The sequence below is a fragment of the Thamnophis elegans genome, chromosome 9 (genome assembly GCF_009769535.1).
Source record: "Thamnophis elegans isolate rThaEle1 chromosome 9, rThaEle1.pri, whole genome shotgun sequence".
NCBI lineage: Eukaryota > Metazoa > Chordata > Lepidosauria > Squamata > Colubridae > Thamnophis > Thamnophis elegans.
In genome coordinates this window covers 29,628,293-29,916,650 of record NC_045549.1, presented here as the reverse complement: position 1 = coordinate 29,916,650, position 288,358 = coordinate 29,628,293, and the positions used below count along the sequence as shown (strand labels likewise).

The 288,358-nt window shown below is 38.8% G+C and overlaps 4 protein-coding genes across 4 annotated transcripts; 3 read left to right on the top strand and 1 right to left on the bottom strand.

The window, feature by feature from the left end:
- The first annotated feature begins 30,659 nt into the window (after positions 1-30,659).
- Positions 30,660-69,447, top strand: EDNRA (endothelin receptor type A). The gene is given in 13 exon segments (XM_032223512.1): positions 30,660-31,512; positions 34,498-34,628; positions 34,630-34,755; positions 34,757-34,841; positions 34,844-34,872; positions 34,874-34,905; positions 34,907-34,928; positions 44,744-44,868; positions 47,201-47,399; positions 56,856-57,008; positions 62,925-63,058; positions 67,347-67,455; positions 68,589-69,447. Coding segments are annotated over 12 exon segments (1,242 nt in total). The 5' UTR covers positions 30,660-31,512; positions 34,498-34,541; the 3' UTR covers positions 68,730-69,447.
- A 73,038-nt stretch (positions 69,448-142,485) lies between these two features.
- On the top strand, positions 142,486-155,887 carry TMEM184C (transmembrane protein 184C). Its single transcript, XM_032223738.1, is given in 14 exon segments — positions 142,486-143,470; positions 145,817-145,856; positions 145,859-145,946; positions 146,047-146,083; positions 146,512-146,572; positions 146,575-146,716; positions 149,780-149,854; positions 150,915-151,008; positions 151,595-151,707; positions 152,470-152,569; positions 154,571-154,696; positions 154,698-154,743; positions 154,870-155,046; positions 155,049-155,887. Coding segments are annotated over 14 exon segments (1,296 nt in total). The 5' UTR covers positions 142,486-143,353; the 3' UTR covers positions 155,129-155,887.
- On the bottom strand, positions 155,613-178,370 carry PRMT9 (protein arginine methyltransferase 9). Its single transcript, XM_032223739.1, is given in 26 exon segments — positions 155,613-157,837; positions 157,839-157,946; positions 160,822-160,944; positions 162,097-162,250; positions 163,357-163,393; positions 163,396-163,444; positions 163,447-163,511; positions 163,514-163,585; positions 163,588-163,660; positions 163,662-163,855; positions 163,858-164,001; positions 164,004-164,048; positions 166,838-166,885; positions 166,888-166,921; positions 166,923-167,021; positions 168,675-168,834; positions 168,836-168,865; positions 169,452-169,556; positions 169,777-169,878; positions 170,747-170,812; positions 170,814-170,912; positions 171,445-171,681; positions 173,071-173,206; positions 173,209-173,218; positions 173,784-173,996; positions 177,944-178,370. Coding segments are annotated over 25 exon segments (2,484 nt in total). The 5' UTR covers positions 173,970-173,996; positions 177,944-178,370; the 3' UTR covers positions 155,613-157,729.
- Positions 178,371-178,724: 354 nt separating this feature from the next.
- ARHGAP10 (Rho GTPase activating protein 10) lies at positions 178,725-286,394 on the top strand. The gene is given in 27 exon segments (XM_032224074.1): positions 178,725-179,855; positions 211,250-211,345; positions 213,751-213,812; positions 216,234-216,303; positions 217,003-217,106; positions 218,344-218,454; positions 218,780-218,884; positions 222,104-222,169; positions 222,171-222,234; positions 223,005-223,111; positions 224,207-224,301; positions 225,122-225,203; positions 227,853-227,895; positions 229,053-229,118; positions 233,304-233,342; positions 233,345-233,381; positions 239,060-239,115; positions 239,118-239,159; positions 239,996-240,052; positions 242,463-242,519; positions 242,522-242,567; positions 246,340-246,499; positions 255,236-255,386; positions 265,351-265,489; positions 271,262-271,393; positions 273,259-273,338; positions 286,202-286,394. Coding segments are annotated over 27 exon segments (2,310 nt in total). The 5' UTR covers positions 178,725-179,701; the 3' UTR covers positions 286,291-286,394.
- Positions 286,395-288,358: the final 1,964 nt, after the last annotated feature.

The window sequence follows — 288,358 nt, the reverse complement described above, 5'->3', positions numbered from 1 at the left end:
CGCACCCCCCTCCTCTCTGCCCCCCTCTGCAACCCCAGATACCCTCTGCCGCCGTGCCTGAAGCCTGGGAGCGCTCACCAGCCGGCAGAACGCCGGAGTGGAAGAGGTGGATGTCCCGTCCAATTCCCTCTACAGATACCCCCCAAAATCTGGTAAGACGGAGCAAGCGGGGGGGGGAATATGCGAGAGGTTTGCGGGGAGTCCCACATGGCAGGGTTTTGCGCGCACTCCGTACTCTGAGTTGAGGGAATGGCGAGCAGCGGCTGCAACCCCAGAGTTCGGCTAGGCGAGAACTTTAAGGCGAGCGGCGGGACGGACCCTTGATGTCAATCTCCCCCCCCCCTTGTGCCTTTTCGCAGCCGTCTCATCGTTCTCCCGCCAGTGGGGCTGCTCCTGTGATCCCCCCCCCGTGGCTGTGAAGGAGTTTCCTGAGAGTTTTAGAGGGTCAGGAGTATGACCCTCATTGCAACGTCGCCATTTGCAAGCTCCGGCTGCTTGGGAGGGTGGTTATTTATTTATTTATTTCTTCTTGCTTCCGCTTTCTTGCCAGCTTGCAAGGATTGTGGTGGCGGCTTGGATGGAAATAGTGACATTCGTGGCATCGCGCTTGGGGTTAAAAACTGCTTTTCGTTCGCGGCAGCAACTGCTCTTTGAGAATTCTTGCTTGAAAAAACAGGACTCCCTCACGCGGTCCTGAATTGAGGTCCATCTCCCTCCACCCCTAATTAAAAAGCCCCTGGTAAATTCTTGCCTGTCCTGTGCCACTTGGCATGCCTGCCTGTTTAGTTGTTACTGCGCTGATTGAATTCTAAAATACCCCATCAATCTTCCGATGTAACATTTAACCATCCCGCTGCTAATGAGAGTTCGCCCCTTCGCCCGCTGAGTTGGAGTCGGCGATGGGACGGCGGGGTCGGTCGGTGGCTCTCTCGCTCGCTCCCGCCGTGCGGCCCCTGTGCTGCAGTGGGAAGCGAGTCTGCAAGGCTTGGTTGCTTCCCATCCGGAGGTGGCGGCAAGAGCAGCGCGTTGTTGTTGTTGGGGCCAGCCTGCTCGTCCATGGCTGGAGGCGTCGTCGCGGGCGGGAGGGATCTTCCGTTCTTCCTCCGCACCTCGCCCGAGCAGTCGTTACAGTCGCTGCCCGGCTCCAGCCATGGACGAGCAGGCTGGCCCCAACAACAACAACGCACTGCTCTTGCCGCCACCTCAGGATGGGAAGCAACCACGCCTGTGCGGCCCCTGTGCTGTGGTGGGAAGCGAGTCTGCAAGGCTTGGTTGCTTCCCATCCGGAGGTGGCGGCAAGAGCAGCGCGTTGTTGTTGTTGGGGCCAGCCTGCTCGTCCATGGCTGGAGCCGTCATCGCGGGCGGGAGGGAACTTCCGTTCTTCCTCCGCACCTCGCCCGAGCAGTCGTTACAGTCGCTGCCCGGCTCCAGCCATGGACGAGCAGGCTGGCCCCAACAACAACGCACTGCTCTTGCCGCCACCTCCGGATGGGAAGCAACCACGCCTGTGCGGCCCCTGTGCTGTGGTGGGAAGCGAGTCTGCAAGGCTTGGTTGCTTCCCATCCGGAGGTGGCGGCAAGAGCAGCGCGTTGTTGTTGTTGGGGCCAGCCTGCTCGTCCATGGCTGGAGCCGTCGTCGCAGACGGGAGGGATCTTCCGTCCTTCCTCCGCACCTGCCCGCGCGGTCGTTACAGTCGCTGCTGACGTCCGCCACCGCCGCTTCCCTCGTCCGTCTGATTGCTGGAAGCAGTAACAAACGGCGCGTCTGCTCCGCTGTCAGCGCCTTGACAGCCACCCCAGCCGGCGGCTACCGGGCCTCACTGGAGTCAATTGCAAAACCGCGTTCAGCGCTTTGAGGACCTGAGGCATCTTGGGAAATGCAGTTCCCTATCGGAAAGAATGGAGTAGCTGCGAATTTGTAACAACAGAAGATAATAACTTGGTGCTTCGCAGGTTACGAAAATCTCAAGTTTGATTTGCACACTGTTTTTTAAAAGTTAGATAAAGAAATTATGCTGTGAAAGCGACTAGAAAGCCTCCCCTCCCCTTCCTGTGTGCGAGAAAGGGAAGGAGAGGAAGGAAGGAGGGAGGGGGGAAGAAAAAAGAAGAAGGGAGGGGGGAGAAGATGGAAGGAGAAAAGATGGATGGAAGGAGAAAGAATGGGAGGAGAAGGAGGAAGATGGAAGAAAAAAAGAAGAAAAAGAAGAAGGGAGGGAGAAAAGAGGGAAGGAGGTAGGAAGAAAAGGGGAAGAGAGGGAAAGAGCAGAAAGACAAAGAGGATGAAGTTGATAGGCAAGAGGAAAGAGGAAGGAAGGAAAAAGAAAAAGGGAGGGAGAGAGGAAAGAAGAAAAGATGGAACTAGAAAGGAAAGAAGGGAGGGAGGAAAGGGGAAGACAGGGAAAGAGCAGAAAGACAGAGAAGGTGAAGGTAGATAGGCAGGAAGGAAGAAGGAAGAAATAGGAAAGGAGGGAAGGAGGAAGGAACAGAAGTGAAGAGGAAGAGAGAAATGGAAAGAGCAGAAAGACAGAGAAGGTAGATAGGCAAAAGAAATGAAGCTGAAAGAATGGAAGGAGGAAGGAAGAGAAAAGGAGGAAGGGAGTGAGTGAGGAAAGAAGAGAGGATGGAAGGAGAAAGGAAGGAAGAGAGGGAAAGAGCAGAAGACGGATAAGGTGAAGGTAGATAAGCAAGAGGAATGAAGGAAGAAGTGAGGAGTCTCGAGGAGGGGGAAAACATTTAGTGACCAAAGTTACAATGGCATTGAAAAAAGTGACTGATGACCATTTTTCACACTTAGCGACCGTTGCGACCATTTTTCACACTTAGCGACCGTTGCAGCATCCTCATGGTCATGTGATCAAAATTTTGTTTGGCAACAGATTCGTATTTATGCTGGTTTCAGTGTCCTGAGGTGACCTTTTGACAAAAAATGTTTTTTTAAATCAAGCCCCCCCCCCCCCCCGGTCAAAGGCGTCCCTCTTTTCCAATCTGAAAATCTGGTCACCTTACCTAAAAGTCTTCCTGACAGCCCATAATCATCTCACAGCCCTTTTAAGAAACTCTGCATCTCCTCCAGCAGCAGTTCTCTCATACCACAATCTCTGCCAAATTTCCACAATCCGCTCCCCTGCACCCCAAGTTCTCTCTATTCTGCCTCCTATCCCACCACCCAGGGTGAGCTTAAAAACTTTTAGCAAGAGGTTCTCTGCCCGGTTGCAGAGGGGACCATGGTGCAGGAGGGGGGGTGTTTTTTCCCTCCCCAGGTTCCGGAGACTTTCCTTGAGCCTCCGGGAGGCCAAAATTGCCTCCCCTGGCTCTGGAGGCCCTCTGGCCTTCCTGAACTTCTGGTAGGCCCATTTTCTGCCCTTCCTGAGCCTCCACACCTGTCCTGCATTTACCTGCATCCAAAATGGGCCACATGGGGACTCCTGGGAAAAGAGGGTGGAACCAGCCAGGAATGGGATTTGGGGGGTTCTCCAAACTGCACAGAATCTTAGGTAGAGGTTCTCCCGAACCCCTGTGAACTCCCAGCAGCCCATCCCTGCCATCACCCCTTTCTTCTGCATTTATCCTAAACACACTCCAGATTAAAGTTCAATTCTTGATAGAAAATTTGGCAAACTGCAGAGACATTTTTCATTCTCCTTCACTTTAAAATCACTTACCATGCTAGAAAGCAAAGGACTGTTGCTTTTATTCCTTAAGAACTACTCCAATGCCTGTCTATGTCATCCAGGTCATAGTTTGTCCCAAAGTTGTTCTTTTTCTCCCAAGAGATAACTGGACTTTCTGGTTTTTCTTTGAAGATGTTTTGCTTCTCATCCAAGAAGCTTCTTCAGCTCTGAAAACTGAAGAAGCTTCTTGGATGAGAAGCAAAACATCTTCAAAATAAAAGCCCTAACAACCCAGAAAGTCCAGTTGCCTCTTGAAAAAAAAAAGCAGCTTTACTCCAATGCCTGCCTCCCCCCCTCCCCCCTTGCTGATTGTGGCTTTCAACTGATGAAAGAAATGTCCTTCTGGGTTCAGCTCCAAGTGGGGAAAAAGACACTGGAAACATGGAGGCTGCTTGGAAAGATGGTTTATTGGTGGACAGGACCACATGGTTTGAGTCCTGAACAGAAAAAGTGATCACATGCTTCAATGTTGGTGGAGAAGAAGAGAAGGACTGAGGGAGGGGCTTGCTAGGCTTTTTATAACCTGTTCAGTCCTACCTCTCTGTTTCCTGTTCCTGTGTAAGAAATGTATTCTGATTGGTTGTCAGACTCCCATGGGGCCATGCAGGGGCAACTCTCTAGGCTGTTTTTGAATCCAGGTTTGGTTGAGTTCTCAGATGCCATGTGTTCAGTTGAGTAAAGCGCCAATATTATCATGCTTTTACTCCCATCCCCCTGCAGCTGCAGTGGAGAAGCCTTTATTATGTAAAGTGGACTAGCTTGGCCTTCTTAATGGCCCATTGACAAAAGTGGGGATGGGCAGGAAGCTACAGGCAGCTATTATGTCCTTTAAAACATGTTTTTTTCTTTTCACATCCAGAGAAATAGTCTGCCTTTTCAATATTTCCTAGGATATTTCATTTTTCTGGGAGAGGGCTGGGTGATAACTTCCTACACAACTATATCTTAACAGTCTTTTTCAATGATGCTGTTAGCTATAATGATTGGAAATTAAAGATCCCAATACATCTGCAGAAGGCTAAATTGGAAAAAGGATATTGCTGCAGTTAGAGGCTGCTTGTTTATTTCTGACTCTGAGAACTTTTCCTCACTGCAAACTTGAGCTGTTTATCTGTCATGTGTAAACCAGCTGAAAATGAAATCTGGATTCAACCCCTTCTCTGCTTGTATACTGATGTTCCCTCAAGACCATATTTGCTTCTGATTGCCACATGTCCTTCTTTTCTTTTCTTTTCTTTTCTTTTCTTTTCTTTTCTCTCTTTGGACTAGTGAAAAAGAAAACATTGCACTTAACTGTCTACTGTCATTTGAATTAAAAGAGAAAAGCCACAGAACTCTTGTCAATTTCACCTGGTTAAAAACAAAGAAAAATCAGTTTATCTTTCCACTCTTCCAAAGAACTGCCATATTTGGAGGAAAAACAAAAAAGGAAACAGCCCAGCTTCTCATCATTCCACAGGAGGCCGTTAAAACAAATGCTGATGGTCAAGTCAAAGGACATAAAAGAACATTTTCAAGTGTACTACAGTATTGCGTTTGCCAGGCCACAATGAAAACACCGATTCTTCTCCTGACTATAGAATTGAACCCCTGAACTTTGCAAGTTTTCGGTTAATTTTTCTCCTCAGTTTTTGCTATTCTTGTTATCCTGGTTTTTATAAAAAAATGCTACAATTTTATGATTATTTTGAGACATTGTTAAATGTTGCAAAAGTGTTATAATCTATGCATTCTAATCCTATTTTGTACTCCCCATGAGATTATTAGGGCTTGAAAGAAATCCTGTCAACATGTTTATACATAGGTAAAGGTTCACCTCGCACATATGTGCTAGTTGTTCCTGACTCTAGAGGACGGTGCTCATCTCCATTTCAAAGCCAAAGAGAAGGCACTGTCTGAAGACGTCTCTGTGGTCATGTGGCCGGCATGACAAACACTGAAGTCGCACAGAACCCACCAAAAGTGGTTCCTATTTTATTACTTGCATTTTTACATGCTTTCAAACTGCTAGGTTGGCAGAAGCTGGGACAAGTAACAGGAGCTCACTCCGTTACACGAGGCTAGAGATTCAAACGACCGAACTGCCGATCTTCTGATCGACAAGCTCAGTGTCTTAGCCACTGAGCCATCTTTATATGTTTATACATAAGTAAAGGTAAAAAGAAAAATAAATATGATATTAGCTGGGAGAATTAGACTACAGCTCCAATTGTTTTTCTTCTATGCTGTCTGTACTATCCTGTGTTATACTTGCAAAACAAAGATACCCCCAAACCGAAATAAGTAAAAGTATTGTAGCAGAAAATGAGACAAGACCAGCTCTTTGTCAGAGGGAGAGGTTTATTTGCGCAAAGGTTCAGGAGCAATTGGTCAAGCAAAATCTAAACCCCGAAGGGCAGTTGTTTACAGTCTTTTATACTCTTAGCCAACTTATCGATCATCCCCAAATACCTGGCCTTCCTGTGTCATGTAGAACCCTTTCCTGTGTCATGTAGGCCTTATACACAATCTCCCAAAACAGAGACATGACATTCATTACTCATTTACCTCTCCACGGGGGGTATTGATACTAATATCATGTTTCATTTGTTTTAGTTAGGTGAAGCAAACAGAACAACTAATCTAAAGGGTAATCATTCCTTTTTCCCATTCCACATGGTAAAGAAACTTTTAATACCCAAATAATCTGTCTAGTTGTCAAATTTTCTTTTATTATCTTTTAACAATTAAGTTCAGAGATAATGTCAACATGACAGGAAAAATGGTAGTCCATTTCTAATTGCACTAACATATAAATCAATGGGAGAGCACATCCCGTTCGCCTGGTCCACCAGTTGCGGCCCTACCTAGACCGGGAGGCTCTCACAACAGTCACTCGAGCCCTTGTGATCTCTAGGCTGGAATACTGCAATGGGCTCTACATGGGGTTGCCCTTGAAGTGCATCCGGCGACTACAGTTAGTCCAGAATGCAGCCGCGCGAGTGATAGTGGGCGCACCGCGGTTCGCCCACATTACACCCGTCCTCCGCGAGCTGCACTGGCTACCTGTCGGTCTCCGGGTGCGCTTCAGGGTACTGATGACCACCTTTAAAGCACTCCATGGTAGTGGATCTGGGTACTTGAGAGACCGCCTTCTGCCGATTACCTCCCTTCGACCAATTAGATCGCACAGGCTGGGCCTCCTCCAAATCCCATCTGCCAGTCAATGCCGACTGGCGACCACACGGAGGAGAGCCTTTTCTGTTGCAGCTCCGACCCTGTGGAACGATCTCCCCGTTGAGATCCGTACCCTCACCACCATCCAGACCTTCCGCGCAGCCCTCAAGATCTGGCTCTCCCAGCAGGCCTGGGGATAGGTTCCCAATTCACCCGCCCGAGTGTTTGATTGCTGAACGAAAGTTGTGTTTTATTACTTTTCTTTGTTCACATTTTGTTTTGTTTTTTGATACTGCACCCCCTCCCTTGTGATTGTAAGCCGCCCTGAGTCCCCTCAGGGAAAAGGGCGGCCTATAAATTTTAATAAATGAAATGAAATGAAATGAAAATGAAAATGAAACATCCTTGCACAACTACATAGCAACTGCACTGAATCATCCTGGGAAGCTTTCCACAGCAATTTTTTCACCATGCAGTGTGCCCTCAGTGATACAACAAAATCTGAACAGGCCACAGCATTTCATTAATTATATTGCACAAAGTAAAATGTCTTCACAAATGCCATGAAAAAATATGTTTAAATTATTATATAGAGATACAGAACCTATGCAAGATGAATGTTTTCTGCCTATCGATGTTTATTTTTTTTACCATCAAGATGGCAAATATACACAAATATATAAAAATACTTTTAAAATATCATTCTTGTGCCAATATATATAGCACATTTGACATAATCCCCATACCAATCCATCAAAAGAAACTGAGAAGCCTAATGTAACTTAATTAGATGGCCTGGTATGGAAATATATCTATAAATATGACTGCAGTTGTTTGATTCCATAATATAAACCTTTTCTTCTCTTCCCTTCCCTTCTCTCCTCTAAAAATGAACAAGTTCTACATATGAAGAGGTAAAGTTAAATTACTTGAAACTGGGAATATCTGGAGTCAATAACTCTACTTAGCTGATCATCTTAGTATGAAAGAAAATGTAATTTGATGAGCCCTTCTCGTCTCACTTATGCACTATCCAGTGTGTATATGAATGATGTGCATGTCTCTCCTTAGGGTGAATGTTTCTTAGGTATGAAAAATGTCTTCATGGCAGAGACATCTACAAAAACTAGATTTTGACAAAATGAGTGAAATAAATATGGGTGTGTGACATCACTTCTCATGTACACAGGGAGCAGAGCTTGAATTGCAATAACACAATGATGATTTCATTTTTGTTCCCGCCCTGGCCACCTCTGATTCAGACCATTAAAAGCCATGAGAATTTGAATAGCATCTTCTAGCTCCAGGGACTTGGAACTGGGCTACCAAGCCTAGTTTTTATTATTACTGAAGCCCGTTATTGTTTTTTTCCTGTTAAATGTTAGGGCTGTTTTTGTCTGGGCATTTATGCTGTGTGGTTATGTTTTTAATTATTTTTAATTGTATGCTGTAAACCAACCAGAGAGTTTTGGAGTGGAACAACTATAATAAATCTAGATGATGATGATGATGATGATGATGATGATGATGATGATGATGATGATGAGCATTAGCTTTAAATCATTTGATTCAAAACAAGGAGTCTGGATTCTTGTTCAACTCAAATTAAGATACTGGTTGAGAGTATTTCTTGCTTTTAATCACCCAAACCACACAAATTCTAGGCATCAAGTTCTTTAAAGTGCCAGCATGCCTCCCAGCCATAAAGCAGGACATGTTTTGCTCTATGGCGGGGCAAGGCGGCATGCACTTTAAGTGCCGGTGGGCTGTATGGCCGGGCCCGGGGCGGCGGCATGCACTTTAAAGTGCCAGCACGCCTCCCGGCCATAAAGCAGGACTTGTTTCGCTCTATGGCAGGGCGAGGCGGCATGCACTTTAAAGTGCCGGCGTGCCTTCCGGCCATAAAGCAGGTCCTGCTGTATGGCCGGGGCAGCAGCATGCACTTTAAAGTGCCACGCACCGGGCTGAGCGAGTCCCAGAAGATGGACGGGAGATGGCGCAGGCGTCCTGAGCCCCTTCTGTCACCGTCCCTGAGAAGCCACCGCCGCTGCCTCACTCCTCCTCGTCTTCACCGCACGTCACTGAAAGTAACAGCCAACTCTATAAAAAGTATAGATTTAATATAATAGCAATAATAGTAATGGTTACATTTACAACAATAATAGCTGAAACTTTAAGATAGGGGAAACTCCACCTCAAGGTTCATTTAGCTTTGTTTGTTTTAAATAAGTATTAAAATGTTAAAACATAATCATATGGGAAAAAATATTCTTGTGATTTAGTTAATGAATATGTACCTGTTTATCTCATTCAGTAATCGCAGGTATAACTCTTTTGAATGTTGAAAGAATTCTATTAAAAGTTTTATATTTTTTTTAAAAAATTGCTAGATATTTTTGTTCCTGTGTTTAAATCAGACTTTCAGACAGTTTGACCTGAGGAAATTACTCATGTTCTTCATGTGTATCAGATGTTTCCAATTAGCTTCTATTTTTCTAGGAATGAGTTTGTAATTAAGGTTACTTGTGTTTTTGTTTTTTTGTGTTAATATTAAGGGATTATAAGAAGATTATAATTTTGTGATGCATAAAGATACATCCTACCACTATAGAACATCAAAGGACATCTGATTGATAGGAGATAACATCTCATTTGGCTTTAAAACAATCGGTGGAGAATAGTACAAACTAAGAAAGAATAATGTCAATATGGATTTCTTTACCCCACTTCCTTTAGGTTAGAATACATTAATCCTTACCATTTTTATGCTTATTCAAATTATACTTCCAGGATTTTACTATGAAGTCTAATTATGAACCTAATTATTTATCTTTTATTAAAATAATCAACAGTTGCAAGAATATAAAAGGAATCTAAGAGTAAAATTATACACAACTGTAAAGGAGACTGAGTGAGAATTATAATGTTATGTATGTTTGTGAGAAATGAGTGTGTGTGTGAAAGAGAGAACCAAAACAGGGTTTATATCTCCCAAACACAGAGGTGGCATTCAGCAGGTTCTGACCAGTTCTGGAGAACCAGTAGCGGAAATTTTGAGTAGTTCAGAGAACCGGTAAATACCACCTCTGACTGGCCCTGCCCCCATCTATTCTCTGCCTCCCAGGTCCCAGCTGACTGGAGAAAATGGGGATTTTGCAGTAACCTTCCCCTGGAATGTGGAGGGAATGGAGATTTTACAGTATCCTTCCCCTGCCACACCCACAGAACCAGTAAAAAATTTTGAATCCCACCACTGCCCACCTATCATTTGCCTATAAAATGTCAGTATTGTGTATATATACTACTTAGATATTTGGTTGTACATTAAAGTTTCATTGTTTTATTTATTATTTTTCTATGGCTGCCTGTCTCATGCCTCTGGGTTGTGTGCAAACTACCATTAAAAGCAATTTTAAAAAAACAGAAACAAATACAAAATAATAATAATAATAATAATAATAATAATAATAATAATAATAACTCTGCCGTTGCCGGTCCCAAGCCCGGATGAGAAAGGAGGAAGGTTGGGATCAGGTTGGCATCTGGTCCCATAAAAAAAACCCCGCCAACCCATACAATATGGTGAAAAAAACAAATAAGAATTCCATACCGCATCGGTCGTCGCGCGGGGTTAACAAGGGCCGCGGCGGATGTTGGGGTCCCTGGACATCCGTCGACAAGTGGGCTACAAGTGGACCAGCCAACAAAACAACAAAAATATAGTGCAGATGAAAACCGTGCCATAATGGCCTGTTACTACAACTCAGAGCCAGAAAAAAGAGGCTATTTAAAGCGAATGTATGAATTATGGAAACAAAATATCCAGATTCAAATGTTAGTGAACAACGACTAGCAGATCAAAGGCGATTTATTATATGGAATAAAGTGTTTAGTGAAGTTGAACATGAGGAAATTCAGGCAAATTGCAAAACCCAAAAAACAATATCACAAGCGGAAATAACTGATATTCAAGACACAACTAAAGACATTATAGTAGAACTCCCAGAAGAAGCTCTCGGGGAGGAAATAACATCACCACCACTAGAACCAGTTATCACTGAACCAACTGATGAACTAACTCAAAAACAAAAAGAATTGAAGGATAAGATCATGGAGCATTTTCTGCTTAATGAGGAAAGGCAACGTTTACTATCACTAAAAACTGTGCCTAAGAAAATTTTGGCCCCTATCATGAAAATGGTTAATGCAGTGTTTTCAACAATTGAACCGGGATCCATCTTGGAAACAAACCAGTTAATGTACAGCGCAGCTGTAATAGTCACTAATGAACTAGGCATTAAAATTAAAGTACCTAGTCACACAACAGAAAAAGCATCAAAGCCAAAGTGGAAAATCCGTTTAGAACAAAAAAAAAAAATTAAGGGCAGATGCTAGTAACTTAAAGAACATGCATGAGCAACGGCTTAAAAACAACAAAATCATAGATCGGCTAATCAGGAGATATAGATTGGATACAAGAAACATCAATGAAGCTGTAGAGATTGTAAAACAGCAGATAACAGCAACAGCCAGAAAAATTGAAAGATATGAGGCACGAATCATCCAATATAAACAAAATCAGCAATTTCGATCAGACCAACGGCGTTTTTATCAAAGTCTTAATGTGAATGGTGACACCAAAATGAAAAACCAGAAAAACAGGCCACAGTTGAATTCTGGAAAGAATTGTGGGAAAATGCAAAGGACTACAACAAGGAAGCAAAGTGGATACATGACTTGAGAAAAGCATTGGCAACAAACAAATGCAAGTATTAGAAATAACAACTGAGATGGTCAAAAATCGAGTTAAAAAGGTAAAGAATTGGACATCACCTGGAAAGGACCAATTACATGGTTTCTGGCTCAAATATCTGACCAGTTTACATGCAATATTGGCCAGGCAACTGAATGAAATTTTACAAAAGGGCCAAATTGATGAATGGTTGACAACTGGAAAAACATACTTGATTCAGAAAGATGCAACTAAAGGAACAACACCTGAAAACTACAGACCAATAACATGCTTGCCAACAACCTTCAAATTACTCACAGGCATTATTGCAGATAACATGATGGATTATTTGGAAACAAACAACATCTTGCCAGTAGAGCAAAAAGGCAACAAAAGAAGGAGCAGGGGCACAAAAGATCAGCTTCTAATTGATAAAATGATATTAGAAAATTGTAAGAACAGAAAAAACGAACTTGAATATGGTCTGGATTGATTACAAAAAGGCATTTGACTCACTGCCACATAGTTGGATCATAAATGCTTAGAAACAACTGGCATTAGCAAAATATTACATCCTTTACTGAAAAGGCGATGAAACAATGGAGAACTGAGTTGGCAGTAGGGAATGAGATCTACGGAATGGTTAATATCAAGCGAGGAATTTTCCAGGGTGATTCACTTTCACCTCTTCTCTTCATCATCGCAATGATCCCACTATCAGTAATCTAAAAAAAATGAAATTAGGCTACCAAACAGCCAAAGAAGCTGAAAAAATTTCACATTTACTATATATGGATGATTTGAAACTCTATGGAAAGTCAGAAATAGAAATCCAATCATTGACAAACACAGTCCGAATATTCAGCACCGATATTTCAATGCAGTTTGGCATGGAAAAATGCGCCACTGTATCCATAAAAAGGGGCAAAATCACTGCATCTGAGGGAATTGAAATGCCCAATGGCCAATTAATTAAATGCAATGAAAATGAAGCCTACAAATACTTAGGCATTCTGCAGTTGGATAACATCAAGCATGGAGAAGTAAAAACTATTGTCAGGCGAGAGTACACCAACAGAGTTAGGAAAATTTTGAAATCTAAATTGAATGGTGGAAATACAATCAAAGCCATAAATGCCTGGGCAATACCAGTTATAAGATACACAGCTGGTATAGTTAACTGGACACAAGCTGATTTGGACCTTTTGGACCGAAAAACCAGGAAACTAATGACAATGCACTACAGTTTACATCCACGTGGTGATACTGATACACTGTACCTGCCCCGAAAATCAGGTGGCAGAGGATTATTACAAGTGAAGCAAACAGTTGAAGAAGAAAAACATGGATTGGCTGATTATTTAAAAGAAAGTCAAGAACATCTATTAATCGAAGTAAAGAACAAAAATCTACTGAAGGCCCAACAGACGAAACAAGAATACAGAAAAGATGTGATAAAATCAAGAATGGAGAGTTGGCAGAACAAAGCACTGCATGGCCAATTTCTGGAAAAAATAAAAGATAAAGTGGACAGTGAACAAACTTGGTTATGGTTAACAACAGGTACATTAAAGAAAGAAACAGAGTCACTAATCCTGGCTGCGCAAGAACAAGCTATCCGCACAAATGCCATTAAGGCCAAAATCGAAAAATCCTCTGATGATGCCAAATGCAGACTTTGCAAAGAAGCTGATGAAACTGTTGATCACATACTCAGCTGCTGTAAAAAAATCGCGCAGACTGATTATAAATTGCGGCACAATTCAGTAGCACAAATGATCCATTGGAATTTGTGCAAAAATTATAATATTAAAACAGCAACAAACTGGTGGGAACATCAGCCTGAAAAAGTCACCGAAAATCAGATGGTCAAGATCTTGTGGGATTTCCGTATACAAACCGACAAAATACTGGCGCATAATACACCAGACATCACACTGGTTGAGAAAAATAAGGTCACAATCATAGACATTGCAATACCAGGTGATAGCAGGGTCGCCGAGAAGGAACATGAAAAAATCGCAAGATACCAGTACTTAAAAATCGAAATTCAACGACTATGGCACAAACCAGCAGTGATAATTCCAGTGGTAATTGGCACACTGGGTGCTATTCCAAAAGCACTGGAATTACATTTAAAACAGTTAAAAATTGACAAAATCACCATCAGTCAAATGCAAAAAGCCGCACTGCTTGGATCTGCACGCATATTACGAAAATACGTTACGACGTCCTAGGCCCGTGGGTGGGGCCCGACTAGTAACCAATGCCAAATCCGGCGAAACAACTGACCACTGTGATACAATTGTATATAATAATAATATAATAATAATAATAATAATAATAATAATAATGACAACTCCGCCATTGCCAGTCCCAAGCCCGGATGAGAAAGGAGGAAGGTTGGGATCAGGTTGGCATCTGGTCCCGTAAAAAAAACCCCGCCAACCCATACAATATGGTGAAAAAAACAAATAAGAATTCCATACCGCATCGGTCGTCGCGCGGGTTAACAAGGGCCGCGGCGGATGTTGGGGTCCCTGGACATCCGTCGACAAGTGGGCTACAAGTGGACCAGCCAACAAAACAACAAAAATATAGTGCAGATGAAAACCGTGCCATAATGGCCTGTTACTACAACTCAGAGCCAGAAAAAAGAGGCTATTTAAAGCGAATGTATGAATTATGGAAACAACAATATCCAGATTCAAATGTTAGTGAACAACGACTAGCAGATCAAAGGCGATTTATTATACGGAATAAAGTGTTCAGTGAAGTTGAACATGAGGAAATTCAGGCAAATTGCAAAACCCAAAAAACAATATCACAAGCGGAAATAACTGATATTCAAGACACAACTAAAGACATTATAGTAGAACTCCCAGAAGAAGCTCTTGGGGAGGAAATAATATCACCACCACTAGAACCAGTTATCACTGAACCAACTGATGAACTAACTCAAAAACAAAAAGAATTGAAGGATAAGATCATGGAGCATTTTCTGCTTAATGAGGAAAGGCAACGTTTACCATCACTAAAAACTGTGCCAAAGAAAATTTTGGCCCCTATCATGAAAATGGTTAATGCAGTGTTTTCAACAATTGAAGGATCCATCTTGGAAACAAACCAGTTAATGTACAGCGCAGCTGTAATAGTCACTAATGAACTAGGCATTAAAATTAAAGTACCTAGTCATACAACAGAAAAAGCATCAAAGCCAAAGTGGAAAATCCGTTTAGAACAAAAATAAAAAAATTAAGGGCAGATGCTAGTAACTTAAAGAACATGCATGAGCAACGGCTTAAAAACAACAAAATCATAGATCGGCTAATCAGGAGATATAGATTGGATACAAGAAACATCAATGAAGCTGTAGAGATTGTAAAACAGCAGATAACAGCAACAGCTAGAAAAATTGAAAGATATGAGGCACGAATCATCCAATATAAACAAAATCAGCAATTTCGATCAGACCAACGGCGTTTTTATCAAAGTCTTAATGTAAATGGTGACACCAAAAGTGAAAAACCAGAAAAACAGGCCACAGTTGAATTCTGGAAAGAATTGTGGGAAAATGCAAAGGACTACAACAAGGAAGCAAAGTGGATACATGACTTTGAGAAAAGCATTGGCAACAAACAAATGCAAGTATTAGAAATAACAACTGAGATGGTCAAAAATCGAGTTAAAAAGGTAAAGAATTGGACATCACCTGGAAAGGACCAATTACATGGTTTCTGGCTCAAATATCTGACCAGTTTACATGCAATATTGGCCAGGCAACTGAATGAAATTTTACAAAAGGGCCAAATTGATGAATGGTTGACAACTGGAAAAACATACTTGATTCAGAAAGATCCAACTAAAGGAACAACACCTGAAAACTATAGACCAATAACATGCTTACCAACAACCTTCAAATTACTCACAGGCATTATTGCAGATAACATGATGGATTATTTGGAAACAAACAACATCTTGCCAGTAGAGCAAAAAGGCAACAAAAGAAGGAGCAGGGGCACAAAAGATCAGCTTCTAATTGATAAAATGATATTAGAAAATTGTAAGAACAGAAAAACGAACTTGAATATGGTCTGGATTGATTACAAAAAGGCATTTGACTCACTGCCACATAGTTGGATCATAAAATGCTTAGAAACAACTGGCATTAGCAAAAATATTACATCCTTTACTGAAAAGGCAATGAAACAATGGAGAACTGAGTTGGCAGTAGGGAATGAGAGCTACGGAATGGTTAATATCAAGCGAGGAATTTTCCAGGGTGATTCACTTTCACCTCTTCTCTTCATCATCGCAATGATCCCACTATCAGTAATCTTAAAAAAAATGAAATTAGGCTACCAAACAGCCAAAAAAGCTGAAAAAATTTCGCATTTACTATATGGATGATTTGAAACTCTATGGAAAGTCAGAAATAGAAATCCAATCATTGACAAATACAGTCCGAGTATTCAGCACCGATATTTCAATGCAGTTTGGCATGGAAAAATGCGCCACTGTATCCATAAAAAGGGGCAAAATCACTGCATCTGAGGGAGTTGAAATGCCCAATGGCCAACTAATTAAATGCAAAGAAAATGAAGCCTACAAATACTTAGGCATTCTGCAGTTGGATAACATCAAGCATGGAGAAGAAAACTATTGTCAGACGAGAGTACACCAACAGAGTTAGGAAAATTTTGAAATCTAAATTGAATGGTGGAAATACAATCAAGGCCATAAATACCTGGGCAATACCAGTTATAAGATACACAGCTGGCATAGTTAACTGGACACAAGCTGATTTGGACCTTTTGGACCGAAAAACCAGGAAACTAATGACAATGCACTACAGTTTACATCCACGTGGTGATACTGATAGACTATATCTGCCCCGAAAATCAGGTGGCAGAGGATTATTACAAGTGAAGCAAACAGTTGAAGAAGAAAAACATGCACTGGCTGATTATTTAAAAGAAAGTCAAGAACATCTATTAATCGAAGTAAAGAACAAAAATCTACTGAAGGCCCAACAGACGAAACAAGAATACAGAAAAGATGTGATAAAATCAAGAATGGAGAGTTGGCAGAACAAAGCACTGCATGGTCAATTTCTGGAAAAAATAAATGATAAAGTGGACAGTGAACAAACTTGGTTATGGTTAAAACAGGTACATTAAAGAAAGAAACAGAGTCACTAATCCTGGCTGCGCAAGAACAAGCTATCCGCACAAATGCCATTAAGGCCAAAATCGAAAAATCCTCTGATGATGCCAAATGCAGACTTTGCAAAGAAGCTGACGAAACTGTTGATCACATACTCAGCTGCTGTAAAAAAATCGCGCAGACTGATTATAAATTGCGGCACAATTCAGTAGCACAAATGATCCATTGGAATTTGTGCAAAAATTATAATATCAAACAGCAACAAACTGGTGGGAACATCAGCCTGAAAAAGTCAAGTCACAGAAATCAGATGGTCAAGATCTTGTGGGATTTCCGTATACAAACAGACAAAATACTGGCGCATAATACACCAGACATCACACTGGTTGAGAAAATAAGGTCACAATCATAGACATTGCAATACCAGGTGATAGCAGGGTCGCCGAGAAGGAACATGAAAAAATCGCAAGATACCAGGACTTAAAAATCGAAATTCAACGACTATGGCACAAACCAGCAGTGGTAGTTCCAGTGGTAATTGGCACACTGGGTGCTATTCCAAAAGCACTGGAATTACATTTAAAACAGTTAAAAATTGACAAAATCACCATCAGTCAAATGCAAAAAGCCGCACTGCTTGGATCTGCACGCATATTACGAAAATACGTTACGACGTCCTAGGCCCTGGGTGGGGCCCGACTAGTAACCAATGCCAAATCCGGCGAAACAACTGGCCGCTGTGATACAATTGTATCATGATAATAATAATAATAATAATAATAATAATAATAATAATCATCATCATCATCAACGACTATGGCACAAACCAGCAGTGGTAATTCCAGTGGTTAATTGGCACACTGGGTGCTAAGCCTGAAAAAGTCACCGAAAATCAGATGGTCAAGATCTTGTGGGATTTTCACATACAAACAGACAAAATACTGGCGCATAATACACCAGACATCACATTGGTTGAGAAAAATAAGGTCACAATCATAGACATCACAATACCAGGTGATAGCAGGGTCGCCGAGAAGGAACATGAAAAATTGCAAAATACCAGGACTTAAAAATCGAAATTCAATGACTATGGCACAAACCAGCAGTGGTAATTCCAGTGGTAATTGGCACACTGGGTGCTATTCCAAAAGCACTGGAATTACATTTAAAACAGTTAAAAAACGACAAAATCACCATCAGTCAAATGCAAAAAGCCGCACTGCTTGGATCTGCACGCATATTACAAAAATACGTTACAACGTCCTAGGCCCCTGGGTGGGGCCCGACTAGTAACCAATGCCAAATCCGGCAAAACAACTGGCCGCTGTGATACAATTGTATAATAATAATAATAATAATAATAATAATAATAACAACAACAACAACAACAACAACAACAATATTTTTAAAAGGCTATCAGAGAAATCACATATTACAAATAACTGCCACTTCATCAGATTTCCCTTCCTTGAGATGCCCAACCTGTTGTTGCAGCCTGGTTTTGAAGGTCTTCTGGAAGATCAGAAGAAATGGAGCCAATCTATGCTGCAAATCCCCCCCCCTTTTTTCAACTCCTCTTATTTAGTTTGATGGAAAAGTAATTACTTTGGATAGTTGTTTTTGTTCTGAAAAAGTAGAAAAATTCAAGTCAGATGCAGAATTGTGTCATCTGCTATCATCTTAGTGACAATGTAGCTGAAGTTTTTGTCTTTTCTTGTTCATTGTTCTTTTTTATCTTTGTATATCCTTTGTACACCTTTTTAATCTTTTTAATCTTTGTATTTAAAGCTAGTCAAAATGGACTAGCTTTAAAATTACCCTTACTGGCCGCTGAAAGATGTGGGACCTTCTTGTACCCTGCTTAGCTCTTCAAGTGATATTCTATCAGGGTGGGTTCCTGCCAGTTTTAACCTCTTCTATAGAAGAGGTTCCACAAATCTACAGTGCTGTTTAGAACCGGTTCTAGCTCCCTCCCCGCCCGTCCACACATCATCAAGATGAAGAGCAAGAAGGAATTCTGGGAGTTGAAGTCCACAAGTCTTAAAGCTGTCAAATTTGAACACCCCTGGGGTTTTTTCCTAAAGGGTTAGGGGTGCAAAGGTCTTGTAACTTGACAGCTTTAAGACTTGCTTGCTTCAAATGCCAGAGTTTCTGAGCCAACATTTTGGTTGCTAAGCAAGAGCGTTGTTAAGTGAGTTTCACCACATTTTACAAGTTGGCCACGCCCACCCAGTCACATGGCCGGCAAACCACTCCCACCCGGTCACATGGACAGCAAGCCACTCCCACAAAGCAGGCCACACCTACAGAAGAGATTCTAAAAAAATTTGAAACCCACCATTGTATTCTATGTATGTATTCCAAAATCTCTGCATAATTCATTTGTTTATATTTCCTGGTCTTGTTCATTTTTTGAAGGAACTTTCACTATTTGTTATTACAGATTCCTTCGTTGCAATGATTGGCCATTTTTTAAAATAGCCAGTACTCAAATGTTTCTATGCTATTGCAATGAAAATAACTCTTGTTGGGTTAGATCGAAAAAATGAAACATATCCAATAAAGCATAAATACAAAACAATCTTTTTCCTAAATAATGTTATACATTAGAATCTAAGCAGTCTGTTTTGACAGGCTTTGTATTATGGACTAAAACCTGTGTCAGACCTGGAAGCCATCTTTTACTTTGGGCCTTCAGGCCTGCCACATTTTCTGCTGTGGGAAAATGGGAAGGGAGATTGAATAGAGTATGGGGGATAAATAATCTAAATAACATTCCTTTCTCAGAGAGTCAAGGACATCTGGCTCTGCACCTGGAGTGGCGTGACTGGGAGGTATCTCCAGTTGGGAAGGTGTCTGATTGCACCATGTGATGGACATGGGGTGCTGGGCAGGGACTTGAACTTTCACTTGGGTGGGGAAAACCCAGAACTCTCAGATACAGGTTTTCCCAGATGTGCCAATATGGCATCTCTAATAAAATGGAACTTTGAGGAAACTGAAGCCTCGGAGTCTTCTTTCGTTGGAGATGTTACTTGAAAAACCTGGTTGTCTTAACATGATTTCAGTTGATTAGTGGTAGTGGTTAAAGTAGAAACCCTCACCAGTTAAAAGTTAATGGAGAGGAATAATTTAAAACCGTTCACATGTGTGGAGTTCAGTTGGCAGAATTTGCTAGCTGGCATTCCGAGAAATGAAACCATTTATCTGGCAAGTACCATACCTGAAGAAAAGTTATGGCAAAATTCTTCTTTGCATGCTACATTTTTAATATAAGAAATAGGGAGATATCCCAAATTGGAATAACTCTTTGCCTTTGTAAACTTTTGTAAAAACACATGTTATAAAACAACCCTTTCAACTTTTAATCTTTCAGATATTTGGGACTTCAGCTCCCATTACTTTCTGTCTAACATATATTAGTTAACATTAATTTGCCATGTCATTGATAATATTGGTTAAGGAAATATAATCCAAAATGTATCTTTCTTTCTCTTGGTGTAATCCACTGTAAAAGAACAAATCAAGCATATCAGGGTTGGAGATACCAGATTCCACACTACACCCTAATTTTGTTGTGACAATAAAGTATTGGATCTGGGATCCTTTATGTATTCTATAACATTAATAAGCTGAATGGTGTCCATAACGAAAATACTCACATGATTGCTTGCCAAAAATCTTGCAAGAACTTTGGAATGACAATAACAACAACAACAACAACAAGCCTTAGCCACAAACTGCATGAAGGCAAAAATTCAACATATTACTATCAACAGCAAATGTCGCCTCTGTAATGAGAAAGATGAGACAGTCGACCACTTGATCAGTGGCTGCAGCAAAATTTCACAAACTGACTATCTACAATGCCATGACCGCATTGCTAAGATCATTCACTGGAAATTGTGCCAAAAAGTTTGGACTTGAGTACAGCAAAAACCACTGGGAACTTCAGGTTCAGAAGGTTTTAGAGAATGAGAAAGTCAAGATCTTATGGGACTTCAGAATTCAGACTGACAGGCACTTGGCCCACAACACACCTGACATAACAATAGTTGAAAAGAAAAAAGTATGGTTCATTGACATTGCAATACCTGGAGATGCACGAATTGAAGATAAACAGCAAGAAAAAATCACAAAGTACTGGGACTTGCCAATTGAAGTTGAGCGACTGTGGAAAAGAAATTGTGTGTTGTCCCGATTGTAATTGGAGCCCTTAGAGCAATACCTAAAGGGCTACCTCACTATCTGAAAATTTTAAATTTATGAGACTTGAACATTCTGATTCTACAAAAAACCACTCTACTTGGAACAGCTTACATCCTCCGATGTTACCTTAATAGTTCCTAGGTCCTTGGTTAGGACTCGAGCTGCTGAGCTACCAACCAGCCCCAAAGGCTGTGAATCTCACCAGAGTAACCAAATACACAACAACAACAACAACAACAACAACACAACAAATCATCACTTGCGCTCAGGGATTATCCCTTCCCTTTTGAGGCCACTTTCTTAAAACGTTGAAAGAACATAGAATCTGGATTTGCCTTAGAAGGCCATCTAGATTGCTGTGGCCTGAACAAAAAAAACTCCTCCTCCTCCTCCTCCTCCTCCTCCTCCTCCTCCTCCTCCTCCTTTCTCTTCTCCCTCCTTCCGCTCCCTCCTCCCTCCTCTCTCCTCCTCCTCCTCTCCCCTCCTCTTTATAATAATGATTAATAAACACATCATGTTCTGATAAAAGTTTAAGCAGAAAACTTGGCTTTGTCCCAAAGAGGTCAAAGGAAGACGCAGCTGCCTGGGGAAAAGGGGTTGGAGCAATGCTATGACTATTGAACCCATACTGATTCCCTTATATCCCAGTCTGGCTTTTGACAAGCTTCTAAATTTATAAGTCACCATCTGAAGATATCAAGGTGATTATTAATATTCAATTTCATTTGAGGTTTAGCCATTTATATCCTAATGCAGTTTGTACAACAGCTACTGCTTAAAAATTCTGATCACAAAGAGCAGAATTTTCCAAACCTGTGGTCCACAGATTTTATGGGACTCCATGATAGAATCAGAAGAAGAAAAATTCACCTGAAGAAAGCTAATGTCTTTTTTTCTTTCTTAATTTTTTTATTTCTTCCAAAGTTAAAATCTCACAGAATTGAGTACACCCCAGAGGTGAAATTCAGCAGGTTCTGACAGGTTCTGGAGAACTGATAGCGGAAATTTTGAGTAGTTTGGAGAACAGGCAGATATAACCTCTGGCTGGCCCCAGAGTGAGTTGGGAATGGAGATTTTACAGTATCTTTCCCCAGGAGTGGGAGGGTATGGGAATTGTGCAGTATCCTTCTCCTGCCATGCCCACCAAGCCACATCCACAGAACAGGTAGTAAAAAAAAATGAATTTCACCACTGGTATACCCTCTCACATTTTGTAAATATTTAAGTATATCTGTTCATGTGACAATACTGAAGAAATGACACTTGGCTACAATGTAAAGTAGTGAGTATACAGCTTGTATAACAGTGTAAATGAGCTGTCCCCTAAATATAACGCAACACACAACCATTAATGTCTAAAGCTCTGGCTACAAAAGTGAGTGCATCCCTAGGTGATAATGTTCACTGGCAAAGAATGTGCAAAAACATGGTGCCGATGGCAGCAGCTTTTTCCAGCTGATGCCGCGCCCGTTTCATTCTCTAGCCCCTCTTCTTCCCTTGGTTGGCTCCTTCTGCCAGGGTGATGCCAGGGCAAGCACGGGGGGGTGTTGTAGGGAGGGCACGGACCATTCGATGCTGAAATAGAAGCAGCCGCGGTGGCGGGGAAAGCCAGCATGGTGCAGAGGAGTCGTGAGCGTGTTGCTCCACCGATAAAAGCAGTTTTTCGTAAGTCAAAATAAATTTGGACATTAAAGTTGTTTCTTGGCAAGACCATGGCTGTATTTTGTTATTGTCCCCTTCAAAGAGGGGGCAGCAGATGGAAGGCTTCTTTGCCAGCTTCCCCAGTTGGCAAAAGAGAATGTTTTGCCATCTATTTGGTGGGCGTTGCTACGTGGGGGAATCATGTGACTGAATGGGTGTGAATGTGAGTGACGTCATGCTGGCAGTCACAGCCCCCCACTTAGCCACGCCCACCAGTGGCAATTTTTTTTGAATCCCCCTCCCTGCTAAATACATATGTAATAGTCAGTCATATCATGTCACCATTTTTTTGATAATACAGGTGGTTTTCAAAGACTGTGAAAAGAGGCTTCCGGGGGGCGGAGCCTGTCGCCGAAGAGGGCTCAACGGGGCTCCTCTCAGAGATCTGGTCTGTATATCTAAATAAGATCATAGATATCACCCCTTTTTGGCTAAGAAAGGGCAGGGAGTAGCTCTGTGGCTAGGGTCTATTCGTAGTTCACAGCCTTTTTCTTTTTTTGGCTGTGGACAGAGATTTGATCCAGCGTAAGCGGAGCCTTTATCTCCAGCCAGTTCTTCTCAGCTGCTTTTTTTTTGCAGCCCTAGACAGGCGACCCCCCCCCCCCAGGACAAAGCAAAGTTGTTTGAAGCTAGGATTAATACGGGCGGGTCCCATCCCTGTGAGATTTATGCTTTTATTACTATCTTAAACACCAGCTCCATTTGTCCTAGAGGCTTCTTTGTTTAAACGGACTTCAAAATGGCGATTTCTCTCCGTTGGTGACTGATAGGGGATGTACTTAACCGGCTTTACCTTCTTGCAGACCGCTCCTTAACAAAATAATTTTTTTGGGAAACAGAGGGGAGCGAGAGCACTGTTTATTTGTTTATTTACAATGGCACCCAAGTCAAAATCGAAGCGTCTCCCTATGAAATCTACGAAAGAATTTAAAGAATCTATTATGGAATCGCAGCCCTTGTCTCCTACGCCCTCTACTGGAGAATTCTTAACACAGGAATTTTTCTTTCAAATGTTTAATGATTTTAAACAAGAAATTAAAGAATTTGTATTGGAGCTATATGGTAATTTAAATTCTAAAATTGCCCAAATGAAGGTGAATACGTTTGCAGCCGTGTCTGCCCTGTCAGATTATACCGCTGAAATGGAGAGCAAACTGGAAAGCTTGGAGGAGGCTAACTCTAAGTTGACCACTAATATCCAAATATTAGAACAAAAAATTAGAGATACTCAAGAACAGCTTGTTATGATAAACTTTAATAAGAAGGCATTTGCAATAAGAGTCAGAGGATTCCGCGAAAAGGAGCGAGAGAATCTGAAACAGACCTTTGTTGAAGCCTTCAGCCACGGTGGGAAGCCCGGGATTTAATTTTGATTGGCAGATTCGGAAAATCTATCGACAGAATTCGTTGGTAGCGGAACAGCGACAGCTCCCGAGGGACATAATTATATATTTATCCACAAAAGAATCCAGAAACGCGATCATGCAAAAATTTTACAATAATAGCTTGCGAGTTGATGGCCAGGACTTGATTGTCTTCAAAGAAATACCATTTCAGATGTTGAGAGCAAGAAGAGACTATGCTTTTTAACTAAAGAGCTTAGAAATCAACAGATTCAATATAGATGGGAGGCCCCAGCCGGCATTACGGTCACATTTGAGAATCAAAGACTTCGTCTTAACTCTGTTTCGGAGGCTCGAGATTTCTATTACAAGACCTTGAAGGCGGGACTTCCTGATTCACTTGGAAAAGAGGAAGGACAAGCCGAAGGAGAAGGCAAGCAACAGACCACATGGCTGCAAGATGGAGGGGGTAGCTCCCCCTCCCGCGGAGAAGCAGAAAAGCGGAGTTCGAGAATTTAGACATTTTAAAATATTCGTCAAAGCCGTGGATTGAAGGGGGGTTGCGATCTCTCTCCGTAGAAAAAGCGGAATTGGATATTGGTGGGTGATGCTGAATGTACATTTGTAAAATGCATGCAGAATGATTCACGTTGTTTAAATCTTGTTAGAAGGGAAAGTTTGAAGAGATTATTTTAAAATAGAAGGTAAACTGACTCTTGTGGAAACTATTATTTGAATATGTGGAATGATCTATGCTATTTAATTTTTATTAGAAGGAAAGCTTGACGAAATTATTTTGAGCTAGAGTGTAAACTAATGTCTGCATAAATTTGATAGTGGTAAATATCAGAGAAGCAAGGAATGAGGGTAAAATGCATGCGGAATGATTTACATTGTTTAAATCTTATTAGAAGGGAAAGCTGGATGGGATCATTTCAAGATAGAATGCAAATTGATTTTAGTGTAAAGTAATATTGGATCCACGCTGCTTAAATCTTACTAGAAGGGAAAGTTTGGTCAGATCATTTTGAGCTAGATTGTAAATTGATGTCTGCACAAATTTGTATAAATTTTGACTCTTGTTTGAAAATAAGGTTAAGAAAGATTATCTGTAGGGATTATGGGAAAAGGGACGAGGGTGAAATGCGCGCGGAACGACTTACGCTGTTTAAATCCTATTAGAAGGGAAAGTTTGGTGAGATTATTTCTCTGTAAAGTAATATTTGAATATGTGGAATGAAGGGAAAGTTTGGGGAGATTATTTTTGAGCTAGATTGTATACTGATGTCTATATAAATTTGTATAAATGCTTATCTGAATATAAGGTTAAGGAAGAGGAACTGGAGAGACTACAGGAGGTTGGGGTAAATAACAAAGAAGCTAGGACGAGAATAAAATACATATAGGACACTTACACTATTTAAACATAAATAAAGATGGGGGGCGAGCTTAATACATAGAGTTCTTTTTTCTTTTTTTCTTTTTCTTTTTTTTTTTTTGTTCTCTTTTCTCTCTTTTCCTTTATACATGTATTTATCCATTTTTTTTATTATATTATTTTTAGTTTTAATCCATACAATTATAAGATAATTTAGATAGAGGGCAGTGCCAGGTGTGGGCCCTGGGAAGTCGGGAGGATTAGGGATGGGGATTTATGGTGGGTGGGTGGGTGGGTGTTAATACTCTCAATAAGAAAAAGAATGCACTTGTATACGGTTGTTCTTTTTTTTTCCTCTCCTTTTTTTTTTTTATATTTTTTTTCCTTGGTTTATTTTATTTTTATTATATTATATTAATAAACACAGTTGAATAAAGGAATACACCAAGGAGGGAGGTAGAGGGAAAGAAGAGGGAGGAGTAAGGAAGGAGTAAGGGGAATGTAAGGAGGGCGGGCTGGGAGTAAGGGGAGAAGGAAGGTTTGAGGGGAAAGGGAAGTAGGAGGGGAGTGTTAGAGGGAGGAAAGGAAAGTTGGAGGGGAAGGTGGGGTGTATGGAGGATGGAAGTGTCAGGAGGGGTTGTGAATGATGACTTGTGTTTTCTTTTTTATTTTGTTTTATTTCTTTTCTTATAGCAAATATCCAGTATATAAGTGACTGTAAAATGGAATGTGAATGTGAAAATGAATAAAATATATTTGAAAAAGACTGTGAAAAGGGAGTCAGAAGAAGAATGGATCTGGTTGTATAAGTTGCTGAGACCTGCAATATCTGTGACGGTTATGAATATTCAAACTGCATGATTGCAACAAAAATTATGGTAGTCAAAGATATTACAGGCAGTCAGTGCCCTGAGCTAGCAACAGATGCATAGAATCACCTGCTGCTGCTATATTCTGAAAGCTATTTGAAATTCAAAGACATGGAAATAATAGGGCCCCTTAATTAATTTTCCTCAATTTTCCTTGCCCCACACTCCTCATCCCCAATTACCCTGAAAGAAAACAATGAAAAATGAACTAGACATTGCTGTTTTACCTAGTTTGTTGTTACCAATTTGGGTAATGAAACATATGCAAGAAAACAACCAAATTCAGACAGCACACAAGGACCCCTCATTTCAACCCTGGACTACAAATCCTCCTTTATTGGTATAATGAAGAAAGATTTGGCTGCCGTTTTCAATTTTTTTTTCTGGCTGAAATGGTTTGATTACAGCCGTGATTAAATTCCTAAGGGTAAGTCCAGAATAATTTTTCTGTGGTTTGTGTCTCATTTCTGCAATAGGACAAAATAACAATAGCGGCTCCAACAAAATATTTTCTTTCGAAACTGCCAGACTCAATTAGCCAAAGAACAAAGCTAAGGAATCTCAACTCTGTGGTGCCCCATGAATATGTTTAATCCAATACGTGAAGAGTAGTGAGCCGCCCTTCCCAAGACAACTGCGATGACCTTGCTAAAGTAGCTTATAACAATGCAGTCCACAGCAGCACTGGATTTGCATGGTTCCGAGTGGAAAGGGGTCAAGACTTTGTAGCCATTCCAGAACGGCCACAATTCACACACACCCCAGAACACTTCCCTGACAGACTGGGTCGCTCAACTACAAAGCACTTGTCTGATGGTTTGCAAAGCCTCAGAGGAGGCACATGAAACAAGAAACAAGCTGACAAAAAATGCCCTTAAGCCAAAGGACTTTAACATTGGAAATAAAGTCTATTTGTCCACCAAATACCTTCAGTCCAAATAACACTTGAACCTAAGTACATTGGAGCTTTTGCCATAATTAGAATCATCAATCCCTTCACAGTACAATTACTGTAGACTTGCCCAAAAATCTCAAACACATTTACCCAGTTTTCCATTGTAGCTGGTTAAAGTTGGCAATTACTTCATCCTTGAGCCCTGCAATTAAACCACTTCCAACCCCTATCTCAATTGAAGGAGAGCAATAGTTTGAGATCAAAAAATGAGGTCATAAAATGACCTCATTATATGGCAGGATGCTAGCGACTTAGACTTACATACCACTTCATAGTGCTTTACAGCCCTCTTTAAGTGGTTTTACAATGTTAACATATTGTCCCAAACAATCCTCATTTTTACCGACCTCAGAAGGATGGAAGGCTGAGCCAACCTTGAGTTGCTCAGAATCAAACTCCTGGAGTGAGCAGTGAGTTAAATGGCAGGACTACGTTCTAAACACCGCACCACCATGGATTTTATTATATTTAATCCAACATGTTTAGAGTAGTGAGCCACTCTACCTATCCTCCCTTCTCTTAGTCAAGGGTGAAGAGGCAGGCTGTATGTTTAAGGAATGAATATTTACTGTAGGAAAACTTCATGAACATTCATACATTTACCAAATGGAGACTTCCAGGTTAGACATAAATAATCATATGTGGAGATTCACTACAAAAAACTAACAATCATACTGTAAACCCGAAGTCTTATCTCTTTTCTTATGTTATCAACACGATTATCTGAATTGACTAGAGATTAAGCAGCTGTGGCCCAATTCTGAGCTGCTACAAAGCTTCATATGAAGTGATATAAATGTTTCTGGAGGAGTTGAAGCTAGAAGATAAAAGATAGCATTGCAGCAATGGTGGGATACGACTGGTATGCCCTGGTACAGGTGTACCGGTGCCTGCTGGGAGCACCAGGTACCATTCCGGTATGGTGCTCCAGAGGGCCCACCAGCCCGCCTGCGCTCCTTACCTGTATTTGAGCTGTTCAGGGCTTCCGTGCATACACACGGAGCGTACGGCACCTGCGTGATGCTCCACTGAGCAACTGGAGCATCGCAGCGACGTTGCAGAGCATCATGGGAGGTAAGTACGCATGTGGTAGACACCCGGCCCCATTGCACCATACCAGTTGCAACAGGATCCAGAACCACCACTGCATTGCAGTCATCATAATTTGATCTTATACACAGATACAGTAAACTTTTCCTGTTGTTCTTTTGATATGGTTAGCTGGCATTGTGCAAAATGATCTTTTACCTAGTGACTCATAAAAGAAACACATTTTCTTGGTGGAAAATAAGGAGGGTTCAAATTTTATCATGAAAAGGGGGAATGTGTTTATTCTTTATAATTTAATTCATTAGTTACATAACCTGACCAAGCCGACTAGTAGGACCATTAATTTTCCACAATATACATCTGTACATGTCCTTTTTAAAATTCATTGTCTTTTAGTGATGGATTAAGTAAGAATGCTGCATTATTATAAGAGACTTGAATATGTTTTTCCAGATGTTTTCACTTAAGGCAGCAGAATAGCCGATATAAAACAATCCATCAAAATATATATATGTTCAGAGCTATGATTATTGAAACTGTGCCACATTAAACAGCTTTAATGAAACCAACACTGCAACAGAATAAGCCTACAGATTTTAACCTATAATACTTTGCTTGAGAATAAACTTTACTGACTTCATGGAGATTTAATTTCAAGTAAATATGAACTCAGCTACAATGGTAGATGAGATTACCATTGGAAAATGGGAAAGACACATTATTGTGGAGGGGGGGATCTATCTCTGCATTATGGTGCTGACTTGATGGCACATAAATAAAGAGAAAATCGAGTTATAACACAGGTAAAGGGTAATTTTGTGCAGAGGTTAACCATCCTTTTAAATAATGTTTAACCAATAATTTTATAATATTTTTAAAAGTTTCACAAAGGGACTGAGACTTGAATTTGTGGCCCCTGCCCACTTTTGATTCTTGCTCATGGTGACTCATACATTAGTCACGTCATGTTTGAGTACTGTAATGTGATCTTCATGGGACTGACTTTGGAAGCTGAAACTGGTCCAGTATGCAGCACCACACATTTTTGGCTGCTTCTCATTATGCTCATGTAACACCATTTTTTCATGACCCGCACCAATCCCCATGAGGCTTCTAATTGTAATTCAAGGTGCCAGTTATGACCTATACAGTCTCCATGGCATAGGGCAGGGGTGTCAAACTCAAGGCCCATGGGCTGAATCCGGCCAACGGGGACGTAGATCTGGCCCACGGGGCTACCCTAGAAACAGCAAAGGACCGATCCGTGGTGCCTCTGCCAGCAAAAATGGAGCTCGGGAGGGCTGCATTTTCGCTGGCAGAGGGTTACAGGAGGCTGCCCCACCCAAAAATGGAGCTTGGGAGGACCTGACATGGCGATCCCAAGCTCCGTTTTTGTTGGCGAGTGTTGCAGGAAGCTATCCCAGCCAAAACAGCTCAGGGGGCCATTTTTGCTGGCAGAGCTTTCAGACCACCACAGGTGCCCCCGACACGAGTGGCGTCAAGCTGGCCATGCCCCCCTGACCATGCCTCCAGTTCCCCCAGGTCAAACATAACCCTGATGCAGTCCTCAATGAAATCAAGTTTGACACTCCTGGCATAGAGCCAGGCTAACTGCTGGACCACTTTTGTCCTATTGTTTCTTCTCATCTCTCCTGACCTAATAGAGAAGACATCCTCCACATCCCTTCTGTTAAACAATGCCATCTTGTTGAACTTTGGAGAAGCAGCACCAGAGATTCGAGTGAACCGGTAGCAGCGGCTGTGGGAGACTCTGCCCATCCACTCCGACATAATGCACAAGCATCGCGCATGCTTAGAAGGTGATGCGCAAGTGCAGACACAGCATGTGCCCACATTTGTGAACCAGTAGGGAAGGTACGTTCATCCCACCACTGAGCAACATGCTCCCTATGGGACAGTATATCCCTGGAGATTGGGATGGCCCCAATCCTTTCAGCCTTTCTACAAGTGCTGAAGATCTATTTGAAAAACCAAAATCTACAGTGGCTGGCTTATATATGCAAGAGAAAATGATAATTACTTTGATTACAGCAATGGTTTGATGCCATTGATGATTATGAAGTGAGAACTCACACACACACAAAACCCCCCTGTGATTTGCATCTTAATGGCAAGCAAAATTAATCATTGCAGTGATATACAATAGCGTGATCCTAGCAATTTATGACTGGTTGCATCATATAGCCTGGGGTAACACAAATAATAATAATAATAATAAAGTTGACCACCGCATAACTGGGTTCACACAGCACATAGGAACAGAATGCGGTCGCTCGGTTATAGTTCTGGCAGCAACTCGGTTTTCACTGGAATTCCCTCCCCCACCCCCTTCCAAATTTAGAGCGGGGGAGAAGAGGGGGCTGATCCAACCGTTCCCTCCCCGCTCTCCTTCCAGCAGTGGAGGTGGAGAGTCCCAAAGACAGCCAGACAGCCAGCCAGACGGAGAAGGGAGGATTTCTACAAAGTCTTTTTGGAGGAAACGCCGCCAGAAGCCACTTCCTGCCAACTTGCGGGGCAGCGCGCCTGGAGCCCCGAGCCCCGAACTTTCCCCGCGCCGCCTCGGACTCCGCGCGGCAGGAGCGCTTCTCTTTCGGGGCCGCGCCAAACGGTGGGTTGTATTGGAGGAAAGCTTGGTTGGAGCCGAGGATTCGGCGCTTTAGTTTCTGCCAGCCCGGGAGAGGCGCGAGGTGGGAAGGAGGAGGAGAAGCAGCTCCTAAAGCGCCGCTGCCGTCTCCGCTTCCCCCCTTTTTAAAATTTTGTGGAAAGATAAGTGAAGGAAACAAGCTCTTCTGGTAGCGGCTAAACCGAAGCCTCCGAGCTGAAATGATCTGCTTGGAGTCGGCTTAGCTGCAAAAGAGGCGGCCAGCTCTGACGCTCACCTAAAACCGCCTTCACGACTTGGTTTTGTCTGCAACGTCTACCAAGGACAGTGTAAACAGATTAACAGAGTTGGAAGGGACCTTGCAGGTCATCTAGTCCAACCCCCTTCCCAAGCAGGAGACCCTACATCTGCCTTTACCTAGGATCGAACTCACAACCTCCTGATTGTAATGTTGAACTGAATGAGCCGTTCCCCAATTAGGAGCCCTTCAGGAATATTGTACTACAAATCCCATATGTCAGCCAGCAGAATGGGAGTTGCAATACAGTCTATCCGGAAACCGACCCGGGTTGGACGCGCAGTTAACTTTTAACCTTGAAGTACTGAAGTTCTCGAGCAAAACGATCTCAGTTCCCTACGAATTGGAAGGCTCTTTTTTTCGTGAGTTAAATGGGTAGAAGGGCGGAGAGGGGTGCGTGCGTGTGTTTTTCTGTGAAATGAACCATAGCTTTCTTAAAAGTAAAAAAAGTGATTCTAATGCCTCCTCTTTTCTCTTAGGTATTTATCTAAGCTGGAACAGGATAAAAATTATATGATCTGTGAATGTCTTTGGGTTCAATGAATTTTTGTATAATAAGTGTTTAAAATATTTATTCAGAAAAATGCTATTATGTCAAAATATGTTTGCACGCTGGTTTAAGTTTACAGAAACTTAAAAGAAATAAATCCATTTCTTTGCCAATTTTTTAAAAAAATCCCATGTGCCTGGATTAACATCAGTCAGTATTTTAGTTCTAAAGAACAAATCTATTTAATTTGAATGCAACTCAGAAAATCACATACAAATTTAGCTGACATCCAGACTTGCATAAACTAGCAACTACATGATAATGATAACAACTATATTACAGTTGGAATTGTTTAAAGTATAAATAAAATCCATTTGAATTTTGTTTTTGCTCAAGTTCGGTTCTACACTTTTTGAAGTTTGGCCATCCACACACTACTAAAAGGCTAGTTGAGTATTTACTACTGTCAAAGTGGCACATCTTTGATTTAGCAGTAAATATCATATCATTCAATTTTCAACCATTGTCATTACTGCTACAATACTTCATTAGATTAAATTAATGTTAGATTAGAATAAATTCAATATACTTTTCAGCATATACTTTACATGGGTACAGCTAACATTCAGAAATTAAGTTCCAAGCAGGCACATATAGCTGTACTGTGTATTGTACAAGATAGTCATGTTTTAAAATACATTTATTTCAGGGGGATTTAAGTCAACTAATCTTTATTTAATTTAATTTAGTATCTTTAAGATAGTAATTTTAGTTTTATTAAAGTCAAGACAATTCAGCCAACTTAAAATAAGGCCAATGTGTTGATTAAGAAGTAAGTTCAAGTTTCCTCAGCCATGGAAACTCACTGAAGGACTTTCGTTTAGTCACTCTCTGTCAGCCCTCCTGCCTCACTGGGTCATTGTGTGGTAAAATTGGAGTATCAAATGAACTGTAAATACCTGGTACTCCTGAGAAAATATAGGGTATAAGTCTATGAAATAATAATTTAGTGTTATGAGATCATTGTTGCAAGAATATAGATAACCATTAGATGGCGGCAAAGGTACATAGAACCACTCTCCTGCCATCATAGAGTGGAAGGGGCGCAGTGGTTAGAGTGCAGTACTGCAGGCTACTTCAGCTGACTGCTAGCTGCAGTCAGTAGTTCAAATCTCACCTGCTCAAGGTTGACTCAGCCTTCCATCCTTCTGAGGTGGGTAAAATGAGAACCCAGTTTATTGTGGGAAATATGCTGACTCTGTAAACCACTTAGAGAAGGCTGTAAAAGCCCTATATAAGTCTAAGTGCTGTTACCTAGTGGCTTAAGCATAAAGGAACTAAGGATGAAATGTGTCAACACATATACCATAATTTATATATTATCAGATGCTGTGACACAAATATTTTGCATGGTGTCAATATTGTAGATGTTGCTCCCTAAGACTCCTTATAATGTTTTCATCCTTCACCTGGTAACCTATCTTCTGCTTGAAATCAGTTTAAGATGGCAGGCATAAACATATTGCCTTAGAAACAAATGCCACAACGTATTCATTCTGAGCATTCTTAAATGGGATTATATTATAATTGCTTAAGTAAACCAAACCTGGAGTTTACTTAATCCCATTTAGTTTTCTTTAGTTAGCAATGCTGCAGCAGTACAGAATTTAAACAGAATTTAACATACTGTTTTGGGATTATGGGATTTGTAGTCCAAAACACTGTTGAAGAAAGCTGTCTTAGACAAAGGATATGCATATCTTTCGAATGCAGTTCTTAGTTCAAATAAAAATAAAGCGATCACAATAAACACCCATCACTTCTGTCAAAAGAGCTTGAATAAGTAAAGAAACAGTACTTAATATATGAGCCTATAACTGTGGATACCAAGACTGTGATGGATCAGGCAAGTAGAAGGAATACTTGAATGATATTAGGGAAGACAAGGGAAATTTCTGAAGAAGTATGCAAAATACAGTGGCTCAGAACATTGATTGTTAGCAAGAGGGAAATGGTGAAGGGAAGGCAGTTGAACACATTAAATTTTTTCTGTTGTATGCGAATGTCAGGAAACAGGAACAATTTTCTACTTTTACTTCTTTAGATAGTAATAATTGGCACTGAAGATAAATTGTAAAGCTAGTAATATACTAAAATGATCCATTCAAACATAAAACCATGATTAGAGTCACATGAAAGTTATTCAATGCATTATATTGCACCACCTTTCTATGGGTTGCTCTGGAACTAGATCCTGAACTTATATCTCTGAAGTAAGGCATTCTTCTGGAGTAGGACAAAATTCCTGTTGCTAAACAAAAACTGAGTTAACTGAGTTTTGCGCCATTTGCCCCATTCTTGCCACAGTTGTTATGCGAACCACTGCAGTTGTAAGTTAGTAACACAGTTGTTAAATGAATCTGGCTTCTACGTTGATTTGCTTGACAGAGCCACAAAAGGAGATCACATGATGCTACAGCACTGCAACTGTCATGAATATGAGTCAGTTGTCAAGCATCCGAATTTTGATCATGTGCCCATTAGGATGCTGCAACAGTCCTAAGGGTGAAAAATGGTCATAAGTCCGTGCCATTGTAACTTTGAATGGTCAATAAATGAACTGTTGTAAGTTGAGGAGTACCTGTAATTCAGATTCTCGAAGAAAGCTTAAAAGTTGCAATAAAGCTGTATAATTCACTTGAACTGCCTGGATTCTTGATTTCCCATGCTTGATTGACATTTTGTTTTCTGATGAGTCTCTTTTAAAAGTAAAATCATTTCTCATGTTGTTTAATGATATAGGAAGCTTTGTTTACAATGCTAATACTGCAACATAAATATTATTTTTTTCTTGTAGGTTTTTAAATAAAACAATTTTTCTTGATTTTGAAGATTAAAAAAATGGAAACATTTCATTTTTGGATAATCTTGGCACTTTTTGTAACTGGATCTGTCATCAGTGAAGGTTCGGAAAGAGACTTTTTCCAGCCTGAATGATTCTGGAACCTCTGCCACAAAATTGGAAGATAAATTAATTACTCTTGCCCATCAGCCCAACACTAACAACAGTCGCTGTGCAAGGCGTCCCACAATAGCTAATACTTTTAAACATATTCAATACAGTAATTTCTTGTGCAGTATTCATCATTGGCTTGTTGGAAAATGCAACTCTCCTGCGGATAATCTACCAGAACAAATGTATGGGAATGGACCTAATGCATTGATAGCCAGTCCTGGCCTTGGGAGATCTCATCTACATCATCATATATTCCTATCCACGTATATAAGGTAATATGCTTTATGCTTCTATAATTTTAACTAGCATAATAATGTGTTACAATAGTTTTGCATGCATAAATTATCATTGTTAGTATGGCTGTTAGAAGACTACATGTAAACAAACTTTTATATGAATCAGACTTTTAAACACTTAACAAATGAACAAGTGAACTTACTAAAATTAATTGCAGTTGGGGTGGAAGTGAAAAGATGTGGCATATGTGATCCTGTTTTTCATACATGTTAACTGATGTACAGTGTACACATTTTCTTAATGTGAGAGAATGTAGGGAATATGTTTGTTTTGTTGTTTTGTGTTTATTTGTCATTTATAGGCCGCCCTTTCCCTGAGTGGGACTCAGGTTAGCCGTTAGTCCTGTGGCAAATAGGTTGCTTCCATTTCATTATAAACATAATAGTATTTTCAAGTAAAGTGAGTTATTAATATTAGCTAAGAAAGTATTGTATAAGACACACCAGAGTATAGACGCACCAAAGGTTTGAAGAGGCAAATAAAAAAGAAAAAGGTTTTGCATTCTGCAAACCTCCCAAAAATGGCCAGATTTTTTGAGAAAATGGCCCCGTTTCCCTCCCAAAAGACATCAATAGCCTTTAGGGGGCTTGTAGAGGGCTCCTGGGGGGTGAGCGCCCCCCCCAAGTGAGCAAAAAATGGCCCCATTTTTCACAAAAAACGGGCCCATTTTTTGTCAAAAAGTTCCATGCATAGCCCTTATAGGCTTATAGAGTACTCCTGGGGCTGGGGGGGGGCAAAATTGAGCCAAAAAATTGCCTGTTTTTCACTCATTTCTGCCTTCCCCACAGCCCCCAGGAGCTCTCTGAAAGCCTTCTACAGGCTGTGCATGGCCATTTTGGTGAAGGGACAGGGTTTCGGAAGGCAAAAAATGCCTGTATTCAATGTATAAAGACGCTCCCAGATTTTTCAACCTCTTTTTTGAGGGAAAAAGGTGTGTCTTATACTTGGAAAAATATGGTAGCTTAGGGGATGCAGTGGCTCGGGCTAAGATGCTGAGCTTGTCAATCAGAAAAGTCAGCAGTTCGGCGGTTCGAATCCTAAGCACCACATAACAGAGTGAGCTCCCGTCATTTGTCCCAGCTTCTACCAACCTAGCAGTTCGAAAGCATGTGGAAAAATAGGAAACCACCTTTGTTGGGAAGGTAACAGCATTCCGTGCACCTTGGCATTTAGTCATGCTGGCCACATGACCACAGAGAATGTCTTCAGACAGCTCTGGCTCTTAGGCTTTGAAACGGAGATGAGCACCCCCCTCTAGAGTTGGAACGACTAGCACATATGTGCAAGGGACCCTTTACCTTTAAGAAAGTACTTGTAACCGGTCTTTTTTAGAACAGAGCTTTCTATGGTAGGAAATGTATGCAAATCATTCTTAACTACAAAACAAATAATACACTACTTTATTGTTGTGCACAGAAGGAAATAGCTTGGAGAGGACAAGCAGATGGTGAGGCATCAGTTCTGTATTTGACTGTTACTGATGTCTTGGGCACATTTCAGTCTATTTAGTTGCAGTTATTAGTTATTCGTTTCTGTATCGCTAACGGATTTAATAAGGTGGTGGTAAATGTCATTGAGTTTTTTGTTATTGTGTTATATAGAACTTATAATTTTATCTATCATGCTATTTGAAACATTAAAACAATTCTGAATGCTTCATGGGAGTGGATTATCACTATGGATGATATTCAGATGATTCAATTCCACACATCAGAACTTAATATAGTGAGGGAATGTCGTTTACAATTATGCTGGCAAGTTTGGAAAAGGTGGTTTGGATCCCCCCTTCTTAAAAAAATTCCAACAAACATCTCATTTTTTTTTCTTCTGGTCACACAGACTCTTAGCTTTCTGTTCTTCGTTTCTCCAGGCCGTAAGAGACAGCAATAGTCTGTCTGTCTGGCTGGCTGGCTGGCTGGCTGGCTTTCTTTCTTTCTTTCTTTCTTTCTTTCTTTCTTTCTTTCATTTTCCTTCCTTCCTTCTTCCTTCTCCTTCCTTTCTCTCCTTCTATGCAATTGAAGAGTTGGGTGGACAGTAAAGCATAGTTGCAACTGATATGCTTCTTGGTCTTTGAGGCTTGGAAGAAAGAACAAGAAGAAAAAAACACTACATATGTATAGCACTTGCTGATGGCATTTTACAGTATAAAGAATCTTCATATTTGTAGACCATAAACTAAAATCAATTTTACAACTAATAGTTGAGTTTGGGCTTTGGACATGTTCCCTTTTAGAGTCGTAATGTATCCCTGTCTAAATGCTTAGTGACATCTAGTATGAAAATTTGGGTAGTGCAATTATTTGGAAGTTTGGATTTTTTTTAGGATTTATATATTTATTTAATGAACTAAGGCTCATCATAATTTTCTTTATGATTCCTTTTTTGTATCTTTAAAAATCTTATGATTTATAGACTGAATTAAAACTGAATATATTTCTGTGTATAAATATTACTCATATAGGAATCTACTGTATGATAATTAAATGTTGCTATTTAGAAAGCAGACATGTTAAAAACACACATCAGATCTGTAGTTGGATAATAATATCACGGGACAGGGAAATACAAGAGAAAACTACCTTTCTCCTGTGAAAAAATAGTATACAGTAGTAAACTTCCTAAAATAAGAAGTTTTAGGAAATTTGACCAAATTTTAGAGATGAGATCAATAGTCAATGTAATTTTTTATTTATATAATTCTAAATTGAATCAGAATCACATGGAGAGGGAAAGGATTCAACTCTTTTATCATGGAATTGTCAAATCAACAGTTCAACACACACACACACACACACACACACACATATATAGATATAATACACACACACACAAAATCATTGACTTAATGCAGAATGTAACATGTTTGCTTATAGTAAAAGGTTTGTTACTACAGAAGTATCTTTAATACTTACATGATATATTATAACGAATGAGACTTTTTAACATTGCTTTTATTAAAGCACAGATCAACTATTCAAAACTGGATTGTATGAAAACTGATACATTACTTACTCTGCATAGTAAAATAATAAACTTCACTATTCCAAATCTCCAAATTTATTTCTTATTTTAAACACACTATAAATAGTGTGTTCAAATTTTCATACAAGACAAAGTTTGTAGTTTCTATTTACTTTTCTTTTTGAGCAATGGATATAAATAATTATAACCATATTCAGTTTTTTAATATTAATTTCATATTTTTCATGTTGGCAATGAAACTGTTAACTATTTTAGATACGATGATGTCCTATTTGTATAAAGAAATGTAATCTTTGTTTAAAAGTAACACTTCTAAGTTATCAGAACTGGCATGGTGTAGTTTCTGATTATTTATGTGGTTCAAGCTGAAAGGATTTGAAGTGCTGGGAAGCATTTAAGTCATTTTGTATTACTAGACAAATATGGTAAACTTGATCTCAGTTTTTCCATTTCTTTCTGCCATTTCTTGGATCTTACAGTTTAGGAACTTCATGGTTATTCCCCCAGATCTTCAAAACTCAGACTGGCTTCTGGTTTTGTGACCTTCCTATAGTTTCATTTGTTCACATGAGGTTTTGGCTGTAATGTAGATGTTTTCTTATAGAACATGGTTCCCTCTGCAATCCTCTGGGTTTTCCCCAGTATGGAAGGAGAAAACCTTTAACTGCAGTCCACTGATTAGGCATGCACCCTTTTTTTTTTTTTTGGCTTACAGGCTTTAGCCTTTTTTGGAGTTGAAAGAAATAGTCTAAAATTTCATTTGTGGCAGGATTTAATTTCATTTCCAGTTAGCATTAGGTTAGTGCATAAGCCCTGAACTAATGGATAATATGTGTTCTATTGCATCTTTTATTTCTATTGTTTGAGAGTAGTTCTTTTCCTTCTTTTTTTTGTTGGGTTGCAGAGAATTGTGTAGAGACAAAAAGTAAAACTTAATCTCTCTTAGTCCTTATGTACTTTGTTGTCTTACATAATATTCTCTGCCTGGTTTAGTTAATATATTGCAACTAAAATAGATGAACTTTTTAAAGTAGAAGTGTGGATTAATTAATGCAATCTTCTTTTCATAAGACAAGAAATACTTCATTTAATATCCTCAATCTGGCAATTATTCCGGTAAATTATAGACATTTATCACTATCCCACTTGCCTTCAGATATTGAATCAGAGTTTGAAGAGGCTTGTAACTGTTAACTATTCTATTTGTTGCCCAACCAGGAACTGAGAATTAACTATCAATTTTTGCTTGAAGGTCTGGAGATAAGATAATACATTATTCTGTTAATTTTTTGTCCCATTGTCCAACTGCTTCCTACCATTAATAGCTTTCTGCCAATATTCAAGCAAAGTCATTTTAAGCTAGTGTTGAAACAGTAGCAGCCTTTGCTTTCTTGTATGAGTTTATAGCTGCACAGGTATTGAAAGTAACTATTGTCACATACATCTCTTAGTACATGCTTCTTTGTTTTAATTTGACTTTTGTGTTTTTATTATTTTCCCTTCCCACCATCACTCTTTTTTCTTTAGGAATTATCTTAATCAGTTTTTCTTCTTCTTTGCCTTTCCCCCGCCACCAGCCCAATAAGAACATCTCTACTTTTTTTATCCATGGAGTTTACAGATTAGTAGAGATTGGGTAAGTCTTAAAGTTTCGAAGAGATTTGAATTTCAAACTCTCTGTTTCCAAATGCCTTTGGAACAGAGAGTTTGAATTTTTATAAGCACCATCTGAAAAATGATGCTAGAGCATATAATAAAGAATTGTTTTGAAAACAATTATTACTTTGGTGACTTCTTTAGTGGATTGTGAGAATAATTTTTTATATTCTGATTAGAAGGCTGATTTAAGTATGAGTTGCATGTAAATTTATTAGTTGATGTACAACTGTTGGAAAACCATAACTTAAGTGATAGTTATTAAACTGGAGCTATATAGCAAGTAATCCAAGAAGTGGAGTGATATATCAGAGTAATAAGATTTCTTTTTGGGATATTTCAACATTTTCCTTCATGGTTTAGATGAAGAGATAAAGATATAGTTGCAAATTTGTAGGTGGCACAGATTACACAAGTAGTAAAAATAATAGACAAATTTAGAAGAAGTTAGTGTAGGTTCTTTATCAGAAAGAAAAATAATATGGCCAGCTGCTTTTATCTAGCCTAGTAAAAAAAGATGTTGCAATAATAGATTGTCACACACATGAAAAAGCATTATAACATAGATTTTGGAAAAGAAGTTCCAAATAGTTATTCATAGAATTCTTAATTGGTCAGACCCACCTTGAGTATTAGGTTCATTTTTATAAATATCAGAGGAATTGGAAGAGGTGCCAAGAAGGGCACTAGTGGATGATTGGGATTGGTTATTGTAGCATATTGAAGAAGTATATTACATTTCTTTAAGTAGCTAAAAGGATGCCACACACAAGGTCAAGACCTCATTTCAATTAGGCCAGGGTACAGGATAGGAAATAAAGTTATCTACAGGAATTAAAAGCAATTTCCAATTAAGTGTTATACAAATGAGCCACATGTAAAGAAGTAGTGATAACCTTTTTGCTGGATGTGTTTATGCAGAGGTTGGACATCAATCTGTTTTTATTCACGTATTTGCACTGCCAGGGGATTCCACCTAATGACATAAATGATCCCTTAGGAGAAATGATCTTTGTGAACATTCATGTCTTAATTAATATTTGATATTGATGTAAATTTGCCTTTCTTTCTATATACCATTCTTTCAATAGCCATTTGCTTTCCTGCAACTCTTCTTAACCCAGTAGTATTTACTTACAATATAAGTTAAAAAAAATTTTTTTAGCATTCTTTGAAAAATAAATTAAACTCTAGCTGACCGAAGAGTTTTGGCATAAGTACAAACTTTCAGCTTTGTTTGGAAATACATTTAGATATATATGTCTTGGGCCAGACTTCTATTCACATGGTTCCTATCAGCTCATGGGGCCTTTTCTATCCCACTGACACAAATTTTAGATCACTTTTCTTGCATGTATGCATGCATTTAGAAAAAAGACAAGGAATGTGTGCACATGTAAAAACTATCCTGAATGTTTCAAATAATGTTTGTTAGAAAATGTGTGGGTATGTGAACATAGATCATAAAGAGATTCCTGCTGCATGAGACCACAAACCTATCTAATCCAGCATTTTCAGTCACTCAGTGGCCAACTGAATGTTTTGAGTCACTGGCGGTTAAATGGCATATAAAATTGATTATTACTGTTATTGTGTGTGCATGTACTATCAGCCAGATAGACTGGATTTGGCATTTTTTGTTCAGCTGTACAGTCCTTCCCAAGAACTTGGATACACAGATGTTATGCACACAACAATGTGAAATCACAGCTGCCATTTCTCTAGCTGACATTGTCCCTCATGTTCTTCCCAAGAACTTAGAGTCATGATGGCGAACCTATGGCACGCATGCCACAAAGCCATTTGTTAGGGCATGTGAGGTGCTGCCCTGTCAGCTGGCCAGCGTGCATGCATGCACTGGCCAACTGACTTCGGCCTTCTTTTGAGGCCTTTTTTTGACCCTCCGGAGGCCTCTGGACAAATCGCAAATCACAATTCCTGACTTCTGGCTTCCCTGTAGGTCCGTTTTTTGCCCTCCAGAGCCTTCAGGGAACTCCTGAGGCCTCCGGAGGGCTTCCGGAGGGGGGCAGGGGAGGCTGTTTTTACCCTCCTTAGGCTCCTAGAAAGCCTCTAGAGCCCGGAGAAGGCAAAAAAACCAGGCCCAAAAGTGGGGGGGGGGTTGTCATTGGTCGAGCGCATATGCGCATCCAGTGGAAAGTGTCGCACACATAGCATTATGGGTATGGCATGCCTACGCACGACACCCGGCGCTCCCCCCGCTTTTGGCACAGGAGCCAAAAAAGGTTCGCCATCACTGATCTAGAGTGTGATAATATTTCAGCATAATATATTGTGGATCCAGCAGTACAGTTTTTTTGCAATGACTGGTGGAAATTTTTACAATGCTTAGATTTTATAACTGTTGTCCCAGATTTTTTAATATGGCACTCTGGTGCTGATAACTGTTGTTTGATTTATTCTATAATCTTTCAGTTTTGGATTTTTAGCTCTGGCACTCTGTTATTTAGCATGTTATTAAACAAAACTTGATTAGTTTTGGTTAAACATCCCACAATATTTTAACCCTCTCTTGCTCAACTATTTTTCAGAGTATAAGATGCACCTTCTCCTCCCTAAAAAAGTGTGGCAATGTTGGTGAGTCTTGTACACTGAATACAGACATTTTTGGCCTCCTGAGCCCCATCCCCACATCCCATTTTTGCGAAAAATGGGCCATTTTTCACAAAAATGGAAGAGTTTTTGACCTCCCCCAGCCCCCAGAAGCACTTCGCAGGCTTCAGCAGGGCTGGGGGAAGGCAAAAATGCCTCCATTTTTTAAAAAGCCTGTTTTCACAAAAAAGGGAAGTTTTTTCTTCCCCCAGCCCTGCTGAAGCTTGCAGAGTGCTCCTGGGGGTAGGGAGGACAAAAACTTTTTTTTCTAACTTACCTCTTCAAAATTTTGGTGTGTCTTATACACCAGTGTGACTTATAGTCCGAAAAATATGATACTTTTTCAATGTTATGTTCCTTCCAATTTTTCATTACTGGTACATGATAATTTTTACAGATTTTCCATTAAATCATTTGGGTGATTAGGTTATAATTAGCTTAAATCTTGTAGGAGCTGATTATATGACCTCCTGTTTCTACATTTAGTTTTAGCCGATGTTCTAACATTACTTGTCTGCATTCACATAATCTATGCCATGTATGATTTATAAACCCCTACCATATCATCCCTTACATTTGGTCCAAGATTAAAAAAAACCAAGTGCTGTAGCCTTTTCTTTTAAAAAAGAAGCTTCTAACCCCTAATCATGTTGGTTATATCATTGTGTGAACAGTCTTTTTTTATCCTTTCTAGCTCTGTACTATCGTTCTTAAAATTCTGTGATTGGAACTATACACAATACTCTGAATATGGTTTCCTTATAGTTTTGTACAAAAATATTGTTTATATTAGCAGTTCTGTTTTCAGTTTGCTTCCTGATTGAAATTCATCTCCTAAAAAATAAAATTTGCTTTTTTTATAGTAAATTGCACAAGGGGTGGTATTTTCAGTAAATAGAGTCTATAATAACTGTAAGATCTTTTTTCCTAATTAGTCACAGCCAGTTCCAATTCCACACAGGAAAAAAAAGAATAGAAAGCTGACATTCCAAGAAATTAAATAGTAGGGCATATTTTACCTATTGCAAAATATAGAACAAAATGTAGCACTATATTAATGGTGACAGAATGCTATAGTCTGGATTGATGTACTCCTATTACAAATTCCTTTGAAGCTTATTTTTTCCCTAAGAGTTCATTTTTCTACTCCCTCAATTTTATTTATTCTCTTTTCAAAAACTTGATGCCTTGCAGAAACTTGTAAATATTCATTCCTTACAGTGCTTATTTCCTGGCCTTTTTTTAAAGTTTGTGTGTGTGTGTGTGCGTGTGTGTGTGTGTGTGTCTGTCTGTCTGTCTGTTTTCTTATTGTGTTTCCCCAAAATTAAGACAGGGTCTTATGGTACACCTCAATGACTAGAATGTTACTTTTTGATACAAATGTGCTGAATCAAGTTAGTAAATAGAATTTAGAATATAATTGTTAGGAAACTGAAGAAAGTAAAAGGTCATGTCAGAGAACCAGAAAGGCCTGGTTTCACTTTAGTGTTCAATGAGTGCAGGATATTGGTGGAAGTGATCCTAGTCTACTGCTCTTGTCAGTTGGTTGGACATAATGTATTAGCTGTCCTGATAAGCAATGTAACACTTTTCCTTCCAGTGGGCATTTTATCACCCTGATTGGTATTTATGATGGCATCATGATTTATGGAAGGGCTTAAGTACCTTATCCAAAACCATGTGCTGAATATTTGGGTGACACTTTTCTGCTGACCTAAGAGTTTAGAAAGGAGTCAGGTCCTTCCTGCCTGCCTGCCTGCCTTCCACTACAGTTTAAGTGTATTTTCTGCCCAACATCACAAGCTATTTAAATTGGTAAATACAGAGGGAGGAGACTTTAGGGAAACAAAGCATAGGACACTTATTTGCTCCTCAGAATGAATGTATGAAACCTTGGAGTAAAGTTGATAGATAATACTTTGAGCAGAATTGTCATCTAAGTCTTGTCAGAATGTGTATGGGTAAATAATGCTATAGGGACGTGGTGGCTCAGTGGCTAAAATGCTGAGTTTGTCGATCAGAAAGGCCGGTGGTTCGAATTCCTAGTGCCGCTTAACGGAGTGAGCTCCATTACTTGTCCCAGCTTCTGCCAACCTAGCAGTTCGAAAGCATGTAAGAATGCCAGTAGAAAAATAGGGACCACTTTTGGTTGGAAGGTAATAGCATTCTGTGTGCCTTCTGTGTTTAGTTGTGCCGGCCACATGACCACGGAGATGTCTTCGGACAGTGCTGGCTCTTCGGCTTTGAAGTGGAGATGAGCACCGTCCCCTAGAGTTGGGAACGACTAGCACATATGCACAAGGGGAACCTTTACTTTAATGCTAGATTGCTTAAAATCCATTGCACATTTTTTTTGTAGAAAATAAATGTGTCCTTCCTAAAATATGTAAAATATTTTATTCTGTCAATCATTTGACTCACACTACTCATAATAGTAATGTACAAAGAATACTGCATATAACTCAAACCTTCCTTGATTCCATTGTGTGCTCATGTTTTCTATATGTACATTTAATTGTCTCTTCTTTTTTCTGTCCATTAGATTCAATTTCCACAAAAATTTGGGAAGACACCTTTTGAACACTTTCTTTGCCATGTTATTCCTTTTATTCAGAAGGGATCTGTGGGGGTCACTGTTCTTAATCTCTGTGCCCTAAGTGTGGACAGGTAAGAAATATATTATTCCCTCTGTGAACATTTTTCATATATGAAAAATTATCAAGAGAGTCCATAACTGAATGTTATATGTTAACCTGGAGTTTTAAATTTTTATTTAGATAAATAGCTTCTTGCTTAATTTTCAAATTTAACATTTCATCCTGTGTTATATTTCACTATTTTGTTTTTTTCAGTATAACAATACTTTATTGATTAATTGAAAGACCCAAAACTATTTTTTAATAAAGGGAACCAAAGAAATGGCCATAAAATTTTCTGGCACAATTTTGAATATGTTATATGTAGGGGCATCTCAAAGTTATCCCAAATAACTATTTTTTCGAGAAAAAATACTTTAAATGCTTTTCACCTCTTTAAAAATCAATGATTCTTCAACTGGCTCATTTTTCCCATTGAAAGAATTAAAGGTATGAATGGATACCCTAGACCAGTGATGGCTAACCTTTTTGTTGTCACGTACTAAAAGCATGTGCATGTGCAACAGTGACACCCCCGGCATGCCCCCTGCCTGCCCAGCACAGGCATGCATGACACCCCCCCCAGACCTCATTTTGGACCTAGAGGCCTCCCTGCAACCTCCTGGAACCAAAAATGGGCCACGGGGGGTGCACCCCCACTTCCCCAACCCCACGAATGTGTGTGTGACCCCCCCATGCATGTGTGTGCATCTCCAGCATGCACCTTTCCCCCACATATGCATGGCAGAGACCAAAAAATCAGCTCGCTAGCAGGAGGCACGCACACATGCGCAGTGGAGCTGAGTTTGCCCCTGGCTCACATGCCATACGTTCGCCATCACAGCCATAGACTTCATGTCTAAAGCAACCATTTTGTTCATTAACACAATTCAAGGATGTCAGAGACTCTAAAGTTTTAGCTGCGTCCATATCAGTTATTTCATTGACATCATGTTAAACCCTTTATAGACGAAGGCCAAGGAAGTGAGAAGTGTGGCCCTGGCTAAAAGAAAATTACCCTTTCTTGTTCTTTCAGTGGCAGGGCCAAGAAAGAATATCTATAACTGGAATGTCTGTTTTTGAGATGGTGTGCATATTTTGAAAGCATCCTGTGGTGATAAATGATTATCAGAAAATACTTTAGGGATGTATTATGTGAGTTACAGTTAGATTCAGTCTAAAAATGGCAGAAATGTAATAATTCAAGCATGAACCAAGGACCTCAAAAGTGTTAAGGAAGTATCTAAGAATTTTATAATTTGTTGCACAGTCAACCAGATTTTTATCCACTTATTGAGTCCTTTCCAAGGACTTGGGTGTGGATATTTGATGGTGTTAAAGATATGGTTGCAGGATGTAAGCTGTTCTAAGTAAAGCTGCCTTATGCAATTAGAGTATTTTTGTCAATGATGATGGTGTTTAAGTGGTGCTCCAGTTGTCTGGGGTTGGACTTAAGGCACTTATTATTAGTTGGAAGTCGCTTTGCTTTCTTTTGCGACAATCATCTACTTCTATTTGTAGTCTTTATATTTTGTGGTTTTTTTCCAGTTTTTTTCTTTTGTCTTCTGCTCTCTCCAGTTATTGCAATGTCTAATATCTAGACTTTTTTTGTCTTTCTTATCAACTTATCAAGGTGTTTATTATTATTTGTCCTTTTTTGCCACAGACATTCTATCTCTGTTTTCAGGTCTTTGTATTTTGTTATTTTCTCCAGTTATTTCCCTTCTATTCTACTGTCTCCAGGTTTTTATTATTGTATATACCTGACAATGTAAAATCACACCTGCCATTTCTTGACTGCTGTTGGCCTTCAGATGCATCAAGTTCTTCTCAGAAACCTAGAATATCATACTGTGTCAATGTATGTGAATAATATATGTGGATTCAATCAGTGTGGCCTTTTACAATTTACAGATGAAATTTTGTCAATGTACATATTTTCTAGTTGCTGTCCATGGTTTTATGCTATGACACCCAGTGTACTGATAACCACTGGGATTACCAAGCCTGGTTTATGTCAACTTTAATTTTCAGATACTTTATCATCTTCTCCAATTCCTTGTCCTCTTTTCTACTTTCCCCTAATATTCCCACATCAATTATTTGATTTTCTTCTTTTCAACCATAATAAAACTGGTTTGTTGTGAGCCAAGACTTTATTGGTTTCTATTCGGAAATCCCACAATATTTTAACCTGCTCGTTGTTCACTACTTTTTCAACTAAGTATTTTCACCAATTTTTCATTAAACTGGCATATATTTGAAGAATCTTGAAATGTGTCTGTTGTATTATACCCATGTTGAAAATTTAAACTTTTATAAAGAGCTGAAACTGACAATGTAAATTTCTTTCTTTATTTTAGGTACCGAGCAGTTGCTTCCTGGAGTCGTGTTCAAGGAATTGGTGTTCCCTTGATCACTGCCATTGAAATTTTTTGTATTTGGATTATTTCCTTCATCCTGGCTATTCCAGAAGCAATTGGTTTCACCCTTGTTGATTATGTTGGAAATGAAGAGGAGTTGAAAGCCTGTATGCTAATACCACACAACAGCTTCTTGAAAGTACGTTATTATATCAGCTATGGAAAACCATTTTGTTGTGATTATTGTTTGTCTTTTAATTAATAATAATGGGACAATTTGGAGAATTAGGATTAAGAAAAATGGAAGGTCAAGGAGAAATAATATGTATATTGTGGGGGATGATAAAAAACAAATTTATGAAAGGCTATTAGCTTTGAAAGTTCAGTTTTACCAATGGGTTGGTAGATGGCATGCCCCAAATATCCATTTCAGATGGATGTGTGGGCGCATTTGTGCCTTTGAGTCAGTGTTAACTCCTGACAACTGTGTTGAGTAGTCTCTGCAGCTTGTGGGGTAAAGTTTTGAGAAGGCATTTGCCCTTGCCTTGTTTCTATAACTGAGAGTGAGAGACTGCCCCAAACTTACCCAAATGGCTGTGCCTCCAAATATTACTTGCAAAAGAGCAATATTTCCTCAGTTCTGAAGACATATGGTTGATCGTTATGGATAACGCTCTTGAATAGGACTGCAAAAATCTGGGAAAATGCATGTAGGATTTCAATTTCAGCTTTGTTTCACTTGTTTCAACTTGACCTTTCTAAAGTAGGTTCTAATTAGAACACTGGCCTTTCCCCATTTGCACATAATTATAAGAGGAATATGATGTGGTTATTGTTGTTGCTGTTTTTGCTACTGCCTTTATCTTGTATTGTTGTTTTTGCTACTGCCTTCATCTTGTCTCAGCCCATTGCTCAGAAAGGGTTAAATCATGCGTAGCTGTACCAGTGTTGCAGCAGATTGTGGTTTGTAATCTACTTACGAAAAAGCAGGACTTGAGACCACGAAAGTGAGAGAAACAGGTTTATTGGATGCATCGAGTTCAGCGTGTTCACACACCAAAATCTGAACTGAACTGAGCTCTGCCCAGGATCCTACTTTTATGCCGTGTTCCACACGGTACATTCTCAAGGCGTTTCCATACATGAGACAAGCATGACATTTCAAAAGGGGAAGTTCACTTGGACTGTTACAGCAAAGTACATAGGAGAAATATAAAAAAGAGAAGTTCCTATTTCATCTTAAGCTGTCAGCAGCTTTTACCTCTGTTCTATCTCTCACCCACGTCTGGCTTCCTGTGCCCCCACTTTAAAGGGTCTTGCCACACAGTTCAGCCCTATTTGTAATACTTATGAGGAAGTTGGAGAGAAAAATTCACTGCAGCTAAAAGTCAACTTTGGGACTCCAGGGCACTAGAATGAAAAGCCAAAGTAAAATGAATTTATAAGGTCCATTCTATTAAGACCACCTAACCTGGCCAGCCACTGGTGGGTTTACCTGTGCAATCCCTGCTGCATCACCAGCATTAAAGTTTTTCTTCTTGAACTGACAACATCCAAGAATAATTTCAGATTAGGTAAGGTAAAGGGTCTATAAATGTGTGGGATTCTTGTAGTGTTTATGGGCTATATCAGGGTGATGTTGACTCATAGTCTCCATACATTGATTCCTGGTTTGTTAGGATTAAGTGTAGATTCCTGAGCTTGAAGCTTTAACTTGGTCCTTTACTTTTGGGCAATTATTTCTTGTACCACAGGACTGGAACTGGAACTCTGAAACAGTGGGATGAAATTGCCAAACAGGCTGAAATAGCAGAATAGTAAAATGGTGGAGCTAGCTCCATACCCCACCCACGCCCCTTTGCCTTCTAAAAATAATATGTAGGAGTTTTAAATGAAGCATTTGTTGTCCATATGTTGAAAAAAATGCTGTTGGTGACTCATTACCTCCATAATACCTTCTGGCTATCTGTCTGTCTGTCTGTCTGTCTGTCTATCATCTACCTACCTACCTACCTACCTACCTACCTACCTACCTACCATCTATCTATCTTTATTCAACTTAGGCTGTGATAGAATAGCAATAGCAAGTAGACTTATATATCACTTCAAAGTGCTTTAGAGCCCTCTCTAAGTGGTTTACAGTGTCAGCATATTTCTCCCAGTGATCTGTGTCCTCATTTTTCTAATCTTGGAAGGATGGAAGGCTAAGTCAACCTTGAACCTGGTGAGATTTAAAGTGTCAAATTGCAGGCTGCCGGCAGGCAACAGAAGTAGCCTGCAGTACTGTATTCTAACCACTGCGCCACCTTGGCTCTTAATGGTATAGCAGGAAAAAATAAGAAGCACAGTTCAACAACTAGACATGTCCAACTGCTATTACAGTATCATGATTGTAGGTAATTTTTTCCTGCAAGTTGGGATGTGCTAAAGACAGAGAGTAGCCAGATTGGAAGGCTTAAACATTCTCTTTGCTGGTCACATGTTGTACAGGTAGTCTTCAAGTTATGATCACAGTTGAGTACAAAATTTGTTAAGTGAGTTTTGCCCTAATTTATAACTTTTTCTACCACAGTGAATCATGCAGTCTTGAAGTGAATCTGGCTTTCCCATTGACTTTGCTTGTCAGAAACTGACTGGTAAGGTTACAAATAGTGATCACATGACTCCTAGACAATGCAATTGTCATAAATAATGCCAGTTGATAAGCACCCAAATTTTGATCACATGACCATGGGGATGTTGCAGTGCCCATAAGTGTGAAAAAATAGTGGTAAGTCATTTTTTTCAGTGCTGTTGTAACTTTGAACAGTCACTAAATGAATGGTTGTAAGTCAAGGACTACCTGTGTACAAAAAATTGGTTCAGCACCTTAGTACAGATTCTGTAAAGGCAGGACAGCATCTGGCAAGGGCAATACCCTTCAGATTTTCTTCAAACTTAAGGATAGACATTAACTTAACAAAGGATAGGGTTTTCAGCTACATTTCAGTAACTACTTATGGAAATATACATGTTGCTTTGATAGATACTTTTAGATACTTTTTCTATTTTTCTCCTGAATCCCTGGTAGTTTATATCAAAGAATACCAAGTTTCAGTGGGAGTTTTAATTTTCTGACTATTACCTTATCCCAGGGGTTGGCAACCTGCAGTTGTGGAGCCGCATGTGGCTCTTTCATCCTCTGCTGCAGCTCCCTGTCACCAGTTGCTCCACAATTAATGGGACTTTCGGTTAGGATAGGTAGAGGAAAAAGGAGGGTGCGCTAGGAGGAGACTCTATGAGGGAGAAACTGGACTTCCGGTTGGCAGAGGAAAAAGGAGGCTGTGCTAGGAGGAGACTCTATGATCGTGGTGGTGGGAAATTGTACTTCCAGTTGGCAGAAGAATAAAGGAGGCTATGCTAGGAGGAGCCTCTTTGGTGGGGGAACCGGACTTCTGGTTGGCTCTAGAATTGAATGGGGGGCTTCCAGTTTGGACCTTTGTGGCTCTTTGGGTGTTTAAGGTTGCCCCATGCCTTATCTCAAGACCATTTCTGGGGTCCATAGAAAAAAGAAGCACAAAGTGGGAGTAAGTGGAAGAACCAGCTGGAAAAAGTTAAATAGTTTCTTCCTCTGGCATTCCTTTTACAGCTGTTGGAAGTTTAACAAAACAAAGTGTTTCAGAAAAGATAACTATGAATGCTTATGATTTGTTAAATTCTTCTCATTTTGCCCTAGAGAAAATAGCTAGTTCTCTTACCTTTCCAAACATATTCAAAGTTGTATTAAGAGATGCCCTAGATTGCAAGGAATTACCTTTTCTTGTGTATTTGGAGACACAAATGCACACACAGAGATGTGTCTACACAAAACAGAAAGAAATGCTGAAACAAGTCAAAGAGGTTTTTTTAATACATGAATTAAGGCTGAAATGATGGTTCCTGACTTAATTTTGATTTCTAGCAAATCTTTGAATAAATTGTGCTAATAAAACTTCATAGTTTTTTGTGGTTACTTCCTTTGTATTTTCTTAGAAAATACTTCATTATTTTTAAGTCCATCTTTCCAATGTTTGTCCTAGAATCTAAATCCCAAAAGACCAAGTGCCTTAGGGAACTTGGGAAAGGCCCATTTCCTGGAGAAAACTAGTTCCATGTGGACTTATATATTTAGACAAAAGGATGACTGTGCCACTTATATTGAAGTACAATATTAGTTAGTTGCAAACTGTAAGCTTTAATAGCTGTAATTCATCATTTGAAGAAATCTTAGTTTAGTTCTTCTTTAAAATCTCACATTTTAAATGCTAAATAAGATGGACTTTTCATATTTTTAGCATCCAATTTTCTCTAGCACAGTGACTTAATACTGGTGGAAAGAAGAGAGTTTAGTCCAAACAAGATGTGACTTTTGGGGGGGGGGGGAAATAATTATATATCCTTTTGTTTGTAAACATGTTCAGATTTTTATCCTGGGAAAAAATAGTTATATATCCTTTTGTTCGTAAACATGTTCAGATTTTTGATCCTGGGGAAAAATAGTTATGTATCCTTTTGTTTGTAAACATGTTCAGATTTTTGATCCTGGGGTCTTCAGATTGAGTCATTTAATTATCTAAAAGCTTGGCTTCTATTTTCCTGCAATTTACATTATAAAGAGCATCACAAATTTAGGGCTAGAAATCACTACATTTTGAACTGCTGCCTTTCAAATAATAGTAGACAAGAGAGATCCATTTGACTTAGTGTAAGGTACCTTCATCTAAAAGTTGAAAAGGACCCATTGTAGCCATTTTAAAAATTTGCTTATATTTTGTGCAAGTGCTTTGCAGGGCTGCGGTTAGCTGATGGTTGTGCTCTTTTAAGATAGGGGCATAGTACTAGTCAGAATTGTGCAGTTCGTCTGCAGAAAAAGATCCAGCAGACATTTCTACCATCAACACTGGTCACTTGCTGTATACATTAATCTGGAGATCAAATTAACAACCTGGCAGGTACAGAGAAAGAAAACTCAGATTAAATGAATCAGTGATCAATCAGTCTAATACAGTTTTCGATTGCATATCATGCCATTTCCAGTCATGAAGGCATGTTAAATGTGTGCTTGCACAAGAAGTATCCCAAATTCTAGAACAAGCATTAATTTCTTGCTGAAATGATGCTCTGTTGTTCATAAGGGTGTCTCGTCTACATATATTCTGGGTGCATTGCTCAGTTGAAGGAACTTCAAGAGTAGCCCTTTTTGCTAGGGTTACATTGGTGCAACTATAGATGTTATATAAATTTGTGGAATCTATATCAGAGAGCCTTGTTAAGAGAACCCATTTTTATCACATTTATGCTAATTTTTCCTACTTTTAATATGAAGGGATGTGGTGGCTCAGTAGCTAAGAAGCTGAGCTTGTCAATCAGAAAGGTCAGCAGTTCAGCGGTTCGAATCCCTAGCGCCAGTAACAGAGTGAGCTCCAGTTACTTGTCTCAGCTTCTGCCAACCTAGCAGTTTGAAAGCATGTAAAATGAAAGTAGAAAAATAGGTAGGGACTACCTTTGGTGGGAAGGAAACAGCATTTCGTGCGCCTTCCGCATTTAGTCATGCTGGCCACATGACCATGGAAGCATTTTCAGACAGCGCTGGCTCTTTGGCTTTGAAAAGGAGATGAGCACCACCCCTTAGAGTCGGGAATGACTAGCACATACGTGCGAGGGGAACCTTTACCTTTAATATGAAGCATGTCTTTTAAAAAATGCTTTTAGTTCTATCATTGCTACATTTAACTAACTAAAACTGTCTCCCAGACATTCTTAATAGCATCGCTTGTGAGAAAGTTGATTGGGAACTTTATAAACTGTAGTCTTAATATATCTAGCGGGATCTGGTAAGGAAAAAATTTATTCATTTATTTATTTATTTATTTGTCTTGTATCTCGCCCACTCCCGGAGGACTCTGGGCGGCTCACAAAAGACAAGGGAAAGGGGGGAACAAGACAAAGACAATATATTAAAAACAAAACCAACATTCACAATTTCTATGGAGGTAGATGCTTCTCAGCTCCCCCCAGCCTGCTAGAACAGCCAGGACTTGGTGGCTTTGCGGAAGGCCGGGAGGGTAGTAAGGATCTGGATCTCAACAGGGATCCTCGTTCCAGAGGGCCGGAGCTGCAACAGAGAAGGCTCTCCCCCGGGGAGTCGCCAGCCGACATTGGCTGGCAGATGGAATCCGGAGGAGACCCAACCTGTGCGATCTAATTGGTCTGAGAGAGGTAATCGGCAGGAGGCGGTCTCTCAGGTACCCAGGTCCGATGCCATGTAGGGCTTTATAGGTAGCGACCAGCACCTTGAAGCGGATTCGGAGACTAATAGGTAGCCAGTGCAGCTCGCAGAGGATAGGTGTAACATGGGTGTACCTTGGTGCACCCACAATCGCTCGCGCGGCTGCATTCTGGACTAATTGGAGTCTTCGAACACTCTTCAAGGGCAGCCCCATGTAGAGCGCATTACAATAATCCAGTCTTGAGGTCACAAGGGCGTGAGTGACTGTCTGAAGGGCCTCCCGATCCAGGTAGGGTCGCAATTGGTGCACCAGGCGAACCTGGGCAAAGGTCCCCCTGGTCACAGCCAACAGATGGTGTTCTAGAGTCAGCTGTGGGTCCAGGAGGACTCCCAAATTGCGAACCCTCTCTGAGGGGCGTATAATTTCACCCCCCAGCCTGAGAGATGGAACAGTTGGACAATCTTTGGGAGGGAACATCAGAAGCCACTCGGTCTTGTCTGGATTGAGTGCCAACTTGTTTGCTCCCATCCAGACTCTAACAGCCTCCAGGCACTGGCACATCACTTCTACTGCTTCACTGAGTTGGCACGGGGCAGACAGATACAGCTGCGTATCATCTGCATATTGGTGATACTTAATCCCGTGCCAGCGTATGATCTCACACAGCGGCTTCATGTAGATGTTAAATAGGAGGGGGGACAGGACCGAACCCTGCGGCACCCCATACTTGAGGGGCCTTGGGGTCGATCTCTGCCCTCCGACCAACACCGACTGCGACCTGTCCGAGAAGTAGGAGGAGAACCACCGCAAAACGGTGCCTCCCACCCCCACCTCTCGCAACCGTCGCAGAAGGATACCATGGTCGATTATATCGAAGGCCGCTGAGAGGTCAAGAAGCACAAGGATAGAGAGGTGACCCCTATCCCTGGCCCGCCAGAGATCATCGATCAGCGCGACCAAAGCAGTTTCCGTGCTGTAACCAGGCCTGAAACCCGACTGAAAAGAGTCTAGATAATCGGCTTCATCCAAGGACCGTCGGAGTTGCGAGGCCACCACTTTCTCAACAACCTTCCCTACAAAGGGAAGGTTGGAGACTGATGATAGTTGCTCAAAATGGCTGGGTCCAAAGACGATTTCTTCAGGAGGGGTCTCACCACCGCATCCTTTAGGAGGGGTGGGAAGATTCCCTCCCAGAGAGAGGTGTTCACAATCGTCTGGATCCAGCCGCATGTCACCTCCCTGCTGGTCGAGACCAGCCAGGAGGGACACGGGTCCAGTATACAAGTGGAGGCACTCACCACTCACCTTGTCCACTTCATCAGGAGAAGCCCGTTGAAACTCAATCCATAAAGCATGCTCAAGACCCTCCCCCGGTACCTCGGCTGGTATCGTGCAATTGAAGTCCAGCTCTGTCCGAATCCGAGCGACTTTATCCGTCAAATACTGAACAAATTCCTCAGCTCTACCCTGTAGAGGGTCACCCGCATCCCTCCCTTTCAAGAGGGAGCGGGTTATTCTAAACAAGGCGGCTGGGCGCGATTCGGCGGATGCAATAAGGGCGGCAAAATGCGAACATTTCGCCGCCCGTATTGCCACGAGATAGGCTCTAATAAAGGCTCTCATCAGTGCTCGGTCTGACTCAGATTTACTGGCCCTCCAGCGGCGCTCTAGGCATCTCTTTTGGGGGGGAAATCCTATTTTTGTGTGCTGACTTCACATGTAAACGATGCCTGTAACAGTCAAACACCATTTATTAAGATTATATTAGTTACAGTAAAGGTTTAATCTAATTCCAAAGCTAGCTTTTCTGATTTAGTTATGCATAAACAAAATAGCAGTTTTATGACTATAAAGAGCCAAACATAATCCTTAGCTATTTGCATGATGATATTCTCATATGAAAACAAGTAAAATAGCATCAGAATAAACAACTAAATGAAAAGGAGATGAGAACAAGGAATCCCCTATATACCAATCCAACTCATAACAAATATTTGGGAATAGGAGATGTTTCATTTGACATATAAGTATATGTTTTTGTATGTGTGCCTGCTACTCATATATAGAAATGAACAGAAAATGCATATAGGCAAGACTGATATTCACTCAGACCATTGATTCTTTCTCCCAGCATACCATGCAAACAGTTACATTCCAGACAGGGAGTTAAAACAAGCAGAGAATCAGAGTAACTGGAACAGGCAGGCTGTACTCCACATTTTCCAGACTAAGACATGTTAAGTGGCCTCTTTTTGCTGGACACACAAGCAAGACAGTTAATCTTTCTACTGATAGCATGGCCCAATTATACACAGAAGACATTCTTAACCTGGACCTTTTGGAATCAAAGCCATTCTTAAAAGCCTTAAAAGGTAACAGACCAGACTTTCTGTTAGACAGGCAATTCACATGACTCCTGGTGCTCTTTGATTTTAATATACAGATAGGAAGTATTTAGTGACTAGGATTTAAAAGTCAGTTTTGATAATACAGTGATATCCAGCAATAAGCATCACACAAACACACAAATCAGAATCTAAGTACTCTTATTCTTTGTAAGAGAATTCTTGTACTTTTTTTTTGCTTCCTACCTTCTTCCTCTCCCAAGAGACTCAATAGGCTGATTAAACACCTTCCTTATTCATCTCCTGCCAATTCAGTCTAGTCCCTACTCTATCTTTACTTTATTTCTTCTTTTGTTTATATGAGAAGATACTTATGGTGAGAAAGGGGAATGTTGAGGAATTTGTATTGCATCCAATCATCTGCTCTGCTGTGTAGAAACTCCTGAGTGTTTTAATTCATATGTAAAAATATATGTTTAGTACATGTGTATTCTGCCTATAATCCAGGTGCTAAATGTTCAACAACTCTTGTGAGAGAATTCTGCTGATACGACTGGCCAAGGCTCTTTTATTTAGGAACAGGAGGTATACAATGTAGCATTTCAGGCAGCAGAATGTCTTAAATTGGTCCTGATTGTTGTGAATTGATCTTTTCAAATCAAAGGCAAAGATAGAAATATTTTCCTAACAGTTTCAATTGTGATAATTGTTGTGGTCGTATTTATGCCAATTCCTCTTTTGTGTAGAATAGAGATAGGAGATTATGCCCCTTTTATGACTTGTGAACTTCAACTCCCAGAATTCTGCTGACTCATAAAGGGGCTATTGTTCCCCACCTCTGGTATAGAACAATTTCTCAGTTTGGTGCTCTCCAGAAATGAGAATCTTCTAAAATTCTTCAACAGGATAGCCATTCCTCTAAATCTTGAGCCTTGAAATGCAGTTTTGGAAGCTTCTAGTTGTGAAAGCTCCCGAAGAATGTAGCCTGCATGTTCTATGGAAATTGCAGAATGGTACTGCGAGTTACTTAGCCACAACCTGTCACGTTTGATGTCTTTGCAGTTTTACATTGACGTAAAACATTGGTGGCTCTTTGGTTTCTACTTCTGTATGCCACTTGCCTGCACGGCCTTCTTTTATACCCTGATGACGTGTGAAATGTTGAACAGGAGGAAGAGTAATTTGAGAATTGCTCTCAGTGAACATCTTAAGCAGGTAAGAAGAAAACAGTTTTGACCTGCATTTCCAGTCACTGTCATGAAAGCTTTATCCTGTAAACTTTTGATGTCAACAATATTCCTTCTGAGAACAGAAAGGTTTGTTTTGTTTGTTTGTTTGTTTTGTTTATTTGGATTTATAGGCCGCCCTTTTCCCTGAGGGGACTCAGGGCGGCTTACAATCATTAGGGGGGGGGGGGGTGAAATTCAAAACAAACAATATGTGCACAAAATAAATAAAGTAATAAAAAACACAACTTGCATTCAACATTCACACTCGGGTGGGGCAAATTGAAGACTTATCCCCAGGCCTGTTGGGATAGCCAGGTCTTAAGGGCTGCGCGGAAGGCCTGGATGGTGGTGAGGGTGCGTATCTCGATGGGGAGATCGTTCCACAGGGTCGGAGCTGCAACAGAAAAGGCTCTCCTCCGTGTAGTCGCCAGTCGGCATTGACTGGCAGATGGGATTCGGAGGAGGCCCAGTCTGTGCGATCTTATCGGTCGGAGGGAGGTAATCGGCAGAAGGCGGTCTCTCAAGTACTCAGATCCACTACCATGAAGGGCTTTAAAGATGGTCAACAGGACCCTGAAGCGCACCCGGAGATCAACAGGTAGCCAGTGCAGCTCGCGGAGGATGGGTGTTATGTGGGCGAACCGCGGTGCGCCCACTATCACTCGCGCGGCCGCATTCTGGACTAACTGCAGCCGCCGGATGCACTTCAAGGGCAGCCCCATGTAGAGCACATTGCAGTATTCCAGCCTAGAGATCACAAGGGCTCGAGTGACTGTTGTGAGAGCCTCCCGATTCAGGTAGGGTCGTAACTGGCGGACCAGGCGAACCTGGGCAAATGCCCCCCTGGTCACAGCCGACAGATGATGGTCTTAGGTGAGTTTTTACTTAGTGTAGTTGGGCAATCATAACATTAGGGCAATTTAAACTGCAAGCAATTAATGAGGTAATTATTATAGTTTAGTTTACTTTATTGTCATTGCACCTTGTACAATGACATTAAATATAAATTATAGAGTTCAAATTACTTCGTATATGGATTGTTTGTTTACTAAGAACCTTCTTTGATCTAATACCTATTCCAAGTATTGGGCCTCAGCTGCTATAATTGCCAACCATTTATTTATTCATTTATTCAAAGACAATGACCAACTTCAACTTCACTCTGGGCGGTTCACAGTATAACAAAACAATACAAAAATAGTATACCAAACAATAACAAAACAGGATGACTGAGAAAAATGAAAGGAAGAAGAGCAAAATGGTAAACCTGGCAAACCCCTCCCACCCCAAAAAACATGCTGCCCACAATTGACATCCAAAACAAATAAATAGTCCAAGACCTGAAAAAACAGCCAGGTCTTTATGGCTTTTCAAAATGCTAATTGAGTGAGAACCATCAGGGATCAAATTTCCTAATATTTTATTATCAAGAAATGTCATTTTTCTCTAAGAGAATTCTTTATTTTGATTTTTCTCTTCATCGTTCAATCAATATAAAAGCATTGCATTTTTCCGTGGAATAGAGGGAGGGGTTACGTGAGGGTATTCTCAAAGCCTGATTGGTCCAAAGACTGAGGGAAACGTCTTAAATACTCCTTCCTCTCCCTTTATCTCCCAGTTTCCTCTCAGTCTTTTTGGTCCAAGCACTGTTGCATTTGATCTTAGGTAGGAAATTTCATGGTTTAATATTAGTATGAATATTTTGGCTAATTGGATATTCTAAATTTTCAAAATTAATTCGCTGCGGCCCAAGGGACAATCATTTCTGCCTCGCGCAGTTGGGGAGAGCCCTGTGGGGCATTGACCGCCCCCTCTGCAGGCCTTGAGGCCTGATCATATCCCCGAGCCAGCAGGGGTGACGGGTTCTTGTTGTGCAGCCCAGGGAGCTTGTTTTTTAAAATGAAAAAAGACCAGACTGCAAATTGAGAAAACTGTCGGGGCTTACTAGGGGCGTGCGCGAAGAGTCTGCTCAGCCGCCCGTCGCTCTTTCAATGGCTGCCAGCTGCCACGTGGTCTCAACCTTAAAGGGACAGCGGATTGTATAACGGGTCACAGCGCAATGGTCCCCAGGCCACAGGAGATCTTTCCCAGGCCGGAGTCAAGGAGAGGCGAGCTGCCGAGTTTTTAGAGCGTCCGCAGCCGCATTGAGAAGGCAGACAGCGTGGTCGAAGGCTTGATGGCCATTTTGCACTCACCACGTGTAGAAGGCCACAATCCACTGCGTGCTTCTTCCAGCGGAAGTCCGGAGGCATTAATTGGCCAATAGCCCCACAGCTCTCAGAGGCCCAGGCACCAGTGGAGCCTACAGAGGCCTATCATCGTGCACATAACTGGGGCGATGGAGGCGAGATCCAAACTGCCCCAAAGCGCGGTAGAGGCTCCTATGGAAGGGGAGGAACCATCCCTTGGGCCTAGGACCAGGGCTGCCGTGAACAAACCTCTGATGGCCCAATGCCCATCCAGGGCTACTACCAGAGAGGACTTAAGGCGGCAGAAGGCCCTGGAGAAAACTTTTGCCAGGGCGGAGAAACAGGCCTTATCCACCAGGCCCAGATCAGCCAGTAGGTCCAGGTCCCCAGTCAGGCACTCTTCCCACCATTCAGCCTCTCCTAGGGGCTTCAGTTTCTCCTCCCAGGTCCCATGGATATTCCAGGCAGGAATATCCCCCTCTCCCTCCACTTCCCCTGAGCCAGTAAGGGTAAATGATGCAGGCCCTTTGGAAGGTACCTCTAGGGCATGCCATCCCACTAGGAGGTTAGCCCCCCAGGATCCAGGTCCTTTCTGGGAGGATCTTGAGGATCTCGATCTCCTGCCTGAAAGCATCAAGCATCAAGCATCAATATCTGCAGCCATCTCTCGAGGCATTTCCCAGAGAGAGAGCATCCCACTCTGGCAGGGCCCCGGATGGTCGTGATCAGTTCCATCATAGGGCCCCATCCCCATCCGTGGTCATCCACTCTGGGTGAGGACAACCAACATGATATGGGGTTTTTGGAGGACGAGGACTCTGCTCCTCCTGATCCCCCCTCTTCTACCGGTCTGGTTCCCCCAGCTATGTTTAAGACTCTTTTACATAAGGCTAGGAAGACCACTAAGATTGGGACTGGGGACCCTACGTGCTCCTCCTGACAGACAATGTCGCCACAAAGACCCACATAAACCGTCGGGGGGGACACATTCTCGGGCCCTCTGGCTAGAGGCTCTAAGGATCAGTTTTTGGGTGGAGAGACATCTGGCTTCGCTGGTGTCAGAACACCTATCAGGAGAGGCCAATCACTGGATGGACTGGCTGAGCCGGGCGACCCTCGACAATGGGAAGTGGCAGCTCCTTCCCGATCTGTTTCAGGAGATATGCCAGAGGTTCGGCTCCCCATTGGTGGACTTGTTTGCCACCCCGGCAAATTCACAGCTCCCGAGGTTCTTCTCCCGTTTCCGGAACTGGGACGTGAAGGGTACGGATGCCCTCCAGAGCAGATGGCCTCCAGGCCTCCTCTATGCCTTCCCTTTCATTCCCCTTATCACGGCGGTCCTCAGGAAGGTAGTGATGGAGAGGGCTCACATCATCTTGCTAGCCCCTTATTGGTCGAGGAGACCCTGGTTTGAAGACCTAGTATAACTTTCGGTTTCCCAGCCATGGAAGATTCCTTGGGAGGAGATCATCTTGTGCCAGGGGGTTCTGATGCACCCGGCGCCGCAGTGGCTCCATCTGACCGCCTGGCACTTGAGCGGCAACTCCTGAAGAAGGCTAACCTCTCCTCCAAAGTCATACAAACCATTGAAGCCTCTAGGCGACCATCAACCACTCGAATCTATAACTCCACCTGGTCAGCCTTTGTCAGGTGGTGCTCCCCATTGGCCATCTGTCCAGCCAGGGCCACGATTCCCAACATCCTGGACTTCCTGTAGAAGGGACTGGATGACAGCCTGTCACATAACACCCTACACCACCAGGTGGCGGCATTGTCATCTGTCCTGTCTCCCACCATCCCCTGATCAAGTGCTTTCTGAAAAGGGCGGCAAATCTCAGGCCCCCTCCTGTTCACAGATTTCCAACCTGGGATCTCCCTCTGGTCCTCAGGGCCTTGACGGGGGCTCCCTTTGAACTCCTTCAAATGGTCCATCTTAGGTTCTTGTCCCTTAAGGTGGCATTTCTGGTGGCTGTTACGTCAGCCAGGTGTATTTCAGAGCTAGGCACCCTATCTTTCAAGGACGATCTCTGTCAATTCCACCAAGATAGGGTGGTCCTTCACCTGGACCCCACTTTTCTCCCAAAGGAGAAAAGGAGAACACCCTCTTTCATGGGACACAAGAGTTAGTCTTGCCTAATTTTTGTCCGGCCCTCTCTAGTGATAGGGAGACACTATGGCATCATCTGGATGTCCGCCGCAATCTATCTCAGGCGGATGGCGGGAGTACGCAGATTGGAGGCCCTCTTCATTTCATTTCAGCTGGGGTCACTGGGAGCCAGGGTTTCCTCGACCACTATCGACCGGTGGATACGTCAGGCCATTGCATGGGCCTATGAGGCAGCGGATCAGCCTACCCCTGTGGGGATCACGGCACACTCCACTAAAAATGCTGCGACCACAGCGGTGTGGGCCACCAGAGCTCCTTTTGAGGATATCTGTCAGGGGGCTGCTTGGGCATCGCCGACCCCTTCATCCGTCATTATCGACTGGACACATTCGCCTTGGCGGACACGTCATTTGGTCATAGGGTCCTGCAGAGGGTGGCAGCTGACTCTCCCTTTGGGCCCTAGTTTCCCTCCCTGGGACTAAGCTTGGGTATGTCCCACGCATAACCCCTCCCTCTCTTCCACTGGAAAAAGAACGTTGGTCTTACCTGAACGTGTCTTTTCAGGGGAAGAGAGGGAAGGGCTATGACCCGCCCTAGTTAGAGTAGGGTGGGGCCAAGGGGAGGTCTGGGAGGTTCCCAGGGTGTCTTGTATTTAGTTACAGGTGCAGTATTTCACCTTCGAGGAAACTGGGAGATAAAGGGAAAGGAAGGAGTATTTAAGAAGTTTCCCTCAGTCTTTGGACCAATCAGGCTTTGAGAATACCCACGCATAACCCCTCCCTCTCTACCCCTGAAAAGACAGGTTCAGGTAAGACCAACATTCTTTCTCATGGGTTTCAATTTAACTTTAGTTTAATTGTATTATTTAAACCAAATTCCTGAATATCAAGTTGATGAGAAAGATGGATTCTGTTTTAGGTGTTAGAGGATTACACCACCACAAAGTTTGATAACTTATAACTTTTGATATTGTTCTATCTTGCCACATTTTTTAAGTTTTGTTGAAATAATACAGATTTTTCAAAGCATGTGGATCTAATCTGTTTACTAATTACTTTGACATTTCTTATTTTGAATTATGTTGACATTGAATTATTTTGAAACTGGTTGTTGTCTAATTTAAATAACAACATCATCTGGGTCTAGGACAATTCCAACTCACCATGGCCAGCTCGCTGAGGGACAAGAGTTACACTAAGAAATGGTGAAATAGAATAATTAAATAAAGGATGAAAAAGGAGGAACTAAATGAAATCTGAATAATAAAAATTTAAATGTTTTTAAAATTATTTTAAATGTTTAAATTGAATTGTCCTGCAGTGAGTTGCCCTGCAATGGGTTGGCTGCGACTCATTGCGGCAAGTTGGCTGCACCAAGTTGTCCCATTCCGACCTCTGCTTGCCTTCATAATATTTGAAACTATAAGTACTTTCTCTGATGCTTTTTAATTGTAATTTTTTTGTTCCACAAATGTATATATTTTGACAAGTTGTTAGAAATAACCTTTTCTTCTTGACTATTGCTTATTTGAGCCACTTTCCTCCTTAATTGCTTCACATTTGCCTTGGCTTATATTTGCAAATCATTCTTTTTTTTTTCCCCATAGCGCCGAGAAGTTGCTAAAACGGTTTTCTGTTTAGTTGTGATTTTTGCTCTTTGCTGGTTTCCTATGCATCTAGGCCAAATACTGAAAAAAACAATGGAAGACCCACAGGACCCCAAGAGATGTGAATTCTACAGGTACTATTTTAATGTGTGCTATTAAATAATTTGATGACAGATGAATGCAGCAAGACATTAAGTGAGTTAATATGACTACATAACATTTTATTATTTATGTTTTATATAAGTATTTATATTCTACTTACTAATGAATTATGTACTATTTGTGATTATAAAAACGTGACCATTTAATCAACATAAAACATAACGAATGCTCCTTAGCAGTTAACACCTGCCCCAAGATACTGCTGATTGCCTTATTTAAAGTTCTCCTTTCTCAAGAACCTGCAGAAAAACACCGTTTTTATTGCTTTACTAAGTGATAGGTAAAAGTCATCTACATCTTACACCAAATAGCTCCTAAGTGGGGCTGCAACTAAAAGGGTCATATTCTAAATCTCATTCCTAAAGGAATGAGAATCCCAACTACTCCTTAGCTAACACATATAGAATGAGCAGAATCCACCTGGAATAGATGGTCCCAAAGCAACAAAGAATTTAGCAAAAAAGAGCCTTATTCCATTCATATCCTGATTGCTTCAAGCCATAAAGACTCTTTTTCAACCTCCAGCAATCAGTTTTACTATCAGTTTTGAATCCTGCAGGCTTCTGTAAATATATAGTATGTTGCAACGGTGCATGAAGATATGCTGTCTCTACATCTAAATGATTAACTATATATTCATTCTTAGCTGCCTACACTAATGCTGCACATAACGTTGTAGCCTTTAAACTAGATGCAAAGACCTCATCATAGTCATTTGCTGACTGAGCAAACCCTTTTGCAACTAACCTGGCTTTATGGGTTACAGTCCCATCTACACTATTTTTAATTTTGAAAATCCATTTACAACCAATAGCATGTTTACCTGGTGGTAATTTTACATTTTCATACACCTCTAACTTTTGCAATGATTTTAATTCCTTTTCCATTGCATCTTTCCAAGCTTTCTGTTCCTCAGTTGGATATAGAATTAATTCTTTGTAATTAGCAGGAACTTTATTTGCCTGACATGCTATAGACGCCTGATACCTGTCAGGCGGTCTAGTTACACAAGTTGAACATCTAGGTATTTCAGGACTCACCAGTGGACTCTCCTGTATAACCTGCTCTTGTTCTTCTGGTTCGTCATGTACTTCTTCCTTAATTTCTTTAATTACTGGTTTTCCTAGGGATGGGAAAACCTACTGGTTTTCATTAGGGACTACTTGGGTGTCGATAATTACATGATCATTTGTTTCTCATTTATTCCACCCCACGTGTTCTATAAACTTAGCACTAGTGCTATAGTAAATCTTAGTTGTGCCTTTCTCCCAAAATCTAAATGATCTGTGGTTAGCTTCATATCCTACAAAAAATAACTGTCAAGCTCTATGTTGCCCTTTCAGTCTCAGTTGTGATGGAATATGCACCCATGCTGGGGCTCCGAATGTATGTAGGTAACTCAGATATGGTTTTCTACCATGCCACCTAGTGAATGGCAATTCACCGGTTGTTGTATTCATCACATTATTTAAAACATGGTTACTAGACATCATAGCTTCACCCCACAGTGTTTCCAGCAAACCTGAATCAGCTATCATAGTTCGAGCTGTGGCCTGTAATGTTTGCCCCCTTTGTTCTACAAATGAGTTATGTTGTGGCCTATAAGGAGCAGAACGTTTGCGCTCAATTCCAGCTGTTCTTAACATTGTTTGGGATTTATAATTGGTAAACTCTGTCCCATTATCAGTAACTACAGTAATAACCTTGGCTTTCATCTTTCTCTCCGCAAACCTCAGCCAATTAAAAAAATTCTGAAACGTTTCTGTTTTGTTTTTCATTAAGTAACAGAAACCGTATCGGGAATAATGATGCATGATACTCAAAATATAACAGGCACCTCCCAAACTGGGGTTTAAAGGTCCTATTAAATCAGCAAAAACAACCTCCAGAGGTTCCTTTGTTTTGAAACCATTCAGTCTGTTTGCTGGAGTAACTTTGCTTTTTTCCTGATTGCAAACATTGCAGTTTAAATATTTTCTGCATGATTTTAGTTTTACTCCTTCTGCCAACTTGACAGTTTGTTGCAGCATCTTGAAATTAATGTGCCCCATGCGTCTATGTAGCAAATGTATGCATTCGTCATGGGGTTTAACATTGTGATAAGCTATGTGAGCCATCTGGCCATCCGGTATAACGTACAAACTGTTTTTTAAAGTAGCAGTAACCCTGTTATCCTCCTTTTCAATAATACAGATGTCTCCACTAAAGGTTACCACATAGCCAATGTTAACCAGAGCCCTAACTGATAGTAAGTTGAAGTTCAGGTTAGGTACATATAACATTGATAACTGCTCATTTAAGAATGAACAACATGCATTACCTTCACCAGATGCCTTCACCTTCCATCCATTTGCCAAGAATACTTGTTTCTTGCTAGTGGTCATTTTTACAAACCTTTTTCTATCTCTAGCAATGTACTGTGATGCTCCACTATCAACAGCCCACAAATCATGGTTTAAGGGTGCATTGCTAGACATAGCCAAAGTAGACATAGCTAAGTTGACATTAGCATTTTTTCTAGCTCTTCCGGCATTTTGTTTTGCCTTTTTACAGAACCTAGCTATATGTCCCTTAGCCCCACAAGAATAACATTTTTGAACAGTATAGGCAGTAGAAGGTGACTCCTCACCTTCTACTTGTGGTGGTTTCTCTCTCCGTTGTTCTTTTTTCATCCTTCTTCTTGACTCTTCCAACAGTCGTGCAGTAATGTCAGTCAATATTAGTTCATTTCGGGTTAGGACTTTAAGAGAAGATACAAAAACATTGTAACTCTCATGCAGTGAGGAGAGTATGATATAAACTTGATGTAGCTCAGAGAAAATTAGTTCATTTTCATGTAGCTCCTTAAAAAAACCCTTTGATAAAGGTTAAATGAGCTAACATATCTCCACCTTTCAGAAATCGTGCCCTAAACAGTTTGCATGTAAGATGTATGTGTGCACCTACAGTGTCACGTACATAAATCCTCTTCAAATTCTCCCAACATCTTGCAGCAGAATTTTCTCCATGAATATGTATTAATTGTTGGTCATTCAGTGTTAGACCAATAATACACAATGCCCGTTCATTGCATCACTGAAAATCTGCTATCTTCTTTGCATCATTATCGTTATCTAGATTCCAATCAGTTACATCCGGTGGATTCTGTACAGCATCCCATAAACTTTCCCTATGCAGGAGTAGACTGCATTTCATAGACCAGGAAACATAGTTTGTTCCATTTAATGGGGTTATCATTGATAGGCTTGTTGATGGGTCGCTCGCCATCTTCTCCAGGATAGTAATAATCACTACAATAAACAGCTGTCTGTATACGGTATTGCATATCAACACCAACTCTCCTTTAGTTATGACTGGTGTACTCTGGGTCCATAACTAGTTTTAGGTAAGCTCCCCATTGAGAGAGCGAGTACGTTCAGAGAAGTGTTGTGAGAGTTGTGTTGGAGAACACACAAACCAGCATACAGAGACACTGCAGTTTAAAGGCTTTTACTTTCATGGAAATAGAGGTATCAGAGTCCATCAAATAGTCCAAGTCATACACAGATAAGACAGTCAGTCATCAATGTCTTTCAGTTAAGGGATAATCCAAATAACATAGTCCAGTTTCATATATTCAGTTCAGTACTTCAAGTTTGCTAACAGTTGCAAAACTTACAATAGCTCATGGCACTTTCTAACCAGACAGCTTCCAAAACACAGATCAGATCAGCCCAGCATCTAACAAACAGAGCAGAGCTAACAATCATTCTGGCTTTCTCTTATGGACAATTGAGGAAAATAGCAACCAATCACATTTTACAGCATGATTTAAAGAAACAGGCATTGCTATATGGTTTATATATTGCCAACCCAACCATTAGATTATATTCCTAACAACCATTGAAAAAAAGATTGTAAAATTGGGTGAGCTGACATAACCTGCTTAACAACCACCATGACTTTAGATCATAATTCTGGGTGCAATTGTAATTTGAGGGCTTATTGTTATGCCATCATTTTTCCTGTAAAACTCACATATTTTAAATGGCTCCAGAATTTTACTTTTTATAACCCAAGGTTTGCTATTATGCTTCTATTCATTTATAAATGCTTTATTATTTGAACAGTGCTTCATAGTCCTAATTCTCCTAAGCACCTGCAATTCTATTAACTCATGTTTACCTGAGACAGTGTTGCATAGTTTCACAAATTTATAATGGCTGAGGATTACTTGTCAACCATTATGAAGATTGTAATATTTTCTGTTTTTGATCCTAGCTTTTTGTTGGCTTTCGATTATATCAGCATTAATCTAGCAACCATCAATTCCTGCATAAATCCTATAGCACTCTACTTTGTGAGCAAGAAGTTCAAAAACTGTTTCCAGGTAAGGGCCAAAAACATTACATTAAACCAGTGGTGGGTTTCAAAAAAGTTTGGAACCTCTTCTGTAGGTGTGGCCGGCTTTCCGGTCCACTGGTGGAACCTCTTCTAACCGGTTCGGTAGATTTGACGAACCGGTTCTACCGAATAGGTGCGAACTGGTAGGAACCCACCTCTGCATTAAACCTATCAAAAGTAATATTGAAGAATAAATTGTGAAAAGTAAATATGAAAGAATTCTATTCATCCTTTTCCAAGTTGATCCCATGTTTTGAAATATTGATTTTAAATTATAAAACCCACTTTTTGCCTAAACAAACATTTGGGAACATTGTCTGGATATTTTACAGCAGCCTTTTCCAATTTTTACAACTTTCAATTATGCTGAACGTTGAGAATTTCCAGGATTTTGTCATAGTGGCTGACAATTTTGTAACTTTTTTCTAACACATTTGGAAAGCATTGAGGAGACTATAATTATGGTGTGATGCAGGAGTTGGTTGCTGTCGGCATTACTGCCGGTTCAGTGCGCCTGCAATTTCTTCACATTATCCGTATGGAAATGACAATTATCAGTGGAAGGTTTCCCAAAGGGGGAAGAGGAATCACTTCAGAGCTAGTCAGAAAGTGCCAAAATGATAGAAGCTCAAGAATTGTTATATTGTACCAAATTCATCATAACTCAAGCCACTTCGGTTGCCACGTCTTTCATAATTTAGTCCACTTGACTTCTTGCTTTTAAAAGAAGAGAGAACTAGATGAAATACAAATCGTATTTGTTTCTAACAGCATCTGCTAAAAGAAGCTATATTTTTACATCAATTTCAAATCCCTTTCCTAAGTTTCATAGTTTTGTAGTCTAATGAAGCTGAAAGTATGGAACAGTGAAACAAAAGAAGTACATTTTTTATCTGTTCACATATAATTACATGTTAGCCACAGTTTAACAAGGAATTATGTATCTTTAAGGGTAAATTTACCTTGTATTTCATGTTACTACACGTTATAAATTTAATTTCACTCAGGCCTAATTCTGCTTTCTACAGTCTTGAGAATTCTGCTCTCCACTGAAAATGAGCCTTCCTAAAATAAATTAACCAACAAACCAGTAATGTTTGGATTTTTTTTTCTTGCCAGTCATGCCTCTGCTGTATTTGTCATCGGACAGGAAGTCAGATATCCTCTGTCCCCATGAATGGGACCAGCATTCAGTGGAAAACTAATGAACTAAATAACCACAATACAGAACGGAGCATCCACAAAGACAGCTTAAATTGAGATTCAGCAAAGACTGTGCTTCTGAATCTAAGGAAAAGACAACAAATACAATATCTACGATTGAACCAACTTATTTATTTGGAAGCTCTGTGCTCTAGCACTTAATTCCAGAGATAAGCAGAAAGAACAGATGTGCATAAAAGGATTCCAAATGGTTCTTTTTCTTATAAAGAAATTCACTTTTGGCAGAAACTAGAAGAATCGGCTGGGAACTCTGCAAAGTGTTCACAGATTTCAGCCAGAACATCTAGCTGTATGTTATGTTGCATATTCTGATATATCATTTTAATTTTAAATGAATTATCTTGAATGTCAAGAATCGTCAAGAAAACATGGGACCTGTATCTATAATAATAGCATTCTTTTGTCAGAAAATATTTTAGTTAATCTATAGGTAATCCTCAATTTATAACTATAATAGGGACTGGAAAATTTGTTAAGTGCTGCTCTTCCATAACATGCAACCACAGTTTTGGTTGCATATTGGTAAAAAGTTATGTAAGTTTACATGAAAATACCAAGCAAATGTCTTCACTTTTAGAAAAGAACTTCAGCTTGAGAATCATATTCTGCTTCTTAAAAAGTTGTGCAGTATTGAACCATTTCTTAAGGCAGCACAACATCTTACTTTTGGGTTTATGGATGTCTACCCTGTTTCCCTGAAAATAAGATCTCCCCAAATAATAATCCCGATCGGGCTTTTGAGCGCATGTGCTAAAATAAGTCTTCCCCAAAAATATTGCAACACAGCAGCAATCATGAGGTGGCTACGCTCGCTGCCTCCTGCACCTCAAAAATAATAAGATCTCCCCAAAAATAAGGCCAAGTGCTTATTTCGGGGGTCAAAAGAAAATAAGACACTGTCTTATTCATGAATACACCCCAGCTATTTCTACCGTGTTTCTGTGAAACTAAGACACTATCTTATTTTTGGGAAAACACAGTAGAGATAGCTGGGGGGGGGTGGTGTTCATGAATAGCAAAGGTAGCTTTTGTTCACACAGAGTCCAGAATACTTCTGAATAAGTTTTCAAAACTTTTCATAGAAATAATTAATATATGGATTGAGCTGAGATGAATCCCAGTGAATTCAAAGTTTGTTACCGGTTATAAATATGTAGCTCAGCAAATAACAGCACTTAGCTGATTTTTTGCTGTTCTTGAAATCTTAAGCAGATCCTGTCTAGTTAGTTGAATGGAGACCAATAGGAAATTCCAAGGCTGTAAGTTAGGTTGGGTAGTTAAGAAAACACCTTGGAAAAGATAAGAAATCCTTTCTCTACTCCTGTCAAACAACCTATTGTATATGGGCCTTTAGAGATAACCAATGCAAAGGAATCTTTTTAAAATAAACAACTTCTTTTGTTTCCTGGAGTGCCTAATGGGAGTAGTCTACCTGATTCCTCCTCCTAATTGGATTCTAGTTTTAGAGGCAAGAATCTTTTATTAACTTTATTCTTTTCTCTGATATTCAGATCTATGATGCCCAATATTGGAAAATCTCCGTTGGGAAAGTTTCAAAGGAAACCAAGGGCAGGATGGAATAGGAGGGTATGATCTATAGCTTTGAGAAAAGATTTAGAACAGTTAAATTCTACTACTGCTCTAAATAGGGATCTAGATACTGAATATTAGTCTTAATGCATTGTATCATTGATGTGCTGTTCCTGCTTTTATTTTAGGTCATTAAAGATAATGGGGCTCTCTATCAGAATAGCTGGTTAAATAGCTCTATCCATCACGTTAACTTTAATGGGAAGGACAAGTGAATATTGAGAATTGCAGCTAATATGTTCAAAAGTAGATGCAGAGTGAAGTCCAACTATTCTTTCTCCACAGTGGTCAGCGTTTGATAACTATTTCAATGTTCAGAATTCCTCTGCAGCAATTATAACTTAATTAGCATTGAATTTATACATGATGCTTGAAGTATCTCTTGGGGAAATCAAAATTAAAAAATATAGTGAAAATGTAAAATGTGAATCCATATAAATTATTATAATCCAAATTGACTTCTTTATCATAATGTCTATGGCAGTGATGGCGAACCTATGACACGCGTGTCAGTGCTGACACGCGTAGCCATTTGGGGTGACACGCACAGGATATCATGCGATTCATCCTCGGCTCCTGCATGGCCGCCGAGGATGAAAGAATCTGTGCTGGAGGAACAGGGGGGCGGGACGTGTGATCTCCCCCGCCCACACTCAATTACTGTATCGCCGCCACCCCTTTCTGAGCGCAGGGGCTGCTGGTAAGGCGTGCGTGCCGTGCGCACACACGTCATCAGCGCGGCGAGGGAGGACCCGCAGGAGAGGGTCAGTGCGCGCCTCTCTCCAGTCAGGCCAGCACAGAGAGTCTACTCCTGGGACTGTCGGTTATGACCGCACCACAGCAGGGAACAGCGGAGTGCCAACGGGAACTGTGAGCGCCATTAGCAGCAACTATTGGGGTGCCATGGACTTGTAATTGCCCACAATAACTGAGATAAGTGAGGGGGAGGTTGTGTTAGCTTGTTAGGCTAGTTAACCCCTAATTGGCTATCTATAATTCTATCTGCTGTCACTGGCCCACTGATGGAGCACCCAAAAATAAAAAACGAAGGTTAAGTAAAGGGAGTGGTAGTGGCAGTGGCCGACCCTTTCAAGAGACATGGAGCGAGATGTATGGCATTATAGAAAAAAATGGCAGATCATTTTGCGTTCTATGTACTGAAACGGTAGTAAGCAGAATGTGGAATATAAATAGACATTTTGAAACATTTTGAGGATGAAAGGAGGGAATACATTTCCAGGAAGCTACACCTTTATAAGAGCCAATCTAACTCCATCCTTAAATTTATGAAAGGCTCTACAAATTTAAACTCTGCAAGTTTGAGCATTGCTCACTCCATAGCTCAGCATGCAAAAGCGCTTAACAAAGAAGTTACTAAGCAGGTATGTTAAATAATTTGTTTTTGGTTTATTAAATACAATTATATATTGCAATTATACATTTTTGTAGTTTAAACTATAAATTGCGCAAAATTATGTTTTTGTCAAAGTGACACACAACGCGAGTTATGCTCGATTTTTTGCCGATTTTTGACACACCACGCCAAAAAGGTTGCCCATCACTGGTCTATGGTGAGGTTCTTATGAGCAGTATTTTATTTTCAAACAAAATTGGTTGCTTAGAACAACACAACTTACACTGTACTGGCTACAGAATATTGTTAGCCAATTTATGATGTCTGCTATGTTTAAGTATGCAAAATAACCATGTGGTTTTGAACCTTCAATGATTTCAAGTATATACAATTCTGTGTACAAATAAGGTCAATTTGCTGAAGAATTACATCCATCTTCATATAGAAGATAATATTGTAATTTGTATATATGAAATGTCTATGTAAATGTCTATAGGTATTTTGATATATACTTCTCATAGCTTTCTTCTGTTTATATATATATTCTTGTTTTCAAATAAAATGTAATGTGTTGACATTGCTCTATAATAAAGCAGAGGAGCATGCTGTGAGTGATCATTTTTCATACTTTCTAACCAGAAAACATTAGGAATACAAACATTTTTATAACATACAATTTCTGATCTTTCTTCATGTGCACTTATGCGTACTGTATATGTGTACATATATATATATGTTTATTGCATATGTGTATACATGCAATAATATGAGAGGTATTTATATCCCTGATCTTCTTGAGCAGATGATATCTTAACTGAAAACACAAGGTATTTTTGTTCCCCTTCCAAATATTTTAGGAATCTGCACTTTGGAACAATTTTATAAGTACTTATGAATTTAAAACATTTATATAGCCATCTATTATACAGAAGATATGTGGCCAATTACAAACCAACAGTTTTAAAATAATGTAACTGCACAATTAATATATACATATATCTATTAAAACCACAGTGTAGCACCATAATCAACATTAACAAGCAGTCCACCACAAAAACTCATCAGTCTCACCCTATCTGAGTACTTGGTAGAAAACCCAGGTTTTAAGTGCTTTTCAGAAGACTAGGAGGTTAGGGGCCTGCTAAAGCCAGCTAGTTCCCTCCTAGGGAACTAGAAGGGATGGGTGTTCCACAGGGGAGGAACTACCATGTAGAAGGAATACTTCCTAGATCTCATAGGATGTCATTGTTTAAAAGATGGAGCCAGGAGTGTGCCCACTCTATCTTATCTAGCAGGATCAATAGATGAGCATAGTGAGAAGTGGTCCGACGCATAACCTGGCCTCATATGGAGATTTAGTTAATAACCAGCACTTTAATGAACTGTGGTGGCACAGTGGTTAGAGTGCAGTACTGCAGGCTACTTCTGCTGACTGCCAGCTGACTGCAATTTGGTAGTTCAAATTTCACCAGGCTCAAGGTTGACTCAGTCTTCCATCCTTCCAAGGTGAGTAAAATGAGGACCCAGATTGTTGGGGAAATATGCTGACTCTAAACCACTTAGGGAGGGCTGTAAAGCCTAAGTGCTATCACTATTAAATTACACCCTGAAGAAAGTGGAAGCCAATGCAGTTCATGCAAAAGAGATGTAACATGAGCAAATTTAAGAGCATCCATCACTGGTTTGCCAATGTATTCTAGACCAATTGCAAATTCTGGATGATCTTTATATAGAGCAAATTGCAGTAATCCAAACAGAAAGTGACAAAGGAATGTGTAAGATCTCCCAATTCAGGAAAGTGGCAATTGGTGTACCAGACAAATCTGTGCAAAGGCTCCCTAGTCACAACTGTCACTCCTCATGCAACAGCCATAAGCCTAGAACCCCAAATTGTGTACCAGCTTGGTCCAGGAGAGTGCCATCCCCTCCAGAGTTAAAGATGAAATATCTTCTGGGCCTGGGAAGGGCAAAAACCCAGAACTTCTCATCTTGCCATGATTAAGTTGAATGGTTCTCATCTTACAGACACTTAGCCAGCCTGGCCATAGCATCACTTGCCTGGCTAGGGGTAGAGATGTATAGCTGTTTATTATCAATACCACTGCCCATATCAATGGATGACATCCCCCAATGGTTTCATATAGATCTTTAAAAAGAGGTGAAAGGCTGAAGCCTTGAGGCATGCCATATTGTAGGGACCTAGAGCTTGACTTCTTCCCCACCAACATCAAATGGAACCAAATGCAAAGGAAAGGGGAGAAACACTATTCTCCTAGGTTATTCCTAAAATAAAAGTAGTTTATATTGTAGCTACAGTATATGAGCCACGGTACTGCAGTGTTTAGAAGGCAGAACCGCAGGCTACTTCTGCTGATCACTGGCTGCCAGCAATCAGTAGCTCAGGTTTCACCAGCTCAAGGTTGACTCAGCCTTCCATCCTTCCAGGATCAGTAAAATGGGGACCCAGATTGTGGGTGCAATATGCTGGTTCTGTTTAAGAGTCAGCATAGAGAAATTAGACAGATCTGTAAAACACTCAAGCAGTATATATGTCTAAGTGCTATTACTATAAAATGTCATTTAAAAAGTTTTTTTTTTACTATTTTCCAATCTATGATGATATTACAGTTCAGTCTAAGGGACTGACATCTTACTCCCAGCTGTTTTACAGTAACAACAAATCAAATATTCTTTTTTCTCTAAATAGATTAGTGAAAAAGAAGAGTTAAGCAGAAAAAAATAGAAGATGTTGATATTGTGTTGATTTAAAATCTGAATTCCAAGAACAAGTTTGCAACCAAGGAATTTTTTTATGGGAATTTGTCATTCAGATAGTCTGACAGATAGTCTGTTTTTTGCCCCAACTCCAAATGTGCTAGAGCTACAGCTCTCTGAGTCACTGATTATATTAGCTGGGAACCTTACTATTTGGAGATGTCTGCTCTACACTATCCAGCTGTAGTCATAGGACACAACAGCAAAACATGCTAAGCAATAGTTATTGAAGCCATGATGTCACAATGGTAACAGACCTCATGCTTATGGCCCATTATTGGGTGCAGGATGGGACAATGCAGGCATTATTACTCTTTACTCATCAACTCTGTCATGGAGGCCTAAGGCCATCTTCTATGGAATGGTAAAATATATATGAGCATTCTCAAGAGTTTTGTCTCTGCATCCGCCAGTCTCCTAAATTTCAAATTACTATTACTCAGGATTGCGAATATGTACTGACTGAGCCAGGACTAAACTAGACAAGTATAAATTATGAATCATACTGCTTCGGTTTGGAAACATATTTGCTGCATTAAAAGCACATTGCTAACTGATATACATCAAAACCATTGTAAACCCAGAAGTGGACTTTTTCCTGTAAGGATATACTGCAGAAATTTGACTTTTAATCATCATCACCTTCATCAGTTTAGTTTAGTTTAGTTTATTTGGATTTATAGGCCGCCCTTTTCCCTGAGGGGACTCAGGGCGGCTTACAATCATTAGGGGGGGGGGGGTGAAATTCAAAACAAACAATATGTGCACAAAATAAATAAAATAATAAAAACACAACTTGCATTCAACATTCACACTCGGGTGGGGCAAATCGAAGACTTATCCCCAGGCCTGTTGGGATAGCCAGGTCTTAAGGGCTACGTGGAAGGCCTGGACGGTGGTGAGGGTGCGTATCTCAACGGGGAGATCGTTCCACAGGGTCGGAGCTGCAACAGAAAAGGCTCTCCTCCGTGTAGTCGCCAGTCGGCATTGACTGGCAGATGGGATTCGGAGGAGGCCCAGTCTGTGCGATCTTATCGGTCGGAGGGAGGTAATCGGCAGAAGGCGGTCTCTCAAGTACTCAGATCCACTACCATGAAGGGCTTTAAAGGTGGTCAACAGGACCCTGAAGCGCACCCGGAGATGAACAGGTAGCCAGTGCAGCTCGCGGAGGATGGGTGTTATGTGGGCGAACCGCGGTGCGCCCACTATCACTCGCGCGGCCGCATTCTGGACTAACTGCAGCCGCCGGATGCACTTCAAGGGCAGCCCCATGTAGAGCACATTGCAGTATTCCAGCCTAGAGATCACATCATTACCACCACCATTTCCTGTGACTGTGCTAATTAAGGATTTTTGGAGAGGAGGTAATCAAAAGATTAAAAATGATTTGATTTCTTGTTCTCCATGCATACTAACTATATCCAGAGCTTTTCTGTAAATTAACTCAGAAATGAAAGCAAGATGGCACCATCAGCATGATGATGTGAAGTTTTAACCATATATGTCAAACTAGACAAGATACTATTCTGATCATTTGGTAGTGTTTGTAGTGTTTATTTATTTTTTAACAAGCAGTATGAGGGAGGAAGCTCCGTAGACTGATAAATTTTCTTGTAAAAGGTTCTTGCTCATGTCTTGAGAAAGACTTGATGTCTTTTATGCAGGGACAGGACAAGTTCTTGCTGACAAAACTGTCTCAGGAATGGATCTATTACACACCACTTTCAAAATCCCCCCCCACTCCATTTTTTATAGCCTGCCATAAAGGTACCAGAAGTAGCAGGCCTGCAGTTTGTCTTGGCACAACATGCCATTACCTAGATAAGAAAAAGAAGGGATCAGCCTCCACTTTCTGTTCTGCAGTGAATCATTTTTGTGCTGTAATCCACAAAAGCATCTCTGTACAGAGGTTTCTTCCTTCAACTTCCATCAACTGCTTCTGTTTAGTATCTCTTTATAATGGTTTAGAATTCTCTTTATAATGATTAGCCTATGCCAACGATGCTAACCTTTTTGTCGTTGTGTGCTGAAAGCACATGCATGTGTGCATGCAACGTGTGTGTGACACCCTCCTGCACCCCACATCCCTACGCATGTGTTCATACCCTCATGCTTCCCAACCCCCTGCAGATGCAAGTGTGTCCTCCGTGGTCCCCCTTTCTCCCCACACATGGATGTGCGCCCCTGCACATGAGAGCACAACACCTGTGCACGCATGCATGTCGTCTGCATGCACCCCTCCCTCTACTGTTGCACGGCAGAGACCCCAAAATCAGCTGGCCGGCAGGAGGCATGCGCACATGCGTAGTGAAGCTGAGCTCGGGCGATGACTCGCGTGCCTGCAGATAGGGCTCTGCGCGCCATAGGTTTGCCATCAAGGGCCTATGCCATTATTTTCTAAGTGATTTTATTAAAAATTACAATGCAATGGTAAGAAACTAATACAAGCTAAAAGGAAAAATAAAAAGTAAAAGATGCAGAAAAGAAGAAATGTAAAATATTCTATATCCTTACTGTTACATATATTTTATTCATTTTCACATTCCATTTTACAATCACTTATATACAGAGTATTTGCTATAAGAGGAAAAAAAAATAAAAAAAAAATAAAAAAAATAAAATAAAAAGAAAACACAACTCATCATTCACAACCCCACCTGACACTTCCATCCTCCATACACCCCATCTACCCCCTCCAACTTTCCTTTCCTCCCTCTAACGCTCCCCTCCTACTTCCCTTTCCCCTCAAACCTTCCTTCTCCCCTTACTCCCAACACACCCTCCTTGCATTCCCCTTACTCCTTCCTTACTCCTCCCTCCTCTTTCCCTCTACCTCCCTCCTTGGTGTATTCCTTTATTCAAGTGTTGTTTATTATAATCTGATAAAAAGTAAAATAAACCAAGGGGAAAAAAAAATTTTTAAAGAAAGAAAAGAGTAAAAAAAAAAGGAGAAAAAAAAGAACAACCATATATAAGTGCTGGAATTATACTGGAATCGCAGCCCTTGTCTCCTACGCCCTCTACTGGAGAATTCTTAACACAGGAATTTTTTTTTCAAATCTTTAATGATTTTAAACAAGAAATTAAGGAATTTGTATTCGAGCTATATGGTGATTTAAAGTCTAAAATTGACCAAATGAAGGCGAATACGTTTGCAGCCGTGTCTGCCCTGTCAGATTATACCGCTGAAATAGAGAATAAATTGGAAAGTTTGGAGGAGGCTAATTCTAATTTGACTACTAATATTCAAATTTTACAACAAAAAATTAGAGACACTCAGGAACAGCTCGTTATGATAAACTTTAATAAGAAGGCATTCGCAATAAGAGTCAGAGGATTTTGCGAAAAGGAGCGAGAGAATTTGAAACAGACCTTTGTTGAAGCCCTCAGCCATGCGGTGGGAAGCCCGGGACTTAACCTTGATTGGCAGATTCGGAAAATCTATCGCCAGAATTCGTTGGTAGCGGAACAGCGACAGCTCCCGAGGGACATAATTATATATTTCTCCACAAAAGAATCCAGAAACGCGATCGTGCAAAAATTTTACAATAATAGTTTGAGAATTGATGGCCAGAACTTGATTGTCTTCAAAGAAATACCTTTCCAGATGTTAAAGGCAAGAAGGGACTATACCTTCTTAACTAAAGAGCTTAGAAATCAACAGATTCAATATAGATGGGAGGCCCCAGCTGGCATTACGGTCACATTTGAGAATCAAAAACTTCGTCTTAATTCTGTTTCGGAGGCTCGAGATTTCTATTACAAGACTTTGAAGGCGGGACTTCCTGATTCACTTGGAAAAGAGGAGAGACAAGCCGAAGGAGAAGGCAAGCAACAGACCACATGGCTGCAAGATGGAGGGGGTAGCTCCCCCTCCCTCGGAGAAGCAGAAAAGCGGAGTTTGAGGATTTAGACATTCTAAAATATTCACCAAAGTTGTGGATTGAATGGGGGTTTGCGACCTCTCTCCGGCAGAAAAAGGGGAACTTATTGGTGGGGTGATACTGAATGTATATATGTAAAATGCATGCAGAATGATTTATGCTGTTTAAATCTTGTTAGAAGGGAAAGTTTGAAGAGATTATTTTAAAATAGAAGGTAAACTGATTTTTGTTGAAACTAATTATTTTGAGCTAGATTTTAAACTAATGCTTGCATAAATTTGATAGTGGCAAATATTAGAGAAGCAAGGGATGAGGGTAAAATGCATGCGGAATGATTTACGTATATTGGTGGGGTGATACTGAATGTATATATGTAAAATGAATGCAGAATGATTTATGTTGTTTAAATTCTGTTAGAAGGGAAAGCTGGATGAGATAATTTTAAAATGGAAGGTAAACTGATTTTTGTTGAAAGTATTATTTGAATATGTGGAATGATCTATGCTATCTAATTTTTATTAGAAGGGAAAGCTTGGTGAAATTATTTTATAAATTTGGATAAATGTTTATCTGAATACAAGGTTAAGGAAGAGGAACGGGAGAGTCCACAGGAGGTCGGGGTAAATAACAAAGAAGCAAGAGACGAGAATAAAATATAGATAGAATGATTTACACTATTTAAGCATAGATAAAGATGGGGGGCTGAGCTTAACACAAAGAGTTTCTTTTTTTTTCTTTTTTTCTTTGTTCTTTTCTTTCTTTCTTTTTTGGTTTTTTTTTCCTTTAATATATTATTTTTATTTTTAATCCATATGAATATAAGATACTTTAGATAGAAGGCAGTGCCAGGTGTGGGCCCTGGGAAGTCAGGAGGAGTAGGGATGGGGATTTTTGGGGGGTGGGTGGGTGGGTGTTAACATAGTCTCAATAAGAACAAGAAAATATTCTATATCCTTGAATTCGTCCTCCAATACTGGCATCTTATATGAAAGAACATTCAGTCATAAGAACTACTACCTAAAGTTTGAAATGGTACAGCCCAAACATGGTTTACCACCTCAGGGTGAAATAGGTCAGTATTTCTTCTGGGAAAAGCAGGACTGAAATCCAGTTTTCGTTCAAAGTTTATTACAGTTTTGTGGGAAAAGAGCTATTTGGCAGCATCCCAGGCATAAAGGTCTGAGAACAATGTGTCAGAAAGACTCAAGAGACCCAAAAAGCTACTTTATAACATAAATTTGTTTTTCCAGAGGCCCTCTTTTAGTGGCTTTTAAAGAAGCCTTCTCCAATATATAAACAAATAAGCTACAGAGTTCCTTAAATATCCTTATATAAATCAGTGCTTATGTGTATATGATTTTGAAATAAGTTCTTTATTAAAATAGTATTTTTCTCTAGCAAGCACTATGAAAAATAAACTTGTATTGAATATGTTTAATGAAAAGGATATCGTCAATCAGGCATTGCTTCTATATATATATTACTGGGATTAAATTCTATTTTCCCCATTTTACAGCTTTGGGTTCCCCCGGCTCACTGGCAGAACCAGGTCTTCAGCACCTTCCAGAAGAGTATTAGAGTGGGCGCCATTCTAATATCTGGGTAACGGTGTTCCAGAGAGAAATAGAGCCACCATGGAGAAAGCCCTTCTTCTGGGTCCCACCAGGTGTATCTCCCTTGGGGATGGGACCTGCAACATTCCCTGCCTCCATGCTCTATGGGTCTGGTAGATGTGACCGGAAAAAAACAGTCCCTCAGATAACCTGGTCCCAAGCCATGAAGGGCTTTAAACCAATAATTTGAATTGTACACAGAAGCAAATCAACAACCAATGCAGCTCCTGCAGGAGGAGAGGTGATACATGCGCACACTGGTGTCTGCACAAAACCATGCTGGCTGCTGCATTTTGTACCAACTGGAGGTTCCAGATACTTTTCAAGGGCACCCCCATGTAGAGCTCATTGCAATAGTCAAGAAGGGAAGTGACTAGGGCATGAGTGACTGTAAGTACGCATTGTTGGTCCAGGAAAGGGCGTAACTGGTGCACAACCCATAGTTGTGCAAAGGCCCTCCTGGCTCTTTGAGCAGGAGTTGTGAGTCCAGGAGAACCCCAGATTCTGCATAGAGTCTGTTTGGGATAATGTCACCCCATCCAAGACCAAAGATGGCAATTCTCCCTGAGCCAATGAACCTCAAACCCAGAGCCACTTGGTTTTGCCAGGGTTTAGTTTCAACCTGTTGCTCCCCATCCAGCAACTAACAGCTTCCAGGCACTGTGAGAGGGAAGAATATTTATTGATGAAAGCAAATAAGAGATTGAACCATTCAGGGATATACAAATGAATGATATCCATTTAGAAAGGGACTGGTTTTATTGAATATATTTAGATTTAGATTTTTTTTTAGATTTTATTAAGAATTTATATGCCGCCCTTTTCCCTGGAGGGACTCAGGGCGGCTTACAATAATGAGGGGAAGGGGGTGCAAGACAAGACTTAAAGGAAAAAAAAAAATCGTGAATAAAAGAAAATTATCCATAAAAACACAACATTCATTCAACATTCGGGCGGGGTGAGAGTAATCCTATCCCCAGGCCTGACGGGATAGCCAGGTCTTCAGGGCTGTGCGGAAGGCCTGGACTGTGGTGAGGGTACGGATTTCCACGGGGAGGGTGTTCCATAATGTCGGAGCTGCAACTGAGAAGGCTCTCCTCCGCGTAGTCGCCAGTCGGCACTGACTGGCGGATGGAATTCGGAGGAGGCCTACTCTGTGCGATCTGATGGGACGCAGGGAGCTAATTGGCAGGAGGCGGTCTCTCAAATAGTCAGATCCACTACCATGGAGCGCTTTATAGGTGGTAAGTAGGACCTTGAAGTGCACCCGACGATCAACAGGTAGCCAGCGCAGCTCACGGAGGATTGGTGTTATATGGGCGTACCGTGGTGCGCCCATAATCACTCGCGCGGCCGCGTTCTGAACTAGCTGAAGTCGTCGGATGCTCTTCAAGGGCAGCCCCATGTAGAGCACATTGCAGTATTCCAGCCTAGAGGTCACAAGGGCTCGAGTGACTGTTGTGAGAGCCTCCCGGTTCAGGTAGGGCCGCAACTGGCGTACCAGGCGAACCTGGGCAAATGCCCCCCTGGTCACAGCCGACAAGTGATGCTCAAAACTCAGCTGTGAATCCAGGAGGACTCCCAAGTTGCGGACCCTGTCTGAGGGGTGTAAATTTTGCCCCCCCAGCCTGATTGTTGGAACATTAGCCAAATTTTTGGGAGGAAAACACAACAGCCACTCGGTCTTTTCCGGGTTGAGTACCAGTTTGTTAGCTCTCATCCAGTCTTTAACAGCCTCAAGGCCCCGGTTCATCACGTCCACCGCTTCATTGAGTTGGCACGGGGCGGACAGATACAACTGCGTATCGTCCGCATATTGGTGGTACTTAATCCCGTGCCTCCGAATAATCTCGCCCAGCGGTTTCATGTATATGTTAAATAGTAGGGGGGACAGAACCGAGCCCTGCGGCACCCCATAGGTTAGGGGCCTCGGGGACGATCTCTCCCTCCCCACCAACACCGACTGCGACCTGTCCGAGAGGTAGGAGGAGAACCACTGTAGAACAGTGCCGCCCACCCCCACCTCCCGCAGTCGTCGCAGAAGGATACCATGGTCGATGGTATCGAAAGCCGCTGAGAGGTCGAGGAGAACCAGGATGGACGCGTGGCCTCCATCTCTGGCTCTCCAGAGATCATCGGTCAATGCGACCAAAGCGGTTTCAGTGCTGTAACCGGGCCTGAAGCCAGACTGGAAGGGGTCAAGATAGTTAGCTTCCTCCAAGGTACGCTGAAGCTGTAAGGCCACCACCTTCTCAACAACCTTCCCCAGAAAGGGGAGGTTGGAGACTGGACGATAGTTGTTAAGAACTGCTGGATCCAAAGACGGTTTCTTCAGGAGGGGCCTCACCACCGCCGCCTTAAGCGCGGTGGGGAGGTGTCCCTCCCGAAGAGAGGCGGTAACAACCGCCTGGATCCAGCCTCGTGTCACCTCTCTGCTGTTGGTAGTCAGCCAAGAGGGACACGGGTCCAGTATGCAGGTGGAGGAACTCACAGCTCGCATAGCCTTGTCCACATCCCCAGAGGCAACATCCTGAAACTCAACCCAGAGATGGTCTACCAAGTTATTCCCCTGTGTCCCGGCTGGATCTGCGGGGGTGGAGTCCAGTTCCGATCGAAACCGAGCAACTTTGTCCGCCAAGAACTGACTATATTCCTCAGCCTTACCCTGCAGGGGGTTCCCCGTCTCCCTCCTATTTAGGAGGGAGCGGGTTATCCTAAACAGGGCGGCTGGGCGAGACTCGGCGGACGCTACCAAGGAGGCAATGTGTGATCTTTTGGCGGTTCTCAATGCCCAAATATACTCCTTGGTGCAAGCTGTCAACAGTGCTCGGTTCGATACGGACCTGTCGGACCTCCACTGGTGCTCTAGGCGTCTCCTCCGGCGCTTTATCTCGCGGAGCTCCTCGGTGAACCAAGGGGGTCTCCGCGAGCCGCTGACCCGGAGGGGCCGTAGTGGCGCAATTCGGTCCAGAGACTCCGATGCCGCCGAGTGCCAGGCCGCAGCAATAGTCTCCGCCGAACTGTGGGCGAGAGCGTCTGGAATGACCCCAAGCTCCGTCTGGAACCTAACAGGGTCCATCAGTCGCCTGGGGCGGAACCACCTGGTCGGTTCCTCCTCCCCACGGTGGGGGTTTGGCCTCCGGAAGTCTAACCTCAGTAGGTAGTGGTCTGACCACGACAGGGGAATGGTCTCATTTCCCCTCAGACCAAGATCATAACTCCACTGCTCCGAGAGGAATACGAGGTCGAGTGTATGTCCCGCCAAGTGGGTAGGGCCTCGAGTTACCTGGGTCAGGCCCATGGCTGTCATGGAGGCCATGAACTCCTGCGCTCCGTCAGAGTGTTCGCCGAGCGAAGGCAAATTGAAGTCCCCCAGAACCATTAATCTAGGGAACTCAATTGCTAGCTCGGCTATTGACTCGAGGAGCGCAGGGAGGGCCGCTGCAACGCAGTTGGGAGGCAGGTACGTTAGCAGCAAACCCGCTTGACCCTTGAGGTCCAACTTCACTAGTAGGGACTCACACCCGGCAAGCTCCGGAGCAGGGATCCTACGAGGAACTAAAGACTCCCGGACTACAATAGCCACACCGCCACCCCTTCCCTGGGCTCTCGGCTGATGAAGCACCTGAAACCCGTCTGGGCACAGCTCTACGAGGGGGACTCCTCCCTCCGTGCCCAGCCATGTCTCAGTAATACATGCCAGGTCTGCCCCCTCGTCTACAATCAAGTCCCGGACGAGGGGAGCCTTATGAATAACAGACCTGGCATTTAGCGACAGCAGCCTGAGACCAGGGTCCTGATCGCTCACGCCATCTGACCTTGGAGTGGGACTCATAGGGCCGGAAGGAGGGATCTCTGCGATATAGCGAACCCTCCTTCCCCGGTAATGGCCAGCCCTAAAGTCCCCGCCATATCTGCCTCTCCCTGTTATGATCGCAATGCTCCGACTCTCTCCCGTGGGCATAATTCCCCCAACCACCCCAATGGCCCCCGCTTGCCCCGCCAGGTCCTCCGAATCAGGCATACTCAGACACTCACACAAACAGTCCCCACAATATAATTAAAACATAAAAAGAATACAGCAATAATAGTACTAAAAGTGGGTCTTTCATACTAACTCATTCAATTCCACGCACTCAACATACCCGTTTAAAATTGCGCAACACAGAATTTAAAATTATGAGTTCCAGAAGAGCCAGCCTCCCTTCCTCCAGTTCCAGAGAAATCCGAGGCCAAAGTCCAAGGTCCGTATTCTATAAATAGTTGTAGATGGAGGGGGGGCAAAGCACAGGCCCCAGGTATCATCCAGCACCAGCTTTGCAGTCTCACACCCTCCAAATCCAGATAAAGCATGGAATAATAAATAATAACGGTCCATAGGAGATAAAGCGGTAGTATGCAGGGGGGTATCTTGTCTTCCCCCTCTCCTGAAATCCTGGAACGGCCAGAGTCTAAATGTCCAAAGTCTACAAGTGACTGGAACCAGTTAGAAGGGGGAAAGGGGGGGTGCCAGCTTAGTGTCCAATTTTTAAAACGCCAAGTTCCTGTCCCTGAAACTGCCATCCTCTATCACTTCTTTCCCCAAACCAAATGCACCAGAAGTATATGTACCATGGGATATCAAAATGGTTAAAGAGATGGTCGGTTGCTCACATTAGATGTTTCAAAGTAGCAGTGGTAGCAAGTGGTGGGGAAGAGCAGTTGTTCCGGGCCAATGCCGATGGTCGCAGGCCAGGCAGTAAAGACAGTATTGTCTAAGCCTAAACCACTTCATACATAATGACATTTCCAATGAAAAATTGAGTGATTAATCTAGGACAGAACATTATTTTGTGGTGTCAAGAATAAATTTGGGAGAAAATATGGATAGGAATAAAAAGGGAAAAAAAACTAAACCTCAGTAGAATTACTATGGGATTAGAAACTACTAGTCCCCTATGAAAAATATTATAATATAGATTCATCTTCTAACAGAATTAATGAAAAGTAGATGTAAAGAAAAAGGAGGAGGGAGCCGCTTGGAATATAGTGAAAAGAATTGTGTTAACTATTTGCCACAGAAGAGTACAGAGATATGATAATGAGGTTTTACACTAATAATATTGTAAAACCTCTGGATTGATTTGTGTTATGATCCATTTGTTTATTTTCTTGGCTATTCATTATATTTCCAAGGGTGTTATTCAACACCAAAATTCAAAAACAGCAATATCTCTTCCACCCTGTTTCTTAAACTTAAACTTAACTAAGCTCCATTTCATACTGAATGAATGAAACTATTAATGTATCTTAAATAGAAAACTATTTTGAGATAGATTTTTACTCCAAAAATATTTTATTAAAATAAATTTGATAAAAATAAAAAATCTGATTTAAATTTAAAAAATCTGATTTAAATTTTTAAAAATCCTTTTTTTATTTTTATTTTTTAAAATCATTGATTTTTATCCATCCTATTTGCTGTACTTGTCATTAGTTTATAAGTATCTTTACATCTTATCTTGGTCCCATTTTTTTTTACTGTATGCCCTGACTTTTATTTCTAAAGCTTGCAAATCAGTAACATTTTCAACTACCAAAGTAGCATAATCAACAGAGCTGTACAGGTATGGAGAGATGATTTTTGCACGAAGGAGCCATTTAAGAAGTTGAAGCAACAAAACAGCCCTGAAAAATGGAAAGCATGGGAAATACAGTGGTATCTCGGTATTCAACTGCTTTGAAATTCATTGAATTTGGTACTTGATGCATTTTGCTGTGAATTCCCCCCCCCCCCGGTACTTAACATTTCTTGGTACTCGACACGCAAGCTAGAATTTGTCGGTGTCGGTTACCTTGTGACTCTATCCTTTCTAGCCGAAACAAATGGCTACGCATTAGTGACATGATTTATTTGGATCTCATGCAGAGATGGGTTGCTCCCAGTTCGGCCCGGATCGGGCGAACCGGTAGTAGCAGCAGCAGCAGGAGGCTCTGTCCACCCGCCTGGATGCTTCTGCACATACATAAGTAAAAAAAAATTGGCAACCCACCATCGATCTCATCATTTTTAGTACTTGTGCCTCCCGGGACCAATTAATGATGAGTACCAAGGTATCACTGTAAATTAAAAATTACTCCATCTTAATTCTGTTTGATATTAGCTGGAGTGGAGATACGCTTTCACACTAATACTATACCTTTGGGTATATTTTAATTATCCAATCATAAGCAAAAACAATATTTTCAGTAGAATGAATTTCCACTTCTACTTACACCTACCAATCAAAATGCTGCTAGTGGTATTGCTAACATGGGCTGAGGAGGAAAACCTAAATTTTCTGAATCCTGGTGCAACTTTGTGTGGGTGGGGAGGGAGAGAGGGAGAGAGGGAGGAAGGCAGGGAAGGGAGAAGAAAAAGAAAAAGAAAGAAGGAAACTTATTTAGCAAAGGAGAAAAACAAATGCTGTCGCTTTAAATCGGAACTGAGCATGGCTGGCTGTGGAGTTCTGGGAGTTGAAGTCCACAAGTCTAAAAAAATTGCTGCCTCACCAGCCATAAACCTCACCACATGTCACTAGTTATATGTTATATGGTTTTATAGAAGTTTGGGGGTTTGTGCAATATGAGCACTGTGTTTCTAAAAGGCTTGTGAATGGAGCCAAACTTTCTCTAGGGTCATTATCTCATTATCTCTATCTGGCAGGCATGTGGAATGAGCCTCAGGCAGGTTTCTTTGTTAGCAGAAAGAAAGAAAAACAGCACAACAATTTAGGGCTAGAAGGCTACTGGGAGGTCATCTAGTCCAACCCTCTGCTGCAGCAGGAAACCTTACATTGTATGGATTATTTTGGTGCCTCTAACAGAGAGGAAAATTGCCAGAAAGGAGAAATAGTTTACTAGGACAAGGCCACCATGCAGAGGAAGACAGAGATAGTCCTTGATTTATGACTACAATTGAGCCCAAAATTTTGGTTGCTAAGCAAGAACGTTGTTAAGTGAGCTTCACCACATTTTACCCAATCCATGACATCTCCTGGTGAGTGACTTCAAGTTGGCCACTCCCACCCAATGGCTGCCAAGCCACTCCCACAAAACAGGCCACACCTACAGAATAGGTTCTAAAAATATTTGAAACCCACCACTGGACTGAACGTATCAACTTTCTCTTGTTCTGTAACAGCGATTGAAGCATAAACTTGGACAACTGTTACTAAACTGTTATCTGCAGTCTATTTGATAATGTAATTGACTGCATTGTACCCAAGTAATGTCTACGATATATCCTTCATTTTAATTCATGATGTCCCAATACGAATGTACATTAATCTTTGTATGTACTGAACATTCCTGGGATATTCTTACGTTCAGTGATTCCATTATAATGTTTTCACTGCAGTTTCAAATTTTGTTTTCCTGAATGGCAACATCAGCAGCTATATATTCCAAAGGCTTTAATCCAGCTATGTCATAAATACTATGAGTACTTGAAAAGATCATTCAACTCAAAAGTTCGTCAACTCAACATGCTACTCAGTTGAATGCCCTCTGATCCGAGGACGCATTATCCGGCGCTATTTCATCAATCAGTTTTTATTGCCTTTCCATGTGGTTTTCTTGGTAAAATCAAGGGGTCCTTTACCACTGCTTTTTGCACAGTACTTTCTTTTATTTTTCTTATCTCATGTTTTTATTATTATTTGGGCTTACTTTTTTCTTTTTTTCTTTTTTGTGCTTTGCATAAAAAGCATTGCTTACTCCAAAAACAAATTGCATGATCTGTTGTATGTTATTCAGGAAGTCAGATAGTTGATTTACTGATTTTTAGTAGAATGGAATCTCATAATAAGTTTTCTACAGTGAAACTATTTCTTAATTGCTGTGCATAATTTTGTTAGTTGTTAATTTATTTTTGCTGCCCTATTTAATATAATTGTCATAGGAGAATTGACCATATAATATTAAATGAAACGTGTTTTTGATGTATCAGTTTTTTAAAAATAGTTTCTTATACAGGTGTACAAAACCATGTTCACTGACAGAGCAAAGAAGGAAATGGAGATAGGCTAAGATTTAAAATATAAATAGATAGAAAGTTAAGTATTCTTGACAACAGGTCTGCCTCCAGAGAGGAGTGTGGTCCATTCAAAATGACCATGGACACCATCTTGAATTTTTTAAAACACTTGTGAATGCCCCTTATCAAGATTTGTGGGGATAGAGAGAAGATGTTGGATTTAAATAAAAAAAAAGAATAGGAATTGTTTATATGTAGGTGGCAGTTTAACAAGCTAGAATGTAAAATGAAAAAGAAATATATAAAGCAAAAATAAATATAAATCTATCTTATAACAACACATTTTGTTGGATGCCTATCTTATAATGAAATATTGCATAAATATAAGCAAGAATCTAGCCCGCCACATATTTTAAACCAGATCTGTGACCAACCACAATTCATTAGGCCAATGTTCAGATATAGTTCAGTTATATCTGTTAGTCCATCGATTACGCCAGTGGTTCCCAAATTTGGCAACTTTAAGACTTGTGGACTTCAACTCACAGAATTCAGAATTCAGCAGAGCTGGCTGGAGAATTCTGGGAGTTGAAGTCCACAAGTCTTAAAGTTGCCACGTTTGGGAACCACTGGATTACGCAATATCAAAAGAAAGCTCTATGTAGATATAGCAATAGTGCAATGCGACAAGACTTCAAGCAAGTGCATTTCTACTGTTTTTCACATGCTGACAATATTAAATCCCGATGTACTAATATAATAGTTTATATTTTCATTATAAGAGGGTGTTGTTTTTTGTTTTGCAAAATGGATTCTGCTCTAGTGAAACCTGCACTTATGCAGGAATCTATGATGGATTCCTGACGATGATGGAATTCTCCAGTCAAATTAATCAATTCAGATAATTGTCATTGAATTTAACTGGGCCATTCCCTCGGTGACCTCTTGTTTATAAAGCTCTTTAATCGATTATTATGAAATACTAAAATGACATATCAGACACAAGTGAAATATAACTGAAACGAGGTTCTAATGCTGTTTGACATCTCCTACTAAAACTGTTTTCAGGATATCTTTTTAAAAACATCTATAAATGAAATAAAGTATTAATAATTTCTTGTGAGGGAGCCTATGCAGGCACACACCAAAACAGGCACACATAAATATATTGTATATATAAATTTTTATTGGTTTCAATTTTTAGAACTGTAGCACACCCTAGTGGTAAATAGAACATTTAGACTTTTCAAATGCTGAAAAATCCTCTGGTGTGTGTGTGTGTGTGTGTATGTATGTATGTATGTATGTATGTATATATATATATATATATATATATATATATATATATATATATATATATATATATATATATATATATATATATATATATATATATATATATATATGTTATATTTATGCTGATAAATAAATAAAGGGAGACTAGTATAGATCTATTTCAAGCTATTTAGCTCTCATCAGCTAGCCATACCCAAGTTTGGGAATCGAACCTGTATATATATATAAAGTTGAAAAGGATACACATATACAACCTAGAATTATATATCTCAGAATGACATATTTAATGATACAGAAAAACATATTAAAGCTGATATAGATGGCTTTCAGTATTCAAGAACGTGCTCTGGAAAAGGTTAATGGAAACTAACATGATGTTTCCATTTGTTTCTGAAATGGTAAATAAAGAGTTCAGTTCTTTGAATGAATTCACATATCATCTAAGCCAGTGTGCATCAGAGTGGCAATATGGTACTAATTCAAAGGAGAGTAAAATGGGAAAAAAACCTAAAAATACACAAATTACTTTACTTTATTGTCATTGTGTGTATATACACAGTATACACATACAGCGAAATTCACATAACACCTAGAGATCAGGCCCAACACACATAACAACGCCCAAACACCTCCCCACCTCCAAAAAAATTCCCCGCACCTAAGCCACCCAAGGATCCACCCAACAGACCAAGTAGTGCTGCCCAATAGCTCACTGATGGTAGCCCTTTAGGTCATTGTTGAGTGCAATTATAGCTCTGGGATAAAAGCTATTCAGAAGGCTCGTGGTCCTAGTTTTAATTGTTCTGTATCTTCTGTCAGAAGGCAACAGTCTAAAAAGATTCTAAGCAGGATGGGAAGAGTCTCTGAGAATGTTATGCAACTTCCTCAAACAGTGAGATGCAAATATGTCATCCAGGGCTGGTAGCTGGAGCCCAGTAATATTCTGGCCAGTTTTAATGATTCTCTGTAGAGCTTTCTTGTCCACTGCAGAGCTGCTCCCATGCAAGAATGCCTTATGTCAGGACACTTTCAATAGTGCTGCGATAGTAGGACAGAAGAAGATGCTGAGATGGATAGATATCCTACCTTCTCTGACCAGACCAAAGTGTTGCAATTATGATCATCCAACGCCATTTCCAAAATATTTTTGTTGGCTAGTGATTTTTTAAACCTAATCAATAGTTTTATAATGCAAAGTAATATTACATTAAAAATGGACTAAGCAATGATGGGCTTGAGTAATTGTGAGGTTCTAACTGGATTCGTACTGTGTTAGATTGTGCATGGTTGCATTAGAGTGTTTACAAAGAGTTACAAAATATGCCTCCATTTGAATTCTACACTAGAATTCCCTCCCCCCATCTTGTAATGACCCCAAGTGGTGTTGGGGCAACTGAATGGAGGTGAGTGTTTACTGGCCGGATGCCCTTCCTGTCACCAATGCAGAGTTCTGAGGTAATTACTCATTGTGCAATTTTACACCAGAATGTGTCTATAAATTACATAAATCTCATTTAAAATTCCAGAATTTCTTTAGTGAAAATAATTAGAAAGTAAATAATGATTGTTTCTTCATATATTGTGAGTTTGAGCAGTTATGTAAAAAAAATACTTTCACATTATATGCTTTGTATGAAAGATAAAGTTTTGTTGTTCTTGGAGCCAGAAGAGCCTACAGCAAGTTAATAATTCAGTAAATTAATGAAATAAGCATAATGACATCTCAATAAAAGTGCCACACCTTGTATTATTATGTATTGCAATATCAAGATACACATTTTGTCATTTGCTTTCCTTTTGCTGTCCCATGGAATAGAGACTGATATTAGACCAAAGTATATGACACAAATTGGATTAAACTAAAGATCTGTTTGATGGCCAGCCAAAGATGTTTTTGGCATTTTAAAATGCTGAATTAATGAGACCAAGCTTTTTCTCGTTGCTTTTCTCCAGAAACTCCCCAGTTGGGTGGAGTGTTGGTCTCATACAGGACATATGGAAAGTATACTGTGACATTTTAAAGATAACAAATATATATTGTCCTAATGCAAAAACATGTATGAACACTCCCTCACTGGGAGAGAAAAGAAAAACAACAGCAATAACCTTTTGCTATTTTCTTTTCATAGTGTGATTTCTTTCCTGTGGGCATAATTGCCAAAGTAATATATCTTTTGTGGTATAAGTGTGGAATAACTTTATATTACTTTAAAACTGTGCTAGACAAATTTTATTTTTGTAAGAAAATATGGAAATACCTACACACCTATATATACATAACATACTACCCTATCCACTGTGTAGTGAAACAATAAATGACACTTTTATTTTAGTCAACCACACAGTTCTCAAGACAGTCAAAATTTATTGTTTACTATTCAATAAATAGTTGGTGTGCTATTTATTAATAGCCACCAGGCTTATATGATGAAACTATGGAGAATGCTCCTCAAAATTGGACCCATGTTTCCTTGGAGCACATTGTGGGCAGACTGCAAAAAATGCTCATTGAATGGCTGAGCATTTGTGCTCATTCACTGAACATTTAAAAAGTCAGTTGAATGACAGATTAGTGCTTTAAAATTAGTTGTTGTATGTGACTTATTTATATTTTATTGTTGATTGCAAGAATTTCTGTGTTGCACAACCCTTGGGCCTCTGACTGCTTAATGTAATTTGTATCCTTCTATATCAGCTAAACAAACCAACTCAAGACAACACCGTATAAAGGAAAGAGAGATAATAGTTGATTATGTCATGAATGTATGAGTAGAAATCCAGGCAGCTTAATAATAATGGCAATAAAATATCTCCAGTTTTTCCAAATGACAGATATAGAGTTCATAGAGACTCTTAACAAAACAGACATATTTCTGGAATAGAGACAAAAGGCTATCATCTAGTAAGCAGACTTGAAATGCACAGGCTTGAATAACAGCCTGGCAACTCATCAAAATAAATCCTATACTTATTTTTCCAGAATAAATTCATCGTTTAATGCATGACTAAAGCTAACATCAGGAAAGGAAGCTGTCATGTATCCAAAAAAATTGTGCTAAAAAGACAAACTTTGATTTTAATGTCAAGACGCTCTTTCTAGAGAGTATTTATAGAAAGGGGTATTCTGTTCTCTTCTACAAGCTAAAGTTCTCAAAGAGAACAATATCAATGTTTCATACTACCCAGCCAGCGAACTATTATGTGATATCACATAATAGCAGTATCCTTTGCTAAGATTATTAGTTCTGTCAAAGCAGCTGTGCCTCTGGAACAAGGTTTTGTACCTTGTCAATGTATAGCAATAATGATACCATTTCTTTTTGAAAAACTATCAAGTGTACCTCCAGCAAGCAGTATTCTCTTCCAGCTATTGGACATGCTGAAAAAATTGCCAGAAGCAATATAAAAGGAGGGCAAGGTGGAAAGTCTTATTTTTTTTGAAGCAGGGTGTGTTTAATTTTTGGAAGCAATTTCAAAGGAGTCCTTTGTATCACTTTATATCTTTGCACCACCTTAATTTTTGTCTATAAAAAGGGCGTAGGGAAAGTACAAAAATAATAATAACAAAGGAGTACTTAACTCTTCCCCATCCATTAGTTATCTTCTTCCATAAATAATTGTATGTTTTTAAAAAAGAATTTAATATTATTTGGACAGAATAGTGATCTAGAAAAGGAATTAGAATGGAGAAGTGAGAGTCTGGACTAAAGATGAAGTACTTTACAGCGGTTTCCACTCATAGCCTTTTCCCTAGAAACATGAATAATATTTTATATCATTCACACATCCTGTGTAACCTCTTAAGGATGGTCTCTATTTTCAGGATCTGTTTAGGGCCCGGAAATGTTCTTGGAAATAAACATGATGCTGAAAGCTGGAACTTTGCTTTGCAACATACCATCTTACTATTTTCAGAACACAGTGAAAATAATTGAGTTGTCAAGTAAACACAGATTTAGATTCAGTAATCACAGAATTATGCAGAAAAAAATTGTAAGGATTATGAAAAAGTCTGGTGGAATTCTGAAATATATTGTATATAGAAAAAATGTATAGAAGACTAATTGGAAAAATGAGGATGAGAGAAATATTTTTTGTAATATGTAATACCAGTTCTACAGAGCTGGGTAAGATCGAGAAACACCAACTACCTATTTTTCAGTTAAGCACCTTTAGTATGGGGTTCAGGGGAAAATAAAGAATTGTAAAAGCACCAAGAACAATTTCAGACCATCATTTATATCAGGGGGAGTCTCCAACCGTGGCAACTTTAAGACTCGTGGACTTCAATTCCCAGAATTCCTCAGCCAGTAAGTCCACAAGTCTTAAAGTTGCCAAGGTTGGAGACCTCTGGTTTATATTGATTAACAAGGAATCGATTTGAATAAACTGAAATGCTTTTCATCTTAGGAGGGAGAAATCACAGTGACCCTTTTCTCTCCTTTACAAAATCTTTGACACAATCACTACAGAAAGCAACAGTACATAAAACAACAATTTCATAGGATTATTGAGTTACAGCTCAGTATGGTTGTGTCTTTAATATATTTCTCAGTTTCAAACAGAACTGAAGATACACATTATTGAGCAATGCAATTTTCTGAACTAATGTACAGTAAGTAGACAGATTATCTGGATAGCTTATGGCATACTCTTACACTTTCCATGCATTCAAATGACTATATGTATTTCATTAGAGTTGAATATACCTCATATGGCTCATTAAACCTAATATTTATCTTGATCAGCAGATAATATTTTCTGGGCAAAAAAGTCCACATACATTCAAATATAGATTCTTTCTGGTTTAAGTAGCCCTTGGGTTTGTGTTGTGGCCCGGCAGGAGCCGTTGGAGCTGCTGCCAGACTCCGACAGCGAGAGGTCTTAGGAGTTGGCCTTGGAGGAGGTGGAGGACCCTGGACAGGGTGTCGACTCCGAGCAGGGCGAGGAGAGACTGGTTGGCCACCAGGTGGCGGCAGAGCATTGGATCAAAGGGAATGTTCAGGAAAACATTTGGGAGTTGTTTCAAGATGCATGCAGGCGGAAGGAACAACTGCGTAATTGTAGATGATTGTGCTTAGCTGATGCTGATTAAGATCCTCTCCTGAGTATAAAAGAGACTGTTTGTGCCACGCCCTGGTGGCAGGAGTCAACATTCTTGTTCACGTTCATGATTCAGAGAAACCAACTTGGAGAAGTGGTTTGCTATGAGAGCTTGTTTGCATTGCCTAGGTTTGTAGTAATTGCTGCCAGAGAGTTTATCTCTTTCTTTATTTTGGGCTTGCAGCCAACGAGAGCTTGGACTGATTAAAACATTCTTTTGTACGTCTGTTGTGGCTTTCGTTCCTGGACAGAGAAAGTGGGGGGGTCAGAACAGGTTTGTATATCAAAAGTATCTTTCTAACCTTTCCCAGGTTTCATACAATTTAAACTGTTGTCATATGGAGATTCTCAAATCATCCAGGTTATGGTTGTCCCAAAGGTGTTTTTCAAAAGTAAACTGGAGTTTCTTGGTTTTTTTTCCTTGAAAACGTTTCACGACTTATCCAAGAAGCTTCTTCAGTTCTGACTGAATGATGGGGAATAGAAGAATTTATATTCTTTGTAGTAATCATTTCCTTAGCACTCTGAAGGTTGGTCATTAGCTCTCTGAGAGACATGGAGGCCACTTGGGGATTTATCTGTATTCTCAGAGTCAACTGAATCAGAATGCAAATTGGTGTGGAACCTTCCTGGGACTGCTGAAAGGACTCTATTGTAAACAGGGAATAGGTGGTATTGTATCACTCCCCGTCTTTTGAAAAGGGGCTATTCAATTTTAACACAGATGGCCTCTTTGAATCCACTTTCAAACCAATAATCCTCTCTGTCCAAAATGTGGACTTTACTGTCTTCAAAAAAATAATCTTTGTCTTTTAATTGCTGATGGACTGTTGAATCTTGTCCTGATGCGTTTGTTCTCCTATGTTGTGCCATGAGTTTATGACCAGGTGGATTGCAGATGACTGCAAAGAATATAAATCCTTTTACTCCCACCATTCAGTCAGAACTGAAGAAGCTTCTTGGAAAGCCCAGTTGAAAAGCACCTTTGGACTGAATTAAAATAAGCTACCAATTGGCTGCCTTTGGTCTTTTGATTTTGATTTATTAATGACCAATTTTCCAGATATTTCCCATTATCTTCCCATCCTATCTACAATTTCTCACAATATTATTACTTAATAGCAGTATTAATAAACAGTTGCAAAAAAGTAATTAAGGGGCACACAGAGATTAAAAGAGGAAGAGAAAACATATAACAATTTTGATGGAAATTAAAAACAAGTTTTGGAAGCAGGTTAAAAGGACCATTGATCAAAATGAATGGAATTAAGATGAAAAGTCATGACATGATTTGAGATAAAAGTGAAATAAGGAGACTATTTTAGAGAGCTGCATGGAATTGATTGGGATATAACAAGTTAAATTGAAATGACTGCTATAAACTAGAAGTGTACATAAAGTGAAAAATGAAATTTGTTTCTCCATTCCAGGAAAAACTTACCTCTTGGGAGTTCTGTTGTGCTATTTCAGATCAGTTGCGCTTTGACAAAAACAAATGCTGAAATGATTTGATTTTTGTGCATTTTGTAACAAATAAAACCTCCAAACAATTTCAGCTATAGAGAAGAGAAAGTGGTTAAGAGCATATTGGACTCTATAGAAGTGAACAACTTCCAAAATCAATGTGAATAATAAAATCTACCAAATAAGCAAATATGACATGTGTGTGTGATACTTTGGATGGGAAAAATATTATTTGGGAAGTGCTGGTTTATAAAATAAGAGTGAAGGAATCCATGTATCTATTTTTATCTCAATAAAACGACCACTAATTCCACTCAAAGCTGAAAGAAAACAAAAATAGGATTATGGCTGTGGTGGTTGCATCAAGGAGACAGAGGCAATCTGATATTTAGAACCAATCTACCCCTGCAACAGCAGCACCAGTTCACTAATGAGTTCAAAATTGCCAAGGACAATTTTTTTTTTCCAAAGCTCAATTTCCAATCAATATTTCTCCAACAGCAGTTAGATATCAAATGCCTTTGTCTATGGCGCATGCTTCTTAAATGTCTTATGTTTTACTCAGAAACTTCAACAGATCACACAAACTGCTAAAAGCAGTAAGGACCATAACAGGTCCCTGATCTATGGGCTCAGACAAATTCAAAGGATAACAACAAAATACAACTTTCCACCACAGCTCCAAGCAGATTGGAAAATTCCCAAATAGTTAGTTTGAAAAATCCTGCTAATGTTGCTAGTAAAGGAATGTTAAAATATTTGCTCTGTTTATGTAGTGATTTGTGTGACATTTAATGTGTGTATGAAAACCACATATGTATCTAATTACTGGAAAAATCCATTACTGTTCACCTATACCAGTGATGGAGAACCTTATAGTGTGCTAAAATTGTGCGCCCATAATTCAATCCTCCCCATCTACCTGCACATGAGTAGATGATCCTCCCTGTGCATGCATGCACGACCCCCTCCACAGGCTCTGGAGGCTTTCCTAAAGCTTGGGGAGAGCGAAAACGGCCTTCCCCAGCCCCCTGGAGGCCCCCCAGAAGCTGGAAACATATTGTTTCCAGCTTCCATTGGCCCATTGGAGCTGTTTTTCGCCCTCCCCAGGCTTCAGAAAAGCCTCCAGAGGATGGGGAGGGTGAAAAACAGGTCCAACGGGCCAACCGGTAATTCATTCCCAAGCCTTTCCTGAAGCCTGGGGTGGGCGAAAAACAGCCTCAATGGCCCAAATGAGCAGGTTACTAGAAAATGAATATAAGAAAGGTTATTGTTTGTTTTAAAGTTAAGGTTATGGAAAAATAAATAGTCTTGAATCATAAAATATTGGTGCTGAAAGCTGATTGCTAATATAATAAAACTAATGTAACATGGAAGTACAGTATATCTAAGTATAGATATGCATCATGTTTAATATATAAATGGATATATATTTAAGAAATGTGATGTTGTGATGTTAGATTTGTTGGTTAAGGGTTAGAATATTTTATATATTTTTGTATATAGTTGATACTCATTTGTTGATTAAGAATACAAATATCTACAGAAAACACTAACTATATGATGTTGAAAAGATTAACTAAAATTTACTAAACAAGTTGTATATAAATGGTGGTAAAAAGGGGATAAATTTATGTGCTTTGCTAGAAGATAATTTCAAGAATTGCAAATGGCATACAAGGATAGCATAGTTATTTCTTGGGACTATTGAACACATTTCACCTTTTTAAAAAAAATACGGAAATGAGTTTGGAATGTCAGGAAAAAGAAAAAGCTGGATGTAATTAAAATGATAACTTAATAAAGGCATACTTAAGTATAACAATCAAGAAGTGCCAGAATCAGGAATGAATGTGTGCTGAATGAACACAAAAGGCACAGCTTACAAAAGAAGTACGTTGGGATAGCTTTATCATTTAGACAGCATTCATGAAGACTGAATCACAAAACCAGTCTACTACATGAAGGAAGTGCCGAGGTGGTGCAGTGGTTAGAGTGCAGTACTGCAGGCCACTTCAGCTGACTGCTATCTGCAGTTTGGCGGTTCAAATCTCACCGGCTCAAGGTTGACTCAGCCTTCCATCCTTCCGAGGTGGGTGAAATGAGGACCCAGACTGTGGGGGCAACATGCTGACTCTGTAAACCGCTTAGAGAGGGCTGAAAGCCCTATGAAGCGGTATATAAGTCTAACTGCTATTGCTATTGCTAAATGGAATTGGAAAAAGGAAAGACTGGGAAATTTGGGGAGGCATGTAAGTGATGGGATTCCTGAAGAGACAAGAGAAGTCAGGGTAAGGCAGGCAAAGTTAGAAAGAGATGGAGAAAAGTAAATCCCTCACCCTTAGAATAATTTGTCACATCCTAAATATTCATTCATTGCAGACTGATTAAACCAGGGGTGGGTTCCTGCCAGTTTTATAGAAGAGGTTCCACAAATCTACAGTGCCATTTAGAACCGGTTCCAGCTCCCTCCCCCCAACCGTCTGCACATCATCAAGATGAAGAGCCAGAGGATGAATTCTGGGAGTTGAAGTCCACAAGTTTTAAAGCTGTCAAGTTTGAACACCCCTGGGGGTTTTTTCTAAAGGGTGCAAGGGTCTTGTAACTTGACAGCTTTAAGACTTGTGTGCTTCAAATGCCAGAGTTTCTGAGCCAACATTTTGGTTGCTAAGCAAGAGCGTTGTTAAGTGAATTTCACCACATTTTACAAGTTGGCCATGCCCACCATCACATGGCTGGCAAGCCACTCCCAAAAAGCAGGCCACACCTACAGAAGAGGTTCTAAAAAAATTTGAAACCCACCACTGAATTAAACTCATTGAAATGTGAAGGTACATAGGATTGCATCAATCTCAAAGGAAAGAATAGAATAGAATAGAATAGAATTCTTTATTGGCCAAGTATGATTGGACACACAAGGAATTTGTCTTTGGTGCATATGCTCTCAGTGTACATAAAAAGAAAAAAAATACACTCAAGAATCGTAAGATACAGGAGGACGAGCTAGGCGTCACAGCTGTATCACAGCTTTTCTGGTTACTCCAGATTAGCCATTGAATCTGGTCGCCTGGACGGTCTGAATCAGACCCAAGCTCTCCCGGAGAGAAAGTGGGCGGTAGGGGAAAGCCCTGTGAATCCAGAGACACCCGCAAAGTCTCTGGAGATCCAGGGGAAATCCCCTTTTGCCAGTGATTAAGAGCCAGCCCCTAGGCTGCCAAAGCTGCTGACAGCTCCGCAAAGCAAGAGCTGGAGAGAGAACGAAGCATGCCGTTTTGGTGAAATCTTTTATAAAGTCTTTTTTAATATTAAAGGGAACATCCTAAACTTGGAGATTTAAGGAAAACGGGGTATAACCAGAGAACTATTGGCAGGTTTGAGCATGGTTAATTGAAACCGTCCGGTTCTTTTTTTCTTTTTATCACCAGAAACCAGATTGGATTCTTGTTATTACTTGTTTCAACTTAATGAGGATTCGTTGCTGAAGCTTTTTTGACATCTGGCAGTGATTTGATTGGGACTATTTTTTTCTTTATTATGCCTTAAAGACTATTTTCCCTTTCCCCCTTTGTTCTACCTCATTAGCCCCGTGGTTTTCTTTTTGTTTTTGCCTTTCAAAGGCAGAGTGCTAAGGGGCTAGGGACTGATACAATCTAACACTGCGATCTAGCGGACCTTGAAACAATGTTACCAATCTTTACTGCTGGAGCTACTTAGAGAGAACACTCTTATTCAAGGTTAAGACATGATAAGAGACAAGAACCACAGTTGTTTACGCAGGTGTTTCTTGTGGATCCTTAGTGTCTGGAAACTTATTTTGGAAGATGAATGAAAATGTTTGAGAGAAAAAAGATGAATGAACATGTTTGTGACCTTGGAAAGTTCTTCTAATCAAAAAGTGAAAAGAAAAAACTTTGAACTCTCTCCTTCATATTTTTGCGTGACTATGTTTACATTACTCGACCTGGGATGTGATGGTTATTTTTCTGATTGCCTTTTTGCATTCTTTTTCTTGCAGAGGCCCTGACGTTTTTGAAGTGTTGAATATTTTTTTGTCTTTCTTTTTTGCTTGTTCCCCTTCCTACCCTTTCGAAATATTTGAGAGTGTATGTATGTATGTATACATATATACATACTTCTCTCCTCTCTTTCCTTTTTCTTTATTTTCCCCTTCCTCTTTTATAGTTAACTATAATTAGATTGAGTCACAAAAAGAAAAAGAGAAAATAAACCAGGAAGATGAGTAGGAAAATAATGCCAGTGGACTCCACAACAACGATCCCTGCCTCTTATCCAGCAGGAGGGCAAAGATCAATACAAACAATGATCCAGCAAGAAAAAGAGAAGGCTACACCACTAGAGACAATTATGGAAGCAATACAAAAATTACAAACAAGCACCAATGAAAAACTAGATACGCTAGTGAAGAAGTCTGAAAATATGGAAAAGAGGATGGAGACAATGGATCAGCGAATTGGAAACATAGATTAGAAATTAGATCAAACAGAGGGAAAGATTGTAATGATACAAAACTGGATTATGAAACAAGAAGATAGAATGCAAAAAATTGCCGAAAAAGAGGAACAAAGAGAGAAGAGGGATGAAGAACTTGACAGTAGATTGAGCAAAATGGAAACAGAAAGCATCACAATAATAGGATGGGAGATGGAGCATTCTGAGTATTTTTTAAGATTTCAAAATATAATAGAAGAAAAGGGAGATAATCTGTCACAAATAATATCTGAAATTCTGATAGAAGTGTTAGAGATATCTCAAAAGAAGATGTTGGATTGTATAGATGAGACATTTTGAGTAAATACAAAATATGCAACGAGAAACTCTACTCCAAGGGAAGTCCATGTAAGATTTACTAAAAAAACACTAAAATTACAAATATTGCAAAAAACAAGAGATAGAAAATTGGAACACAAAGGCAAGAAGATTGTAATTTTAAAGAAAATTCCAAGAAGAGTGAGAGAAAAAAGAAGAATTTTTGACTACAATTCTACTCAAATTAGGAGTTAACTATAGATGGCTGATACCGGAAGGTTTAATATTTGTATGGAAAGGACAAAGGTACAGAATTGATACAATTGAGAAAGCAGAAGCTTTTTATACAGAACATCTGAGAAGAAAGGCCAAGAAGTCTGGAAAAGAAGAACTTCTGGTGCAATTGTTAGAATACCTATAACTGAATCCGAGAAGGTGGAGGGTGCCATAGGTGGGATTGACATTGAAGAAGGTGCCGTAGAGGGTGTAGAGATTAGAGAACAACGGGAACCAAGAACAACTAGAGCTATAAACCCTAATTATAAAACATAATGATGGAAGGAACAAAACTGCTTTCAATTAATGTAAATGGACTTAATTCGGTAATCAAAAGAAAGAAAATATTTCATAAATTAGAAAAGTGAAAAATAGACATAATTTACTTACAAGAAGTACATATTCAACAAAGATATGATTATTTATTAGTACAACCAAAACTTGGCAAAACTTTTACTTCCTTGGCGGACTGTAAGAAAAGAAGTGTGACTTTTTATATTAAAGATAAAATCCCAGCAAAACAAATCTATATGGATAAAGATGGAAGAATTTTGATGGTGGAAATTATGGACAATGCAAGGAAAATACTCTTAATTGCAATTTACGCACCTAACGAAAAACTGGATGAATTTTATAAAAGCTCCACAAGAGAATATTTGACTTAGATTATGCTGATATTTGTATGATGGGAGACTTTAATGGCATTATAAATCTGAACATGGATCATAAAATCCATAAAACAATAAAATCAAATAGAAAAACACTCCTGAAATCCTTCTTCAAGATGATGGGTGAAAGTCTAAAAGATATTTGGAGATAAAGAAATCCTACCAAAAAACAATATACCTTCTATTCAAATAGACACTTATCATTCTCTAGAATTGACATGATTTGGGCCTCAACAGATCTATTTGGCAGTATACAAGAAGTGGAAATTGAACCAAGTATTTGGGTGGACCACAACCCAATGACAATAAAATGGAGAGCACAAAGAACAAGATCTAGATGGACTTTAAATAACACGATACTGAAAGAGAAAGACTTTCTAAAGAAAATCGAAAAAGAATTGACTTTCTTTTTCAAAGAAAATAAAAAAGAAGACACATCCTTGCAGAACTTTTGGGATACAATGAAGGCCTTTTCTAGAGGTCTGATAATAGACTATACAAGAATGAGAAACTCAAACAAAAGACAAACATCCAAAAATCTGGAAAAAGACTATAGTATTTTGGAAAAAGAACTACAGAAATCTCCATAAAAGAAAGAGATTAAAATAAAAATGGATATAATTAAACATAAAATGGACTTACTGGAAAAGGAGGAACTGGCACAAAAAATTAGAGGCACTAAACAGAATTATTTTGAAAATGCAAATAAACCATGCAGATGGTTGGCATATAAACTGAGAAAGGAGAGAGAGGCTAAGAAAATAAAACAATTAAAAGATGAACAAGGACAAACCTACTATGGAAATGCAGAAAAGAAGAAAATCATACAAGATTACTATGCTAAGTTGTATGAACAAGAGAATATAAAAGAGGAAGAAGTTAAACAATATTTACAAAATGCTAATTTTCCCCTAATACCCAACGATATTAGAACTATGTTAGAAAGTAACATAACAATGATGGAGTTAGCTAAGCTCTTAAAAGACAAAAGAATGGGAAGGCCTCCAGTCTGGATGGCTTACCGTGGAATTTTACAAAACACTAGAGGAATCCTTGTCTCTTCCCCTGTTAGAAGTTATGAATGAAGTAATGATTGAAAGTAAAATTCCCAACTCTTGGCTAGAAGCATACATTACATTGATACCCAAAGAGGAGGCAGACCATATGCAAATTAAGAACTATAGACCAATTTCCTTGTTAAACTCAGATTACAAGTTATTTGCTTCCATATTCACAGAGAGGCTGAAAAAAATATTTAAATGGGTTTATCCATTCGGATCAAAATGGTTTTTTACCAAAGAGACAAATTAGAGATAATATAAGAATAATCTTGAACACGTTGCAATATTATGAAGCTCACCCCGAAAAGCAAATGGCCTTGATGTTTCTTGACACCCAGAAGGCTTTTGATAATGTGAATTGGCTATTCATAACACAACAAATGGAACAAATGAACGTTGACAAGAATTTTATTCAAGCTATACAAACAGTATATCACAAACAAACAGCTAAGATAATGATAAATGGAGAACTGACAGATCCTATTGAAATAAAGAGAGGTACGAGACAAGGCTGTCCATTATCACCGCTACTTTTTGTCTTAACGTTAGAAGTTTTAAACAGAAGAATCAGAGAAGAGGAAGAAATAAAGGGAATGACTATTTAAAAAGAAGAATATAAGTTGCAAGTGTTTGCAGATGATTTAATTTTCATTCTCGAGGAGCCACTTGAATCTGTACCCAAATTGATAGAAAGAATTGAGGAGTATGGAAAAGTAGCAGGTTTGAAAACAAATAAAGACAAAACAAAAATCATGACAAAGAACATATCATGAAAACAAAAAGAAGAATTGGCAGAAATCTTGGAGATGCAAGTAACGAACAAGGTCAAATATTTGGGGATCTTTTTAACAGCTAGATGCAGTACCCTCAAAGAGGATAATTATTTTAGATTGAAGCAACGAATGGCAACGGACTTGGTGAAATGGGAAAATCTTTAACTATCAATGATTGGGAGAATCTCTACAATTAAAATGAACATTTTACCTAAAATCCTATACTTGTTCCAGACAATCCCAATTAGGCTGGGGAAAGATTATTTTGAAGACTTAAATAAATTAGTGTTGAAATTCATATGGCAGGGGAAAAAGGCAAGAATAAAATGCAAAGTGTTGCAAGATGCTAAATCGAGAGGAGGGTTCGGATTACCTGACTGGGAGCTATACCATCAGACAGCTAGTCTGAGGTGGATCAAGGAATGGATAATGTTAAGAAATGGTAGACTCTTGAACCTAGAGGGACACGACCTGCTGTTGGGATGGCATGCTTTTTAATGGTATAAGGGAACTGAAGCACATGGTTATTTTAGGAGGCACTATATATAGGGTGACTAGACGTCCCGCATCTGGCGGGACAGACACGCGATTTCATCATTTTTCCCGCATCCCGCCCGGTTCTCAAAAAACCCCGCTATATTTTGGCGCTCGCTGGCTCCCTCGCCCATCAGCTGCCGCTAGCTTGCTCGTTCTGTTCCCTCATCTATTCTATTCTACACTAAAAATCTAAGCCAGCCCAGCCTGCCGCTCACTGATTGGCCTGGACTCCAGCCAATCAGTGAGCTGGCTGGGATGGAAAACTTTAAGCACGCGGCATCCCAGCCAGCTCACTGATTGGCTGGAGTCTGCTTAAGCACACCGCGTGAGTCTCCATTTCATTTCGCCTTCGCCATTTGCTTTTGCTGCTTCACTGGTGAGTAACCAGTGGGAATCGGGAGGCTTCGCCGTTTCGGGTGAGCGGCGGTGGCCTTTAGCAAGGGAAGGCGTTCCCTAGGGAGTCTGGCTTCCCCCCGCCTCCTCCACTAGCCTTTGTCCCTCCACAGTAGGGCGGCTGGGGGGAGGAGACGGCTCTCCTCTCCTTCTCCCCCTTTGCGGAGTTGGGCAGGCGGACCGTCTCCTCCCCCCAGCCACCCTACTGTGGAGGGACAAAGGCTAGTGGAGGAGGCGGGGCGGGGGGAGGGAAAGCCAGACCGCGGCGGCTACTACCAACCCGCAGCCTCCCTACCCTGAGAGAGAAACCCGGGAGAAGATGCGGGGAGGGGGTGGAATTCGCATGGGGCGGGCTGCAAGAGGGAGGGAGTGAGTCTGGATTGCTGCAAAGCAAGTCTTGGGGAGTCCTTTGCACCGGCTAGAAAAGGTCTTCACTCACTCCCTCTTCCTGCAGCATACCTCGATGCGAAAAACGCCGAGATCGGCACACTTGGGGCTGCAGTGATTTCTATCAAAGCAAACGTGAGCGCAGCCAAAGAGCTTGTCTGAACGGGGCTGACGGGAGGGAACCAGGAGCCCAGTGGAAGAAGAGCACCGCATGCCTGCCGCAAACAAAGCACATCTGCACCCACCGACAACTCCTGTGCGGGAGAAACGAGCCGGGCTCCCCCGGGAGACACCCACCCCCAGGCCGGGGGGGCTGCAAGTGGGGGAAGGGCGGGGGGTGGAGGAGCCACCGCAAGGGCACCGCATTTACCCCTGCACCAAGACTGGAAACGGCAAAGGCGGCCAGGAAGGTCCGATTGGCCGAGACTATCACTCCGTGCTTCCTTCCCTAAAAATTTACATTTCTGTCAGAGGAAAGGTCACAGTGTTGTGTGGTAGGCGGAGCTCAGAGCACAACGGAGAGAGAAGGAAAGTGGGCGACAGTACTGGCTCCCGTGAAGCAGAGCCTTTAGGAAAGGGAGTCAGCCGTGGAAGGGAAGGGAGTGTGTGGGGCCGTGTGTGTGTGCACGCGTGCAGACCAGCCACCGGGGAGTTGCGTCTGCCTTTGCCAAGGGAATATGTTGCTGCTGCGATGGTTGCTGGCCTCCCGTTGCCAAACGGCGCCTGGAAGCCACGAGCGGTGTACGCAGCCCTTGGCGGCTTCTAGCAGGGAACCGTAGCGAGCATCTCCCCCTTCGGCTGCAGCTTCCTTTCCTCTCTCCACCCGCCGATGCTGTGGCTGCTTTTCGCTTCTCTGCCTCTTCCTGGGGATCATGGAGGAATCTTGGTCTGTCATCATTGTATATACCCGTCCCAGACGGCCGGTATTTTGTCCCTTCTGTCTCCCCGTTGCTCAGAAAAGCAACTCTGGGAAGGTCCTTTGCTAGCAGGCAGGTTCTAGGATGCCTGCCGCCACCAAAGGACCTTCCCACAGTTGCTTTTCTGAGCAACAGGGAGACAGAAGGGACGCAATCTCCTTTCATTCTCCCTCTGCCTCATTCACTCGTTCAGGCAGCAGAGAACGAAAGAAAATTGCATAGCCGAGGACAAAGGAGCCTGCAGCCTCCTTCATTCAAATGTTCAGGCAGCAGGGATGGGTGGGGGGCTTTCTCGCATGCCTTCTTTCTCTGAAGCGGTGCCGGATTTAGCAAACCTTGGGACTGTGCAGCAGCCGAAGATCGCCTGGTTAAAAAGGAGGAAGAGGAGGCTCCACTAGTCCGGAGCCCATCTGCGGTGGCAGGGATCCCCCACACACATACACACACCCACAGGGAGGGAGGAGAGACAGAGAGAGAGACAGACACACACAGAAAATGACAGAGAGAGAGACAGAGAGAGGGAGGGAGGGAGATAGAGGCAAAGAGTCACACAGAGAGTGAGAGAAAAACAGATACATACACACACACACACACAGAGAGAGAGAGAGAGAGAGAGAAAGAAAGAGAGAGAGAGAGAGAGGGAGGGAGGGAGGGAGTGTTTATGCACAGAAGGGAGATTTAAAACTTCAGAGTGAATCCGGGAAGAGGGAAGAGACGGAGGACTGGCTTTTTCACTCCGATTTCTGAGCCCCCAGCTGTTAGTGACGGAGGAGGAGAAGGACAAAGGAAGAGGTTGCATTTTTGTTAGGCTGAAAGCCCGGTGGCGTTTTAAAGAAGTCCTGTTCTTTTTTTTTTAAGCATGAAAGGAAAAATCTGCAAAAAGCCCGGGGAAATGTTCCTTGCAAAACATCATGGTCGCAGAGAATGCAAATGAAGGTGCTTATCTCCCCACCCGGCTCGTAGTCACGCTGAGTCCCATTCAGAGGGCGGAGGGACATTGTGCTTTTTTTTGTTTTGTTTATGTTCTCACAACCATGCAAAGGTGGGTTTTGTGCTACAAGGATCTTTCTTTCTTTCTTTCCCTGTCTGTGGTTCCGATTGCAGTTGCTTCGGATTAAAGCACCATTTCTCATTCCTTGCAAAACTGGGGCAGGGCTGTCTCTCCTTGCAGCACCCTCGGTTGCAAAATGTTCCCTGATTTGGTTTATAAGTTCGCAGCAAGGCAATCCAACAAATAGGAAAGTTTTAATAAGATTTTCTGACTTTATTTGGTCTCTGCTGCCACCCCTAACCCCTCCCAAGGAGAGAGTGGGAAGGAGAGGAAGGAGGGAGGGAGAGGGGAAGGAAAAGAAGAAGGGAGGGGGGAGAAGATGGAAGGAGAAAAGATGGAAGGAAGGAGAAAGAAGGAGGAAGATGGAAGAAGAAAGGAAGAAAAAGAAGAAGGGAGGGAGAAAAGAGGGAAGGAAGTGGGAAGAAAAGGGGAAGAGAGGGGAAGAGCAGAAAGACAAGGAGGATGAAGTTGATAGGCAAGAGGAAGGAGGAAGGAAGGAAGGAAAAGGGAGGGAGAGAGGAAAGAAGAAAAGATGGAACTAGAAAGGAAAGAAGGGAGGGAGGAAAGGGGAAGACAGGGAAAGAGCAGAAAGACAGAGAAGGTGAAGGTAGATAGGGAGAAGGAAGGAAGAAATAGGAAGGAGGGAAGGTGAAAGGATGGAAGGAGGAAGGAACAGAAGCGAAGAGGGAAATGGAAAGAGCCGAAAGACAGAGAAGGTAGATAGGCAAAAGAAAGGAAGTTGAAAGAATGGAAGGAGGAAGGAAGAGAAAAGGAGGAAGGGAGTGAGTGAGGAAAGAAGAGAGGATGGAAGGAGAAAGGAAGGAAGAGAAGGAAAGAGCAGAAGACGGATAAGGTGAAGGTAGATAAGCAAGAGGCATGAAGGAAGAAGTGAGGTGTCTCGAGGAGGGGGAAAACATTTAGTGACCAAAGTTACAATGGCATTGAAACTGATGACCATTTTTCACACTTAGCGACCATTTTCAACTTAGCAACCGTTGCAGCATCCTCATGGTCACACGATGAAAATTTTGATGTTTGGCAACAGATTCGTATTTATGATGGTTTCAGTGTCATGGGGTCATATGGTTACCTTTTGACAAAGTCAAATGGGGAAACCAGATTCACTTATGTTACTAACTTATCAGCTGCATTTATTCACTTAAGAACTGTGGCAAGAAAGGTGGTATAGTGACCAAAGTTACAATGGCATTGAAAAAAGTGACTGATGACCATTTTTCACACTTAGCGACCATTTTCACACTTAGCGACCGTTGCAGCATCCTCATGATCACGTGATCAAAATTTGGATGTTTGGCAACAGTTACAATTTATATTTGTAAATTGTAGTTATGTTGAAATAAAAAAAAATTACAATACTATTTTTGCGTTGTATGAAAATTTTTGTTGCTCCGTATAAAATTTTTAATCAACCCCCGATCAAAGGTGTCCCTCTTTTCCAATCTGAAAATCTGGTCACCTTACTAATGAGCCCTTCTCAAGAACCTGGGATAAGTAGATGTTGCTTGACGGAAGGAACTGTCACAGGATGTAAACTGTTCCATATTAAGCTGTCTTTTGCAATTGACTGATGGTGATTTTTGTCATCATCGTCATCATTATGCTTGTCACACAGTCAGATGTTCAAACTGGATTTGGCATTTTTGTCTACCTGTTGTTAACTCTTTCCCAAGGACCTGGGACAGGAAGATATTGATGAATAGGATTAAAGGTATCGTTGCAGGATACCTTTTGTCTGTACCAAGTAAAGCTGCCTTTTGCAATTGACTGGGGATGATTTTGTCAATGCCAATGGTAGTTCAGTGATGCCCCAGATGTTGTTTACATAATATATTTATAATACATTTTGTATTATATATTTATATTTATTTATATATTACGTACCCATCATTATATATGCCTTTGAATCAGTCCTGGGTCCTTCTGGCAGCTTGGACTAATCACTTGCCTACTTTCTACAGCTGAGAAAGAGAGACTGGACAAAAATCACCCACTCACAGTTTCCTGAGTTTTAGTCTGATGCCTGATCAGTACACCAACTGGCTCTCAAAGATTATGGTAAACATTAATGGGAAGAATAGTCCAAAACAGGCAAATCACATATTGTGGGAAAGCTGCTTTATAGGAATATACTTTGCATATGAGCAGACTTCCTTGATACTTTTCTTTACATATTAACTTTTACTTATTAAGGAGCCAAATCCTAATCGGATTGTGATGCGTTTGTATAAGATTAATTTTCTGAATTTGCCATAGGCATTTCGGAAAACAGAAGAACTGCATAGATTATAGAGGAATGGCAGCTAAAGAGAAAAGTCAATGGCATCTGTCATGTGAATCTTAATTTCATTTGTTTTTTAGTTTGCAACCTTTTACCTAGGAACTTTGGACAATCATGGCATTATACATACCTTTCATTTTTTATTTTTAAAAAACGTGTTGTTGAGAGAGCTGTTAATTTCTGCAGTTTTTTTCTTTGGCCTTCCAGGAGAAAGATTTTCTCCCCTCTAGAATGCTGCTTAATTTAAAGATATTCCTTCGGCATGGTTTTATGACAACTTGCTATTTCTCGCTCTTTAAAAAAAGAAAAGCTCCTGGCAACATCAGAAGCCTCCCAAAATAAAAAGATGCCCCTCTTGAATATCCTGGTTTTAAAGGCACGGACACCTCTTTTTCAGGAGGAGGAAACAGCAGGAAAGAGAACTACGGTAGTTAACCTGTTGGAAGATGCAAGAACCAAAGATGAAACCAAAAGAGCAACTGGTTGCAGAGGATATGGTTTTTGTATAGATAGTTAAAAAGAAAGATTTAAAGCAGATAATAGGGTATCTGGAACTGAGCAGCAGAAGACAGAATTTGAAGCTGATTATGTACTTGATTAAAACGTACACATTTTTCTACATGAAATTTGAAACAAAGAACAATTGAAAGCTGGCATGATAAAATGGGCTAAGAACTTTTGTGATAATGTAATGTTGAGATGGTTGGAAAACATGTGGTTAAAAAGATTGAAATTCATACTACATTATAATTTAAAAGAGAATGTTTATAAAATAACGTACCATTGGTATATAGTTACAAGAAAAATATCAAGAATATATAAAAGATACTTCAAATTTATATTGGAAAGGTGGCCAACATGGTCATTTTATCATGTCTGTGAGTCTTGTGAAAGAAGCAGAAAATGTTGGGGCAATGCAATACTAAAAGTTTTAAAGATGAATATTCAGCTGAAATCAGACGTTTTTTGGGTGGGGCTAATGGACAATTAGAGAAGTGCCATTTTATATATGATCACTGCTGCCTGATGTGTAATATGTGCAAAAAAGAAAGTCTGAAATATTCACAAGAGAGGAATGAAGATGTTGGAACTAGCAGAGATGGCAAAACTGTTTGCTTAGATTAACAATTACAATTGTTAATGAATGGAAAACCCTTCTACGTGTTTTCCCAGGGGAAAAAAAGGAGAAAAACCTGATTTATGGATTTTATGATTAGAAAGGTAGATTATGGAAAGTAGAAAATTATGTTGTAACCTTAGAGAAGGTAAAATACAGGTAGTCCTCAATTTACAATCATTTAACAATGATTCAAAGTTACGATAGCCTTGGAAAAAATGACCGATAACTTGGACAGGTAGTCCTCGAGTTACAACCACGATTGGATGAAAATGGAGGAAGCGGGTTTTTCTTTAGGTAATGACACATGAACCCATTACCCAATCACATCAGAAATATTTAAATTGACTTAAGTGTTTTACCTACATTGGGCAAAATGGATTTTCCAAGGTGGTTTTGGGTAATGAAGGAAAAATTTGGGAAGTGCTGCTCCAAATTATAATCAGATGTAATACAACTCATTCAAGAAACCACGGTTACAGATAAGCAATCTGATGTTGTCCAGATATTTTGGAATTTAGGATCCATAAACCCTAACAAATGGCCCCTTATGGAACTCAATGACTTTATGTTGTCCTTTGCTCTAAGTGTTTTGTAATTTTGGTAGCCAATGACTGAAAGAAATGAGCAGATATGTGATGGTTCCTGGTAAAAATATGAAATTTAAACTGCAACATCTGAACAGCCACTGGATGACAGAGAAAAAAGGTCAGAATGTATTAACTCCATACTACTAGCTGGATTTCTGCAGCCTGAATCTGGTAGCTGTAGTTCCAGGGCATATGAAAATTTGTTACTAAACCATATCTCTTGATCCTTATTTATGAAACAAAAGCAGCTTTTCCTCTGTGCCCTTGGCTCCGAAATCCCAAATGAAAACTCACAATATGAACATGCATGTGAGCAAGCATGGAATCAAGATGCCATCCGAACTCTTTTCATACACCACCATCATTGAAATATTTACAGCTGACAATCTTGGCAGAAGATTGATCTTTTAACAATGATTCAAAGTTACAATAGCCTTGGAAAAAATGACAGATAACTTGTACAGGTAGTCCTTGAGTTACAACCACGATTGAGCCCAAAATTTAAGTTGCTAAGTGAAACATTTGTTAAGTGACTTTTACTCCATTTTATGACTTTTCTTGCCATATTCACTTTGCTTGTCAGATTGCAAAAGGTGATCCCATGACACTCCCTAAATACAAAGTTTCTGCTGAATTTCATCATTAGACTAAAGGCAAGGGTGGGGAGATAAATGAAACATAATAATCAGATACAAAATATCTTAAATCAAAGTCCATACCCAGGCAAATTTAAGTAAGGGTCAACAGGTTTCTAGGCTAATAATTTTCTTTTTCTCTCAATAACAACAACAACAACAACAACAACAGAAGAGCAGAATTGGAAGGGACCTTGGAGGTCTTCAATAGTCCAACTTCCTGCTGAGCAGGACAACTTATATCATTCCAGACAATAGAATAGAATAGAATAACAGAGTTGGAAGGGACCTTGGAGGTCTTCTAGTCCAACCCCCTGCCTAGACAGGAAACCCTATACGATTTCAGACAAATGACTATCCAACATCTTCTCAAAAACTTCCAGTGTTGGAGCATTCACAACTTCTGGAGGCAAATCATTCCACTGATAAATTGTTCTAACTGTTCTAACTGTCAGGAAATTTCTCCTCAGTTGCTTCTCTCCTTGATTAGTTTCCACCCATTCCTTCCTGCCCTGCCCTCAGGTGCCTTGGAGAATAGCTTGACTCCCTCTTCTTTGCGTCAGCCCCTGAGATATTGGAACACTGCTATCATGTCTCCTCTAGTCCTTCTTTTCATTAAACAATACAATACAATAGCAGAGTTGGAAAGGACCTTGGAGGTCTTCTAGTCCAACCCCCTGCCTAGGCAGGAAACCCTATACCTTTCCAGACAAATGGTTATCCAACATCTATTTAAAGACTTCCAGTGTTGGGGATTTCACAACCTCTGGAGGCAAGCTGTTCCACTGATTGATTGTTCTAACTGTCAGTTCTAAGTTGCTTCTCTCCTTGATTAGTTTCCACCCATTGCTTCTTGTTCTATCCTCAGGTGCCTTGGAGAACAATTTGACTCCCTCTTCTTTGTGGCAACCCCTGAGATATAGGAACATTGCTATCATGTCTCCCCTAGTCCTTATTTTCATTAAACTAGACATACCCAGTCCCTGCAACCGTTCTTCATATGTTTTAGTCTCCAGTGCCCTAATCATATTTGTTTCTCTTCTCTGCACTCTTTCTAGAATCTCCACATCTTTTCTACATTGTGGCGACCAAAACTGAATGCAGTATTCCAAGTGTGGCCTTACCAAGGCCTTATAAAGTGGTATTAAGACTTCACGTGATCTTGATTCTATCCCTCTGTTTATGTAGCCTAGAACTGTGTTGGCTTTTTTGGCAGCTGCTGCACACTGCTGGCTCATATTTAAATGGTTGTCCAAGTGGTTGTCCAATCTTTTCTTAAAAACCTCCAGTGATGGAGCACTCACAACTTCTGTAAAATCTGTTTTATCTAGTCGGTACTCCTAATATTGGGTAAAAGGTTTCAAAAATGATGCCAATACACCTTTTAGTTTTGCCTGATCAAACAAGTGGCTGATGTTTATGGGAACATCTGTTCTTCTGTCACCTATGCTCTCCTCATCCATCCCTTCCTCGTCACAAACTATGGGGCTATTGTGAATATGGGACAAGCTGGTTCCCTTGGACCACATGTGCAGGTTCCTTTGACCTTTTGGGTTTTTCCATCTGAAAAGATGAGATGCAGTTGATGCACTGTTCAAAAGACATTCTAATCAATCCTCATCTCTGTATCTGTAGCTTTGGCTTCATGAAGACAAGTTCAGTTGGTGCTTTGGGTGGGTAGCTTTTCAGTTTTAGGTAGATTTCTTAAGGGATATACCTGTTCAGGTGACACGTTCATGTGTGGAATGGACCATGAGGTGGGAAAGCTGTGAATTGGCAGCAAAGAGCCTTTGCAGGGGAAGCTTAACAGTGAGGACCTCCTGACTGGTGTGGTGTGATATGGTCTCCATCCAAATATGTCCTCTGATCAGATTTGTCAGGGAATTGCGCAACCGGTGTTCAAATGGAGTCAGAGTCATTGACACAAATTGGCAATTTTATGTAAATAAATATATTTACAGGAGATAAACAGAAGCATCATCAGGAAAATCAACACGACAGGAACATCATGAGGTAAATCACAGACCACACACAGCACACAGGAAAATGGCGGGAAACAAGGAAACTCCCTCTTTACTCTCACAGCACCCAATTACAGCTCAGTTTCCCGCATTCAGTGGCTGGCTCTCTTCAGCCAATTGGTTATAACTGTGTGCTGTTACTCGCTGTCCAACCCTTCACTGCTCCAGCTATTAATTGTCGTATATCTTAGCACCCCCTCACTGGTGTGGTATGCTATGGTCTCCATCCAAATATGCCCTCTGATCAGATTCAATTTCACAAATAGAATAGAATAGAATATAATAGATATTGAAATGAAGAATAGGATAGGATAGAATATAATAGATATTGGAATGAAGGATAGAATAGAATAGGATAGGATATTGGAATGAAGAATAGAATAGAATAAAATAGAATAGAACAGAACAGAACAGGAATAGAATAGAATAGATATTGGAATGAAAGATAGGATAGGATAGATATTGGAATGAAGAATAGGATATGATAAGACAGGACAGGATAGGATAGGCTATTGGAATGAATAGGATAAATAGAATAGAATAGAATAGATATTGGAATGAAGGATCGGAAAGGATAGAATAGGATATTGGAATGAAGAATAGAATAGAATAAAATAAAATAGAACAGAACAGGAATAGAATAGAATAAATATTGGAATGAAGAATAGAATAGAATAGAATAGATATTGGAATGAAAGATAGGATAGGATAAAATGGAATAGGATATTGGAATGAAGAATCGAATAGAATAGAACAAAATAGAATAGAACAGAACAGGAATAGAATAGAATAAATATTGGAATGAATAATAATGGAATAGAATAGAATAGATATTGAAATGAAGGATAGGATAGGATAGATATTGGAATGAAGAATAGGATATAATAAGACAGGATAGGATAGGCTATTGGAATGATTAGAATAGATATTGGAATGAAGGATAGAATAGGATATTGGAATGAAGAATAGAATAGAATAAAATAAAATAGAACAGAACAGGAATAGAATAGAATAAATATTGGAATGAAGAATAGAATAGAATAGAATAGAATAGATATTGGAATGAAAGATAGGATAGGATAAAATGGAATAGGATATTGGAATGAAGAATAGAATAGAATAGAACAGAACAGGAATAGAATAGAATAAATATTGGAATGAATAATAATGGAATACAATAGAATAGATATTGAAATGAAGGATAGGATAGGATAGATATTGGAATGAAGAATAGGATATAATAAGACAGGATAGGATAGGCTATTGGAATGAATAGAATAGATATTGGAATGAAGGATAGAATAGGATATTGGAATGAAGAATAGAATTGAATAAAATAGAATAGAACAGAACAGGAATAGAATAGAAGAAATATTGGAATGAAGAATAGAAGAGAATAAAATAGATATTGGAATGAAGGATAGGATAGAATAGACTAGATGTTGGAATGAAAGATAGGATAGAATAGGATATTGGAATGAAGAAGAGAAGAGAACAGAATAGAACAGAATAGGAATAGAATAGAATAAATATTGGAATGAATAATAATAGACTAGAATAGATATTGGAATGAAGGATAGGAGAGGATAGATATTGGAATGAAGAATAGGATATGATAAGACAGGACAGGATAGGATAGGCTATTGGAATGAATAGAATAAAATAGAATAGAATAGAATAAAAAACTTAATTGTCACTTTGAATGTACATTAATCAGCATACATTAAAAATGAAATTTTGTTGCATACAGGTCTCAAAGGATAACCACCTCCAATAACAGGATAAATACAAAATTATCCATATACCCACATATATGACACAGAGAAACAACATAGTCTAGTTCAGATGTATACATATTTATGGTAAGAAAAAACAATCTTACGAGTTTACCAGACAGGTGGTCTAGGGAACAAAGCTGTTGTAGAATCTGATAGTCCTGCTAGAAATACTTCAAAACCTCCTCTCACAGAATCAGATCATAAAGTGGGTGTTAGGGATCTCTAACAATGCAATGTCATCTCTTATCTGACAGCCATCCCTTGGTTGCCATCATCGTCATTTTGTAGCAGGTATTTACTGCACACTTCCAAGGTGGTGTCAGGTGTTTTTGGCTGTCATCACTACACAATATGCTTCCCTGAGATTTTTCAGGGATAGGTTATTATTATTATTATTATTATTATTATTATTATTATTATTATTTTATTGATTTTCTATTAATAGATTTGTTAGTGCTTAATAAACTTCATGTTGTCTGGGTAGTTTGTTTAACAATACAAATTTTCATTCTTAATCTCTACCCCCGTTTTTCTAACCATTGGTGAAATAAATTCCATGTTTGATAACATTCTACTTCTTTCTGTTTAATTCTCAATATCAATCTATCCATTTCTGCATAATCTAGTATCTTCCTGATTATCCCGTCATCTCAATTTTTCAGGGATAGTTGATGTTTAGCCTTCACAAGTCCACCCAGAATCAACCAGAGCTCTGCTTGTCCTCCTTCCCAGTCTTCATAGAAACAGGATTTGAATTACAGGAGATGGGAAACTATGCCTTTAGCATCACAATTTATATTCTATCGTGGGCATAGCTGGCTGGAAGGCCATCTAGCAAGGCTTTGGATTTTCCCAACATCCAAAGATCTACATAGGAGTGGACAAGGAAAGCCAAACATTTTGGGTTCCATATTTTTTTGTGATAGTCCTGAAATGTAGGGCAGTGATATACTCACCAAACCATCAATGGATGTTGGACTGACTTTATCACTTAGGCCTGTCCTGCATGACAGCGAAACTGATCCCTGATGTTCACTTTTATACATCTCTTCCCTGGTATAAACTCTTTATAGCACTTTAGCCATGAAGAAGGTTTAAAAACATTACAGCTATGGGGTTACCAGCTCCTTGTTCCCGCACAGCTGGAACAGACTGAGGATTGCTAACTTTGGGCCATTCAGGAAAACTTTATTCAAGAAGAAAGAAGTCATCTACTGCCCAAATGAAAGTTATTTCCCACATCTCTGAAAGTGATGATTGGCTACCAGGGAAGGTGGGTGGTCATGAGAAGGACTGGGCATTTTCTTTCCTCCCAGGGTTAGCTCTTGATAGAAATTGCTGATGTGCTCCTTGGCTTCTGCGGTGACATCACGTTTCATCATCAACTTCTACTCTGAAAATTCTCTTTGCATCTCAGAATGTCCAGGGTTACCGTAGGGGCAGGAGTAAACACTTTTAAATGATTCTACTTTTACTGACCACTTTTTACCGGACGCTGACTCGATAGGAGATAGTGCCAGTACTACTCGTAGTTTTGGAAAGTCAATTCTTCCAATATGACAGGTAGGAATTGGGCCATCTCACCCATTGAAGGAATCCCTTGTTCCTCCAGAAGACTTAGTCAGAGGGAAATAGTTTCATTAAGACGAGAGCTGCGGATAGTAGAAGATTTGGGGAATGGGCTGTAAAAGAAAAGCCACGGAAGCCATGGTGAAAAGGAAATCAGAAGAAAACCAATGGGTTGAGCCATGTCTAAAGCATCTCAGGGGATGAAGTACTAATGACCTAGCTCCATTTTTGTGTCTCTTACAGATATAGACAACTTGTGTGAGCTGCTAGCTGGGTGGCAGCCATTCGCTTGTAGCCAGTCCCAAGGTAAGAATAACCCTAGATAAAAATATTATTTGGGCTGTTTCTCCAGAAGACTTAGTCAGAGGGAAATAGTTTCATTAAGACTAGAGCTGCGGAGAGTAGAAGATTTGGGGATGGGCTGTAAAAGAAAAGCCACGGAAGCCGTGGTGAAAAGGAAATCAGAAGAAAACCAATGGGTTGAGCCATGTCTAAAGCATCTCAGGGGATGAAGTACTAATGACCTAGCTCCTTATTTGTGTCTCTTACAGATATAGACAACTTGTGTGAGCTGCTAGCTGGGTCTAGTGGCTGGCAGGTGAACTGTGCCTGCACCACCAAAGCTTCTCAATGCACTCTAGTGGCTGGCAGGTGATCTGTGCCTGCATCTCCAAAGCTTCTCAACGCACTCTAGTGGCTGGCAGATGAACTGCGCCTGCATCTCCAAAGCTTCTCAACGCACTCTAGTGGCTGGCAGGTGAACTGCGCCTGCACCACCAAAGCTTCTCAATGCACTCTAGTGGCTGGCAGGTGAACTGTGCCTGCACCACCAAAGCTTCTCAACGCACTCCAGTGGCTGGCAGGTGAACTGGGCCTGCATCTCCAAAGCTTCTCAACGCACTCTAGTGGCTGGCAGGTGAACTGCGCCTGCATCTCCAAACTTCGCAACACACTCTAGTGGCTGGCAGGTGAACTGCGCCTGCATCCCCAAATTTCTCAACGCACTCTAGTGGCTGGCAGGTGAACGGTGCCTGCATCTCCAAAAGCTTCTCAACGCACTCTAGTGGCTGGCAGGTGAACTGCGCCTGGATCTCCAAAGCTTCTCAACGCACTCTAGTGGCTGGCAGGTGAACTGCGCCTGCATCTCCAAACTTCTCAACGCACTCTAGTGGCTGGTAGGTGAACTGCGCCTGCATCTCCAAATTTCTCAACGCACTCTAGTGGCTGGCAGGTGAACTGTGCCTGCACCACCAAAGCTTCTCAACGCACTCTAGTGGCTGGCAGGTGAACTGTGCCTGCACCACCAAAGCTTCTCAACGCACTCCAGTGGCTGGCAGGTGAACGGCGCCTGCATCTCCAAAGCTCCTCAACGCACTCTAGTGGCTGGCAGGTGAACCTTTCTAACCATGGCAGGAGGGTCAAATGTCCTAGTATCAGAAAAGGCAGAAACACGTAAAATAGACTATGACCTAAGACAGCACATTACGCAGATTAAGCGGCCATACCTCTTGAAGGAATTGGACAGGGTTTATCGAAAGCAGGAAAGTAGCTGGAAGCAGTTGCAGCATCTCTGCGACAAACTCGAAGGCGATTTACCCCCAAAACGCCTTCGTTTTTATATAAGGATATGGACAAAATCTACCAACTATGGAAAATTTATGGAATCCGCCTCACTGGTATCCAATTAAAATTAAATGATGATGAAGCTTTCCAGAAGAAAATGTCGTGCATTCAGATGTTAAACAAAGAGCGCAAAAAGCAGATCCAACGCAGCAAAGACCTTATACAATCCAATCTGAAGAGGGAGACAGCCCCATATGAGAAGTCTGAGTCTAAAGCATTTCGACAGTCATATGTAGCTCACTCTCATGCTTCCAGGAAAGCATCCTCATCCCACCCTAAAGACACATCAGAAACAAACGCCAGATCTGAAGTGTCTCATCGTTCGCGAGCACCATCTCAGTGGTCAGATCCAGCCCCCTCTCACGCTTCTAAGAGGACATCCTCATCTAGTCCAAAAGTTACACAGGGAGAGAAGACCGCATCAGTGAAGTCTCATCATTCACACACGACATCTCAACAGTCACACGCAGCTTCCTCCCACGCCTCCAGAGAGGCCTCATCTTTCCGATCAAAGGCAGGTAGCAGCATCTCACAGCAACCTTCCGTTACAGCCACAGGTCACGGATATCTACAGCTGGAGAGGCACTAATAGAAACTGGGATGGCAGAGGTAGAACTAGAGACAGCAAAGGAAAAGCAGCTGCTGAAGGAAAAGTTGGCAACCATGGAAGCAGGGAAGGCAGCAGCAGAAGCAGAGAGTGCCAAAGTTAAGGCTCAACTGGAATACCTTCAGTGCAAGCGGGAAGCGAAAGAAAAACTAATACGGGCCAAAGTTCTACAGATGAAGGCTAACTGTTATTCTGTGTCAGAGAAAACCATCAAAGTTGTCTAAGTTTCATGTGGTCCAGCAACGAACAGCACAACCAACAGAAGCAAGAACGGCCAGTATGGCAAGAATCCCTGAGTTGTCTCCAAGGCGTTCCTATCCAGCGCAAGTATGTTCCCACCTTGCCTATCGCCACAACGAAGGCGGTAACAACTGTAGTATACATCAAGATCTACGGTGGGGAGAGCAACGTTCACATTGTCTACGGTGGGGAGAACAATGTTCACATCATCTACGGTGGGGAGAACAACGTTCACATCGTCTACGGTGGGGAGAACAACGTCCACATCAGTCTCATCATGGGAAGGGTGAAACTAGCACCACAACTACCCGTCAACCAGTCCCAAGAATCGACTCGCTTCAAACAACTCTCCAGACGGAAGCCTCTCATGTTGGGCTTAGCAGTAATCATCTTCACCACCCTCGTGGTAGAGGGTGCAACCATCATCAATTCTCAAGCCTTGGTTCCAGAGTTTTTGGATCCTGAGATACCAACTGCCCTCACCCCAGCCACCTTACTGACCCAGAAGATAGGTGACTGGCCAGAACCAGCAAGGAACTTCATTCCTAAATGCATGTACTGGAACTTGTGGCCTAAGGGACTTGTGTCCACGGGAACTCATGGCCTATGGGACTTGTGCAACAAGCTCCACCCTGTAACGATGAACTAAAAGACTGAACTAGAAGTTCGAACCTCAAACTTTGCATGCTTTGTGTTTACATGATTGTTTGCACTGTTCTGATGCTATGCCTTGTGTATCTCAGTTAGTTAGGCAGTCAGTTTGCATTTTTATGCCATGCCTTTGTTTATTTTAGTTAAAGGCTAGTTGATAGTGGAATTTATAATTCCAGGTGGGGAGTGTGCTGTCCCAACAGTATATAGTTAATTTAAAAATTAGAAGCTGTCTCCTTTAAGCAGCTATCTCATGGGAAATGCAACTACCTTGTGGGAAATGTAGTCCCATATCATGTGACCATATCTGGGCTCCCTGATTGGGCAGTGGGTATTTTGCCCGGGAAATTGTTTGTTACTTCGCACTCACTGAATCCCTGTCAGCACTAGCAGAAGCAGCTTTGTACCAGCAGCATGGGTTAGAGGAATTAATGTCTTTTTACATTACGTGAAGGGAAAGATCAGGGAAAGTCAGAAGAACCTCATTACTGAACTGTAAGTTTTGTTATTAAGGATTCCTGACAATAAACTTGATCTGAAAAATATTCCCAAGCGTGGAGTTAACTGGCTGCCCGAGCAGAACCCTCATTGCCCGGAGCAGAACATGCAGGGAGCTACTTTGTCTTTAAAACACGTTTAGAAGACCACTTATTACTTTGTAAAAAAGAAATAGAAAAGAAAAATGTTCTTATTACTTTTACCCTTTTTTCACTTGTTCACAATTTGCATTGTTTTAATTCTGTTGAATACTTTCTTAATAAAAACTATTTTTAAAAAGGAAGGAGGAGTGGTGTTGCTTATGGAAATTGTGTGACTAAATTATAATTTTCAAGAAGCTAAGTACAGAAACCTTAACATAATCCTGCCAGGCAAAAGAGGTCTAAAATAACCCCAGAGGGCTGTCAGCCCCAAGACACTGAGCTTGTCGATCAGAAGGTCGGCAGTTCAACAGTTCAAATCCCGAGCACCGCGTAATGAACTCCCGTTACTTGTCCCAGCTTCTGCCAATCTAGGAGCTCGAAAGCACATAAAAAATGCAAATAGAAACACAAGGACCACCTTTGTTGGAAAGGTAACAGCATTTCATGCACCTTTGGCATTTAGTCATGCTGGCCACAGGACCACGGAGACGTCTTCGGACAGTGCTGGCTCTTCAGCTTTGAAACGGAGATGAGCACCGCCCTTAGAGCTGGAAATGACTAGCATGCATGTGCAGAACCTTTATCTTTACCTTAAGTACATAATACAAACAACAGCTAATGTGTTCAAAATCAGGCAACTACATTTTGGCCTTGTTATACAGGTGTTTTTTGACTTAGTTTGTTTAGTGATCATTCAAAGGTACAATGGCACTAAAAAAAGTGACATGACAATTTTTCTCACTTAATGACTGTTGCAGCATCTCCATGGTTATGTCATCAAAATTCAGACACAATTGACTCATATTTATGAGTGTTAGTGTCCCAGGTCATGTGATCACTTTTTGCAATTTTCTGACAAAATCAATGTGGACTTTGTCATTTAACAAACGTGTTATTAACTTAACAATTGCAGTGATTCACTTAACAACTGTTGGAAGAAAATAGGGCAAAACTCACTAACATGTATCACTTAGCGACAAAATTTGGGTTCCATTGTGGTCAGAAGTTGAGGAGTACCTATATAACATAGCTAATATCTAAAATTGTTATGTCAGCTAAAGCAGGTTTCAGCCTTTGTTTATGTGGTTTTGAAAAAGGAGAAGAGAAAAAGCAGTCTACCAGATTTAGAGCTGATATGTTTGTTGTTTTCATTCTCTAATACAAGTTGGGTTTACCCAACGCTCTTAAACTAACGATTCCAAAATCGATAAACTACCCAATTGGATGAAAGCGGGTTTTTCTTTAGGTAATGACACATGAACCCATTACCCAATCACATCAGAAATATTTAAATTGACTTAAGTGTTTTACCTAAATTGGGCAAAATGGATTTTCCAAGGTGGTTTTGGGTAATGAAGGAAAAATTTGGGAAGTGCTGCTCCAAATTATAATCAGATGTAATACAATTCATTCAAGAAACCACGGTTACAGATAAGCAATCTGATGTTGTCCAGATATTTTGGAATTTAGGATCCATAAATCCTAACAAATGGCCCCTTATGGAACTCAATGACTTTATGTTGTCCTTTGCTCTAAGTGTTTTGTAATTTTGGTAGCCAATGACTGAAAGAAATGAGCAGATATGTGATGGTTCCTGGTAAAAATATGAAATTTAAACTGCAAACATCTGAACAGCCACTGGATGACAGAGAAACAGGTCAGAATGTATTAACTCCTTATTGCTAGCTGGATTTCTGCAGCCTGAATCTGGTAGCTGTAGTTCCAGGGCATATGAAAATTTGTTACTAAACCATATCTCTTGATCCTTATTTATGAAACAAAAGCAGCTTTTCCTCTGTGCCCTTGGCTCCGAAATCCCAAATGAAAACTCACAATATGAACATGCATGTGAGCAAGCATGGAATCGAGATGCCATCCGAGCTCTTTTCATACACCACCATCATTGAAATATTTACAGCTGACAATCTTGGCAGAAGATTGATCTTTTAACAATGATTCAAAGTTACGATAGCCTTGGAAAAAATGACAGATAACTTGTACAGGTAGTCCTTGAGTTACAACCACGATTGAGCCCAAAATTTAAGTTGCTATGTGAAACATTTGTTAAGTGACTATTACTCCATTTTATGACTTTTCTTGCCATATTCACTTTGCTTGTCAGATTGCAAAAGGTGATCCCATGACACTCCCTAAATACAAAGTTTCTGCTGAATTTCATCATTAGGCTAAAGGTAAGGGTTGGGAGATAAATGAAACATAATAATCAGATACAAAATATCTTAAATCAAAGTCCATACCCAGGCAAATTTAAGTAAGGGTCAACAGGTTTCTAGGCTAATAATTTTCTTTTTCTCTCAATAACAACAACAGCAACAACAACAGAAGAGCAGAATTGGAAGGGACCTTGGAGGTCTTCAATAGTCCAACTTCCTGCTGAGCAGGAGACCTTATATCATTCCAGACAATAGAATAGAATAGAATAGAATAACAGAGTTGGAAGGGACCTTGGAGGTCTTCTAGTCCAACCCCCTGCCTAGACAGGAAACCCTATACGATTTCAGACAAATGACTATCCAACATCTTCTTAAAAACTTCCAGTGTTGGAGCATTCACAACTTCTGGAGGCAAATCATTCCACTGATAAATTATGCTAACTGTTCTAACTGTCAGGAAATTTCTCCTCAGTTCTAAGTTGCTTCTCTCCTTGATTAGTTTCCACCCATTCCTTCCTGCCCTGCCCTCAGGTGCCTTGGAGAATAGCTTGACTCCCTCTTCTTTGCGTCAGCCCCTGAGATATTGGAACACTGCTATCATGTCTCCTCTAGTCCTTCTTTTCATTAAACAATACAATACAATAGCAGAGTTGGAAAGGACCTTGGAGGTCTTCTAGTCCAACCCCCTGTCTAGGCAGGAAACCCTATACCTTTCCAGACAAATGGCTATCCAACATCTATTTAAAGACTTCCAGTGTTGGGGCATTCACAACTTCTGGAGGCAAGCTGTTCACTGATTGATTGTTCTAACTGTCAGTTCTAAGTTGCTTCTCTCCTTGATTAGTTTCCACCCATTGCTTCTTGTTCTATCCTCAGGTGCCTTGGAGAACAATTTGACTCCCTCTTCTTTGTGGCAACCCCTGAGATATTGGAACATTGCTATCATGTCTCCCCTAGTCCTTCTTTTCATTAAACAATACAATACAATAGCAGAGTTGGAAAGGACCTTTGAGGTCTTCTAGTCCAACCCCCTGACTAGGCAGGAAACCCTATACCTTTCCAGACAAATGGCTATCCAACATCTATTTAAAGACTTCCAGTGTTGGGGCATTCACAACTTCTGGAGGCAAATCATTCCACTGATAAATTGTTCTAACTGTTCTGTCAGGAAATTTCTCCTCAGTTCTAAGTTGCTTCTCTCCTTGATTAGTTTCCACCCATTGCTTCTTGTTCTATCCTCAGGTGCCTTGGAGAACAATTTGACTCCCTCTTCTTTGTGGCAACCCTAAGGTGACCAGATTTTCAGATTGGAAAAGAGGGACACCCTTGACCGGGGGGGGGGGGGGGGGGGGGCTTGATTAAAAAAAAATTTTTTTGTCAAAAGGTCACCCCAGGACACTGAAACCAGCATAAATACGAATCTGTTGCCAAACAAAATTTTGATCACGTGACCATGAGGATGCTGCAACGGTCCCTAAGTGTGAAAAATGGTCTCAACGGTCGCTAAGTGTGAAAAATGGTCTCAACGGTCGCTAAGTGTGAAAAATGGTCATCAGTCACTTTTTTCAATGCCATTGTAACTTTGGTCACTAAATGTTTTCCCCCTCCTCGAGACTCCTCACTTCTTCCTTCATTCCTCTTGCTTATCTACCTTCACCTTATCTGTCTTCTGCTCTTTCCCTCTCTTCCTTCCTTCCTCCCTCCTTCCATCCTCTTCTTTCCTCACTCACTCCCTTCCTCCTTTTTTCTCTTCCTTCCTCCTTCCATTCTTTATACGATATAAAATTCAATGAGGGTGAAACACACCAAATCTGGCAAAGCTGCCTTGCACCAACCTGGCCTGTCCATAGAATAGCAGCCACTTTGAGACACATAAACCTGGTCTGAACATATTGCATCACAAAGATTTGCAAAGATCACATTTGCAAAAAGGAACATTTCTTGTAGTAAATACATTTTATAAACAATTTAAAAGTAAAAATCCCCCCAAAATAATAAAAAAGGTATTCTATAAATAAAAGAAATCCTTAAAAACCATTGTTAAGTATTACACCAGCAATAATTTATACTGTCACCATTTCAAACTATCATCAGAAATACGAATCCGTTGCCAAACATCAACATTTTGATCGCGTAACCATGAGGATGCCACAACGGTCGCTAAGTGTGAAAATGGTCGCTAAGTGTGAAAAATGGTCATCAGTCACTTTTTTCAATGCCATTGTATCTTCCTGATTATTAAAAGTGCAAATTCACTCAGTGTCAATCATGACTCCTGAGTCCATTTCAAAGTATTGTGCATAGAAATTTTAAAAATGGCTTGTTTCAATTTATTTTGGATAGAATCTTTTTTTAAATAGTCTAAGACAATTAAAAAAAAAGAATCAACACAGAATACCACTATTTTAAAAAATCATATGCACAATAAATAAAATATTATTTTAAAATACATTGAGCCTATACTCCTTACAGTAAATGACTCATCTGGAACAAGCCAATAGCATTTTTTGTGCTTTCAAATTTACAGATGTTCCAAAATCAGCTTAAAGTCCAAATATTTAAAGACCACCCCCCTCAAAGCTATCTTACCAGAGCTTTAAATATCTTCTGGGGAGGCTGATAAATTGTTCTAACTGTTCTAACTGTCAGGAAATTTCTCCTCAGTTCTAAGTTGCTTCTCTCCTTGATTAGTTTCCACCCATTGCTTCTTGTTCTATCCTCAGGTGCCTTGGAGAACAATTTGACTCCCTCTTCTTTGTGGCAACCCCTGAGATATTGGAACATTGCTATCATGTCTCCCCTAGTCCTTATTTTCATTAAACTAGACATACCCAGTCCCTGCAACCGTTCTTCATATGTTTTAGTCTCCAGTGCCCTAATCATCTTTGTTTCTCTTCTCTGCACTCTTTCTAGAATCTCCACATCTTTTCTACATCGTGGCGACCAAAACTGAATGCAGTATTCCAAGTGTGGCCTTACCAAGGCCTTATAAAGTGGTATTAAGACTTCACGTGATCTTGATTCTATCCCTCTGTTTATGTAGCCTAGAACTGTGTTGGCTTTTTTGGCAGCTGCTGCACACTGCTGGCTCATATTTAAATGGTTGTCCAAGTGGTTGTCCAATCTTTTCTTAAAAAACCTCCAGTGATGGAGCACTCACAACTTCTGTAAAATCTGTTTTATCTAGTCGGTACTCCTAATATTGGGTAAAAGGTTTCAAAAATGATGCCAATACACCTTTTAGTTTTGCCTGATCAAACAAGTGGCTGATGTTTATGGGAACATCTGTTCTTCTGTCACCTATGCTCTCCTCATCCATCCCTTCCTCGTCACAAACTATGGGGCTATTGTGAATATGGGACAAGCTGGTTCCCTTGGACCACAACATGTGCAGGTTCCTTTGACCTTTTGGGTTTTTCCATCTGAAAAGATGAGATGCAGTTGATGTACTGTTCAAAAGACATTCTAATCAATCCTCATCTCTGTATCTGTAGCTTTGGCTTCATGAGACAAAGTTCAGTTGGTGCTTTGGGTGGGTAGCTTTTCAGTTTTAGTTAGATTTCTTAAGGGATATACCTGTTCAGGTGGCACGTTCATGTGTGGAATGGACCATGAGGTGGGAAAGCTGTGAATTGGCAGCAAAGATCCTTTGCAGGGGAAGCTTAACAGTGAGGACCTCCTGACTGGTGTGGTGTGATATGGTCTCCATCCAAATATGTCCTCTGATCAGATTTGTCAGGGAATTGCGCAACCGGTGTTCAAATGGAGTCAGAGTCATTGACACAAATTGGCAATTTTATGTAAATAAATATATTTACAGGAGACAAACAGAAGCATCATCAGGAAAATCAACACGACAGGAACATCATGAGGTAAATCACAGACCACACACAGCACACAGGAAAATGGCGGGAAACAAGGAAACTCCCTCTTTACTCTCACAGCACCCAATTACAGCTCAGATTCCCGCATTCAGTGGCTGGCTCTCTTCAGCCAATTGGTTATAACTGTGTGCTGTTACTCGCTGTCCAACCCTTCACTGCTCCAGCTATTAATTGTCGTATATCTTAGCACCCCCTCACTGGTGTGGTATGCTATGGTCTCCATCCAAATATGCCCTCTGATCAGATTCAATTTCACAAATAGAATAGAATAGAATATAATAGATATTGAAATGAAGAATAGGATAGGATAGAATATAATAGATATTGGAATGAAGGATAGAATAGAATAGGATAGGATATTGGAATGAAGAATAGAATAGAATAAAATAGAATAGAACAGAACAGAACAGGAATAGAACAGAATAAATATTGTAATGAATAATAGAATAGAATAGATATTGGAATGAAAGATAGGATAGGATAGATATTGGAATGAAGAATAGGATATGATAAGACAGGACAGGATAGGATAGGCTATTGGAATGAATAGGATAAATAGAATAGAATGGATATTGGAATGAAGGATCGGAAAGGATAGAATAGGATATTGGAATGAAGAATAGAATAGAATAAAATAAAATAGAACAGAACAGGAATAGAATAGAATAAATATTGGAATAAAGAATAGAATAGAATAGAATAGATATTGGAATGAAAGATAGGATAGGATAAAATGGAATAGGATATTGGAATGAAGAATAGAATAGAATAGAATAGAATAGAATAGAACAGAATAGAATAAATATTGGAATGAATAATAATGGAATAGAATAGAATAGATATTGAAATGAAGTATAGCATAGGATAGATATTGGAATGAAGAATAGGATATAATAAGACAGGATAGGATAGGCTATTGGAATGAATAGAATAGATATTGGAATGAAGGATAGAATAGGATATTGGAATGAAGAATAGAATTGAATAAAATAGAATAGAACAGAACAGGAATAGAATAGAATAAATATTGGAATGAAGAATAGAATAGAATAGAATAGAATAGAATAGAATAGAATAGAATAGAATAGAATAGAATAGAATAGAATAGAATAGAATAGATATTGGAATGAAAGATAGGATAGGATAAAATGGAATAGGATATTGGAATGAAGAATAGAATAGAATAGAATAGAACAGAACAGAACAGGAATAGAATAGAATAAATATTGGAATGAATAATAATGGAATACAATATAATAGATACTGAAATGAAGGATAGGATAGGATAGATATTGGAATGAAGAATAGGATATAATAAGACAGGATAGGATAGGCTATTGGAATGAATAGAATAGATATTGGAATGAAGGATAGAATAGGATATTGGAATGAAGAATAGAATAGAATAAAATAAAATAGAACAGAACAGGAATAGAATAGAATAAATATTGGAATGAAGAATAGAATAGAATAGAATAGAATAGAATAGATATTGGAATGAAAGATAGGATAGGATAAAATGGAATAGGATATTGGAATGAAGAATAGAATAGAATAGAACAGAACAGGAATAGAATAGAATAAATATTGGAATGAATAATAATGGAATAGAATAGAATAGATATTGAAATGAAGGATAGGATAGGATAGATATTGGAATGAAGAATAGGATATAATAAGACAGGATAGGATAGGCTATTGGAATGAATAGAATAGATATTGGAATGAAGGATAGAATAGGATATTGGAATGAAGAATAGAATTGAATAAAATAGAATAGAACAGAACAGGAATAGAATAGAATAAATATTGGAATGAAGAATAGAAGAGAATAAAATAGATATTGGAATGAAGGATAGGATAGAATAGACTAGATGTTGGAATGAAAGATAGGATAGAATAGGATATTGGAATGAAGAAGAGAAGAGAACAGAATAGAACAGAATAGGAATAGAATAGAATAAATATTGGAATGAATAATAATAGACTAGAATAGATATTGGAATGAAGGATAGGAGAGGATAGATATTGGAATGAAGAATAGGATATGATAAGACAGGACAGGATAGGATAGGCTATTGGAATGAATAGAATAAAATAGAATAGAATAGAATAAAAAACTTAATTGTCACTTTGAATGTACATTAATCAGCATACATTAAAAATGAAATTTTGTTGCATACAGGTCTCAAAGGATAACCACCTCCAATAACAGGATAAATACAAAATTATCCATATACCCACATATATGACACAGAGAAACAACATAGTCTAGTTCAGATGTATACATATTTATGGTAAGAAAAACAAATCTTACGAGTTTACCAGACAGGTGGTCTAGGGAACAAAGCTGTTGTAGAATCTGATAGTCCTGCTAGAAATACTTCAAAACCTCCTCTCACAGAATCAGATCATAAAGTGGGTGTTAGGGATCTCTAACAATGCAATGTCATCTCTTATCTGACAGCCATCCCTTGGTTGCCATCATCGTCATTTTGTAGCAGGTATTTACTGCACACTTCCAAGGTGGTGTCAGGTGTTTTTGGCTGTCATCACTACACAATATGCTTCCCTGAGATTTTTCAGGGATAGGTTATTATTATTATTATTATTATTATTATTATTATTATTATTATTTTATTGATTTTCTATTAAATAGATTTGTTAGTGCTTAATAAACTTCATGTTGTCTGGGTAGTTTGTTTAACAATACAAATTTTCATTCTTAATCTCTACCCCGTTTTTCTAACCATTGGTGAAATAAATTCCATGTTTGATAACATTCTACTTCTTTCTGTTTAATTCTCAATATCAATCTATCCATTTCTGCATAATCTAGTATCTTCCTGATTATCCCGTCATCTCAATTTTTCAGGGATAGTTGATGTTTAGCCTTCACAAGTCCACCCAGAATCAACCAGAGCTCTGCTTGTCCTCCTTCCCAGTCTTCATAGAAACAGGATTTGAATTACAGGAGATGGGAAACTATGCCTTTAGCATCACAATTTATATTCTATCGTGGGCATAGCTGGCTGGAAGGCCATCTAGCAAGGCTTTGGATTTTCCCAACATCCAAAGATCTACATAGGAGTGGACAAGGAAAGCCAAACATTTTGGGTTCCATATTTTTTTGTGATAGTCCTGAAATGTAGGGCAGTGATATACTCACCAAACCATCAATGGATGTTGGACTGACTTTATCACTTAGGCCTGTCCTGCATGACAGCGAAACTGATCCCTGATGTTCACTTTTATACATCTCTTCCCTGGTATAAACTCTTTATAGCACTTTAGCCATGAAGAAGGTTTAAAAACATTACAGCTATGGGGTTACCAGCTCCTTGTTCCCGCACAGCTGGAACAGACTGAGGATTGCTAACTTTGGGCCATTCAGGAAAACTTTATTCAAGAAGAAAGAAGTCATCTACTGCCCAAATGAAAGTTATTTCCCACATCTCTGAAAGTGATGATTGGCTACCAGGGAAGGTGGGTGGTCATGAGAAGGACTGGGCATTTTCTTTCCTCCCAGGCTTAGCTCTTGATAGAAATTGCTGATGTGCTCCTTGGCTTCTGCGGTGACATCACGTTCCATCATCAGCTTCTATTCTGAAAATTCTCTTTGCATCTCAGAATGTCCAGGGTTACCGTAGGGGCAGGAGTAAACACTTTTAAATGATTCTACTTTTACTGACCACTTTTTACCGGACGCTGACTCGATAGGAGATAGTGCCAGTACTACTCGTAGTTTTGGAAAGTCAATTCTTCCAATATGACAGGTAGGAATTGGGCCATCTCACCCATTGAAGGAATCCCTTGTTCCTCCAGAAGACTTAGAGGGAAATAGTTTCATTAAGACGAGAGCTGCGGATAGTAGAAGATTTGGGGAATGGGCTGTAAAAGAAAAGCCACGGAAGCCATGGTGAAAAGGAAATCAGAAGAAAACCAATGGGTTGAGCCATGTCTAAAGCATCTCAGGGGATGAAGTACTAATGACCTAGCTCCATTTTTGTGTCTCTTACAGATATAGACAACTTGTGTGAGCTGCTAGCTGGGTGGCAGCCATTCGCTTGTAGCCAGTCCCAAGGTAAGAATAACCCTAGATAAAAATATTATTTGGGCTGTTTCTCCAGAAGACTTAGTCAGAGGGAAATAGTTTCATTAAGACTAGAGCTGCGGAGAGTAGAAGATTTGGGGATGGGCTGTAAAAGAAAAGCCACGGAAGCCGTGGTGAAAAGGAAATCAGAAGAAAACCAATGGGTTGAGCCATGTCTAAAGCATCTCAGGGGATGAAGTACTAATGACCTAGCTCCTTATTTGTGTCTCTTACAGATATAGACAACTTGTGTGAGCTGCTAGCTGGGTCTAGTGGCTGGCAGGTGAACTGTGCCTGCACCACCAAAGCTTCTCAATGCACTCTAGTGGCTGGCAGGTGATCTGTGCCTGCATCTCCAAAGCTTCTCAACGCACTCTAGTGGCTGGCAGATGAACTGCGCCTGCATCTCCAAAGCTTCTCAACGCACTCTAGTGGCTGGCAGGTGAACTGCGCCTGCACCACCAAAGCCTCTCAACGCACTCTAGTGGCTGGCAGGTGAACTGCGTCTGCATCTCCAAAGATTCTCAACGCACTCTAGTGGCTGGCAGGTGAACTGAGTCTGCATCTCCAAAGCCTCTCAACGCACTCTAGTGGCTGGCAGGTGAACTGTGCCTGCACCACCAAAACTTCTCAACGCACTCTAGTGGCTGGCAGGTGAACTGTGCCTGCACCACCAAAGCTTCTCAACGCACTCCAGTGGCTGGCAGGTGAACTGGGCCTGCATCTCCAAAGTTTCTCAACGCACTCTAGTGGCTGTCAGGGGAACTGCGCCTGCATCTCCAAACTTCTCAACGCACTCTAGTGTCTGGTAGGTGAACTGCGCCTGCATCTCCAAATTTCTCAACACACTCTAGTGGCTGGCAGGTGAACTGCATCTGCATCTCCAAAGCCTCTCAATGCACTCTAGTGGCTGGCAGGTGAACTGTGCCTGCACCACCAAAGCTTCTCAACGCACTCTAGTGGCTGGCAGGTGAACTGTGCCTACATCTCTAAAGCTTCTCAACGCACTCTAGTGGCTGGGAGGTGAACTGCGCCTGCATCTTCAAAGCTTCTCAACGCACTCCAGTGGCTGGCAGGTGAACTGTGCCTGCATCTCCAAAGTCTCTCAACGCACTCTAGTGGCTGTCAGGTGAATGCGCCTGCATCTCCAAAGCTCCTCAACGCACTCTAGTGGCTGGCAGGTGAACCTTTCTAACCATGGGAGGAGGGTCAAATGTCCTAGTATCAGAAAAGGCAGAAACACGTAAAATAGACTATGACCTAAGACAGCACATTACGCAGATTAAGCGGCCATACCTCTTGAAGGAATGGGACAGGGTTTATCGAAAGCAGGAAAGTAGCTGGAAGCAGTTGCAGCATCTCTGCGACAAACTCGAAGGCGATTTACCTCCAAAACGCCTTCGTTCTTTATATAAGGATATGGACAAAATCTACCAACTATGGAAAATTTATGGAATCCGCCTCACTGGTATCCAATTAAAATTAAATGATGATGAAGCTTTCCAGAAGAAAATGTCGTGCATTCAGATGTTAAACAAAGAGCGCAAAAAGCAGATCCAACGCAGCAAAGACCTTATACAATCCAATCTGAAGAGGGAGACAGCCCCATATGAGAAGTCTGAGTCTAAAGCATTTCGACAGTCATATGTAGCTCACTCTCATGCTTCCAGGAAAGCATCCTCATCCCACCCTAAAGACACATCAGAAACAAACGCCAGATCTGAAGTGTCTCATCGTTCGCGAGCACCATCTCAGTGGTCAGATCCAGCCCCCTCTCACGCTTCTAAGAGGACATCCTCATCTAGTCCAAAAGTTACACAGGGAGAGAAGACCGCATCAGTGAAGTCTCATCATTCACACACGACATCTCAACAGTCACACGCAGCTTCCTCCCACGCCTCCAGAGAGGCCTCATCTTTCCGATCAAAGGCAGGTAGCAGCATCTCACAGCAACCTTCCCGTTACAGCCACAGGTCACGGATATCTACAGCTGGAGAGGCACTAATAGAAGCTGGGATGGCAGAGGTAGAACTAGAGACAGCAAAGGAAAAGCAGCTGCTGAAGGAAAAGTTGGCAACCATGGAAGCAGGGAAGGCAGCAGCAGAAGCAGAGAGTGCCAAAGTTAAGGCTCAACTGGAATACCTTCAGTGCAAGCGGGAAGCGAAAGAAAAACTAATACGGGCCAAAGTTCTACAGATGAAGGCTAACTGTTCCTCCCTCGACTGCAGTCCTAGGAAGCTGGAAAAAGATAACCAGCACAAGCATGTGAAGGCCTACATGGATGACCCAAGTCCACCACAACAGGAACAAGGTGGAAAATCTCGATCTGGATCACGAGACTCAATACTCGACAGTCTCATCAATGTCCAAAATGAAGAAACGCACGTCATGCCATCAACAGGCACCGGGTCCCAGTGCATGGTGAGGAGGGAAGTCAATGGATTCTGCAGAGAAGCATTAGATGGCAGTGCTCAGCTCCCACTGCCACCGTTACTAGAATGGGACAACCCACCAGATGATCGCAGTCAGATGGCGACACCAGAGTAGCAAGCATCCCACCTCATCTGAAGCACATGAGTAGTCACTCTCCTGTTCTAGATCCCAAAGCCGAAATCCTGCTCTTGCCAGGAACAGACTCCCCCAACGCTTTCACCCCTCAACAAGTGGTCAAAGGTCCAAAGGACTCCCCATCCGCCCTCGAGACAGAACTTGGAAGGGGCCTCTTTGGGATGGTGTGTGTCGATCGGCCGCAGGTACCAACCCAGACAAACGTCTTCACAACCTCATCGATTGAGCCAGTTTTAGGAGCAACAGTGTTCCAGACCAACAAAGAATTTCTGAGGTTCATGGTCAAGGAATTCCTACAGGAGGCCACCAAGATTTGGATGGCTCCAATACCTCTTTGCATACCAAGGCAACTTGATGAAGAATGCTGGCACCCACCATCCTTTAGAAAGTGCCAGCCACAAGAGCCAGACCAGATTCGAGCACCTTTCGATACCAGCGTGCAATCCCAAGGTCTCTCTCTGAATAAAGTGCTCTTCAAAAGTCCCAACCTCACCAACAGTCGACTCAGCATGCTCATTCAGCCCAGAAAGGAAGCTGACAACATCCAGCAGAGGTTCAACTTATTCTGTGTCAGAGAAAACCATCAAAGTTGTCTAAGTTTCATGTGGTCCAGCAACGAACAGCACAACCAACAGAAGCAAGAACGGCCAGTATGGCAAGAATCCCTGAGTTGTCTCCAAGGCGTTCCTATCCAGCGCAAGTATGTTCCCACCTTGCCTATCGCCACAACGAAGGCGGTAACAACTGTAGTATACATCAAGATCTACGGTGGGGAGAGCAATGTTCACATTGTCTACGGTGGGGAGAACAACGTTCACATCATCTACGGTGGGGAGAACAACGTTCACATCGTCTACGGTGGGGAGAACAACGTCCACATCAGTCTCATCATGGGAAGGGTGAAACTAGCACCACAACTACCCGTCAACCAGTCCCAAGAATCGACTCGCTTCAAACAACTCTCCAGACGGAAGCCTCTCATGTTGGGCTTAGCAGTAATCATCTTCACCACCCTCGTGGTAGAGGGTGCAACCATCATCAATTCTCAAGCCTTGGTTCCAGAGTTTTTGGATCCTGAGATACCAACTGCCCTCACCCCAGCCACCTTACTGACCCAGAATACAGGTGCCTGGCCAGAACCAGCAGGGAACTTCATTCCTAAATACATGTACTGGAACTTGTGGCCTAAGGGACTTGTGTCCACGGGAACTCATGGCCTATGGGACTTGTGCAACAAGCCCCACCCTGTCCACGGGAACTCATGGCCTATGGGACTTGTGCAACAAGCTCCACCCTGTAACGATGAACTAAAAGACTGAACTAGAAGTTCGAACCTCAAACTTTGCATGCTTTGTGTTTACATGATTGTTTGCACTGTTCTGATGCTATGCCTTGTGTATCTCAGTTAGTTAGGCAGTCAGTTTGCATTTTTATGCCATGCCTTTGTTTATTTTTAGTTAAAGGCTAGTTGATAGTGGAATTTATAATTCCAGGTGGGGAGTGTGCTGTCCCAACAGTATATAGTTAATTTAAAAATTAGAAGCTGTCTCCTTTAAGCAGCTATCTCATGGGAAATGCAACTACCTTGTGGGAAATGTAGTCCCATATCATGTGACCATATCTGGGCTCCCTGATTGGGCAGTGGGTATTTTGCCCGGGAAATTGTTTGTTACTTCGCACTCACTGAATCCCTGTCAGCACTAGCAGAAGCAGCTTTGTACCAGCAGCATGGGTTAGAGGAATTAATGTCTTTTTACATTACGTGAAGGGAAAGATCAGGGAAAGTCAGAAGAACCTCATTACTGAACTGTAAGTTTTGTTATTAAGGATTCCTGACAATAAACTTGATCTGAAAAATATTCCCAAGCGTGGAGTTAACTGGCTGCCCGAGCAGAACCCTCATTGCCCGGAGCAGAACATGCAGGGAGCTACTTTGTCTTTAAAACACGTTTAGAAGACCACTTATTACTTTGTAAAAAAGAAATAGAAAAGAAAAATGTTCTTATTACTTTTACCCTTTTTTCACTTGTTCACAATTTGCATTGTTTTAATTCTGTTGAATACTTTCTTAATAAAAACTATTTTTAAAAAGGAAGGAGGAGTGGTGTTGCTTATGGAAATTGTGTGACTAAATTATAATTTTCAAGAAGCTAAGTACAGAAACCTTAACATAATCCTGCCAGGCAAAAGAGGTCTAAAATAACCCAGAGGGCTGTTAAATTGTTCAGAGCTAATCTAATTATGCCTCTTCCTGTTAATTGTCTGAAAGCTATAATTTGCATCAACCAATGAGGACTTGATCTTACCTGAAAAGGAATCCTGGGTGAATCAGAACCTCATACAATATGCTTTTTAAAAAAATGGAAGAATGTCCATTGGCTTAAATGGCTACACTGAACATAAAATAGGCTCAAGGATTAAATCAAAAGCCGGGTGAGTCAAATCTTTTGATTGCACTCATGTTTTTCTCATGAGTAATCTGATTCTTCATCTAGAACACAGCATACAATGCCATTTTATGACTGCAATTCTTTGATGGCTTTATTGATAATGTAGATGTCCAATTCCTTCTTCAAACTGTCCAAATTTATGGTCTGCCATATCTTTTTGAATCATCTGATTATTTTGCCAGGGTTTTATAAACTAGTTTGGTAAACTTTTTAAATTAAAAAAAATGTTTTTTAAAAGGAAGTTAGTAAAAACTAGCCAGGTTTTTTATGGTTTAATGTAAACCACAATTAGCTGAGTTTGCATATGATGAACTGTGAATTATAAACCACAATATGTCCGTCCCACCCTCCTAAACAAGACAAACCACAGTATGGCATTGCAAGCTATATGGCAGTCCCATGCTTCATTTGGCCAAGATCAATTACTGTATCCAAGAAATGCAGCTAATGTTTTCTGTGAAAAATATTTCCTCAGGAAGAATTCCTTTTGATACAGCTGCCCAACCATTTTGTTCCTTAATTCTAAGCATGGGATATGAAGCAGAAAGGCTCCAGGTCCACAAAAGTGGAAAAAAATAAAATCCTGTGACTTTAAGAGTTGCTTTACCTGCAGATTTATGTTGCTGTGAAAAGCAGATAGTGATTGTAAAAGTGTTAGAATAATCTTTATTTTGTTAATCCTGGGTCATCTGGAAATTTTATATTTTATATTTTATATCTTATCTTCGCTACTAGTTCAGAACCGGGAGCGTGCGCGTGTGCGCATTTGCTTCACTCACGTGCGGTGCTTCTGCGCATAGTGTCTGTGATAGTGTCTGGACGGGTGGGTGGAGCCACCCGCTGCCACCACTACCTGTTCGCCGGAACTGGGGCAGACTGGCAGAATACCACCTCTGCTTCCCATCCCCAAGACCTTCAAAGACAATGTATCTCTCTCTAGGCTGGTGAGACCCTGGGAAGAGTGCGCAAGACACCCACATCTGTTGCCTACCCTTTTTCTTCCAGCTGTAGTACCTGCAAGTGCTAGGCAACAAGATAGGAAAAGCCTGGCAGGTGTCCTCTTGACTAAAATTGGCTTTGATAGGGACTGCCCAGCCTGCTGTGTGGCAAGGAAATACATTTGCTATTGCTTAGGGCAGAGAGAGAAGCAAGACATGGTTTGGGAAACACATGTAGCACCATAAACTAACTGCATTTGCTGTGCCTGCAACAAAATGGGCTTTGTACAACATAGTGCAGGGGTGTCAAACTCTAGGCCCACTGGCTGCATCCAGTCCACAGAGTTCTTAGATTGGGCTTGTGGGGCCATCCTGGAAACAATGAAGAACTGGCCTGTGGTGCCTCTGCCAGTGAAAATGCAGCTTTTGGGTGGGCGGGCTGCATGCATGCTTCCCGAGCTCCATTTTTGCTGGCAGAGGGTTGCAGGATGCCATTGCAGTCAAAAATGGAGCTCGGGAGCCCGTTTTCACTGGCAGAGCGCCGGACCACCAAAGGGACCCCTGACATGAGTGACGTTGAGCTGGCCATGCCCACCCTGGACCCCCGAGATAAAACACAAAGCTAATGAAGCCCTCAATAAAATTGAGTTTGACCTAGTGAATAACAATATAACCAATCAAATTTTACCTTAACATAAATATACATATTATTCCAGTTCTTGGTTAATTTCTAATTCAGCATGTCACACATGAACCAAGAAAATTAGATCAATTAAGCATGGCTATGCACAGTGGCTAAGACACACTTGTCGATCAGAAGGTCAGAAGTTCAACAGTTCAAATCCCTAGCACCACATAATGAACTCCCGTTACTTGTCCCAGCTTCTGCCAATCTAGGAGCTCGAAAGCACATAAAAAATGCAAGTAGAAACACAGGGACCACCTTTGGGGAAAAGGTAACAGCATTCCATGCACCTTTGGCATTTAGTCATGCTGGCCACAGGACCACGGAGATGTTTTCGGACAGTGCTGGCTCTTCAGCTTTGAAATGGAGATGAGCACCGCCCTTAGAGCTGGAAATGACTAGCACGCATGTGCAGAACCTTTATCTTTACCTTAAGTACATAATGCAAACACAGCTAATGTGTTCAAAATCAGGCAACTACATTTTGGCCTTGTTATACAGGTGTTTTTTGACTTAGTTTGTTTAGTGATCATTCAAAGGTACAATGGCACTAAAAAAAGTGACATGACAATTTTTCTCACTTAATGACTGTTGCAGCATCCCCATGGTTATGTCATCAAAATTCAGACACAATTGACTCATATTTATGAGTTTTAGTGTCCCAGGTCATGTGATCACTTTTTGCAATTTTCTGACAAAATCAATGTGGACTTTGTCATTTAATAAACGTGTTATTAACTTAACAATTGCAGTGATTCACTTAACAACTGTTGCAAGAAAATAGGGCAAAACTCACTAACATGTGTCACTTAGTGACAAATTTTGGGTTCCATTGTGGTCAGAAGTTGAGGACTACCTGTATAACATAGCTAATATCTAAAATTGTTGTGTCAGCTAAAGCAGGTTTCAGCCTTTGCTTATGTGGTTTTGAAAAAGGAGAAGAGAAAAAGCAGTCTACCAGATGTAGAGCTGATATGTTTGCTGTTTTCATTCTCTAATACAAGTTGGGTTTACCCAACGCTCTTAAACTAACGATTCCAAAATCGGTAAACTACCCAATTGGATGAAAGCGGGTTTTTCTTTAGGTAATGACACATGAACCCATTACCCAATCACATCAGAAATATTTAAATTGACTTAAGTGTTTTACCTACATTGGGCAAAATGGATTTTCCAAGGTGGTTTTGGGTAATGAAGGAAAAATTTGGGAAGTGCTGCTCCAAATTATAATCAGATGTAATACAACTCATTCAAGAAACCACGGTTACAGATAAGCAATCTGATGTTCTCCAGATATTTTGGAATTTAGGATCCATAAATAAGGTGACCAGATGTACCGATTTCAGCGTGGCAAGCATGCTTTATAACAATTTTTCCCGTGTCCCTCCACGTTTTAAAACAGTCCCAATTTTCTGGCTTCATGTTGAAAGCCCAGTGGATTTGCTTAAGAAATCCTAACCAGGGCAAGACAAAAGACACCCTGTGTAATCCCTCTCTCTCTCTGTCTCAGTACTTTCATTGAAGATATTAAAACGTTAAAGCAACAAAACGGATCCCCCCCCGCGCTGCGCCGCGTTTACCTCATTTTATAAGAAAAAAATGATCTAGTACCATAGAGCTGCAGGAAATGGCTAGAGAGGTCACCAGTGTTACGTACTTCCTGGATTTTCTGGATGGGAAGGGCACGGAGATTGGAGGACTGCTCCAAAATGGTGGGAAAGTTTCAATTTGCTCAATTCTTTGTATTAACATCTATATCATTTTGGATTGACTTGGAGTTTCTGCCTGCTGGTAAGTGTGCTGGGTTTTTTTTCTTTTATTTTTTAATGCATTTTAAAACAATGTAGGTTTTTAAAAATGTGCAGCTGCTGTTTTTTTATTCAAAACAATATGTGTAACATTATGATGTGCCATGGAAAAATCATTAAAAAAAACCGCGAAAGAACAAAAGGTTTTTTTTAGGGTATTTTCTTGATCAAAACTATAATTGTTTCTGCATGACACCCTTAATCACAAATAGCCAACTACACTTCATTCTAAATAGTTTTATTTCCTTTATTGTCTGTGATTACTCAAGTCCAAAAATTGAGTTACTTGGATAAACTCAGCTCCACAATTTACTAAATATACAGTTACAGGAATTTCATGTATAGTATGTTGTCTCTTAGGGTTTATTGAACATAGGAGAATAATATGACAGGGATTTGATGTAAAATAAGCTCTTTTAATAAATTCAAAATCAATGCAGCAGACAAGACATGGGAGTGAACATAATACACACTTTAACAATATTTTTTTTTCTTTTAGCCATCAAATACTGCAGCAAGTGTGTCAGTAATAATAGCAAGACAGACATAGGATTTTCCAGCCAGGTTAATTTTACTTTTTTATGGTTTTGATGTTGTATTTAATTTTATCTGTATTAGAAACTTATGAAGGCTGTGTAACATTTTGAGGTGATATAGAGTATATAAAGGCATGAATACAGTAGAACCTCTGGTCACAACCATAATTTGTTCCATAACTTTGGTCGCAAACTGATTTGGTCATGAATCAAACCTAATTTTGGAAATTTGGCGCTTACAAAAAAAATGGTGCAGAAGGGGAAATCAGCAGCGGGGAGAATGTGAATATTTTGGTCAGAAGCGTTCGTGACCAGAGGTTCTACTGTATAACATCTTCACTTAAGACTTAAGATTCACTTAAGATATAACATCTTCACTTAAGATTCACTTAAGAACTGTGGCAAGAAAGATGGTATAGTGACCAAAGTTACAATGGCATTGAAAAAAGTGACTGATGACCATTTTTCACACTTAGCAACCATTTTCACACCTAGCGACCGTTGCAGCATCCTCATGGTCACACGATCAAAATTTTGATGTTTGGCAACAGATTCGTATTTATGATGGTTTCAGTGTTCTGGGGTCATATAATCACCTTTTGACAAAGTCAAATGGGGAAACCAGATTCACTTATGCTACTAACTTATCAGCTGCATTTATTCCCTTAAGAACTGTGGCAAGAAAGGTGGTATAATGGGCTTAGTGACCAAAGTTACAATGGCATTGAAAAAGTGACTGATGACCATTTTTCACACTTAGCGATCATTTTCACACTTAGCGACTGTTGCAGCATCCTCATGGTCACGTGATCAAAATTTGGATGTTTGGCAACAGTTACAATTTATATTTGTAAATTGTAGTTATGTTGAAATAAAAAAAACATTACAATACTATTTTTGCGTTGTATGAAAATTTTTGTTGCTCCGTATAAAAATTTTAATCAAGCCCCCCCCCCCCCCCCCCCGGTCAACAGTGTCCCTCTTTACCAATCTGAAAATCTGGTCACCTTAACTATATAAGAGGGGATTTGTTATTAAACTGGGAAAAGGTTAAGAAGCTACACTATTTAAAAATTCCAGTCTGGATATCAACCATTGAAGCTTTTTCATAATCAATAAGATACAAAAAGGAACAAATAGTTAGATATGCTGAATTATTAAATACAGAGGGTGAATTCAAATCTATACAAGATTTGAAACAGGAAGGTTTTGAAGTTAATTGGTATTCATATGTGCAAATACATTCTAGATATAATGAAGATTGAAAAAATGAGGGTTTTTACGATAAAATGACTGAATTAGATAAAATCTTAACAGGTACTGATGAAAAAGTAATTTAAAAACTCTATGGCTACCTATTAGAGGTGAAACTTCAGGAGGAACAAGTAAAAAAAAGCTTGATAGCCTGGGGGAAAAACTTTGGGCATGGTATTGAATTAGAGAAATGGCAAAAACTGTGGACTCAAAGCTATAAAATGACAATGTCAACTGCATATAAAGACAACTTGTATAAGATGTTTTACAGGTGGCATCTATCCCCAACGAGAATTGCAAGAATGTCCAAGAATAAATCCGAAAAATGTTGGAAATGTCATCAGACGCTGGGCACATACTACCACATGTGGTGGACTTGTACTCAAGCTAAAAGATATTTGACTAAAATCCACATGTGGTTGGAGGAAAATGATATATAAACACATAGACTTAAAACTGGAACTCTTTTTAATGGGAATACCAGAAACATACAATAAGGAAATACCTGATTGTAAATGTTTTAACAGCTTCTAGAATTGTACTTGCCAAAAATTGGAAAAAACGGAAAGTACCATCACAGGAGGAAACTATTAGGAAAATAATGGAATGTGCCGAAATGAATAAGCTTACATTTGAATTAGAGAATGAGAGGACGAGCAATATTATAAAGTATGGGACTTGTTTTACCAATGGTTAAATAAAAAACCTGGGAATGAAACTGTTTACTTATGTAGTAATAGAAAGTTATAGTTATTGTTATGAAGTTTTTGTTTTCTTGTTATGATATAGAGCACGATTCACATGATATATAAAGGACACTAATGATCTCAATGTATAAGAGTGGGATGATTTGAACAATTTGGTATAATTGCATGTAGTGACCATTTTATATTAGAAAGATCTTTGAATATTAAACGGACCAATGATGATGCAATGAACAACTTATATACATATGATTTAAAATACTTAACCACTATATGGATTAATAATTAATAATGGAAAACTATTTTTGGAACTCTGGATGATTGGTGACATTATGGTCAATTGAAAATATGAATGTATATTAGAAATTAATGGGAATTCTTTGTTCTAATCTCCGCTTTTTTCTTTGGAGATAGGTGATATTATAACACTTTAAAGACTTATTGTTAATTGATAGATAATTATGAATTCAAGTAAATAAGGATTGTTATAAATGAAAGAATATTAATGGTAATTTGAACACATAATGCTCAATGACAGCAAAATATTCAGTTATGTTTAATGTAAAACCAGTGATGTTATTCTTATTCTTAAGAATTGATGCACAAAAACTTGTAACCAAACAACATGCTTGATGAAATGGAGGAAAGTTTTTTTTTCTTGCTTTGTTTTGTATGTGTTGTTTGTTTAAAAAGAATAAAAATATATTTTAAAAAAAAGAATCGTAAGATACCACTTAGTGGTAGTCATACTAGGAAACAAACAGAACAATATGAATTGTAATGATACAAACAACATGGTTATAATCATAAGTGGGAGGAGATAAGTAAAGGAAGGATTAGAAGAATAATAGTAATGCAGTCTTAGTAAATAGTTTGACAGTGCTGTGGGAATTAGTTGTTTAGCAGAGTGATGGCATTCAGGAAAAAAAACTGTTCTTGTGTCTAGTTGTTCTTGTGTGCAGTGGTCTATGAGGGTAGGAGTTGAAACAATTTATGTCCAGGATGTGAGGGGTCTGTAGATATTTTCACAGCCCTCTTTTGACTCGTGCAGTATGCAGGTCCCAGTGAAAAGTGAATACTTTTATTCACTGGGATAAAAGGCCAGAGAATGTGTGGTAACTTCACTGTGAATAAAATTCAAAAAATGCTGTAACCTCACTGTGAATAAAACAAGAGGTTGCTAAATGCTCCATCACCCTAGCTACTAAACGAGTAGGCACATTGAAGCGCATTGGTTCACCAGTGTTTGCTGCTGCAACTACTTTTTAGCCCAGAGTATATATAAAACCGGTTGTGATGGCATTCAGGAAAAGACGGTACAAAAACAGAGCACTGTTATAATAAAAGAAAGCGGTAAAGCTCTTCCCGGAACAAGCAGTAAGAACTATTGTTATAGGTGGAAATCAACTTTCAGGAAAGTCTTCATTAGCCCCAATGACCGCAATTCTATCACATCACGAAACCACATTGAGAAGTCTAGGGGACGCTAGGAGAGAGGCCACGTGACCCGAGCCTCCTCCAATGACATCCTGGCTGCGGTCGGCAGGAGTGTTGTTTATGCCAAGGAGCCGGAAGTGCTGCTGCGCGCTGTCTTCTTTGGCGTTGATCGGGGAGCGGGGGTGGGGGGAGCCGCCCCGCGCTAGTTTCCGTGCGGAGAGAGAGCGGAGGAGAGCGGGGAGGGAAAGGCGGCCTGCTTTTGTTCGCGCGGGGCAGGAGGCGAGCGGCGGATGGCGGCGGAAGGGCGGGGTTGGAGGCAGGCTGCGGCGATGCACTTGCGTGGCCCTCCAGGCCAGTTCTTTAACCGGCGGCCGGTTTCGACAGCACCGAGGTGGCGTTGAGGGCAGGCAGCTCCCCTGTTTCCACCCCACCCGGGGCTGAGCGAGCATCATCATGCCCTGCACCTGCGGGAACTGGCGGCGCTGGATCCGGCCGCTGGTGGCCACGGTGTACCTGGTGGGGTTGCTGGTGGCCGTGCCGCTCTGCATCTGGGAGCTGCAGAAACTGGAGGTGCGTGGGAAGAAGGCACCAGGCCCGGGGAGGGGGCGCTCTGCTTCCCCCCCCTCCCGGGTCCCCCCCCCCATTTCTGCCCCGAGCGCTGCCGGAAGATGAGTCAGTTCTGCCCCTGCGAGGGGAGAAACGACGGTCTGCCTTCCCTATCGCCTCTGCAACGGCTGGTCTTCCGGGACTTTGACGGGGAAGGGGAGCTCCCTCCTCCCGGCCGGACCCGCCTCTCTCCCCCCCCCCCCCCCAATCCCATCCCAGTAACTTCCCGAAGTGAGCAATACGGTAGCGGCGGAGCTGTCCCCAAAGTGGAGTCTTCCAGGCTTGATAGGAACGTAACACCCCACCTGGAATGACGACCACCCTATTCCGGCGTGGTCTGGGGGACAAATTTCCCCGCGGGGGTGGTGGGGGTGGGAAGGGATGTTTTAAATACTGGGTTTTCTGATGTCACTTGAGGAAGTTGTTTGGGAATATTTACATGACTGAGAAGTAGGGACAAGACGTTGAATACCCCCCTTTAGTTACTGTCATGTTCAGAGGGACATTAAAACAATCCCAAAAACTTTTGCACCTCCACACATTTCAGTTTGACAGATCCTAACTCTTGAAACATTCAGGAGCCAAAGTGTGTTGATATTTGTTTAGGGCTAACCAGACCTGGGGGCAAAAAATCCTGATGGCACAGATAGCATCAATGTGTCTTGGCTATGCTTTAACCATTGTCTTGATATTTATGGTTTAGAAAGCAGGAAGCTGCACATTTCTTACCCTACTGTTGTGATGTTTAATTCTGGCTAGAAAGATCTTTATCTAAAACTTAAACCTTAGTTAAAGTAGACTGTACTTTTGCAAGAAGGCTGAAATGCCTTGAGTACATGGCAGAAGTTATATTTCTCATTTTTAAGACTTGGGATTTGGGGGTGACACTGTAAAAGGCATGAGCCTTTTCATAGTTGAATCATAGTTCATCATAGTTGACTGATTTTGTATCAAGCCAGTTTTGCTGAACACAATGTTCTAGAAACAGGACAATTTTTACATATTTTCTTTGGAGCTATTGGGAAAACTGATGAAGTTTTAAAAAATCAAAGAAAGCTAAAGTTCTTGCAAAGCAAAAATATATTTTTTTCATAAATTTACATTATTGAGAAGTAGGGAAAAAACATAAAACATACTTCTCTAGTAACTGTCATGTTCACAAGTATATTATGTTTCATGTGTTGTTCACATTTTATCTTGAGAATTCAGAACAGCTGATCACAAGCCTGCATCTCTCACCATAAACTATGATGATTAGTCTCATAAGAATTTAAAAAAAACCCCTCCTGGATAACCACATATTACCAGTTCCAACTCTAGGCACTACCTGATAATTATCTTTCGCAGATGAAAAATATTTAAGTATATGAAAGACAACTTTCCCTGCAGCTATTCATCATTGGTTATTTAGGTTGAGTAGCAGTTGATTCATTAATAAATCAAAACATATTTGTCTGCACCCACACACATGAATAACCGCCTAATCCTCCACACATTCTGTCTCTTCTGCTTTGTGTTTATTCCTATTTATGCTATGGGAAACAAATACCTGGAAATACATTTCATATTTATGGATGACTAATAATTTTCAGAATTTGTATTGATAAGAAAGCTTTACTACCATCCTGGACCTGAAGTAATTATTTATTCATAATCTAGATCTTTTCTTTAACGCTCCTTCAATGCTCCTTTGTTTTTTTAGATCTGTTGTGCGTGAACAAACTTGCTAAAGTATTTCTGCTTTATGTAATTGGAATTGTTCATATAAGGAATTCTTCAATGTAAAATGAAAACCAGAGAACACTTAAAAACATTTACTATAATGTTCCATCTTTCAGATGTATCATATTCCTTATTTGCTTGCATTATAACTTTTTTCTTTTTCAAGCGTTACTGGCAATCAGAGGCAATAGGTATTGTGCATACTGTATAATGTATGCTGTATATAGTAGGTCTATTAGATGATGTACTGCTAGAAATATTAATGTAGAAGCAGAGAAATGTGCTATGCTGTGAATTACATTGTGGGTGATTTACATCTTAATGGAAAATAGTTATTGTAGATATTTGGATGTAATTGTAAATTTTGCATTTTTATATTAATGTATATTTAAATCTCTATTTCAATAACAATTTGCAAAGAAATGACATTTGTAATGCATATTTTGTCTATTAAAACAGACTATTTCAGAGAGTTACTTGTACTGATAAGTTTACAGACTGCTTTATCAATGTAGAACCATTATTTTTTAATCTATCAATGTTCCTGTGCTGTCCTTTTAATGCATGTGTATGTCTGTTTTTTTAAAGGTTGGAGTTCACACTAAAGCATGGTTTATTGCTGGTATCTTTTATTGATGACAATACCAATATCTCTTTGGGGGATATTACAACATTTAGTTCATTATACTCAACCAGAATTACAGAAACCAATAATAAGGTGAGTTCCTGTAAGTGTGATAGCTGGTTATGTTTTCATACCAATTCAGACATTTTAAATTAAAGTCTCATAACATGCAAACATGTTTTTATTGTTACAGAATTCTATGGATGGTGCCAATTTATAGTTTAGACAGTGTAAGTGCTTTTCTTTTCTTTCTTGGCTATCAAGTTGCATTGTTATTTTGTGTAAGTTTATAAAATAAATTCTAAGTTTTTACAAAAAAAATACTTTTTGTAACAATGTAACAGACATGTGAATATAGTCAATTATTTTAAGGTCATCTGAAGGAAGCTGAAGGAAAAATGAAAAAAAAATTGTGCATAGATGAATTGCTTCCAAGTATATGTTAGAGGAACACAAGTTATGCAACTGAGAATAAATGTGCATATCTCAGAACTCTTGACCTTTTTTGCTTATGTTTGATACTATATTTGAAAATTATTTGTACAAGGTTTTTTGTTATTAAATGTTTATCTGCAGTATTGAGATATATTTAGGATGGAATTTCAATGTAAAATATTTGGAGTATTATTTCATTGCTTGTTCTTTTTTTTCTTATTAGTGGATAGCGCTGAAATATCCCAACATTGCAATATATGTGGACACTTGTAGAGAATGCTATGAGCATATGTGATCTATAACTTCATGGTATTTCTTTCAAATTATCTTATCAACCGGTATCCAAATTTGGTGTTAATCATAGAAGCCAAAGATCAGCAGCGGCATCTGCCTCCACTGTGTTGCTGTCCACCATGGGCTATGGGAGAGTAAGTGCCTCATATTTTTTCTGTTATTTTCACATTTTGTACCGTGTTTCCCTGTAAATAAGACAGGGTCTTATTTTCATTTGAGCCTCAAAGTAAGCACTTGGGCTTGTTTTCAGGGAGGTCTTATTATTTTTGAGGTGCAGGAGGCGGCGAGCGGGTCACCTCATGGCTGCTGCTGTGTTGCAATATTTTCAGGGAGGGCTTATTTTTGGGGGAGGGCTTACTTGGCGCATGCGCTCAAAAGCCCAAATGGGCTTATTATCTGGGGAGGTCTTATTTTCAGGGAAACGGCGTACTAGAAATTGCCTCTAATACTAATATATTAAAACATTGCCCTTCTTTTGAGTTGTTAAGAAACCAGATTTCAAGGAAATATTTAAATAACACACTTGATTGTTTAAATAATTTAGACAAATATTGATTTTTCAGTAATTCATATTCTTCTTGCTTTTTCCCAGGACTACTTAGTAACATGAATCTTTAAAGACTTTTAGTGCAATGTAGTTCCATTGATTTTGCTATTATAGAGTTAAGTATTATTTCAAGATGCTATATTACTTATACTTTGATTCATAACTGCTTATGCAGACGTTTCTGTCCATTTATGTCAAAAGGCTGTGGGGCATTGTCTTCTAATATTGTACAGTAAAGCAAGAGTGAAAAAGCATATACATTGCAATGACAGTTTAACTTGCCTTGAAAAGAAATGGAATAAGCAGAATTTTCTCCCTGTGTTTGCTGTTTAAATATTTTGATGCCATAGAAGCTATTTTCCAAGGAAACTGGTATCTTTTTAATTGAACATGAAATAACAGATGAAATATTGGCTGTATAGACAATAGCAAATTGAGATATTCTTGCTGTACTTTATTCTTATTATCCTTTCCAATAAAATTTAGCAACGTGTGAAATTCCTGAACACTATCCATTCTGGAATTTGTTCTGAATTATTGTGAGCCAATGGTATATTTTAAATGAACACTTAAAAATGCTATTATGCCTATTGGTTATTTGTAAGGCCTCTGGAACAATCCTAATATTCCATCTGTAAAGGGTGCTTTAAGATATGATTGCACTTTGAATCATAAATCAAAAGCTTGGAATTACTGTGATACTATATCAAGAATTATGCATATATTGTGTAAAAGCAGCAGCAAAATGGAATACTCTTTAATATTGGAAAGTCCGTGCAGCCACAGATTTACAATCTGGATTGCTGTTCTCTTTATTCTCCAGGGTCAAAATTTAATGATGTATTTTAAGGTGTGAATGGTTTCCACATTTAACAACAATGTTTTTGTTTTATTTTTTCCTCTGGACTTTTATTTGTGTTGCTCTGCCTTCCTGGCTGTTCTTTTCCCTTCTTTCTCTTTCTTGGAATAGTAAATCATAAAGTAAAATATTCTGGAGAAAAAAATGTGTTATTTAGTTGAGTGCCTCATTGTGTCTTTAACTGCCTTCTATGGTAAAAAAAAAATTGAAGTGTCTGGAAATTATTCTGGGCATTTTTTTCTGCTAGCTTATTCTGATCTGTCCCCTCCTGAGTTCTTCCTGTTTCATGCTAGCTGAGTGAAAAGATACTACCTTACATCGTTAGAGTTTTCTATTATATCTAAATAAGTCTCTATATTGTGTTCCTATTTTTAAATAGGAAGTAATCTTCTAGTTTGTTAACTAAGAATATCTTTCAAGTTTTAACAAAACATTTAATTCTAATGGAAGCTATAATTTACATGCTAAAGCCAGTATCAGTTGAAGGGAAGGAGAAGAGCTTAACCACGACAGTGGTTTATACAATGGCTTATATACTGTACATCTACTTGTGGATCGTTTATATAGAACTGTATTGTAGTTTGCTGAAATAATTGCCAGGTGAAATAGTTTTGGAAAAGATCTAGATTCTAGAACTTACCATGGCAACATATGCCATTGCTTTATATTTATAATTTCACTTGCGGCGCCATCACTATAGTACAATCAGTCATTAACTATCATGTAGTAATGTTCACAATCTTTATCATGATCTAAATTACTTATATGCTAATTAATATATATCGTCTCTACAGGTACTTCTGTAGATATATCTGTTATATAATAGCAGGATGCTGACATACTCCAAGCTAATTATATGATTTCCTCCCTTGTATTGGGGAAAATAGTGTCCATGTACTTATATTTTAAAGCATAATATTGCTTTTTTATTCTACCTTGGCTAGTGAAATGTTAGCACATACTCATTGTCTTACATGGTATTCACCAATAAATAATTTCCATGCTAGAATATGAGTTTCTCTCATTTTTGTTAGCACGAACTGTCATTAGCTTATTGTATGAATGAAGCCAGAAATACTCAAAATAGCTAAAGTAGGAAGAGTTCTAAATATATCATAAATGTTTCATGAAAATAAAAATTATTTTAAAAGCACACTATTTAAGGGAGAAAATGCTGTCTATATATTGATGAAGATGGGCTATGTACTGATATATAATCCTTTTACATTATGGGTAATGTAAGAAGGCAAAAATATATTGGAGAAAATATTAGTAGACTGAGAACATCAATAACTAGTTAAGTGCTTACTGTTAATTATAATGGCTAATTACTGGAAGAACAGTTTATTTCATGACTTAATTTTTAAGTACAATCTGATTTTAAAAATAGTGTATAATTTTGATTGTTGTTGCTATCTATTTGATATTATTATATTATTATTATTATTTGATTATATTGATCTCTTTCTCTAGTCCAGTGGTTTTCAATCTGTGATACATTGAGTCCTGGGGGACTGCAATGTCATGGGGGTGGGGGCGCAGGCTTGAAGAAATTATATTTTAAATCCTGAGTTAAGTCTTGCGGGGTCAGTGATCATGGTCCGTGGCTACAAAGATATTTAAAGGGGTTTGTGGTGAAGAAAAGGTTGAGAGCCACTGCTCTAGTCGTTGCCTTCCAATCCTACAGGTAGGTTGCCATATTCCATATTCTAACTAGAATTGCTGCTTACAATGTAATATTTCTGCTTATATTGCTTAACTTCTTAAATTCTTTCTGTGCTTCTTCTGTAGGGTGTTGTTGTTTAGGTGTAAGCTTGGTGTTTTACAATACACAGTTGTCAGACCATTCACTACTATTACTGCTTTGTAAGTATAAAATAGTACAATAAATGTTTTGGTATTAGAATTTAGTCTTCTCTCCTGCTATACTTGTAACTTAGAGTCATAAAACCAAGAATTGTTAATGTAATGCACAGCTATGCAAATAAAATAGATAAGATCCCATCTAATATTAAAACTTACACTTGCCAAATTGAGATTGAATCAGTCCAGGATTATAATTTGTTCAAAATTCATTCCCAATTCAGGAATTGGCTAATATTAAAAACCATGAGCATAGAAAAGCACTCTGATGAAATCTCTTTTAAAAATAAAATAAAATAAGAAAGTAGTTGGGGGTCCAGTCACTTTTTTGCTCTCTCCCAATAGCAACTTTTCAAAAATTTTATAGATAAAACTCTATATAGTCACATTCAGTCACAGATATTTTACAAGTTTCCTCTACCACGTTAAAGGGCAATTACCAATGTTCTGATGGTAAGTGGATTAGATTGATCATTGACTAAAGGATGAGTGAGGGAAGATTCCCTAATTTTTGAATGGTTATTGTGTTGGCTGACTAGGTGTGGTAGTGTAACTCAGGTCTATTTTTACTTTAAACCATTTTTGAGAACTGGTTTGGTACAGTGGTTAAGATATTGGGCTAAAAACTAGAAGACCATGAATCTTTTAGGAGGAAAGATAACAATAGAAATGTGCAATAATGTTGGTTGTATCAGTGTGCATACTCTTAAGCTAATACTTTGTTGAAGCACCTTTTGACTTTCTTATAATGAAACTTTAATTTAATCTGAAATATGTCAGTTTCCTCCACCTTTTCAGTGCATTATCTTTATCAATAAATGCCCAGCATATGACTTCAGTAAAGGGATTTATATAGATGTTTTCTAATATTTCTTTTAACTATTAAATTGAGTTTGGTGAATTATAATAAATAGTTCTAGTCATTGGACACTCTATATCTTGTCCTCTCTCATTTGTTTAGAATTTATTTATCGTAAATGGTAATGAGTCTCCAAGAATAGCTCTATTGCAGCTGTACTCCATGCAATAATTCTCTGCAATAATTTGTACTAAATTCTTTCAGAATTTGTGAATTGAGTGGTGTTTATGATGAAGGAAATTTTAGCTTCAAAAATGCCTGGACGTATCTGGTATTTATCAACAATATATCCCAGCTTGTAAGTAGTGAAATTTTGATATTCTATTTACAGTAAGATTAAATAATTATTTTGCCTTTTATTTTAAATTTAGATTCTTGATAAGAAAATTACCTGAAAAATGCAGAAAATCCATGTATTTTCTTAATAGATAAATCTAGAAAAAGATCTAGCATGCCATACTTAATTTCATGATATTAATGTTGATGGAATTGCATACAATGAGAGATTTATGAAAGGAGATCAACAGCAATAATATTTGATCATTTTTATTTACATTATATTGTATGTAGAATAGCATTTAGTCTTCTTTATCTCTCTTGGAGATTGCATGCAGTATCTATATTTATAAAAGTATTAGATTAGTTCATTGAGAATGAATGTTATGATACATGTTTGAAGTTCTCTATTGAAAAAGAAAGTTTTAAAGTAATAATTCATGCAAGGATAAGGTAGCGGTCCTTTTCTATGTGACAGAACATAGATCCAATATGTTGGCCTAATAAATTCTGAAATGTTATGATAGAAAGAATGATATAAACAGTCCAAATGTTGAAATAAGCATTGTTATAATAAGCAGATAAGCATTGTTACCCCTCTGTTTTAGTTTGCCATGTATTGCCTTGTGTTATTTTATAAAGTACTGCGGGAAGAACTGAACCCAATCAGACCTGTAGGAAAATTTCTCTGTGTGAAGATGGTGGTTTTTGTTTCCTTCTGGTAAGTGAAATAAGTTAAAATCTTTAACCAAACAGGATTTTTTTTTGTAAAGTCTGTTATATAAATGAAACTATAAGTAAACACCTAACTTATTGGCAGTACACATAGGGTCAAAAAATACTATATCACTCCATTTTTCTCAAAGAATGCCAATTGATTGTGTGATAAATTGAAACTGACATAAATAAATACCATCTCACAGTAAATTTCAGTTTCACACCTACATCATTTCAATTTGGAGTTCTTTGAGAAAATGTGGACTAGTATAAACGCTGTATGATACATCTGTAAGTATGTTTTCTCCTTAATTTTGCTTAGAAATGTATTTGTATCTGAGGTTTTTTAAAAGACAAAATTGTTTTTTCCAGTGTGCCAATTTTGATTTCATGCTGAAATTATGTTAATATGCAAGCTCCACAGTTTTGGGCAATGTGTAATTAAATTTAATTAAAAAAATATTTTGGTGAATGCACATTCTCTATATACACTATATTGCCAAAAATATTCGCTCACCCATCCACATAATCAGAAGCAGTTGTGAGCGAATACTTTTGGCAATATAGTGTATATTTGGACCACAAATGCTGGTTTGTTCTTTTCACTGATGGTTTATGATTATAGCCTTTCAAACTTTATTATATGTATTCATTTTTTTTTCATTTGAAAATATATGTACTGTGCCATGCCATAATTTATTTATATGGGCAATAAAATTTTATATGTGATAACCAAATTTTATAATAATTTCATCTTTTTAAAACAGCAAGCTGCACTTATTGCAATATTGGTGAAAGTTGGTGTTATATCTGAAAAGCACACATGGGAATGGCAGAGTGTTGAAGCTGTAGCAACTGGTCTGCAGGTAAGTTAAACCAGCTGTTTAATTATCATCTTTTATTCCCTTATGCTGCATAAGCTCTCCTACATAACAGAGCTTGGCACAAGGTTATAAATATCTTTGAAATTTGCAGTTATAGCCAGCTATTTCTTTGATATGTTGCTTATAGGTACATCTTTATGATGTGGATATTTTCAATTCTTAAACTCTTTTCTATTAGCAATAGATAAACAGTGGTATTATATTAGTTACATTTTTGGTCTAGAGGTGGGTGAGTTCAGCAGTGGAAACTTTTAACATGACTTTGGGTCATTAGACTTTCAGCCCAATCTCGTAAGTATCATACAAAATAATAAATAAATAAATAAATAAATAAATAAATAAATAAATATGTTTTCATAGATTTTCACGGGTATAGGTATGCTGGTCTTGTTGTGTTCGGGTCTTTTCCCATGTAAGATTGAGATTGTCTTGGCAACGTTTCGGCGAGGCCTCACTCACATCTTCAGGCTGGTGTTTTCAGCTTAAAGCATGGTCGGAGTTGCTGTCTATATAAATCTTGGTGTGTGTGTGTGGAGTGCTGGCTTTGTTTCAGTAAGTGACTGATTGGCTGTGTGGTTGTATTATGATTGGTAGATTGGTGCTGATTGGTGCTGGCTGTGTGTCCGTTTGTTTTGTGTTGTAACGGCCTGGGTGGTGGGTGGGCTCGTTGTTGACTAGGGCTAGTTTCCAGATGTCTGGTAGGTGGGAGGTATCATCACGTTTATTCATGTTGTGGGGGTGTTTATTTCAATCGCTTCCATAATTATTCTCTTGTTGAGTATTCAGTTTTAGAGATTAATTTGATTCCTTCAAAATTAATTTCATGTCCTGCAGCTTTAAGATGCTTGAAAAAGGGAGGAAGTTTTTTCTTTTTTCTTACTGCGTTCTTGTGTTCTGCGATGCATTATTCTCCTGTTCGTTTGTCCTATGTATGTTGCAGGGCAGATTTTGCATGGTATTTCGTAGACCTCCTTGGTTTTCTAGCTGAATTAATTTTGAAGGAACCAAATTAATCTCCAATGTATGTATGTATGTATGTATGTATGTATGTATGTATGTATGTATTTATTTATTTATTTATTTATGTATTATATTCCATCCTTTAATAGGAGTATTTTACACCTAGCCCAATAAAGCAAAGTTTCTAAATGTTCTTGGTTCATGGCAGTATTAGTGTCATACTAATTTTTTTATGGTCTCCTTAGAGAAATCTCTGATCTTTTTTGAGCTGGTGGTAGATATGGGGCCCCAGTATTGCTATGTTTCCCTCAAAGATTTTAAAATATGCCTCAGCATTCCTGTGAGTTTACAGCAGTATCTCAAGATGCTTTAATGACAAACCTGGACATGGTCAATAGTTAATATACATCTGCAGCTGATTGATATTAGTGTAGGGGAAAGTCAATTTTATAAGTATATCAGTCATAGACCATGCAGATTTTATGAATTCATGCTGACTTCTTAAACTGGGTCGGCGGATGATAAGACATCTATTGCAGTGCTCTCTAAACAGTATTATTTGTTTTCCATCCATATATGGAATTAGTCTGTAATCAGACTAGTTGTATTCTGCATGAATGTACTTCTGTGTTCAAGATTATCCCATGTACAGAGTGTAGATGATTTTCAATATTTATTGGGTGTTACATTATTGCCCACAATCAAGAACTGATAGCTTCTTAGTTCTGAGAAATAGGAACAGGTTATAGCTCTAAAGGAGAACTGTACTTCGATTCTTCACTTACTGAGTTCTTTCTGAGACTAAAATTTTGGTTAGAAAGCCCCTTAAGAAAAAATAGTGTCAGGATTATGGTTGGTCCATGATCTCATACCATTGCTATTTCTTAAAATTGTTTTTTTCAACTGATTATAATTGGTTAAAAAGCATGCCATTCTAAATGGTCATTAAGTAGAAATTCTTACAATTACAACTTGCTTAACTATGGAGTGAATAGTAATAAAATTATTTTTTTCTTTGCTTAGGATTTTATCATCTGTGTTGAAATGTTTTTTGCTGCAATTGCTCATCATTACAGTTTTACCTACAAGCCTTATGTGCAAGAAGCTGAAGAAGGATCATGCTTTGATTCATTTCTTGCAATGTGGGATAGTTTCAGATATCAGAGCAGATGTAACAGAACAAGTTCGCAATGTTGGTAGCAAAAAAAATGAAATATATCTTTAGCAAAGAATTATAAATATTAAGTATTTTAGCTGTTCAGTTAATATTATAAACTTTTATCAGGTTTAATTAAGGCAACGTTTAAAAAATTTGTCTTTAGGAAGGACAGTATTTGGTCAGCCAAGGAAAATGTTTTTTGGTGAGGATCAGGAACAAATGAGCATACAAGTTTGTTTGTCAACATCCAGCCCAGACCCAATTTCTGCTGCTGCTTCGGTACCATCATCACCTGTAGGTCACTATCAAGGATTCGGACATACTCTGACTCCAACAACGCCTTCGACCCTATAGCTGCTGATTTGTGTAATTCTGTAGAAGAGAATGAGGATTTTCTGTTCAACCAAATAGCGTATAGATAAAATTTAAGCTCTGCTCAAATATCTTAGGGACCTTTCTTAGACATTACTTACTATCTGCTACTCTTTCTTTGGAAGTAATTTTCTACAAAAGAATTATTTATTGAAGGATATACTACAACAAGCCAGGTGTTTGGGCTTTACTTTTACTCTCCCAACTAATAGTGAAAGAAATATGCATTTGTTATTCGATGAAGATAACCATCCATAAAGAACATAGTTTTAGTGCTATATATGGTACATAAATACTGAATTTGAATATTGAAACAAAGTAAGAGGGAACACATAATGTATATGATGAAAACAACTCACTGGCATAGAATTCTTACAGTAAATGAGAGCACATGTTGAGATTTGAGAAGTTTTAAATAGGATTCAAATTCTAATTTTTCCATTGAGTCCTTTTAGTTAACTTAAATATACCAGAATCTTTACGGAGCTAATATTTAAAGACTTTAGTAGGACTAAAGTCTTGAAATTGTTCTTAAAAAAAAAGGCATGATCAGCATATAATAAAGTAAAGCTAATTTGTTTGGGTTGGCCTTGTAGATTGAATAATTTAACAGTGTTTCAAACTTAGCAACTTTAAGATTGTTGACTTCAATTCCCATAATTCAACTGGGAATTATGGGAATTGAAGTCCACACTTCTTAAAGTTTCCAAGCTTGAAAAACATTGATCTGAAATCTTTATTAAGATTGTATTAAGTGTATGTTATACACTACTGAATGAGTTTAAAAACATTCTAGTTAACACTATCAAGTGGAAGATACTTGTCTAGACAGAAACAAATAGCTATTCAGTTGTAAAAATACATGGATGTAATAAATCAATATGGGCTTTAAGTTTTCTCACAATCTTTTTTTAATCATGTTTATACATGTTTGCAGGCTTGCTATGTTACACGTATAAAATTTGCACCAAGAATTGTATTTTTGAAATAGCACTTTCAAGAGCTCAATGTTTTAATATTCAAACATGACGTTTTTCTTAATTGACGTGAAATAGGTACAGTGAACTCATGCTACAAGTATTTTACAGTACTACAGTAGTATGTTTGTAATTACTTGGCCTTGTTTACTGGACTACATATTTTCTTTAACCTCATTGTGTCCTTAGGTGAAATTTTATTAAGAGACAAAAAGTGTGTATTTATTGTCTCATACTGTATAAAAGTAAATAAACTTTTATTTAAATTTTGTGTTGCGTTCTTCTAAACATTGACGAAAACAATCTTCTAGAAAAACCTTGTTGGCTCTAATGAAGGATCTGAATTTCCTTGATACCAGGCTGTAAAAGAACCAATAAATTATGTCTTAATAGCGTCTTACATTACTTTACTAATATTATTCTGCTGCCTCTTTATAATCTAATATTAATATGTAAGAAATGAGTAAATGCACGCCTTTGTTCTTAACTTTCAATCCATCTGTTCTGCTGCAGTATGGAGATATTGTAATATTTTTTAGTATCCTTTTTTTTCCTTCTGCGCTCTACTGTATATTCTGTTTTTTTCTTTTGTTTCCCTTGCATTTCTTTTTCCTTTCAGCTGGTTCCTGGTAACTTGGTTTCTCTTCTGTACTGTTGATTGCATCATTTCAGCTAACTTGTCAGCAAATTCCTAAGCAGATCCACTTGCCACTGTGTAAGTGCAAACACAACTATTCCACTTGCCCTTTATGCTTCTCACATAAGAAAAAGGAAGATCTTGCTGGTTAAGCTTCTCTCTCCAGCTGATTTGATCTTTTATGTATAAACAGAGTTTATAAAATATAGCCTGTTTTTTAAATGTCCATAATATAAAAAACAATTAGGACTTTATATTAAGAAATGATATTTATTGCATTTTGTTAGCTGCTCTTGTGAGTTGAAACCTTTAAAAATTTTAAAAGTTACTTGAGGGTTCCGGTAGCTGCTATTTTGAGTACATCTGCAGATGGTGCTGGGCATGTAGATCCCTTTTTTAAAAATAGGAAATAGTTTTAATGGGAATTGACAAAAATATGCTAATAAAAGAAATGACTATTGGATGAGGTACAAAATAATTATATACTCTGCTCTTTACTTTGTATTCTGTATTATAAAATAGTTTTGAACAAAACATTCTTTTTTCCCAATCAGGAAACAAATTACAAACATTTATTGGTTCTCTAAAAATGAAGACTTATAAATACACTAGAACCATTTTAACATCAAACATCAAGGTATTTTCTTCATTATAAAATTAAGGGGTACCATTTCACGTTCTTTAGGGCTAATGATCTAAAAAACAATTAATTTTTTTGCCAGTTAATTCACTATTTTAATAATCTGTAAACATGTAAGAAAAAGCAGGCATATTGTAGAATCCCCATTTAAATATATTTATACTTTTTATTTAGTAATTTTATACAATATAAAAAAGCAATGCTTCAAGTCCAAAAATCTAATAGTATTTTTTTTGCAATTGAGAAACAATGTTTTGCAACATTATAAAATGTTCTGTTCAGATTACTTCTTCCACAAATTGAACAAGTATCTTAACATTTTAGCAAGATTATTACTATATCATAGAACCTAAATTTGGAATGTAGACATTCAAATCTAATTAAGAAAAGCTGTATCTTACTGTTTTACTACCACACTGATGTTGCTTTTATAATACTGATACTTAGAAATAAGCTTTTCTCCTTCTTGAACCTGAATGGGTTTATCAAGCACAATGGCAGCTTGTTCTCCAGTGAGATGACTTGCTTGATGTATCCAAAACAATATCATTATCCAAATATACATGATACCAAAATGGAATACCAGTCACTTGACCCGATTTACGAATCTCAACCTATAAAATCAACGTGTGTGAAATTACTGTTCAGCAATAAACTATTTTTTTTTATAAAATTACATGAAAATATTTCTCATAAGGAATGTATATAATGTGCACAAGCGCATGTCATTTTGCCATTTTATGGCTTGTTAACATGCTTCTGAATGAGGAAATATAAGATCCAAATTTCATTAATGATTTTGTATAAAAAGATGGAGAAAACACTTATTGAATTGGATGTGAAAAATAATACCCTAGAATAGGGAAGTCAAAACAATATTGATGTATTTAGAAAAATGAGGTGAAATTAACAGAATGAAAGTCAGCTGAAACCAGCAGAAGTTCTGGGAAAACATACACTGCTAAAAAAAAAAGGGAACATTTAACAACACCAATGTAACTCCAAGGCAATCACATTTCTGTGAAATCAAACTGTCCACTTAGGTAGCAACACTGATTGACAATTCAATTTCACATGCTGTTGTGCACATGGAATAGACAACAGGTGGAAAGCATAGGCAAGTTAGTAAGACATTCCCAATAAAGGAATGGATCTGCAGGTGGTGACCAGAGACCACTTCTCAATTCCTATGCGTTCTGCTGGCTGATGGTTTGGTCACTTTTGAATGCTGGTGCTTTCACTCTAGTGATACCATGAGACCGAGTCTACAACCCACACTAGTGTCTCAGGTAGTGCAGCTCATCCAGGATGGCACATCAAGGTGAGCTGTGGCAAGAAGGTTTTGCTGTGTCTGTCAGCGTAGTGTCCAGAGCATGGAGGTGCTACTAGGAGACAGGCCAGTACATCAGGAGACGTGGAAGAGGCCGTAGGGGGGCAACAACCCAGCATCAGGACCGCTACCTCCGCCTTTGTGCAAGGAGGGACAGGAGCACTGCCAGAGCCCTGCAAAATGACCTCCAGCGAGCCACGAAGATGTATGTGGCTGCTCAAACGGTCAGAAACAGACTCCATGAGGGTGGTATGAGGGCCCGATGTTCACAGGTGGGGGATGTGCTTACAGCCCAACACTGCAGGACGTTTGGCATTTGCCAGAGAACACCAAGATTGGCAAATTCGCCACTGGCATCCTGTGCTCTTCACAGATGAAAGCAGGTTCACACTGAGCACATGTGACAGACGTGACAGAGTCTGGAGACACCGTGGAGAACGTTCTGCTGCCTGCAACATCCTCCAGCATGACCGGTTTGGCAGTGGGTTAGTAATGGTGTGGGGTGACATTTCTTTAGGGAGCCACACAACCCTCCATGTGCTCGCCAGAGGTAGCCTGACTGCCATTAGGTACCGAGATAAGATCCTCAGACCCCTTGTGAGACCATATGCTGGTGCGGTTGGCCCTGGGTTCCTCCTAATGCAAGACAATGCTAGACCTCATGCGGCTGGAGTGTGTCAGCAGTTCCTGCAAGACGAAGGCATTGATGCTATGGACTGGCCCGCCCCTTCCCCAGACCTGAATCCAATTGAGCACATCTGGGACATCATGTCTTGCTCCAGCCACCAACACCACATTGCACCACAGACTGTCCAGGAGTTGGGGGATGCTTTAGTCCAGGTGTGGGAGGAGATCCTCAGGAGACCATCCGCCACCTCATCAGGAGCATGTCCAGGCATTGTAGGGAGGTCATACAGGCATGTGGAGGCCACACACACTACTGAGCCTCATTTTGACTTGTTTTAAGGACATTATATCAAAGTTGGATCAGCCTGTAGTGTTTTTTTCCACTTTAATTTTGAGGTGTAACTCCAAATCCAGACCTGCATGGGTTGATTTCCATTGATAATTTTTCTGTGATTTTTGTTGTCAGCTCATTCAACTATGTAATGAACAAAGTATTTAATAAGAATATTTCATTCATTCACATCTAGGATGTCTTATTTTTGTGTTCCCTTTATTTTTTTTGAGCAGTATATATAAACACAGGCACAGGATGATGGATACATGACTTAATAATTCTTGGAAAAAAAGATTTTGGCATAATAGTTGATTGCAAACTGACTATGAGGCAAACAATACAATTCTTGGCTGTATCAATAAAGGTATCACTTCCAAATCATTAGAAGTAATAGTTTTATTCTATTTATTAAGGTCAAACATATCAAATATAGTGTCCCTGGTTTGAGAACAATTCAGAGAAACTGGAACTTATTCATAGAATAATAATGTAGATTATTAGGGAACTAGAACTAAATCCCATGAACTAATGCAGTTGGCCATGATAATCTTGAGGGCTAACACTAGTCCAGTTCAACCCATTCACTCAGGCAGATGATAAAACTCTATGGGATATATTCAAATAGAGCCTAGATAGCTATCTATCTGGACTATTTACCTTCGGATTCCAGCACTGAGAAAGAGGTTGGACTCAATCTAAAAGCTGTTGCTTTTAAAATGATTTTTTTTGGTAAATATACATATTTGCTTAAGCTGATCTAGTAAGTACCCCATAAACTACAAATTAATATTGGCAAACTAATGAGATGGTTCTATTATCAACATCTCAGCCCATTTTTGTTGTGTTTTTATATTTTGAAAACATTTTTAATAATAGTTACATGGGAACTGTTTTTTTAATATTGTTGCATGCTTTATTGAGTCACTTGATTTGTGAGATGGGCAGCTATATAAATTTGAGAAAAAATAAGAATGCAAGCAATCAAGCTGTACAAATTTTTGGATACCTATTCTGTAGTGTTGCTTTCTGCTTAGAAAAAAAAGCAGCTTAATAAATCTTCACATAAGCAATGGCAGTTAAACTAGGGAAAGAACAGAGAAAATATGCCATATACCTGCAAACTTCTATCAAACATGAGAATTTGTGAAGAAGTAATTGAGAAGCTGCACATCAATTAATTTATATTTTGGAGACTTACCTCAACTGCAGTACTGCTGTATTGAAGTAAGGGATTCATGAGATCCACTCGCAGAAGTTCTACTGAGTTGCTTAAAGGTACATATGGGAGTGTGGAGAGATCCAAAAAAATGCGGATAGGCACCTGAAACAGAAAGTTTTAAGATTCTATGTTCCATCCTGACATTTATGCATGCTTTTAAGTCTTAAGTATTTATGTGGCTAAAACTGTTGATATTACATCTATATAATGTAAATATGTCCCTGTGCCAATTTACCATACTGATAGTTGCAAAAATAATTGTGAATTGTACTACTTTGACAAAATTCAGAATTCCAAGCTATTACAATTAAAATAGTACAAAATAGTTTAGAATTAAAGCCTGTGCTGACTCAACAGTATATAGTTAGTATAAGAATTAAGAACTGTCTCCTTTAAGAAGGTACCCCACGGGAGATACAACTTTTTAAGGGAAATATTGGCAGGGATGCCTTGTGGGAAATGTAGTTCCATGGCATGTGACCACATCTGTGTTCCCTGATTGGATACTGCCCCCCCCCGGGAAAATTGATTTATGACCGGACGCTCTGTGAAGAGTTTTTGGTGTTAATTGAGAACAATGGGGCAAATGCATGTTTCCTCATCCCCGCTTCATCAGAGGAATGGAAAAGCATAGTTTTTTCACATCGCGCAATGGACAGATCAAGGTCAGATGTATCTTAATATTGAACTATATGTTTGCTACTTAGAATTCCTGTTAATAAATTGATCTGAGACACACCAATCCTAAAGCGTGAAGTTTAAAGCTGACTGGCCCCTGGTTGCACGCCGGATCCAGAACAAAGCCAATCAAGTTCTAATGGCAGAAATGTATGGAACAGTAGAAATATATATTGCTAAAAAAGTGAACATTAGTTACCAACAGGAATTGGAAACAGGTGCTAGTTTTTATTTGAAAAAAAAAAAAACCCCAACTATTGAAACCAACCATATTTCCATCAGCTTCTCATAAATGTGATTTCTGTTGCATTATCTTATCACTGTATGCTTGAAGACTGTGTGACAAAATATTCGAAGACTTTTCATATATACATGCTGATTATGGCTTAATTATTTTCTTTAATCTATTTTCTTATTTTACAATAAGCAGCTTTTCAAATTCAATTTGAATTTGTATCCAGAATTTTCAGATAGAAATAGGATCACACAGTATTGAATTGTCTTGGATTTTTTTTCGTGGCTTCTCAAAATTTGAAGGACTATTTGAATATAGAAAAATGTAAATTGTTTTCAAACCTTGAACTGGTTGATAAAAGGTGCTATGTTGAAACCAAGTGTGGGATCTGTCCCTTGAACAGCAGATTCAAGAAATAATAAATTAGATTCTACAAGCATTCCATATATTTTCACATGGTCTGGGAATATCTTTCCTCCAGAGTGAAGCAGACACCTAAATATAAAAATGTGAAGTGAGTCTAAAAAATATTTAAACTTTTCAGTTGTTTAACAATAGCATCAACTTATTTGTTTCTTTTATATTTCTAAACTTTAATTATGATATTGAAACAGAAAACTGGCAAAAGTATACTTTTTAATTTGTAAAAATGTCAGCTTTGTTGTTATATTGAAAACAAATTCTCAGATTTTATTTATTTATAAAATGTATAAGTTGCCTATTACGTCAATGTAACTCTGGGCAGCACATAAAAAACAAAAACTAAACTCTATAAACTAAAAACATAAATAAATTAATATTTAGGTGAAAATATGTAGCATGAGTTAAGCAAAATGCATTGACTGGTCATTAAAACCCCAACTTTTGATTCAGATCTGGCCATGTACCGGTAATTCTGCAACATTGAAAAAAACAATAGCAAAATCATTAGTTTAAAAATTTAAAACTAGACAGAATAGTCATGTCTCAGGTCTCTTTGATTAAACAGCATCATTTAGTGGTGCTTAGGAAGTAACAAATTACTTAGGATTTTGTTTTATACAACAAAATTATATACATGATGTACAATGACAATAAGGCTATACTATAGTGAAGTTTCCTTTTTTTGTTGCAGCACCTGTCTTTCGGAAAAGCTAGATGTATGTTCCTATCCCAGTGATACTCTAAAATGGGTGTGAAACTCAGAGCCTGTGGGCCAGATGTGTCACGCACTGGCCACCCTCACTCCAATTTTGCTAAGGGAAAAAAAGTCATGATATGTCACATGATGCCACGAGTTTGAACCCCTGCTCTAAAAGGTGCTGAAAACCTGACTATTCTAACCAGGCCTTGGGAAATGTTGGGTGTTAAGCCTCTGCAGGGTTTTTATATGCTATGAATATTTTTACCCCAGACAACTAAGATCTTTGTTCTTTTAATACTATTTCTTGCTTTTAAATTTGTAAGCTGACCAGAGTGTGATGGATTTAGTCTCTAAATTGTAAAATTTAATCAAATAATGAACCTACTGATAAGTATACTTTTAATAAATTACAAATTATATTTGTCATGTAATCTGAGTGATGCAATAAAATCCAAGAAAAGTGTTTCTCTTACATTACCTAGATATTGCAGCGTTTTCCATCACATCCTGCTGATTAAACCAGAGGTTTCTATGACATCCAGTATTATAATATTCCATAATTTTGTCAGGACTTAGGTCTTTGTAGTACCTTGTTTTCATCTTGTAGATGTCTAAGCCAAAACTCTAATGTTCTCTGGGAAATTGGTTGGCTTCTGAAATCAAACTGAGAGCTACTTGGTGGTGGTCTTTTTCAACCGAGCTGTATGCTTTACTGCCCCAAATTTACCTGCAATTACTGGCAAAATTGAAAAGCCTTCTGATACATCCAATATATACAGAGGAATCAACAGTTACAGAATTTTTGCTCTGGTTCTTTCCAAACTCATGATGGTGACCAACCCCATCCATTGAATGTGACTCTTCATGGTGGCTGAATGATGACAACACTTTTCCTATTGCGATTTTAAAGCATTCATGATACTGCATATTATTTAATAAAGCAATTTCAGTGGATTCTAGCATACATTCTGGCAGACATTTTCCAGTGTGCTTGCTGTCTGAAGACTGGCTAGAGCACTACAGAGTTCAGCTTCGCTATTCTTCTCCTTCAAGTTTCTTTCAACATCCATTTCATATCCTGGAGTCTTAATGGAAATTCTTTGAATCCTTAGATAGCAGTCATGCAGCAAATTTCCATTGCAACACAATCTCCAGATTTCACAGAATGATCTGTAAATCATAAAGGAATGACAATTGAAATACAAACTAATGCTATTCAAGTGTGTTTTGTAAAGTATTTAATAAAGAGTTTTCTTCCACTTGTTGGCGAATATAATTCATCTGTAAAACGTAATGCAGTTCAATAACACATGACAAGCAGCTTTCAATAAACAGATCTACGCAAATATTTTACGCAATAAACAGATCTACGCAAATATTTTATTTTAGCCATTGCTTGAGTATATTTATATAATATTGAGCCAAAATTAGTTATTTATAAAGAATAGTGTACTTAGTAAATAATCCATCAAACTATCTAATTTGTAGTGATGTTTCAAACTCAGACAAGTAATGGAAACAAAAGACCAAGTTGAATCTAGACATCACAAGTTAGTATTAGTGTAAAAATACTTCAAAATCATATTTTAATGAAGTAGTTTAAAATGATAACAGCAAGGGAAAAATGAGAAATGGGATGAGAGGCAATTAAACAGGTACTTAGCTTTATAATCTCATTCTTTTTGTGGCATTTGCATTTCAGTCTTTATTCAGGATAACCACCCAATTCCCATAATCCAATTTCAACTTAATTCCGCAAGAAATGGAGCAAGCACAAAGGACTATTATATTTATTAAATAATCCATTATAGAAAGCTCCAGGCATTACTAGAGGTTAGGCCTGTACTAACCGCTTACTGAGCTATAACCAAGATTGCACAGTTTCAAAGAAAGCTGTTTCAAGAAATGGGTCCTTAAAGTGCTTCAATTAATTTGTATACACATGCTATTCAAAATTAACAATATATTCCTAAACACATTTTCTTGAGTTTAGATTAAGTATGTTTACTATCAGATTTCTGTGGCTTCTATCTGAGTGATATTTTGGAAAACCTTGAAGGCCTGATTGTTTGCCCAGGTCTTTAACTAGATGGGTGTGCAGTTTGTTGCTTTCCGGGTTTTGTCATGCTTGTATTTTGAGTTCACTATTTTATTGCTGTATTGGTTTTATTGTTTTATAGTCTCATGCTTAATGTGAACCATCCAAAGTTGTTGGCAACCAGCCAGTGGTAAATAGGATATAAAAACAATTATAACTTTTTTTGCTGACTAAAAACCAAAAACCTAAGTTATGAAATACTCTAATCATGAATGAAAAGAGATTATAAAGTTCCAGCTACATACAAGATTGAGTTAGAAGTAAGAACATTGAGAAAAGGGAAATCTATTTCTCAGTCATTCCAAATTCTTTATCACTATCTTGAGTCCTAACGAAATATTTCGTTATGATTGCTCTTACTAAACCTATTCTAAATCTACAATCTTAACCTTCATAATTCGATCAAGAAATGACACTAATCTATTTCTGTAAAAGCAATGAATCTTAATAAGATATGTAGCGTGATTAAGGAAAAATGACAATAAAATTTAGCTTAATCCAAGTCACAAGAAGAATGCAACTCAAAACAGAAGGACAAATAGACTGTTATAATAGGGTAGAAAATAAGCCTTAAGTGCAAGAAACTTAAGGCTCTATAATTAGGGATACTTATGATCAGTTCTGAAATTCTTTTAGTTATAGTTTCCTACCATAATTTAGGTAATAATAAATATTACTTATTATTACCTAAATAATAATCTAATTATTAATAATAAATAAACCTGCATAATGCAGGTAATTTTCTACAATATGTATTCTTATTTTATAGATCCCCGGTATGTTTTAGTTTACCTGAATAGGTGAAATTTGACAAGTTCACTATTTTCTACGGTGGAGTTGTTATTACTTTTTTCTTTTCTTTAAAGAATAAAATGTAGATTATAGGTTAAGGTTCGGTTAAATCAGGTCCACTATGTGGAGTGTGTCTGGAAAGAGAAGAGAACTGAAGGTATCAGCTATATGTGCAAGGCACCTCAACATTGACCTGATTAAGAATGGTAGGCTGAAGCTAGGTTACTGATCACCTCACTCTCGGGGAGAGGATTTATTCTTTATACAGAAAGCATCATCTTCTCTTGGAGGTTTTAATCCTTTGAAGTTAGATAACATCTTCAAAACAAAATAAAAGAATAACAGTCAAAGGTAAAGTCTAAATTATTTAAATTACCAGAAGGCAATGATAAGTTAAATAATTATCCTTATATTCCAGTGTTTTGGTTCCTTTGGTTGGGGAAAAAGTCAAAAGAAAAACATTTTCTTTCATTGGAGAATAAACCCTGTTGGAGTCTCTTTTCTTTTTTTACTATTTCAAGTATCAGAATATCTAAAATTTGGCATGCTCTCCATAATCTGTGAAGCATGATGACTTTTCATTGTTCTCCTTCAAATATATGTCTATGTGATAACATAGATATACATGTGTGCAACTATGTAACATAAAGTCACAGATCTACACCAAAGTCCCAAAGTTTGTGCGGCATTTATTTGACTGATTTGATGTCTGGATGCTGGATGCTGACAATACACCAAAACAATTTTTAAAAATGGCAAAAGTCAAACAAGTAACAGAATCAGATTCAAACAAAAAAGAGAAAGCAGAGCAAAATGGTGAACCTGGCAACACCCTAAACAAACACCAATAATTGACCTCCAACAATTGGGGTACCAGCCACCCTGGGAAAACATGGCTCTTTAAAATGCTAACAGAGTAGGTGCTATATAGATCTTAAGTTCATGTAATCAAATGACATTGTATCTACGTATAATTTATATGATTAATTTCATTTTTGTCCATTTTAACCCCCCCCCCCCCCAAAAAGAGAAAATTCACTCTTGGTTTTAAATAGAATGAAAGACATACCAAGGAGACCTTGTACAGGATAGACTGCTTGCTCCCAACACGTGTCCACATTGGACTTGTAGAAAGAGTAAGTTCATCATCAAGGGTGCAGTGTAAACCAGACTACAACAGCATCTAGTATTCCATCTTTAATAATGGGTATATTTATCTTAGATGGTTTTCTGGTGGACAAATTTTTTAGCTCCTGGTCAAGTATAAAATGAAAACATGACAGTAAATTACAGTTCACTGTTAATCACTTTCTATCCCAGAACATATTTTATTAAATATTTGCTTTTCAGAACTTCACAATATAGAATGTATTACAAAAAAGTAATAGTAATAGGTCAGTACAATATGTAATGAATTTTTTAAAAGAAATGTAAACAATTCTACTCACATTCTTAATATTGTAGTAGATACATTGCCATATAAAATATGATCCAGTTTTTTCCAAGGAGTATAGAGCTATACCTAGAGCGCAACTATATAGTAGTCTCTAACCAACCTTGGTTGATTTGGGAAAGTTCTGCAAGGTTGAAATTACTTATAACCACTAAGAAAAACCAAAGCTGTAGGCTAAATTGTAAGTCAAAGGAATATTCCCTAAGAAGATAGCAGCCTAATATTTCTGTGTTGTTCCTCAAAAACAAGAGATGTGTTTATGGAGACATTAGAAAAATGTTACTTTATTTCTCTGAAGAACATCATAACCAGCTGAATGTCTACTAATAAAACAAATATACTGATTATAAAATCCAGCTGAATGTGTACAAACAAAATAAATATATTGATCTGAGAAACCTGCATAACCTAAGAATTGTGCTACTAGATTAAAGATGTTTCAACTGGTGAAGAAAGCTACAACAACTCAGTGACAATGATACTGACTGACTATATTATTGACTGACTATGTTGACTACAATAATACCTGGGTTCCCAAATATAATTTGCATATGCCATTATTTTGACTTTCTTCAACCATGGTGGGGGGAAACACACCTAATTGCAATAGATTTAGTGCTGTAGCTTCTAGATGTTGAAATATTTCTCATAAAATCTACTTATCTACCTAAGCTGAAGTGTTCTGCTTTACTCCAGTATTAATCTAGATGTCAGGTTTGAGTAGGTGGATCTACTGATGCAAACCATTATGATTCCCATTTAAACATATAGTAGAGTTACATATTATGATGTTGCCTCTATGACTAAGAATAGAACCTTGCTTATGATAGAGAAAACATTCATCCTCTTTTAAGGCTGATATTGGCTCATACTACATGCAATGATTATAGTTACTTTACATATTTTTTCCCTTCAAAGAATAAATGACTTGGTACAATTGTTTGAGCTTTCAAATTATTATTATTTTTAATAGACAATGACCTGTACAAATCTTCCATTACTTATATTTTAGGTGTTTCCACCTCCCTGTTTCTCTATGCCGAAGTTATATTGTTGATTAAGCTTAAATTTTTATTCCACAATTTTACTTTGATTAAATTTGCTTTAAATATAAGAAGTGATTTAAGTATCTCTTTTATTTTAGCAATGTTAGCGTCATTAATACAATTAATATCAAGAGGTAACAGTAGTTGCATGCCCAGAAAATGCTATTGTGATAGCTCACAAATAGATTCTACAAGATTAGGACAGAATTGAGTAAAGATCAGTAAAATTTTACTTATTAGTCATTCATCTAAAACATGCATACAATGCTACTAATAATCCAAATATGACATTCGGATAAATGTAAAATACTGTATGGAATAAATTTATCATCCTAATGAAATTCATTTTTCAATTCTATAATAAAAAAACTAGTAATTATTAGTATTTTCTTGTGCCAGTAAATTACCTGCAAATTATTAAAATTGACTGTCAGAACTTGAAAAATGTCTGTTAGAGCTGTATAACCACCAGGTATTCTGCTGAGTTTTTCAGTACTGTAAGGTTCAAGGGTTTCACTGGACTTTAGAGGAGCAGAAGTTGGACTGCAAAATTCAGTGTTTCTGGCAACAGACACCAGCAATTTCTTTTACCTCCACTCTGAAAAAAGGAATGATAAAAAAATATAGTTGACAAGACAAATTGAAGCATACTTTCTTTTCATTATAAATAATTTATTCTTCAATTAGATATAGTGTTTTGCATGTTAAAAAGTCTCATTTGGAAGTTTTGATAGCTGAAGGTTAATACAACCGTTTGGACTTTCAGGTAAGATCATGTTTACAGTAAGGATGAAATATCTTTTTCCCTCAAGTCTGTTGTTAGAAATCTGATTTAGGTTATCTTTACTTAAATATAGCTGGTGGGAGTAGATTCCAGAAATTGGGAGAAAAATGAAGATATCCTTTCTGTTTTATTCATAGTAAATCTCTCTGACTAGGATAGGTTAGGATTTCAATCTCATGTGCAAATCTAATCATGATTTGTAGGAATATACAGTACTCGACTGGACCTTAACAGACCATTTTCCTTAGCCTTCCATTTTCCACTCATTGTCTTCAAGTAGCATAATTTGTAACTTGTACCCCTTAATATATTGTAAACCAATGACATTATTTAAAAGTAAAGCATTTTCTGTTTTTTGTCTAAAGAGTAAAGATTTTTTCCCCAACAGAAAAAAATATACCTATGATGTCTGCGTATCTCTTTGCATTCCACTGCCATGCCCCACATAGTAGCGCCTGCTGGAATAACTTACCATAGTTTTAGAATTATCTTTACCATTCTTGGGCTGTAAAATAGATTAAAAATGGTGTAACAAGATTTATTTACTGATCATATATTAAGAAACAATACTCATATTTTAGCTTATAGAGCGCAAAAATGTCCAAAAGCAACTTTTCAGATTAACAAAAATTTTGTACAGGCATAAGACTTCATGAACTTTATAATATAAAAATAATGTATCTTTTTTTATCACGTCTTAGATTGTTAAGATACTAAGATACAACTCTGGTGGTAAAAGTAAGTGTTCCCAAGCATGAATCAAACTTTCTACAATTCCCTCACCAAATAATCCAGAATCTACTGTTTCGGTGATAACAAGGGAAACTCTATTAAAGATAAAAATATAGTTATAACAAGAAGTCTTAAACAGTTCAAAACTTAAATTCAATTATTCAAAATTAACAGTCCTTTCTTAGACAACTGAGTTGGGATCATCTCGCAAGTGAGCATCTTCAATAAAATATGTCCCTTTACTTCTTATGTACTTGCTCTCAATATTTTAATATAAAGTACCAAAACAGCAGTAGATGTTTGAAAATTGGAGGCAAGATGAAAACACTGTAATGGAACCTTTTTTACTTTAATTTACATAATATAATTTTATTTAAATTGTTCTTTAGCTACTAAATTCAAAATAAATTATTGTGAATTCAGTATACCAGCTACTGAGTAAATATACTTCAGCTGCAGAATACAATGCTATTGTCAGGTTTCCTAAAAATGCTGTAATTGATTCATGAGTATCGAGTCAGTTTCAATACAAACTAGTCATTTATTAGGAGCATTATAGGCAAGATCTTTTCGCAGTCAGATCTAAGCTTTGTTTGAGTTATAGCTGACATTTACCCCGTTCCTTCCACCCCTCAGTCTGTGTCATAAATCATATTCCCCAATGAGGTGCATCCCTCCCAAGCCTACTGCAGTAATCTGAGATCCGACTTCAGCTGACAGTATTCTTGGAAGGCGCTTCCCCTTCTCTTACTATGGCAATGTTAGGTGTTGACAGCTATTTCATATTTACATTAAAATCAGTAAAATATTGAAACTTAAAAAAATCAATTTCAATAGAAGATAACACTTCATACAATATTTGCTCTTGCTATTTTGGAAAATATGAATAATATTATTCATAATGTTAGCAATGAATACAATATTACTTAATTCAAACTAACAGAACAAAATATAAGATACAACCTTTCAGGTATGTGCTTTGGAATTTCTATATCAAAGGATTTCATGTGAAGAGTTTGATTTCTCCTCCAAATTGTTTGCAGCTAGCACTTCACAAGCCAATTCATACATGGTCTTTGACAATTCACAAGCATAGATAGGAGATGCTCCAGACTTTTTAGCTAGCATACTGAAAAATTAGAAGATATTCCATAGATTTTTAATTAATTTTTTCATTAAACAAAATACTACTAATAATTTAACTTTCATGCAATTTCTGTATAAAATATTGATACTTATTTTAAAAGACCTGGGGTGAGCATAAAATTCAAGTAATAAGAAATATGTCATTAATTTCTTAAAACTTTTTTAAAACAAGAAAAAAGCTAGTTGTATCAAACACCATTTAAACCAAAATAAACCAGGATGATGATGAGTCTTGTTTAGTTGTAGCCTCTCCTACTTTATTTGCTATGGAGATAGACTCTGAAACTTTGTAACAGATGGGAAGGCCAGGATAGCTAAAAAAAACAAACTGTAAAAAAACAATGTATTCAATCCTGCCACAAAGGTTGTGAGACTATAATAGTTGAAGCCTCTTAGCATTTGTTTGGAAGTATTCTAATAATATGCCATGTGAGTGCCATTTGGAATTTTTTTTGTATTGAACTTGGATCATTGAAATAAACATGACAATATCTGTATCATAATTTTCAACAAACCTGAGAATTCCTGTTCCTGTTCCAATATCAAGCACACTTCTATAACCTGAATGAACTGCTTTCTGAATTGCTTTTTGATACAGAAAGTTTCTACTGTAATCATTAAGCATAATGAAATGCCACCGTTCTACCACCCAGTTGGCAACCCGATAAAAGTTCTCCTTTGCATCAGGAAAGTCAGGGTTTAACTTCACAGCTTTATGAAAATATGCAGCTGCTTCATCTCTGAAGCCCAGCCTAACAGGAAAAAAAAATACACAATCAATAAAGCATAAATGTTAAATTTTTGGAACAACACAACACTGAGAAAATCTATATTTGTAGTGTGAAGACATATAGCAGTTTAAATTATAGAAAAGTACAGATGATAATTATGGTTTACTGTTGGAAATAAACAAGTGACACATGTACTGGTAAATAAATCTACAAGTGTTTACAGGTAAGTAAACACTTACTTAATGACTGCCCTGTTTAGTGATTGCTTGACATTATAACAGTGTTAGAAAAGTAAATTTATTACTAGTCCTTGCACTTATGACCATCACGGTGGCACATGATCCAACATTTGAGTGTTTTGTAACCAGAAGACGTTTATGAGTACTGCAGCATCTTGCGGTCCCATGATTGCAATTGTGCTTTACAGCCAGCTTCCGACAAGGAAAGGCAAATGGAGAAGAAGCAATAAAATCCAAGTTGTAATCACATGATATTTTGCTTAATGAACATGGTGACCTCACTTAATGACCACAGAAGTGAGATTGAAACTCTATCACAGTGATGTGATGACTTATTTAATTACCATGTTGCTTGATAACCAGTTGCCAGTCCCAGTTATGCTTAAGCAAGAACCACCTATATGATAAATTATCTCAATAATACTGAGTCCAAATATAGGGTTTGCCTTGTGAAATCTTGAGTTGATAACAAACTACTGAGATACAGAGTTATTCATTTCCATTATGGAAATTAGCCTGGGATAAACAGAAGATCCCTATACAAAAATAGTCATAAGGATGAATCTTAAAATTAAACATAAAATACAATGGACACCAAGAAGCAGTCTAGAAATTATATTGTAATGGTACCTTTGTATTAAGATCGTGATGGCAAACCTATGGCACGCGTGCTGGCGCGCACACTGTTGCCCCAGGTCAGATGGCCGTGGCGTTTCTTTCGTGAGCTTCTGTTTCACTATAAACAACGAAACAGAAGCTCACAAAAGAAAAAGATCTCTTGCTGTACTGCCGGTGTTAGGATGCCCCACCAGCAAGCTGGTTTTTGGATCTCTGCTGCGCATTCATGTCCAAGTGCATGGCTGTGCATGGCCACATTCATGCACACACACCTTTCAGTTAGGGCATTTATGTGTGCACAATTTGGGCACTCGGTATCTAAAAGGTCTGCCATCACTGTATTAAGAGTTTACTCTAATGAGTCTGAGCTAACAGACAAGAGAGAACTGCCAGACTCATATGATTGCAAAGTAAATACTTATACATATAGAATTAAGAACACATATTCAGTTAAAACCTTTGTAATATATTTACACTGAAGTTCCTTGATTAGAAACTTTATGTGCATTAGAATATTTAGTCAAATTATGGCTAATTAAGTATAATTTCACACCTGAAAAGATGTTCCCCCATACTGTTGTATATGACTTCATCATTAGGATATAATTCCAGGGCATGCTCATAGCAATCAAATAAATCTTGAATTCGTGCAAGAGAATCCAGTTCTTCTGCCCATTTAAAAAGGGTAATTGAAATGTTTCCTAAAAAATGAAAAAAATGTTCATAAATTTAGGGATTTTTATGCAATATATCCAGTAAATAAATGTACGTCTGTGGGTTGTGTGCCAGTTGCACACATTCCTGGACTGATCACATCCACCCAACCCACTAGAGCAGGGAGGCAAAGAGTGTTGCATGTCCCGTCTCCTGAGGACGTATATCTGGCGAAGCCCAGAAAAAAGGCCTTCTCTGTGGTTGCTCCCTCCCCTTTGGAATAGCTCTTCAGAAATTAGATTTGCACCCACTTGAGAGCCATTTCATAAGGCCCTGAAACCTTGTTGTTGCCAGCGAGTCTGGGGAACCCAGAATAAGACGGAGCCCATCAAATGGAGATTTGAGCATGTGTTGTCACTGTGGGTGGGTGGATATTATTGGGGGTTTTTTTCTATACTTTTTATTGTTTATAAGCAGCTATATAGGTGGCTACCTAAATTTTCAAATAAATAAATAAATAAATAAATAAATAACACCCAATGACCAGTGTAGTATACATGCAGCTCACATATTTATATAGGTTAGGGGAAATATAAGCAGAAAATCTCTCACCTTAACATCATTTTTAAATTCAGGAGCTATGTTTAACACCAAGAGATAGTGAGCATATGCAGTTCCAAAGTCCTGATTCCCAGACAATGTTGAGCACTTTGCAAGGAATCTGGAGACTAATTCACGCCGGCCACTTTCTTGACTAACTTTGTGTCTATGCCGAGATTTGATTTTAGTGTTAGGCATTTTTAATTAAAGCAGCTCCACTTTATCCTGCAAAGATAAAATTAGCCTTTATTCTATGATTATGACCAAATTCTATTATTTTATTATCATTTTAAAAATCAAAGTTATTTTGTCCCCACTGCAATTATTCATAAAAAAGGATCCATAGATTAATTTGTACTATTTTGAACAGTATTGCCATTCTGTTCCTAACAATAGGAATGGAGAGGACTCAAAATATAGCATAATTCCTGTTTCTGTAAATGCAAGAATGCAAGACAGTGATTGTCTTTAGAACATCATTTATGTAAGAAAGATACCTATTATCTTATTTAGCTTGGCTAGCAGTATTGAATGAAAATAATCCAACAGCTGATTTGTAGTTCAGATAGTCCTTTGTTTATGATGGCAACTGGGATTGGGATTGCTGTTGCTAACTGATGAACTCATAAAGTGCAATATCATATGGCAGATTCATTTTGTGATGACAATGATGGTTCCCACTATAATCCCAAAATGCATAAGTTGCGGGAAACAGCTCCAGGTAAGGACTGTGGGGGTGCCTAGGGGATGGCAGAGGACCTTGGAAGCCCTGTGCTGGCTGTGCGCGAGTGAAAGAAGTTAGAAGAAGATGCGGTGCCATGTGAGCGAAGATAGTCTGAGAAGGGAGTCTTGCCCCCCTCCCTCAGTTTTCATTTGCTTACTGGCTTTGACTTTACTTATGTAAAGCAAGGGCAGAATGTTGCAAATAGTAATCATGTAGCTTCGGGGCACAGCAACTGTCACAATTGCAAGTTGGTAACCAAGTGCCTGAATCATGTCACCATGAGCGTTGTGTAATGGCCACAACTTTGAGGACCAGTTATAAGTATCACTCATTTAGGCTACGGCAACTATCACTGAATGAATGCTTCTAAGTGAGGATTACCTGTAATAAAATTTTCATGTAGCTTGAATTTTAATTTGAATTCATATTCAATATACTTTCATTGTGAGCTTTTCCATCAAATCTAATCAATCTTTATTCTGTCATAAACCATCAAATAAAACACAAGAGTCAGAATTAAGGTAAAAGGAAAAATAAATATCTGAAAATGTTAAGTGTTAATACTTTGGGGTACATTGCAGATTATAAAACAGTACTTGGTCAGGGAAATAATATCAGATCCAAAAATAACATTGAGATAAAAGAAATCTGAATGACCAGGATATTTAGTAGGGAATGCAAATAATTCAGGCTCAGCACTTGCAGAGAAAGGGCAATACAAAATAACATGTTCCATCAGCTCAATTATTCTTCTACAACATGGACACTGTCTCTGATGAAAGGGGATTTTTTCTTGGTATCTTCCTTCAGTAACAGCTGTTAGGAGTGCACTGAATTTGGCTAAGAATAACATTGATATATCTATCTGGTTAGAGAAGTTATGCAGAGTATCCAGGGGTGGGTTGCTGCTGGCATTACTGCTGGTTTGGCATGCAAAATATTTTGTGCACACTCTTCGCTTGTGCGTCAAATGCATGCTCTGCATGCATGTGCATTTGCACCTAAAAAGGTCTGCGCATGCACCCAACGTTAGAAAAAGGGAAAAAATTGCAATGAAGATTGTTCTGCACATGTGCAGAACCGAAAATCAAGATGGTGCCACCAATAGAACCAATTCAGGGATATGGCAGGCCAAGTTACTACCTTCTCGGCTGAACTGGTCCGAACTGGTAGGAACCCACCTCTGAGAGTATCTGAATACAATTGTGGATATTTCTGGAAAATTTGCTTGCAGCTTTAAATCAATGGCCCAGCTTTTGTGCTTAAAATGTTAAGCAAATTAGCCCTAAACTCTACTATTATTAGCTGCATCAAATTACGTGGCCATCATGTTGACAAAATATATTAAATGAATAGATTAGAAATCACTAAAATCTGTTCAAGGAATTTCAGGAATCTTTGAAAAATACCCAAGACCGGCCAAAGAAATAAATTGATTAGATTATGTGACTAGGGTAAACCCAGTGTCTTCTTTTGGGATCGATTAAGTGATCACCTTTTATGACCCAGCAAGCAAAGTCAATGGGAAAGACAAATTCACTTAACAACTGCGCTACTAATGTAATAACTGCAGTGATTCACTTAACAATTCAGGCAAGAAAAGTCATAGTAAAACTCACTTAATAGACTTAGAATAACTTTGTCACTTTAAAAGTACATTAATCAGCATAACCAATTTCGTTGTATTTAAGTACAATGACAATAAAGATTATGCTTACTTATACTTATATTCATACATTAAAATGCAATTTTGTTGCATACAGCTCTTGAAGGGTCACCACTCAATATCTGTCTCACTTAACATAAATTTTTGGCTCAATTGTGGTCGTACGTCAAGGATTAACTGTGCTGAAGATAAACTGAAACATGGCTTTTAAGCAGTGACGTGCAGTGAGGTTTATGGCTGGTGAGGCAAGCGGGCAAAAGCCACCCTGCCACTATGTCTGACATACAGGTATCCCGCCTCTATGTCGGACATAGTGCCGGGGCGTCCAATAGAGCAGACCCGGGAAGATCGCCTGCCCAGCTTCGTACACTTGCACCAAAGATAATACACTCTGTGACAACGCCCGGGCGATCCTGTGCACCCTACCACCCGACATTACCTCCCTGTAAGGTGGCTGTAAGCACTTGGGAGGATGGGGGGACATGCTTAACGCTGGATCGCGCAGAGGGACTGGGGTGGGCGCACCGTCCATCCGGCGGGAAGACCCGCTGGGATTGCAAAGGGAGCCAATGGGATGGAGGAGGAGGAAGCGTGGGGAAGGGGTGTCGGAGGAGGACTAGAAGTTAGATCCTTCTGTGCGTTTCTCTGAACACGATGTCATCTGTTTCTTGGCGGTGGCCATCCTCCTCCACTGGAAATTGTCACTTCGGTTGACGGGGGAGGATGGACGGGACAGGTAACCAGGTGACAAAACGATTCCCAGACCGGCTCCGGTGCTGTTTACCTCTGCTTTGCTTCCCCCCCCCCCAATTTTGCCTCTAGCGCTGGGGCAGCAGGGCGGCCTTTGCCCGCTTTCAAGAAGCTGCCCCTGCTGCCCCAGCGCTAGAGGCAAAAGCCGCCCTGCCGCTATGTCTGACATAGAGCCGTCCCGGCTCTATGACGGACACAGCACCGGGGCATCCAAAAGCCCTGCTGCTATGTCCAACATAGAGGCGTCCCGCTATGTCCCAAAGCCCTGCCACTATGTCCAAAAGCCCTGCCGCTATGTCCGACATAAAAAAAAAGTGCCAGCCCGTGCGCCAATAGAAGCGGATAAAACACACAGACACACAAATTACTTACAATAATACAATTACTTACAAATTACATTATGTGGAGTTTTAAGACATACTTCTAAAGGACCAGAGTAGATCTGGTCCGAGGATACAACAAATTGTATTTTTCCCAGCAGCAACCAATCTGCCCTTACTAGATAAATAAATAAGACAAATAGGCAAGACATGTTTCATAGGTATTAACTATTTGATAGAATTACATGAAAAGTGGTCCCAAACTTTCTAAGATTTAAAACTTTAAAAGTTAACATCAATACCTTAAATTTAAATTATATTGGAATACAGAAACCCAAACAACAAAAGCTCTTTCAGTATCCTCCATTGTTTTTAAAAGTAAAAAGGGATCCTAGGGTTGGGAACATTGGTATGTATAGCAATATTGTACAGCACCCCACGAAACTACAAAGGCAGAATATAAGCCTAAGCAATAGCAGTGCAATAACATGTAAGGTTTGTGAGGTTAACAAGACAACCACCTTTCCGCCTGGCATTTTCAATTTCCTCGTGAAAAGATGCCACGTAGTAATTCCAGAGCAGAATTCATCATTGGGTAAATCTACCAATTTATTAATATTTGTTCAGAAATGCTAGTCTTAGATGAAGGCCTTCGCACGCAAATCGCCCTCCCGCCCCATGCAAAAACGAAGGACGCGGAACCTTACTTAACCTTTCAAACTGTTGACAGTTCAAGGCGAAGAGGAAGGGGACCAAGATCTCCGCTTCTCGCTTACAAAAAAAGCAACGCCGCGTGGAAGACCCTCTCTCGTGTCATGCATAGACGCGTTTACGGCAGCCAGTGTAACGTTTCCGAATAACCCCGCACTTCGCCAGAGCTTCCTCGGACAACACTGGCAGATTCCGGAAAGAGAAGCAGCCCAGGCAAGAGGAGGAATCAGGGCGCAACCGCCCACTTTAACACGCACGTTCCCCGCTCTACCTCGATCTCTCACTCCCTCCGCGCTGCGCGTTGTGGAAAGTGGAGCTCAGAAAACCCGTCCGCTTTCAACGAGGAGCCGGCGGAGGCCTCTGTGAGGCAGGGAAAAGGGCGGCGCCATATGCTGCGTGGCCTCGCGGCGCCTGCCGTCGTCACCGTCCTCGCCGCCGTGCTTAGGAAAAGAATGTGGAGGTCTTAGTGCCTCTCTCTCTCACGCACAGTGCGGTTCTACGTGCGTCGATCCGTAGTTGTATTTAGTGACTTATTTAAGGCTTATTTCTCGGTAGATTCGCACACGTATACGCGCGCGCCGCCGTGCACGCTCATACATCAACCCCCAATGCAAGGGACTTACTCCAGAATTTTAGGATGTACTTTCCAGGATGAATTAAAATTGTAGGGCTACCACCGGTTGCGAGAGCGTCTTTATTTTTTATTTTATTTATTTCGTCAAGCATGTATTGGATAACCTAAGTATAAACATGATTTTGGAAATGGATACGAATAAAAAGAAACATTAGGACAGGGACGGTAGGTGCGTTGGTGCGCTTATGCACCCCCCCCGCCCTCTTGATTAAAAGATCAAGATTCGGAAAGCTGATTTTATTCAGTGTAACTGAGGGGGGGGGGAAGTAAAGTGAAGTTTTGAATTCGTTTATTTAGAAATCGCCCTAATTTAATGGACAGACGCCAAGAATTGCAGCCCAACGGCCGCTACCCGCGTTCATTGTTTCGGCTGCATAATAAACAGAACGAGGTTGGTCCTGAAGGGCCGACGAGAACGTAGCCGTTTTTTTTTCCTGCGGCTTGTTCTAATCTATCTAAACCATCCAACCAGGCAGCTGGGAGAACCGCGGAGTCCCAAAGCAGCGGCTGAAGCTAACGCCCTGTTGCATTCCCAAGGGAGACTCCTCCGTCACCCTGAGGAGCGTGAGAGAGGCAAGACCCGGACGGCTGAAGGGAGGAGCCGAGCCAGAAAAGCTCGGCGTCGGATTGGAAAAACTTGGAAAAACCGGAGGCGGGAAGGCCGGGAGTGGAGACTCAGCCTGGGAAGGAGGCGGGACCGAAGGAGGGAATGCAGATGTGGGCCAGCCTTAGTCCCCTCTTCCAGCCAGTCCGCGGGGGGAGGCTCGTCCGGGGAGCTTCTTCGGAGAAGCCCAGCTTTTTCTCCCTCGACTTCCAGCGGAGCACCCGAGGCGGTCCAAGGGTGCGCCGTGGAGCTGGTGGCGGGTTTCTCAACGACCAACTTCTTCTCCGGCAGTCTCCTTCCTGTGGCGTTCCTCGGCGTCCTCCGGTTCTCCCGCATTTCTTCTAGAGGGGTTGGGATAGTCCTCGGCAGCTGTCGGCTTTGCCCGGGTGAGGCGCTGTAGTGACCGGTTCTGGTCTGGAGGAGAAGGCGGCGTGCTCCTCCTGCAACCTCTCGGAGAAGGATTACATAGGCTGAAGTATTTTGGTCTAACCCTGCCGCCGCCGTCACCCTCAGCAGCAGCCATGGGACTGCAGCCTTTGGAGTTCAGCGATTGCTACCTGGACAGCCCTTGGTTCCGGGAAAGGATACGGGCTCACGAAGCGGAGCTGGAGAAAACCAACAAATTCATCAAAGAGCTGCTCAAGGATGGCAAGACGCTGATCGCCGCCACCAAGAGTGAGTCAAAAAGTTGGGAGAGGCGGGATCCAAAAGTATGTGCGGGACGAGAGGGAGGGGGAAGAAAGGCTGGATTTGGCACTAAGGGGGGGCGCAAAGCAATAGTCGACTTTGCGACCAGATTCCTTAGCGCACGTGTCCCGGTAATCTTTTCTTGCCCCTACAAGGTCTGGGGGGCGCCGAAAGCGCGATTAGCTGTTTGGATTATTTCTCCCGACTCCTCCTCTTGCCTGGGCCAAAACAGCAGATGGGAGCGCAGTTTGAGAAGAGTGTTGGGTTTCTTGGATTGGAGGATTGAAGCTCAGAGTAAATAGAAAAGGACGGTACTAAGAATTGCTAAGGCAAGGCTCGTGTAAGGGGAAAGGGGGGCTCCCCAAATTCACGAGCATTCGGCGCTTTTACGCTAACGACCAAACGATCAGCTTTGATATCGACAGCAATGCATACACAAATTCATACGGATAGTAGAACACGATTAATATTGAATTTAAGAAATAGTTGCAGCTTTCCGACTAACATGTTTGTTAATTTACATAACATAAACTATGCATTTTGCTATTATGCTGCTACTTCTTGAAGTACATTGAAATCCGTCTCGAAGCCGCGCAGCCTCTGAATAGGGGAACACAGTCAGGAATCCCACAAAATGTAATGTTTCCTCATATAAAACTTATTATTTTGGGCTTATCAGTATGCCTTTAATTCCTGTAGCATTTCGAATTATATTTCACTTGTTTTTTAAAAATCAAAAATTCATTATTGAATATGACACACACACACGAACTCTCACAGCTGCCTTTTCTGATTGTCAATTATAGGCCCTTGGTGCTGTAATCAGAGTTTACGAGATTCATATTTATGCACAATATGTTTTTATAGCTTGATTTATTCTTCAGTATTTGTATTGTGCAATCATTGTGTAATCATTAATTACTTGATTTAAATATTTTAGGAGTATACATCTCTTCTTACTTTGCATTCATTGTAACAACACAGATATGTTAAATTTAGGTCTGAAACCAGGAAACCAAATATTGTGATGAAATTCAACAGATTATATAAAGTAAATATATTCACTTTTGTTTAAGTTAATCCTATATGTATATCTGTATCTTGTGTATATTCACATTTGTTTTATGTAATTTAAATGGATCTGTAAATGTTCAATGTGTTTGGTGTTTATATGGTGTTCGTTATGCTTGCTGAGTTTCAGGGAATAATACAGGTTTCTAATCCCTGAATATTTTGCTTAAAAGAATAAATCTTAAATAAAAATGTTCTTATCAAGTTTTGCTGGGTGTTTGGGTTCCATTCTGCTGCATTTGTGAGGCTGTAGAATGATGAAGTTATGCAAATCTCAGCCTTGTCAATCTTATTTCTAATTTATCTTTAATGGCTTTTTAAAAATTAAACACTCATTGCTTTTTTCTTCCTTGTCTTGTGTTCTATAAGAAACATGGAACTTTGATTTCTGTTAGGGTATGCTGAAGATTAGCTCATATTTGAGTTAATGATTTCCTGATTACAGCAGTGTATCAATTCAGTAGTATGGATCAGATAATTGTTAATGGGAAACTATTTGTTCTAATTGTACAACAAATTGTAAACTTTCCTTACAAGTTACAACACAGTTTTAAGTTATACAATATATAGTTTTGCCCTGAACAACTGCAGGATTGCAATTGGGTTGTTCTTGCACTAGTTTAACATCCCAGATATTGTCCTGAGTTAATTAAACGTTAAGCCCTTTAGTCTCTGCAAGCAAATACATCCATCATTTCTGTTGTTATGCATGCATTTGTAAATTTGAGGAAGAGCCCTAAATCAACAACAAAACAGATTAGAGTGGAATAGAGCTCCACTAATAAAATATAGCTCCACTAAAACATTATTACTTGCTGGATATTCAAATACACTATAACAGAACTTTGGTTTAGCAAAATAGTTTTTAATACTTATTTCAGTTGTTTTTCAATAATGAAGAAGGAGTAGGATGTACATTTTTATATTAATGTTTGTTGATATTGATAAAAGATAACATTTTTTTTCTTTCCCTTTTGTTGTTATTTACACTTTCGTTCACCGTTCTAAATATTATACCTCCTGGTATTTTTCAGGAGTGTTTTTAATCACAATCTTGCATAATATTATGCAAGTACTCTATATAATATATAAGTCTATATATAAGTACTCTATATAATTGCTATAGAACAGATGCATGAAAAATAATATTTCTAAAACTTGAGGATAATATACGTTTATTCTTTTTTTGAGAATTCTTTCTGAGACATGGAAAAACACATGACATATTTAACAGACAATGTAAATATTAACACTGTCCTGTTGCTCTGTTCATTAAAAAACATCTAAATAACACTTTTATATCGATAATGTTTAGGATCCTATAACTTCTGTTTTTAATAGTTTTTATCAAAAATTCTAATAATAGTAAAAGAGAATACAAACTAAACTCAGAAAAAGAAAGAATAAAGAAAAATAAAATGTGCAAAGAAAGAGAAGAGAAAAATATTAAAGAACTGACTTCTCATCTTCATCAGAACAAGTACAGACAGAATTAATAATTTTTCATCCCCTATATGATAATATTTATAAGAAATATTTCTTCTTCCCATAACCCATCGTTATCCATACGCGAATCCATAGATGCTAAAACTCCCAGGTACACAAATATGTCTTATTTTAATGTTGATCAAACAAATCAACTTATATTCTTTCCTTTTCTTCCAATCTTAATCTTTAATTTATTCAAATATTGTCATAGAATTTGATCTCTCTTCTTTTTCCCATCTCAAAGGTTTCATCAAGACTTTAACCAACTTTTTTGTAAGTTCAGTAAGAAGTCCTCATCTAGTCATTCTCTTAACTTGTCATTTGTATTTCCACTTTAATCTGTTTCTGATCCATATTTTAAAGTATTTCTTCAATTTCATTATGTTCTGATTTTTCTGCATCAGGAAAACATTTCACTTCTTTATTCTGAAACTTCTTTTCTAAAAATGTATTTCACCTTTTTTTTGCAAGATCTTTTACCCTGTCTCTTTTACTTCTATCATATTTTCTTCAACTCCTTTTTTTGGAAATAGTCTATCCATAGAAGCATCATTGCTGACTTGTAACTGCTGTTTTCTACTCTATTCTTCAAAGATCTCCTGGAGTATTTCAAATATCGCAGCATTTTCTATCAGTTTACAAAAACATAAGGCTTTTCACCCCCCCCCCTTTTTTTTCTTTCGTCCTGGAATCTTTGGTTCCAATTTCTGAACTCATAAAGTCATTAATTTTTGTTAGGGTAGACTAAACAATTTAGCGCCCACTGTTTCTATGGCGTTGTGTGTTTATTTAATTGTTTCCAAAATTTTATAGTAAGAGTTCTAATAATTCAAATTTGTTTAGTATTTTAATTCATTTATAACTTAGATCAAAATCTTACTTAGGTTTTTCACATACATTTCCAATTCTTTACATTCTTAAGCATTCATTTATCTTTTATTGAAGGGTAAGGTAAATTTACAAGTAATTTTTCAAACTTGTCATTTTGAAGTTCTCTGTGTTCCTTAAATAGTTAGATTCCAAAAGTGAGGTTAACGAAACCAATATCTTTAAAAAGGCTCTGTCACAGTTGAAAGCATGTTGGCTTCCCTTTGTCTCCTACCTGTAGATTCAAAACTTTTGGGGAAACTGCTGTCCTGTCTGTTCATAAGGAGCAGCTGCCCAGAGCACAAATAAGTTATCTGCTTATTAAGAGAGGTTCTGTGGGAACAATGTACTCTTTGATCCTTTAGTCTTGACCTGAGATGTTGTGTCAGCTGATAATGGAGATGCTTAGTTCTGTATTCTTCCCATGGATGTATTTTCACTTGTAGTTAGTCAAAGATCCCATTTTCCCATTGCATAGTGGCAGCTCTTACAGTTGGTGCAGTTACTCTTTGGGATCCAGTAATGGGTTATGAGTCTGTTATGATTTCCCATTTCAATTTTTTGATGACAAATGGCTTTATGAGCTTTTTAAAGTATCTATTTAAAGTAAGCAGGGCATGGAGTAGATTCTTTTCTTTCATTTAAGGTTTAAAGACAAAATTATCTTTCTAATTACTTACAATGAAACCTTGCTTGTCGATTTGACTGTTCACTCAAACCTTTGGAGAATGACTAAGGCCTCCTTTTAATTTAGGTTGTTTTCTTTTGCTTCTACCTAGTTTGTTCTTCTGCCATCTATCATTTTTGTTTCTTTTTGTTTTTATTGCCATTTTTAATGTCTTAAATCATTTGTAAAGGGCCCAAAGCCACTGGAAGTTGGTGACATATATTTTAGTAACAATGCTTTTCCTAAATGAAGGGTTGAAAACATATAGATTTCTCCCTAGTGGTGGAGGCAGCATCCAGACTGGGTTAACCTTCACCCACTCATTGCGAGGACTGGGTCTGATAACGTTGTTTAACCATGCCCCTGCTAGGTAGACCCAGCTTTAGACTCAGTCCCTCGATGAGTCCCTTCTACTCAGAAAAAGAGAGACCTGTGATTGTTTGACAATTAAAATAGTTGCTAAATGAGCAGTTACTGTGTTTAAGACTTTATGCAGGCAAAATTCTTAGCTAATTTAAATGAGAACAAAAAGATACTTCTTAAAAATATAATGCACATTGTTCTTCCTGTGAGGTCAAGTACTTTATATGTAAATATGTACCTATTAATATGGGGAATTGGACCTTCATTTCCAGCTTTCTGTAGAAAAGCAGACTTAGTCCTCATAATTGCAATGGGGTGGAAACATTGAGATGCATTTCTAGTGGAAACTCGTAAACTAGAAGCAAAATACCTGATAATTTAATCAGCTTTGCTTTCCTTCCTTTGAATATAGTAATGTCTATAACATGAAGCCATTCTGAATCAAGGAGGTAGCAGTTCTTAAATTGATAAAACAGCAGGGAATGCTTCTCTATTCCTTTTCATATTTACATGAAGCTGCTAGATATGATGATGATATCCAAGATATATATCTACAGACGGGGGTTCAGAAGGAGTACAGTCCACTAAACTACTAAATTTACAACCATAATTGGAACCGTAATTTTGGTCAATAACCAATGCTGTTGTAAAGTAACACATCACATGTTTACATTATTTAGCAATGGCAATCTCTATGGCTGTCTTGAAGTGAATCCTACTGGTCATTAACAGAGGATCCATCACAATTCAAACCATTCTGGGCTTGGTCCTTCTCAGACCCAACTCTCAATGAGGTAAGAGGTTACCTGCAACCACACCTTCCTATTTCCCTCATCTATGCTTTTTTGACCACCTTACCTCTCAGGACAGCAAGCAGCATGAGAACAGTGTGGCTTTGGGTTGCTTTCCACATCCCAGGAAACCTCAGTTGTCCCAGCCCAGTCCCAGTTGCCCTGCACTCTCCATTTGACTCCTGCATCCATCTTCTTTCTCCCACTGATGACAAGACATGCCCAACCTGGATGCTAGGCCATATGTGACTGGCTTTGCGTGGAAAAATGAAAAAGCACAAAGCAACTTAAAAGGGACTGCAGCATCCAAGTGCTTCTTTTCACTGATCCTTTTTCAGCCCTTTTCAACACCCACCTCCCTTTTCCCTTTTTCTGCCACTTACAGTCAGTCTACTCTTTGCCAAGAAATGTCCCTTTCTTTGCAAACAGCTTCTGGGCAGGGCTGGGATTTGACTTTGTGCTGTGAAAAGTGGGGGGTGGGGGGTGAGGCTGCTGTGTTATTTTTTTTAAGGCTGCTGTATTTGGTGGAATAATACTCTCAAGAGGCAAGAGAAGGTAGAGTAAGAAGAAGTAAATTGGGCGAAGGATTGTAACAGTGAGCAGTAAAAACAACATTATGTGGAGCATTGGATGGGCTGTTCCAGGCAAGAAGGATCAGCAATTCAGTGCTATTCCCAATTTCTGGGAATCATAGTCTGGTCTGTTGCTGCTAAATGCAAGATATTTGTTCAGCAATGCTATATTCTTTTATTTAATCAAGGACAAAAAGGCAGTCCTAGTGTGTATTGCTGAAATCTGGGCAAGGGCAGAGGAGGTGGCTCTTTGGAAATTTCCTTCATTCTATTTAACTGTATTTAAAACTGCTGGGAAAGGTCGTCTGTCATCTGAGATAAGATATCAGCAATATAGAATAGAATAGAATTCTTTATTGGCCAAATGTGATTGGATACACAAGGTACATTTACATTTCTACCTGTGATTAAGAAAGGGCTTGAAGTGGGCTTTACATAGTGTCTGTGGGGAATAGGATGGGAAGAAACCAGTACAGATTAAATTTAATACAGAATGGTGATTTATCAAATAATCATATGGATTAATTAAAACTTTGAAATCCTCACTTCTCTAGAAAGAACAGGATGAAGTCCAAGGGCTCTTCTGGGCATGGATCCTACTTTAATACCAGATATACGCTGTGACCAAGAATTTATTGCCCCCCCCATAAACTTAGGCTAGTGCGCCAAATGTGGCCTTTCTGAAGTGAGATGCCATCATACCGTATATACTCGAGTATAGGCCGACCCGAATATAAGCCGAGGCACCTAATTTTACCACAAAAAACTGGAAAAGTTATTGACTCGAGTATAAGCCTAGGGTGGGAAATGCAGCAGCTACCGGTAAATTTCAAAAATAAAAATAGATACCAATAATGTTTTTGAATATTTATTTCAAAGAAAAACAGTAAACTAGCGGTGTATTCAATGAAATACTTCACTCACCTCATGATGCTGATGTCCCGCTGTGATGATGATGTCCAGTGCAGCCGCGGGAGCGATGTCCCGCCTCCTATGACACACGGCACAGTGATTCCTATCATTGGATCACTGTACCAGAGGAGGTGGGACATCGCTATGTGGCTGCTTGCCATAACAAGGAGGAGGTGGGACATCGTTGCAGAGCGGCAGGAGGGGGAGGAAGGGGAATCGTAAGACAGCCCTGCATTACATTAGAACGTGAGGAGGGGGGATGGTGCGGTGCGCGCTGCGCGGCAAACTGACACAGAGGGAGGGGAAACTCACAGGGGCACTGGGCCATTCACGAGTGTCACCCAGCGGCATGGCCCCGCCCCTTTTTCTCCTCCATTTCGGGCAAATTTTTCACTGACTCGAGTATAAGCCGAGGCGGCTTTTTTCAGCCCAAAAAGTGGGCTGAAAAACTAGGCTTATACTCGAGTATATACAGTACTTGCAAACAGCCGAATCTAAATGGACTCTGGGTGGTAGCATTACCACTATTGAGAATAACAGTTCAACAGCATCAAGAGTAGGTATAGGCAATCTTTGTTCGCAAAGTCTTCTTAATATTTTTGGTGACCCTAGAACTACAGAGTGTGGATCTAAATTGTAGACCTTGGGTGGGGATCAGTTGGAAGAGGAACATGGGTTTTCATTGATATTTTAAAAGGGAAACACCTATCCTGTGGCTTACATATGATTTCCTATGTCAAAACCTGTATTGCCAGCTTTCAGCTCTCATGATCAGAAGCTTTTCCAGAAACCATAAAAAGGGATTCAAACTAGTCCAGCCTCTCTGTATTACCAGTCCCTACCCTGTCTGGGTGTTTGCAGAAAGTATCAGTTTAAGCTCTTGTATGTTGACTCATCAGGCCTTGTGTAAAGGTATAGCTTGCTATTTTTAAAAAAATCTGTTTGTTAACACTGTGTGGTGATCTGATAGTTAAGCAAGGTTGGCTTCCACAGGAACATTATGGTTGGAAGCATCTTGCCATCTAACGCCAGTAACCTGCAACTAACATATAAAAAAATTATGTCTAATAAATAAACCTCTTCTCCTAGGCGCTGCTTGGAGTTTCCAAGCACAGGGCCAAGCACGGGTTAACTTCAGCTTGCTGCCCAAGGACTGAGTTTAAGATTATTGTAGCTCCGTCTCTTGCTTGCCTCAGAGGCTCAGTTTTCAAAAAGCTCAGTCACCCTACAGGACGTTTTTGGAGGGATCCAGGCCTTGCGCAGCAAGCTGGAACCCACCTTTCCTTTGAGACAGTATAGTGTAGCTCCTTTAAAAGTTTATTTTCAGTGTTTTTTAGTTAGTTCCTTGTAGTATTTCTGTTTCTTATTTTATTTTGACTCTGTTTAATCGCCTTGATACCGGAACGCGCGGACAGCCTTCCTGGAGTGCTGCTGAACCCCGTGACTCGGTTTGCAGCCACACACGTTGGGGACTCGCTTAGCAGCTGCTAGCAAGGGCACGGGGACAGGTAGGGAGCTAGGGTCCCCATCGCAAGGGGCATTAGGCCCCTCAGACTTCCCCGAATTCACTCTTGGTGCACGCATACGGCCGCCATTTTGGATTCAAGTTTTGGCACGCTTTTCCTCTGGGCTTCTGCCTTTGCCGTGCAGCCTGTCCTGAGCAGCAGATTGCCACGGAGGGTCACCTTAAGCTTGGGCCTCGCTCTGGGTGGCCAGGCAGGCTTTTTTCCCTCCGGAATTTCTCCAAAGTGGCTGCAGGGACCCTTGGTCTATTGGGCCATTCTACCTGCCTCTACAGCACGGATCTGCAGGCGCCCGGCCTCCCTCAGCCGGCACCAATTACCAGCCTCCATTTGCAGACTTCCTGGGCCCATTAACACCGGAGGCCCTATCTTCTGCCTCGGGCCCTGATGCTTCTGCACGACATCGCAGGCACTTCAGCATGGAGAAGCAAGTGGATCTTCAGGCTGTTCCCACCGACAGTAAGCGCAGCAGGCCCAATCCTGCTGCCAAAGGTGATGGGGTGTGGTGCCCAGCTAAAGGGAAACACCCCAGGGCTAGGAAGGCCTCTAAGGCTGATGAGAAGATGGCTGTAAGACACCAGAAGGCCCTGGAAAAGCAGTTCCAGAAGGTCCAGGCGGTGCAAGGCCAGCAGCCAGTGGGCCCCACTCCCAGGGATGAGGGGGTTGGCCCTTCCCTGCCCACCCCCCAGCTAGAGGGGTCCCTCTCCCTACCAGCTGAGGAGGACTTCAGTTTTTCCCCAATCCATCCAGGGCTTCTCTTGGATCCCCAGGCCGTTCCCTGGCTGAGGATTCTCTGGATGAGATAGATTCTTTGGCTGAGGAGAAGTCTCTGGCTCCCTCAGAGGCAGGGCCCTTTCTCCCTCAGAGCCAGGAGCCCCAATTGACTAGGACCATGAAGGATGTGGTAGTGCGTGCGATCTCACAGGGCATTTCTGATGGCATGCAGCAGTTGGCAGCTAAACTACCCATTGCCACTGCCAATCCCAGCAAGACTCGTACTGTAAAACCACTGGAACCTCCGGCTAGGGAGGCTTCCCCGGCTCCCACTGGGATCAGTGAAGTGTCAGACGGAGAGGAGACAGAGCAAGATGCTCTGGACCTCTCTGACGACGAAAACCCCGCTCCTGAACCAGCTGCGAGTTCCAGCCTCTTTAAGCCCTCCGTGTTCAGGGTTATCTTTACCAAGGCTCGGGCTGCTGGCCCCCAAATGGGTCTCCCAGCCCCGGCAGATAAGCCCCCTTCTGTTCAGGGTGCCAAAGAAACGGTAGGCCCACAAGATCCAGGTGCAGGGTTATTTAAGGAAGTTCCTCCGCCCCTGGATCTGATCCCAGCTCCACAGTTGTTTCTGGACATCATTCAGCGCCAATGGACCCAACCGGGTTCCATGGCTAACCCAATGGTACGGATAGAAAGCTCTATACCATGGAGGGTCCCCTGGAGGAGCTGCTGAATCTCCCCCAAGTGGATGACCCCATTGTTTCTCTCACTTATAGTTCTACTCTTCCAGCGGACTTGCTGGGAGGTTTAAAAGCTGAGGACAAGAGGGCAGAGTCAGCTTCCCACAAGACCCACCTGGCCACTGCTTGGGCCATGAGGGCTTCTTCGTCCTCTTCATACTTCAACAGGGCAGCTCTGTTCTGGCTCTGCAAATTCCTGTCAGTCCTACCAGCAGGGGATACCAGGGCGAGATAGGATATCAACAAGATGTTGAGTACTCGGCTGACGCCTCACTCAGTGCCACAAAGTTCTCCTCTAGAGCCCTTGCCTCTAACGTAACCTCACGCCGCCTACTGTGGCTCCACCACTGGCAGGTGGACGTGAAGGCAAAGTGGAAGCTCACTTCCCCTCCCTTCAAAGGGGAAAAGTTGTTTGGGGAGGCCTTGGACCCATTTTTAATCGAGTCCAAGGATAAGCGTAAGATCCTGCCTGCGGTCACCAAGAAACAGGACCTTAAGGGTCAGCACTTTCGCAGGAACTCCTTTCGGAGTGTAGAGCCCTCCACCTCTTCTGGGGGACCCAGTCGACCTTATGTCCAGCCCCAAGACCGTTCCCAGGATAAATCCTCCTACAGGGACAAGAACAGGCAGCAGGGCAACCATAGACCATTCTGAGGGGGGTACGCCAACCGTTCCTTTCGGAAACCAAAGTGACCATCACCGGGACCCTCCCATAGACGGCTGACTCCAACTTTATGCCACACAATGGGAGGAGACCATGACGGACACCTGGGTTCTGAATACTGTCCGTCACCGGTTGACCCTGGAATTCCTATCCTTTCCTCTGAGGTCTTTGTCCGTCGTGCCACTCCCAGGTCTGCCCACAAGTTTCAGCTCATGAGGGCAGAGATAGATCATTTGCTAGAGATAGCGGCTATAGAGGAGGTTCCCAGGGGCCAGGAGGGCAGAGGTTCTACCCCATTCTGTTTCTGGTCCCCAAGTCATCGGGGGGGGGGGTGAGAGCAATACTGGACCTCAAGAAACTCAACAAGCATCTCATACAAGCGCTTCAAGATGCAGTCTCTTCAGACCATTCTGGGTTGCGCCAGGCAGGATGATCTCCTGACTTCTATAGACCTGAAGGAGGTGTACCTGCACGTCCCGATCCACCTGGCACATTGCAAGTTCCTGAGGTTCCAGTTTGCCAATCACCACTTCCAGTACAGAGCCCTCCCCTTCAGCCTTTCGTTGGCCCCACGAACTTTCACCAAGCTACTAGCCGCCATCGCTGCACATCTCCATTCTCTCCCAGTAAGATTGGAATGCTAACTGGATGACATCCTCATCCACTCGTCGTCCAGAGGGCAGGCCCAAAAGGGCCTGGACATCACCATCCGAGTCCTGCAACACCATGGGTTCTTGGTCAACCTCACCAAGAGCCACCTGACCCCAACCTACAGGATTCAACATCTCGGCGTGGTGATCGACTCCAGAGACTGCAAGGTTTTCCTCACGCAGGAGAGAGTGAACAGCATCAGGTCTCTGGTGAGAACCATCCGTTCTACGGGGTCAGCGTCGATCATCTCCCTCTCCCAGCTGCTAGGAAAACTGGTGTCATGCATCTCGGTGGTCCTGTGGGCACGACTGCATATGCGAGAACTCCAGTGATTCCTGCTGCCGCTCCAGAGACGCAAGGCCAGCAACTCCAGGAGAGTGGTGAATCTTCCTCCGAAGGTACTCCGATCTTGCAGGTGGTGGCAGACGGATGCCCTTCTGAAGGGTACCTACTTCAGGAAGCCAGAGCTCCTAATCATAACAATGGATGCCAGTCTCTTCGGTTGGGGCGCCCACCTCCAGACTCAGGTTGTCCAGGGAAGATGGTCGCAGATGGATCTCGCCCACAACATAAACTGGCTGGAGCTCTGGGCCGCCAGGTTGGCCTTACGCCACTTCATCCGTCGGGTCAAGGGCTGCGATGTGCTGATTCTGACTGACAACATCGCCACAAAGGCATACATCAACCATCAGGGCGGCACACAATCCTTGGCTCTGATGACAGAGGCGGAAGCTCTGGGACATTGGGTAGAAAAGCACCTATCCTCGCTACAGGCAGATCACATTTCGAGTGAGGACAACGTGACAGCGGACTGGCTGAGCAGAACCACCATCCAGAACTCAGAGTGGCGTCTCCACACAATGTTATTCCGCAAGCTGTTACAGAGGTTCGGCCTGCCAGTGGTCAACCTCTTCACCTCCCCGGCAAACGGGTAGCTCCCCCCGGTACTTCACCAGGTTCCATTGCCCCAGGGTGGAGGGAACAGACGTTCTTCGGTCCTGCTGGCCACCCGGTCTGTTGTATGCTTTTCCGCCTCTCCCGCTAATTCCTCTGTTAATCAGGAAAATTCTGGTGGAGAGGGCAGAAGTGCTCTTTGTGGTTCCTCACTGGCCAAGGAGGTCCTGGTTCACCGACCTAGTCAGCTTGTCAGTGACTCGACCTTGGCACATACCTCAGGATCAGCTCTCCCTCAGCCAGGGGGCCGTCCAACATCCGGAGCCCCAGTGGCTGCAACTATAGCAATAGCAGTTAGACTTATATACTGCTTCATAGGGCTTTCAGCCCTCTCTAAGCGGTTTACAGAGTCAGCATATTGCCCCCAACAACAATCCGGGTCCTCATTTTACCCACCTTGGAAGGATGGAAGGCTGTCAACCCTGAGTCAGTGAGATTTGAACAGCCGAACTGCAGAACTGCAGTCAGCTGAAGTAGCCTACAGTGCTGCATTTAACCACTGCGCCACCTCGGCCGTTTGGCACTTGAGGAGGCATCCTGAGGCTCAGCAAATGCTCTGACAGGATCATCCGTACCATCCAGGCATCCAGGCAGCCCTCCACTGTCAGGATTTACGAGGCAACTTGGTCATCCTTCTCGCAGTGGTTCCTGGACCATCAAGTCATCGCTTCTTCCGCCACCATCCCACAGGCGTGGCATGCCAAAACCGTGCTATGCAAAATAGCGGAGATTAAATCGCGTCGCTAAAGCCGCAATGTCATCACCGCTGCGACAACAGCGCGGTGACAGAAGGGCGTTCTACATGCTTTGTTCTTTGCCTCCAAAGGTAGCCCTCCTCCTCCAGCTGACAGCGGCAGCGAGCACGGGGCAAAGCGGGCTGCCCAGCAGCAGCAGCCCGCGGGAAGGGTCCAGCACAGCCGCGGGGGGCAGCAGGAAGCCTGCAGGGGGCCCGAGCGGGGCCGCCGGCGGAGGAGGACGCGGCAGCGGCTGAGGCTCTCCCGGGGCCGGCGAAACGGGCTTGCCCGGCGGAGGCAGGCCACCATCTTCTTCCTCAACAACATCTCCTTGGACGGGTGGCCGCCGCCGCCGGGCAAGCCCGCTTCGCTGGCCCCGGGAGAGCCTCAGCCGCCGCCCGCCCTGCCTCTTCCTCCGGGGGAGGCGCCGGCGTCGGAGGCCGCCCATCCAAGGAGATGTTGTTGAGGAAGAAGAGGGCGGCCTGCCTCCGCAGGCTTCCTGCTGCCCCCCGCGGCTGTGCTGGACCCTTCCCGCGGGCTGCTGCTGCTGGGCAGCCCGCTTTGCCCCGTGCCCGCTGCCGCTGTCAGCTGGAGGAGGAGGGCTACCTTTGGAGGCAAAGAATGGAGCATGTAGAACGCCCTTCTGTCACCGCGCTGTTGTCATGGCGGTAGGGTCGTTTTTTTCTTAGCGGTTCGGACGCCGCGGATTTGCCTCCGCACTTATGTCGGCGCGGATAAGGGCATCGCGGTTTTGTGGTGGAACCCCCACAGGTCCTGGACTTTTTGCAGGAGGGCTTGGATAAAGGCCTTGTGCCCATCACCCTTAGGCAACAAACGGCCGCCCTGAGCACCAACCTGTCCACGGATTTGCAGTTACCACTTACCAGACATCCACAGGTTCGTAGTTTCCTCAAGGGAGCTACCAACCTCTGTCTGCCACAATTCACAGATACCCAACCTGGGATTTGTCTATCGTCCTTCAGTCACTTTCCGCGGCCCCCTTCGAGCCACTTAAAGCTGTTGGTTTACGTCACCTGACTCTAAAGACGGCCTTTCTCATTGCTATCACATCAGCACGCAGGATATCAGAGTTGGCCGCCCTCTCAGTCAGAGGCGACCTTTGCATCTTGCACACCGATAGAGTCGTCCTTAGACTGGATCCCGCCTTTGTGCCAAACATCAACACCGTCTTCCATAGAACGCAGGAGGTGATCCTCCCGGACTTTTATCCACGACCCCGACACCCAAGGGAACACATATGGCATAAGCTTGATGTTCGCCGGGTGATGCGTATCTATATGAAGCGGACTGCTCCATTTCGCAAGTTGGAGGTGTTCTTCGTGTCCTTCCAGCCGGTTTCCATGGGCAAGAAAGTCACATCTTCCACCATTGGACGCTGGTTGAGGGCATGTATTAAACTGGCTTACGAGCAGCAAGCCAGACCAGTGCCTCCACACATTACAGCTCACTCAACAAGGAGCGCCGCTACCTCAGCTGCTTGGGCCACGCAGGGGCCTATTGAAGAGATATGTCGGGCCGCTACGTGGTCGAGCCCATTTCCATTCATAAAGAATTATAGACTTGACATATTTGTCTCGGCGGAGGCCTCGTTCAGGAGGAGAATTTTACAGAGCATCATAGCGAGCCCCGCGGCCCTGGACAGTTCTTCCCTCCCTGGGACAACATAGCTTTGGCATGTCCCGTGCTTGGACACTCCAAGCAGTGCCTAGGAGAATGACCGCTGATTTACCTGAATGGTCGTTCTCTAGGCGCTGCGGAGTGTCCAACCCCATCCTTGCTGTGGGGCCGCGAGGTCCCTTTTTTCATCTCCGCTTGGAGGTTTGGACTTGGACTTTATCGCAATTGTGGATCATTTGGGACTTACCTTCGTTTTTTGAAACTGAGCCTCTGAGGCAAGCAAGAGGCAGAGCTACAATAATCTTAAACTCAATCCTTGGGCAGCAAGCTGTGCTTGGACACTGTGCTTGGACACTCCCGCAGTGCCTAGAGAACGACCATTCAGGTAAGCCAACGGTCAATTTATCAACATTATCAAAGGCATTTTAATGAGCTTTTTTGAGGCTAGTTTAATATTAACTCTTAATGAAGAAATGTATATTTATTTAGCTGCAGGTTCTAATGATTGTTTAAAATATTTTCTTGTTTCTTTCAGCAGAAATGAGTTAATAGCTTATTTTTAAAGCATTAACACTTTCATTTTCTTTACTAAGAAAGCAATATGTTTTTGTTATAATGAGAGTATCATTCATATAAAAATTGGGAGAAGAAAAGTTTTAGAATAAAAAAAGCTAAAGATAGCTCTTTCTAGACATATTTGTATTCTTGGGTTTTTTTCTATAAACAAAAAAGTTGTGTAATTTTTGTCTCAGTTTATAGTTTCTGTTGTGATCCAAGTATTTTGAACATCTTATTTTCTTCCAGAAATAAACGTCATTGCTTTCCTAATTGTTTCTGGGTTTAACTTTATTTAATTTTCAGTTGATTTATTGATTATCTTAAGACTGGAAATAAGTTTGCTTTGTCACCCAACTATCCTAATGTGAAGTATAGACTTTTCCAAATTTATTTGGAAACAATTGGTTTGGGTTTATTTTGATTTGGCAAGAAATTCTATGCTTTGCTTGGTTTTTCTTTATTCCATACAATTTTCCTCATTGGTGTCATTGGAATGCTGCTTCTTAAAAACTATTATAGTGCTCTAATTGGAAAGATTTGATCAGCTGTTGAGCTTTTGGATTGTGTCATTAGATGGATAAATCTCTTTGGAATCTCAAATGAGTAGAATCTTAGGTGAAATCATTGTGAAATATATATTGACACTAGATTAAGAAAATTGGTACAGTCATACTTCCTTCCATGTCTGGAATAACTAGAAAAAGTCTTTCCTAGCCTACAGAATTTGTTCAGTTTGTGGAGTTCTTCTGATATTCTTTGCCTTCTTTATTTTATCTTCGTATTTGTTTGATGTTTTGAGGATATTCAAGCATTTATTTGTATTTCAGAAAATGCTACTTCAGTCTTTCAGATTCAGTTTAATTCCTGTACAATTTCTTTTTTAAGCAGTTGTTGCTTCTGTTTTACCTACCGTGTTTCCCTGAAAATAAGACAAGGTCTTATTTACTTTTGGCCCCTGAAATATGGCCTTGGCTTTATTATCGGGGAGGGGGCTTATTATTTTGGAGTCAGCCTCTTTGGGAGCCCACTCGCAAGAGAGCAGCCACCCAGCAACCTCCCTGTCCAGCTGGGTAGAGCACCACTCACCGACTCATTGGTATCCCAAAGGCGCCAAGCTGCGTGAGTGGGGGGACTGGCACTCGCATGGCTTGGTGGCTTCAAGATACTGCTGGGTCGGTGAGTAGTGCTTTGCCCAGCCGGAGGGGTTTTTGCGTGAGTGCCTGCCCCCCTCCCCCCACTCACGTGCCTCCTAGTCCTCACATCCTGGGCAACTCTCCCTGCAGGGCCAGGGCCAGGGCTTCTGCTGCTGCTCTGCAGGTGGCATGCATGCCATAGGCTCGCCAGCACAGGTCTATATTAATATAATTCATAACATTTCATCACCTTACATCCTGTCAGCCACCCCAGCTTAGAATGTCCTTATAGGCCAGGGATCTAGGATAACTGGCAGAGCCAAGCTAGGCTGCTTTAAAAGATAAGGAATGTGAGCAGGAGGGAAGTATTCAAAAGGGTGGAAAAGCAGATTCTTCTCTTGGAACCTGCTAACTCAAATCCTTTGGCAGATGGAATCCAAAGTAGGTGTCTTCTGTTAAAGCGAGTGGGATGGGTTAATCTTATTTAGGTTATATCGCTCCTTAGATATCCTGAACCCATGCCGTAAAGAGCTTTATAGGTAATAACCTTGGACCTGGAAGCAAATTGGCAACCAGTGTGGAACAGCAGTGTTATATTTGCCACTAGAGGGATTTCCAGAACTATCTGCACTGCTGCATTCGGTACCAGTTGTACCTTCCAAATACCTTTCAAGTAATTGTACTATAACGTGTTGCAGTAATCCAGCCAAGAGATGACTAGGACACTGGGACTGCATGCTGAATGATAAAATGAAATAGGCTGTGGCTATTACAAATTGCATATAAGAGAAAGCAAAAGCTTTTAAATTAGGGTCTCTGTGTGGCATTTGTAAAAGGATTTTACAAATTTTTCAAGTTAATAAACAGTTTTGTGTAGTGAAGTATACTGGTTAAGGAACTAGGCTAGAAACTAGGAAACCATTAAAGCTGGTTGAGTGACTTTAGGCTGATCACCTTCTTCTCTCAGCTCAATTCACCTCACCAGGTTGTTGTTCTGGAGCAAATCATAGAAGAAGGGCATATTAAGTATGCTCACCAACAAGTTATTTTTAAAAATAATAAATGCAGGCTAAACAGTAAATAAATAAACAAATACATAATTGTTTATAAAACACAGGCATGGTTGTGCTGCTTGGTAATGCTATTTTTAAATAGATAGACCTCTGAATATTGTATTATAAACAGAATAAATCCAATGTTGTTTGCCCTTTTGTGCAGTTGTGGCTGCAGATCAAGTGTAGATTTCATAGATTTCTCTTTTCAGTATTACATAATTATTTTGTACAAATCCTATACCTGAAAAATTCACAATTTCTAATATTTTGATGGATTCCTAGTGAAAAAAGTAGAACTTTAGCATACAACGATTGATGTTTTATTTAAAAAATAAAAAATAAAATAGTTTAACAAATATGTTGATAGTCAACATCAACTCCAGGAATGATGTTATGCTGATGTTAGGCAGGCAGGCAGGCAGGCAGGCAGGCAGGCAGGCAGGCAGGCAGGCAGGCAGGCAGGCAGGCAGGCAGGCAGGCAGGCAGGCAGGCAGGCAGGCAGGCAGGCAGGCAGGCAGGCAGGCAGGCAGGCAGGCAGGCAGGCAGGCAGGCAGGCAGGCAGGCAGGCAGGCAGGCAGGCAGGCAGGCAGGCAGGCAGGCAGGCAGGCAGGCAGGCAGGCAGGCAGGCAGGCAGGCAGGCAGGCAGGCAGGCAGGCAGGCAGGCAGGCAGGCAGGCAGGCAGGCAGGCAGGCAGGCAGGCAGGCAGGCAGGCAGGCAGGCAGGCAGGCAGGCAGGCAGGCAGGCAGGCAGGCAGGCAGGCAGGCAGGCAGGCAGGCAGGCAGGCAGGCAGGCAGGCAGGCAGGCAGGCAGGCAGGCAGGCAGGCAGGCAGGCAGGCAGGCAGGCAGGCAGGCAGGCAGGCAGGCAGGCAGGCAGGCAGGCAGGCAGGCAGGCAGGCAGGCAGGCAGGCAGGCAGGCAGGCAGGCAGGCAGGCAGGCAGGCAGGCAGGCAGGCAGGCAGGCAGGCAGGCAGGCAGGCAGGCAGGCAGGCAGGCAGGCAGGCAGGCAGGCAGGCAGGCAGGCAGGCAGGCAGGCAGGCAGGCAGGCAGGCAGGCAGGCAGGCAGGCAGGCAGGCAGGCAGGCAGGCAGGCAGGCAGGCAGGCAGGCAGGCAGGCAGGCAGGCAGGCAGGCAGGCAGGCAGGCAGGCAGGCAGGCAGGCAGGCAGGCAGGCAGGCAGGCAGGCAGGCAGGCAGGCAGGCAGGCAGGCAGGCAGGCAGGCAGGCAGGCAGGCAGGCAGGCAGGCAGGCAGGCAGGCAGGCAGGCAGGCAGGCAGGCAGGCAGGCAGGCAGGCAGGCAGGCAGGCAGGCAGGCAGGCAGGCAGGCAGGCAGGCAGGCAGGCAGGCAGGCAGGCAGGCAGGCAGGCAGGCAGGCAGGCAGGCAGGCAGGCAGGCAGGCAGGCAGGCAGGCAGGCAGGCAGGCAGGCAGGCAGGCAGGCAGGCAGGCAGGCAGGCAGGCAGGCAGGCAGGCAGGCAGGCAGGCAGGCAGGCAGGCAGGCAGGCAGGCAGGCAGGCAGGCAGGCAGGCAGGCAGGCAGGCAGGCAGGCAGGCGAAATTTAAACCCATGATTCTGCCTTGGATTTTGCAGATATTTTTTCTTATCTGCAGATATAAAAGCAGGACTTCCTCATCTGATGTATTGTCAGACATACAATAAAGAAACACAAGGTTTACACAAAATGTTACAATATTATTTTGTGTTTGCTCTATTATTCTGTCAGACTGCAAGACTCACAAGTTTAGCCATATCTCAAAATTTGATTTTGCTTTTTGCTTTAAACTTTATTCCTTGTTTTGTTTGTGCTATCTTGCTAAATATACTGTAAAAATGGATACCTCCTCTAAGTTGCTTGTAATGCTCTGGGTAATAATGCCTAACAGTTTGGGAACCCCTTGATATGAATGTGATGTGAAGCTAGTTAATCCATGGTTTCTAATATCTTGTGTAAACTCAGCTTAATTGGGATCTGTCCACAAAATTTTAATTGCATAATACACAAATTCAATCTGTCATTTAACTATAATAATAGTTAGCTTTTATGGAATTAGATCAGGTAGTTATTAAAAGTGCCTAGTTAAAATGTTTTTGTTTTGCTTTGCTTCCAGTGGAAGATAAGAAAGATAAGTCAGAAATGTAGACTAAGATTTCTCCCCAATTTTAAGTTGTTCCTTTAAAAAAAGAATTTTAAAAGAAGCCTTTAAATTAGTTTAAGCCAATTCCATGAAATTTGGCAGAGTGGGCAAGCTGTTTAATGGAACTGAGAAGATATGCCTGTCCTTGGGAACAACATACTACCCAGAATTTGAATTGTTCGACTCTGCTGATCTTCAGTCTTAAAAGTTATTTTTTTCCTAAGCAATTGAAATTTAAATATGTTGCGGTTTGGCATTAGTGCTGATTTACATTGGCTTGCTGTGGTTCTTTTATGCTTATTTTTATCTTTGTATTAAAATGAATGTCAGCTGTCCAGAGACACATTTTGTGATTTGGGCAAGTATACAAATTAAATAACATAATATAAACAAGTAAACTTTATGCATGTCAGGTAATACACTCTGGATAGAATATATACTACAACATTCTGAATAGATACCAATATTACCTGGAACTTTCTATAAAAGCTTGTAACATTCTTAGTTGGCAGTGGCTTCGGATTAACAATTGTCAACCTTATTTTAAATATTGAAAAGAGGAGAGAAATTAGCTGCAGTCGTAAGCAGACTTTTATGGAATTAGATTAGGTAGTTATTAAAAGTGCCTAGGTAAAATGTTTATGTGCTTTTCCAGGATAACAAGCAATTAGGAAAAAGTGGCACAGCTTTAATGTTGCATTATGCCTGGCAACTCTTCATGGATAATTATTCAATCCTCACTTCCACAAAAGTCTTAGAAATTTTTACATTACAGTTGAAAATATATATGAAATATTTCTAAAGAGTAAAGAACCTGCCCAATTTGTCAGGCTCCAGTCTCCAACTTTACATAGTTAGATTTGCTAGGTTAGAACTTGGCTGCTAGGTTTAAACTTTGCAGAATTCTCTCAGACTTTAATATAAAATAGCTAAGATAAAAATCTAGCTCATTAATGCAAATGAGACTAAAGCTAAATTAAATAGTTAACTTATCTCAAAAGTGTTTTTTCAAAAGGCAACTGGCTTCTGTTTTTTTTCTTGAAAAGGTTTCATTTGTCATCCAAGAAGTTTCTTCAGCTCTTCTTCAGAGCTGAAGAAACTTCTTGAATGAGAAGGAAAATGTCTTCAAGGAAAAAAACAAAATCCAGTTACCTTTTGAAAAGCACTTTTGGGACAACTATGACCTGGTTGACTGAGAATCCCCATAGAGAGTTGACTGATCTCATTGTGAGGATGCACTTCCGTCCTACATCACAACAATTTAAAAGCAGTTTGTTCTTCCCGCTGTTCCCATCTTGTATATTGCTGCCTATTCATCACATGTCTTAGGACAACATACATGATTATACAAATAATGGTTCTTATAGAAAAACATATTGTGCCCAAGGCAGTTCAGAAAACTAGGTACAATCTAGATGAATCACCAAACCACTCAGGTCTTCAAGACAGGTTTAGTTGGAGCCATGCCTTCCAAAACCTGAATGTTCAGCTTCTGTAAGGCAATTGGTTAAATTTCAGTACATTAGTTACTGAAAAAGTTATTGAACAAACAAGACATTTTTTAGGGCAGAGTGGGTCCTGACAGGGAATGAAATAAGCCATTTTATCAGAAAGACTATCAGAATTGCATAATTTTATTTATAAGAACTACATATAAAGAATTGGAAGTTATAAAGTAGCATTATCAGTTGGAAGTTGTTAATAGGTTTGTTTTCTGTCTTGACTCATTGCATGGACCTTTGGTTTCTTTTTCTGGCAAAAGTTTAGCAAAAGTAATTCATATGTTTTTGGCAGTGTATGACTGATTTGTATAATAAATAATATTGCAACAAATATTTTTGTTTTTCCTGTGGGCAACATCTTTATAGCTGGGCTACCAGCATTTTTAGCTAATGTAACTGAAATGTGAAATGTTAATATCAATTTTGACAGCTGTACGTAGTTTTCAGTCAATTTTGAGAAAGTTATCCAATGGAAAAATAAAAGATACAAAAATATGGGGGAGGTAGATTATCTAGGGAAAAAGTGGTCCCACAACTAACCCAATCTTGCTTCTATGGAAAAATAAAAGATACAAAAATGTGGGGGAGGTAGATTATCTAGGGAAAAAGTGGTCCCACAACTAACCCAATCTTGCTTCTATGGAAAAATAAAAGATACAAAAATGTGGGGGAGGTAGATTATCTAGGGAAAAAGTGGTCCCACAACTAACCCAATCTTGCTCTGATAACCACTACTGGCAAGTGCAGGAAATCAGAATTTTAGGCAGTTCAAATGAATATAAAGGTTTATCACACGCTAGTACTCTCTACAAAAATCTGAACCACTAATGGTCAAAGCAGAATGGCAGTAGAGAAGAGTCAACGGAATGCAAGGAGGGCTGGAGTTAGATCTCTTGTGGGCAGAAAGGAGCTCAAGACAAATGATGTGCTTGATCCCTTTCTTGGGCTCATCCTGCTCAACTTCTACAAGTAGCTTGAATTGTATTAAGAAGCCTATTGGGAGCCAGTGCAATTTGTGGAGCAGTGATATTACATGGACACAATAAGCTGCACTCAACCTGTGCCACAGCATTCTGTGCAAAGTGACATTTTAGTTACAAATGGTTATATATTTCACAAGTTTTAGGTTTCAGTACCTTCCTTTTAATTCCTAATCATAACTGAGCTTTTTCCTAATAATCATTGGCTTTTTACTACTTACGCAGGTTGTGTCAGTGTTCAGTCTATTCTGTCCTGTTATTTAACAACTAATGAATGGAAGAGATCATCTGTTGCTATGGGGTGGTATCAGCAATATCCAGATCTACAGTGTGATCCTAAGCAAAATTAGCAGCGCTATGGAAATCTTTTTCCACTGCCGGCAGGCTTTAAAGATCTGAATAGGAGAAAACAGGATGAAGTTAAACTCAAGTAACATTGGGTTACTGTTTGCATAATAACATTTATGGCCAACTTCTGTCTTAAGGGAGAAAGGCTGCCCCAAAGAAGGAAGTTCACAACTTGGGATTCTCCTGAGTTCAGACTACCACTGAGGCAAGTATAGGCTGTGGCTGAGCAGTTGTTTGCATAGTTTTGGTTGATGCTCTAGTTGTGACTAGACTAAAACATGTGAACTTTTGCAATAGACATCCATGACTTCATCATCACACAATTAGAATACTGCTGCTCTAAAGACCACCTGAAGTTATAGTTGGTACAAAAGATGACAAATATCCATGGCAAAGTCAACCAGAAGGACTTAATATCTGCACTTGGGTCTTGCTAATAGGCTTCCAGGTGCAATTCAGAATTCTGGTTTTGATCTATAGAGTTCTTTATGTCTTAGCCTCAAGCTAGCACCAGCCATCTTCTGCTAGTACGTTATATATCTCATGGGAAAAAAGCTTGAGGATCCCACATTTTAGCAAATGACAAAGGGAAACTGGACAATTTTTGTGTGTGTAATGGTTTTATAAAATAGCCTCTCAAATTGCCATCCATAAAATGGATGGTTTCAGAGGACCTTTGGTAATTCACATAATTTTGCTGGCATTGGTTTATTTTGAACCATGTGGTTTTCTTTATGTTAATAAATTTGGTAGGTGCAATGGTTATTATTTAGGTGAATCGCAATTATTTTATAAATTGTTATAATATATCTAGTTTTTTCCAAGGATGTTTTGATACTGCGGATGCTGATTTTAGATTTATTGCATATGCTTTTACCATTCATAAAATTGTGTTAGAATATGGAGGTTTGTAAGTTTATTGTATCTCATGGAGTTGGAGGGATATAAATCCAGTAAATAAATATGTAAATAATATTTGCTAAATAACATTTACTAGCCAGCAAAAAAGGGAAAGTTATAACCTTGAAATGCTCTGCTATTTATTGATTACTGATATAAAATCTAATTGGATGATCAAGCAAATAAAACAAATATGTTTTGTTTTATGGCACTTCCTTTTTTTAGGGGTTATAAATTCAAAGATGTCCTTACTATCTACTTCTAGCCATTCCATAACTCTTGATCACAAATAATCATACTTGAAAGAAGAAAGAAAATATTGCCCTTGATAAAGTGCAAGCTTGCTAAGTAATGATTTGAACTGATAATATGTTTTGCTTTAACTTTGCCATTTGTGCAATTTGAGAAAAATGTAGTTAACTGCATTGAGAATTTGATGAGCTATAATTAAGAGGATTATAACAATCTACAATTACAGCATTCTTTGTTCTCTTTTAGCATTCCCATAGAACAAGTTTTATTCAGCTCCATTTTCAGCTTTCGAACAGAGGTTGCCATCCCTTTTATTTTCTGGATGTTTCCCTTGGCAGCCTGTGAAGACACCCAACTCTTGTGTGGGAAGTATCATATCTTATATCAAGGTCCCTATTAAGGGACACACAATTTGCAGATTACTGTCATGCATTTCTAATAGGTCCTTGATATTTCAACTAAAACAGTTACCTTAGCCTTTAATTGTATATTTACCATGTTTGTTGTTGGTAAGGTCAATTCTCACATATAGTCTTGCAAAAATTTTAGGTGCAAAATCTTATATATTAACTCAGACTGTTTCACTAGAATATTTTGAGTTGAATCTATTCTTTCTAAAGAAGGTAAATATTTTTAGGGTTCCACCAAAGCAAGTATATAGCTTCCATATTTTTGTAAAAGCTAACTTAAGGTCATAAAGGCAGGCAGTATGCTAAAATACTATGATATTTACTAGTCTAAAAAAAATATTGGGGTTAATGATTAATGAAATGGGTAATAATAATTAATTTCAGTATAGCTTCTGTAGCAACAGTATAGAGGTAGTTCTCAACTTAAAGTCATTCATTTAGTGACTGTTTGAAGTTACAACAGAACTGAAAAAAGTGATGTATGACAAATATTCACCCTCGGAATTGTTGCAGCATCCCCATGGTCATGTGATCAACATTTGGATACTTGGCAATTGGCATGTGGTTACATAACCACCTTTTGGGACCTTCTGACAAAGTCAGTGGGGAAGCCAGAGTCACATAACAATGGTGTTACTAATTTAATTATTTCAGTGATTCACTTAACAACTGCGGCAAGAAAAGTTGTAAAATGGGGTCAAACTCACTTAATTGTTTCATTTAACAAAGGAAAAGGAATTGTACTCAACTGTGGTCATGAGTTGAGGACTACCTGTAGTAGAAATACAATTTTGGGGCCAGTAAGCTTTAAGCTTCTTCATAAATGCTTAGCTTAGGTTTGCATAATGGCAATGTTCTACATTTGCTTTTGCTACAAAACAATGAAATGACATGCATGTTGAGAACTCAATTGTATAACAGCATATCTATAACTCATAGGCACACAAACATACAACATGCATGTTTGTACTATTGCCATTATAGAAAATAATTTGAAAACAGTAGAGCAATTACTGCAGGCAGGCAGTAATAAAACAGTTCTCAATTTTGAAACAAGCACTTTTAAAACATTCCCATTCTTACACCTTCTGTTCTCTTCACCTGAACCATGAAACGCTTAGCTTTTTTCTTGTCAGTATGCTTAATAGAAAATTATGACTCCACAGATAAAATAAAGAAGATATAACAGGGCTGAGTACTTGCTAAAATGTGACTTGAGGAAACATGTTTACAACAATCTGTTGTTGGCAGAAAATTCTTAATGTGTGTTTAAGGTTAATTATGGCTTTCATATAGTCTATTCATTTTAGAAGGAAAATAATGTGAGATCTATATGTTTTTGTGATATTTTCTGAAATAATAATTACATAACCAAAAATTAAAAAAGCAGTCAATACATATTTTTAATCAAATTACAGGAGAAATAATTACACTTTTAAAAATATTTGATAGTGAGGGACCACATCCCGGTTACATATATCCATCCCATGGCCAGAAAGGCATGGTACATCTAATAAGGAATGTTTATCTGATGGGACCCAAGAAGAGAGCCTTTTCTGCTCTTTGTAACCTCATTTCCCTGCAATTTAGACTGGCATCTAAGGAAGGACTTTAAGATTTGTTTTTGCCATCGTTTTGGGAATCTGGTAATGATTGTATGGAGCCTGCTAAATGGTTATATTGATAATAAATTAGATTTCACTTCCACAGATCAAAATTTTATGTATTTTCATAGTTATTGTATCATGTTGGCTATTTTTTGTATTTTGTGTGTTTTAACTTTGTGAGCCACATATGTGAGATGAATGATTAAATAAATCGAACAAATAGATATACACATGCCCTCTGGAACGAGCTCCCCGTGGAGATCCGGACCCTTACTACCCTCCCGGCCTTCCGTAAAGCTACTAAGTCCTGGCTGTTTCGGCAGGCTGGGGGCTGTTAAAGCACCCAGCCCCGTCTTAATTGTAACTGTTGTGGATTTTAAAATTGTTTGTATTGTCTTATTTATTCCCTCCTCTGTTTATTGTGAGCCGCCCGGAGTCCTTCGGGAGTGGGCGGCATACAAAACCAATAAACCTCAAACCTCAAACCACATAAACTTAAAATTACAAAAGACCCATTCTAGAAGTAATAGCATAAACCTCAGACCAGGACACTGAATGCATTCCTTTGATATTTATGCAAAGTTGATTTATTATACAAAATGTACACTTTCCTGCTCCTAGCTGTGACCTTTAAGGACTGGGGAATCTGTTTCTTGATACTTATCCCTATCTTACCCCCTTCTTTCTGGTACTTACACTTCATTAAGTGCTGCTGGAATTAGTAGTAGCCTGGTAATTGCTCCCTTTTCTGAGTTGTTTCTCTGACTCCTTCCGCTTCCTTCTTTCTTCAGTGGCATAACGCAGACGGATTAAGTCAAGCTCGGCGTCTGCAGCATGCTCAAACCACGTGATTAAGCGTCTTGGCAGGTTACGATTGACACATTGTTGATAAATGTCTGCGTTCAACCCTTCGGCAAATCTGTCCAGAAGGGCGTCCTCCCCCCATCCTCTCATGTATTGTGAGAGACACTGAAATTCCTGGATGTATTGGGCGACAGGTCTATCGTCTTGGTCGAAGGTTAAAAACTTCAATTTGTTCCGCTTCTCAGTTAATGGGTCATCAAAACGTTGACGGAAAGCCTCCATAAAACGGTTGAAATTCCCCAAGAGGGGAGACCCAGACATGTGCAAAGCAGTCGACCACGTAGCCGCTTCACCATCCAAAGATAAAAGAATCATTCTGACCCTTAAAGTGTCAGATTCAAAGTCCCGGCCATAAATTTCCATGTAGTTAAACACTTGCATAAGAAAGGAGGGAAGGCTAGTAGAATCCCCCTTAAAACGTACAGGCAAGGGAGGGATTTTAGCCATTCGATGTCTTCGGGGGGGAGGCTGGGGGGGAGGTCCTCTTTGATCAGCGAAACCTCTAGCCGCAGGGGGAGACACGGGCCGAGGGGGGGGGAGAATCCTGGCGTGGGTAACGTTGCCAGTTTCTCCAGTCTCTTTCCTCCTCCCCCCTTCTCTCTTCCAAAAATGTTTGACCCCAATAATCAGGTAATTCACTCCGCTGGGGTTTTCTCATCGGGCCCCGGTGCTGATAGCCTCTCCATTCTCCTTCATCGCCCCCCTCTGCTTTCCCCACAGTACCTTTGGCTCCAATAGTCAGGGACTTCACTCGCCTGAAGTTTTCTCACAGCACCTGGCTCCAGCGAAGTTTGTGGAGGTGGTCTTTGGGTGAGCCCAGCATTCCAGCTTGTCTCTATCTCTCTTTGCCCCGCTGAAATTGACCAACGGGGTGGGGGGGAAGGTTCAGGCTGACTGGAAATTTGCAGTTGAAATAAATCTTCGTGCAAAGGTCGGTCAGACGGGCTGGGCTGGTGTAAAGAAAGGTCGGGAGGTCCTAGTTCACTGGAATCCCCTCCAGCTGCGCCCTCCTCCTCTCTGGTCGGAGAAGACATTCTTTCCCTTCTCGGTAGACGTAAATCTCCTGGAAAGGGATATATTCAGATCTTGCTTCTTGTCTGGGCCCACTCCACTCCATAATTAGGAAAGAAGACTAAGAGACTCCATGGGTTGGAAATCCAAAGTACTTTTACTAATTATAAATGGTAAGCGAGCAGTAGTGAAGCAAGATCTGAATAATATGGCGCGAAAGCAATTGATATATAGGAAAACCCGTCCCCCCCCCTTAGGATCAAAGCTCCAGTCCAATCATAAGTCCTTCAAATGTCAGGTGTGAGATAACTTCAAAAAGACAGGCCGAAGATGGAATGTGTAGGCCGTTGATGCAGGCGGGAAACACGTACGCATGCGTAATCCCAACGACTGGTACATCCTAGAACATTCCTCCAGCACATCAATTAAATCCCTCCCACATACACGCCCCCCCCCTCCCCGTTTCATGGCAGCTGAAGCAACAGCAAAGCAGAAGCTGACACAGTCCTTATCAGTTTATAGGGGGAGAATACAATTAATTGCTGCTAGCTGACTTTAGCTAAGCTGCATCTGTGGAAGATTCTTGCATAGGATTCTGTTACTACTTTGTCAGCTGTGGTAGCTTCTGAGGCTTTTGAATCACTCCACCATCTATTTTCACCTCGTGTCTTTCAGGCATGATTGCACTTTGGTTTTCCAGTGCACTCTCATTTCTCTCTTTCACCAACATCCACACCCTGCACTTTCAGTGTTTCTCTTGTTTTCCTGAAGTACAACTGATGCCCTTTGCTCTGTTAAAGTCCCATGAGCACAATCCATAAGGAAGGAAAACTCAGGTCAGCAGTTTTGAGTCGAAAGACAATCTCTTGTATGTTTACTTTTCACTCTTTGCTGTTGGAGACTTATCTTGTATTTATTGCATTATTGGCACTTATTCTCTCTTGTATAAATATAATTATAGGCTATATTTCTTATTTGGTTTCGCTTTGCTTTCCCCCCCCTAGCAAAACCTTTAATACCAACTGCTATAATTAGGCGAATGAGTTTATTGTAGTTTTTTATTGTTTGAATACGACCAAATAAATGTATTGTCAAAAATATGGAATTTATGTTCTATTAACTATGGATAATATTAGTGCACATTTGAACCATGAGCTGGTTTAGTTATATATAAACTAATAAACTTGATAGTATAGTGTAATGTGTTTGGCTACCTTTGCCTATGTTCAGAAGCTGCAGTTAATATTAAATATGGCTGGTCCTATAATGACTGGGACAATTGAATTAACATAGATTACATCAATATTGAGGCTACATTCCTCTAATATGTATCTGACTAAAATTCAGTCACTGCTTTTGACCAAAAATGCCATTATATTTTGGTCCCAAAATTGTTTGAAAAAGTGCTTGTACTATATAATGTTAAGATTAATTAAGAATGACATTAAAAATGTATCTGCCTGCTGAGAAGAGCTCGATAGATACCGTAGGATGGTCTTCTAGGATGTACCCCATTAAGAACTTCATATGCAAAAATGTTTTCTTAATTATAATTAAGATGACCTGTTATTATTAACAGAAAACATTTTTATAATTCAGTTTTATTGATAGCTATTTTTTTTTATTTTTGTACTACCTCTCCAATGGCTCAAGGTGGCTTATGTAAATTAAACCATAAACACATAAAAACAAGACAGCTTTGTTGATTATCATAAAGATCACATTTAGTTGTACAAAATTGCTTCCAGTGTTTTTAGAGGTTGGTACAAGGATTAGGTGAAATTATATAGATTACGGTTGATTGTAAGTAAAAATACAAATCTAATTGCTATTCAACAATGGAAAAGATTTCATCAGAATGTGAAGATTCTCCTTGAGTGGAGTTCTTAAACTGATCTAAATAACTCGTTGCTGTGAAACTTGTTGCAATTCAGAAATTATTAGCTTTTTTATGTATAGCTCTTGTTCCATCTCATTATTTACATGCATACTTCACAACAGAAGCTAAAAATTCTGTAATAAGAAAGAAATATTGATGTTAAAATGTGTAATATTTTACACTGTTTCCTTTATGGAATCTGAATTTCATGAGCACAAATTATAATAAATCAATTGTTTTAAGTAAGCAAAAAAATCTGTATGGGTGTGATTGCCATGGCAGCATGGAATTTAAGTCTGTGTAGTATAATAACATGGCAGAATGTCAGGAATTTTGCCGTCTATGAAAAAAATCGGAGATTTTTCAAGGTAAAATATTCAACAAGTTCAACTCTAATTTAAACTATTAAATTCTATAAAATACTTGGCATAGTTTATATATGTTAGGGTATTCCTACATACCATCTTTTTGACAGATATCTAACTGTTCAAACAACTATATTTAAAAGGCAAGATAATTTCAGTTGCCTTCTTACTTCAGAAGACACTACTAGAGTGCCTTTTGATTTGCACCAAAATCTTTACTATAAAGTGTAAACCAATGCAGTACCCACAACACTAGTGTTATATGGCTGTTACAGCTTTCAGCTGGCAGTTACGACTGGCTGCATTTTTAAAATAAATATGTCTGTGGCACTCAGTGCCTAATCTATGAGATTGTGTACTACAAATATAGTGATATCGACAGAACAGAATATTTGTTGCTGAGGGTTGAATTGTGTGTCCTTGATGCTCTTTGAGCTTAGTTGTTTTCTTGTATGTTTCATTATTGAAGTAGGTACCCTGTTTCCCTGAAGGTAAGACCTAACTGGAAAATAAACCCTACCTCCAAAACAAGTCTCATTTAAGATTGTCAGCAGCTCAAAAATAGGCCTTAACTGGAAAAATAAGCCCTAATGTGCCTTTTGGAACAAAAAGAAATACGGTAATGTTATCAGTGTTAGAAGGGAGTATAATTGTTTTCATTCTATGGCTTGTCAGTGTTGGTGGGGTGGTCTTGATGGCCCCTTGAATGGGATCAAAGAGCCATCAAGACTAATTCTACCAACATTGACAGGACAAGGCATTTTACAAAGAGAAAGATTCATTCTCTAGCCCCACCATTTTTCATTCTCAAAATGACATTTAAGACAGCTGTGGTTTGTACATACACTATAGGATATACTTAAGGATACTTCATAAAGCTTCCACTTGATGTGTGCTTCTGAGCAGCTGACCTCTGATGAATTGTGAATGTTAAATACATGTGATTCTGAGCCAGAGAACAATTTAAGGGGGAAGTAATGAACAAGTTCTTAATATAGCCAAACTGAATTAATAGTATCACCAGATAATTACAAATGATGCTTTTAGTCAATAAAAGGGCTTTTTAAATGTATTTTTATTAATGTGTTTTTCCCGTTCACTCATGTCCAATTCTTAGAGATTGCCTTGACAAATTTTCCTTGTAGTTTTCTTGGCAAGGTTTTTCAGAAGTGCATTGCCTCCTTCTTAAGTCTAAAAGAAGTCATATAGTTGCTTTGTGCCGAAGGCAGCTCTTCCAGTTTCTAACCTGATGCCTTGACAACTACATCCGATTTGCTACCTAATTCATAATACATTCACATATTTATCACAGGGTGGTTTTGATTTAAATCAAGTCGATTTAAATCATGATTTAAATCACTAGTAAAAAGGCTTGATTTAAATAAACTTGGTTTAAATAATATTTTTAAAGAGCAACTGTCATCTCTGTCCTCCAGCGGCTCCTCTTCTGACCTGCTGTTGACTCACCAACAGTCCCAGTAGTGCAGAATATATAGCATGCTACACAACTAAGCTCCATTTCATGCTGAATAAACTAAATTATTAATGTGTCTTAATTAGAAAACTGTCGAGATTTTTACTGCAAAAGCATTTTATTAAAATAAATTTGATAAAATAAAAAAATCAATTTAAATAGAAAAAAAAATCATTGGTTTTTATCCACCCTGCTTTATCACAATTCAAATTTCTGTTCCATTTATCCCCTCATGGAATTTCTATAGATGATTGAATATACATATATTAATACAATTAAGGTATATATTTTGTCCAGAGAGCTTCAAAAGTTACTGAACAGTAAATATCAGTGTGAAATATTTTTCTTTCACCCACTTTCTCCCTCTCACACTTATATACAAGATTATAATACCATAAGTTTATTTAATCAATACAGTTATCCGAACAAATTTTTTTTAAAAAAACATAGAAAGTTCTTTAAATAATGAAGAGTTAAAATTTAGTTTTTTTGTTGTACCTTAATTACGTATTAATTCTTTAATAAAATTGAAAAGCACTATCATGCATTTTCTTTTTTCTTTTTAGATCTTTCAGCTGCCCAAAGAAAGTTTGCTCGTTCACTGAGAGATTTCAGGTTTGAATGTATTGGTGAGGCTGAAACAGATGATGAAAGATACATAGGTATGTCAGTATAAGAAAATTTATACAGGTAGTCCTTGTTTAACAACCAATCCGTTAGCAGCCTTTTGAAATTTCAACAGATCCCCCAAAAGCTTCTTATGGCCTGGTTCCAAAGTGCCTGTGAATACACATATACTATAGTTACATGACTGCATTGTGCATTGTGGGGACCTGTATTCTGTGGTTACATGACCATGGTTTGCAATATATATATTTTTTGCCAGTTTCTATCCTTCTTAGTTTATTTCTAGCAGAAAAACATGCACAGGAATATATGGATTTATTTAACAACCATGGTGTTTGCTTAACAGCTGTGGGGCTTGCTAATGACCTTGGCATTTGCTTAACCACCACTGCAGGGGTGGGTTGCTGCCGGTCCCCACTGGTTCTCGCAAGCCGGTTGGTCACCGGACCCGGAAGTAAGCCTGCCCCGTCCCTGGCCCTGTATACCCGTCCCGGCCTCTGTCTCCCCATTGCTCAGAAAAGCAACTTCAGGCAGGCAGTTTCTAGGATGCCTGCCGCCACCAAAGGACCTTCCCTCCCCTGGCCTGCCCCTCCCTCCCACTCGCCCACCAGCAGAAGCCTTCTGGGAGGTTTTGGCTGGTGGGCATGCAGAAGGAGGGGGGGAATCCATGCAGAGGTAGGAAATCTCATGGATTCCCCACCCCCTTCATTGGAAATGAGGCGGCTGTGAGAGGAGAGAGCAGCGTATGCCCATTAGCTTGTCCAATGAATCCTCCTGTTAATTCTTCTTCTATTTGAACAAGCCACGTGGGGCGCACTCCCTTGCTTTGACAGCCACCTTGTTTCCAATGGGGGAGAGGAAGAAATTCATCTTTTCCATCCATCTCCATGGATCCCCCCCCCATTGGAAACGAGGCAGCTGTGAAAGACAAGGCAGCGCACCCCTTGTGTCATGTTGAAACAGCAAGTGGAACAGGAGAGGAGTTCCATACGGGGCTTTTTAAATGGCCAAACTCCTCTCCTGTTAATTCTTCTGTTTGAACAAGCCGCATGGGGTGCACTCCCTTGCTTTGACAGCTGCCACGTTTCCAATTGGGGGGGGAGAAAAACCCATCTTTTCTGTCCTTCTCCATGGATCCCCCCAATTGGAAACGAGGGGGCTGTGAAAGACAAGGGTTTGCACCCTGCATGGCTGTTCAGGCAGCAAAAGAAGGAATAGGAGAGGAGTTCCACACGAGGCTTTTAAACAGCCAAACTCCTCTCCTGTTCCTCAGGCAGGCTGGATCAGGAGCGCACACCAGGCTGTTGCTCCTCCTGCCACTGCTGCTGTCGGTGTGACTCTTGTGAGAGGAAAAGAAAATAATAATAAAAGGCTCCCGCCATGGAGCGACCCACCCCGCTCCCCGCCAACAGATCTTTTTTCCCCTTAGCTCGGCTCTTCTTCACCCCCCACTCGGCTGTCCTTGCTGTCGCCACTCCCCCTTTGCATGCCCAGCTGACGGCCTGAGAGGGAGCTAATGATGGCGGCGCAGGGTAGCTAGCGGCAACTACTGCTCCTGGGCTCACTGTGCATAGCGAGCAGTGCCCCAAGAGAGGGAAAGAGGGAGAGAACTAATTATCACATTTGAGCCCAAAATTTTGGTTTAAAAATTTTGTGAGTCTACTCCCTTTCAAATAGCCAACAAAATATTTCTAGTTTTAATTCCATATCTTGCTTTACCATTGCTTTTAATCACTAACTTTTGAATAGCTACTTGGACCTACCTAAGTACTGAACCTAATTCATATATTCCTGTTTTTTGGAACAGAAAACTAAATTTCAGAAAAAGGAAAGCTGTATTGCTCTGGGAATCTACCTATGACATTCATTCTTGAACTAAGTTCTTGGATGAAAGACTATATCTTTCCTGTTTGTTTATATCTTTCCTGTTTCTCATCCTTCCTGAAAAGACTGTACATTGTTGGTTGAAAGCAGAGGTCCTTTTTGTTACCTGTAGTCCTCAACTTACAACCACAATTGAATCCAATATTATTTTATTTCTTTTGCAGTTAGTATTATTTATTTTTGTACTTATTTTAATCTTATTGTAGTTCATCCATTGGGGCAAAGAATTCAGTGACATCGTCTTGGCCACTCCCACCCAGTCACATGACTGCCAAGCCACTCCTACCCGGTCACATGGCCAGCAAACCACTCCCACAAAGCAGGCCACACCCACAGAGTAGGTTCCAAAATTTTTTGAAACCCACCACTGCACCACTGCAAAAGAAGACATAAAATCAGATCACTTGGCTGCCTTGATTTATGAATGTCATTATAACAAAAAAAATCCAGGCTTTAGTATGTTTGTAAGTGGAGGACTACCTATATGAAATCTCAAATTTTAATCTTTTCTATTTTATTTGTTGCATATAGTATCTGATATTTATTCCTGTTACAGATGCATCCCTTCATGAATTCTCTAACTTTCTGAAAAATTTAGAAGAACAAAGAGAAATAATGGTGAGTTCTATTTGATAAAATATAGCAGTATGTAAACTGTCAGTTCTGCATATTTCTCATTAGTGTTCAAACTCCGAAAGTTTCTTATATATCCATTTGAATCTCTTGAAGAAAATCTTTTAATTTAACCTAATTTCTCTAAAAATTTCAACATATAACAATACTTGGCCAAGCTTGTCTGCATTCAGAAACCAAGAAGGATTGGGCTTGGTTAATACTTGGATGGGAGAACTCCAAAAAGCATCAGGGTCTATGCATTCATTGAACCCAGATCATGTAGGTTGCTTTAGGGCTCAGTAAGCTGTATTGGTAGTAGTTTTTACACACTTTAACCAGACATTCCCCAATCAATATTATCTTCAGGTCTGAGATTACAGTACTGTTCCTATCATTCTATAGCTAGTCCTTTCTCGTGTTTCTATAGTTTCCTACCCAAGCAATGAAATCATTTGAAAAAACTTTGAAGCAGATAATCCTTGCAAATTGGTGTCCTCCAAATATAACCTAACTTGGAATGTTGGACTGATCTATCAACCTTTCCTTTGAGAATATACAGAAAGTACAGATCAGAAGTTCATTATGCATTTTCTCACTAGTGAAAATATTTTAGCACTTCACTGCACCATTCAAAATAAGTTTTAGTAATATGACAGGTGATTCAGTGGGAGTTTCTGTCAGTCTAAAGTTGCTGTTTCATTTCATGAATTTTTGTTATGTGATTCCTGACAAAGACGTCTCTCTTATGCAAACATTTACACCCGAATGCTTGGAAAGTATTTTATACCCATCTTAGAACAAAGAAAGAAATGTGAAATTTTGTTTGAGTTGAACTCTTACAATGCAAATATGTACTTTTGTAAGATCGTCAATTGCTTGATAAAATGTATAGAGAAATTCTTTGCTCTCTGTTTTCATGTGGTAATTATTCCATGCAACTGGGAAAATGTAATTGCTGTCTCATACACATTTAAATAAAAGTAATCCATGTTTGCTTCTTACTCTTGGCATTTGACATTTCTCAGAGAAATTAAGGAGGATCAGGCTAAAGACTACCAGGGAATTTTGGAGGAAGGGGGCAAATTTTCAGAAAAAGCAGTGGCAAATTATATCTTTATGTTGTAACCCTTCCCTTCCGCCAAATCTTGGCTATTTTTGTTTGGTCACTGATTTGAGCTAAACTTGAGAGACACTTTTCTTTTTAGACCTGCATAGAATTGTGAGAATAGTCTTCCTAAAAACATTCAGAAAGAAATCAACAGTATAACCAGTTATTTTAAAAAACTGAGGCAAGGTTCATCTTCAAAACAGAGACCCCAAATCTATTTCCAAGTGTTACAGAATTCTCCAGACAATAATAAAATCCACTTCAACAATGTGAATGTTTACTTTCATTCATTAAATCTATCACATGGCTCTCTAAGTGTGAGTAAGGCTATCTATATTTATTTAGCCATAGAGATGAAAGTTTTTGCCTAATCTTTATCATCATCATCATCATCATCCCCCCAAACTTAATAATTGTCAATAAGTCAGGCAATAAGGCCTGGATAATGGATGTTGCAGTACCTGGACATAGCAGAATAGAAGAGAAGGTACAAACTACAAACATCTACCAATAGAAGAAGAGTGATTGTGTCAAAAGAAAGCAAAGATAGTACCAATAGTGATAGGTGCCTTGGCTGCACTCCCAAAACATCTAGAATGCCACTTGAATATTTTCTACCAGTATTGATAGAATCTACCATCACTCAATTGCTAAAGGCAGCTTTATTTGGAACATCTTACATCCTATTGGAATACTTTTAACACTACATATCTATCCCAGGTTCTTGGGAAGGACTCGAAAAGTGGATAAAAATGCCAAATCCAGTCTATAAACATCTGGCTGACTCTGTGACCAACCATAATTTATTACATGTATATGCCATCCAACTTAATAACTTTGGGTGCTTCACAATGATCAAACAAAGAATTACAATAAATTAAGAAAACATAAAGGATAGACATACAAAATGGCAACTGTCTGAAACAAAAACTTGGATGAAAAGCCATATCTTTGTGGGTCTTCTAAAAAACAGCAGACTGGGGACATATCTGGAACATGTAGCAAATGTCATTCCAGAGATTCAGTTGTGCCTCATTATAAGTAATTAAGCAAAATATGTTCTGATGCACTTGATATATATCATAAATGCATTATTGCCCAAAAAAAGTTACTAGAACATAGGGATGTATATCCGAGCCAAAACTATTTGAAGTTGTATACTGTTTTTCTTGTGTCAGTGGAGGTTTATTAATAGAAGTTGATGTGGATTTATTTTTTAAACATGATATTTTCATTTGGAAAACACAGTATAATGTTTTCTTCCTACTGTGGAATAATCTAAGTATACTTGTATTTATTTTCTTCTTCCTTGAAAGGCCCTAAGTGTAACTGAAACTCTTATCAAGCCTCTGGAAAAATTCAGAAAAGAACAACTGGGAGCAGTAAGGTTTGTAAATTACTTTTGCTTTTGTAGCTTCATTTCCATTTTATCTTTTATCTTTATCTTTTAAGTTGAAGATTATAGTTTCTTCAGTACTTTATAGATACATGTGCATTAAGTTCAGTTAATATTTAAATATTTTATATATTCTTACATAGCAATAACACTTAGACTTATATATCATTTCGCACTGCTTTACAGCACTCTCTTTCAGCGGTTTACAGAGTAAGCACACTGGCTCCAACACTGGGTCCTCATTTCTCCGACCTCGGAAAAATGCAAGGCAGACTCAACTTTGAACCATTAGGATCAAACTTCTGGCTGCGGGCAGAGTTAGCCTGCAATACTGCATTCTAACCACTGTGCCACCACAGCACTGCATTTTTGCTTTTCTATTCAGAACTGTTTGCAAACTTGCCCAGATTCTTCCATCTATTAACTAAGGCCTACAAAGTGATTTCAAAAAAATTGATAGCCTCTCATTTATGTTTTATATTTTATTGAACAAAAACAACTTATACCAAACTTAGATATTGCAGCTTTGTTATAAACTGCAGTATTCTTGTAAATCAAAATTTCATTTTTGCAAAACATGTATTTATAATAATACATGTTAAAAATGACAAAAACCAACCAATTTACAAAGTTTATGTTTCATGTGTAAATAATATAATATTTCTTTATCTTTACATTTAAAATATTTTAGGAAGAAAAAAAGAGGTTTGATAAAGAAACGGAAAAGAACTATAGTTCACTGGAGAAACATTTAAACATGTCAGCTAAGAAGAAAGAAGTACAAATATTGGAGGTATCACTTACACTATAGTGTCAAACCTCTATCTGTTGTAAGCATTTGCAATAATAATACTTTTGAAATAAGTTGCTAGCAGCAGTTTTTCCATTCTGAGTTGGAAGCAGGGAATAAATAGCTGAAACCTGAGACTTTCTATTGATAATAAATATTATTTGTTTAATAAGCACAATTAATTTGCCGTATAGTCCCTAATGTAGAAGATGACCAGGCAGAGCCCATAGCAGGGTCAAATGCATTATCAGTTTGGAGTTATTACGTTCCCAGAAGAGACCTAAGCAGCCCCCCTCATGAATTCCATTAACTCTTTATCTAGTGCCAATTTGGCTTCACTGTTACTAGATCAGATTCTTGCGTATAGGTAGCATGAAATAAAATTGCAGTGCTTTGAACTCTACTTCGGTTACTGGTTCCTTGCACCTGACACCTACCCTGTTTTCCCCCAAATAAGACCTCCCCGGATAATAAACCCAATCGGGCTTTCCAGCGCATGCGCTAAAATAAGCCCTTCCCCGAAAATAAGCCCTCCCCAAAAAATATACACAATAGCTGCCATGAGGTGAGCAGGCTCGCCACCACCTACACCTCAAAAATAATAAGACCTCCCCGATAATAAGGCCAAGGGCTTATTTGGGGGGATGGGGGGGTCAAAAGAAAATAAGACCCTGTCTTATTTTACTTGTATTTTGAATCCTGGAAAATACACATACAATATAAGTAGTGGTATCATGTTTTCCCGAAAATAAGACAGGGAAACACTGTACCAGTATTCATATTATATGTGTGTTTTCCAGGGTTCAAAATGCAAGTATATTAGATTGCTGTCTTTTATATGTTAGTCATTGAAATTTATTATGTGAATGCAGGTTATGCATTTTAATAAAATGAAATATGAGGTCTGATAGTCAGTTTTCGGTGGAAATTATACCTCTTTAATACACTGTTTCAATGCTTTACCATTATTTGGTTTAATTCATTGAGGAAAACAAAATATAGTTTAAGGCTAAACTATGATAAGTGTCTATTAATTTGTCAGTTTCCCCTCATTTGCTGTAAAACATTTTAGAGAATTTTAACTATTGCCACCTGAAAACCTTTGGCCATAAAGTTTGGTGTGTATAATTACTTTTAAATTAATGCAAATGATTCTGTGTTACATTGTGATCCTCAACATAAATTTCTGTATAGAAAATCTGAATCTTAAAAAAACAAAACTGTGTTTTTTTTAATGCAGGCAGACTACCAAATAGAGCAAAACAGAAAACATTTCTATGAACTGTTACTTGTATATGTGTGTAAACTTCAAGAGATACAAGAAAGAAAGAAATTTGAGTTTGTAGAACCTGTAAGTAGAATATTAAAAACATTTCTGAAAGAAAATAAATTTTAGAATAGAAAACAAGTAAAAGTAGATTTAGAAATAACTAAACATTTGCATTGTGCTGTACTTTGCTATTTTAGTGAAGAACATTTAATTACAGTATTCTGTGAATTATGAATGTTCAGCTTGTTATTTTTAGTGACTAAACAGTGGAATTCTTTGATATGCTGTAAAGTCCCATTGAAGGCAGGACTTAATTTATTTAAAACTAAGAGGAAAGTAAAAGAAAGTGAAAAGAAATCACTCCTCTGCCATTTAAGCTAAAAAGAAAAATCTTATTGTGTTTTAGGTCTTGTCGTTTTTTCAGGGCATGTTCACATTCTACCATCAAGGTTATGAACTTGCCAAAGATTTTAACCATTACAAAATGGATCTGCAGATCAATATCCAGAATGTAAGTGAAGCCATCCTTCGAGGGTAAACTATGTCCATCTTTAACTCTGACCCTACTATTTCAATTTTGTATTTCTGTAATGCATGATGATTTTCTACAGAACTATAGAAATGTAATGCCATCTGCAGGCTAATATGCTACATGACTTGTTAAAACTTTCTGCACATTTTGTATAAACAATTGAAAATAATTATTGAAATTATTTTCTCTATTAATGTTTAATAAATAATGTTGTATTGTTTTTAAGTATTGAAATATATATTAAATAATATTGTTGGCAGTTCCATATATTGGACATTGTGTATCAAATTAATTGGAAATTGTAATGTAAACTGTGAAAAATAAATTTTCTATATGGAAGATTGGTTTTATAAGCAATTATCTATGATGCTTATGTTCATATTTTTGTATGAAATCAAAAGCACAGCGCCTAACAGCCTTTAGAAATTCAAATATTAGGACAGTTTTTACATATAGTATTGCCTTGTATTGTCTTACTTCATTACATTATATGTTTGTTAAATTAAGGTAAATTATTAATTATTTATATAATAATTCAAATTCAGGAGGAATTAGTACTGGTAACACTGTTATCAATTTGATAGGTTTTCATATGTGGGTTGGAAACAATGTCTTCAAAATGCATATCATCCCTTCAAAATGTCTGTAGAGATTCTCATTCATCCAGGTCATGGTTGTTCCAAAAATGCTTTTCCAAAAGGCAACTGTACTTTATTGAGGTTTTTTTTTCCTTTGAAAACATTTCACTTCTTATCCAAGAACTTCTTCAGTTCATGAACTTCAATTCAGTTCAGTTAGTTGTGTGACTTTGGTCTAGGCATTTATTGTCAACCCTAGGAACAAGGCATAGAAATGTCAAAAAACAAACAAACCCCACACCCTGAATGAACTTCATTAGGCATGAAAATCTGCTGGGTGATTTTTGGCCAGTCACTTTCTTTCAGACCAACTTATCTCACAAGGTTATTATTATGGGAATATAGGAGGAGGAAGTACCGTAATAGTATTGAGTTGTTTATAATAGAAGTGGTATATAATGAAAATTTAAAAAATGCAGTCTCCAGGAATTAAGACAAAAGGCATATATATATATCCCAAACAAACATACATACATACATACATACATACATACATACATACATACATCTATTAGATTTTTACAACCCCTGGTAATCCCCAATTATGGGAGGAAGCTAACTGCTTCCATCATCTGTCAATCGGCTCGTCACAAGAGTCCATCATGACAGAAACCCAATATTTTTACTGTTGCTTTTGTTATATTTGTGTTTAGTTTCCTCCCATAATTGGGGCTTACCAGGGGTTGTAAAAATCTAATAGATACCTTTCACCCTGGCTTCGCTGATAACGGATAAGAGCCTGTGGCCTAATGGCTAAGAAGTCTGCCTAGTATGTAATATAGCCCAGGTTCAAATCCCAGTAAGGGTATGGCTAGCTGATGAGAGCTAAATAGCTTGAAATAGATCTATAATAGTCTCCCTTTATTTATTTATTTATCAGCACAAATAAAAAAACATATATATACACACACACACACACACACACACACACACACATATAACCCAAAGGCACCAGCCTGAAGATGATGAATGTGACCTCATCGAAACGTTGCCAAGATACTGTCAATCTTATACAGGAAAAGACCCGAATACAACAAGACCCGAGTATATATATATGTTGTGGCCCAGCAGGAGCCGTTGGAGCTGCTGACAGACTCCGATAGCGAGGGACCCTATGAGTTGGCTCTGCACGATGTGGAGGACCCTGGGCAGGGTTCTGACTCCGAGCAGGGACCAGAGAGGTTGGTTGGCCACCAGGAGGCGCCTGAGGCATGGAGAAGCGGTGAAAGCCAAAGGGAGTTTGTCCCTGACATCAGGCCCTGGAGCAGTGGGGAGGAGCAAAGGGAGTTTGTCCCGGATGCCAGGCAGAGAAGGGCGGGGAAGCGCAGGCAGCAATTACAGAGACATAAAAGATAATCAGGCCCAGGTGGTTGGGATTTGGCTCCTTCCAAGAGAGTATATAAGAAGAGACTTTGGGAGGAGACCTTTTGCAGGATACAACCGTTATACTAAGCTGGAGAAGCTCTTGTGTGTATCTCTTATCTGTGGGAGTCTGGGTTGCTGCCAACGTCTTGTCTGTGAGTAATTACTGTGAATAAAGCATGGCTAACAGTAACCTTGTGTCGGCGTGACTCACTGGACGGAGGTGGGTCAGAATATGAGTATGTATGTATGTATGTATGTATGTATGTATGTATGTATGTTGTGGCCCAGCAGGAGCTGTTAGAGCTGTCGCCAGACTCCGACAGCAAGGGGGCTTATGAGTTGGCCTTGGAGGAGGTGGAGGACCCTGGACAGGGTGTCGACTCCGAGCAGGGCGAGGAGAGACTGGTTGGCTACCAGGTGGCGGCAGAGCATTGGATCAAAGGGAATGTTCCTGAAAGCATTTGGGAGTTGTATCAGGATGCATGCAGGCTTAGGTCTACTCAGCGTAAAGGACAAAGGAGTAACTACAGGAGATGATTGTGAGCAGCTGTTGCTCATTGGGATCCTCGCCTGAGTATAAAGAGACTGCTGGTGCCACGCCCTAGTTGCAGAAGTCAACGTTCCATTCTGTTCCGTTCCTGTTCTAGTGATGGTTCTTGTTCGCATTCACAACCCGAGAGAAGCCAACTTGGATAAGTGGTTTTGAGATAAGAGAAGCCGGGTTTGCATTTTGTTATGAGTTATAGGACTTTTGCCAGAGCTATTATCTTTGTTTATTTGGGCTTGCAGCCAGCAAGAGCCGGGACTGATTAAAAGAAACCTTTTGAGTTACGTGGCTTTTGGCTTTCATTCCTGGACGGAGAAAGGGGGGTCAGAACATATATATATATATCTATACATACATACATACATACACACATACACATGCACACACATGCACACACACACACACACAAAGCCACATCATTCCCTACCATCTCCAGTTAGTAAGTTTCAGCAACCAGTGTGAAACTTTGGAAGAGTTGTAATCTTCCATGTTTCTGTTATAGGGGAAATGGTATTTAGTATATTTGTAGCCATATACAATTGACAAAGAGATATTAAATACCAGAGGTTGTTAGTTGTTTGGTTTTTTAAAGATAGAATTACATGTTTATGGTTTTCTACTGTAAATTTTAAAATCCTTTTCTTGCAGACAAGAACTCGTTTTGAGGGAACAAGATCAGAAGTGGAAGACCTCATGAACAAAATCAAGCAAAATCCCAAAAAAACACAAAAGAGCAAATCAATTTGCAATGGAAGGTTATCTTTACGTGCAGGAAAAAAGTAAGTTATTTGTTTAGTTTCATGGTAAGAATTTGTAAACATGTATATAGATTGTTTAGCAATGTTTTTTATCTGCTAAAAGAAATTGAATAAACTGTGATTACATATGGGCAAGCCTTTCTTAATGACTGTTCTGCTTAGTGAGTTAAAATTAAGACAGATCTGAAAAATTAACTTTATGACTGCTCCTCATATTTACAATCATTTCAGCATTCCGGTGGTTATGTGATTGAAATGTGGGAGCTTGGCAACCAGTTGGCGTTTACAACTGTTGAAGCACCCCACAGTCATGTGTTTTCCATTTGTGTACTTCACAACCACCTTCCAACAAGCACAATCAATGGAAGTGACAATAAAATCACAAGTCGCAGTCTCAATTTATGACCATGAGTGATTTGCTTAATGACTGCAGAAGAAGTGATATCATACGTCCATCGTGGTCACATTCTATTTGGCTTAATGCCCTCATAATTTAGCAATAGTGTTGCTAGTTCTAGTTGTAGTTAAATGAGAACTACTTGTATAGGTTTTTTTTTCTCTTTTCATTTTAGTTCCCTACATTTGCTCTATTTCATTTCCCATGATCTTATAATAATTTTACATTTTCTATTGCTTTTGCACTTGTGATTCTATTAACCAGAATACATACATTGGATTTATTCATTTGTTTGTTTTGGATTCATATGTAAGAATATGAAAAATAGGCTGAATGGAAAAACATCTGTATATAACTAACAATTTGAAATTTTAATTATTACTGTTTTGTGAAGGACCTGCACCATTTGGTTCCAGTTGGATAAAACATTATTGCATGTATAAGAAGGAATCAAAGAAGTTTACTATGTTACCTTTTGAACACAGATCAGGAGGAAAAAGTGTGAGTATATTTCATATCAAAATAACAGTAAAAGAGATAAAATATGTTCTGTATTGCTTTTCTGTGTAGATGACATTTTCTTTCAAGTATAGTTAGGTACAATATTGGGAATTACAAATAATAAGTAGGGAAGGTTCTGAAATGGATTTTTTGAGAGTGCTAACAAAATACCCATATTTTATCCTTAGTAATTCATTAATACCAAAGATATGGTATTAAATATGAAAGATTGTTTGAAACAATAACTTTCTAGAAAGGCACAAAAATTACATTCCATTGACCAGCTCTTTATTACATTCATTATATTTATTCAAATATGCAGTACCTTTGCACAATATGTCTTTTTTCAGGAAACCTGTTCATATTAGCTATTTTCAAGTTCAAAAAACTCTTTGATAACTGTTTGAATATTCCAGAATAGGCAGCATTTCAGTTTTCTTACCATATTTATCTTCCCCATGTCCTCTCTAAATTATCAGTATAGCAATAACAAGAGTACTTCATTATATAGTGCTTTACAGCCCTCTCTAAGTGGTTTACAGAGTCAGCATATTGCCCAAACAATTTGGGTCCTCATTTTACTGACATCAGAACAATGGAAGGCTGAGTCAACCTTAAACCGGTGAGAATCAAACTCCTGGCAGTGATCGGAATTTTGAAATTAGCCTATAATACTACATTCTAACCACTGCGCCACCATGGCTCATTGTATAGGCTACTGCATTGGTAGCAATCAAGGCAGAGTGATTTTTATTGAAGTTTTGGTGACAGGATTCTTCCTCTTCTATGCCCAATATCTTAAAAGGTCACTCAGCCAATTTAACTTGAGTGTCATACAAGATGATGAGGAACATTTTCTGAAGTACCCCATCTGTTACTCAGTAAAATATTTTGTTATCCCTGATAAATTCATTTGATGATCAAGTGAATTCCAGACTTGCATTATATATTCAGTTCCAAAAATTCTACAATATTGATGGATGCTTTCATTCTAAAAACAGTAACAATAATTAAAATTTTGTTATTAATCACATTTTTCCTGACATTTTTAGTAACAGTCTCCGTTATGATATTCATGTAATTAATTTATTTCAGGGTGAATTGGAAGTCTATCTACTTCAGAACTGTACTAAAAGGAATACTGATTCTATAGATAGGCGATTTTGTTTTGATATGGAAGTAATAGAGAGGTAAGTCGGTCAGGTGTATCTTAATATTACTTTTAAGTGAATTTATTTGAACTTACTACCTACACAGTTCATCTGACATAATCATTCTTATAGGATGACCTTATAAGACCCTCTGATCATACAAACATAGATTTGAAAGGCACCTTAAAATCTATTTAGCAGTCCTGCATAAAGTGCAAGAAACCTAGAAAAAGTGCAGGAAAAAAGGAAGAAATACAAAGCAAAATAAATGAAAGTTAAGAGGTTAGATGAAATAAAAATAAATTAAATGTAAATGACATCAATGTCATTGACTTATCCATTTTCATACCATTCTGTTCTTTCAAATTATACTTTGTATTTTTCTTAATTTATATTGCATTTCTATATTTATATTTTATATTTTTAAATTATAATAAAAGTTACTATTAACTGCACCACCAAGACTACTCCTAATCTTTGAGTTCATATACTCTATTTGGTTTAAAATGTCTTTTGGAATTGACTTTAATTAATTTTAGGCAAGGCTGGCCATAATTTCAGGTTCAGATGAAATGACTTGTTTCATATATTATGCTAAACTATTGTTTCTAATGACTCACTCTGTGTGTGTGTGTGTGTGTGTGTGTGTGTGTGTTTGTGTGTGTATGCTAGGTTTTGGCTTGTGTGCTTTTTTTCTCTTTCACCTAGCACTATGAACTACATTACAATTCCAAAGACATCTGATAGTTTCAAAGATGGTTATGATGCATTTGTAAAGTGTAGTGATGAAAATATTACATTGTATGAAAATTAGTGTTCAGTTGTGATTTAAATAACTTTACGTATTCTGCTTTTCCAGACCTGGTACACCTTTCACCCTACAAGCATTCTCAGAAGAGGACAGGAACATGTGGTTTGAAGCCTTAGATGGGAAGGAAACGGTAAGATAATTATAATTTTTACAAATAAGTAAACACGAAGAGAGACTATTAATGCAACATAACTATATTTATTATTAATTGTATAGTTTTGTGACATAACTTATGCATTATATGAAACAAAAAACAAAACATGTCACTGTTAAATAATGTGTGTCTACTGGCATAGAATTTTATGGATCAGTTGCATGGAACTTTCCAATTTAAAAGTACATATGTGTATACGTGCATGTACATCTGTTTATGTGTTTTTAAGTGTACATATGGAAATACATACAAAAAATACATCTAGTAATAAATGAATTTTCCTTGTAAGAGGAAAAGCTATAATGTATAAATAGAACATAGATTAAAATTTGTTACTGGATTTTCTGAATTAAAAATGTCCACAACTGTCACAGGATATTTTTGTTATTTTTGAAGAAAATTATCCTAAAGTAATTTGTTTAGAAATGAAATTTAGATAACACTGGACAACAAAGATTTTGCTTCCAGAATGCTTTTGGGTGTATCTTGCAGAGTTTCGGTTACTAATCAAGAAAATAACATGTAATGTAACCTAACATATTGTTTTATAGAAGTATGTTTTTACATAATGACAATGTACACCCTTCAGTACCTATTGACTTTGTTGCACTAATGAAAGAAACATACAAAAATAACATGGAATTGTTGTTGAAGAATAACCAATATGCTAAGTATAACTGGGATATCTATAGATACCTAAAAGTGGTGGCTCTGCTGCTTGGAATGCAGCTTGTATACCAATGTTGTTATATACAGTATAGGACAAGCATGCAAGAGAGTTGCATAACATTAAAAAGAAACAGCCACTCTGACAGAGTTTGTTTCCAAGACAGAAAAATGTGGCCCATGAACCACGTGTTGATCTGACAAAGATATTTTGCCACTGCTTCACATAAAACTTGGACTGTTGAAACTTTTTGTGAAAGCGATTAACAAAGAGAGTGAAGATTTTCATTATTTGAGACAGAATAACGGATGCCAAGATTAAGGAAGGTATTTTTGTTTGCCCAACATCTTGCATATGCCATAGGTCATCAATGACATATCTGTTTGAAGGATCTGTTAGCGGGGCCAGAGAAAAGCACCTGAAAAAACATTCAAGGATGTTGTTGAGAATTTTCTTAGCAACTACAGAGCACCAAACTACAACCAGCTGATTGACAAACTTTCTTCAGCATATCAGAACATGAAGTGCAACATTTCACTTAATATTAATTTTCTACATTTACACTTGCACTTCTTTCCTTAAAATCTAGGCAGTCAGAAAGGTTTAACCAGCACTTAACCACAATGGAAAAATGGTATCATGGCAACTGGAATCCATCAGTGCTGATGGAAACATTAGGCAATTAAATACATCATATCTTTTCATATTCTTAAGATTCCTACATGATATAGTCATTCTAAAATTATATTTGTCTTCAAATATATTTATTTCAAATATAATTTCAAATATAATGTTTGAAGGGGTCTATCATTATCACCAAAAGTTTTTCAGGAAACAAAACATGAAAAAATGTCCAGTATGATTATTAGCTCTTAGGATATAAATTGACAGCCTTACTAAAAAGGATGTATCTCAGAACTGTTTATGTCTGCAGTTTTAAAGAAATATTTCATTCTTGTTTATATCAAAATATTATCTGTTTATGTAGAAATAACGTATAATATTTATACTGTATTAATTATCTTCATTTGTCATAATTAAATTTAACATAATTTAAAAGGTAAAAATAATGGTAATATATCTTGAAGTTCCCGTTTCTGTCCACACATTTCCAAATTATACAGTATAGACATGCAAAATTAAAAGATTATTGACAAATCAGTGTTTTTTTTCAGTGTGAATTTTTTTAAAAGCAGCATAAATATACAAATAATTTTGAAGGATTATCTTTGCAAGGAAGGTCGTTAGATTAAAAAAAACATTCAAAATACATACTATCCCAGGAAACAATACAAATAAATACAAAAGTAGAAATAAGAAGAAAAGGGACTATATAATATTCCTTAATATAGATTTATTGGAAACAGAATGAAGAAAGTATGATAACCAGTAGGGGGGTTTTGTCAAAAGTTTTAAGAATTTAGAGGAGGGATAAGACATCTCTGGTTTGTAAGGCTAATCCATTTTGTTTTGTCTGTCCAACTCAGAGGACTTCAACTAAGCACAGCCTCTTTTTTATTTGAGAGTGTCTACATCTGCAGTGTTAGCAAAATTAACACCCCAAAAGATGCCATGTAATTGCTGACTCTTAAAAGCAGTTTCTCCTCAAGTTCCACATGATGTCTGTAGGACGGTTTGGATTGGCCTCTGCCGCTAATGCCATATTTGGATTATGGAAGGGAATTTTGAATCCAGTCCTCTGGCTTGATCCTGATGTAATTTGCATTGGTCAGCTATACCATTCAGAACTATGCTTATTTATGCATGTAGAAACAGATGAAAATTCAAAATACTTAGTTACAAGAAATTAATGGACCAAGTCGTATTTTGATTCAATGCTAAAAAAACTCATTTTTGTCTTTTAAGGGAGTGTGGAGTTCTTCCTTATCCAGATGTTTAATTGCTTGTATCTTGAGTGCAGTTAGAAGTTTACCTTTCTTTTTGTTTTATTTTGTTAGGTGTTTCTCAATTTGAACAAGGCTAATACACAAAAAGAGGGAAGTAAGTACTAGAGATAAAACAATAGTTAAATTAAAATTAAATTTTCCAGAATAATTTCTGAAAATAACTTTTATTCCGTATTTTTAAAAGGTGTGAGCTACCCAGAGTTACTTACATGTCATTTGGGTGGCTAAATAAATTTGTTAAACAAACAAATAAACAAACTTTATTCTGTCTTGTGTACAAGTAGTCCTCGCTTATAATTACAATTGAGCCTAAATTTTCTGCTTTTAACATTTGTTAAATGAGACATTTGTTAGGTGAATTTTGCCCCATTTTATGACCTTTTTGCCAAATTTGTTATATGAATTATTGCAGTTGTTAAGTTAGTTACATGGTTATTAAGTGAATCTGGCTTTCCGATTGACTTTGCTTGTCAGAAGCTTGTAAAAGGGGGTCACATGATCACAGGACACTGCAACTATTATAAATGTGATTCGGTTGTCAAGCATCCAAATTTTGATCATATGACCATGGGGATGCTGCAATGGTTGCAAGTGTGAAAAATGGTCATAAGTCCCTTTTTTAAGTATCTTTGTAACTTTGAACAGTCACTAAATGAACTGTTGTAAGTTGATGACTACCTGTACTGTTTCCAGCTATGAGATAAAAAAACTCATTTGAAATAAAATTGTGTTCCAATTTATTCTACACTAGCTTCAGGCTGTGTTTTAGAAAAAGCTCTGATGTCCCCTCCATTTGATTCAGGATTGAAATCTAAATCTATTTAAATTTCAGTTCATAATTTTGAGGTTCCACTAAATATCAATGGAAATGTTGTTGTTGTTTAATATAGCAGGATAAAAGTGCAAAGATAGTACCTTTTGGATAAGTGCTCATTAATGAAGAATATTTTGTTTTTTATGCACATTTCAACTTTCTTTTCAAAGTAATATTTTTATTTTGTGACACAGCTAGGTATATATAAACAGAGGGAGAAAACAAGTGGATGGGGCTGTTTGTATAATAAACCCTATGCCCATATGTTGGGTTAAAGATATGCTTTTAAAAGTTTTCCTCCGCTTCAATGATAAAAGTGAAAAAAGCTATTGTTTGAATAGCTATAGCTACAAGTATTTATATAGGTGATCTTTTATTGTAACATGGAACATATTTCATTAGATCTGAAATTTCTTCAATTTTTTTTGTCTTCTTAGGTGTGCAGCTAGATAAGATTGGATTCACAATTCTCAGAAAATGCATTAGTGCTATTGAAAAAAGAGGTAAAGACAAGGATTCGTGGATTGAACAGAAAGAAATAATTTTCATCTTGGTTATAATGAATCTTCCAATATTCATGCCGGGGATGGGGGTGAGGGGACAGAGTGGAAAAGTGGGATGTATCTTTCTTTCATGATGACCGAGAGGGAAGGAGATTAGGTTTCCTTTTTTTGCAGCAATCCTGCTCAAAATCATGGGATTCTTGGGAGGAAGGAAGAAGTCTTGTAATATCCTCTTTTCTCCAGCACTTTTGAACAGGCACGGTGGCAGAGAAAGAACCCAAAGCCTTCAGACTGTTTGGGGGAAGGGGGGATTTTGCTTCCCCCTTCCTCTCAGCAACGTTGTTTGCAGATCATGCTTTTCTCTTTTTAAAAAAGCAGACTTCACAGAGTTGCTGACTTACATGCATATTTTATACAAATATTTTACACAACTGGAATAGACCATTCATCTTGTTACCATTGCCATCTGTGTATCAGAGCAAAGGGAGTCACGCTGTCCACCTATGAAATGAACATAAACGTATGAAAAGATGACTTGGGAAAGAGACAAAATAGCATTTTGCAGAATTGCACATAACATTCCAATATATTCCTCTCCTGAGAATTCATAGTTACACTTCCCATATATTTGTTTAAAAGCTTGTATGCATTTTCTGCACTTGTTATAATAATTCATTGCTGGAAAGATAGATGGCAGCAGTAAGCTATCATTCCTTGAAGAATCTACAGCAAGATTTGCACTAGTGAGGAATTGAAAGGAACATAATAAAAATCTTGAAACTGCTTTTGGAAATAGCTCTACAAGATAACCAAGGACTGTCATAAGCATTAAAATATTCGTTCTACAAAATATGTTATTACAATTAGAGTTGAGCTTTTGTGACTTTCTAGGACAGTAGTTTGTATCTTATCAACCATTGGCCATCGTATAGGAAAATTGGGAAGTCTAATAACTGAATGGCTATAGCTTGGTTTTGCTGCTTTAGGAGAATGTAGCAGTAAATTTGAGTTGATCATCTAAATCATATTCACATAGAAGCTTTACATCTAGGAAATGCCAGTACTATTTGGGAGCATACAAGATTCTTTAAATAACAAATAATGTTATGTTGATGAGATCAACCAAAATCTGTAATATATTGTTGCTTATTTTTTTACATTTTTTATTTATTCAAAAGATTAAAATACATAACCCAAAAGAAAAAAAATTAACAGAGACAAAAGAGCTAGATATTTAAAAAGTGAAGTAAAATATGTAAATTAAAATAAAGGAGAAAAACATGTATTCTCTGTTACCTATTATTGCTTATTTCCACTAAGAATTCTGACTATCATCAGGTCAGTAGTTGACTTTATTAGTATTCAACCTTTTTACCATATCTTCACATTTTCAAATGTTTGAAGCTGTGGTATACTGAGATTCGCAGTCAAAGTGGATTCAATAATGTCAACAATATTGTCTCAATTGCTTACCAATACCTGAGTGATAGTGAGTAACTTGAGTGATAGTGAGTAATGGATCATGTCCAGGATATTGTGTTGTACTTGCAGTGGAAATCACCAGAAATTAAGAATTTTTTATTTTTAATATGTTGTTCTCCTAAGGGTTCTCCTAAAGGAAACAATGTAACACTAGCACCTGCCCAGGACACAGAAACAAGGAGACCTTTGATGTTGTCATTGACTTAGGAGAAATAGCAGTTCTGTCCCTTTAAGAGTAGAATATGTTAGTGTGAATAACAGCAAATAATAATGGACGATCATATTAATAGCTAGAGGTTTTAGTGTCTAAAATGGTGCTTTAGCATGTAACATCTTGAAGGATTAGGTGTTTTTGGGGGGAGCTAGGAAAGGCAAAGGGAGGTAATACAGTGAGGAAATCGTTATTTCTGCAGTGGTTAAACTATCTTACCATGTGTTAATAATTTGTGTCTGCTGCACTGTCTCCCAACCAGCAGTATACTGTATTTTCTGGGAGAGTCTCCAGGGATTTAATTTTGATTGTTTTCAGTTGCCTAGATTCTGAAAAGGAATAAACAAAGTAATACTTTTTGCTGTTGGTCTTAGCTGCATTGAATTGTTAGAAAATGGAAAAGCAGAAATTATATATTTTACAGAAACATCATGAAGAGATGAAGTATAGGAAGTTTCAGTTACTTTAGACAGAAACAGACATTTGGAAATCTCATCGTCCTTTTTTTAGTTTGCATTACCATTCTATATGATTATAGCTGCAAGGAAATATTTTTATAGTTCAGTTCTCTGCAACAGACAGGGGTCAACCTTTTGAGTGACTAGGGCTTCACATATACTTTGGCCGAGGAAATTGAAGGCTGCAAAGCAGTGGGAGGAAAATATGGGTGAAGCTGGGATTTGGACAAAGTTTTATTTTCAAGAGCCGTGGTAGCCCTGTGATTAGAATGCAGTATTTCAGACAATTCTGCCGACTGCTAGCTGTTTGATTTTGACCAGCTCAAGATTGACTCACTTCCATCCTTCCGAGATTGATAAAATGAGAAGCCAGATTGTTGGGGGCAATCTGCTGGCTCTATAAATCGCATAGAGAGGACCCTGTAAAGACACTGTGAAGCGGAATATAAGTCTAAAGGCTATTGCTATTATAATTGTTCTTTTAAAGCTGATATTTTTTAAAATGTGAGGGAAAATATGTGTTCAGTTATCAATAGTTCTGCTCAGAAAAGGTTTTGCAGGATAAACGTGAACAGGGTTGTATGTGGTCCCCCTGGTGTACAAGATTTGGTTGGCAAGTCCGTTTAGTGCAGCCCATGCACTTATTCCTCCTTCCTCCTATTATTAAGAATAAAGATTCATTAGGCTGCCCCAAGGGTGGTGTTGATTTTATGTTCTTTTTAGATTATGTGCCTGGAAAATGAACTGCTTTGGATATAAAGCTACCTTATTTTCTAAATATAGCAAAGATTTCTGTTGCCACAACCAAATCTCTAGCAATGAACTCTTTGCCTTTGAAAGGAGAGAAAGAGCTTCAAAGTAACATGTTTCATAAGTTTTCAGGGACAAAAATAATTAAGGTTTATATGAAATAATTTTATTTCTTTTCATAACTCTAAAAGTGTTTAACTTTTCTATTATCTTATTAAAATAAACTTTTTTATGTACAAGAAATTAAAGTTTGTTAAATTCCTTGATAATTGTATTTTAGGAGTGTTAAATTACTTTGAAATTATGAGACCTATGTCACTATTATTAGCAGTTCCATGTTATAAAACTAACTGAAAAAGCTGAAAATATAAATACTGCAATTATTATAACTGGTTGAAAAGAAGCGAGCATGGATAATTGCTTTGGCAATACCAAGGGATAGTAGAATGGAAGACCAAATGTTGCAGATCATCACAAAGTATCAATATCCGAAAACTGAAGTTGAAAGATTATGGCATAAACCGGTCATGATGGTCCCAGTAGTTATTGGCACACTAGGTGCCATACCCAAACAATCTTGGGCACATTGACAAAATTTCTATCTGTCTTTTACAAATGCTACACTAGGACTACACATATACTACATTGATGGATTATGACATCCTGCACCTAGACTATTGGAAGAAGTAAATGTGTAGGAAGGCCAACGCCAGCTAAAGAACCGCCAGCTGTGATTTCATGTTGTATACATACAGTGACAACAGCAACTACAATGCTCTTCATATGCAAGATGTAATTGAGGTTTCACTGGTTAGGTAATGCCTTATGTTTGAGAGTATCTTCTAGATTAATATTTATTTTCTTAGGTCTAATAAAGATCTTAAATTGTCATAATTTAAATTATGGACTAACCAGGGAGAAAAATATTGTACCTATCTTAAACGGTATATTGAACTAAAAGTGTTTGCATGGATGCATGGATGCATTTGAATTCTTCAAAGATTTCATCATCATGTTATCTTAGCTCTCATATTCAGTTATACTTAATAGATTAAAAAAAACCCTACACTGTATAGGATTTTGTCTCCGCAGTAGCCAAAAAGATGTTTATGCGAAGCTTTATGCATTCTTCCGTTCCTAGAAGCTAATTCTCAAACAGTTTTTAGTTGTCAATGGATTAATTGTTTTAAATCTATTCATCATTCCCAAACCAGATAAATGCTTATAATAAATATGACTTATTTATGTTTAATAACTTTTATTAATTCTTTTGTGTCTCTATAGGTATAAATGATCAAGGACTGTATAGAGTTGTAGGGGTGAGTTCAAAGTCCAGAGACTACTGAATTTGTTGATGGGTATGCTCATTTTTAAAATCTGCTTCTATCATTATATATATGCATAGTTCCTTTTTTATTTCCCCCCCCCCCATTTTAGTTTTCTCTTTAAATCATGTCAAGATGTGAAAGCAACATTATTTGGGGCAATAGGCTTTTTAAATGGATGCTGAGAGGTCATAATTTAATACAAAGCTTAAGATTTCCATTATGTCCTTTTAATTCACCAGTTAAAAAAAATATCTGAAAATATATGAAAATCTGAAAGATTTAAGCTATTTAGAGATTTCTCCTTAATTATGAGAGGACAAAATTTTGATGGAATGAAAACAGTACATTTAGATATTTTTAAAGTAGATAAAACAATATTTTAAACATATTGAAATTTGTCTCATTTCAGTGCAAATGTATTTAAATGTACATTGTGTTAATCCTTATTTTGAGTTCTAGTGATTTTTCTAGGAAATTATAGATTATCATCCCTTTGATAAAAATTTCATTTAATTCTGACAACAAATATAACTATCATTCTTCCTATTGTTAGAGTGAAATTATTATCTAACCACATCGTAGTAGTCAACACTGCAAATTTTCAGATTTCTTGTGCACAATTTTTGGCAGTACATGCAATCAGATCAGACTACCTGGATTACTTGAGCTTTCCATGTCTTCTAAACCTGTCATTTGATAGAATCACTGGTCTGACTCTCAACGATTCATTGATATTCAGAGAAGCTAGTTTGCAACAGGCTCCTCTCCAGGAGCATGTAGCTCCATCTGTGCTGATAACACAGTGTTCTTTGGCAGATAAAACTAGAGGAAACTAGCAAATGAATTCATCTCATTACCCCAGACATTATGTGGATGGCAAGTACTTTATTTTACTGTATGCGCTGCTGTCAAATCCTTGCCACTTGTATGATGCTGACTGTCTCTGCTGAAAATATGACAGATATTATACAGTGTACTGTCTTTTTTTCCGTATTAATTTGGCAAGATGATCAGCTAATTATTAATTAACTATCTTTAATTGCTATTGGCAATTGCATTGAATTTAAGAAAGGTATATAGACCTCAATATTTCTTATAGCTTCAGAATTAGGAAGTAAAAGGAAAAGCTGTTGAGACAAAATGCATAAATCCTGTTATGAAAACCTGGTATTTTCATGAAACCCAATTTAATCTACTGTTTTGTTAGAGAAAAGTCATTCAAATAGTTTAAATTCAAATAGCTGAGAGCTGGTTAGTACAGTGGTTTAAGGCATTGGGAATGAAAATGGAAGACCATGAATTCAAGTCTCACCTTAGGCATAAAGTCAGCTGGGTGATCTTCGGTCAATCTCTCTCAGTCCTGGGAAGAAGGAAAAGGCAAATCACCTTCCAGGAAAAAAAAAAACTTCAGGAACTAATCCAGGCAATTACCAGGAATCGACACTGACTTGAAGTCACACACACAAGAATCATTTTACGCACATATTTTAGAATGTAATTTATTTCCTTGTATTTTGTTGCATATGTATCAAGTAGAAGCTTATTTTGGAGTTCTATTTTATAAATAATATTAGCCACTATCCTATGGCCTTTGTCTGAAATCCATGCTTCTTAGGTCGTTCATTTTTAAAGCTCGTTTTTTATGGAAAGAGAGGAAACCAAATCCTATTCTGACACTGCATCATGTTTCAGCACATTGTTCTGCCTTACAAAAACTTACCTGGATAGTTATGCAATCGTAAGAAAGATCTCATCTCCTACCTTAGCTTCCCTAAATTGTGAACCTCAGACTCATCAAATTTTCAAGAGGAAAGGAATGTTGTGAAAAATAAAAATAAAGTTAGGGATAGAAAACGTATAAAATGGACATGCATGTTTAAACAATTTATCTACTTGAAAAAGAATATTACAGTTACAAGAATTAAATGGATCTGGTTGTTAGATAAACACTGTAACATTCTTCATAACTATCCCTGTCATTGCATATGGGAGTTTTAAGCATGGATTACAACCTTGTCAGGAGCTTCTTACTGCTGAGAGCATTTTTTGTATTTATTTATTAAATTTATTTGCCACCCATCTCTCTGTGGGGCTACTCTGGGAAGCTTATGACAATACAAAAGCGGGGGGGGACGGACAAAAACATAAAAATAACAATAGTAAAGGAACAAAATCATAAAAGTAAACAATGGAAGTTCTGCAGCAAATGGAAGTTCTGTAGCAAAGAAGCAACTATAGAGAACATCTTGGCTGAAAATTCCATTCATTGCCAAAATCTTGCAAGATGAGAAACACCTTGACTGTTTTAGGTGGCTAAGATAGGTGTGATTCTCTAGGCTAGTCTAGTGTTTCACAGAATCTAATACACAGCGTAGTAAGAACATGCACTCTGACCTCCGGTCACTTAGTTGCCTAGTTTCAAGGCCTGATTTTTTAGAGTGGTTGTGAGGGAGCTGTATCAAATGTTAGACACTTTGTTAAGACAAAAACTATACTCTTCTTTTAAACTGTAAAGTGGCCTCACCTTAGTGTTGTGATTCATCAGCAGTCTTCTGTGAGTCTTTCAGGATGCAAGATTAATTATGCAGCTGGGACTCGTTAGGGGCATATTCTGGGGATAAAAGGACGGATGGTGCCACGCCCTAGTTGCAGGAGTCACGTTTCTTCATTCGTTCAACATTGATTATCAGTCGTGGTTTATGTAAGATACACTTGGAGAAGTGCTTTGTTTTCTGTAACCCTGATTCAAGGATACACTTGGAGAAGTGCATTGCGTTCTCCTGCCTGAAAAGCCTTCATTTCCGTAATTATGGAGCAGTTTATGGCTGAAAATAGACAAATGGCACAACAAATCGCGATGTTGTCGGACCAAATTAAACAGCTGCAGAGAGCTGCAAATCCCCCCCCCCCCCCCCAGCCAAGGAGGAAGTGCCCAGTAGTCATGCCAGATAAATAGATGGGAGTCTCGCCATGTTTGCCACGTTTTCTGGGACAATGCCAGCTGTTCCTGAGTTTGAGAGTGGAGGACTTTCCCACTGACCGGACGAAGGTGGGATTCATTATCAGTTTGCTCTCAGGCATAGCTGCCCGTTGGGCTACCCCCTTGTTAGTTCAGCAGAGCCCTTGTTGGATGACTTCCAGGGCTTTTGCCAGTACTTCAAACGGATGTTTGAAGATCCGATCAAGGGGGAAACATCTGCTAGAAGTCTAAAGTCACTGCAGCAGGGAAGTGGTTCATTGCAGGACTATGTGACTGAATTCAGGCTGCGTAGCCAGGATTCCACGTGGAATGAACCAGCTCTAATGGACACGTTCCAGGATGGATTGTCTGAGGCCTTGCAGGATGAACTGCGAGGGTGGACAGGCCACCGACGTTCGACGTGTTGGTCCACCTGTGCCTTCGGATAGACGCCCGGCTGCAGAAGCGAAGGCCTCACCGTGTATTCCAGGAGACCACCAGCATGCCGGTTCAGCAAGGGACTGCAGTGGACTGGGAGGAGCCCATAGAGTTGGGTGCTGTCAGACCTCGAGTGTCACGGACAGAGAGATGGACAGGCGATGTGCTGAGGGATTGTGCTTCTACTGTGGGGATCTTGGACACCTGGCAGGGAGTTGCCCCAAGAAGAACAGAAGGGTTGCACGGACTGCAGCCATCCCTCAGCAACGCACTATCATGTCGGACAACCAGCACATTGGTGCGGCCGTGGATACCTCGTTTGCACAAGATAGCGTGCGTTCGGGGTGTGTGGAGTCCCAGGGTGGAGGCTCTGCCGAGTAAAGTAGAGTAGAGAACTCTGACCCTGCGAACTCGCTTCCAACTCGGACTGTTCTGCCCGTTGCGCTGCCACTTGTCATCCCGTGAGCATGCAGTCTCTGATACGGAATGCGCAGCGGGTGACGACTGGGTGGAGCGACGAAAGTCGGAAGTGGGGCCGGCGTCCCCATGGACTTTGGAAGGGGATCTTTTGAAGTGTCGGGGCTGGCACTATGTTCCCGTACGGCACATCCGTCGACGGGTGCTCACACAGATTCATTGCGCGTCTGCGTCAAGACATTGGGGGTTTGTTTGGACATTGCGCCTGGCCTCCCATCAGTTTTGGTGGCCCCATCTGAAAAATGACGTCCGGAGGTGCGTGAAGTCATGTGCCCAGTGTCATTGGGCCAGGTCTACAGGAGAACTCCGCCGAGATTCCATCCTTTGTCGACTCCGGTCCCCGCAGCACTAGACTTTGTCTCTAGGTTCCCAGTGGGGTGCCAGTATCTTGGACCGTGTTCTGGGGGAGGCCGTCACCAACCCTTCTGGGCCGCACCCCGATCATCGAAACTGGGGGAAGGGCTCTGCGGGAGGGGGATTGCGTGGTGGCTCGGCAGGAGTCGGTAGAGCTGCTGTCAACCTCCGATGTTAGGGGGGTTGGTGGGTCGGCCTTGCAGAGGGTGGAGGACCCTGGACGGGGTGTCGACACCATGAAGGGCGGAAGGAAACATGGTGGCCACTGGATACTTAAGAGTTCCGATTCAAGGGGGCTATGCCTCAGAGGTTTGGGACTCATGAAAAAGGCACCACAGGAAATGGGTCCGGGTCATCTTGTGGACACGTCATTCCAACTGCATCCAGATTGTCGGAACCCGGGGAAAGGGCCCTGCGGTGGGGGATAGGTTGTGACTCAGCAGCAGTCTTCTGTGAGTCTTTCAGGATGCAAGATTAATTATGCAGCTAGGGCTCGTTAGGGGCATATTCTGGGGATAAAAAGATGGATGGTGCCACGCCTAGTTGCAGGAGTCAACGTTCTTTGGTTCGTTCAGCATTGATTGATCATCAGTCGTGGTTTATGTAAGATACACTTGGAGAAGTGCTTTGTTTTCTGTAACCCTGATCAAGGATACACTTCGAGAAGTGCATTGCGTTGTAAGAGTTTTTGTTTGGGATTCTGTTATCTCGTCAGAGACTGTATTTATGTTATTTTTGGGCTCACAGCCATTCTGAGCCGAGAACTGATAAAGAGAGTTCCTTTTAAGTTATTTGCCTGTCGTCTGTTTTAACGAGCGGAGAAGGGGGGACAGAAACACCTTAGTGTCTTTTTATCTACACTATTTGGATCTTAGTGTCTGGCCACTGAATCTTGGAATTTTATGCCTGCAAGAAAGTCATTTAAAAGAGATGTATCAATAATATCAATCAATATATATTAATTTCATTGACAAAATTTATTGCAACCATAGAGTCAAAACCATAGAGTCCACAAGAAGTCACTCTACAAACTAGTTGATTTCTGCAATCCTGTATCTTTTCCACACAAGGGAGCATTTAGCATTGTATATTAAATGTTTGACTTCAAAATGTTACTTTTTTAATTATTGCTTTCATTCTCTATTAATGAGTTGCCATGTGTCCCAGACATATAAGTATCTTTATACCCAAATATAATAGAACCCCATTCATAATGCAGAGAGACCACAATAGACAATAGGTGCAAGTTTGATTTTGAAATGATCTTTTCTGTACGTGTACAATTCTCCCACTACCTTCTGGTTTCTACTTCTCTATGCATAGAAGATAAGAAACAGAATCATACAGGAGTATGGCTTATTCTTTTCATTAACAGAATTTTATGATTTGATTTATTGATGCTTTCATAAGCTCAGTTATACTGTATAGTTGTCTGGAATCTAAATTATAACTGATCAAGGTACCTGCTTGTGTTTATTTTCTAGATGCAAAACATGTGATGAAGTTGATTTGGAAAGTAATACAGAATGGGAAGTGAAGACAATACAAGTACAGTGAAACAATACTTAAGGTACGATTAAATATGTTATATTCTGTAATTTCATTGAAACTATAATAGATTGTGAATATCACATTTTTTTGAACAATTCAAATGTAAACAATTTTAGGAAGCATGTAGAATATTATTTTCTGGAATTCTTTACAGTCCTTTAAAATCTGTTCCATGTCCAGATGACCTGAAATGACCTGGGAGGAAATTTAGACTGGAGGGAGGGATCAGCAACAGTCAAGCTGCTGCACAGTTGCCCTTTCTGTAGCAATGCATGGGTACATTTTTCTTTATAGCCTCAGCTGATTTATTGATACAATATTTCTTTTGGCTTATTCTGCCACCCTCAGTTTGTCCTGTCCTGTGATTGGAGAGTTGTACTGCTAATGGATAGGTTAATGGTTAAGCTCCTTTACTTAACTTTCTTTTCAACAGTACTTCGGTTTAAAAAGAAAAAGAAGTGGATTGTAATTTTCAGAGTGCAATCTGTGGAAATAGTCACAACAAACTTTTATGTTTGAAAACAAAATACATCCTTTAAAGAATTGATTGGTCTCTGTATGGTAATCCATACCTTTATATTTCCTGGCTGTGGTGGTAGAAACTCCAAGGTTTTCCTCATATGCAATATGGAATACAACCCAGGATAAATATTTTATGGAATGATGATTCCTCCCCCCCCCGCCCAGTTCTTCTAAAAGGCATCCTAAGTAGAAAGTAAACGAAGTAAACAATGCAAAATTAAAAGGAATACATTCTAGTATGATAAATATATAGTCCCCCTTTTTTAGAATGTTTGTATTTAAAGTTGATTGTAAAGTTAATGATCTCCCCCCCCTTAATTATTTCCAATGTTTTTCTTTAACAGAAGCCTGCCAAGAACCCTGAATGACGTATGATTTACATGGAGAGTTCATCACTCCTGCTAGTAAATATATGACTTACAGATTTTATCTCTTTTAAAATAATAATTATTGGAAATCAGGGAATCCAGTTAGGAAACTTAATAGTCAAAAACTTTTCTAAAAACCATCATATATTTCTGGTCCTCCTACAAATGCATACAGTATTCAGAATGTTAAAAACTTTCTACGCAGTACAAAACCTCACTGCAAACTATTATACAATCTATATATTCTAATTCAGTGACGTGCGGTGAGGTTTATGGCTGGTGAGGCAAGCGGGCCCTGCCGCCCCAGCGCTATGTCCGACATACAGGCGTCCCGCCTCTATGTCGAACATAGCGCTGGGACGTTCAAGGGAGCAGAGCGGGCAAGATCGCCTGCCCGGCTTCGTGCGCTTGTACCAAGATAACGCACTCTGTGACAACACCCGGGCGATTCTGTGCACCCTACTGCCCAAACATTACCTCCCTGTAAGGGGGCTGTAAGCAATTGGGAGGATGGGGGGGGACACGCTTAACACTGGATCGCGCAGAGGGTCTGGGGTGGGGTGTGTGCGCACCGTCCATCCAGAGGGAAGACCCACTAGGATTGCAAAAGGAGGCGACAGGATGGAGGAGGAGGAAGAGTGGGGAAGGGGCGTCGGAGGGGGGACTAGAAGTTGGATCCCTCTGCGCGTTTCTCTGAACGCGGCGCCGTCTGTTTCTCGGCATCCTCCCCCGCTGGGAATGGTCACTTCGGTTGACGGGGGAGGAGGGGAGGGACGGGACAGGTAACCAGGTGGACCAAAATGAAAGCTTTCTTGAAAGCAGGCAAAAGCCGCTCTGCCACCTCGGCGCTATGTCCGACATAGTGGTGGGAATCCCCAATGGATGACTCTACTTAACTGTTTAAAAAAGCCTCTAAAAAAAACCACCCTCTACAGGAGGAGGCAAGGGAACCAAGTGCCTCATCTACATAAGGAATTAACTCTTGCTTAACTCTGCTCAAGTGATCATAAAGATAGACTAAATGAGGCACATGGTTCTCCCGCCTCCTCCTGTAGAGGGCACTTTTTAAGAGGCTTTTTTAAACAGTTAAGCACTAAGCAGAGTCAACCACTGTGACTCTGGCAGCAACTACCTCAGCCTTTTTCCTTTTACATTTTTCTTTTCTTTTCATGATAACAGTGGTGAGGCCCTGCCTCCCCTGACTGCACGTCACTGTTCTAATTCATATATAAACTAAGTGTATTGGGCTAAATGCAAGGATGTTGCAATATAATAAACACGTATTAGCATCTTATGAAAAAATATGAAATGCGCAATGAGAAATCTCCCAGAATGTAATGTAGTTAAATTACATAGAAGCTGGAACTTTGTGTTAAGAATCATTCAAAAAGACTACCAACAAATCCATATTTAACTAAAGAAGAATTATTTTATGATTCCGTTTCCCCTGTCCCCCTCCCCCATCCAAAAAGCCGTATTGTACTGTATTGGGGAGTGGGGGGAGCTGCCCTAGATATTGATTGGCTGATTGTATTGTTAACATGAAATGCTCAATTACAATACTCAAAATATTTAAACCTACCTTTTATGAGAGAAGCAAATATTATCAGTTTCCCTATGTCCTATAACTATTTTGAAGGGAAGCCTAAAGAGGTTTATGACTTAAAGAAGCAGTAGTCAGCTAGCAGCAAGGAAGGGAGCAGAATATGTATGGTTTGAAAGAGAAAGGACCTGAAGCACGATATTGGAGGATATGAAGAAAGAAAGATCTGTAAAAGCAAGGATTTATAAAAGGCAGATTTGAAGGACTCTCTTAGCATTTAACCTTGTAGATGCTTGGAGGAAAGAAGGTAAAAGAGATAATGATACTAAAGGATATGGGAGATAAATGGTTGGAGTGGATAGTGTGTATTTATTTAATTTCAAGATATTTATTCACCATTTTATTTTATTTTTTATTTTAATACTGCTTGTTTCACTATCAAGTGACTCTTGCTACCTAATTGTTTACAAATCTACATAGGTTTAGCAATTCTCATTTTTTACCATATTTGTTCATCATTTCATTTCCATTATTCCCCATGTAGGGAATGTGACATGTCTGTATTATCTCAGTGTAATGCACTTCAGCAAATTGTTTAAATATTATAATCAGGGTGGTTTTCAGGAAATAAAACTGATGTTTGATTGTATATTAAGGAAGGTCATATACAAGGCCAAGAGAATAAAAGTTACCCTCTTAAGATAAATGTTCTATAGCTAGCAACTTTAATATAGTGCTGAAGTTTCCTAGCATCCGGGGAGATTGAAAAGTGTCAAAAAGGATTTACCTTCGTATTTTTAAATATACACAGGTAGCAAAAAGAAAATTAAATGTTTATACGTAATTTTCAGCATAGGTTGCGCCAAGTGCATAATATGAATTATTGTTTTTTCTTTTATTTAGAAAGTGGTAGCCCTGAATCCCGTTTTAAAGTTATCCATTCCTTGGTTCATAAACTTCCAGAAAGAACAAAGAAATGCTTGATATTGTTGTGAAACACTTAGCAAAGTAAGCCTCTTGTATTGTACTTCGATGTTTACATTTTTTTCTTTGCAGTTCCTGAAAACTGATTATGTTCGGAAATGTATTTTTATATTTCATATAACAGCAAAAACAAATGTTTGCTTTTTGCCTTGTAGTATAATGTATATCTGTTTTAGAAAATGTAATCTGGATGATTTAATATATGATATATTAGATAGATAGATAGATAGATAGATAGATAGATAGATAGATAGATAGATAGATAGATAGATAGATAGATAATTATCTATATCTACCGTCCGTCCGTCCATCCATCCATCCATCCATCCATCCATCCATCCATCCATCCATCCATCCATCCATCCATCCATCTATCTATCTATCTATCTATCTATCTATCTATCTATCTATCATCTAATAGTTGCCCACTCTTACTGGTAAGCACTGTTAATGCAGATGAAAATATTAAATAATAGCTGAAATAATAAGAGGCAGTAGAGAAAGAAAAGAAACATTGCCAAATTGTTGTCATTTATACCAATATTCATTTTGCATACCTCTCCATACCTCAATGTACATCTGTCATGCTGGTAATTTAGTTTGTGTTCATTCTGTTTATTCAGCATTGGTAACCCTTTTTTTCTTGTTTTACAACATATATCTTAGCTTGATTTTCAGTATTTTAATTTTTAGATTGGTGCATCTCGTTATCTGATTTATGTAATTACATTGCAAATCATTGACATACTCGAAACAACACAACATGGTCTTCATGCAAAAATATATACAATGCACACAAACAACACATATTGATATCCAAAAATAACACTGTTCTAATGATAACACAAGCATTTCCTTATATAATTATTGCCTAAAAAGCTAAGGAAAGATCATGTATCTATGTCTAATTTCTGCTCACAGTTGAACCATTTTGCTAAGCATTTTGTTTATTCTTATACATGGTTACATTCTATTGAGTAAACTGCTCTCACTTTACTCAGCAACAGACATTCAGCTCAATGTTCAGATATTTTCAGTACTTTCTTTGACTACATTCTTGGGATTATGTTTTTGGGGGGCTATATACATTATTCAATATCTTTTTATTTTATTTTGTACGGCTTTATTCTCTTAAACAGTTCCGTTTACCTCTTCCATATAGATTCCATATTTTTTGTTCTGAATCTTTTTCATACAGAAATTGTACTTCCTATGAACATTCTTTTTTAAAAAAAATTCATTTCTTTCCTTTTCTTCCACGCCTATTTTACTCATATGTGCCATTGAAAATGCGATCTGTATCATGGGCATGCTTAATTAATTTAAAGTACTTTTATGGCATAGTATCAGGTATATTTTGGTAACATCTTTCCAGAATTGAACCTGTTTATCAAGCCACATATCTAGGGACCCCCTGTTGAGAATAGCCCTGTCTTCACAAAAGCACATGGTGGCTGATCTAAGTGGCAGTTTTTTTCCATGATAGTAGAATACAAAGCTGGCTGAGGAATTCTGGGAGTTGAAGTCCACAAGTCTTCAATGGCCAAGGTTGGAGACCCCTGGTTCAGACTATTTGGAGATTGAAGCACACCATAAATAAACCTCATTTTTTTTTGTAAACCTCACATAGAATCACCACCATCATTTCTTTATCATTGGAATTAGTACTGCTGCACCACTCAAAACCTTATCAGGTGAATCTCAGACAAGAAATTCCTTCTTTCCACTCAACTGTGTCTGTTGGTATGCACCAGTTTTTCTCACTGTTTCTATTCTAGCCATGTTATTACAAATAGATCTGGAATCCACATCCAAATATCCATAGCGACTATATCCAGGGAATAGCCAGTGAGTTAGAAAACAGACTGGCATCACATGGTTATCTCTGTTCTTATATTCAATCCGGTGCTCCTGTCATTTATTCCACAACCATTTTCATAATCACTTCTTGCTCTCTCAGATTCTTCCCCAATTACATAATTTTGACTAGAAAGTCCATAGGGCAACTTCAGCAAAACTCCAGTGGTAAAGTAGCTGTCCAATTAAATCTGCTCTGCCAATCAGTCCTGCCTCCCTTCTTGAACTTACTGTATACTATTTGCTACACTCCATCCATTTTACCTCCTTCACCTATTGTTTCTCTTTTCCTCTTCCTAAGGATTTCTCAATAGGGCCACTGACTCCAGAGGGGAAGGAAATAGGATTTTTCCAGCTACACTAAAAGCATTTGAAAAGTCTTTTCATTTATCCAAAAACTTTACCAACAATGGATACGTTTCTCTTTCCGTTTTACTTTTTAATTGAGGTTCTTTATTTCATGTTCTTTATTGTTTGCTTCTGTTAAATTCCAAGTCACTGTCTTCCATCTGCCGTGGTTATCTCTTAAATGGGCCATAGAAATTGTTCTACATAACACATCATGACTCTAGTCAGATACGTAGTTCTTGTATGAAAACAGTAATTGGGAAAGGAATTTCTGTTGTGCAGTTATCTGGATATCACATTACCATGGTGCTTAGCCATGCAATTTGAGCTGTCCCTGGCCAATATCATTGCAGGGACCTCACTTAACTTCCATCTTCCTCCCCTATTGACTTCACTTGGAAGCTGGCAAGTAAGGTCACAAATCACAATTACGTGACTGCAGGTTCACTGTGATGGCCAGAACTTCAAGAACTGACCATGAGTACCACTTGTTCAGCACTGTTAAAGTTTGAACAGTTGCTAAACCAGTGGTCATTAAGTAAGGATTACCTATATACTCATCTTAATTGCACATGTGTTACATACAGCGTTCCCTGATACACGTAAAGACATTATTTTTTCTTTTGACACATTTTCACCAATATGCCACAGTGCAACCAAACTCTAGTTTTAACCCCAAACATGTTGTTTCCACTATACTATGTTCCTCCTTTTCTAATTGGAGGCTAATGTCAAGGCTGCTTCACTTAATAACCAAGAAAGAAACCACTCAATTCCATTTTGGCAGAATTAAGAGTACTTTTACTGATTATAAGTAAATAGAAGCTAAGCAAAGCTGGATCTGAGCAAAAGCGTGCGCAAGCAGTAGATATCAATACATGACCCATTCCCCTCCCCTTGGTAACCCCAGTCCATAGTCCAATCCAATATCTCCACAGCTGTCAGGTGGGAGACATCTTCAAAATCATCATCAGGTTGGTATGCCGGACAATTGGCCTTGGCGGGAAACTCCCTCCTTGCCACATGCACAGTAGATGGTAAGAATAACTCCCAATTAACAGTCCTCCTGTACAGATTAATTCCCACATCCAAATACCATGCCCTCCCTCCTCGTTTCAATGGCAGCCGAAAAGCAAGCAGCAAAACAGAGGTTGACAGCTAATTTGCAAGCTAGATATTGTTGCCTACATATATTGTACATGGTGCTACATACAATATAAGAATACACAATCAGGATATAATCCGTTATCTTCATTAACAGTATTGCTTTTAATTAAAGTAAAAAATGTTTTCACCTCAGAATGGTATAAAATAATTGTTAGCATTTATTAAAACATTTTTGAGGGGGAAAAAAAACCCAAAAGCTTTTTTGTTTTCTGTTAATATTTTTTTTTAAATAATTGTTGAAATGTTAGGTACTTCCATCTATCAAATAAGGTTTATTATTTTAGAAAAGGCAAAAAATGCACAAACTCATCCTGAATAATTTCAAAAGTTAATGGTTGAAGGAAATGTAATTTTATTTTTTTCATTTTGAAGTAGCTATCATCATAATGCTGGTTGTTTTTGTTTCTTTTTGTTTTTTGAAAAGTGTATCTGATCATGCTAAGAAAAATCTTATGACTGTGGCAAATTTAGGAGTTGTATTTGGACCAACATTAATGAGGCCACAAGAAGAAACAGTGGCTGGTCTTATGGATCTGAAATTTCAGAATATTGTGGTAGAGATCCTAATTGAAAACCATGAAAAGGTAAGCATGGGAAGTGGAAAAGAGATTTGATATCAAATTCCTGTGAGATAATTTATGATTTTCTCAACTTCCTTACTTCCATAACATAGGAAGCAGAACCATGTTAATTTTAATAGATTTTCAGCATTTGTAAGGAAGAAGTGACATTTTTCAACCTTTGTAAAAATTATGAAATTCAGTTTGACCTTTAAATCTTCCCCGTTCATTCTCCTGTGAAAAACCTTGCAATGAAATTCCACTCTCTATAAAAGATGCTGATGGTTCTTATTTCTTCATATAGCTAGATTGGCAGAATCTCTACATTCTGTTTTGTAGAAAAATGCAAAATCTGTATGGAAAGGAAAGGAGATGGACTATACTATCAGTGTCTAATAAAGCGGATGGCTTTTTTGATTAGGGGAATCTTTTTCTGCATTGCTTCCTTGTGAGATATACTCCGCATAACAATTGTTTTGTGTTTTGTTAATAAGTTTATTAATAAAATCTCTAGTCTGCAGTTTAAAGCAGTTATACTAGCCTGCCTAATGACTACTGTATTCTCAAATCTGCAATTTTTTTTTTCCTGTTGGACTTTTAAAATAGATCATCCTATAATCCTCCTGTGACTTTCTAGTATCTCTGTCATTTATCTCTCTGGCCCCAATATTAACTCTTCAGCTTATCTGCAAATAGTACCTATTAGTACCTATTAGAATTTTTCAAATATTTAGAGTTCCCCCCCCCCTCTCGGAATATATTTCAGTAAAGATTTGGTGCAGTAAACACCTGGCAATTCAAAGTTTGGCAGATGTGAAAATAAAAACTCCTGAAAAAGTTGAAACTTGTTTTCAAAATAGGTTGTCCTTTTGCAAGTTGTTCAGAATGCAAAACAATAATTAACTCCTGTGAAATTCATAGTAAATGAAATATTAACTGAATCTTGATAGATTCATCAAGGCATGATACGAACAATCAGTCATAAATTGATAATATTCATGAATCACTGATTTGGACAATGGTAAGAATAGCATCATTCATTTACCCATGAGTTTATAGCATAGGCTTAATAAACAAATGTTTCTAAGTGCCTTCATTGCACCCTTCATTTCCACATTATTTATTTATAGATTGAATAAATGGGGAGAAAACCAAATTTTCATTAGTTTAAGGTTTTATAATGCTTTTTAACTTTTATGTTTAAAGTTGCAGTCTCAATTTTTTAACCTCTATTCTAAAAAATAAAGATGCACAGAAAAAAGAATGAAAACATATGGGTTTGCTTCTATAGCCATATCTTTATACTTCATCAAGGTTCTGAGAAGTATAACTTATATGTATTAATGTCTTTAAATCATTTTATGTTTCTACTGTTGCTTCTGCACTTGCCAGAAAGTGTCAGCTTGTTCAGTTGACTCCTCTCTCCCACACACACAGTCCTGCTGCTTTCCAGACTGGCAAAAAGCTTGCTTTCAGTACAGTGGAAACTACTCGATTCATTCTAGTCAGACTAGCAGACAGATGTCTATGGAAGCATCACATCAAGGGAGGCTTAAATGTTTCACTTGTAACAATTTATTTTAATTTCCTACATGCATGTAATAACAGAGAGGTGGCAGTAGAAGCAAATGTATTTTCCACTGGTCTTATTTATTGTAGTAAAGAAATTCTCCTTTTCTTGGTAGTCTAAACCAATCCTTCCTTCCTTCCTTCCCTCCCTCCTTCCCTCCCTCCCTCCCTCCCATGGCATAAAGTTAATGATAGTATTTATAACTATTTTTTACTATTGTAAATATATACCCTTACATACATTAAATGCTGCCTTAAATTCCCCAAATTCCAACACTCAATATGAAATTCAAAGTTGTGATTTAATCTAATCAGATTACCTACAATTATTATGGCTGCCATGATGGATGGGAAGTGGTTTTTCTTGTATGTTTTATTATATGATGTAAACCATTGGACTCACCTATTTGTGAGTTGGGATGCTATATAAACTCAATAAATAAATACATACATATACATGCATACATGCACGCATGTGAGAAAAGTTCATCCAACAGTCATGCTTTTAATCCCATTGCCATATTGTTTTTGAGAATTTCAATAATATATTTGTGATTAAGAATTATAGTATGGGATATCACACTGATGTGCATACTACAGTTTTTATATTTGGTAAAGTTTATCAAACAAACATTTTGTCCTTGTTCTAAGAAGAGTTAATGTGGCTTTATGAATATGAATGCATATATTATATTCTGTTAAATATTACATTGCTTTATTTCTTCATATGTAGAATTTTTAATATTTAAATTAAATTAATAATCCACAATGTTCAGGATACAAAGTGAAGTTGATTCAAAAATGGCTATTTCTTCAAGGTGTTAGTTGATGTTGATTTTTCCTGAATTTGTATTTTTTCATCCATGTACTATGAATTACTCTGCATTTTGGATGATACTGGTACTTAAAGAATTTAATATTTAAGCCAAGTAGAATACATGAAACCAGAACTGGGGGTGGGGAAAGGGAAGAAAAAAAGAGGGTAAAATGATTAATTATTTCATTTAGTAGAATATTTCTATTTCTGTTATACGTGGCAGTAATTATGTATTCCTTTTGTCCAACTCTTTTTGTGAAAAGCACATCAAGCAGATTTTCCATATGCTTTTTTATATTGGACAGTGTTTCTTTATAAAATAAAGACCATACTGTAAAGCATGATTTTTATATCTTCATCATGTGGTTTAAATAAAATATGTTACAGTAGAATGCAGAGTCAAACTTAAAAGCTAAAAGCCTAGTTAAGTAGTTTTAGAATGGTTCATCTGTTAAACCAATAATCGCTTTTATAAAAGAGCTTTATGTCATCCATATGTTTTAGCAGATTTATTTACATATTCTTAAAATAACTATGTGCAAAATAGTGCTCTTTTTTCCACAATTAAGGTAACTTAAGAAGAGAAAATTTGCTCAGTAACACTGAGTAATACTTACCTATTTTTAAAAAAATCTTATTTAAATTGTATGTCAGATCAGTAAAATATATTCATAACACAAGTTCTACTTGTATGTTAGTTTCGCCCCAAATATGCCTGAAAATCATTGTAACCTAAATATCAATCATTAAACATAATATAGGCTAGACAATTTTCATAAATGGTTGACCTAAAGCAGGGGTGTCAAACTCGCAGCCGATGGGCAGCACGCATCACACGCTGGCACCCCCATACCTAATTTAGCAAAGGGGGGAAAACTCATTGTATGTCACGTGACAATGCCATAATGATGCGGGTTCACACTCCTGATCTAAAGAAACAGCATTTTTAATATGCACTTCCTTATTAATTTTTTTTTCTTATAAGTTCTAATATATTTACTATTGAAGGCAATGATGGTGCTATTTTCTTATTAAAAAATCAGACCTGTGAAATTTCATGATGGTCTATGAAATCTAAAAAGCACTCAAAATAAAGTAGGATGAAAAATTTAGAAGGTGTTTAAATTAGTTTGAAATCGCCCTGTCCTAGAATATTAAATGACCCATTCTTTTCTTCCCAAACATGATTAGATTCATTGTAAATCAGTGAATTTTGAATTTGAACTGATTTTTTTTCCTAATGAATTAGAAGGGGTTTTTTCTCTACAATAATTCTCAACAATATGTACCAAGTCAAATCCCTCATGTTCCCTATCCCTTTGAATATTTGATAATTAATGGATTATTTTATTTTTGAACTGACCTGATTTGCTATGAAAAAAAGAGCTACAGGAACATCAAATACTCTAAAGAAAAGAATGAATATCCATACCTGAAAGAGACCAATGACTAAAATTACTGCAACACAAAAGTCCTGGTCTCTTTTCAGTTGGCTGTTAAATTAGTAGTCAGCCAGCAGGGTCAATAGGCGTGAAAAACTTTGTGGCTTTCTCTTCTGTTCCAACAACTCTTCTCAAGATGTTTTGAAATGGAGTGGTCTAAGTTTCACATCCTTGTTTAGCAAACCTGTGGTCTCTGAGTATTGCAGCTAGGGAAGGTTCTGTCAGAATTTGTGCAGCTAAGGAAGAATTTTCAGTAGGACATCCACCCCGGCATATGTTCCTGGATGCAGTTCTTATCCGTTAAACATTGCAATAACAGCATTGTTAGGAATCTCTGCGCTCTTCAGAACAATGCCAACAAATTTTCTTATTTTATTGGTCTATCTTCATTTCTTTAGTTTGGCTGTGTATTTTTCTATAGTTGAAAAGAAGACTGTCTTCTGACATTATAGGCCGTTTGGGTAATGATTCTTCCTACTAATTAGTAGAGCATATGTTCCCCATTTTTTTCCAAAGTCCACAAATTACAGAATTAAGTTGCCTTCCAAGTATGAACATTCTGTTTGTCTAATATGCCTGAGAGAGGTCCATGTCCCCGAAAATTGATCTTATTGTTCACCTGCCTACAGTGCACTTCTGTCATAGAAACTGATTCCACAAAAAAGTTGTTCAGTTCTAGGAAATTAGTATTCATTTTGCTGTACTGTATTTTGCCTTTTCTGTCGATTTAATAAAGGATGCAATTAAAATAAACATATATTTCCCCATTTTTATCTGTTTTAGTCATTTAAAATTCTTGAAAAAGCTGTGGTTAACAACTGTGTGCCGATGTTGCCCCAAAGTATACTTTACATTTCTTGGAAAAGTAGATTTTCCATGTTGAAAAAAAACTTTTTTTCAACATACTTTTTTTCTCCTTTATATTATTAATAATAGTAGGGAATACCAAGAATTTAATTTTTCTGTTAATGTTGTTTGGGCCTTAGGCAGCATGGAGTGGTCTCAGTTAAAATGTATGAATAGGACTACTCGAGAATATTTGAATCAAGAATTGTCAAATGTTCTATATAATTATTGTATATTTCAAATTCCTTTTGCGCTTTTGATGATTTCTTGATGTTGATGCTAATGGACAGGTAAGAATTCTATCTATGAGACTATAAGAAGAAAAAGGATGCTTTGGGCTTTATTAGGGTGAGTCCCTGTTCCTTAAAGTTTAGTTTCCATACATTTTAGCACTTCTATGGAGAGGTTTTTTTCTCTATAAAAAAACTATAGTGTTACAAATTGCTTCAGTTACGACTACTGCAATGGCTGCTCAGATTGTTTCAGAGCAAACCTGATGTGTTTATTTTTATCTTCAATGTTTAAAGTCAGATATTGTATGATATTGCTATGATGCTCTTGGGAACCATGACATAGACCTTTAGAGTAGCTAATCTTGTACTATTCTTCCATTTAACAAGACAGTAGCTCCTTTGAACTATTCTTATAAGAGTTATTTTGGATTTGCAATGTCACTGCTTTGCAATTCTATCTATCTTATCTATCTGTCTGTCTGTCTGTCTGTCTGTCTGTCTGTCTGTCTGTCTATCTATCTATCTATCTATCTATCTATCTATCTATCTATCTATCATGTATTAATTTTTTACCACTTTAAGCAAGTTGTTATAGTTAAATATAAAGGTTTTTCGCCATTCTATTTCCTATTGTTACAACAGTGTAATGCAGTTTTCAATACTATGCATATTTATTATTATTTATGGAGATTTTACATCATCCAGGTCATGGTTGTCCCAAAGGTCCTTTTTTAAAAGGCAGCTGTACTTTCTTGTTTCCTTTGAAGACATTTCACTCTCATTTGTACTTGTTCTAAGAAGAATTAATGTAGCTTTATGAATGCGAGTGCATAAGAAGTGAAATGTCTTCAAAGAAAAACAAGGAAGTCCAGTTGCCTCTTGAAAAAGCATCTTTGGGATATTTATTGTTAGTTTCCTCATGTTGATTCCTTTTTGATGGTAATTCCATATGACCACCATAAATGAGAATAGTACAATACACTTTACATGAGGCTACCTTTGAAGGCCATTCTAAAACTGCAGTTGTTGTAGACATCAGGCTACTTACTATCAAATGAAAACTTTCATAGTGATATAACACGTGCTATAGGCCCTGCAGAAGTTTTGGTATATTTATGGTGCAATTCAAAGCCAGCTTTTACTTAAGAAGCCTTTTATGGCTTGATTCCCAAGTATTTTCAGAATCACCATCTCTGAAATGACCCCGTCCAGTACATTTTATTTTATTCATTCTCCATTTGAGGGAGATTAGGCAGACCATTGTGGATAAACAGTGTATTTCAGTGGTCTCTGTTTAATAGAATAGCCCCTATCAATGTTTGACTAGCACTACTCTGACAATTTTTGAAACTGGTTTAAAACTACTTTTTTTTTAAGACTACGATAATGAACTGTCATCATAGGGGTAAGCAGAATACAATTACAGTCTTTTAAAACTCTATTTATTTTAATGTTAAGATGCTAAGTATTAGGAATACAGAAGTATACAAAATAAATAAGTAAATCTAATGCAACCTGTCAGAGAACAATTAACAATAAAAGAGTATAGAAAACTTACCTGGTTCATGTTGATTAAAAATGTCATATTCTCAGCAAAGAAGACAATTTTTATTTATTTACAATCCATACCAACATATATAAATGATATTACAATATATATAACAGTGATATAAAAATAATAAAATAAGCTTAAACATAAAAGCTTGAAGTAATTAATAGTGTGATAGAAATATTAAGATAAAATCTGCAAGACATGGCTATTGTTAAAAAATAAGCTACCATGTTGCAATTGGAACCAGGAGTTCATCACTTACCAAAACAGTTGTAAAACAATGTGTCACATGACCACACTGTTTGACAACACAAATTCAATACTAAATTGTGTCATTAAGTGAAAACATCACATGATCATTACTGTATCCCAACTTCCCCATAGAAATGGTGATCATGTGACTATGGATGCTGCAACCAACTTACATATGAGTGCTAGTTGTAGCTGCCACGTCTGAATGATCTCTGAACGATTATTAAGTAAGGAACATATGTAATAGCCAAAGTTGATTTCCTAGGATAAAATGGATAATCTACTCAGAGAAGTAATTTAGATTTCTAACAATGTTATTAGTTTGCCCTCCATTTATTGCATAGTGGGCACTCTAGTTATGAATGTGGAATAGATTCCATTTCTATACGATAACATGCACTAATATGAATTTATTGGGGAATACTGATGTATCTACAAGTTGTTGCTCTTTTAATTTGATTTTGGTGAAGGTGGAGTATCTCCTATGTAAAGTGTGGGAAATATCTGGCAATGGAGCAGGAGAAAATTATTGAGCTGTAATGGAGGTGGAAAATTCTGGTTATGTGGGAATCTAGGTCTGTATCCTCCATTGAAGTCTAACTGAATTTATCAGGGGTGAGACTTAGATATTAGACATAAAGATTTAATTTTGGAAAATAAAAGCTCAGTAAACTAAGCTGAGTTTGATTTTTTTTTCCTTTGGGAAGATTGAAGTTAAGAAATGATCCAAAGATATCCCCCTGCCCATTTTGCTCCCACCAACATCTGATGAGACAGAACCTCACATGAACCCAAAAGAAATTCAGCCTAATTCCAACCAGATAAGATGAAATAAGGAACCTGAGTTTTAGTCTTTAAACACCCCTATCAATAGCCTTCAAAAAATCCTTTTTGCATATAGAGGAGATCCACATCTTGTTTGAATCTTGTTCCAACCCCCAATTATTGATACCACAGTTTAAAAATCCTTTTAAAATCTTAGGCAATAAACATCAGCTGTGGTCAAGATGAATGGAAATGATTGATCATTTATTTATCTTACGAAGATTTATGTTCTGGAGTAATGAGAAATGAACGTCTGCATGAACCCACCTACCCATATATTTTGGGAGGCCATCACTTTTAAAAAAACCAATCCTTTGGCTTTTTAAAAAAAAATCTTTATAATGGTAACAATTTGGGGAAATGTGAGGGAGAAGAGAAGAACATTGAATGCCAGACTTGGTTCCCATCTAAACGCAAAAAGTGTTTGGTAGAGATAAAGCTGTCTGTCAATGTAAAAAGCAAGATGTTCACTTGTCCTCAAAAGATTTTAAGGAAAGATACTGAATCTCTGTGATTCAATTTCATTCTTATTTCTAGTTTAAAGTGTCTAGCAAAAAAAAAAATCACATTGGGAAAAATATATTTGAGCTTAAAAGCCTAGGAAACTGTTATAGCAGTGTAGAATTTTAGAACTATAAAGGACACTTTTTCAAGTGCCATGTGAAAAATCCCTCTTCTTGGTTTTAAATTTCACCTAATAAAATTATGCACTAGATATATTGTGCACTAGGGTAACTGCTTCTTAAAAATAGAACAAACAAACAAACAAAGTACACGAATAGGAAATCAGTGTCTTGTTACTATGATTCTTCATTTCAGTAAGATTTAATTCCTTCTTCCCAATTGAGAAAGAAATATTTGGCAAAATCAGTGTTTGTGAAAAAATAAGCAGGCTAAGCTATAGTTATATATTACTTTCCTCAATTTTAAGAATTATAACAAAAGACTTGAGCAAAGTTCATAGGTTGAGTAAATTATAGAGCTTATCTCTTGCCTTAGTTCATAACTCTAGCAACATAGTTGAAAATTCTTTGGTCTGTGAATTTAAGTGTTTTGCAGTGAATATTTATGTTTATTTTAATTTTGATTTATTTAAAATAATCATTTTCAAAATGTGGGAAATTGAATATAAATCAAAGACAAATTATTTCTTGGAAATGGCTTACAGGATTTATACAAGTTGTCCTTCACAGTAAATCAGTGTGTTTATATTGCTCTTTCCAGATTTTCCACATGCTGCCTGATGCTTGTTTCCCTGAGCCTACCCTTGTGCCAATCTCTCCTCCAAACGCCCCACCACGACAATCAAGACGACAGGGGCAACGTAATAAGAGGCCTGTTGCTGTATATAATCTCTGTCTAGAACTGGATGACAGTAAGCCGTTCATTAAATTTTCTGTCTTGGCAAGGTGGAATTACAATATATCTTCTGCAATAGCTTTCATTTTGTTATTTTGTTTCTGAAAGTTAGAAAATGGAGGCAGGGTTCTGATAGAATGCATTTTATAATATCTTGGGTATATAACTTTAGGACAACGTGTATGTTTTTACTAAAATTTTCAACTGATTTACATATTTGACCTCTGACAATAATTATAAGTTGTATGATAAATGGAATAAAATAAGAATCCAAAGCAAAGCTTTTTAGTGAGTTTGAAGAGACCAACTCTAGCAGTAATAGCATTATATAATTACATATACAGTAAGTTGCCAAATGAGAAAAAGGTTAGAATTCATTGTGCAAAAAGATGTAATCGTTTTTCAGAATGCAAAGATTACATTTGTAGTTTTTCCATTAAAATATTTTTGCAGTGATACAATATGTAGAGATATAAAATGACGGTGAAGTGTACAAACTGACTGACTCATTTTCCTCATAAGAAGTCTATCAGCAGTACTCCAAACTATTATGGTTGGTTGCACAGTCAGCCAGATGTTAGATTGGATTTATCATTTTTGACCTGTTAAGTCTTTCCCAAGAATCTGGGAAAGACTTAATTCATTTTAATAATATTAAAGATATTGTCACACTTGTCGCAGGATGTAAGCTGTCATAGGATGTAAGCTGTTCCAAGTAAAGTTTCCTTTTGTAATTGACTGATGGTGATTTTGTCACTGCTGATGGTATTCAAGTAGTTTTCTGATTGTTTTGAGATTGCACCCAAGGCACTTATTACTATTAGTGCTAACTTTCTTTGCTACCTGTATGCTACTTCTATTGCAAGCTTTTGTGATTTTTTTCCCCACGTCTTTTTTTTCTATTCTGCTGTCTCAAGGAATTGAAGTGTTAATTTTTTTTTGGTCTTTTTTATTGACAATTGTTAAGTCTTGGATATTGGTGGCAGAAGATGTTTGTCTGTTTGAAAAGTTCCAGAGCATTTTAGCTTCTTCAGTTTCTATTACTTTATCTATTTGTGTGACCGCCAGTTCTTGCTTCTTGCTATTTCTTGCATATAATTCCAATGTACCAATGTACAGCAAAATCGGACATAAAAATAAATTTATATACATTTCCCTCTTAAAAAGTGGGCAATGGCTATGGTCTCCAACCTTTCATCTTGGTGGCCATGTGAGTGGCAAGTGCATGCACAGAGCTCATTGTATGAATGGCAGGCATGTGCACTCTCCACTCACTAATGGAGCTTGATTCATGAGTGGAGGGCACTTGTGCTCAAAGCTCTACTCGCACTCACATACAAAGCTCCATTCGTGTGAGCGGAGAATACTCGAACAGACAGCGCTTCTGCTCTTGTGTAAAGCTCCATTCGTGCAAGTGGAGCTTTGTATGCAAGCACAAATGCTCTTCGCACAAATGTCTCCACTCATACTCACTCCACTCAAGCAAGTGGAGTTTGCATGTATTTGCGCATTGCTCATGCAGCCTGGTTTGAAACCGGCCATAATCTGCTAATAAGCTGGGGGATGGGACACCTTCTTTATGGTTTTATTATTATAATTGGTCGCACAAAATCAGCAAGATGTTTACACTGGCTTTGGCATTTTTATCCACTGATTGAGTCCTTCTAAGGACTTGACATAAGCAGATATTATTGTTTGATGGTGTAGATGTACCATTATTAAATGGGTAATATAAAGTTAGAGTCACATTCAAACACTGGTGAAAACTCTCCATTTACTTATTCATTTATTTATTGTAAAATAATGTTCAGGTTGTTAAATATTAAGTCATATAGAATAGAATACAAATAAGAATAGACTAGATAGACTAGAATAGAATAGAATAGAATAGAATAGAATAGAAACTTTACTGGCCAGGTGTGATTAGACACACAATGAATTTGTATTCGATGCATAACCTCTCAGTATACATAAAAGTATGTTGGAAATCATGATCATTGTCATAAAATACATTCATCATAAATAATAAGATACAACATTTAGTGATAGTCATAGGATACTAAATAACATAAATTATACTAGGAACTAAATAGAACAATATAAATCGTAAAGATACAAGCAACAAAGTTATAGTCATAAGTAGAAAGAAGATAGATAATAGGAAAGATGAGAATAATAGTAATACAGCCAGGGGTGGGTTCCTACATGAACCGGTATCGCTTCGCTCACTCACACGCTACCCTAGCAAAATCAATGAATCAGAGTTTCTTCGTTTCAATGACTGTGAACAAATACCTATTTGTTTCAGTTTAAAATCCTATAAGTTCGTAACCCACTCATTTTCCAAAACCCCTCATCTTAAGGTCCCAGTCAGTGGTGGGATACGACCAGTACGTCCCAATACTGGTGTACCGGTGCCTACTGGGAGCACCAGGTACCGTTCTGGTACGGTACTCCAGAGGGTCCACCCATCCGCCCTTCTTACTTGTATTGAGCCGATTGCGGCGTGCACATGGTGGAACGCCAGGCCCCATTGCAGCCTACAGGTTGCAACGGGATCTAGAACCCACCATTGGTCCGAGTGGTTCTTGCTAGGTTTAAGTCCAAAACTCTGGCAGATTTCCAGTGAATAATTTCGGCACCTTGGTTGTAACACTGATTATAGTCCGTGTGAAATTTGCTGCAGCCATTGATCAAGTGGTCAGCTATTTCAAGCTTCTACTACAAAGATGACAGTGGTAACCTGCCCAGAGTCACTTAGGTGAGATGGGTGGTGTAGAAATTTGATAATACCAAATTAGTTTTATGTTTTGTTACATGAAATTTTTTGCATTCATCAAAATAGTTTGGCAAAGTAAGCTAATAAATAAAATCTTCAGTTCCTTTCTTTAACACTCTGATCTTAACCAGTCCATGTGTGGTTTTTATTGGCTTTTCACATTTATATACACCTCCGGCATTTCTTCACAGTTGGACATTTAGTTTATTAGAATTCGTTGTAGACTTTTGGTATTTATTTCTTACATTAATTAAGTAAATCTCTTCATAAAGAAAATGTGCTCAATACCCAGAAATATTACAGGCAGCTTAATTTTAGTGATATGCAAATAGATGACATGTAGCAATCACTTTTATTACTGAGATGTATTTATTGATGAATGGTACAAATTCTAAGCATATAACAAATATATAAACGTTGGATTTTATATATAAATACAAACGATGCCTTTTGTCTTCCATATTTTTCATTTTGTATTTAAACAGCAGATCCAAACTTGTCCTCCAGAAAATCGGTGTGTGTGTGTGTGTGTGTGTGTGTGTGTGTATTATACATACATATGGAGTAGGAAAAATACTAGGTATGTGGTGATGTGTTTTTTAAATATTGTACTGTAATAAATGTTTAAAACAAATATATTTTAAAAATAGGTTCTGCACTTAGCTTGTTAGAACCACCATAAGCTTCCAACAGGACATCTGTAGTTCTGTTGGAGCAAAAATAAAAAGCATGGTGGCATCTTAAAAACTATGTTATTTGTCATGGCATGAAAGCTCATTCCACAATAAATCTGTTGATCTTTAATTCTCCATAATATTGTTTTATTCATTTTTTAATTAAGATATCACATTTCATGGCAGCTTCACTTGCTTGCCATAAGTTTTGAAGTTAGATGCCAATAGTTTGAGGATGCCAATAAAAACCCAAACATACTTTGGAAAGAATAAGTGGCCTATCACTGTTCAAATTTTTAGACATCTTAAAACAAGATCAGGCTAGAGATTTTAAACTGTCATTAATAGAATTGTTAACAGCAATATATAATTGTTAATAGCAATATTGAAATCCCCACTGAGTTTCTTAGTAATTTCAGATGGCATGTTAAATTCTTTATGCAGCCACAGAGACCAGATTTCCTTTTATAGCCTTTAGGTGAACGTCCTGTCTAGCAGAGTTGGCTCCTGTATAGCAGTGAATTGTAACACTGAACAAAATAGTACAATTTGGGATAGGTTTATATATTACTCAAGATGAAGTAAATGGCTCTAATTTGTCCTGTTCCAATTTACCGTATTTATCGGCGTATAACACGCAGTTTTAAAACTAAAATTGTAAGCTGAAAACCCTGCCTGCGTGTTATACGCCGATACTGCGCGTTATACGCCGGGTCCACTGTTCCCTCTAAGGTGCGCGGCCGCAAGAAACCCCCGCGCAGAGGTTTCTAACTCCCGCCAGAGGTTTTCTTTCAAAGCAAACGTGGGGAAGTCCTTTGCAGCAGCTAGAACTGGCCTGCCTGCAAAGGACCTTCCAAACTTGTTTCAGCGGCAGCTCTCAGCCTGGCGGCAGCGTCACACAGACTGTGGAAGGAGGGGGAGGAGGAGGGAACTAAAGAGAGCTTTTACCGAGTCTGCGCCCCACAGCCAGGACTGTCCTTGCGCCCCTCAAGCCGCGTTTCTTCCCCGCAAAGCCCTTCGGGCAACCCGAGAGTTCCGCTTGACGCCAGAAGGGCTTTGCAGGAAGAAACGCGGCGTTCTTCCTGCAAAGCCCTTCTGGCGCCAAAAGGAACTCTCGGGTTGCCCGAAGGGCTTTGCGGGAAGAACGCGGCTTGAGGGGCGCCAGGACAGTCCTGGCTGTGGGGCGCAGACTCGGTAAAAGCTCTCTTTAGTTCCCTCCTCCTCCTCCTCCTCCTCCTCCTCCTCCTCCTTCTTTCTGGAGCCCCTTCCTCAAAGATTTGGTACCAAGCAATGGCGGTGAGGAAGTTGTGTCTTTTGGATTTTGCACTGTTGTCTTTTCAATGGTTCTCAGACTGGTTGAACCTTTAGCAGCTGGGGTGATATTCTTTACTGTTAAGGTTACAATTGGATGTGTTGGACAAATCTTAAAGATGAAACTTTTATTAAAACGTTTGACTTAACTAAAAACGTCTTCCTTTTTCTTCTTCTTCTTAAATATGATTATTTATTATTTTTACTTCAGAAGTTTGATGACCATTGTACAAACTAATCCAACCTAAATGTAGAGGAGGAGAAGAAGGGGGGGGATTTAAAAGAGCAGAGGAAAAAGAAAAGAAGCATGAAGAAAACATAAAGAAAGGGATGGGAGGGAGGGAAGGAAGGAAGGCACTTTATGTTGAGGAGTTAATGTTAATTCATGTTCTAATGTTATAAATTTAATCCAACATTAAGTTCCGAGCTTCCAAAGTCATTTATTTTTAATGAAAAAAATTTTTACTCAAATTTTTGTGTAAAATGGGGATGCTGTGTTATACGCCGGTGCGTGTTATACGCCGATAAATACGGTAGTTTGTAAATGACAGTGCAGAACACTAACAAAAAAGGATTAAAAAATAAACTTCACTTCCTTGCATAAAGCCTCAGAGTTAGGAAGAGAGTATATAAAGCAAGAGGTCCTCAAACCTCCATAGTTTGCTTACTTCAGAGAGCTCAAGAGTAGTTGAGGTGCATGAGAAATGAATACAGTTAGATTATAAAATAAATACAAAAATATGAAAGGACACAGTACGGAGGACAAGGGGAAAGAAAGGTGAGGGGGGAGGGAGGAAAAGAGAAAAAGTGTTTGCTTCTGACTCTCTATTGCAATAGAATAGTGCAAATATTCAATTTACATACTTGTATTAACATCCAGATGGGATTATTCAAAAATAAAACTACATCATGGCACCAGGATGTCCATGTATTTTGATTCAATCACATTTTGTACAAATACTCCTGATATAGATATTGCCTATTCACATAGGATTTCTCTTCTCAAAATAAGAGAAAAAGAGACATACCAGCATTCAGGGATATTGGGGAGAGTTCTATTTTTCCTATTACTATATATATATATATATATTATAAGAATATATATCTATATATATATTATATATATATATATATTATATCTTGGGGAGAGTTCTATTTTTTCCTATTATATATATACACATACATACATACATTACATACATAAGACATACATACATACATACATATATATAGATATATCTATATATATATATATATATATATATATATATAATCTTCTGGGTGCTCCAGTAGATAAAATTTTGACTTGTCACTTTATCTCAAGCTAGTGTGAATTCATCTTATCTGCTTTTATCTTGTTTCTTTTTATATGATAACCATTAGATCTATCATATCTTTGACATTTAATTATGTGTCCTAATAAAATAACCCTAGTACAGTATCTGATTCTGCTGTGAACTGTTTTCCACAGCTTGATAAGATTGTGAGGTTTGATCCTTATTTTTAGCTACCTCAATGAGAAGTTCACGTAGGAGGATGCTGCACATCTGTATGCTAGCTATTCCTTTAGCATGCTTTTCTTAAGATGCTATATGGATTTTCCTTGCAGTAGAACATACGTGCACTGGAAGTAAAGCTGAGATTTAGGAAGAAAGGAAAATAGAAGTTTAACATCTAAGCAAAACTAGAAACTACAAAAAACCAAACAGATTAGATTCCTTTTGGGGAGAGTGTGGCTTAATATTTCAGCGTTCACCATATTCTTCTATATCTTGTGTAGAGGGTGGAATCTACTTTGGACAAGTATGGGAAAAAACTGCAACACTGCAGTTGTAGGAAGTGACACATAGAGTCTAGTAAATAATAGTCAAAATATTAATTCTTTAAATATAAGACTTTTTAGAATGAGCTTAAAACATTATTTCACTATTTATGTGTAAGTTAATACTGCATCTTCTCACAAAATTCTACATTATGGAACATAACATAGGCCCAGTGCCTGTGGGGACCCAGCGAGGCAGGATGGGGTAGGAATAGGCAGAGGGCATGCTGCAATAGACATAACTTCAGGACTGGTCATATCTTTATTTTGGGGATCATTTGCACTATCACTCAAAAATCTGTAGTAACTTGAAAACTACCTGTACTTGGTTCATTTATATCTTGAAATCTGTTTTTCCCCCCTCTCGCACAATTTTCTAATCTTTTGTTGTCTGTTATTAACATATTCTATAAGAAAAGAATTAGGTGAAAATATATATTAATGGCTATAGGTAAGGAGATCCTGCGGATTTTACTCCTCTAGTCATTGCTGACTATAGGGTGTGTGTGTGCTCATCTCTGTTTCAAGGCCATTGAGCACAGTACTGTCTGAAGTCATTCCATGGTCATGTGGCCAGCATGATGTCATGGAGCACTGTTATCTTCCCATTGAAGTAGTACATATTATCTACTTGCATTGCATGCTTTCAAACTTCTAGGTTGACAGGAGCTGGAGCGAAGACAGGAGCTCACCCATCACATGGTGCTTGGTCTGAAACCTGGGCTGCTGGCTTTCCAGCTGGCAAGTCCACTGTCTTTAACTACTGAGGCACTGGCACCACCCTATATTAATGGCTATATTACCATTATTTTATTCAGGAATTTTTTTATGCTTATATGCTATCTAAGCTTTTATTATCTAATGGTAGAGAGTAAAAGTGTATACATTTTTGAATTTTGTATGCACAAATACTCATTTAAATGAGATATTTGCTAAAATATGTAAAGTAGATATAGTTCTTAACACTTCCTTGAAAAGGATTTTTTGCTTAATGAAGGAGCTGGCCATCTGGTGTCCGCCTGCAAAAAGAAAAATGAAAAAAAAGAATGCCCTGATTTATTTTTATATATAATGCACTGTTTTTTGCAATGTAACTTTTAATAATAATAATAATAATATAATAATATTGTCATTTGCCTAATTAACTACTTATTTACCTATGGCTCAAGGAACACTGAGTTTAAGAATAATTCTAAAATTAAAATGATTTCCAAGCTTTCTTATTATTGCAGAAATAGTTTTACAGTTAATACTAGTGCATGTGTATATAATTATTATATTTATTATATTTATATATTTCCGATCAACAAGCTTAGTGTCTTAGCCACTGAGCCACAAAAGGGACTATATTTGTTTCCACTGTGCTTAAAGGCAGCATATAGAATCAGATATAGTGACTTGAATATGACCAGACCAGAATACCTCTTATTTAAGGAATAGTAAAGCAACTAATAATATTGCCAATAACAGCTGTTTATAATTTAAAATACGCTTTTTTTTTACTTTTTATTCTCTCTCTTTACTTTGTATTGTCCTCATAACTGGTATTTCTACCATTCTGTTCTAATTCTAGCTGAGTTATATATGTTTGCTATTGCGCGCTCTACTTGGGGCTGCCCCTGAAGAGTGTTCGAAGACTTCAGTTAGTCCAGAATGCAGCTGTGCGAGCGATAGTGGGTGCACCTAGGTACACCCACGTTACACCTATCCTCCGTGAGCTGCACTGGCTTCCCATTGGTCTCTGGACACGCTTCAGGTGCTAGTCGTTACTTTAAAGCCCGACATGGTATCGACCTGGCTACCTGAGAGACCGCCTCCTGCCAGTTACCGCCCAGAGACCTATAAGATCGCACAGACTAGACCTCCACCGGATTCCATCTGCCGGTCAATGTCGACTGGCGACTCCCCGGGGGAGGGGCCTTCTTTGTAGCTGCTCCGGCCCTATGAACGATCTCCCCCGTTGAGATCCGGACCCTTACTACCCTTCCGGCCTTCCGCAAAGCAACTAAGACCTGGCTGTTCCGGCAGGCCTGGGGCTGTTGATTTATCCAGCCCCATCCTAAGTTATGAATGTTGTGAATTTTTAATGTTGTTTTTTTTTTTTTGTATGTCCCCCCCTCCCTTTTTTACCTTAAGCCGCCCTGAGGTCCTCTTTGAGTGTGGGCGGCATACAAAATCAATTAAATAAATAAATTAAATAAATTACATTTATCTAAATAAAAATATTAGAAAGATAAGCTTCAGATCAAATTGTGAAGTCCTGTGTGCTTTTAAATGGTAAGAGAATGATTTCCTTAAAAATTACCCAGTAAGGTATCTGTGAAAAGATTTTTTTACAGAATAGATGTTTTGATTACACATTGGAATATGTAAAGGTTGTTTCACTTGAATGCAGCCAATTTGTACTTCTAGTGGATAATTGTCAAGAGGAAAATAATCAGGTAAAAGCATGTTGCTAAGCCTGAAGTTAAGATTATTATTTTGGATATTAAAATGAGTGTATAAACGGCTGGCTGTCCGCTAGCGATAATTTTAAAGAACAAAGGTTATATATTAAAATGCATACATGATTCTTTTTCACATTCCAATGTACAACAGTTCCATATGTTCTTTAAAGAGGTAGCCCTCAACTTACAGCCATTCATTAGTGACATTCAAAGTTACAACAGCACTGAAAAAAATGACTTATGACCATTTTTTCACATTTACAAAACAATTGCCACAGCCCCATAGTCATGTGATTAGAATTCAACCTTGGCACCTGGCATGTATTTATGATGATTGTGGTGTCCTGGGGTCATGTGATCACCTTTTGCAACCTCTGACAAGCAAAATCAATGGACAAGATTCACTTAACAACCAAGTTAACAGCTGCAGTGATTCACTTATCAACTGCGGCAAGACAGATCATAAAATTGGGCAAATCTCACTTAACAACAGTTTTGCTTAGCAATAGAAATTTTTGGCTCAATTGTAGCCATAAGCCTAGGACTGCCTGTATGCATTTATCTTAAATGGATTGCAAGTTAATATAATTCAAATGACTGGAATCCTTAAAGCATTTAAAGAGCCATGGTAGCGCAGTGGTTAGAATGCAGTACTGCAGGCTACTTCTGCTGACTGCTGGCTGACTGCACTATGGGAGTTCGAATCTCACCAGACTAAAGGTTTACCAGCCTTCCAAGATATGCAGCCCCAGATTATTGGGGCAAAATGCTGACTCTGTAAACCGCTTAGAGAGGGCTGTAAAGCTCTGTGAAGCACTATATAAGTCAAAGTGCTATTGCTATTTTCACAAAAGTTAGATTTCAGAGGAATGTTGGGTGACATATTTTGCATAATAATTATGCTATATTTTAAAAATGGAAGCAGTTAAATAATATTTATTTTTCAGGTGACAATCTTAGCCCTGCCAAAGAATACACACGCTCAGGTAGCATGGATTCCCTGTCTTCTCAGTCTCCCACAACTGCTGCTCCTACCAGCCCCCAAGACACAGAGAAAAATAATCTCATAACTGACAGTGGTAATTCGTAAGTACTTATTTTTTTTGTTTGAAAGCCTATCTGCTGTACCAAAAACTTGTAAAGTACAGATTTCTTGTTTTCTTAAAAGTATTTATAAGTACCAGAAATGTGGAAAGCAATTTTATTAGTTCCTTTTTAGGTTCAAAACAACAGAGTTTAACTTATTTCTTTAGATTTAATTATTAAAAATGATATTGCAAATTCTTGATTGCTTAGAGTCCCTTCAAAATTTCTTTTAAAACATTTAATTTTGTTTTAAAAAGGGACTTGTTACATTACATGCATTTTCAACATGTAGATAGTCAACAGTAGCTGAAATTATATTGGGTTCTTTTAGAAGTTTGTAGTGTATCGTCTTACATAGAGGGGAGCCCCTTAAAGTTACATGTTTACTTCATGATTTCTCATCTCTTTGGCAGAGGAAGGTAAAAGTTCTATGTATCTATTCAGTCCAGTCCACCTGTCCCTCAGCAATATATTTAATACCGTGTTTTATTCCTAATTATCACAGCAGGAGATAGCAGTTAGATGGTCTTGCTGGTTTTGGAAAAGCTAAGCAGGATTATGCCTGTTGAATTCATGTAGAAGAGACCACCAGAAAATCCAGAGTTATGGGCTGTACTGTACAGTTCTCCTCTCCTACTCCCCCCCCCCACAAAGGTTAAGATAATCGCTTCCATATTGTTTCCAAGAAAGCTTTATGGACATATCCATGTAATCCCCAGGATTTATGTTCCTTTCAATATTTCAACCTGAGTCCTAATTAATCCATAGGTTTTCACAGGAATTTTTGTCCCATTAACGTTTTGATTACTAATAATTTGCATTTAGGAAATTTTGTCAGGATGTTCCTATTTTTGAAATTACAGAGAAGCACAATGTATTTTTGTGATTAACATGAAGCTTTTAAGGAGGAATAAAGCATTTCCTGCAGAACAATGCTTTTTTCTTCCTGCACCCAGTAATATGCAATCTAAAAATTCACCTCTGTGTGCAATCATTTGAAAAAGAAGAAAGTGGAATCACAGTGACAGCCACAGTGGAAGATTGAAGACTTTGCAGTTGCATAGACTTTTTTTGTAGTGCAGCCCAGGGTAAGATTCTATTCTGGGTTAAGATTTACATGAAAAGTTCAATTCACTTTTAAAAGGAGTAAACCTTTTACTGCCATTCAGAACACCCAGAAGAAAACCTGCCTAAGCTCGTTGCGTATTAAAATTTTACATTACAATTATGATAAAGATCTCATCTGATTATGCTTTAGGCCTTCTAAAAAGCATTCTCCTCCTTCCACCATCTCTATAGTCAGTGTAATTCATACTTGGCAAATATAACTTTGTGCCTCATATTATATACAGATTTTGGTTTGACAAGTGTTCATGTCATTCAAAATAAGACAATGAAATCCCATGTATCTTAATACACCAATTAATGACACAATATCAAATAACGTTAGAAGAAAAAATATTTAAAAAATCAATGATCTGTGCAGTGTGGCTTAATTCAAGTTTCATACATTTGAATGGAATGTACTACAAAGCATGCAGACGTGCTATAAAAGAGCTAGCATACAGTACATAATATTCTTTAAGGTGTCATTGCCACAGAGCTGAAAATTTATGTAACTCAACTCAGTACTGACGAAAGTCAAGGAATATATTAAGTTTTTTAAAGAAAATTATCAATGTGGCCTAACAATGTTTTATATAAAACTAGGATATAAATTGCAAGCACAGTTTGGAAAACAATAGCTGTAAAATTTGTAGAAGTCTACATTTGATAGAAGAGATTCATGTTTACAAAATCTTTTACGTGCCCTATCTTGGGAGAACAGAATTGGTCTATCTCCAACATGGTGAAGAAATGATGGTATTGTCCAGAAGGAGAACATTCAACAGGGCCTTTTCTGGACAATTTAACATGAGTCAGGCTACTAACAGGAGAGGGAGTTCTTTAATTCGGCATGTCCTAAGTCTTGTAGCACTCTAAAAAGATCAATACCAGCTCCTAAAATTATAGTACCTAGTACAGATCTTAGATCAGTTTTCCTAGGATTGTTGGATCACATCCTTTTTTTTCACATTTTACACCGATTATCTTTCATATACTTTTCAAGCATAATCCCTTGTGGGATCTATAACAGTAATCCAAAAAGGATGTTAGCATGACTAAGCATTACCAATGTTGAGCTATCAGCTCAAAAAGAATTTTGCAAGGGTGCCCAGCTGACACCTTGAGTCCAATGACAACTGAAATCAAGTCAATTCCCAGATTGTGAACCTGCTGTTTCCAGATGTATAACCCTTTTAAATCAGGCTGAACCTTAGCCCTCTATTCTAGTTCTTCTTTACCATCAGCACTTCTGTCTTAGCAGAAGGTGAAAAAGCATTTTTTAAAGAAATTATAATTACATTATCATTACAACTCTGTTTTCCTTTTTCATTTTTATTAATGCTAGTGAATAATTATTGTGCTGAAGCTAGTTTTTGGTACCACTTTTTTGGGAAGGTACAGTGCTCTGCGAAGTCATGATGGCCACATAACCATGGAAACGTCTTCTGACAGCACTGATACAGTGTCCTTGAATAATTTTTAAAAAATAAAAGTTATAAACCGATGTACTGTTGTTAAAAGTATGTTCTCCAAAACCCCATTCTTGCCCTTTGAAGTATACCTAGAAGCATTTCCCTACCTTTTTTCGTTCATTACTGAAGAACCGTTTTTAAAATACGAATTTATATACAATACATCTTATATTTTTATATCATATCTAGTTAATAGATTATATAGAGCAGTTTTTAATCATCTCCTCTCCCCCCCCCCCCTCTCTCTCTCTCACACACACACACACACATGCAAAACAAAAAGCAAGTACACTCATCAAGAAATCTCCAGAACCCCAAAGCTACAAACTTGAAATTTGGCATGGATGTTCCTCTTGGCTTCTTGGTGCTTGCTAAGAAAGGATTTTTGAAATGACCATCAGATCATTAGTATTTCTTATACAGTAATTAACACCCTCGGATGCTAAGGAGTTAGACATTGTACTCCCTCTCCCCACCGGAAAAGAACTCTGTTCCAACTGCCAGTTGTCTCACATTCCGTTACCTCAGTCAAACTGCAGACATTCTACTCCTTCACTCAGGAGCGGTCTGGGGCTCCTGACAGCACTAAACGGTCGTATCTCACCAAAATGTCTATGGCTCCACCTATGGAACTGCTTCTGAACTCAAGGTGGCGGGAGCGATATTCCCTTATGAGTTTCTATCCCTCACCACCACTGAGCCAATGGATTGAACTGGAGTGAACCGGATTTCTGCTGCATTGCCTGATCACATAGTCTTGTCACTAAGCACTGATATCCAGCTAGTTCTCAATATATGCCCTTTCCATGATTAAGTTGAAATTTAAGATATGAAGATTGGAAAAATAAGTAATCAGTAGTTTGCTATGATAAATAAATGTATAACTAGATAAAATAAATAATTGTATCTTTATTTTTTAACAGAATTAAAATGTTTAACTTTTTCAAACTTCTCAAGAAGGATACCCAATAATATACATCAACTTTATATTAATTTTAGATATTTTTTATTATTTCTTGGTCTTATAAAGTTTTATTGTGTTTTATGGGTAAGAAAGTCCTTATTGAATTGGTTTCAGCTTTAGCTGTATACTATATTCGTACTAGTTAGTGTCTGTTTATCGATCTTTCTGTCTGTACTCGATCCATCCATCTCTATGCTTAAATAGATTAAGAAATAGGTATGAAATATTGTCATGTTAGTATATCTGGAATTTATCAACAATATGCTACTGCAAAGATCATACTGTAGATACATGCATATTTTGATTTTTGTCTGTCTTAATTTTTTCTTTAATCAAAATAAATAGCCACTGACATTAAAATATAAAATCCAATTATTACCCAAGTAATATTGGTTAAAGAAAAGTCATTATCTTATTTATGTATTTATTATTTTATTTGACAGCATATGTTCCCACACAATGTAAAATACTTCACATGCAAGAAACATTTACATCTTTGTTTCTTTATTCAGGTTTAATAGAATTGTGGAATTGTGTGCCTCCTGTAAACAAAGAGAGGTTATGCTGTTCTGTGGAACAAAATACACTTGCCCAAAAGTTGGTGTAAAATCTTTCCTTGGCCTTTGTCTTCTGCATTCCTTGCTCACTGATTCTTGAGATAAAGGAATTCTATTTAGCAAAGTTACCTTGGCAACAAGTCAGATAATATCCAATAAACTTTCTTTTCCAGTATTTAGTTGTTGAATATCAGTTAAGAGTCTAATTTAATTTTGTCAAGTTTCCAAGTTGTCCTTTTGAAAATGGAATTATACCTTATAATTTCTCCTTGTCAAAGAAAAATGACCAGCAAATAATCTTTTCTTCTTTAATAGTTTTTCACATTCATCCTTAATTACTATTTTTTTCATATAAGCTACCATATTGCTGTTTAATACTTTACTTTATTATAATATTTATCTTCATGAATTACCAATTCATAAGCCAAGTATAGGAACAATTTACTTTTTTTAATTGCTGAATCTCAATCTTCTATTTTAAAAGGGAAGTGGGGGTATTTTTTCTAATAAATATTTGACAGCAGACAGACTCTTTTCATACCAAATGATTTCACAATACTTCCCCCCCCAAAAAAAAATAAGGGTATTCTTTGGCTTATTGTTAATTATGAACATTACATAAGAAGTAAAATAAAAATAGAATAGGAAGTAAAATAAAAATAGAATAGAATAAAATAAAAATAATTAAATACAATAAAAAGCTTGAGGGCACACTTGCCATTTTGACTTTTCCCTGAACTTCTCATATATATCTGGAAACATACTTTTCTCACTAGTCTAACAAGGTTAAATATTTCATAAAGCCAAGCTAAAAGAAGTTTGATACCGTGTTCACCCGAAAATACGACCTGTCCTGAAACTAACCCCTTGCCACATTTTTCTCGTGGACAAAAATATAAGCCCACCCCTGAAAATAAGCCCCCTGGACAACCCACCCCTCCAGCCAGGCAGAGCACTGCTCACCGACCTAGCCGTATCCCGAAGGCGTCAAGCTGCGGGAGCTGGGGGGAAGGCGCTCACATTGCTTGGTGCCTTCAGGACACCTCTAGGTTGGGGAGTGGCGTTCTGCCTGGCCAGACAGAGAGTCTTCCACCATCCAGCCTACACCATAGAGCGCACTCCTAGAGCGGCTGCTGCTGGAAGACTCAGCAGCCGAGTTTTGGAGTTTGGAAAACTGGAGAAGAAGTTATGCTCTGAGCGCAGCAGGGGCAGAACAGGCGCTTGCGCAATCCCCCTTTCCAGCCGAGCAGAGCTCCATGCACTGACCTAGGGGGTATCCCAAATGTGTAAAGCTGCGGGAACAGGGGAGCGGGCAGAGTGCCACGTGCCTTGGCACCTTAGGGATACTCCTAGGTCAGTGAGTGGCGCTCTGCCTGGCTGGAGAGGGGGTCACCTCATGGCTGCTTTGCCCAGTTCTTCCGGAGCCAGTTCGCAAGGGAGCAACTGCCCGGCAACCCCAAAACAATAAGCCCTCCCACTATAATAAGCCCAAGGCCATATTTCGTGGGGCAAAAGAAAATAAGACCCTGTCTTATTTTCGGGGGAAACACAGTAGATGTTTAAGAACCCATATCATAATGACTGAAGTTTATAATATCATTGATTTTACAGATTTTAGAACTAACTAGAGGTTGCATTAAAATAATTAATTATTCGCATGAAATTATTTCAGATCCAGTGAGGTTCATTCATCAATGGTTTCCTGGATAAATCTAAAGTCAACTACGGCACAAAGTCCAGTCACAACAAACCTATCATTTTTATTTCCGTCCTCTGCTACAGAGACTGACAGACCAGTTGGAAGGTAATACTGGCATATTAATTTTTTTTCCACTGTACTTTATCTCTTATTACATAACAGAAACAGGATTGCTCTTTTCTGTTCTAACAATTAGTATGAACATAATTGTTCTTTGATAGTTAAACTGTTTATAGTCATAATATGTTCCCATTCATAATTCAAAGCGGAATAGGCATAGACTTTAAGGACAAGATTCAACTCTGGTCACATTGAATGATTTTTTTTCTCTCTCTCAGGGTCAATAATATATTAAATACTATAATTTGCTTGTAATTTCCCAGCCAGTCCACTGAAAAGCCCTCTGATCAGTCATGTCTTAGTAAAAATATATATATGGAAGTCATGCCCCGTAGTATGCAGGACTGAGAAAGGAGGGTGAGAATACTGAATTGTATACCAGTCTCATTTCAGAATGGGAATGGGAAAATAATGGAATATTTCCCCCAAAAAATTCTTTCTTATAGATAAAATAAGGAGGCGTCACATAACTTTATTTTGTTACGACAGAAAAATAATGAGATCAAATAAATTTTACCAAATGTTGCTAAGGATTTAAAAATGTTGCATTTTAAATTCCATAGTTGGAGGTAATTGCTGAAATGAAAAATGGTATAAAAATTGAATAGTATAATATAACATGAGGCAACATCTTCATTAGCCCTTTATTAATGAACTTTAGTTTTCACTTAATGATGGTAAGTAGGACTGGAATTTCCAGTATTAAATGATATGGTTGTAAACTCAGGTGTCACGTGACCCTGCTGCTCAGTGACAGCAGTTATGGCAATCCTCAGTTACCATTATTAAGCAAGGACTGCATTAATCGATTGCAACTTCTGACTTCCAGCCAGCTGTCCCATTGACTTGGTGGGAAACTGGCAGGGAATGTTGCAAATTATGGTTGCATGACCACAAGGTATTGCAATATTATAATCAAGAGGTGGGTGCCGATTACCCAGATTGTTATCACATGACCATATGAGCCAGAACCTCAAGAACCAGTCATAATTACTCTTGCCAATTGGAACACTGGTTGTTAAGTGAGCACTGCCTGTAGAGTGACTTCATATATTTAATGAGAAAAATCTGTATATGTTTAAACGTTCCTTTTGCAAGTACTAGGATGTGTTTTTTTATATTCATATAAATATGACAGTTATAATTTTAAGAGAAAATGATTATAATGGTTTTCAGTTTCTTCATGCTTAACAGCCAAAATGCTATTTTTATTTAATGTGTCAAGTGCTACAGTGAGTATATCCTAATCAGTCTTTAATACAAATTTGATTTTTAGCTACAGTTAGTATCAAAAAACTATGCAACTACAACTATGCCAACTAAAATGTAGAAATAATTTTATTGACTTTCAGTAAACAGGCTCCTGCATCCTTCGTCATTTGCTTTAGGGAAAGCTAATTATGGGCAAATCCATAAAAGAAAATGGATGAATAATGCTGAAAGATGTGCATAGCATGAGTGAAGCCCATGCTTCACTCAAAACATTAATTCTCTCCTGAATAAAAAATTTAACACTACCATCAATTGAGACAGCAGCAATTCCATGTTTCAAATGACACTTGAAACAAATAGGATTATTGATTAGCCGACAGAAAATGCACTGACAATTTCAGCAGACCAAGAAATGCATTCATAGGTAGATGAAGTCTTTGAACCATAGGTTTCTTGCGCTGGTCTTGCATCTTCTGCATTAACTGCTGATTATTGTTTTTGTAGATAAATACACACACATACACACTGACGATGGCTCTTTTCTTGTATGACTAGAATCATTATTTCCTTTTATTGTCATGTAAAACTGAGGGCTTGTAAATAATTGTGCAACTTTTCTCCCCCAACATTGTCAATAGAAAAGCCAGGGCAGTATATCCATGTGAAGCAGAGCATAGTTCTGAGCTGTCTTTTCAAACCGGTGCAGTTTTTGAAGATGGTAAGTAGTTATCACTTTTATAATCCTACAAATAAACCCATCTTTTAGAAAGTGGACATGCAATATCACATGGTCTCCCTAAATGGTGATTGGCGCAATACATGCAGCATCCATTGTAAGCATATGTGTTCCTGAGCCAATGTCTGGTGAAGCTTAAAAAAAAATCGCATTAAGACAATCTGTGCACAGCTTGGATTTAATCTTTTTTTAACATTTAAGGGAACATAAGGATTTTTTTCATGCAATGGCCGGTGGATCAAAGTAGAACTTGAGAGATAAAAAGAATTTAATTGGAGATCCATATTAGCCATGGTTTTACCTCTTACTTTGTTGCTACATTGTAAAAATACTTTGTAAGGATGCAGTTTTTCTATTTACATTTCCTTTTAACCTACAGCAGTTTTTCGTAATCTAGCCCTCTTAATCCGTAGATTTCTAATTATTAGCCACACTAAAATGGAAATCCGAAGAGCTTCTGAAGCAAAATATCTGTAAGATACTAATTTGGGAAAGATTTAGTGAAACTTTGTAAAAATGAACTACATTTTTGAACATACAATAGTACTTTGATAAAATCAATATTCATTCAATAAATAGGGCTTCATCTTACACATTTAATAATATTTAAGAACTAGGTTTGGGAAAGTGTGGACTCGCTTCTCACACTACATAGACTATAATGAGAAATCCACGGTACAAATTCAGTCATGTTGAATGAACCAGATTAAAGAACATCTCTGTTGATCCTTTGATGGCGATAAGGTCAAGAAACAGAATTCCTGGATTTCAGGAATGCACATTATAGTTAAAAAATAGAATAATAGAAAGTAAAAAGCCATATTATTTTGAACTAAATCAAGGACTTTATTTGAAATCCTATAAATTTAGGAATTATTTTTCTTATTATTTTATTTAAATTATTTTGTTATTTAAATTATTTTAAGAGTTTCTTTCGCATGCTTTCCATGTTCTCAGAGCTGAATTGTTATATTTTTCCCTTAATGGTTCATTACTCCCTTCCCAGATTCCAAGGCCAGTTCTACAGTTGTTCATTGGAAGTCTTGTAGTTCTAATATTTTCTATCAACTCCAAGTTACCTCTTGTTGTGATATGTACATGCTCACTTAGGATTCCTTTTATACAACATTGAGTTGTACCTCTCAAATCCCACTCTTTCATAGAATGAAAAAAATACCTTGAATTTGAGTAAAGAAAAAAAATGGAACCAAAACAGAATACGCTTTTCAACGACTTTTCAAAATAATTGTTTTCCTATGTTAAACTTATTCAGAACAAGAAAGCAGGTATTTACTATAAAGTGGCTTTCAGGTACTATGAAAAGAATAAATTGATTATTTCACAGTATTAAGAAAGAAGGAGTAGATTGTCCCAAAGATGCTTTTTCAAGTCAATTGGACTTTCTTTGTTTTTCCTTGAAGATGTTTTATTTCTCATCCAAGAAGCTTCTTCAGTTCTTGCTGAATGGTAGAGAATGGAAGAATTATTCTTTGCAGTTGGCCTGGTTGTTAGCACTCTTTGAGTGCTAAAATAGATAATTGAGAATCTCCATAGACAAGAAGTGGGTTGATGATGGTAATATGGAAGATCTTTAGGTCAATCTAAAGTAATATATTTTTATAGCTTTATTAGAGCATAGGTATGAGCAAAGATGTGGTTTCCTTAAAAAAAATGCATCCCAGGCTTTCATAAATATAGGAAAGTCTGTTAGGGTGTATATATAAGAAGAATGTTTGTAGAGGGCTATAAATGCTTAAGAAAGCTCTATGTACTTATTTTTTGTTTTAGTTTCACTATCAAGAATTTTGGAATCCAAGATATGGTTGGTTAGCTGGTTTAACTAATTTCATTTCAATAACATTTGCAGAACCATCTCCAGTTGTTTCTTGCCAAGTCCCACACGCTACAGAGGAGATATGATCCAGGTCCCCTTCTTGAAACAGTATAATCTGATGGGACCATATGGCATGCCTGCTCCATTATGGTACCTGTCCTGTGGAACAGTGTTACACCCTGAGATTGACTAGTTTTGACCTTCCTAGTCTTTAGGAAGTCCTTGAAAACCTAGATGGTCCTTCAGGATGTGGATTAGGATGTTGATATCCTGTAAGGTGTGAAATAACTCGTGTCCCCCAATTGAATGCATTAGTCTTGTGACTTGTTAGTTGTTTTACAGGGTTTATTATATTTTGTTTATTTTTATACGTGTGTGTGTATGTGTGTGTGTGTGTGTGTGTGAGAGAGAGAGAGAGAGAGAGAGAGAGAGGGAGAGGGAGAGAGAGTGTGTGTGAGTGAGTTTGGCAGCTGTATAAGTATTTTCAATCTATCAATCAAGCAAAATAGCATTTTATCTAAGTTTAAAGTCAGTTTATGTTTCTAAATACTGAGTTGACTTAGCATTTATCCCAGAAGCAATAAGAATGTCCTGTGTGGGTAGTTCTACCGTATATACTCAAGTATAAGCCGAGTTTTCCAGCCCACATTTTGGGCTGAAAAAAGCCGCCTCGGCTTATACTCGAGTCAGTGAAAAATTTGCCCGAAATGGAGGAGAAAAAGGGGCGGGGCCATGCCGCTGGGTGACACTCGTGAATGGCCCAGTGCCCCTGTGAGTTTCCCCTCCCTCTGTGTCAGTTTGCCGCGCAGCGCGCACCGCACCATCCCCCCTCCTCACGTTCTAATGTAATGCAGGGCTGTCTTACGATTCCCCTTCCTCCCCCTCCTGCCGCTCTGCAACGATGTCCCACCTCCTCCTTGTTATGGCAAGCAGCCACATAGCGATGTCCCACCTCCTCTGGTACAGTGATCCAATGATAGGAATCACTGTGCCGTGTGTCATAGGAGGCGGGACATCGCTCCCGCGGCTGCACGGGACATCATCATCACAGCGGGACATCAGCATCATGAGGTGAGTGAAGTATTTCATTGAATACACCGCTAGTTTACTGTTTTTCTTTGAAATAAATATTCAAAAACATTATTGGTATCTATTTTTATTTTTGAAATTTACCGGTAGCTGCTGCATTTCCCACCCTAGGCTTATACTCGAGTCAATAACTTTTCCAGTTTTTTGTGGTAAAATTAGGTGCCTCAGCTTATATTCGGGTCGGCCTATACTCGAGTATATACGGTACTTTTATTTTGTCATAGAAGATTTTATTTTTTTGTGTTGCAAAAAGAAAACATTTCATAAGAGAAAACAAACATCCAGGATGACTTGATCTACTAACCACAAGCAGCAACTCTTAATTCAAATGTTCATCCATTGTCTTAAAGGTGGCATTTCCAACTTACATCATTCAGCTTGCAACTGAAGAAGGTGCTTCTGTAACATAGGGCAATCATATATTATGATGCTTCTTTTTTTCCAAAGAAGCTACATGCCTTTGTTATACTTGTCTTCTGCCAGAAAAGATGGCAATTGGCTCAAATACAAGAGAAAGCTAACACTTCTATATCTGTAGACTTAATTCCCTTTTTGGCAGTTGTTAACTGGTGGATAGCAGCAGAAACAGTAATGAATTACACATCAACTGTTTGCATGCCTCTCTTTTTTTAAAATGTAAAATCCTGAATGCAAGCTATAGCACATTGGTAATTTTATAATGAGAAAAAAGGCAGGGTGGTAGTGAGCATTAAGGGGAGAAAAATTCTTCCTGATAAAGAATATTTTGTGACTAACCATACTTGTCCAATATCTGTTACATTATATCAGTGCCCAAACTATTACCGGTATATCTCAGAATTGCTTTGTGCTCCAAGTGGGTGCCTACTCTGAGGTAATAGATTAGATAAGATTATAGCTTTATTGATTAGCCTATAGGCCATATCAAAGCACAAGGTTCAATAGATTTTCCCATTCCTGACTGACTTCATGAGTTGTTGCTTGGAGAGTCAGCTGAGGTCCCATGACAGGATGGTTTTGGCTAAGGCAGTGGTTCCCAAACTTGGCAACTTTAAGACTTGTGGACTTCAACTCCCAGAATTCTCCAGCCAGCTCTGGGTAGTCTTAAAGTTGCCAAGTTTGGGAACCACTGGGCTAAAGAAATGATGGAAACATGAGGCTAATTTTGCTTTTGTCGTGGTGGTCTCAGATTCTGGTGATCTCAGATTGGCCAATTTAAAAAGTACCTACTATCATTTATCTCCCAGGAAATTGTTTTGAATCAGTCTCTCCCTGTATTTCCAAATATGGTCCCTGACGTCCTACTGGGCATTATTCTTTTACCTCAAAAATAGAAATAAGAAAAGTTTCTCATGAACTTAATCTTTTCATCATCCTAAGACTTGGCAAAGTATTTACATTTTTTTAAACAAGTTAAGGCGGATTAAAAAAACGTGGAAATGATTTACTTTTCTGCATGAACAGAGAAAAGGGAGCAGAGGAAAAAACCAAACATATTTAAAACAGAAATATGCATCCACCCTGTGGTTGAAATAAGTGAAGTTCATTTAGTCATTTTGCCACACACTGTATTATTTTTGCTTATAGTAAATTAAAAAATACCCTTTTCTATTATTATTATTCCTTCTTCTATTCTTCTGTTCTTAGTCTGTTTACCATTAAGAAAACATGGATGCTATAGTTGAGTCTTGTCAAAAATTACCCTATAGACAGATTGCCTCTGAATCAAAAGTAATAAAAGAGGAATTAAATATGTATTTAGTTGCTTCAAAGAGTTCTCTTAAAAGCAAGTTTAGTTAAAGGTGTGGTTTCTTGGCATGTGAGTTGAAACTCCTGTAGTCAAATCTATGTACAAAATTGTTGTTGAAACATGTGGTTCACAAAGGAAGAATTTAATAGAATGCTTTCAGGCATGTCAGACCTTGTGTCTCTTCCTCAAAAGAAGAAAGGGAAATGCATTTAAGGCCCTATTTAAATTCTCCCTTTGGAAAATGGGAGTTTGCATCCTTGCACTTGTTTCCACATCATTAAAATTACACCAAAAAGCCTTCAACCTTTGATTCAAGCTACTTCAGCAATGCCTTCAGGAAAAGATGGCTGTCACAAATGAGATTCAGAAGCAAAGAGACTTTCCAAATGTCATATGAAGTTTTTATGCAAGACCTTAATAGCCTAGGATAAACTATGTTATGTTTCCCTGTGTTACCAGAACTACATTGCTGAATAAAAAGAAAGCTTGTGCTTCATAGATTGCCAAGGGCCACTTTTTGAGCCTGTTGAAAGGTAGGATTTAGCACACGTTTGTGGCATCAGGCTTTTTTTTAGCATGGTGGTTTAATTTATCCCTTGTCCACACAGCTTGGTTTTTATCTGGTAATTACTTAAGCCAGAAATAGATTGTATCATCTCAGTCTTATCTTGCCAAACTTCTTGGAAAGCCAAAAGTAGGAAATAGGTTCTTTCCTGTGTTTAGAGACAATTTTGAAAACTTACCTTCTTATTTATTATTTATTAAATTTATATGCCACACATCTCATTGTTGCAGTGGTGATAGATAAAGTGATAAAAAGGTTAAAAAAGAAGTACAAAAAGTAAGCTTAAATAATGAACTAAAAACCCAGAGGACAGGTGATTGGGGGATGGACGGAGATCTTTTCTGTATCACGTCAGTCAGTCCCAGCATAGAGCACCTCTACCAGGATTCCAGGTCAGCAGACAAAGCTAGGTTTTAAGGCTGTTTAAGACTAGAAGTGTGGAGGCCAATTTCTATTCCAGCAGCAGAATATTCTAGAGGGCAAAGACCACAGCAGAAAAGCTCTTCTCCTCAACCCCTCCAACCAAAATTCTTTGGCAGACAGGATTCAGAGTAGAATTCTCTCATTGAAGTGAGTATTACAGCCAATTGAAGTGAGTAGGACAGGGGTGGTATTCACTTACATTCCTTACAAATGTGAGCATGCATGGGTTCAGCCTTCCGCATATGTGCTTTGGCTTTAAAAAGTGTCTATATGAGTTGCCATAGAGCCGGGGTGGGTAGCCAGGGCCACCCACGATTTCAGCTACCAGTTCAGGCAAATCGGTCCGAACTGGAATAATACTGCCTCTGGAGTAGTAGAGCCCTTCAGATAGCCTAGCTCCATGGCTTGCCTATACTTACCCACTAATGCATATTGTTTTCTAGTTCAGTTTTCCCCCTAAATCCCAAAGCCTTTACCTCTCGTTAAAGTTGTTTTTGGCAGCACATGTAAACATTTTTCAAAACATTCTGTTTCTCAAGGGACAGTATAATATATGCTAATCTATCACTTTATCAGCCCCAACTTGGAGCGTTTATTTTGTTTTGTTGAATATATTATTCAAACCATTCAGCCCTTTGACTTCGATAAGGTCACCTTTCTTGTCTCAATTGTGACAGGATTGGACAGCTTTGCTTCAAATTGATCTGCTTATTTTAAGTTCTACAGAGACATCATGCTTCTTTATATCCAGTTAAAGATATCAGGGTAAATCCTCTTTGAAGGTTGCATCTTTGATATATCTTTCCATCTTCTTAGATGACTTCTTTGTCATCTAATCTTGCAAAAGTGTTTCATTTGTTAGGAGTGCCTGTTGCCTTTTATGCTGATGGGCTTGCTTTTCTTCTGACAGTATCTGGATTTGCTTACCAGTATTATGGAAACACTATATAATCAAAGCATTTCTCTAAATGGATAAAACTTGTTATGTTTTAAGTGATAAGACAAACATGTTTCTGTGGGCATAAAGACACTTTATAACAGTAATAGTTTCTTTCTGTATTACTTGATTGATATCACAAAGTCAATTCAAACATAATCACTCTGTCTTAAGTATGTGCTCTTTCTTCTCTTCTTGTGTAATATGAACACATGCCCTCATGTGCTGACCAGAGAATTTACTGTCACCCAAATACATTTTAATTGATGCTCTTCATTCAGCATGAATTCATTTACTCCACCTATGCTTACCATTTGCAAGTGTTTATGCTAGTAGATACTTGGGTTTCATGATGCTTCAGTAGACTCAAGCAAATGTTGAATGTTGGATGACACTTTGTATATGTATATGTGATTTTTCTTATAAAAATATCACCTCCAGAGGTTCCAACTGGAGAGAAAAATATGAGAATGTACAATGATGAATTAAAATAGCGCAGTCAGAAGACTTTTCCTTTTCCTTCACAAATCTGTCTGCATCATTGTATCTACATGTATATTATTTTAAGTTTTTTTCCCCTGAACAGAATTGAATCAGCTATGGGAAGGATCCTTTCAGTAATTCCCATGCAGTATAAATTATGTGGAATATCAATAGAATGGCCTTTTCTATATTGTGAAAGAAAAACAAAGAACATGCTGTAGTTTCTCTTACATGGTCTGGGTCTTCTGACATTTTCTTCATACCATGAAAGGAATCAAGCCTAAAGAGCAAGATAAAAAGCACTGACTTTTAAAAAGACCACTGCATCCTTTTTGAGGGTGAAATACTTTTAAAACAAGCTCTTAATGTCCTATGTTCTAGTCAGCTGTTGCTCATAGGAATCCACAGTTTTATTCCCATCTGTGTATTAAAGTGTATTAGGTGAAGTAAACAAACAAAATTTATTGCAATCATTGATCAGGCACAAGCAAACAAAAACACAGTTTCCAAAACAGGAAGTAAAAAACACAGTAAAACCTAATAATTAAACTGGTGTGGACAAAACATAACAGATATTGCTAACCATAAAAAATGTAGCCACGTTTATGGCAATAAAATCATATTAATTGCATAGTAACAGTTATATATAAAAAGGATCTGGTAATCTGGATATCTAGCCAAATTGAGAATTAGTATCTGCAGCTCGGCATCTTTATAGAGGAAGCATTACAGCAAAATGGGTCAGGAGCAACTTCGCCACAGAGCCAAAATCTTTTGTTTCAGATGGGATACCCTGCAACTTCCCAGAGATATAGCTGTTGGGAGGATTTGCCTAAGTTTGACTCTTTGAATTTGGATCATGTGATTTGGCAAACCTGGAAAAAGGTGAATGACTATCTAGGAATACATCTTGGAGTTTGGCAGTGGCATCTGATTGATTTCCTAATCCTGGACACGTTGTTTAAAAGCTAACCCTAAGTATTCATATACTATCTTCAGGATTGTATTAAGCAAAAAAGCATAGCACTTCAGTATTTCATGCAGTGTCCTACCCCAGAATTAAATGAAGTCAACACTAACAGTCAGAAAAGCTCATGAGAAAAGAAATCGACTTAACATGTAACAGAGGATGAATGTCCAAATATAAGCTTCAGTATTGATCCCACCAGCCTCATGAACAAGACCACAATTGGAACAGATTGTGGGACTTGAAATTTGTTATTTAAGAATTTAGATGGGACACTTTAAAAGATTGGAAGAGCCAATTAGGTTCTGAACAAAGGTTGGGCCTGTAAATTGGCTGAAAATAGTGCACTAGATATGAATAATGCATTGCTTGTATAATGCAAGACTTGTCTGCATTTTGGAAGACCTAATCCACATGTGCCCTGCATTTATTAATAGCATGACATGCTATCTGTAAATTCTCAAAAAGGTGTTAGTTACCAAACAAGAATTTTATAACGCTTGCTTAGTACATACTGTCAAATCTTAGGTTCAAGCTGTCAAATCGAAGCCAAATCACAGTATCCAAAGAGTCTAACTTAGGCAAATTTAATGTCCTTCCAATAGCTTTCCTGAGGGGAAATTACAGGGTGTCTGATTTTTCTTGAATAATTAAACATAAGTGCTGATGCACTACAATATGCAGGTAAACATGTAAATCTTGCTTTAGATCATTTTGTGTCTGAGATAACAGTACTGCATCATTTGCATTTAGGAGAACTGCGGTGTTGCTATCATTCAGTTTTGGAGGACGATGAACTAGATTATTTATCTTGGCCACAAGAGGACTCAGACATAGCCTGAATATTAGTGAAGCCAAGATACATCTTTGCTTCTACCGACAAAAAATTCCTTAGCAGCAGAGATAAAAATAAAGTGGCTCCTTTAATGAATATGTTTTTAATAATTTCAAGTGTAGTAAGTAGAATATTTTAATATCAAAGAGAATTGTTAATTAATCTCTGATATTTACCAAATCTGTAAAACCATTTGTCCTTTAATAGTCCTTGAGAAAAGGATGCCCATCTACTTAGAATTCATTCAGATACCACAAAACCAGTTAATATGTATCACTAAACTTCCATATGCTTTAAATAAGTCTTTAAATGAAGAATTGAGAGAATAATGCATCTTTTCTATTGCTCTACCAATAACTTAAAATATCAAACTGACAGTGCATCCATCAAATTGACATACTGCCGATAACAGCCACTTAATATAACCATTAAATTACTGACTGACATGAATCACCACATCCATAAAGGAAGATTCTCTTCTGTCCATTTTTCCTCCATATACTACTCTCTTTTTAATCTCTCCTGTATTTATTCTCCCTTCCTTAACATATTTCATATAAAAAGTATTGACCGGAATCAGGTAATATCTTCATTCTCTTTTAGCTAGTTTACCTGTTATTATTGTTGAGGAGGGTTGGATTGAGGGTTGGACTTGGGTTCAAAGAAACAAATAAAAAGGGAGAATTTGGATACCGCCACTATTCAGGATTAGTACAATTGCTATGCATTTTTAATTTCTTTTAAGATACATTCCATAGAAAGATTCAATGTATGATTTTGCAACCATTGATATAATGTTTGTGTCATTATACCAAAGGAAAATTATTCTTTATTTATTCAGTATTAGCATTTGAACATGACATCAAATAAGAGAATCCCAAGACAAATCAATGACTTTTCTTTAAGCAGCTACAAGTCAGTCTGCTACTACTATAGTTTATTCTTGTTATATTTTATTCTGAAAAGAGAATCTGTTCCACTTTGCAAAGTGAAAGAAAAAAGTGCTCAATTGCTTCCTCTTGAGACATTTCATTTATAATTCATTTTTGCTGGGTATTTAAAGTGCTTGAACTGTTGTCTTTTTCAAGTCTTTTAATAACTTAGCTTTAATATCTTAAATATAACTGGAAAATTTGAGTCATGCTCCAAATCTCTCTTAGAGGTGCAGTGAATACTTTATAAGCAAAAGGGTCCAGTGGCAATCATTAGATTTTTCAAATAATATAGTATAAGTGCTCCAACTTCAAAGTATTTTAAAATATTTTGATTTGCAACAGTATTGTGATATATTAGGCTCGCTGATTTTTATCTTACCATTTAGATCTGCAAGGTCAGAAAGTACTACTAATTCTGAATATTTCTGTTATTTTTTAAAGTATTTTAGTTATCAGGAATCTGGTATCACTGTTGTCAACTAATATGTTTTATTAAAATGCATAAGCTTTCATGAGTTGCAGCTCACTTCATCAGAATGGCTAGATAGACCCAGCTTTAACGTGGATAAAAGAATGGATATTATTGAGAGGTTATTGTCTTTGGAGGAACATGATATGCAACTGGGTCGGTACGCATTTTTATGGTATGGGAAAAACAGAATACATGGTTATTTTCAGAGACACTATGTAAGAAATGGTTTATATATAATATGGGAAAAGGTGAAAGAAAAGCATTATATGGAAATACCAATGTGACTTTCAATGGTGGAAGCTTTGACACACCCGAATATTAGTAATATGAGAATTGTTATTATATATAAAGATATATTAACAGTAAGGGGAGAACTAAAACAGAAGAAAGAATTAGAAGAACAAGGGATTGATACAGGATGGTTTAAAGAAATGCAAATACAAACAAGATATGAGAAAGACGTTAATGAGTATGGTTTTAACATAGAAAATTCGGAACTAGATAAGATACATGGGATCGGATGAAAAAATGATTTAAAAAATGTATAGTTACTTACTCAGAATAAACTTAAAAGAAGAAGACATTAAAGAAACAATGATAAGATGGGCAAAAAACTTTAGGTACATAATAGAACTAGAAAAATGGCAACAATTATGGGAAAGGAACTATAAATTAACAATGGCGACAGCATATAAAGAGAAGTTGTATAAAATACACATGCAATCAGGCAAATGTTGGAAGTGTCATAAATTGCCAGGATCATATTATCACATGTGGTGGACTTGCAGAGACGCAAAAAGCTATTGGGTTAAAATACAAACATGGTTAGAGAAAATGATACATGAGCCCATAGAGTTTAGACCAGAGGTATTCTTATTGGGTATTCTACCAGAGAAATATAGTAAAGAAGATTCATATTTGACTGTACAGATAATAACAGCAGCTAGAATTGTATTTGCACAAAATTGGAAAACAGATAAAATCCCATTAGAAGGAGAGATAATAAAGAAGATATTATATTGTGCAGAAATGAACAGGTTGGCATTTAGAATAAAGGACAAAGAGGAATCGGTGTACTACAGGATATGGGGGCGATTTTATGATTGGTTAGAAAGAGAAAGGAACAAAGTATAAAACAAATAACTCGGACAACACATTATTAAATTAGGGGGGAATAAGAAAGTATTAAACTGCAAGTATACAAGTAAAAAATGTTACAAGTGGAATTATTATTAGAAATAAAATGTAACAGAGAAAGCATTTTGTATGAAAATATAAAGTTGGGATTGCTGAAATGCCATCCTGAGAACCCATCAGAGAAAGTAAATAAGCAAGGGCAACAACGGAAAGGAGGAAGGATGAGGAAGGAAAGGAAGAAAGGATAAAGCAGAGGAAGTAAGGGAGGGGAACTAAGTGTAGGAGAGAGGGTAAGGATGAGAAAAAAGGAGGAGGGGGAGAAAGGGGGGAAAAAGAAAGGAAGAAGGAGAGGAGGAAAGAAGAAAGCAAAGAAGGGAGGTTGAGAAGACAGAAGGAGCAAAATAAGATGGAGATAAGGGATGGCAAGAAAGTGACCCAAACTGTATGCTATATATTTGTAAGAAAGGAACAATAAAGATTAATGATAAATAGATAAATGTTAAAAGTAATTATAAGAGAGTATATTTGTGAATGAATTTGAAAGAGAAAAATAAACTTTATAGAAGAAGAAGAAAAGAATGGCTAGCTAGACAGATATAAAATTTAAATCAGAGTAAATCCCTGATGAGGAAAAAGGTTGGAGATTAGGATTATGGCATGTAAAACAGATTGCATCTGTCCGATGGATTACTAATTAATAATAGTAATGTGTTTAAAACTCATTGTGTTTATTGACATGTTCTAAGATTGCCAAAAACTTTAGATATATGCAAGTTCAGCAGTTTCTTGCTAAGCAGTGAACTTAATCCTGCTTTTCCAAAACAGTTTCCAATATTACTTTGGCCTCATTTGGAGACCTGGTGTCAAACTTCTGTTCATTAATTCCTTGAGGAAAAATTGTCCAGTTTGTTCTACATAAAATCCAGAAGGTTACATTGTTTGCAGATGATGGAATATATCACATATGATGGAGAGTATGTGTAGATTCCTTTAATCTTGTACATGTATTTGTTTGGTGATCGTGTTGCTGGTGTAGATCAAGTAGTAAGTAGATCTTTGGGATTGTGGTGCTGTCTCCTCTATGTTTGTTGTGAGAATCTACTTCAGGTTCACTGTGCATCTGATAAAATCAGCTGAATATTATAAAAGCTTATGTCTTTTAATAAAATAAACTCTGTTAGTTGGAAAATATGAACCTTCTTCCTCTTAATTTTTTGCCACCATAGACTTACATGATTCTTCTCTCATACAATTTCAACCATATATCCTATCCATCACTATACTTTATCATTAATTGGTGTTCCTGGAAAATGGAGATTCAAAGATTGATTTTAATGTGTTTATGTGAAATATTGGTTGAACAATTTTGGAAAAGTTTTATAAATTATGGATTAACCCAATTAACATGCATTTTTCTTCTCTTTTTCTGTGTTCTTTAGTGCATCTTTCACGAGAACCTGGCTGGTTAGAAGGAACTCTAAATGGGAAGAGAGGACTCATTCCACAAAACTATGTCCAATTTCTTTAGTTTTCTTCTGAATGCTTGGAAGGTGTACATGGTATCCATGGCTATAGACAGATAGACACTGTATATTGCTTTTCTTGGCTTCAGAAACTTTTAATCAGTAAAAATTTGAGATTAATATCTTAATCTGTATAAAGATTTAACAGTGCAGTTGCATGTAATTTTATATGGAGTAGGAGAGGAGGAGAGAAAGAAACAGAGAAGGAAATTTAATTTTATAAATAATACTTTGTAAAGATTTAGAGTTATATGTATGTTTGCATGTTTGTAAGAACTTGAATCAAAAAGCCGTTTAAATTGTTATCCAAATACCACTTTAAAAATACCATAAAACTGTTTAATCTGCTTTTGTATTTTAAACTTGAGAGGTATAAAACTTTGGAAAGTGGACTCGAATAACTTCTTTGCAAATACAAACGAAAACTGTTGGGAAAGATTCATATGGCCAATTCATTGTGAAGGTGGTAGTTGATCTAAAAAAGGCAAAGTTCTTAACATTGAGCACAAGTTCAGATGACTTCAGGAATGCAGCCATGTAACTTACTTTGCAGCAGTATGGAAGTGCTTTGCTGTTGCCTTCTGGGGATTTCTTTTTTAAAAAATTTCTGCTGTAATCTCCAATCCAATTCCTGAAGGGCTCCATCTGAGTACTCACCAGGCTGGATCCAGTGGATTAATTGTGAATGGTCTTTCGTTTGAAAATAAATAAATCAGATGGAAAAAAAATGCATTTAAAATCTACAGAAGGGATGAATCAAATGTAATCTTCAAATGTCCAAAGTATGAAAATAAATCTATATAAATTATGCAGTTTCACTTAAATGTGTATATACTGTGGAGTGCAAAAGCTTAGGCAACACTGCATGTTTTGGTTAATAACTAGGTGGACAAAAGTTGATATAACCTCTACACCCAAAGCTAAATAAACATTTTGCAGAAAATTTAAACGCAGGCTTACTATATATGCATCTGTTTACAAATTCAAAGACAATGAAACAGATTATGATAGGTGCAGAAGTTTGAGTGTTCTTTTAGTCAGCGCTTTGTAATACCTCCTTCAACAGGAAAAACAATTTTTAGATGTAGACAACTTTAATTTGTTCTCTTGGTGCCTCTGAAGCATACACTGCTATTCCTTGTAGAATTATTGTAGCTCAGAAATTTTCTCAGGATTTCCTACATGCATTGCATGTTTGAGAACACCTTACAGATTTTCCATTATAATGAAGTCTGGAGAATGTGAAGGTACTTGAGGAACCTTTCATAGTAATTTACAGTCAGTTTGAGGATGTATGTCAGATTATTATCTTATTGAAATCTCCATCCTCAATTTAGTTTCAATTTCTTTTATGACTGGATATTATCTTATGGATTATATTGATGGGTAATTGAAAGTTCTGCCCTCCAATATTCACTGGTTTATTCTGTGTGATCAATTACACACAAATACTAAGCATGCATTCAGTTCAGAGACCTATATATCATGTATAACTTTATATTATGCAGAGATTGGGTCAACTTCTCTTCACTAAGGATTCATTAAAATATAACTTAACCAGGGTTGCGAATTCTTTTTATGATCCCCTGAGAAGCATTGATTAAAATGAAATATAAACTCTAACTTACTATTGATTTGAGAACTTTTTCTTTATTGTCTTCAAAAGCAGTTTTTACAAATTCCAATCAGTTGGTGAAATTCAGGACTTTTTCTTCATGTTCAACCAAGAAATTTTTAAGTCCTAAGGATAATGTAAAGCAACTGAATGGATGGTGACTACTTAATTCTTTTTCCTGTAGCTGTTTGTCGTAAATCTTGTGTTGTCAGATTTTCCGAACAAAAGATGAAAAATTCAGACAACTGAGTCTTTTATTATTAAATAATAATGTAGTATTTTTACATTCTTGAATAATGGTTTCTACCAATGTGTACATCAATTGATGTTACGTTGCCTGATCAGTAAATTTTTAGCGATTTTAAGCCAGAACTATACTGTTCAGTTGAAAAATGCGGATTCTGAGATTACAGTGAGAGAATCTTTTGTGGCTGATTTGTGAAGTGCTACATTCAAGG